The sequence below is a fragment of the Balearica regulorum genome, chromosome 10, assembly GCF_011004875.1.
Source record: "Balearica regulorum gibbericeps isolate bBalReg1 chromosome 10, bBalReg1.pri, whole genome shotgun sequence".
NCBI lineage: Eukaryota > Metazoa > Chordata > Aves > Gruiformes > Gruidae > Balearica > Balearica regulorum.
In genome coordinates, this window is record NC_046193.1 from 677,838 (window position 1) to 962,795 (window position 284,958).

General features: G+C 43.7%; 1 protein-coding gene and 2 long non-coding RNA genes across 4 annotated transcripts; 2 read left to right on the plus strand and 1 right to left on the minus strand.

Annotated features, from left to right (window-relative positions):
• Positions 1-279: 279 nt before the first annotated feature.
• Positions 280-6,586, minus strand: LOC142603233 (uncharacterized). The gene is made up of 3 exons (XR_012837122.1): positions 6,557-6,586; positions 2,389-2,602; positions 280-1,648 (listed from the first exon to the last, which is right to left on the minus strand). It is a non-coding gene; the product is annotated as an uncharacterized LOC142603233 (long non-coding RNA).
• PHF2 (PHD finger protein 2) lies at positions 6,527-92,358 on the plus strand. Of its 2 annotated transcripts, XM_075762649.1 has the most exons (23): positions 6,527-6,648; positions 7,031-7,223; positions 49,594-49,679; positions 55,324-55,438; positions 58,335-58,495; positions 60,759-60,900; positions 63,686-63,872; positions 64,454-64,616; positions 66,004-66,091; positions 66,698-66,804; positions 67,999-68,090; positions 69,398-69,487; positions 70,713-71,084; positions 72,027-72,146; positions 73,416-73,534; positions 74,198-74,376; positions 74,609-74,682; positions 77,070-77,227; positions 85,145-85,422; positions 86,853-86,948; positions 87,819-87,928; positions 89,104-89,365; positions 91,907-92,358. In XM_075762649.1, exons 2-23 carry the CDS (start codon positions 7,126-7,128, stop codon positions 91,993-91,995), a joined length of 3,186 nt encoding a protein of 1,061 aa, XP_075618764.1. In that variant the 5' UTR covers positions 6,527-6,648; positions 7,031-7,125; the 3' UTR covers positions 91,996-92,358. The 2 variants fall into 2 exon arrangements, with proteins under 2 accessions (XP_075618764.1, XP_075618766.1); XM_075762651.1 differs by lacking the exons at positions 6,527-6,648; positions 89,104-89,365.
• A 1,830-nt stretch (positions 92,359-94,188) lies between these two features.
• Positions 94,189-103,953, plus strand: LOC142603234 (uncharacterized). Its single transcript, XR_012837123.1, has 3 exons — positions 94,189-94,815; positions 95,670-95,920; positions 101,098-103,953. It is a non-coding gene; the product is annotated as an uncharacterized LOC142603234 (long non-coding RNA).
• Positions 103,954-284,958: the final 181,005 nt, after the last annotated feature.

The window sequence follows — 284,958 nt, forward strand, 5'->3', positions numbered from 1 at the left end:
CAACTGCCAAGTTATGAAACCCTGTTTACAAATGCTTTAAATGTTTATAGAAAACATTTTACATGAGGCTCCACGGTGGCCACATTACTTGAGTAACTGTGGCCAAAATCCTGGTTTAAATAGCGGTTTTTGCAAGCTGCTGCCCGGGTTGGCAGCCGGCGTAGGCTGGGGAGAGCCGCGGCGGCTGAGCCAGCGACGCTGCTCCCGTGCCCAGAGCTGCGGAGCGAGCCCCGGAGGAGCCCGGTGTTCCCCCCTCCCAAGAATGCGACTTTTTCCCGCAAAATGTGGCAACCAAGTTGTGGCTCCCAGAGACTGACTCTCTTCCAATAGTTTTCCTACTCGGTGCATCTCAGCCCTCGTGCTCTCGGTGAGTCCCGGTCCTCCCGTGGCAGTGACGAGCAGTCTGGCTGGCCTCGCTCCAAGGACCAACCGTCGGAGAAAGGCTCGTTAACGCGCATTTTAATAACTATTAACGTATTTTTCCCTTCTTTCTGCCTTTCGATTCTTTTGACCTGCAGCGCTGCCTGGGGACTTTGCCCTGGTTTTAGCTTTGCGTTGGCACTGGCGTGTCCGGGGGGGTAACCAGGAGTGTAGAGGGAGGCAACGACTGGGGTGACACGAGAGGGAATATCACACCTTGGGGGGGGGGGGTATTTTTTTAACGTAAACGAAGGTGAATACGGTGCTCGAGACGTTACATGTGCCTGCAGAGCCTGAAGAGGGCTGCCGAGCCTAACCCGATCCTGCTCGGTGGGGAGGAGCTGGTGGCCATGGGCAGCGTTCCCGGGGACAGGGGCAGGAGGGTGGAACACGTACGCATCTTCCTTCTGGTTTTTTCTTATTCTCTCCACCGCCTCTATCAAAATACTTCCTGAGCACCAGGGGGCTTCTGCTGCGTATGCAGCTCGGGCGCTGAGCAAAGATGAGGACAGCGTAACACCGTGCTGGGGAAGAGCGGATCTCCCGGAGCACGGACGCCAGCAGCACCTCGTAGGAAGCAGAGCCGATCCGCCACCGTCCTGGCACCGAAAGGCTCCGGGCGCTGCAGCCGTGGGTGCCACGCGGCCGCTGGTTACATGTGGCTCTCGGGGTGTGAGCGCTTCCCCCGCGATGCCGCCCAACGCGGGCGATCAGGGCTGACGCAGGGCGAGCAGGGCGAGGGGTGAGCCCCGCCAGCGGGACGGGGGTCTCCTCCGCAGAGCTCCCTCCACACCAGCCGGCACGGTGATGCTCCTGCTGGGAGGACCCCAAAACTGTCAGCGGTCCCACCGAACCGCTCAGCGCTCCCTAACCACGGGCCACGACGTAAACTGGGACCGATCCCAGCCAAGCCGTGGGGCACCCCGGGGCGAGCAGCCCCGCAGCCCCTGAGGCTTTTTTCCCTGCACCGAGGGCACGGGGTGCTCCTTGGGTCTCTTTTTGATATTCTTTATTTAAGTTACTCTCCTGAAGGTGACATTCGGTGCAGAAGTGCACACAGAACACGAACGGCGAGTGAAAAGATGTAGCCGGCATGATGCCTCCTGCCACCTGGGCTTTCAACGCGAGGACCACGTTCAGTGGAAATATTTCTGCCGCTGAAGGAAGCGTTTGCTTCTGCCGCTGAGCTCGGTAAAACGTGGCAGTCATTTCGCTGCCTTACACCCTGCTGTAAAATACAAGCGAAAAACACTTCAAAAGTATTTCTGTACCCCACGTTCATTAAATTGTAGGGCCTTTGGGCGGCAGGTCGTGGCAATCTCCCGCCCGGCCCCTGCGCCAGGCGGTGCTGGGCAGCAAAGCGGGCTGGCCTTGCTCGGCCAGGGCTTCCTCCGAAAGCACCTACGGACACCGCTGCCGACCGGGGGGCTGCAGGGCATGGTCTGGGATGTGCCGCGAGGCCCCCGGGGCTTTAATACAGGTTTGATCACCCATGCTGCTGTGCAACAAATAACACACAACGGGTTTTCAATATTAAATGTGGCATTAATGGATTAGACTCAGACCCGTTCACGCTATTCCTTCAATCGCTTGCTCAGGTGCGGGGGACTGGGAGTGAGGGGCACCTCTGGGCTCGCCCGTGAACTGGGAGTGAGGGGCACCTCTGGGCTCACCCGTGAACTGGGAGTGAGGGGCACCTCTGGGCTCACCCATGAACTGGGAGTGAGGGGCACCTCTGGGCTCGCCCGTGAACTGGGAATGAGGGGCACCTCTGGGCTCACCCGTGAACTGGGAGTGAGGGGCACCTCTGGGCTCACCCATGAACTGGGAGTGAGGGGCACCTCCGGGCTCATCCGCGCACCACGAGGAAGCGTTTTTCCACTGCCGTAACACGAAGAAGTGCAGACATGTTGTTCTTGGTCTTCTTTCCCCCCAGATAAGTACAGAAACATAATGACAAAGACGTACCACGGAGAAACGACGAGTTCACTACCGCCAGCAGTTACCCTGCCTGACATCCTCCCCGCAGAACTGGTGCCCAGACGGAATTACTGACGCTGCTTCCTACTGCGCGGCCGGCTGCTCCTGCCTCTTCCCGTGCCTCCGCGCCACGCGTGCCCGAGGCCCAGCACAGCAGTGGGAGGGGGCACTGTGAATCTTCTGAATTATTACAATTGTTTTCCTTAAAAATAAATGTAAAAAAAAAGAGAATAGGAATAGAATAGAATCTGAACATTTAAGATCTTATACAAGAGACTGATACATTTTTATTGACACCTGATAGGACGGTCAAAGTTCAGATTTTTCTCTGTGTACCCCATACAGATTCTGGTGACCGACAATAAATGCAAAATTTAATGTAAGTCTGACCTGACGCCCAATGACGTAACTTCTCCGTGTCGAGGTGGTGCATGATGTCAGATTGCGTGCCAAAATACAAGGCAAGAGAGAAGTGTTTAAGTGAGAAGGTGCATGTACGGACTGATAAATGCAAACTGCATTGAGAGTTATGAATACAAAATAAATTCTTTAACTGGGTCTTTAAACTCATTTTCTACATGAAAGGCCCTTTTAAACCAGTCTCCTTTTATGACTTTGACCGTTTTAAATTAAAAATGCTGTTTACATCCTTGAATGCCTTGCTTCAAACCGCGCATCTCATTATTCCTCCTGGTTTGGGTTTGCCTGGGTATTTTGGCACAGCGGTCGAAGTGCCCCTTCTGTGCGTCTGCTGCAGGGCGCCCGCGGGCTGACGGGTGCTGCTCGCCCCTTCGCGCCCACCGAAATAGGACCAAAATCGGAGAGTACGGTGTGGCGTGAGATCGAACCACTTACCGCAAGTGGGAAATCTGGGGTCAGAGGGGAAGACTGGAAGGGATGCGCGCTGGCATCTGCTGGCCCCTCTCTTCCTGCAGCTCGGCGATCCCTGTTGTCTCGCGCCTGGTTTCAGAGGTGGCTGCTTTGCAAACATTTACTTAAAGAGTAGATACGGTCCGGGGGGGGAGAACTTCGTGTACTTCTGTGCAGTAGCATGGAAGTAACTGGGGACACCGTGTCTACAGCATCGTAAATTGGAAGGACCTTGGATGTACCACCGCAGAGGACATCTATAGGAAGAACACTACAGGATGGTAAGTAAAACTGGGAAGCTCAAAAAACGATGGCAATGCTTCCCTTTGCGCTGATGAGCACACCTGAGCACCGCACCAGAGATGGGACTGAGGGCTCGGTGCTGTGAGCCGTCACGGCTCGAGGCGAAGGAGCAGCGTGTCCACTTCAGGATGCCACCTTCTGCTCCGGGGCCATTTAAATACTCCTGAAAAACGCCATCCTCTCCTGCGAGCCCCAAGACAGCAGCAGATCCCTTCAGACCACGCAGCCCCAGGCCTCCAGGCGTCCGACTGCTTCCCGGCCACCGGGTCTGCGACCACCACGCAGATGTTTCCTGGGTATCAGCCTACGCTGCTGGGTTGGGTTTTTTCCCCAATTGATTTAAAAGTCCATATTAAAAACTCGCTTTGAAATTTCAGTCAAGTTAACTTGCTGATGAAATGCATCTCAGCATAGCTCCACCACTCACTCCTCCCTGCCCGAGAGCAGCCAAGCACCCTCCTTGCATGGCTTCTAGATCGAAATACTCATGGAAAAGTCAGGACAATGAGACAACCTCACCAATTAGTTTCCTGATCTGCTAATCCCCGGCAGATTTCCGAGTTGCCAGAACAGAGCCACCCAGTCTCCCATAATTTGTTTCCAGGCAATATCAGCAATGCCGGCTCCAGCAGCGTCCAGCACAACTTACGATTAATCCAACTGACTTTGCCGAGGGAAAAAGCAAAACCGCCGACACTGCGAGCGCGGCTCTGCTGCTGGATGCAGCCATCACCCGAGGAGCAGCGCGGGACGACTCAGGAGCCTTAAACCGCTCCAGCCCCATTTGCGGAGGAGCGGCTGGCTACACCCTCGTACGTCCCCGCTGCCTTTGTTGTGGTCACCAAAATCCCCGCAGTATTAGGAGGTTTTAGTTCACCAGCGGCTGCAGTGGAGATGTGCTGGCACTAGAATTCCAGGCGGCGCTTTGGAAAGAGGGCTGTTTGCACGGAGATGCTGGTGGGACTTCAGGAAAGGCGACAAGGATGTCATTTTTCACAGATTTGGGTCTGGTGTGAGCAAAGCCCATAAAACAATTGGGAGAGGGAGACAAGCACAGAATGTGTGTGGCTGAGTCGCTACGCTTGCAAGTGCTCCCCTGCTCTCATTAAAACACCGGCTTTATGAAAGGAAGGCGGCACTCCAGGTTGCGGCTGCACGCGTTTCGGGAGTGCGGAGGCGTGATGCCCAACCTCTGCGGGACCGTCCTGTACCAAAGGGCATCAAAATCGCCGAAAGCTGTTTAAACCCCGAGCTGAGAGGTGCTGGTAGATGCGCTTGGCATTGGCGAGCAGCAATGCAGTAAAGGCACGTGCAGCTCTTGCGATGGTTCCCGAGCCTTTCCTCCTCATCCTGCTTTACTCCCTAGACTTGCTCTTCTACTTTCTGGGTGAAGCTCCGAGCAATTAAAATCACGATAGATCAATTTAAACTTAAAAGAGGTCTGATTTTTAGAGGGCAGGTGCTTACGCCACTCAGCGCGATGAAGAAAATAGGCCCCTTTGTGCATGCCGAGCCATTCAAAACATGTCCTTCAAAACAACTGAGTCACGATTTAAACTGCAGGCCTATAATCTTCCCCCCGCGGTACCACACCTTCAGCGATGCCAGAAATTTCATCTCGCTCCCGTAAACATCCCCGGTGGGCCGGAGCGCTCCATTTCTGACACTACTTCAAAGGTAGCTCTGCCCGAAGCCCAGCTGAACGTCACTTCTCTGGCAGGTAAATTCAGTGGGCAAGGCAAGTAATTGTGACAGGCCCTCTTCAGTTGTCCGAAACCAGCTCTGCCTAGACGGACAAGGCCTTCTCTCTGCAGAAAAACTTGGAACTCAAGTTCTTTGGTCCCTTGAATTTCACTTGTCCTCCACAGGTGATTTCTGAGGATTCTTGCAGACTGAGGAAAAATGGCAGAGAAATAGCCCTTTTCTCTTGTCGCTCGAAGATAAATAGAAGATTCCCTCCCCCAAATGAGATGGATTCAAGACACTGAGTCCATTGTAACTGGAATTAAACGCACACCTCAGCTGGGACTCCCTTCGTGGGTACTTCGTTGGAAGCTCTTGCGCTTCTCAGGGAAGCGTGCCGGTGGCTATCAAACACCTTTGGGACACAGATCCCCCCCAAAATGCCCCAGGCCTGATCCTCTTAACCACCTCCAGAGTCCCCGCGTCGAGGGGGAGCGAGGTTCTGCATCCTCGATCTCGGTTCAAACTCGAGGTTCCTCTTTCGCCTCCACCGCCGCCGTTGGCCCACCTCCACCCGAGAGGCAGCCGGTGTCTGTGGGTCTGTGCAGGCCCGGGCTTCACGGACGTTGTGTGTCCGGGCGTCCCTTCGCAGCACGCACCCAGCACCCTCCCGCTCCGATCCGGTGCTCCATTGGCGCCGGGTACCCGTTTTCATCTCTCCGGTGTAGCAGTGAACAGGCTGCCACAGGTGGAGGTGGGTAACTTTAAAAGCAGTAATAGAATTCTACCAGCTACAAAGAAGGTCATTTATTATTTTTTTTCCTCTTTCTTCGTGCAAATCAAGACCTGTGCGTGTTTATGGGCCCTGTCCCGCCATCCCCACCGAGCCACCAGACCAGCCGGGCGTTATTCCTGCCGGTGGGGCAGCTCCGTACTCACGGCTACTTCCAGGCGTGCCTGCTCCGTGACGGCTTGTCATGACAAGAGGGCTTTTGTGCTCCGCTCTTGCGGAGACCCGTCCCGCATCGCCCCACGCTGTACCTGCGCGGAGGGGCGAGCGGGAGCAGCCCTACCCGCCGGCGGGGTGCCCCCCCCCCCGCCCCGCTCCCACCGAACCCCCCCCGGGAGGGAACAGAGCCTCGCCAGGGCCGCTATCTTTATAAAAAAAAAAAAAAAAACCCAACAAAACCAAACAAAACAAAAAAAACCCCCAAACTTCAAACCAACCCTCCCTCCTGGCAAGCAGGAGGTAAAGCCGCCCCCCCCCCCCCCCGCAGAAGCCCCCGCCGGCCCCGCTCACCCGCCCCGCCGGCCGCTCCGCCGAGCCCCGCCGCCAGCCCCGGCCCCGGCCCCAGCCCCGGCAGAGGAAATATTGCAATGTTGCAAGCTGACGTAAGGACATTACAAGGAAAGGGCTACATTTCGGAGTGTTTATGAAAAGCCTCGGTACTGTACTGTCACCAGGGGGCACGCAATAGAATGCATTTCGCCAAACATTTTGAATAATAATCATTTAACAACAACAACAACAAAAAAAAGCCCCAGTCCGGTCGGCGCTCGCAGAGCCGGAGGAACCATGCAGCCAAACTTTGGGAAGCCCTTTATTATTTTTCTGACATTGCTCGCCCGCCCTTGAGGAGCCGTAATTGCATTATCTGATTTTTTTTTCTTTTTTTTTTTTCCCCCCCTTTCCCCCCCCCCCCCCCTCCTTTTCTTCTCTCCCTTCTCCCCCACCCCGTCTCCTCGACATCGCAAACCCGCCGCGTTTGGGCAGGAGCAGCAGCCGGAGCGTCCCCGCGGCAGGAGCCGCCGCCAGCCCCGCTCGCTCCGCTCCTCCGGGCGGCCAGCCTTGTTTTGAAGGGAGCTAACATGGCGACGGTGCCCGTCTATTGCATCTGTAGGCTGCCCTACGACGTAACCCGCTTCATGATCGAGTGCGATGCCTGCAAGGACTGGTTTCACGGCAGGTAACACAAAGAGATCGGGCCTTTCCCCCCCCTTTCGCCGCGGTCCCGCCGCCTTTTCTCCGCCGGGCAGCGCGGGGAGCGGCGCTGCCGGAGCCGCCGCCGTGTGCAGTTTTCCAACAGGCCTTTTTGGAGAGGAGGAGGAGGAGGAGCCACTCTGCCCCCGTCTCTCGCTCGCTCTCTCCCCGTTGTATTTTTGTGTGTGTGTGTTTTGTTTTGTAAATTTTGCTGGATTCCCCGCACCAAGCCGCCCCCCCCCATCCCCATCCCCGGGGCTCCGGTGTCACCGGGGGGGGGGGGGGGCCATTGTGCTTTCCTCGGGGAGGGGATCGTTCCCGCCGGCCGGCTGGGCGATGGCAGCGCGGCGCGGTGGCGGGCTCTTACGGCCGGGTTGTTGTGCGTCCCGCGCCTCCCCTCGGCTCCACACCGCTTCCCTCACGGAGAACGGGGCCCGGGCGGCGGCGGGGCCGGGGCGAGCAGGGGGAGCGGGGGGCCGTGGCGCCGGAAGACGGGGCTCGACCGCCCTGTCACCGGGCTCCGGCGCCTGGCGCGGCGGGCCGGGCCGGCATCTCGGCCGGGGGGGGGGGGGGGGGATTCCGGGCACACACACCCCCCCTCCAGTCCCCCGCGGCTCCCCGGGGCGGCCGGAGCGGGGAGGAGCGGGGGGGGGGGGGGGCGGTGGGGGCAGCCGGGGTGTTTCCCGGCTGACAGGGCTACCATCACCGCGCCAGCCTTGCGGCTTAACCCTTGGAGGGGCGGGCCGAGGGCTGAGGGGAGCGCGGCGGGGCCCAGCTCCGCGCCCGCCCTGGCGGAGGGGCGGCGGGCGAGGGGAAGCCCCTCCGCGCCGGGAGCCGGGCGGGGCGGAAGAGCGCCTGCCCTGAGGCGGGGAGGGCCGGGCGGGGAAGACCCCGCTCGCCCAGAGCCCGCCCCTGAGCCGTGGCAGGGCACCCCTGCCCCGCGGGGAGCCGGCCGGCCGGGACCTCTGCCGTCCTGCCGCGCCTCACGGTGGGCGCCTCCCCGGCGGCCCGGGCAGGGGGGCGGCTGCCCCCCGCAACCACCACCGCCCCCCCCCCCCCCGGGCCGGCCCTGTCGCCGCCGCCGAAGCGCCCGGGGCCGGGGCCTGTCGTGGCGGCGGCGGCCGCCGGGCGGGGGGAAGCGACGGGCGGCGGCGGGGGAGGGGGAGCCTGAGCAGGGCGGGCCGGGGCGGAGGATTCCTCTTTTTGGCTCATTTCTCCCCAAACCGTCCTCACGGAGCGCCGGTGCGGCAGACAATGGGAGGGTGGCCGCGCTGGAGTTGGGGCGGCCCGGTGCAACTTCTGGAGTATGTAGGATTATTTTCCTCCCCGGTGAGAAATGGGGAAGTTGGTGTCTGGAAAGCCGAGAACATTAAAATTCACAGAATTACCCGAGAAATGGCTTCAGCACCGTCCTGCGGGCAGGCTGGGGGTCCCGGAGAGCTGCGGCGGGGGCGAAGGGGAAGGAGCTGCGTCCCGAGCAGCTTGGCGGCTGGCTGCCCACCTTCAGCCCTGGATGGGAGATGCTGGAGAACCTGGAGAAGTGGGGTCTTTGTGGGGCTGTCAGCCCAGCTTTGGTTCAAAGAGTAAACGACCAGACGGGTACCGCCACTGCGAGACACTCGGGTGGCGGGGACTCTGGGACGGTGGTGCCGGAGGGTCACCGCGATGGAGGGGAAGGTGGAAGAGGAGGGCGGCCGTGCAGGCTGGTTTTCCTAGCGTCGGGTGTTACAGAGGAGGAGCACGGAGCGTTACCAGCTTTGCAGCCATTCTCCATGAGTGATGCAAGTGTAAAAAGTGAACTTAAAATCCAGTAAATCACCTGGGTGAGCGCTTTTTATGACAGGTATTCAGTAAGGTTAAACTGTAACTCTTCCATTTTAACCGGTTCTGATAATTGCCTCAAAATAGTTGGCGGAGAACGTGAAGGCAAGAGGCACTGCCTGCTGCCTTTGCAGTTCACAGATGCGTGAGTAGGCCCTGGGTCAGCCGCAGATCTTCCCCCAAACCACCCGAGCGCATAAAAAACTGGTAAAGAAACTTTGCTGCGGCATTAGGGACGACGTTCCGCCATTGATATTAAAAGCTGTGTAGAAACATGAAGCAAAATACTGAAATATCTAGTGCCAGTGTTGGCGGTGGGGTGCTCTATGAGCGCGGTGCTGGACATGAGGCTTAAAGGATGCGCACTGGCCTGTGTTCATTAAGACAGGTGCAGATGAGGCGAGGTGAGGCTGATTTAGAGGCTGGAGAGAAACTTCAGGTGTTGTGCACTTGGAAGACTTAAGAATGTGAAAAAATTATGATTTTCATGCAAACTGGTGATAGAGTGGATTGGTGAAAAGCTAAACGGCAAAAGGAGCTGAGCTGCCTGCCAGCAGTGGTGAACTGTGATTAAAGCTGATGAAAAGGGGTTAGTTGTAACTGATGAAGAAAATGATCGTTTCGTGGACGGCTTGGGGGCAATGTCTGGTGCACGCACAAAAAGAGGTATTTCATTTCGTGGCATAAAGGGACGGAATTGAATTGGAGCTCCGAGCAGGGGTGTTGTACCCTTTTTGCTTAGCTCACGGTAGCACCCAGAGATGGATTTTAAAGAAAACTGAGAAGGAGGAGACTTCTCGCCATGCCAAAACCTGAAGATAATTGTATTGGAGAAGTACATTGAGTGATTTAGTGGAAAACAGCTTATATATGTCCCTGTTTGCTTTTCCGTGAACAAATAAATATTCAACAAACTAAGTAAAAATCAAGATTCAGTTGTATAAAATTGTCCTGTGTCTCTCCTAGGCACTCAAAGCACTCGTGGTGTTTACTGTACTACAACCCAGAAAAAGCAAGTGTGCATAGCTGCAGACCGTTAAGGAGGCTTGCCCAGATTTTAATTGTTTAATCATGCTTAGGTCTTGTTTTAACATGACATCCAGTGTGCATTTCAGAAGAAAAAAGTGTCACTTCTGTTTTGGTGTTGTAGAAGCAGATCAGGTGTTTTCATGCTTCCTTTCTGAGTGTAGTTTCCAAATATTTAAAGAAATGTTTTTCATGGTTTTATTCACATAGCAGTCATAGTCTCCCTCGCATCTGAGGTTGGGTAACATCTCTGTGGCAACTTCAGCAGTTCCGATGGTAAATTCACATTATAAAAATATCAAACGCATGTTACACTGATTTAGTGCCACGTAGAAGTTGGAAACGGGGAGACGGAGCCGTCGGCAGATGACAGCCGGGCGCTCCCCAGACCACCGCCAAGTACTCAGCACTTTGCTGATGTGCTGCTGACTGCAGTTTGGAAATCACTGCTCCCTGTCGCTTCCCGTACAAGTGCCAGAGGGATGGATTTGAGGTTCTCTGGAGCTTTTAGATATCACTGATCATTTTTATTCTCTTTTTCAGGGAGGATTTCTCTTGTGAAGCAGTGTTCGATCTTTCCATAGAAATCATTACTTAATCCTGAGAAGCGTCTGTGTGTGGGCCCCTGCGCGGCGGGGAAGGCGGCGCTTCGGAGCGCTCGCTGCTCTTGCCTGGGCGCCCGTCATCCCTCTGGTCTTAGGCCCGCACGCTGTGAAGGCGCTGCGTTGGACCGTGTGGCTGAGTTGATACGTATGCCCGATAGGTCTCTTCTGACAGACCAAGATGAGGCGTCTGCACTGATTTTGTAGGTCGGTAGCCTTCGGTAGTCTTGCCCATGTGGTGGTGTTGAGAGAGTAAAGAACTCGTCATCGTTAGCTCTGTTCCTTCCTTTCTGCAAGCTTTCTGAGCCCCTCTGCTGCAACTCCATACGTTACTCATCGTTGGCGACCCTCAGGCACTGCTTATGGAGTGTGTTGGGCTATGGGGCTGCTGGTGTGTTCGCAGGATGCTGGTTGTGACTTCTCGTTAGACTGAGTTTCAGTCGTTTCCGTGCTTTCCGATTGCCTGAGCAGCTCGAGACAAGCAGCTTCGAGCTCTGGAGAGTGTGGAGATGATCTGATAGGCAAAAGGAAAATAATGCTAAAGCAGACGGTTCTTTGCCATCTGATGCGGGTGTTTGGTCTAATGAAGTCCCACACACCTCAGTGGCTTCCAATCCTTTGCTTTTCTGTATAAAACCCACCTCAGTGCTCCGTGCTTTCCTGGCTCCTCCATGGTTCTGTCGTAATATGTCTGTGTTAGGTCCTCACCTGTGGGGTCCCCGTCCTGGTGAGGTGTTCCTGGCGGTGTGCCGCCTGTTACCCAGCAGCAGGACAGCAGCAGTAGCTGGGGTTGTCGGAACCCCTGTGCTGTACAGCCTGTTGGTATGGGAGATGGCTCCTTGGACTTGGAGAAGGCCAGGAGAGGAGGAGGAGGGAGTTTCATCGTGGATGAAGAAGCTGAGAATCAGCAAGTGCCCAGGTAGTCGCTCTGGTTCCTCATCTGTAGGCCTGGCCTACAGACGTGCAGGCAGCGCTGTGGGCCGACGGAAGTGTTTTGCGTGCCCAGCACTGCGCAGGCTTGCGTTAGGGGATGTGGGACAAGACGTTTGGCCGAAGCATGTTACGCTGTGCGGTGTGACGAGCACCTTCTCTGCCGTCTCTGCTTCCAGGGCGCGATGCTGGTCATGATCTGCGAGGTTGCGTGTGGTTGAGGAGCTGCCTGCTGCAGGGACACCCTCTGTTCCTCAGCACCTCTGCTGCAGGTGCAGGCAGCGAGGGTGGGTTTCCTGACGGGTCGTGAATGCAGACGGCCGAGGGTCGGAAGGAGTCATATTTAACGACAGGTCTCTAAACATCTCGTCTGTTATGGGAGTGTTACAGAACCCAGTACTCAAGGAAAGGCACCGGTTTGTTCAACTAGAAGTCTGTACTGGGTTATTTATCACAGCTGTAGGTGAAGGAGGGTAAACTCTGCAGTACTTACAACATGCACCTGGTGGTGTAGGATGGGATCATACAATCACTTGCCAAATAAAATAACAAGTATTTTTATATTTATTTTTCTACCTCATGTGTATTTAAACTTTGAAACTTACTGCCCCAGGCATAGCTGAAGTAAATAACTTGGTAAAAATCACAAAAAGTTTAGTGATGTAGTAGTTTGTGCAGTTACCATAGCAGCATAAGATTATGATGGGTGTTAATCAAGGTGCCTCGATGCGATGAGCTCCGGCCGGGTTAAGAAAAGCACTTGTCTGTTACATTGCAGAACTAAAAACCCTGTGCACGGGGAGATTTCTGTCTCCTAGTGCAGCGCTCAGCATTGTCCCTTTTAAAAATAGGTCTAGTTTTGCATCGCAGCATCTAGTTCCTCTCTTTTATGTAGACTTATCACTAGCTGCAGCCAAATTTGGAAATTTGGGTACAATTTTAAGATGTGGATAATCCTAAAAATACAGTGCTGTTTGCTGTAGTATTATCACAGTGGAGGGAGTTACTAAGGTAATTGTACCATGCACAGAATGATTTCCCTTAGCGTGAGGAGTTCAGGTAGGAATGAGGTATGTAAGTTTTTCCAATAACTAAATGTTTAAGATTATTTCAAGTTTTCCGGAAGAGTTAGTCAACATTACAGCTTCACTTAAACTGGGAGGTTGACCAGAGCAGCCATCGTGGATAAGCCACGCTAATACCTATACCAGAATGCTTTCCTTTATGCTCTATTCCAGGAGAAAAAAAGAAAAAAGAAAACCAGGTTGTTCAGAAATTATTTTATAGAGCCCAGAAAGCACAGTAATTATTCTGGATAAATGTCCGCATGGACACTTTAGTGGGTATTGTTTGCCTTCGGAGGAAAGCAGCCCAAACAATCCAAAACACCCACTTTTTTTTTTTTTTTTAAAAAAAGTTGTCAGTATGGAATGTGAAGAAGATTTGAACTTAAAATAAAACTGTTAAAATCCTTCTCATCTTCAGGGTGAAATCGCTGTCATTTTAAGCTTCCTTTTGGCAACATAGCATTATTTATTCTGTAAGTTGAAAGCTGTTCAGAGAACTTAAGAAGCTTTTTTCATGTCAAATTAATTTTATATATATATTTTTTTTCTTAATTCTTTTTAAATGTCCAGGGCTGCATAGAGGTAGAAACACTTGTCCCAGTACTGATTCTGGGTGTGTTGCCTTGTACTACCGTGTGGTCCCACGGCGATGATTAACACCAACTTCCAGAGCATCAGGAGCCCGGCCAGGTTGTAAAGCGAGTTGGTTTTGCACGTTGCGAATCAGCGTTGTGTTCTTGGTCCTTTGGCAGGGCTAAATAAACTTCTTGTCCTACCATTTCGCATCCATTTTGCTCTGAGAAGGAGCCTGAGATTCAGAATGGAAAATATGTCAGAGTTTTAGTATGCCGTTAAAACTTGCAGTTGACCTCAGAGTGTCTCTTGGGCCGTTGCAGTATCAATCACAGCTGCAGGAATACTTTGCAAATATTTGGTGAAAGTATAGTCTCAATTTGTGTAGCGGATTTCCAAATACAAAGTTTTATCTGCAGTTCTATCTTGCAGAGAAAATACACTAGAAGGTTGAAAACTTGTATTTGGTGTAAATTAAAAGGGTTGAATTCTTACTCAAAAAAAAAGAAGGTTTCATGGAAACTGAGGTTGACCCTTGACGTTTCCACAGTGGTATGGTAACGCTGACATCCCCAGCAGAAGCGCTCGCCACAGCACTCTGTTGCTAACCGATAGGATAAGGCTCCACGTTCAGATATGCAAGCAAAAAGGGCGTCAGCTTCCCCATTTCTGAGTCTTCTGTCCTCTTCTGGACCACCGCCTAGGTACTGGGCGGGTTTTCCACAGATGTCCGTGCAACGCCTGGGTCTACAAAGCTGGCTTTGAAGCAGAACGGACATTTCTCTTTTGATCAATTCTTTGCCCCAGGACTGAGCATCACTTTTCGACACCTCTAGGTTTACTGTGCCTGGGTGTCTTGTATTTAAACTTGCTCGTTAGAAAACCCTGAGGGTCAGTTTGAAAAAGCATTTAACTGAGACGTCGAGTCTAGTGGAAAGAACTGTTTACTCCGGGTTATGGAAATGGGAATTTGGGTACCATGAGTGCTTAGCTGGCATGAACATCGAGGTGTTGATGTGTCAGCTCATGGAGTTATTCTCCAAATTAAGATGTCCTTTAGAAAATCCAAGTCTAAGTAATACTGAGGGTGGACAGTAGCGTAGGAAGAGCTGGCCTACAAGTACGTTGTCTGGTACGCTGGTACTTGGCAGTGGGTATAGATCACAGAAGGGTCTTGTACATAAAGATTTGTTTAGTTTCAGAGGGTTTTACCCCTGAAAGGATAAAATGTCATGGATATTAAGCACATTTCATGTTTAGTTAAGAAAGAACATTTGAAAAAGAGTGTGAATTAACGAGCGCTCTTCAGCACTTTGGCTGTGTTTGGTAAGCAGTCCTGCCAACACCCGGGTGCTTGGGAAGGTCAGTCGTAGCAGAACTGCACCCTTACTGGGTGCTGGCTTTTAATCAGAAAAGTTTAAGCAATATCATTTTTCGGGCAACAAAAAATCAGTTCTGCAAGCCAAGCGGGGTTTGGATGCCCACTGCTTTTTTCTTATTGCCGAGTAGCTCTGTAATGAAGGAAGTGGATAAAAATGTCCTGAAAAAACCAATCAAAGCAGCGTAACTACGTATAGGAGAAACTGGTGAAGAGAAAAAGTGTTCTAGAATTACTGCAAGGCTTTCTAAACCCCATCATCTTTAATATTACCTTCATATATTTTCTTCTTTCTGATCGATATGCATTTTATAGTAGTGGTGTAGTATATCTACACCGAAAACGAAGGGTATTTTTCCAGCCTGGATAGCAGCCTGTAACAGTGCAGGTGTGGGCTTCAGCTGAGGGACAGTTTGTACAGTTGCACAAGGACTCTCAGTAAATTCTTGGTGCTTGGAGCTGTGCAGCCGCCACGGGTGTGCAGCCGGCTTTGGCCTGCCGCGGGGAGTGTGGCTTGCGCTTTCGGCTGGCAGTGTGGGCATGTGCAGAGGCTGCCACAAGCTGTGCGCTGAGCGTGAGCGGGCTGCCAGCCTTTGTCCGCCGTGAACAGGACATCCTTTCACTGTCAAAAGCAAACGATCTTTTTTTTTTTTGCTCACAGTTTTATTAGCAAAATTTTGTTGCACTTCAAAAATATATTTGAATGCTGGGTCACAGCAAATATAAAATCCCACTTACTCGTGTTACGCTCTTGCTGCAGTATTATTCTGATGAACAAAACTCCATCAGCTAAATGGCAGTAACTTTCTAGTTGTAGTGACTTATTTTCCTGTTTGTCAGAAATTTGTATATCTAAAATATTTTACAGTTCCTCAAGACATTTTATTAAATGTGGTTTCTGACATTAAAAGTGTCATATAGAGGTGCACTGTAGCAGCACAAGGGTCTTTCTTGTAACATAGGTGAGCTAACTCCTTGAAACCAACTGGATTTTTCATAGTAACCATTTTAGGTGTCTTTATCTGGGGCTGGGAACACCGCAGTGTGGGTGTATGTTAGCAACTCTTATACTTGCTGTATTAGAAACTCTTGTACTTGCTGAGTGATCTGAATAGTAATTTCTTTCTAGATTTTTATTTGAAAACAAAAAGGCTGTGCACAATCTATTTTAGGGCATTATGCATGATCTATTTTAGGATGTTACCTAGCTGTTTGTTACATCTAAATACCTTCCATAGAGAATATATTGGCAACAACAACGTTTTTTAGCAAAATTCACAAAGTGAGAGGAGTGGACTCGTTCCTGAGGGGTTTGTCCTCCACTCCACGTAACGGCTGAGTAGCTCAACCCCCGTTGAAGAACACTCTCCGAGGGACAGTGGTGTCCCCGTGACCGTGCTGGTGACTGGAACATCCGCTTTGCTCTGGTGCTTGGTGCCCTCCAGAGCTGGGATCCCAGCCCGGCGGGCATCCAGCGTGCCGAGGGGCAGTTTTCTCCTGGTCTTGGAGAGCACAAACCCCTCCTTGGTGAGCTCTCCCAACCCTTCGGTAGAGCTGCTGGAAGAGGCTGACAGTACCCGCTCAGGAGTCCACGGAGGAGTCCTCCTCTTCGTTTCCTCCCAGGCGTGTCCCCAAAAAATCTTTTCCGGATGAGGCCGTGGCTTAGTGATCTGCTTACGGACCCGAGCAGATGTGCGCACGCTGACTTTCACTGCCGTGCTTATGTGCTTGAAGTTGCACAGCTAACTGGTGTAGGCCTCCAGTGGGATATCCAGCAGTTTTTAGTATTTTATCCATTAGTTTTAGCGAGGAGTTGAGACCAGCAGAAAGTTAAGCAATAGTATATATTGACAGGAAAAAATAAATCAGAATTGTAAAAACAAAAGTATTTTTAAATCTCCTATTTGCAGTTGGAGTCAATGGTTGCCTTCTTGTTGTTACTGAGCTGCTTATGGATTTCATTGCGTTTTCCTCTTTTAGCAAAAAATACGGTACATTTACTCTCAGGGAAAGCATTTTTCCTTGAAGTTTTCATCTGGCAGACTGAAAGGATGTAGCAAGTGAAAAAAAGAAGTGAGACATTTCTGCTAGGAGTCATTAGTTGTGATTTTTTGTTAAACCTCCTTTTTTGCTGTTAACGTCTCAATGGAAGGTGATGGAAATGTGAAAATTGGCAGGAACACTGTTCCTATGTCGTATGTGCCATTCATTGGTCTGGAAAGCTGGATTTGATATGGTCAAATTAGAATGATTTTTTAAAAAACCCAACCATTTAATGCATACTCATTATTTTTAAAAAAATAATCTTCCTGTGCTCCTTTGGCACAGTGACGCCATGTGCGCTCTATGTGCGGACGGCAGAGTGATCTCGGTTTACCAGATGATGTCTTTGCTTTTCGCGGGATTTGCACGTGGAGTGCGAATGAGTATAGTATGCATCTGTGATTGTTCGCGTGTGTAAAAATACACACTCATTAAATGTGAGCCATGTGGTTGTGATTTACCCTTTCAGCTGGGATCTGTATTGTTACTGCTGCGGTGCAGAACAGTATCTCATTGTGCACGCCTCGCGCTGGGCACTGCGCAGCCCTCTGCCTTCCGATGCCAGATACAGCAAAGACTGCAAATGGTTTTCATTATGGTTTTGGATGAACGCAGAATAACGTGGGAGCACATGAAACAGCCAGGGATCGTTATGCAGGAATACAATCCCCGTAGCCAGAATATAAGCAATATTTAATCCCTTCTGTTGAACATCTCACCAGAGTCTCTGGATCGGGGCAGGAGGGGGAAGCGAAAGGGCTTAGACTTCTGTTGCGTCTGAACAAGGAGAGTGTTTCCTGGATCACCCTGCTACCCATTTGTGATTTTCTTTCTCTCCATTTGTGATCACTAAATAGCCTTAAATACAATTGCAGCAGTTGCTAAGGAATGTAAAATTAGCGTGTAAGTTGTGTACTTTTCTTTTTTTTTTTTAGCTAAAGCTTGCAGATTATTGTCTGGAATTAATTGGGAGCAGGACCACTTGAACATCTAGCTCCTTACAGACTGCTATAGGTATAACATATGAACTCCTATCCAAGAAATACTACTTGTGGAATTAAAAGAATGCTGTAGTGGTAAGGAATCCTGCCGGATACCTGAATGAATGCTAATTAAGCAAAGAATGGTAAGCTTGTAGAGCTATTAAGTATTTTTTCCGTGGTCGCTTCAGAGATCAAAGTCTCAGAAGCACCGTCAAAAGCAGCAAGACCCACCGGATGACCAAATCGGCTAAGGCTGCTTCCCCCTGTGTGTAATCTAGCTAGAAAAGAAGTCTATAGGCAACTTCTCGGCAGTCTCGGCTCGCTCCGCCCTGCCCGTTGTGTATGGAACACTAAAGCTAGTATTCCCCTTTTGGTTGCTGACTAGAGATTAGTCGTTCTAAAGATTTGACTAATTTCTGGTCTGGAGACGAGGCCTCTCAGCTAAGCTTTACCGTTGAAAGCCATAAGGACATAGAGCACGTTAGAGAAGATCCGAGAGAGATGAGGATGCCATTTCCTCACAGCTGAGCATGGGTCTTCTGTTCTAAAATGGGTGGGCTTACCCTTGCTTGGGTGGTTGGGGAGATCTCGAAAGATTCAGGCTTGTTCTGAGAAGATCCTCTGGGTCCACAGATTTCAATGCCAAAATGGTACTGACAGTATGCTGAACTCTTACGTAGGTGATCAACTAACTTTTTTTTGCATCAGAACCAACACATCAGCCCAATGAAAGTACATCTACTCTCAAGGAAAAGTCAACAAATTCACTAGTGAGTTGTCCCAATGGTTTTTTGTTCCATTATTGGAAAAATCAGATGTATTTCCAATCTAGCTTTGCTTATTTTCAGTTTCCAGGTGTTACATCTTATTTTTTTGTTAGGTGAGCCCTCTTTCTCAGTCAGATTTTTCCATCGGCATTTTGATGTCCTTCTGCTAAGAGAGTCATCTTCTTTAGTTGTGAGGTAATATAATTGTTCGTTTGAGGTCTCCTGAGAAAGTAGTTGAACATTTCTTCTACAGTCCAAGCAATATGCTTAATTTTCTAGTTCCGTACACAGACCTTTTCATTTTTTGACCATGTTTCAGTGAATGTTTTGTCACATATCTTCCACTCAATGTTAATGTTTCCCTTTTGCTTTGTCTGTATTTGCGGTAACTCACCAGGCATAACAAGCAAATGCTTATTATTTGCGTTAAACTTATGAAGAAGCCAAATACAGGTTTACTAGTCATTTTTTAAGCAACTTGGTTCTGAAATTGCTTTTCTACCTTTTGAGTTAGCTCACAAATAATCGCAGAAGACTGCACTCTGAGTCCAGAGGAAGAAAAACCTTCTCCGATATGGTGAACCAGCACTGATAAGTCAAAATATGAGTATTTAAGAAAAGCGTGGTTGCTCACAACTGCAGTGTCATTGTAGCAGAGCTACAACCCAATAGCTGTCAGCAGTTGTCGCTGTGGAACAGTTGATCACCAGTTCTGCAGGAAAGCTTGGTATTTCCCCGTCAGTCTGAGCAGGTAGCCCGACTGTAAAGCCCTACCCGACTGTCTGCGCTTTTCAGGTGTAAAATATCATGGTAGTTGGGGAGAGTGAGTTACTGTTACTGCTGCAAGGGTTCACAGTCTCTAGGCAGTCTGGTCTGACGTTTAAGAGAGGGTAAAACTTTATGATAAAGCTTCATGATAAAACTTCAAAATACAGCAGGACATTAGAGTGCTGTAGGAGAATAACCCTTCCCGAGCGCTGCAAAAGGCACGCTGGAACCGTGAAGGTGAAATGTCTCTGAAAGAGTTGCTTAATTTCTAAGAGTCCTGTGTAAGCAATTCTCTAGGTTTCCAAAGAATTAAGAGAAGTAATGTACTTAACGTCTTCAGAGCCTTTTTTATTCATTCAGAACAGAGTGTGTGTCCTGACATACCGTGCCTTCTGGACTGACTCTCTCTTCCAGTTTATGCTCTATAAACGGTCTCAGAAATAGGAACGTTTTTTCATCCACAGCTGCATCTCACCCTGCCGTATTATTCATAGTCCCCTGCAGTTTTACTCCCACATCTTCCAGCAATCCTAGATTACTAATGACACTGCTGTATTCGTCAAAATGTGCCCATACCTCCTGCATCACCTATAGCTATCGTCTTCAGAGGTCTTGGGGACGACGTCCTGAAAGCTGAGCGGTACTCGGATGAGAGGCCCACAGTGTTGGTAAAACCAGTAACCAGGATTCCGTAGATAACGTGCTGCCTTTGAGTACTGAAGCAACTACCCGGCGTTGTGCTAAAAGGAGCTGCTCTCTTGAGCAGGAATCCTCCGCGGTGAGCAGGAGGCTGGTGGTGTGGCCACAGCAGTCCTTGGAGTGCTTTGGCCTGACTGCATTTTGTAACACTAAGTTCTGTTCAATGCAATAGCCCCCCAATATTTTTTTTTTGGGGGGGAGGGGGGAAGTTATGCATTTCTTTCTGCTTTCCTCGATTCTTCAGCATTTTCACCTGTGGTCGCAGCGCAGCTGGTGGTGTGGTTGCAATGCACGGTACGATGCAGCCCTGCGCTGATCTGCTGTGACTGCCTGCGTGCTTCATAGTACCGTGGAGCGTAAAGATACTCTGGGTTTAAAGTTGCTGTGTAAATTGCTTTAGTCAGAACTCTGTGTGAACTCCTTGACATTTATGTTTTGAGACATAGTGGTTAAACACAGAGATTAGCGCCGAGGACAGAGAGGTGGGACTGCAAGGTTTCATTACTGGCTTTGCTCCTCCTTTCCTCCCCAGTTTTTGTCAAATCAGTTAACCTCTCTGTGGTTGGGTTTGGTTTAACTCTCTCTCACGCACGCGCGTTAGTATTTTAAATGTAATATGTAACACAGTGAAGAAAATGAATAGTTTATCCCTGGAAGAGAAAGGGAGGTGAACGTTCAAGAGCCAGAGCCAGAGGAGGACGGGGAAGGTCTGGTGGCAGTGCCGCAGGCTGTGCTAGCTAGGTTTCCTCCCTGACGGCTGGCCGGCCGCTTGAGTTGCCTCCGAGTCGGAGTTCGCTGTTCCTCCCTGACGGCTGGCCGGCCGCTTGAGTTGCCTCCGAGTCGGAGTTCGCTGTTACCGACATCCCCTCAGCTCCCCTTTGCCCGGCACTGACTTACACCGCGCGGCAAGCGTGCGGCAGCGAGCTTTGCAGTGTTTCTGTTTGGTAGAAGCCCGGCAAACTTGTAATTGCATGGAGTCGTCTGCAGTTGTTTGGTATCTTAAGGAAAGGATTTCTTTAAGGCAGGGTGTGTGTCTTGAACGTAGCGGGCTCCTTTGCAGCTTGGCAGTGAGAGGGCATAGCAGAGAAGTGACAATCCGCCGTCATTTTTCTGAGTGTGTGGCACAATATTTAGCTCTCGTTACACGTTGCGAGTTGAGTCAGCAAATCTGTGTACAAGTTGCTGTCAGAAACTCAGGTAATGTCGCTTGCTCGCTCTTCTGGAGGGTTTTTGGATTTCATTTAGGGTTTCATTTTATCTCAGCAAAAGTTACCTGATTTTATTCCTTACGTAACTCACAGGTTTGGCTTTGATCAGCTGTGTTTTCCTCCTGCCTGCTCACTGCTCACCGCAACTGAGAAAAAACATATGAGCTGGTTCTCAGGCAATGTGAAGGGATTTTATTCTTTCGATTTTCAAGCTGAATGTGGTCCACTGTCCTTATTGGATAATGTGGGATTCCATTTTAAAAATGCTGAAATTGAGTCATTGCTGAAATTAAATTACTTCAATACTATTTGAAAAATACTCGAAGGGCTGGAACAAGCAGCAGTTGGAGTTGTTCCTTTCTGCTTCCAAAATAAAGGACGGTAGGAAATGATCAATTCAAGACATCAGTTGTAATCAGAGATGCCGTTACCCATTATGTTAGAGAAATGACAAGCCAAACTTGAAGTTTTTAATTCATTGAGCCTCTGCTTCCTCCCACGAGGCTTTCCTTGGGGGGGTGGGGCTGACAAGTTTGTTTGCTTGGTTAGTTTTTTGTTTGCTTGGGTTGTGTTTTTTTTTTAGCAGGCAGAACAAGCAGAGTGTCATTTTATGCTTTGGTAGAAGGATGTTTTTCACAGATACTAAGTACAAATGCTATTCAGAATAATTTTTTCTGCATTTTCACGGTGAGAGAGTTGGCAAATGGAGTTAGCAAGAAAAGTAGGCTTCCAGGAGGGGTTTCTGAACAGCGCTCAAACTGAATTTAGCAGCGAGCAGGAACGTGTTATGTTTTCAGAGCCCATCTGAGTGCTGACGGTCACAGTCTAAACCTGCTGCCTGCTGCTGCTTTGTCTTTGTTCTTTCTGAATTTTGAGTTTCTTTGCGTTCTCCGCAATCCCGCTCAAAGCAGGACCCTTTGCTTTAAATGCAGACCACGGCTGGCAGGGCTTGCTGCAGGGAGGCTCAGCGGCGCTGGCCCGCTGCCTGCCCACCAAAGCCCGTGGCAGAATGCCCGCGAGAGCGGCAGGCTCCGGCCCAGGTCTTGCTCGTGCTGCAGGTCTTCAGGGGGACAGAAATTTCACAGAAAACATCGCAGACATTTAATGAACGATGGAGAGTCTTAGGGGAACCCAGCCTGAACCGTTCACCCTTTAGGTAAGGTTTTCCCTTCGAGGAGAGCAAGGCTGAGCTCTTAATTTTGTGTTGATAAGCCCCAAGCAGGGAAACAATATTAACACTTTATGTCACGTTTGTAAAAAAAGGCACAAAAACTGTCTGGAGAAGACAAGAAAATTTATTACTTCCCATACGATAGGTTAAGTAGCTTTGGAAATAAATGCCATTGGTAACAGTTTGCGTCTTCCTACTCTTTCTATATACGAGTTCCAGTAAAAGTACCGTCGATGTGCAATGTAATTTTTAAATTATAATTTTAAAGCGTAATGTTAAACATAAATATAATGTTAATCGTGGTTAGGAATGTGTATCAGCATGAAAACAACACTTCACCTAAGACTTTGCAGAAACCTAGCCGACTCTCAGTGCCACGTGCTGAGTGTCGAAAGACCCAGAGGCTCCAGGTGCGGGAACAATCAAAGCCATTCGCTGTGTTTATGGAGACACTTAATCCGCAGCGCAAAATGTAACGTGATTACATTTTTTTTTACAGTTCTTTGGTAAACGGGAATCTGCTTCATAAATTGTGTGCAGTAAGTGTTTGTCGATTCGCAGACAATCAGCTGAAGCGAATAGCACTTTACAGCAGGATAACATTACGCCCGTACCAATGTGCAATCTCGAGCGCACATTCAGTTACTAATGGCACTGAATCTTGCTGTGTATTTTAGGTTCTCTTACTGCTCCTCTGCGGTGCAAAATAATGCGTCATTAAGAAATATTTTGGGGTTCCCATGTCAGTTTGGGCCGAATTAGTTGCAAAACTGTGAAGTTAGCAGTTCCTGATGCATTTGGAGTAATTTGAAAATAGACTAAAAATTACAGGAGACTGCGACATGTGTTTGCTGTTGGAAGCAAATTAATGTCTCCGTTATTATTCACTAGTAATGGAATCATATGAAACTTAAGGAAATCCATTTTAGACAGGTTACTTTGAATGTTTTTTTTATATATATATATATATACTGCTTATATTTGATTTCAAATTTGCTTTTTAAACTTTTAGACCTTTTGTGCTTTTAAATGACCCAAGCCCACATAAAACACTTGATAAGGAGAGCAAACAAAAATATCATCTTAAATGTGCCTAGTTTTGTGCAAGATTGTATCTGTTCTGGCTGGCCAAGACAGGCTTTTGCAGCAATGTCAAAAAGGTAGCGAACAAAGAGATTAAAAAAAAAAAGAGAGGACATAGGAGTGAGTTGGCTCACTGGGGAATGAGGAGTAGGAAGTTTCTATTTTAAGAGTTGCTTAGAGGTTCATTGGGATCTTATTTTGTTTGTCCGTTCCAGCTGAACTGAAGTTGGTGGGTTTGCGCGGTGTTGATTTTTAAGAGGGCCATGATAAAGGTGTAAGTGGGGCGGTGCTGGTAGCGGCCAGTGCTGGGAGCCTGCGGCTGCCCGGGGCCATCTCTGCCGTCCCGGGCAGGGTGCCACCAGTTTCCCAGAAAGGGAGCTGGGAACACGGTGCCATTTAAAATGCCTGGTTAACTCAAATTCAGATACATACAGAGTTTATGAATTCTTTCTGCTGTGTATTCAGAGGAGGTTTGGGGTTGTCAAGTGTCTTGCCCAGAACCTTGAAACTCACTACCTGCTTCCTGCAGTGTCTTTGGTGTAGCTTACATTTCAGTTTAGGCAAACTTGCCTTTCAGAGTATTTGTGTGCTACTCTGGAAGTTTGTTTGAGCTTCAGCTTTACACGGCATGCACGACTTTCACAAGTCTTTGCTGTTACCCTGCTTCCGTACGAGCAGCCACGAGACCAGCAATTCCTTCTGGCTTTTGGTTCGACCATCGCATGCTAAACAGCTTTGTAAGTCCCACCGCATGTCTGCCTAGGTTAAAATGAGCGTGAACCTCTCTTCCCTCCTTGGGAAATGGAAATCCCCATCGCTGCAGTCGCGTCTGCAGTCAAGCCGTGTTTCTCACATGAGTAAGCTCCAGTTCACCTCTGTGTCATGAGAGTGTGTGTGTGTGTTCGCTGAGTCAGGCTCTAAGACTTCATCCCAAAATAGAGCTTAGAAGAACAGTTTTGTAAAATGTAATGTTAATGCATAGCGAATTCATTTTATAGGAATCGCTTATCAAATTCATGCGAGCTTGCCCGGCCACGGTGCCTAATGGGCTACTGGTTTCTGCAAGGCACGATGTCTTTGGATGAGGTGCTGTTGTGAAAGCTGTAACCAACAACTTACTGCAACGCCTGTTGACGTGGTGTGTAGGTATGTGCTCTAAAATTGCTGAAGAACAAGGGTAAACCCCAAACAACGTACAGCACGCAGAAGGAATCCGCTCAGCGGTGGTGCCTTGGGACCTCTTTCAGTAAATAGAGGTTCTGCTGCAGTCCGGAGGGAGAAAAGGGGCCCCAGGATCAAACCTCATTAACTGAGCCAGTGTCATCAACCCGTTATGTCATACAGCTTATAAAAGTGAAATCAATGCCTTTGCAGACCAGGAGGGAGACCAGTAGTACCAGTTAGCCAGTGAAGTGTGTACATTCAGGGTTGAATTACCAGGTGGAGCAAATCATTATGAGTCCATGGGCATAAAGGACGCTGCTTCATTTTAGACCAGCCAAACGATTAGTCTGAATGCCTGATCCTAGGAGACCTACGTGGTTTGTGCCTCCAGATAACACAAATATTACTACTGTGGTTTTTTCTCTAAACGTGCAGGTTTCCTTTTTTCCCCTTCCTCACGGATGGTATCTGTCATACCGAGATACGTATCCTATCTGCTGTATCAAAGGAGAAGAGGTACCACCTCCAGCAGGGAGGCAAGGCAGGCACGGTGTGGGCAGAAGGATCCCACGTCGCCACGCTGCGTAACTGTAGTTGGGGTGAGGTGGCCAGAGCTGCGGGGAACTGCACGGGAAGGACGTTCAGAGCGCAGCGCGGATGTACGCATACGCAGCTAAACCCGGCTTAGCATCTTGAGATAGGAATGAAGCGGGATAAAGCTGTAATTAGATCATTTGAAATTTGGCGTTAATCTTTGGAAAAATGTATTTGGAGTGCTGAAGGCTATGGAAGTAAAGATACAAGAGCAGGTTACGCAACTCAACAACAGAAGTAGTCAAGAATGGTTTGGGGGGTTCTGTTAATAATTTATTATTCTTAAATTGTATTGTTGGGTTTATTATAGTAAGTTCTTCGTAAATATGACAGTGCAAATCATTCCCTTTCCTTCTTCCCTCCTTGTTATGCTATCGGTTCATTGTTGGAGCTTCCCCTGTAGCATTACAGTTGGCTCAGATTGTTTGCCATGCAAAATAGAGCGTGAAAAAGTAATGTCAGTGTACTATATCAGGACTGCTACGTGTTTATAAATATATCTATCGGTATAAAAAGAATACATAAAAGTGGTACTGTGAATGAAAATGAGAACCAGCCAAATGTTGATGGGTATTTTTGGTGAGATCTTAGCATAACAATGCCTATGCAAATTACAGTAACAAGTTACCTCAGATTTAAAGCTAAGTTACATCAATGGACATGGCAATTAAAGCAAATCAAACACGTCGTACACAAAATCATATTTATGTATATTTTGGTACAAGTGGTTATTGTTGTGCAAAGTTAATGATGTTGCCTGGCACTTTGTTGCTGTTTAGTTTATTTGCAACGTGTTTGCATTTATCTGTAGTTTAGTCGCACACGTATATCGCACGTCTCCAGTGTGCCCTTGCACACATGTGACTTGGAACGTGAGATGCAGAACGACCAGCTCCTCGAGGTGGTGGATGGCTGGTTAGAAGGAATATGGCCAACTCTGCCTTCCTAAAATAGTAGTTTTCTCTGCATATTACAGTGCACGGCGGCTGCTGGAGAAATTAGTGTTTCTTCGCTCCTTTGAAGAGCGGCTGGCTTGGTGCTGCGCTCGGCCAGGCAAAGTGGTCCCTTTTCTGGGATGGTATTTGTGCAGAAGTGCTTGTGAAAACAGTGCGTTGGTCTCGGGGAGGGAGAAGTGTTTTCCGAGCCTTTTGGGTGGTTTCTTCAGAGGGCAGAGCAGCTATGACAGTCGTCAGTGGTTTCATTTTAAAGTATTTATGTAGCCTCAGTAACTGAAGTTCTAAAACTTAGACTTGATGGACCTCCCTCGTAGATGTTTAATCCAGAAGATTGTCTACCAGTGTACCTTCAGCAGTAAAATTACTCACACGTTGCTCTGTGTAAATGAGCCCTCAGACTGGTGTACAGGAAGGCAAAGACATCATTTAATTCCAGGAAGCTTAAAAACATCTGATTCAAACATATTTCCCCTCTTCAGAGCCTGACTATTTGCAAACCACCTTTACTGATGTAAATGTAAGCGCAGTATGTCTATCCGGGTTGAAAACCAAACCCACTTGTTACCTGTGCACAGGAAAATTATCTGAACTCTTTTTTAGCAGTGGGGGAAAGCCCCGTTTCTTCCCTGATTCTTGATTCAAACGGCACAGAGGTTTTCTCTTAAACTATCCACAGAAACTGCAAAGTTGTCTCCAAAAGAAAACAAAGAGTGAGAAAGATCATCTCGAGGCACAGCTATGCTGCTGAAAATGTGGGTGTTGGAACTCATAGACAAGTGCGGCACTTGTTCATAAAGCCGGGTTTGTTGGGCGTTTACCTGCGCCCAGGGAGTAAGTACTTACACGTGTGTGCCGGTAGCTACCTGGCAGGTCCTTCTCTTGCCTTCCTCCTCCTCTTGCATACCCGCAGCTTGCAGTCCAGAAAGAGTAAGATGCATTCACAGTTTGGTGCCGGTGCGTCCTGTAGGCAGGCAGAGCTAGACGTGTCGCTCCGCCTGGACTGGCCGCGTGAGTTGGAGTTGCAGAGAGCATGTCTCCTGGTCCCACCACGGCGCAGCCTTCTGCCGGAGCGGCCGCCAGCCCCTTTGCAGCCGGGGGAAGCGTGCGGAAGGTTGGTGCCCGTACGGCAGGGACCGCGGAGAGCAAATGAGTGGGGAGGAGAAAGATACAGACCCGATTTTTAATGGATGCAGATGGCTACAGCCAGTGGACATTAGCTGAAGGTATGATCCATGTGTCTTTCAAAGGAAACAAGCATTTAGAGAAGAGAATGCAAGTTTTTCCCTGCAAACAGTTGGATTTGTTTGTCTAAACCTTCTGTGTTAAGTTCTCTTGGTCTTCAGGCTGCGAAGTTACTTGCTCTCAACCAGTCATGTTAGGGGGTTGACAGCGCAGATGTGCACGAGGGAGTGGACCGAGCAATTAAAACACGGGTCTCTTGCTTACTGCTGGAAAGACAGGAATGTAAAATAGCTTTTGCACATGGTAACCATCTTGTTAATTATTCTAACATACTTGGTTTGCATAAGGTACCTTGTTTTTATCAAAAAATAGCACTGCATTAAGGCTCAGTGTTTCATCTTAATGTATATTTTTCTAATTTTGTTTTCAGCTATCTGAAGTTTGCCCTTAAATTCACGCTGGTCTCCTAATCATTAGGCAGAGCTGATCAACTGGATATTTTCCTGCTGCTTACCAAAGTTAGCAAGTTACTTTGAGACGCGTCGCAGAGGAGTAATGGAAACCTTCCAGCCACCCTGACTGCCCACGTCCCGCTACGGTCTAACGCCCGAGACGCTGGCAGCCGAAAGCAGGAGTAAACGCTACCCCCACGTGCAGCGAGCGGGCGTCTCCAACAACAGGGTGTGCGGTACCCCCGTTGTTCTCATCCAGCTGAGCCGTGCCGTGGTCGGGGTTAGCGGCAGTACTGTTGCAGTGCGAGGGAATGGTGTCGCTCCGAGTGCTGCGGCTTTTGGAGGACATGTTGCAAAATGACAAATTACTGAGGGATCTCCCGGATTGTGGATGTGAATTTATAATAGGCTGGCGTTCCAGGTATTTTAGTAAGTTGTGGATATTGCGTGGCTGTTTTTACTGTGGGGACAGGGTGCTGTTGCAGTAGTGTTTGCAGTAACGTTCCTGTTGTAAGGAGAAGCGAAGTGACAGGGTCATAGCAAGACTGCAGTCTGTTTGTAAGGCTTTTGCATATTGGTTTATTTCCTGATATGTTTGTGCTTATTTGTAGAAGTTAATTCCTAAAATCATAGAGGGCAAGAAATAAGGAATACGTTTTACAAGGTGCTACTTAAATTGTTTTATGTTGCAGTGCTGCATCACAGGGGAAGTGCATTAGTTCAGCTGGCTGGGCTGAACTCAGCTCCCGCTCCTCAGTTCTTGCTTTTAGCCCAGCTTTTGGTGTCTCTTCTGCCTCGTGTCCTCGAGCGCAGCCTCGGGGCTCTCCCAGGAAGGTGGCCTGCTGACTCAGTGACTCGTGCGGTGACATCCCTGGTAGAGATCCTTTCTTCTTCAACTCCTGGAGACGGCAAAGAAAGCCTGAGGGGGAAATCAAGCACCATGCCCAATAGTGTTCGCTGCCGTGGTGGGTTGGTGTCTTCCAGGTCTCACTTGGATCGGTCTTCCACTGGCGTCAGCCGTGATAGTCTGTGGGGTCTTGCCTACACCATGGCTAGATAGCTGGAGGTGTCCATCCTCCATCCATCGTGGGTGCACGATGTGTTATATTAGATCTTGAGACGCGGGTCTGTGGACTCTCAAGAAACCGAATGGTGTGGTATTGCTGACTTTCAGCTCTGGGTAATAGATTTGTCGCTGGCACGTACCACTTCTAGGGAGGCCACTTAGCAGTATGACGCTGACAGGGATTGTGGTTGTGCAGTAACTTTAGATTGCTGTGATCCAGAAACTTTATTTATTTCTGTTTGATTGATTTCCTTTTTTTCCAAGATGTATAATATGTCATTTATACAACAATACTGGTTTGTTTTTGCTGAGGAACAGAAGGCACTTGCTAATAATAGACACTTTTCTAAAGCAGTTTTGACCTGTACTCACGCAGAAGGTGTCATATTCATGAAAACAAATGAAAGCTAAATCGCAGTGCTTCTTTGTGGAGAACAGTTTATGCTGGTTTTGTTACGTGGCTGTAATACAAGACCGTTTGGACAGTAACTTTGGTGTGGGCTGCATCCTGGAGCTTTTTATGGAGCAATGGTAAATAGCAGAGGTGACTCGTTGAGTGAGGAAGAAGTGCTGAGACACTAATATCACGGAATTTTGTTGATCATACAATAAAGCAAGGATGCATTTCTTTTCCCCCCAAGACAATTGCCTTTCCTACCCCCTTCTCTGGGCAGAATTTAGCCTATGGTTTCCAACGTGTAGGTGAAAATGAGTACGTTGCTGTTATTTTTTGTTTGCTGTTGCACTTGATTCTCAGGATCTGTTAGAGAACGCACTTCATCACTTGATAATTGCAGCTGATAGATAATGACTTGTTTTGATCAACCCAGCGCCTGATTTCACATAGAAGTTTTGAAGCGTGTGTGGAGATAGACAGGGAATTTGTAGCTCGCTGCAGAGTTGCCTGCGTAGCCTGATAGCAAGCTGGGAGCCTGAGGGAGGAAGGGTAAAGGACAATTTTATGCGTGAGTCCACTTTTTGATTCATTGCCACTAAAACGGCAGAGTTTAAATCCAGACTGAGCCTCAGGACCGGTACTCAGCTTCTAAGTGCTCTTTACTCATGTAAAGCTCTCGGTGACTTCAGTGGGCAAACTTCAGTATTTTACATCTCAGCCATCAAGAAACTTAGCGTGAGGAGTTATTCTGCTAACAAGAGGCTTTTTTTAGGAGTATCCTGTGAGGATGACAGGTTTGAAGGCATTGTAAGGTGAACGTCGTGCTAGCCCCGTGCGGTAAACCGGTAACTACCACCAAAGCTACGTGCTTCGTTAAAGGGTGTGAAGCTGCAGAAGGGGTTAACTGTCGTTTGAAATGGCGTTGGGTGAAATGACCCGTCCTTGAAAGAGGCCCAGTCTCTCCTTCTCTGGGCACAACAGAAACAATCTTCAGATTCCAGGGCAAAACGCTCTACTTCAAGCACGTTTACTCTCTCAAAAGTATTTTCTGGAGTGACTTCCCGTGCTCCTTTCTGCTCTGTCAATCTTGGGAGCTCTTGCTCAGACTCAACGTGCGTAGCAGGAGGGAGTTTAAAGTCTCGTGTTGCAAAGGTCTGTGGTTTCTGCTGATTGTAGGTCACAAATGAGGAATCTGTACTGAAATGTGAGACGAGCTTTATGAGACCCTACAAATACGTGTACTGTCTACTTTTTACAGTCTTGCATCTAGTCTGCAACTGAGGTTGAGGTCTGCCGTGCCAAGTGTTGTTTGAGACTAGAAGAAATTCTCTCCTCAACAGTGCTTATCATCTGTAAGATAGAACCAAAATAGAAGATTTAAATGTCATTTTGTGAAAATGACTTATGCACATTAATGCAGTCTCCAGAGTACCTGGTCATTTTGTTGTGGATGAGACCATTCTTCTCTTCTGTAGTGCTCTTTTCCTCTTTCCGTGTTTCCTGGCAGAGTATATGTATAACTGCTGCCAACAGGAACCACTTGGTCAATGTGTAAGAGAGAAAGGCAGAAATGGTTTGGTTTTATAGAGTCGACAAAACCTAGATTCAAACAGTGTGCACCACCGCGTGTGTAAACAAGGAGGATAGGCCTACTGAGAAAGAAAATTGTGATGACACAGGAGGCACAACTGGTGCCTGCAGAAGTAAACACAAACACTTCGGTGCTTTCAGATTCCAGGCCAGGAGAGCATTTCCATCCTATGGGATGCTCAAGGACAAGCGTTAGGTTCTTTTACCTGAACAAACTGAGATACGTCGCAGACACACACATGGGAATTGAGTTTCTTACTGGTTTAGTCCTTGGTCTCGCAGCGCTTGGTGGCCTCTTCTCTGAGATCTTGATCAGGACTGGAAGGGACAAATTTAAGTGGAGAAGACCCATCCTTATGCTATGGTTTTGGAAGCTGATTTAGTGATTGTGAAGGCTAGTTTGATTAATAAAGGTTCTATTTCACTGCCGTTTCTGTCTTTAACACACTGAGCGCTCACCAAGAGAACAAATACATTTGCAGAGATTTCAGCCTCTTGTCACTATTAGAGGTACAAGTATGTGTGGGGCTGTCAGGCTGTATTCCTCTGTATCGCTTAACATAAATTTTAGAAGAGGAGAAAAGTTGCATCTGAGAACATTTATGATGAGCGATCACGTTAGGCGTTCATTCTGTTGCTGATCTGTGGGCCCGTTATCTAAAACTTTAGGTAATACTGACCTATTTGTTTTAGTGGAAAATTCCTGCTAATCTAATGGAGTTTGGATCGGGCGACTTTCGCTTATTTAAAAGGTAGTTCAGATTTTCCTTACTGATTCCTGTCACGTTGCTGGTCGTGAGGTTATTGCATTTGTCTGCTGACCACTGGGTCGAGAGACCCGCGTGTGTCCCCCCGCGGAGGGGATGCTGTGCTGGTCACAGAGCTGAGCACCGCCGGCACGGAGGGATGAGTTTTGGGATATCGCTGGGGTGTGTGTGCAGAGGGAGGTAGGAGGTGTGTTTGTGTTCTTCTGCCAAAAATGGTCTGTTCAGGTATAGCTGCTTCATGTTTTGGAACAGAGGAACTTAGATGCTGTCACGCTGAGTCAGACCGGTGTGTTTTGTGGTCATTAGCTAACTAACACCTGGCACATCGGTTGAAGATGAAATGGAAAACTGTACGTAAAGAACAGAAGGTAACTGGTGAAAGGAGCGGGAGAGAGAAAGCAAGCAGCAGAGAGAAAACGTGTGCAAACCAGTTGTTCTTTCGCACCTGCAGGCTATCAGCTTACACCCTGGAGCAGGGAGCGGGGAGCTTCCTCGCCCTCGTCAACATCTGTGTTGCACAGCTCGGCTACCCGGCGGTGCTTTGGAACGCCTGCCTAGTGCTGGGCTCTGCCAGCCGGCACGCTGGGCTTTGTAACCTCCCCGCTACCCGGTCGTGATGAGCTTCTAGGCTCCCTGCAATTTCCTTATGTCCGCGTAGCCTGGAAAAAAATATGAGCTTTATTACCGCATATGGCCGGATTCTTTTGTGGACCAGTGCCGCTTCTTTCGTTGAGTTACACACAGAATAAATTGAAAAAGAGGAGGATGATTTTGAGAGGAGAGTTATTTGTGTGTTACTTGTTTAATGTACTTCTTGACCTTTTGTTTTTAATTCGCTCTAGCTTTGCAATTTTTTTCCTTAAGCTTTGTTTCGTTCCTGCTTTTTACCACCGCCTCTTTCTCTGGTTCCTTCCCTCTTGGCTCATTTCCCATCTGCTTTTGGGAAATCCAGTAAGGAGAAGGGGCAGAACAAGGATCAGAACAGCTGTAATCACACAGGGCCAAGCAGCTTCTCCGTCAAACCGGCTGCGTTTGGCAGAGCCCTGATTCCAGCAGTGAATCCTTGGCATGTAAGAGGTTATCTCCAAATGTCCTGCAAGTGCTGCACGTGGCCGAGGGCAGAGGGCTCGACGCAGGCTGGCACTGCCAGAGAACAAGGCGAGAGGGCAGCAGTCAAGTGAAGAAACTCGTAACTAGGGCACGGATTTGGGGAAGAAACTGTGAAATAGTAAGACCTACATTCTAATCCCAGCTGTATTTGGATGAGTCTCTTGATTTCCATTAGCATGATACTACATGGCAGCCTGGTGTGGCTGAGAACAGAATCAGGCTCTGATTATCCAGCCGTCACGGGAAGATGATGAATTCTGGATATTGGATGGTGAATTTTGGGAATGTGTTGCTGTGCAAAAATTGCATAAGCCGTTCTCCCCATGTTGTCTCTGGTGAAGGTGACCTCTTCGAGGTGTTGCCTTTGATGTCACCCAGATGACAGACATTGCAGTCAGCTGGAATTGTGTGACTAAACATCGGGGGCAATCGCTAAGCCTTTAATTATTTTAAATTCTCTGACAGTGAGATGAAATAGAATTTTGATTTGATATAAAATATCAAGAAGGAAAAGAGTCTCATTAGGCACTTTTCACCCCCACCCCTATTTTGAAACCTTGTTTTCAGCCTACATTTATTTGTGGCTGGTCTGTTCTTACCTCTTTCAGCAGTAGGAACCGGGAGACCCAGGCTTGTTTCTTAAGTCTGCCATGGATTTTCTGCATTTTCTGCTCAGTGAGCCCTGGTGAGCAACTTGTGTTCAAACTCGAGTGGTCCGCAACTGCGGATGATCTGGCCTAAAATGGCAAACGCTGACGGCTTCAGGCACTGCTGAGTGTCTCCGTGGGATGACCCAGAGGATGCTCTAGGAATGGATTGACCGTTGGCTTGGAGTTGTAACATCTGCGGTGTGCTTACCTCTACGTTAGCTCCTATCTCCTCAAGGGTGGTGTGTCCGCCTGATGTGTCCTCGGTGACCCTTTGTTCCTCCTGAAATAAAATAAACTACAAGTGCTGTAACCTGGGCAACTTCTCATCAAAGTTGTGACGTTACATTTTGCATCACGAAATCACAACTGGTTTAGTTACATGCAGCCCACTGTTTCGTGTTTCTTTGTTTCCTCTTCTTTCCTTACTGCTATCAGTGGCAACAAATTACACAGTAAACCCAATATTAACATAATAGCTAATGAAAGACATCATAGCCCAGAGCGTATGGGAAAATGTCCACTGGAAAGAGCTGGCCTGTGGTGTGTTTCCTTGGTCTGTACATTGCCTTAGTGAGAAGAGGTTGTTGGAAAATATTCATTTTAAACTAAACTGTAAGCCTCCTTCAAATTATATCTTAATAAAAAAGAGAACATCTTGGATAGTCTTTGATTTAGATGCACTGCATTTTAAATGTGTCCTAATTATAGTGCTCATCGCTTAACATTAATTTAATGAACATCCTCATTTATACGGACAAGGTTGGCAAATAGGAATTAATGCCATTAAAACCCACAAGTCTCCCAAAGGAAAAAAATCAAAAGATCTATGAAGAAGACGTAACCTTATTATTTATAACAAGGCAAAGCACAAAATCACCAGCCGTACAGTTTTGTAATTGGCTCGGGCCCCCTCAGCAGATGCAGCTTGGGAAGGACCCGTGCCGTGCACCCAGCGGCCGTTGCCTGCCCGGCGGGGGGCTGGCAGGGACCTGCCCCCCGGCATCGCCCTCGCTGAAGCACAGCTTGCTTTGAGGAGCTTTCAGTTGAAGGTTCCAGTCTTGCAGGTGGACCCTTGGCTTTGGTTTGGGCTCAGTTGTCTGGATCAAGACCAGACCTCCTCTGATCCGCTCCAGAAATGACCGCAGTGGTTGGTCAAGGCCCAAAAGTAAGGACTGAAGGAAGACATCAATGTTTTCTTGGTGGATCTGGAAAAGTGCTGATGATGCATATCTCTGCTTTTATCGTTTAATTGCATGTTGATATCAGAACTGTTTGATTTTAGGAAACGCTGCCTGTCAGATTCTCTCTGCAGGCATTGATTTCAACACACACGGAAGGTGGATGGTCCACTCACTCCTTAAAACCCTTTGTTACCCTGAGCTGTGTTTCAGGGAAGTCGTAGGAATTCAAGCGATAGCAATGACAGTTATTTTCAGCCAAAGAGACCTAAGGGTACATTATGTCAACAACGGCATAGTGCAGACCTACACGGACCCCGCAACCCTCACAAATCGTCCTCTTTTCAGGTAGTCATCACATCCACTCATCGTATGCGCTGTACCAGGGAGCAGTTGACACCACAGTGGCTAAGGTTTCCGTCTAGTCCAGCTTGGTTGAATTACTGTACTGCAGACTCAGTTTTCTCCCTAAATACGATGGTGATCTGCAAAATTTAGCCCCTTCTTGCTGAGCGCAGCGAGGAGAACTTGCATCATCCTTATCCAAATCCCACTGTACAGTTATTTAAGGGGAGGGGGAGCACAGCTGAGCTTTAAACAAAGACGTAAGTGTGTTGTAAGAGTTACGCCTCGTACGAGTGCTACTCAGTAGAAAAATGCTGTAATTGGAGACCCAGATTGTGCAAAATTTTCTTACAGAACTGTGTTTCAACTTCTGTTTGAAATCAGTGGTGAGTACATGCTGAAGGACTGCTTGAGTTTATCGATAACTGATGTATTTATTCTTAGATCTCCTCTGCCACTCTGCTGTGCCTACATGGCACTAATGTTACGCAACGAGCACTGCGTCTTCCTAATATTTGCAATATTACTGACTGAAAATCCATTAATCTTGTGTCTTTTGCCCCCAAGTCTTGTCAGCGGTGCAGCTCGGTACGTGTTGGGGTGAATGTGAGTAGTCCTGTCCCTGGATGGGTCACAGCGAACAGGTCAGTGTTTGTTACCTACATGTATAATCGTAGACTCTTCGGTTCCTCTCAAATAGAGCAGCCTCTGAGCATCTCCCAGATACAATCAATAGTAATTCTCTGGTGGACTTCATGGAGTCTATTTAGGGTCAAGACTGTGGTTGCATGAAAGTGTTCTTTGTGTCTGTCTGTGTAGGTTTATACACGTATGGACATATCTGTGTCTCCAGTGGTGGACAGATAGAGAAGTGATTTTTTTTTTTTTTCCCCCTAAATTCTGAGAGAATAGGTGATAAATTTGACGAGGTCTGCTATTGATGTCAGAGGATCCAAGTTTATAGAGTTTTATTCTAGAACTGAAGTGCCTTGTAGGGAATTAAAAAAACCCACAACCCACCCTAAAATAAAATGATGCAACTTAATCAGAAGCTAAACTGAAGGGAAGAGTTGGTTTGAATATTACTGTGACAAAAGGAACTGTAAGATAAAACTTCCTCTGAAACCCAGGAAAAGGGTATTTGACACAGAATAAAATATCGAGTCATGAGAAGACGTGGGGTAGAGCTGTGTATTTGAAAAAAAGCCTCAGGAATGCTGGCATGCCTTTACCTTGTCTCAGTACAGGTGTTTTTCCCTTTTTTTATTTCATTTTTCATGTGTAGGTTTCTATTAATAAGACATAAGCAGATCCAAATTCAGCTCCCGCATGCATAGAGGAGGATGGACTCTAAGAGCAGAAATTGGCTCAGATGATTAAAATTTTGGTGTGAATTTACACTTTGCAAGGCATTTTAACTTAGCACCTTTTTGGTCGTTGGCAATGTGCTGTTTCTGCGGTGCCGTGACACTGGTGTCAGCCTGTAGAAGACGGTACACAGTAGGAAATGCACATCTCAAATTCTTCATACGAATAGCTGTTTACGTTACCGCATCAGGAAACTTGCAGTAAGGATGTTTCACAGTTTATTTATGTTAGTATTTTGTCTTCTGCAGGGGTTTCCTGTCTCTTTAGTGCTGTTTTCATCTTGTAAGTTCATGTGCTTTGCTTAAAGCAAGAATGAGATTACATCTCTGCTTCCCGCGTGACCTATTTATTGCTGCTTCAGAAAAGCAGAATTTTTTGAGTCTTCTCATGAAATGCAAAACTAGGGAACTGCGCAGGTATTCGGGGCAGGGGGTGATGGCCGAGGCTGTGACTCGGTTCCTTGCCACCCATTCCTAACATCAAAGCCAGCAACACCGAAGGAGTTATCTAGATCGAAATGGAGCTGGGGCTTCAGATTCAGCACGGGCTGCGGAGCGAAATGATTTATTGGCGTGCTCACCTAAGCAAAGACCACCACCGTTTCCTTGGTGAATGTTTCGAAAATTAAAGCAGTAATTAGTGACCTGGAGCATGTTGAAATGAGCGCGGAGACACCTCTGACAGGACATTGAGCTTTTCGTGCAGCTCGTGATGAAGATAAAGAAGGGCATCCACAGTGTTTATATTGCTGCCTGCAATTTAGCGAGCATCCATCTTTAAAAACCTGTTATTTTCCTGATGGAATACTGGGGTTCTTGGGCACTATGGGGAAGGAAATGGGTTTAGCCTTTGGAAATCTAGAAACTTACCCATGCCTCCAAGAGCACAAGCTTTTCTGGACCCTCAGGAGTGGCTTCAGTCTGTCTGCACAAAAGCCAGGCTGAAGCGTGCACCAGCTCACCAGCAGCAGTTTTAGGGTGGTCAGTTTGAGTAGCAGCTGGCACAGGCTTCACCACCGCCTGGAGCCCTCTGCAGACGCGCAGGGCCCTCGCCTGGGGTGCTGCCCACTTGCCATGGAGTCGTCAGGGCTGCAAAAGCTGAGCTTAACCTTTTCAATCAACACCCAGTGATTCTTTGAGCTCCCTGCTTTCCAGAGTAATTTCAAAGACCGGTGGATTTTGAACAGTTACGTCAAACGTGTTCAGTATTCAAAGTTAAATGTATCCCGGTTGGTATGACCAAACCGTGACAGATGAGAAGTGGAAGTGCATTGATTTATTAATAATTGCTTTTAATAATTGTATGAATAAGTGAGAAGAAGCTACTGGGTTTTTGGAATTTTTCAACGACTGTACTAATTTAGCTTCAGAGAAGGCTGTGGAAGAGGAACCCAGGACCCCCTGGCGCGCCCCAGTGCACCCTTGAAAAATAAGGGACAAGCTGTTTGCTCAAAGGATCCTTCTCTTCTCTCAGGCCGTGTTTTGCCGGCCGCGGACTTAGAGGTCAAAAGAACTTGAAACCCATTGAAACACCTTCTTAAGAGCGGAACGGCAGTGGCTTTCAAGTTACACAGGGAGAAAGCTTCTTGGAGACTACCCTGGGGTAGGAACAGTTAGGAGGAAGATAGGCGTACAGTCACTTTGGGGGGGAGGTTTATTCTACATAAACAGTAGTTGCTTTCAGGAGGTTATTTGGCCACTGCTTACAGTTTGGCATTGCTCCTGGAGGGAACAGAATTGCAGGTCTGAGCACGCATGAGGCTAGCTGAGCTAATTATGGCTCGCAGGGCAGCGCTGCCAAAGCGCGGTGCTGCGCGCGGTGCCAGGCGCTTGTGCTGGCTGGGGTACCGCACGCCGTGCAGCTGCACAAGTGCCAGGTGCAGTTCTACTGAAGAGATAAGCGGGCTGCGGTTTCCCCCCTCCTTCCACCCTTGTCACGGTGCAGCGACGGCCATCTGGCCGCTCCAGCTCCCCAGGAGCACGAACGTTAGGGCGGTGTTTGCCCCTGGATGCAGTGCTGCTCCCCGCCACGGTGGCTCCGGCGGAGGAGGTTAGATGGACCTGGGCGGCACGTGCGCTCGGGGAGCTGTCTTGTTCCAGCACGTGAACAAGCTGCGTGGCACCCTGTATACGGCCCGAGAGAGTCGTCTGATTCTGGCCTCTGCAGAGAGGCAATAGTGGAAGCTCTTGTCTTGAAATCCAGCGTCCACAGAGGTCGGGTAGACCTCCAGGTAACCTCACCTGCCACCTACAGCACGAAGACACTCTGCGGGCCATAAAGTCCCTGTGTGTGTGTGTATCATGATTGCACAAGTATAAGTCCTAGGCATAGGCGAATGTCTTAGATTCGGGTTGTGCAGAACCTCTGGTTTACAAGTTAAAAATGCCTTTTCGGGGGATAGTCTCAAACGTACGTGTGGAATCTGCTTTTTCCGTGAGTTTCCCTGACACTAAACACCTCATGTAAAGATTTGTGGTTCCTAAGCATGGTGGGGGTTAAATACAGAACCAGGAAAATTGAATTCTTACGCGAGTTGCTGTTTGTAAAATACTCTCTCGGCTTTTCCTGGAGGCTTTCTTGATAACTGGGTGAGAACAGTGATGTTGGCTGGCTCTTGCAACAAGGAGGAATTTGGCACGCAAAGGAGAACTAGCAGGGCCAGAAGGAAGGTGTGGACTGCATGTTGACTTGTGTTCAAATCCCAGACAGCTGCTGCAGTAATGAAACAGTCTTGGGTGCACCAGTAAACCGCTTTGCAATAAAACTAATACAGAGAAGTTATTAACTTCAAATCTGGATAGTTTATTAAGGGAGAAAATGGTATTACCGTGTCAGGTTGTAGTACCGTCAAGTTGTTGACAACTATCAAGTTGTTGTCAAGTGAATGGGACAGATTGTTGATGATTACCATGTATTCGGCTTTTGAGTTGCTCCTGCTTTCTTAGAAGATTGGCTGGCCAAGCCCTAGACTGTTTCATGGCTTTTTGAGTTTCTCCAGGTGTCAGGAAAAAGAGTCTTCTAATTCAGCGTGTTCCAGGGACCCCTCCAAATCATTGTCCGTCTTTAACAGACTTTTGATCTAAGAAAAATAAGCCTGATGTCAGTAGGCTTAAATTTGCTGGAGGACATCAGGAAAATATATAGGACTCCATAGACCAGCAAAGGTTGGGAAACCACTGTTAAGTAATTACATTAGCTAAATATGATATTAAAAGAGATAAAGAGCTGGTTTTGCAACAGCTTACTGGGGCTCCAGTCCTCTTTCTGTGTGTTAAATGTATGAAGATCATGGTGCTCTGCATTACTCCAATTGGGAGAACCATATGTTTTTTAAGAAAAGAAAATTAAATTAGTGTTGTGGTTGATAATGTTGTTGAGCGCTTCTGTTACCTGATTTGAAACGAGGTGATGTGGGCTGGTTCTGTGGCACCCAGGCGTGCGTTCCCCTGCGCTGGAGTCGTTCCCAGCTGAGCAATTAGGGCAATTTTTCAGTCCTTTGTGCCCCAAGAGCAGCCCAGAAAGACCGGAACAGCACCCAGCATCTGGCCCATAGTTGAAATACAGCTGCACAACTGAAGGAAGGGAAGATGCAGGCAAATCTGTGCTGCTTTGTAAGGAACTCGGCTCTGCCGAGGGGTCGGGAGTGAGACCGAGGGATGGAGAGTTGTGGTGGGGTGGCTGGATGGCAGAGCTCCCTGTCTCTCCGCATAACTGGAACAGTGATTTAGGAAGTCTCAAATGCTTTTTCATTTACTAATAAGAATATATAGTAACTAACATATGGCTCAGCGGCTTCAGAGTGTGAATACCACTAATGAAAATCAGACCTGGGCTTCCAAGTGGCTTCAGGGATGCTTTTAAAAATCACACCCCTTTCTGCAGCTTCATTCAGCTGCTCGCTTCAAGACAAAAAAAACGTTTTCCCTTCCCCTCCCCCCCCCCATCATTTTTTACTGCTTCTTTTGGGGTGAAAAATTACAATTTTTCTTCTAACACATTCCTTCCTAAGGTGAAGTAGTGGTGTAGTGTGCAATGTGTTTTAAGGACTTGTCTCAACTTAGAAGAATCTTCCTTAGGGTATTTTGAATGTAGGTAGAGGCTGAAAATGGGTTTTATGCATCTAAGCCACTGGAGTAGTTTAGCATTTTATGCCTATGAATAACAGCAGTGCAACCGTGTAAAAATAGTAACTCTCTGCAGAGTGATCTAAACTTTTGTTTCCTTTGTAATGTCTTGAGATTACAGAAATCACTGGGGACTTCAGCGAGTGGATCAGATACAACGCCTTCAAAAAACAGGATGTCTTTTTCCACAACAACTAACCTGCTCACAAAAATAGCAACCGAGGATGGATTATCATTAATAATGTTCAGTGTAATAGAGGCAAAACTATTACATCTTAGGGAAATATGTCCTATAATAATAACCTCAGTTGCTAAATAGGATTTGGTTTTGGTGTTTTTCAACTTGTTTTATGACTCAGGCTTGAACAATCTGGATATTGTTGATTACATAAAATCTGTAATTCTCTGGATGTAATTTAAGTTCTCAATGTCTGCACTTTGTTTCTGTGCTTACTTTTATTTTAGCTCTTCCTTGCAATTTGGGGTGCACCTCCTGAAAAACATTCAATCCGTGGTTTTAAAGCTCTGCCTGTGATTTTTGCTCTCCAGAGAGCTCAGTGTGGGTTGGCACTTCCAGCAAGGGTGGCAAGCCCCTATCCCCACATCACCGGGGTCGGAGAGGTTTATGTTGGGACCTTTGCAGGTACGGCTCTGTGATAAACACGTAGGTGGAACGTACACTTGGATGCCTACATGCTGCAGAAATAAGGTCTTCACACCCAAAACAGGGCAGGTTTTTATCTCTTAATCAAGGAGGTGCCAAGAACCTGCCCTGGCCAGTAACATCCCTGAAGTCCCTCAGCCATTTACAATTAAAAAAATATTCTACAGCTGGCTTAGTTGGCTGTAACATTTGTTTTTCAGGGAGGTCCCAATTTCACTCACTTTCACAAATACTTTTATAGAGGTCAAGTAATTTGTGCTTTCTCCCCAAGGGCTAATTCTCTGCTGCAGGCCACAACTGCAAACAAATTTGAAAAAAAAAGGCAAAATGTAGTTTGGTCAACCAAAGAGCAAAGTTTATCCAAGACAACAAAACTTGTACAACTGGCTGCAGTGCGGGGACGGAGCAGCAGAGCGAGCAGCTCCTTGCCGTAACTCAATCCCCTCGGCATTTCTCAACCGGCCTGTAACAAACAGATGGACTCTGCTCCTCTTCGTAAAAGGAAAGGGCACCTGCTGTATGAGCAAGGATTTACTTCCAGTACAATTGCAAACATCAAAAAGAGTGGGCAACACCCCCACGCCCCAAAGAATTCCCAAATAATGAATAAGGTGGAAAAGGAGATCCAGCCCACCCTGCGCCCCCTCTCTGGGTGCTGGGACCACGCTTCTCCCATCGCAGGAGTGAGGAGAGCACCCGCGCAGCCCTGCCTCATAGACCGAGAGTTTTGTGCCTGTTTGCTGGAATAAAACGTTTTTAATGTCGTGCCTCCACCCGCCAAGTCCTTGAATGATTTTGTGCCTTTTATGGGTGTTCAGAAGCACGTTGGCCTTTGAGTAACTTGAATACATGTCCTGTGTTAGTGTGATGTTTTACTCCTGTTTTACTCCTGGTATATGCTGTACGTACTTGCTTGTAGCCTGGTGGCAATAGTTGTGTGGACGTTTCCCTGCTAAGGTGCAGGCTAAGGTTGCGTGTCCGTAGTTAGGATCCCTTAGGATCACCGCGGGTCCGGCTCTGCTGCCTGTAGTACCTGCACCTGCTCCTGGTTTTTCCCCTGACCGCTCCAGATTGAAGGAACGTGGTCAAAATTGGGTAGAACAGAAAAGAAGCTCCTTCAAGATTTTTATAAGCTGGAGGAGGCTAATTCTTTGTTATTTCAAATAGCGTGTTTGCTCTAAACAAGCTCCAGCGTTGGGCCCAGAATTGCGGAAACCCGAATGTACGTTTTAGTTTAACAAAGGAAAATACGTGGATTTGTGAAGGAATGGATAATGTCACAAGGCAAACATTTATTTGTAAATTCCCCCAGGCAGTGGAGACAAACCTCTACAGCGACAGCCGTGCGTGTAGGTAGCACAACCCAGCGCTTGCACCGAGCCTGTCATCTTCAAAGCGCCGAGCAAATGTTTGTTAATTATACTACAGCAGCCTTTGCGGCTCTCAAGCAGGTATTCATATTACTGCTTTACAGGTGGAGAAACTGAGTCAAAGCAGTTACATAACTCAGGTAAAATTAAGGACAGATTTTCCTTGCCTTTACGTTTGCGCGTTGCCGAAGCTGCTGCAGTCCTAAAGGGAACCGCGCCGACGCGGCTGTGTTTTGTCAGGAGATCTTTCCCTCTGCATTTATGTTTCTCACGCACCGAGGGTGAGCGTGTGCAAGGCGACGTGAAGTACGGGCTCTCCAGCATAGCCGGCGTTCTCTCTCCTTTAGGCCCTGATTCAACAAGTGCCACGTATGGGACACGTGCCCGTGTGCCCAAGCCAGCCCACGCGGGTTTTCTCCTGCCGGTGCTTGCTCGTGGGTCTCCTGCTGAGGAGGCACTGACCTCTTTGTCTTTCTGTTCTCCCAGATGACTTCTGAACTCACTCTCTAGCTGTAACCATATCTGACAGCAGGCTTGCAGGTCTTAAAAATTCCTGTACGTTTTGTGAAAATACATGGCTGATTAGATGAGACAAATGCTTCTGCTTAGGAAAAGGCTTGTCTCTTTGCTCGGTAGGGACCGGAGAGCGTACGTGGTCAGAGTTCACCCTGTAACAGCCACCAGAAAAACAGCACATGAGACTCAAATCCTTTCACTGCTCTTGGAACCGCTGCTTTCCCTCCTTCCTTCCTTCCCTCCTTCCTTCCTTCCTTCCTTCCCTCCTTCCTTCCTTCCTTCCTTCCCTCCTTCCTTCCTTCCTTCCTTCCTTCCTTCCTTCCTTCCTTCCTTCCTTCCTTCCTTCCTTCCTTCCTTCCTTCCTTCCTTCCTTCCTTCCTTCCTTCCCTTTTTTTGTCTTTTCTTAACACCTCTTGCATCCCCAGCGGCACCTGTTGCATTTCTGGATGCTGTGATGTGGACACAAGAAACTGCCGCCACTTAACATTGGCCCGGCATCAAAATGTGGAGCGTGAGTCTCTGCTGCTGCTGCGGCGTCCTGGTTTTCCCGCAGTACCTACAGTTTTTTTCACGTGGTGGAGGCTTCTGAAACTGGATGGGTGTCTTCCTTCCCAATGACACCTTGTTAAGGCGGACCATTATTGTGCAACGCACGATAAGTGACACATCAAGAAATTATACCAGTTGTTAAGGGATAGGGATGAGCTCGGGTTAATTACTAATTATGACCTTTATTACCTATAGAAATGCCGCGAATGCCTCTTCTGCACTGGGTTGGCTGCCCCATCCGGGGCTTTGATGCTTTATCCTCATGTGCTGGGGTGGAGCAGCCGGTTGCTGAGCACCCCTGCTGCCTGCACCCCTGCTGCCTGCACCCCTGCTGCCTGCACCCCTGCCAGACCCCCAGCACGCCGCAAGATGAGCCCATCAGCGCAACCCTCTGCTCTCCTGGGGTATAGACATTGCACTGCCTCCAGCTTCTGAGAGAGGAGAGAGGGGTGCGACATCAATCTCCACTTTCGCACACTTAATGCGATGCGGGTATCCCAGGGTCGTGGCAGGGAACAGAAGTTACGTGGCCTTGGACTGCTTCAGGGAGAGCAGCAGAAGCAGAGAGGTGGTTGTGTGAAATAAGAGTGGAAGGTCATTTTTCAGCACGCTTCAGGTGAAGTGGCAAAGGTTGAAAACAGATTTTAAGTTAAATACACAGAATATAACAACTGCTCCAGTGATTTATTTGCTAGCTACAAACCCTGAACAACGTCCTTGCGTGCGGACGTGGCAGGCAGCGCCGTGCCGCCAGCTCTGCAGGGCTGTGCCCTGTGTGGGGCTGTGCTGTTGGCCCGCTGGTACCCGGAGCAAACCCCCCAGTCCTGATCCGCACAGCGGTACGGGTGTAGTGACCTCCGCGGTCAGTACCAAGCGTACAGCGCACGGAAAGGTGGGCTTTTTTTAGGGGGTGAGGTGGGAGTGAGGGTGCCCCTTCCCACCTGAAGCCAGAGGGGTCCATGGCTGTGTCACAAAGAGCGGGGATGCAGCATCACCCCCAGGAGCATCCCGGGGAGCCGCCGCCATTCCCGTCTGTGCTGGCTTGCAGCCTTTCTTACAAACCCAGTTCTCTGGCTGAAGACCTTCTATTTCATCTTTGTGCTGTGTTTGAAGAGTGCTTCTTGGGAACGGATGAAATGCCTGGCTTTGGTTTGTTTGCAGGAGTTAAGATGTTAGCTTGTTTTTCCTTCTACTCTATTTATGTATTAGTAGATTTTATTTTCTTTCCCATCAAATGGCCTTTTGTTCAGTTGTTTTATTTTTTAATATTTTTCTATACTTGTCTTCTGGTTGATAATGGAGATTACACGGGTTTGATAGAATGGAAACTATGTGGGTTAATTTTTCTCCTAAAATTACTTAAAATGTCATCTCACTGAAGATGACAAATTGAGGTCCTCGGAAACATTCACACTGTAAGAACAATTCCGATTTATGTACCCTTTATTAGTGTTGCCTGCATAAAAAAATGTTGCGAACTTTGTCAGAATACTGAAATCTGAACATCTCTTCATTGTGAACATAGAAGCAATTTCGTTTTGAAGTGGCAAAAGGGCAGAGTTTCTAATAAAAATGTAGTTTGTAGCCTCTGACCGCAAATGCTTCTGTTTGTGCTAATTCTCATTTAAGTCACTGTAAAATGTGTGATATATCAGCTTAAACAGCTGCAATATCGAAGGCTTTACTTTTCATTATTATTTTTTCTTCTTCCTGCAACAGTTTTGTTAGAATTCAAATGCATCAGAAATAACGTTTCACTTCTATCTCATTATCAGATTAGTTTTCCACTGCCTCAACCTGAGTTAAATCACTTAAATACCATTGAAAAATCAACCACTAAGTTGTTTTAAATCATTCTGACAAGATATTCCTGGATGCGCAATTTTTAATCTCTTATGCCACCTTTACTGCATTTGGGCAAAAAGGTGGAAGGAGTTTTGTGTGGGTCGAGCAGGAGGGTAGAGCGGTGGGTGCTGGCTGCCGCCGTGGGGCCGCTGCTCCTGCGTCCGCATCCTTTCCCTCCGCACCAGCTGCGTCCCCGGTTCCCCGCTGGCACGTTACGGCTGCAGCCTCTCAGGCGTTAACACTGCTGGGACAGCGAGCGCCAGGCTTTGCAGGACCTCCGGGGAGTTTTCTTTCCTCGCTTCCTTATCCTTCACCAAGTAAAAGTTTTCTCCTTCTAATTCGCTTGGGGAACCTGATGCTGTCCCAAGAAGAACGTGTTTGGTCCTGCCAAACGCCTTCGTTGTCACACCGTTAAAAAGCAGGAGCTGAAGAGTCAGGGACATCCCTAAATACTGCATTGGAGGACACCGCTCTGTACCTGTGCACACCCCCGAGTACGGCATCTCCGGCACCCGCCAGGAGCCCTTGCTGCGCGAACAGGAGGACGTGTTTAGCGATCTCTTTCAAAGACTGCCAGGGCGTAAATGCCGCACTACTCGATTTGTGAGTTCTTGCAGCGGAGAGGGACCTTGCAAGGATGCCAGCACACTCTTAGGGTGTCTGTGGGCTTTGTGAAACGCATTCTTGCACTGCTGGCACAAAGGAAGCAAATAAATCTGCTCCTGCAGTTGTTGAGAAGGCTGCTTCCAGCTCTGCCTCTTACCCCTCGGCCCTCTGCTCCCTGCCCGTCCTTTGCGAGCTCTGCCCTACCAACTGCCGCGCCGTCCCTTTCCCGAACCTCTTATGTCCGTTTTTACCTCATCGGCGGACGTGAGCAATCACACGAAAGCGCTACAGAGAGCTTTCTCTGGTTCTTCCCCGTCGATGGTAGCGCATCCAGGGCTCACATCGGAGGATTAACGTGGGGCTTGGCTGCGGCAGGGCCTGTTGCTGGAGGCTGCTCCTGGGGATGCCGCCTCTGATCCTGCACGGTCTGACTCCGGACCCGTCTGGTCGTTGCAGGGGGTCAAACGCTTGGCTCGGGTCTTTTTTATGTTTGTGTTTCACTCAGGCAGACAGGGCTGAAAAAAGAAACTGGAGGGACCAAAGTGGAGCGTTCTCATGGAAAAAAAACCAAAAAGAGATGCAAAACACAAAGCACCATTTGTGCTCGAATTTGGGGGCTTGAGGGGAAGGACAGCACTGTTCAGCTGCTATAGATGACTTGGTTTTCTTCAGCTGGAGAAATGCTTTGATTCTATTCTATTGTTAATTAATCACTCTGAGAAAAAATACGTTTGTAAATGAGGCGGGAGGCCACTTCAGGACTCTGCGCTGCCTCCTGCCAGGGCTGGCGGTCTCCTCCTGGTTCTCATTCGCACGTGCACGTGCTCTGGAGACCAGCCCGAGGGTCGGTCACTGCTGTGGAGCTGATGGCCCCCCGCTATCAAACCCTCGCCACGTAAAACCAATACGCCCGGCAAGAAATCCTTGCTCCTCTTCTGGCAGGGACTGTCTCTCTCAGTCTGTCTTTAACTGTGGAAGTTCAATTTTTTTATGCCTATATTCATGTGGGAGCCCACAAACAGTTCTGCTGGTGGAAATACGTGGCAAGTCACGCTCTGGTCATTCAGAAAAGGGGCACAGACTGGAACTGCTTCCTATTTTGGTTAAAGATCACCCGAAGCGTTTCACTAGGGTGATCTCTTGGAGTCTGTACTTGCAATTTCCCGTACAATGCGGACAGCAGCTTCTGCCTACGAGTAGCTGTAAATGGCCAAACCGTACTCAAAAGCCGTGTTGTAGTTGGAAAAGCTGACTGCATCTTTTAGAGGACCGTTTGAGTTTGAGGTCAGTTATTTTTACTTTTCCGTTTTGTTCTAGTTAAATATTTTTACTTGCGCTCAGAACAATAGCTCGCACCACACTGGAGCCTTTGCCCAGTGCAGTAGCTTTTCATACCTCCTCCCGTAGCAATCCAGCAGCGCCCAAGGGTCTCATCTCCTTAGTTTAGCTAAATATAGACTTTTGAAGCCCTTGTGTCGAGCCTAATCCATACCTTTACTAAGCTTAACAAGCTGAATCCGGTGGCACAAGCAGCTGATGCAGCTTTATGGCTAGAGGAATCCTCTACGTTCTCCTACACTTGCTCTAATCTGCCAGGGTTTGTTTAAATTTTCTACTGCTTAATCTGGTATTTTGCTGCCTGTATGTACTTGACTCTGAGGACTGGATTGTTGTGATGATTTTTCCTGTCTGCAAACTTACTTTTCAGTTTTCCATGCTGTCTGCCCAGGGAGACCCAGTCATTTCGTATTTTTTTCAAATGACCGTTTAATAAAAAACCCATCAGCCAAATCTGCAGATGCTTTTACACGATTCAGAAGGACTGTCCTGTTTACCAGCCTGTTCACAGGCTGAGCTCACAAAAAGGAGAGTTTCTCTGGCTTTGGTTGCCAAGCTTCTCTCGCCCTGTGCTCTTTGGTTTGGAGGGAGCCGGGTCCCGTGCACACACTGGCAGCTGCGACAGGATGAAAATATCCACAAAGGCTTCTGGCAGAACCTTACTTTGACAAAACATTTACAATGGTTATAAAAAAAAGTCATTTCCATATCTTAGCTGGTTTGGCTTTTTCCAGCTTGGTTGCAGACTCATTATGGGGTTTGTTGATGCTCTTTCCTACAAGCAGGTAGCTCTGTGGTTCGTAATCGTGCTGTGTACAGTTACACATCACCGTGCGCCTTGGATTCAAAAGCGGTTTCAAACCCACCTTTGTAAACAGGGAGGGTCATGGTGTATTTTAACAGTGACTCTTCCTGCCCCAAGCGTGCATGTGTTTGCGTGTGTGCTCGTGTGCACCGTATGCCTCGTCATCAGGCATCGGAAGAGCTCCGAGCTCCGTGGAGCCAGGTAGCTGCTTCACTCGCAAGGCTTAGAACAGTGTAGAAGAGGTGGGCACGCACGATCACGCGTTCCACCACCATTGTCCATGCACCTTCCTGTCTGCCAGCAGCCGGGAGCTTAGGGCCTTCCTGGATCACGTTTAGTAATTACTGGTGTATCCAGCCTACGTGAATTTCTCTAATTAACTTGTTTATAACTTTGGAAATCATGGCATTGTCCTAAAAAGCTTGAACACGGTGAGGATGGTTTGAGAGATTCTCTAAGTCACTTGACAGAACTGACCCCGTTGCCCTGCCTGTGAGCGAACACATTTTTCTCTTCCCTGTGGGTCAGAACCAGCGGCTAAAGGCTCTGAATTCGTTCCCGCACTAGTCGCCGCTTTGCACTGCCGGCGGGATGCAAAGGTTGCACACTACCACACGCACGGAGATGGCATTGCCATGACACGTGCCTGAACCCTTTCTCTGGCAGAAGAGACGTATCGGTGTTTTCTGCTAACTGCAGAGCGCTGAGGAGGCGTTTCAGCACCCAGCTGAAACTCTTTTTTCTGCATTGCAAATGCGCCTTGCAGCTTGGGCCGCTTCGGATCGAGCAAGCAGGAGCACAATCCTGTTCACTTTGCTCCGTCGGAGGAACAGTGCCGTCCTGGAGTTTGACTGGCTGGCTGCTCAGCGCTTCGACTGCGCAACAGCTTCTTATCTCGGGTACTTCATTCCTTTGCAGTTCAGTTTTGTTTTTCCCTGGCGCTGCGTTCTGCCATGGATTGCATTCACGCGGCGTGCCCGCAGGCTGCGCTGTGTTGTTGCGTATGTTGTGCCATCCAAAATAATCTCGGTGGGTGTTCTAGGCAGCTGCCATGATACAACCCATCTTCTTGGCAGCCAGACGTGCTGTGAGCTACGTGTCTTCTCTTCCTCCTCATCTTCATATATTGTAACAGAGATGGAACCTATAGAAGTCTTGCATATGGTATACCTTGCCAAGATTACTCCGGTACCTAGCAGCTGTCCATACATGTTTGGTAAAGGAGATGTGTTTTGTTAATTAGGTTTATGTGCGATGGTGCTCGGAGAACTCCATGTAGATACAAAATGGTTTCCCTGGGAAAAAAAATGCTTTGGAACTCTCTGTCACATCTTAATGGAGGTCCACGGTGAGCCAGTGGTGGGCTTCTGACTGATACCTGGTTTAGCACCACATCAGCAGCGTAGGCAGCAAAAACCCAGTCTGACTGTACCAGCGTAAAAAGCACCTAAGCTTTGCTTTGATCCAGCCGTTAGCAGTCAGCATAGCGGCATGGAAGGTGCACAGCTTACTGGGGTTTGGGTTTTTTCATTATTAATTGCATGCTTGCACGTTTGGAGATGGACTCAAGCTAATGTACTATTTGCTTTCTTATATTCCAGCTGTGTGGGTGTTGAAGAAGAAGAGGCACCAGATATCGACATCTATCATTGTCCCAACTGTGAGAAAACCCATGGAAAGTCTACTTGTAAGTATACTTGCACAGCTGGTCCTCACATACATAGCAGATTCTCTATCTTTAAACCATAGAAGCTTTTTTTTTTTCATTACAAAAAGACACACCTAAATATCATGTGTCCTAAATATTAGAATTCAAACCTTGAGGTGAAAAAATATGTTAAGGGAGAGAAAACCATGGGTTGGAGCGTGGAGCTGTGGGTGCCAGTCCCTGCCTGGCCTCGGGCAGCGTGCGGGAGCTAATACGGGGCCCCTTACTGGGACAGCTTCGCTCCCCAGTCCCGGCGATGAAGATGATGCTTCCTTCTTCACCCAGAATTAAGAACTGTGAAGGCACTTAGTATGGTGGGCTAGAGAAATCCTACAGAGACAGCTAGTTCTAATACAGCGAGTTTGGGAAACTACATGGTGGTTTTTGTCTTTGGATGAGAAGAGTAAGAAACAGTTTGTTATGCTTGGCCTGGGTATAAAACTGTAGCGATTTCAGTGGCAGTCAAAATTGTAGGATGCTCTGAGGGTGCCAGTTCTTGCAGTTCTTTCACAGGAAAAAGTTCTCCTGAGTAAAAGTGACAGTTGATCTCAGTGGGAGTTTTGTCTGGGAAAGAACTGTAGGATGTGTTTGCTTTGGTCAGATTGATTCACAAATTCTTTCTATTATACAATGGGGGGAAAAAAGAAAGAAGAAAAGCAAGCAATCCCTGTAAAAGATGAAATGCCTTACTTGAAAGCCCTTTAGTGTAAATAAGCAACAATGACACGGAGGTTCTCGCTGCTTTGCAACCTTACGGCAGCGTGCAGAGGGAGAACGCTGTGCTCATCTCCCAGGAGCCAAACGAATCCTAATGTTCCTTTTTTAGTGTGAAATAAGGGATGGCTGGGAACTGACTTCTGTTGTGTTAAAGTTCAGTAATTTTAAAAACCAGCAATTATTTCTGCACTGCCTTAAAAGTTAAAGTTTAAAAAATTTCTAAGGGGAAGGGGGAGGAGTCTGAAATGTTCATTTGGGGGGGCAAAAATGGGAATCATTTTTTCACACTGACTTTTTCAAAATCAAGTGTGAACTGGAAACCTGAATGACCTGCAGCTCTCCCCTCTCCCAGATGGTCTGCTAACAGCTTTGGCCCAAGCAGGGCACCCACAAACTGGGCAAGCTGGCAAAACCCCCACAGGAGGCATATTCGGAAAGACTTAACAAAATCATTATGTCCCCACAAAATGCTTTGATTTAAAAGAGTCAGCCTTTCTAATGTTTTGTTGGAAGACTTCTGACAAACACACTGGAAATTGGTCAAACAAATAACCACAATCTTCAAGTAAACAATTTGGTATTAGAATCTGCAGCAGCAGAGGATTTCTCACCTCTGTGGGTTTTGTATAACATTGAGATGTCTCTGGTGCTTTGATTTCTTGCACTTTGCTTTGAATTATGAATGGTGAAAGGCACCTACTTTTCAATGCGAGGAGAAAAAATCAGAGGCAGCAGAAGTCTATAACTAGGAATTAGATATCAATTCTACAAAACCATGGTGGATAATCTTAGAATTCAAGAAATGGCAGTTTTGATAAAAAAATTGACAAGCTTCATATACCAGTTAGGATGAGAAGAGTTGAATCGACAGCAGCCTTCTGATGCCTTAAGAAGGTTTTTGGCTATCCAATTCTTTTCATCCAAATAAAAATCCGGCTTGGCTGTACGTCCCTCAGCCTGCATCATGCAGCATGGCAGAAAGTGCCCCTGGAGCGCTGTCGCTACTTCTAGTCTGACCAGCGTACGGGGTTATCGGTGAGGTAGGAATACAGAACATTATAGAATTCTGCAGTATACAGCAGTACGGCTTTGTTTTCTCCCTTCACATGCAGGGCAGAAAGTTTAATGATGTACAAGACCAATCATCAAAGTAGTCGAGAGTAAAAATTTCGGGAACACGTAAATGTTAGTTATTGATAACCTTACCTTCAGGTCTGGTGAAGCGCAAGACCACAGGTTCTCGAGCTGCACCGCCGTTTTCGCCATTAACTCGTAGATTCGTGGATCCTGTTGAAAAATGAGGCTGTTATCCTGCAGCCCCTCCTTGCGGAGTGCAATGGGCCAGGGAAGTTAAAGGACGGATTAAAGGAAGGCAGGAACAGCTCGGCTTAATGCATGCATTCTGTCAGGCATTTGTATTTGTATGCAGGGCGTCCTGCTACACGGGCTCTGCTGGGACCTCTGTGAGATGAGCGCTTTCATTTGTTTATTAGTGCTACAATATATGTTTAAACTAGTTATCTAGCAGTATCAGTTTCGAAATAAAAGGATAAGCGTTGGTTCCAGAGCCAGTAGTTCACTGGTAGGATTTAATTATTGCAAGATTAGCAAAGGGAAACACAGACACCAATTGTCTGTTATGCAACTCGTCTGGATTTAAAAATATATGTGTATTTCTGGAGCGTGCATTCCGCAATATATGTTTTCCAGATGTCAAATTTAAAAATCATTTTCCTCTTCTTACATTTTTCCACTTCACCAATGCGGCTTTGTGGCTACTATTTCAGAAGATTGCTTCCTGTCATATGACATTTTAAGCCGTTTCGGTTTAATGAAATTTGTAGGGACTGCTCTTTGGGAAAAATTACACACATTCACACAAAATTTTCTGACATCATTTAAATAAAATGTAAGTGCTTTGTTTAGGCAGACTCGACTTGTTTTCATAACATGATCTGAAATGTTGGGTTTGATTGCTGTCTCATTTGCAGCAGTGAAAATCAGGAGAAATTCCTTGGAACTGGTGAAGTTTTACATAAATGCAGGCAAACTAAAGTCAGGCTGGAACAGTTTTTCAGTAGTTACAACCTTTCGTATAAATCAGTAGAGAACTCCTAGGTATCCCTTCTTCATAAATCCATTTGAAATAATGTAAGTATACCTTTGAAACCTAGAATTATTCATTCAGGGATACAGTTTTCATAAAAATACATTCTCTTTTTCCTCTGGAGGGTTTCCTGGAGAAGGATTGGGTTGTACTTTCCAATGGTCAAATTTGGATCAGAAAGTTCTGTAGGAAAAGAAATCTGTAATCACTTAAAAAGAAGTGGCCTCGCTGGCCAAAGCATTTGTTGCACATGTTAATGGGCCTTTAATCCTTACCGTGGTGTTCATGGTAAAGATGAAACATAAAGAGAATGGCTGCAAACGGGCCAAATGTCGATTGTTTGATGTAGTATAATGGGCTACAGCAGCCAGCTTGCTGCCGTCCAGGAGAGAGCACCTCCTGGGGAGCGGTCTGGCGGCGCAGGCATCTTCATTGTCTGCGGGAGAGGTGGGTGGGAGAGGTGGACGATGAGAGAGGTGGGCGATGGGAGAGGTGGACGATGGGAGAGGTGGACGATGAGAGAGGTGGGCAATGAGAGAGGTGGGCGATGGGAGAGGTGGGCGATGGGAGAGGTGGGCGATGGGAGAGGTGGATGGGAGAGGTGGACGATATCAGATGTGGATGATGTAAGAGGTGGACAATGAGAGAGGTGGACGATGAGAGAGGTGGACGATGAGAGAGGTGGGCAATGAGACAGGTGGACGATGGGAGAGGTGGGCAATGAGAGAGGTGGGCAATGAGAGAGGTGGGCGATGGGAGAGGTGGGCGATGGGAGAGGTGGGCGATGGGAGAGGTGGATGGGAGAGGTGGACGATATCAGATGTGGATGATGTAAGAGGTGGACAATGAGAGAGGTGGACGATGAGAGAGGTGGACGATGAGAGAGGTGGGCAATGAGACAGGTGGACGATGGGAGAGGTGGGCAATGAGACAGGTGGGCAATGAGAGAGGTGGACGATGGGAGAGGTGGGCGATGGGAGAGGTGGGCGATGTCAGATGTGGATGATGTGAGAGGTGGACGATGAGAGAGGTGGATGATGGGAGAGGTGGGCGATGGGAGAGGTGGGCGATGTCAGATGTGGATGATGTGAGAGGTGGACGATGAGAGAGGTGGACGATGAGAGAGGTGGATGCTTGCCGGTGCTCGGTGCCAAGGGAAATAGCTCCCCGGTGCTTTTTGAAAGAGTCACAGTGAATTTCTTAATTCAGCACTGATTTACTGCTTTTCTTTCTCGACACTCTGTGCTATCTGAAGTGTAATAAAAGAACAGGCTAATATGATAAGCTCTTTAATTTTCACTGTGGCGAGCGACACCTGTTTCACGGGGACTTGTGGGAAGAGTCCCAGTGTTGGTTTGGATCTGCTACGAGGGGGAGGAGGCCGTCGTTGGGAAGGGAAGGAGAGGAGGAAGGCTTGGCATTCATGTAGGGCTTGTTTCCTTTGTTACCAGGAGCATTGAATTAACACACTAAGCCTGAGAGTCATTAAGATAAAGAACTAGCAGCTTTAATGAATATATCCAGCTAGGCTGGAGAGCTGCATGGAACTAATAAAACCAACATGCTTTGTGCAAAACCTGGGGTGGATTCATCGGGAGATGTCTTTACTTGAGTTATCCCAGGGTTGTGGTCGGGAAAACAACGATAGCTTTTTCCAAACCTGGTGTCTTATAGCTGCGGCCTCCAGATTCCTTTCTTAGTGAAAAAGTACGTGGATCTGTGTGTGTGTGCATGTGTAAAGAGCAGGGAAAGAGTGCCATGCATGATGGTTACAGGAGTCTGGACCCTCCTGTTTTGAACAGTACGAAAGGCCCAAGATCTCTATTTTCAGGTAAAATACTGGGTTTCATGATTTAAAACAGGAGCGAAAAATAAAAGAAGGGTGTGACATATGAGAATTCTCCTAATGGAGGTTTGAAATGGTGTGAATGTGCATTTGGGACAAAACCAATTTACTTCCAAAATGAGCGTGCCTGGACAGCCTGTGGAAGTCGGAACAGCTGAGAGAGATAGTGCTGACTAAGAGAAAAAGCTGGACCAGTTTTTCTTGTTCTGCGTTATCTGGCTGTCAGAGAGGCAAGGCAGAACCGCGGTGACATTCAACTGGCTTATTTATTCTTGCTCCGCCTGACCCTTTTTCCATGATGAACTTGCCTTTATGTCCCACCCACGAGGAGCACAGTCAAGGGCCCTTCACTCCGTGGCATCAGCTTAAGGCCTAAGCCTGGCTCACCTTTCAAATCCTAGGAGTAAGAGGAGTTCTAAAAATTGCACTCGTGGTGCCCTTACATCTCTTTTTTTTTCCTTTTTCCTTTCATGTGCATTCTGTGCACAGGGTACAATTCAAAGCCCATCAAAATTGATGTCAAATCTGCCACTGCTGGACAGACTAAGGTAATTCACGATAAATATATTCATAAAGATCTATACTGCATATTGAGAAGGCAGAAAAGTGGCTTTGTAAGAGTTTTATGATAAGGATTAAGTGTGTAGTCTGGCAAGTACGAAACGTCCAGAGCCCGTGTTTGCATAAAGCCTGCGGTAGCTGTGCAGTCCGTAATTATCCGTCTGGTTGCCCTTATGTTACAAAACGAACGCTGTTCAGTATGTAATAGATCTTCAGGCTACAGTATAATTGTCTAATGGTGAATTGAGAGCAATATTAAAATTTGCAGTGCGGCATAGTGGGGGTTCCCTCTTCTCTGCTCGCGTATGAAATGAAGATTTGTCCTTCCTTCAAATGTCTTAATAATTATCTTTCAGTAAACATACAGTACTGTCCAATTCATTCTTTTTCAGTGAAAAAGAAAAGGAATTGGCATAAACACGATACTGGACAGACGACAGAGGTCAAACCTGTACAGAACGGGAGCCAAGTCTTTATAAAGGAACTCCGAAGCCGTACTTTTCCGAGGTAGGTTCTTCAGCCGCGCCCGTGGACAGGGCTGTGGAGGTGAAGCAGACAGAGCCAGTGTCCCCCCTGAAGCTGGTGATGATGATCCCTGCTGAAATCATTATAGACAATGGAGCGATGAAGTTCAAATGGCTGCTGTTGTTTTGCAAATGTCCCAGGCTCTTCCCTTCGTTCTATTTGTGCAGCCATATTAAAATCTGCTCCTGGTTGAGCCCGGTTCCTGTGGGTTCCCATAGAAGCTAGTATTTGTGAAGACAAGAGCAAGAATGTGTTTGGCCCCTACAACAGACAATTGCATGTCAAACTGACCGATTTATTGCATAAAATTATCCAGTTCTCAAAAATACTAATGGTTTTGCTGAAGTCTGCCCCCATCTTGAAAAGAAGAACAATGACATCCTCAGTTGCTGCAGTGACAAAGGCTCTCTTATTTGGGGTAATGAATAGTGCTAATTGTTAGGTGACATGTTCCACACTTTATTAGGCTGCTTCACAGCCATTTGTAAGAGCGATGATTTTCTCCTGGTTCTTTAATGTAGGCCTTAGCCAAATAAATCCCTAATTATTAATGACTAATTATTTCAGAAGAATCCTTGGAGACTGGTAAAGTGTACTTGGTAAACACAAAACTACTTCTTTTTTACGGAGAATTTAATTTCACATTGAATTTCAGATACTGGTTGTAGGCTGGTTAAGGAAAAGGCTGAAAATACCTCTGCCAAAGAGCTGGCAGCACTTCCAGATGTGTTTCACTGAACTCAGGACCCAGCATTCTTACTTGCTTGGCTATTTTTATTTGGGCCTGCTAGATTTTTGTCTTACCTTTTTTATTTTTTGTATACAGAGCAATTTGACAGATTGCAAAGCTAATTTCTTAAAAAAGGTTTAAGGCAGAATGATTTCAGTAACCTTGGAACCTTGGATGGCCTCTGAGATTGCCCTCACATATGCAATATGTCTGAGGCACTACCAAATTGTAAACCAAAAAAAAATGGACCCCCATTTTTTGTTTGTTTGTTTCTCACATAAATGTGCACATAAGAAAATCCTGCTGCCAAATTAAAAGTTTCTGAGAAAGAAAGGTCTATAGCCAATCTGTCTACAAGATTCAGGCCTCGGACATTGACACTTGGTAGAACAAAGTCTTGTTGAGAAATTTTCTCTTCTGAAGAAAACGAATGAAATTTGCAGATGTTCAGAGAACAAAACCCAACGCTCGTCAGTCAGAGTGTGGTGAACGGAAAAAGGGGTCTCAGTTCAGAGACAGACACATCATTGCTGATTCACAGCACACGACTAAATCATAACCTTGGTGAGGCTCCGATCAAAGGCGGCAGTGAAGAGAGCAAAAAGGCGAAAAATACAGTTCACGTCATTCCGCTCCTGAATGTTTAATACCAAAATAGCATTAGAGTAGTAATAATAAATAAATTGATGGTTCAGGTTCTTCAGTGTAGGTGTCAGACTCTCCATTTTGGCGCTAGATGCTCTGGTGCTCATCTCTCTTTACAACTACGTGTAAGTTTCTGTGGCGCACATAGAAGCAATTCAGGCTTGAACGAGTACGTGAGGTATACGTGGGCACTGTGAACTAAGTGCAGAGGTGTAGCGGTAAGTCATAGTTTGCTTCTTGCTCCTTAAAATCTCCAGCCTCGTTTTTTGCACATTGCTGGTGTACGGTACCAGTGCTCACATAAAGGAGGAACGCTCCTTTTAATTATTATTAATTCAGTTTGCCTCCTGCTTAGCCATTGCCGACGCATGGTGGCTGGGTTGACCCCGAAACAGGCTGGGTTTCTACAGCTTATCCCTCTCTGCGTCTGGCCATCTTGTTCTCCCTGGGGTTCAGACCTCCCACCCTGTGTATCCCACCAGGGCAGCCTCAGCAGGCCCAGGGTGAGGGGCTCCCGCTGCGTGGGGGCCAGAGGAGGAGCCCCCACAGCAAAGGGCTGGGGGACCCCACAGTTGGAGGGTGTCGGGGGCCCTGCCACCGGTTGGGCTTCGTGGGCTGGGGAGGCCCAAGCGTGCCAGCCGCCATGGCGGCACTCGCAGCCTCGTCCCCTTTCCGGTGGGGCTGTGGTGCCTGTGGCGAGGGGAGCTGTAGTTCAGAACCGCTGCAGGAGAGGGCAGTCATGTATTAGCCTTACTGCTCGGGCAGGCGGTGCTTTTGGGGTGAACACTCAACGTTTTGCTGTTCCCCCCACCGGCAGCCATGGCCCTGGCCTGCCGGACAGTTCTCAGAGTCTGGCTGACAAACCACACATGACAACAGGGTACATTTGGGACTGATGGTCGTTCATAGACAGTCACTTTTCACTCTGAATTCAAAATGTTTTACTCTTGAAAAGGTCTTGAAATTGGACTGGAATTTCCTGTGAGAGTTGTCAGTGCACCTAGCTGGTGGGCTGATGAAGCTGCCCGTTCCTTAGGCCCTTTGACGCCCTCCCAGCGACTTGGAAATGATTTGCAGAATATTTCCCGAGCAATTTATTTGACTACTTAAAAACGATTTGCAAAGTATTTCCTGGACAATTTATTTGAGATTATGTAATGTTTTTAATCTTGCCTTCTTTAGAGTGGAACATTTAACACTAATTTCTTTAACATTGATCACTGGTAACTCGACAGATACCTATAGTTAAGGAAAACGCTCTTTCCGTAAGCTGTTATTTTAGGAGTTTCCAGTAGTTGGTGCATGAGCTCAAGCAAATCAGTTCTGGATGATTTTAGTGTGCCCTGTGTGCTTTGCAATAAATGGCTTTTTGGCTTTTTTCTTATGCACCTAATTTGCATATAATTGCTTATTCTTAACCTTTCCCTTTTGGTAGTGAAACACAGAAGATGCCAAACTCTGCCTGGAAGCACCTCATCATTGAATCTGTGTTTACTTTTTCAGTGCGGAAGATATAGTCGTGAAAGTGCCAGGCAGCCAACTAACAGCAGAGTATTTGGAAGAAAATGGCTTTGCAGAGCCCATCCTCGTCCCAAAGAAGGATGGCCTGGGTTTGTCCGTGCCCGCACCCACCTTCTACGTCAGCGATGTTGAAAACTATGTCGGTGGGTATCTGGCAAACAGGTGGCATTGTCCTGTTTGGAGCTCAGCTGTTTTTTTTTATATATATATATATAAAATTTGTATTAAAAAATGTAAAATATTGTCTATGTCTTGAGCTACGCTGACTTCAATATTTGTTATGTAGTGGCAGCTTGTAATTAGCAATTAATGCACTCTAGTTTCTTGTACCAACTTGTGTATCTTAGAGTGAGCCTGAGCCAGACTGCATTGTGCTGCATTAAAAGGAGGAGTCATAGTAGTATCAAAACACTGTTTCTTTGGGCCAGGTCTTCATTGATTATTGCCCTCTCGCTTTGCATTGAAGGAATTACTAGCCTGAGACTCCCACTCTGCAAAAAGGCAGTGTGGTTGTTAACAGTGGTGTCAATGAGAGGTATTTTCATTGCTGCTGGTCATTTGGATTCCTTTTGGCATCCTCCTGTCTCTAGCCTGGGCAGGGTCTTGTTCTGCGTCTTCTCCCAAGTCATCACATTACCCCGCCTCAGAAGACACACCTTGGCCAGAAGCCGTGGAAGTGCTCTGAAGTTGCTTGTCTTGTCTCCGCATCCTTCTTCCTTTCACATGTGTGATCTCATCCATTCTCCTCTCGTGCTCTGTCCCTCCCCTGTGTCACTTTCTGTCCGATTCTCTCTCCCTCCAGTCTTCCGACGAGGCGTCAGCCTTTTGGACCTGTGACCCCAGCTCCGGTGTATCTGTCTGCGTTTCATGGTCCCTTTATCTCCTTGTGCAGCCTGCGGACTCCTCCTCCTGCGTTCCCCCTGCCAGGCCATCGATCTCTTCCCCAAACTGGGGGTGCTGTCCCCAGCCATGGGTGATCCTGCCTGTTGCCTTTGCGGTGACTGTGTGCAGTGAGATAACTATGAATAAAGGAGAATTCAAGACCCCTGATTTTATTGTTCTCTTTATCCCATTGCTTCTACAGAAAACATATTTTCCTTGCCCATCTGCTACACTGAGCAGATTTTCTTGTATGACCTAGGTGCTCCTGATGCATCTGCTGGCTTTCTCCCAGCCTCTAGCTGCAATAATCCACCCTACTGACAAAACAGTTAGTGAAAAGCTGGGGGAAAGAACACGGGGTGTTTCATCTGGAGCTGGCACCAGATTTGAAAGTGAAGGGAACAAATATGTGCTGGTGTAACCTCCGTGGGGTTAGTTCGCTTGAACAGGATTTCCCAGGCAGGGACTGATCTCGCTGTTTTCTAGTTTATTACATCAGACCTAGAATGTCTTTTAGAAACAACCTAAAGTAAGTAGCAGAGGACAAAACACTGCAACTGAGACTGCCAAATGCGTCGTTACTGTTCTGGCACTTTGTGAAAAAACAAATTGATTTCTTTTTCCTCTCCTAATGTGAAAAAAGCTATGAATGAAACACTGGGAGAGGAAAAATAAGGCCAATTAAAATTGAAGGGAGGAAAGACTGGAGAGACGCTTGTCTTGCAGAAAGGATAAGAGATGTGCTTAGAAATGGGCACTCTTTGTAAAGCTCTCACTTTCTCCACGTGTTCTCTGGCATGCCCGGTGTTAAATTCCACTAATTGAATAATACTGTTAGTATTAACACTGGAGATTTGTATCCAACAAGGTCTGTCAGAGGAAATGTGTAAGTACTAGCAGTTTATTCTCTGTAGTCTAATGCAGAGGGGATGGATTTTTGATAGGTGTAATTTTGGGTAAAATAACAAAAAGTCAATTTTTTTGTGACACACCTGAAATATCATGTTAAAAATGGGAATTTTCCTGCAAAACAGCTCTTCAATTATAGATTTTGTAAGCAAAAAGTTAAAATAGAGTGTAAGAGAACGTACAATTTTGGAAAATCAGTTTGACAAGGTATCCTGTACAGTATTACACTCTGCCTGCCATCACAAGACTTTTATAGCATGGTGGGTGAGGCTTACTCTGTGGATATACAGGTGTTTGCTTCTAACTTTCACCATGGAAATAAAATCCATAATGAAATGAATAGATTCAAAATAACATGAATCCTTTAAAACCAAAATGATAGAAATAATTGTGTCAGGGGCATGCTTGCAAAAGCACCATTTTATGTATATACATGTCTTCTTTATATGTATATGTGTGTATATGCATAAATAACAGGGAAGAGACAAAGGCTAAGAAGATCAGAAAATCCAAAGACTGAGATGTTTCTCAAAATGTTAACTCACCCCCAAGCATACAAAATAGGGCAAGTCAGGCTGCCCTTCAATCTCTCTTTTTCATTCGATTAATTTTTAGGTCCGGAGAGGAGCGTTGATGTCACTGATGTCACCAAACAGAAAGACTGCAAGATGAAGCTTAAGGAATTTGTGGATTACTACTACAGTACAAACAGGAAAAGGGTCCTCAACGTGACCAACCTGGAGTTCTCGGACACGAGGTAAGAGCGCGGTGCCTGGGACGCGTGGCGAGCTTTGGCTGGGGGAGCTGGAACAGCCTCTGCCTTGGTTCCCTCTTTGGGAGGTGCTGCTTGGCCATGGGAGAGCTGCTTCTTGTTGCCCTGACTCTCCGCTGCATCGTCCGTCTGCAGCCAGCTCCGGCAGAGCACGGAAAGGCAAGTGCTGTCTGCTGTGTGAGGGGAGTGGTACCCAGTACCACGGAGTAAATGGGCCAGCGTTTGTCATGGTCATTCGCACCTACATGTCATCAGCTTTCTTGTGCCATCAGCAGTCGCCTATCAGAAGACAACATTTTGGCACCTTTCAAGAGTTTAACTCTAGCAATATAACTATAGTTAATTCATTGCAACTAAATACTAGTGATTTTTAACTAGAGGATAGCTTCCAGGAGTGAATTCTCTGCCCGGTCCTGGTAGTGAATGGTAACGTAGTGTGTTCCTGGTTTGAGCTTAGGTACGTCGATACAGCTTGACAGCTACTGGTAAGGCCAAAGAAAGGAGGGCAGACACGACCACAGAGGTTTGATAAAGCTGTATGCGGGCTCGTGGGAGAACATGGACATAAGGGGGTTTATTTTTTAATATTCTGTGTTATTTTTCTGGTGAGATGGGAATCCTGATGGATATAAGGCAATGACAGCCCTTCTTCCAGCTTGAAACATGGTGATCTCCTCGGAGCATTCTTTTGTAAAACATGACGTACAGCAGTGAACATCCTACTTGTATGGCATTGTTTTGAGTGCATCATATATTGCTTACTGAAATCTTCCGTTTAAAGTAGCAGAGAGTAAGTAAATAGATGAGGTGTGGCTGTAGGTATAGTGTAATATGTCACTGGATGTCCCTGAATGAGAGTAAATGTGCCAGGATTATAATTTTGTAACGCCGTACCATGCGCTACAGCTTTAGTTTCAGCGCTTTGGCGAGTTACCCTGTAATCTGCACGGCAGCAGTTCAGCACTAGAGTGACGCTGGCTTCTCGACGGAAAGTTGGGGGGTGACGGTACAGGTGAGCTCTGAATTTGAGGTCGAGGTGCTTTGGTGATGCAGTGAGCCAGAGGAAATGGTGCTGGCTGCGTGCACATGGCAGTCCTCAGTGACAGGAAGCCTACTGTTCTCCTCATGGTTTGTATTTTATGTTTTATATATAGGATGACTAGCTGATGGGAGTGCCCAAGAGTTCCAGTTATTGCTTTGTGCTTTATATAGCTGTATTCATCAGCTGAGCTGTGCTTTTATTCCAGAAGTAGGCAGATGCATCTATAATGTACTGAACTTGGTGCAACTGTGCAGATCATTTTTACAGTTCTTGTAGTCCTTCTGGGTAGGTAGTGCTTGTAGAAGGGAAGTGTCAGAGAAGGAAAAGATTCCTTTATGTACAAACGCTACACAGATGATGATAAAAATAAAAGTGGTTGTTTTGGGGAGCATTCCATTTTAGCAAGAAGGCTTAAAGTAGCCTTAAAAAAGAAGGCTGATGAGTAATTACAAGCTCATTTTTTTTAAAGCCATTACCTTTAGCCCTGTAGTTACTGTTGTAGTAGTGCACACCCATTTCTGCAGAAAGCATCTCTAGTAATTACAGGCTTCAAAGATTACCAGTATCTTCAGCTGAGATTTTTTTTTTAGCTTTCTGCCATTATCCCAGAATAACGGGAGGTCTTTTGTTCTGAAGGACTGCTGGAGCTGTCACTCAAATGCTGCTAATTTAGACATTAACTAGCAAATATTTTATTTCTTAACACTGACAGTGACACTTTAATTGAATGCACTGCTCCATCTTTCCCTGCTATTATAAATGGAGCTATTGTTATCGGTGTTTGACAGTGAGCATAAATGACACATGGGAGCATTTAATTTTAGTTTGAAGTGCAGATCCTCTTACTGACATGGTATTTTAGAGTGTCCAACAGTGAACCTCCACCCCCTGCAAATATTTGTCCACATTATGAACTATTTAAATATAAAATTTAGCACATTCTGGGATGCAACACACTGAAAATCTGTTTATCATACCACTGCATCATCTTAGCTGTGATTTATAGTATATATTATATGTTTACTATAAACATTATACAGAAAGTATATAATAAATATATACAGTATGAATATATGTCCAATGTAAATATATTCATTTATGTAAATGATATAAATTAATATTATGTATGTTGTATTTTAAATATATTCACATTAACACCCCAAATTAGACTTTTTCCTTCTTCTGAGCTTTTAATGTCATTTAGTCAGTCTAAATAAAAGGATCACTGTGATTTCCAGCGTCAGATCAAGACTGACTTAGTCTCTAACTATTAACATTATTGGTATTAGTTTTAATACTAAGCTTAACTTGCAAATGTTTAAGATTTGCCAGACCATTTGTGCAAGAGAGCACGCATTTCACTTTCTCTTGGGAAGGAGGCAGGAGAAGTGGCTGCGATAACAGCGCTGTTGATAACTGAGCCTACACAGCACGAGGCAGGAACTGGAAAAACACAAACAGCGTATACTTCATCATAAGTACCGCTACTGAAAGAACCCAGAGGATCATTGCTAAGTCTGCTAAGTCATCATGCTTGAAAAGCCTTAAATCTCGGTCTGTAACCAGTTTTCACCATTTTTCTGAGCGAAGAGCAGTTCCGCTGACATGTACGGAGCTGCTTCAGGTTGCCATGCAAGTATTGGAGTCACACTCTGCTTTTTGTTGTATCGGGGTCCTTCTGCTCTCTTTTTAAAAGATGCACGTTTGTTTTCGATTCTCTCCGTAAAGGATGTCCAGTTTTGTGGAGCCTCCAGATATAGTTAAGAAGTTGTCCTGGGTGGAAAACTATTGGCCTGACGATGCTCTTCTGGCTAAACCAAAAGTTACCAAGTACTGCCTGATCTGCGTCAAGGACAGCTACACAGATTTCCACATAGATTCGGGAGGAGCTTCTGCGTGGTACCACGTGCTGAAGGTGAGGGGTCATCTTTTTGCAGTGTATCTAGTAACGAACTGAATTTTACATGCAAAGACCATCCTAAAATCCTCTCAAAAATTCAGGGCTCAGGGTTTTTTCTCCCTATGGTCCTGTTGTATCCATAAGAAATAGGCAGAGCCTTAACTGCTGTGAGTGGGAACGCTCTCAGCAGTGCCAGGGTCTGCTGAGCGAGGAAGTCTCTGGAGTGTGGAAGTTGTCTGTGTGTTTTCACTGTATTTGAATTTTAATATTTGTTTAGTGCCTTCTGCACATACGTCACCTAAGACCTGAAAGATATTACATCCTACTTTTGCAGGATAATGGAGTCTGGCACTGCAAACTTTTTGCAACATCAGTCCCACAAATGTGAGCAAATGTGGTCAGCTAGTGATTTAATTATTTCAGCCATTCTGTACAAAGCTGACGAGTAAATTTTATTTCAAGAGTGTTAAAATATGTAATGCTATATATGTCTTTAGATAAATATCTGTGTGCGTGCTTGTGTGTGCGTGAATCTGTGCCAGTGCAACAGTGTTTGGTTTGGCTGCTTGTTGCTAATTTTATATTTTCTGATGCAGGGAGAAAAGATATTTTATCTCATCAAACCAGCCTCTGCAAATATTTCTCTTTATGAACGCTGGCAATCGGCAGCAAACCACAGTGAGATGTTTTTTGCAGACCAAGTCGATAAATGTTACAAATGCACAGTTAAACAAGGACAGACGCTCTTCATTCCATCAGGTGAGCAGGCTGTTGCAGGTGAGGTTTCCTGCTCGTTTTAGAGCTGCTGAAATAGCACGTCCAAAACGCTCAAGGGCTGTGATTCGACCACTTTCTCTGACAAAGTATGAAGCCTGATTCTCAGTAGAAGTGTAATTTCATATGCTTACCAAAAAAAAAAAAAAATCAATCAAAACTTTTACTGCTTTCTATCAATATTTCAGCACCCTTTTAAAAGTACAACTAGTAGGTAAAGCGTTCCACCCTTGGTCTAGCTGGTTTGCAGTAACTCAAGAGTTCTCTCACCCATGACATAGGTGCTTTTTGCCATCTAACAGAGAATTCACGTTGGGTTACTTGCTGACCATGATTTCCACAAAACCTGTTCACGGCCATTGATTCCCCGTGACACTGAGGAACTATAGGTGCCCGCGTGAGCGTGAGCATGCATTTATGGTTTCACATGAGGCTGAAGGCCAGGGTGTCACAGATTTTTATGGATTACTTGGTAGACTCAGGCTTTCATTGCAGGTTAGGGATGGTGGATTTTGTTTTTCTTGATTCCTGGGAGGATCTTCATAAGGATAGGGAGTTGCTCAGCAGATAGTGCAGAATTTTAAGTGAACGCAGCTCTATTCCTGCCCCGTCCATCCCCTTCCTCTCACCGTGAACAATTATTTCCTCATTTGCATTGCTGTTTCCAGCACTCCCTGTTACCTGTTGAAACTGTAATCTCTTTGGGATGTGGATTTTCTCTGCCTCTATGCGCCTTTAAACGATGCCCTGCCCACTCGATCCATGATCTGAGTTGAGGCTGCAGTGTGAGTAGGGAACGCACTGGTACTTGCGTTTCGGAGGCAGCATCCAGTAGTGCCATTTTTCTGTGTGTCAGTAACATTCTTTGCACAGAATGTTTACACTCTTGAATTTTACTTTGACTGCTGAAAGTGGAAAGTAGGTATTTCTCTCATGACCATATGTGGCGCAGATGGTGGAATAAACACAGAGCAATTTATAGAGATTCACTAATTTAAGTAGGTTTTTGTATGAAAATAAGTGTTTGGAAAACACCTGTTCCTGGCACTCCAATAAAGTCCCTGTCAGGAGCTGTCACAGATTTTTATGGTGATGTGAAAGCAGTTACCGTTATGTAGCTGCTGCTGCTTTTCACAGTAACAAGAAAGTACTGTCAGTGTGAGCGGTCTGTCCCCTTTCGCTGTCTGCCACCATCGAAGGTAATCCTGGGACTGGGAGTAAGAGGTGCGTAGCATCGTCCTGGGCTGAGCCTTTGTCATGCAAAACAGGGGGCCAGGTGCAACTTTGTTCAAAGCGTATTTGTGTTGTGAATAAAGGCTTTGTTACTGTGATTCCAGTTTTTATCCTTGGGATTCTTCTCTTTCTCTTTTAGGTTGGATTTATGCAACTCTAACACCTGTAGACTGCCTGGCCTTTGCAGGACATTTTCTACACAGTCTAAGTGTTGAAATGCAGATGAGGTAATCTATCTTTGAAATCTAGATTTAGATAGAGGCTCAGTTGTTAATAAGTTGGCCATCCTCTCTCCTGTTAATTAGCCTAGATTTGCAGTAATGTTGATGCAGCTCTATTGGGCAATTTTGGAAAGCGCAGCCACATTTGTCCCCTTCAACCGTGTCCTCCCATGCTGAGTAATTCCAAGCTGCCGTTACACCTATTGCATAGCGCGTGGAAGGATATGTGAGGTGCTTGGATTGATGTGGCCAAGTCCTGAAGGAAGAACTGTTAAAACCCGTCAGGAGTTTTACCCATGAGCATGCCATTCACCTTCTGGACAAGCCCCCACCTGCTCAGCTGGGTTCTTTGCCCAGTGTAAGACAATCTAAGTGGGTCTTTACTGATGCTGGACAAATAAAGCAATAAAACTATCTTACATCTGTAGCACACAGTTTCTTACCAGTGTTATTTTTATGGTTTGCTTTTGGTCTGATGCCAGAATACGTGGTAGCAGCACAAAGAAATGAAGTGCTGCAAAACGAATCTCAGGCATTTACGAGCAGTGCTTGTCGCTGTGCGACATACTCGTGACATGCTATGCTTTAAGTTCACGTGGCTTTGTATTGCAGGGCATATGAAGTAGAAAGACGGTTGAAAATTGTCAGTCTGACCCAGTTTCCGAACTTTGAAACTGCATGTTGGTATATGGGAAAGCACCTACTAGAGACTTTCAAAGGTAAAACTGCATTTCTTCGTCTGTCTTAGTTGGTTAGCTTTGGGGGCCTGAAAATACTCTTAATTTCTGCTCATGTGTCACGTAGAAGATAGACAGGTGGCCAAAATCAGCCTTGTTAGTATTTCAAAACTACTTTTAACATACCAGCAGAACACGCTGGTCTGGTCCAGCTCTCCCCTTAATATCCTGCCATCTCGCTCTAGGAAGGACCTTAACTGTCCCTCTTCCCTGTGCCTCGGGGACGTTTCATCTTCTTTGTAAAACATTCAGGTTGCCTCAGAGGCAAATATATAATGTTGTAACATTTCTTTGTAGTTGCCTGTCAAGTCTGGATTCATCCCCTGTTTTGAGCTATGTGCTCTGTCAGCCCAAGGCATAGAGTAGCACTTCTTCTCCCATCATTCTGCTGATCCTGCCCGAAGTACGTGGGCAGTTCACATATACACGAGGCCACAGGAACATCAGAGATGTGGCCAGCAGGAGCACTGAGAATTAAAGCAAAGTTTTCTGTGAAATTCAAAATCTCAGCCCCAATCAGATTCCTTCAGAGTCAATCCAAACATCCATGCGTGTATGTTCTTTACACATTCGGTCTCACTTTGCTCTTTGCCTCTATTTCTCTTATTACAGAACGTGTCTAGAGACACCCACCAGATCCTTTCATAATGAGAAAAATGTGTCCAATTAATAAGCAAGGTGAGGGGTCCCTCTGAGTGTCACCTGGAAGGGGGCCCCCTGTGACCAACTCTGAACAGAAACTGGAATGAGGGGAAGATTTTAGGCAAGCTTGTATGCATACAGAAGTGAAATGCTTTGCCCAATATAACCTTTGTTTCCACATATCGGTACTTGCTTTTTCAGACAGAATAAAAGACCTGCTGACGGTACCTTTTTATTCCCACAGCCTGGGATGCATGAACGTGGAAGCTAGCTTGAGTGTGGGACCAAGAAAGGAGCTGGAAGGATGGCCAGTGTAGACATAACTTAGAGGAGCACAGTGTAGGAAGGCTGAGGTGGATTTATGACACAGTAAATATACTCCTTCTTACCATCAAGTTATAATAGGGATTCATTTGTGGTGACCAACTTCCAAAGAGTTAGCTGTCACAGTTAAACATTTTCAAATTAAAGACTTTATGTAAAACAACTTCAGCTAGCAGTGTTTGAATGGCATTGTCTTTTTCCTCTACTTAGGTTTGCATAAAGCTGGGCAACAACCTCCTGCTCATTTACTCCAAGGAGCAAAAATTCTCAACGGTGCTTTCAGGTCATGGACTAAAAAACAGGTAGGAGAAGCAGCCTGTTTTAATATTGGATGTTTCTCAGGTTTGTCAGTCACTGGAACAGAGAGTAAATGTTAGAACAAATAGTATCTCCATAGCAAACCAGCTAATTCTAAAATCCCAAAGAGGAGGGACTGGGAGAACAGGGAAGGAGGGCGATAGCCAGGGTTTCAAGGTGCCACACGAGGAGTCAGCAGGAAGAAAGGTTCCACCAGAGTTTTAAACCAGTCAGTTCTGCACACAGCCAAAAGGATACTGAACGGACGTTCTCCCTGACTCTGAGCATTTTCATCTGCCAAAGCAATTAAGCAGAGGTTGTGTACACAAGCGAAGCCTAGAACAACGCCTGTATTTTTGTGTGCACAAGGTGCCCAGTTCCTGCAAATCAACACATTAATTGAGCCAGGAAATACATATTGGTTGGAGAGAAGGCTTAAAGGGATTTGCAGCCTGAATTTCCTGCTCCAGTCATTTCAGAACCGTTATTCTTGTGTGTGTTGCTCCTAAAGTTTCGGGGAATTAGCTGCATGCAGGAGACAGGCCATTCGATCGTAAAACGTGAACAGGGGAACTAGCAGCTTTAGGATTTTCAGACGTTTTAAGGAGGGATGAGCAGCTGAGTGCAGAATGTTGCCCGCACAGTTAGGTCAGTTAGGTGGCTGTGCCAGATTCCCGTGTCGTCAGGGACCTGGCTGCTCCCCTCTGCAAAAAGCCAGCGCTGGAGCCCACATTCAGAATTGCTCCCTGGTTTCCTGTAGAAGGACTGACTGGGGTGCAAGCTGTCTTCTCTGTGTCACCCTCTTTATTTTTCCACTTGCCATGCAGATGAGAAGTAGTGAGTCAAAGGAAGTGAGGCTGTGTTGGCATTTAGGTGAAGTTGAACTCTGAATATTATAACATGACATCTGAATGCAAATGTTGTTCGTCCGGTCAGGGAGCTCCCAAACCACTCTGCTGACAAGGTATATGCCTGGTATACTCATCGAAGACACCAGCCTAAGGCTTGTAGATGTAGAAAAGGAATTTCTCACAGAATTTCATATAAAGGGGTGAGCAAAGTGATGTTACAGTTGTGAAATTGCCATAATATCTGGAGAAGACTATTGACTTTGTTGTTCTCGCAGGACAACTATTTACAATAGCACTCAGAAGGGGAAAATATATTTTTTTCCTTATTTGGACTACTGATGCAGTCAGTATTGATTTCAGTACATAGGAAAAATATTGATGTGTCACTTAATGAGAATTTTTTTATATTTTTGCAAAAAAACCATGCACAGAAACAGCCATCTGGCTTTCTTCTGTTTTAGGCTTTAGCAGAGCATGAAGATGAACTACCAGAAAACTTCAAACCAGCACAACTTATCAAGGACCTTGCCAAAGAAATAAGATTAAGTGAGGTTTGTGCTCTTTTCATGATATTAACTATATTGTGGGTCTTTTAGTAATCTAGGCTATAAAATGTATGACTCGACACAAATGAATCATTTTTTCCCACTCTTCATTAAAAGACTTCAAGTGAGGTTACGCAGTGTGTCTGCCTGTCCTACATCCTTCCTCCTCCACCTTCTCCTGACTGGATTGGCCACACTCCCCTCTCCAGCCTTATCTTCTCTTTCGCTTTAGCTACTCCATACCCAAACACATGACAGAACCCAAAGAACGCTGTTGCCATCGCCGTGATCATGTTCCCTATGGAGTATCTCCTACTCCTTAGGTCCATCGATCTTGTCTATGACATTGGCTGAGCTTGGGACTATTATTCTGTACGTTGTCCCAGTAGGAAGCCTTGTTCTTGGCAGGCTTCTAGGCAGAGTTACTGTAGCAAACACGATAATAATTATACTCCCTTCCAAAAAAAAACCACAAACCCAACCCACAAAAAGGAGGTTGCATGGAGGTATCATCCATTAAGTCTGGTATCACTGGCACTTAGTGGAGATGCGTGCCAGTCAAGGTGACAACAGCTGGTTCAGCTGTTTTGAGAAGACATTGTGTTACATTCCATCCCTTTTCCAACTGTATCCGAAGATATCAAAATGGAAGTCTATCTTGTCCTTTTATCCTCTTTGATGTAGTATGTAAGTTTTCAGATTGTCAGGATGGCAAATTAAGCAGAAAATAATTTCTTTTTAATTAGTCAGACAACGTTAATTTTAATTGGGCAGCTATTTTACTGCTTATTTTTCCTGAGGGTATGAAACAATGATTCTGCTACGTTTATCACATCTGAATTAAATGGAAATGGTTTATGCTCAAGTTGATTAGCATTTTAAACAAAAGACCATTCATTTTGTACATGTGTTTGTACGGGCCGTCTGTTTAATGGTCCTACCTGATGGTATAACGTGGTGAGAGTTACATTCCTTACAAAGCTGCTGGAGTTTCTCCAGGCCAAACTTGTGCTTGAGCAAGGTAGGGGCAGAATTAGTGGTGAGCAGAGCGTTGCTGTGGGATGTGCTGTGGCCTTCATTCCCTGGCCAGCCAGACCTGTGGTTGCAGTCACCCCTTTATTGAAGGGAGGATCTTGGGGGGTTGGTTTCCCCGAGGAAGGGAGGGTGCAGGGGAACACCTAGCATGAGACAGGTGGGTCTGAATGCCTTCCCGTTTTGTGCTAAACTACAGAACGCTTCGAAAGCCAGCAAAGCAGACACGAGTGCCAACACAAACGCCGAGGAGATCTGTCCTGTGGAGAAGGAGGAGGCACCATCGCCCGTCCAAGTGACGCCTCCGCCCCCACCTGTTGAAAAACTCCCTAAAAAAAAGACTCCCAAAACTGTGAAAACCCCCAAACAACTCAAGCCATCCAAACCCCCCAAACCTCCCAAGCCACCCAAACCTCCCAAGCCTCCCAAAACACCAAAAGTTAAGGGAGAAGGTAAAAAGAAAGGAAAGAAGGCAAAAGAGAGTCCACCCCCAGCCATCCCGAATCTCGACTTGCTGGAGGCACACACAAAGGAGGCTTTGACAAAGATCGAGACGCCAAAGAAGGGGAAGGTGGGTCATGTTTTAACCTCTCCCTGTTCTCTTGCCATAAGAGGGTTAAAATCACTCCCTAGGTCTCATGATAAAATAATTTAAGCAGCAGTGTAAAACTCTGTCTCCACTGAAGTAGAACAGTTTTGTAAGTGCTAGTTTATCGCCCTTTTTTTAACCTGTTTGATTTGATTTGACTGTTTGCTTGGTTATTCATTTGATGTGGAGCCTCCAAGAAACCTATTGATTCGAGCTGAGTCTGGCAAGCTACTGCCAGTTCCCTGCCCAAACTGAGGTGAGATGAAAATCAAAAGGCATTTTTAATGGCGCTTTTTTTTGTGTCCCTTGAACTATTGTATTATTTCAAGTGTTACTAGCACTCTTGTGTGCATTTCCATAATCAGTTGTCAAAGATGAAGGAACTCATTTCTAAAGCATCTTACTTGCATGAGATTTTGCTCTAGAGTGAGTGAATGAAGACAAAACAATAGTTTGCTTCCATTTTTGCTCATGTAGGACAAGTTTCATTTTGATGTCCTGTAATTCGACGTGATTTTTTGCTGCTGACTACAGTAAGGGCCAGGATTTCATTGAGGCACTGACCGAGTAATGTATTGTACACTGTTTTTTAAGAAGTATGCATAAGTCTTTTCTAAAATGCTTCTGAATTTCCTAGTACTTTGTGTGCAGTTTGCAAAACCTTTTCCACGGAGCAGGAAAAGGAGAGATTAGTATGTTCTTACAGTAATCTTGTATGTTGGCATATCAAGGAGAAATGCAACTAGTCTTCTGCATTCTCTGAAGCAGCAATATATGATTGAGTCTCATATTTGGGTTCAAAAAGAATGAATCGGAAGAGGAGTTTTCAAAAATATATCATGTTATGTTCCAGATAAAAAATATGTTTCTGTAACATGCCAGCACTCCATCCTCATTAAGAGTACATGCTGACTTTTTCTCCAGGCTGCAAAGAATGTTTTAAGTGTTCCCAATAAGGAAACTGCTAGTAAGCAGAATGAGGTGGAGAAATTTGAAGTTCGAGAGCAAAATAAAAGCAAAACAGAAGCCAAATGGAAATATAAGGTAATGTCTCCTGTTAAATTCTGCCACATAGTATTAAGTCAAGGGTGGAGAAATGTTCCTAGGTTTACCTAAGCAGAGAGTACAAGGCACCAATTTTCAGTTCCCAAAGAGAAACATTTGAGCAGAAAAAAATCAGGTAATCACTGATAAAGAAGGGGGCAAATTCTTCAAAAGCAGAGGCCACATTGTCCATCGGCACCCTTGTTGAAGCCAATGGAACACTGTTAACAGTGAGATTTTTCAGTGCTGATCTCTTTTGTGATTCTTTAACACAGTCATACTACTTTAAGTCTGGAGTAGTTCCAGAGAAATCAATAACTAACGATGGCATAAAAGTAGAGTTAATGAAATCTGAATTATGCCACATGAATTAAAAGCTTGCCTTCCTGGAGGGCTAATGTAGGGTGAGTAAAATACATTCATAGGATGATACATTTCTTTTCCAGGTACCATTTAAAACAAGGTGACACTAGGCTTTCTCACAGAAATAGCTGTCTGAATTTTGCCCGCTTCGTGAACTTCTAATGACAAAGGTGCAAACAAATTCCCCAAAACAAAACATAAGTTCATGCATTTTCACGTGGGCAAACTACTAAGAATCACGAATCATTAACATCAGAGACATCTAAATTTTTTTTTTGTTAAAAAAAGTCACAGTTCATGTGATTAGATCAATATGTACCAATTAATTCTGCAGCCTGTACAGCTTAGGAAAGTATTAAGGCGATACTTAAAAAGTAATCAGAGGTTTCCTTTGCACTGAATGACTTTGATATTATTAAATTCATAATTCAAGCTTAATTTCAATTTCATTTCAAGTCATAATTTCAAGGTGTGAAAGAAGCAAGTGGAGCCTGGGAATAAAATGCAGTCGTATCTGTGAGGTTACAGGCACTGTGCTAGATTCTGTCCTTAGCCACGCAGGCGCGATGCTGATGAGCTCGGCCTGTGCCCCGATTCACCAAGTGCGTGGTTTGTATTTTCCATCAGTCTGCACCAGTTTAAGAGAACAATATTTAAATTAGGCATCGTGTTTGTGGCAGGCGTTGCTTAAACTGGTGCTGAAGTGCTTCTTGAATGGGGAAAAGTCCCTGAACTAAAACCCATGCAGTCTAAGGACGAGTATAATCCGTCATTACTTACTACATTTGGGGAAACATATTTTTCTCTGCATATAGATCAATGGATTCCCTGAGGTTACGTACGAATCTGAAATACCAACTCATTCAACTGATTTTGTTGTTTTGGTTTGGGTCTTTTGCCTTTCAGAACAGTAAACCCGATTCACTTTTAAAAATGGAAGAGGAACACAAATCGGAAAAGACGCCTTTATCAGGAAATAAGGACAACAAATTTACATTCTCTTTCTCTAATAAGAAGTTGCTTGCGTAAGTCAAAAATATGACAATACATCTCAATTTAAAAAATTGGTTAAAAAGAGTTTAAAGTCCTGTCATTATTTATGGGGTTTTTTTACAGAAAGGTGAAAATCCGTCTCTTGGGTCAATGTAGAAAACACACTTAGGCAAAAAATTCTCTCTAGAACTTGATTTTACCCAGAACCCAGCATAGCTGGCCATAACAGCAGCAACCTGTCTTTGAGGATGGTAGCGTGCTTGAGAGCAGTGTCTTCAGCGTTCAGGCAGTATCTCATGTTTTGGCACTTCAGGTTCTTACTAGTTGAGTTATATTAAGTAGGTTTTGTGCAGATCCTACTCAGAGTACGTTTTTAAGAAACTGTTAAATGAACTCTGCATAGCAAACTTCCATGCTGTGTGTGGATTATGCATATCACGATATACCTTGAGATAGCTTTAAATAATACAGTGCTTACTTGTTCACATCGTATCTTGAGATATAAATTGTAGGTACAGAAATGTGTTTATAAAATTATTTGAATTGCTGTGGCACCTCTGAAAGTATTCAAGTTGACTGAGATTTCTACGTAAAGATACTCATTGTCTTCCCCTATGCCAATCTGCAAAATGTTTACCAATCAGAGTACTGTTACTGATTTGTAATCTTTTTTTTTTTTTTTTTTTTTTTTTTAGTTCAAAGGGAGTCAAAACCCAGCTGAATACCAGTGTGTTTGGGTCACTGCAGAATTTTAAAGAAGATAAAGCAAAACCTGTACGAGATGAATATGAATACGTGTCAGATGATGGTGAACTAAAAATTGATGAGTTTCCAATTAGAAGGAAGAAAAACACTACAAAAAGAGAACTGCCCTGTAAGAATATTTCCTGTTTTGTCTGTATCTGCACAACAAAGTCTTGTGTGCTGATTGTCCAAAATTAGTCTTTAAGATTGATGTGGTTTATAATAAAGCAAGCCATGTCTTAACTGTCAGTCAAATATAAATGGATCTGAATTGCTTTAGAAGTTATGGCTTAGGAGTGCTAGCTTTTGAAGGGAAAAGAACTTTCATGACTTTGTTTTTCTTTTTTTTTTTTTTAATTCAGTTTTATCAGATAAAAAAGACACTCTGCAGCACCCTCCTGTTAAGAAGCCAAAGGTGGAGTCGGTATCATACAAGGTATGTTTATTATTGTACCTATCACACGCAAACACCCGCTGTATGTCTCTAACAGTATGTGTGACGACAGCAGCAAAGCCTTCTTACAGGCACTTTTCACATCCTCTCCTTCCTTCTGCACTCCCAGTCTGCCCAGAACAGGTAGCATTCAGGCATTGCGGGCGTGAAGCATAATTTGGTGCTGTGGCTCAAACGGCTTCTACGTGATCGGGCCTGATGGGGACTGTGACAGCTGTACAAGAACAGGAGCAAGCTGTGAGAAGGAATAGGAAGGGTCAGGAGGAGTTTTCTGTCGTACCTGGCTTGATGTCACGTTGCCGCAGGCACAGGGGTCTGTCCCAAGCTGTGCTCCCAGCCTGTTTGCCCCCCACTTCCATGTGCTTTGAACACTGGCTGTCAAATTGCATAGAATCATGGAATCCTAGAATGGTTTGGGTTGGAAGGGACCTTAAAGCCCATCTAGTTTCACCCCCTGCCATGGGCAGGGACACCCTCCACCAGCCCAGGTTGCCCAAAGCCCCATCCAACCTGGCCTTGAACACTGCCAGGGAGCCAGGGGCAGCCACAGCTTCTCTGGGCAACCTGTGCCAGGGCCTCAGCACCCTCACAGGGGAGAATTTCTGCCTCAGATCCCATCTCCATCTCCCCTCCTGCAGCTTCAGGCCATTCCCCTTGGCCTGTCACTCCCTGCCCTTGTCACCAGCCCCTCTCCAGCTTTCCTGGAGTCCCTTCAGGGACTGGAAGGGGCTCTAAGGTCTCCCTGGAGCCTTCTCCAGGCTGAACAACCCCAACTCTCTCAGCCTGTCTCCATAGCAGAGGTGCTCCAGCCCTCGCATCATCTCCATGGCCTCCTCTGGACTTGCTCCAGCAGCTCCGTGTCCTTCTTGTCCTGGGGATCCCCGAGCTGGACACAGCACTGCAGGGGGGTCTCACCAGAGTGGAATAGAGGGGCAGGATCCCCTCCCTCGACCTGCTGGTCACGCTGCTGGACACACAGCCCAGGACACGGTTGCCGGCTCATGTTGAGCTTCTCAGCAATCAACACCCCCAAGTCCTTCTCCTCATGGATTGAACATTTTCCATGTTCACATCTGACAGATGAAACTCGGAGTAATGCTAATACAATAGAACTCACGTCATTTGGCATTTCACATTACTAGAAGCCCTTAGTACCTCTTATGTAGCAACTAAAGGTTTGTTTGCTATCACTTGGCAGGGTCTCCCTCTGCCCATTGTGGACTTCCAGCTAGAATGCCCTTGACTCAGCGTGATACTGTAGCGTGTCCCTGACCTGGGGCAGTGCCCGTGTGCCGGTTGATAGCTAACCTTCAGAGAGCTGAACAGCACAGGCAGAAGTTTGCTCTGTGTTAGCATTGAAGGTCACTGGAAAAAAATGACATTAAATGATGTTAAAATTAAATGTTTTGCTGAACTGTGGTTAATACAAATTCATATTGTAATATCTGAATTAGAAAAAGCAGAAGAGCTTGTTAACACAGAACTGTAGGTGACTGAAATGTTTGGCTCTAAGAACTAAGGGATCTTTTTCATCCTGGTTTGGCTCGGGGATATTCAGGAGCAAGTGCAGAGCTCCTTGCCTCAGGCGGTAGCTGACGTCTGGAGAGCAGTGCCCAGGGAAGAGGGGAAACAGGCTGGTATCTCGCTGTGCAGGAGCGTAGGGAGGCCGGTTCCTGGGGAGAGCAGTATTTGGCAATCTAAGCAGTAAGGGCTGGGACTTCAGAGGCTTGAAAGCAGGGTAGGAGAGGGGAGAAGAGTCAGCTTATTGTACTCTACACCACAGTGTGTAGAGATACCAGCCCCGGAAAGATCGTTAGATGCAGGTAGCTTCCTTCAGCAGCCTCGGATGCTACTGTTCATACACGTCTATCCCGTTCCTCTGTCTCTTGCGGCTGGGATGGCAGAAGTGGGTCTGTCGCTGTGTCAGAACTGGCCGTGTTAAGGGCCTTAAAAGCTACAGACCTGCGCCCTGATGCGTGTCTGGGCTGACAGAGCCATGGCCACACGTACGCTTCTTTTGCTAAATGGGTCAAGGTCTCGAGAGCAGGAGCAGGGGCTGAGACGGCAACACAGCACCTGGAAGCACCGCTGTTCTAGTGGTTTCATCCCTTGCGCAGGATCAGATCTCAAAGCTGGTTCTTCAGGCTCGGAAGGGGAAAGAAAAACCCACCATGCCTACAGGCTGCAGGGAAACAGACTTTTACTGTGTACCTGGGTTTGGGTTGGGTTTCTTGTTTAAGGAAAGCAAATTACAAATGCTAGCTTTGTGTCTTTGGAGGAGCAGCAGGCTGCAAAAAAATCACTGCGTTGTTCTTGTTGACTAACTTAGTGAGTTTCTGGGGTTTTTGAGCCATTTCCTTGTTTTGCAGAGTGATGACTCGTCAGATGAAGATTTGCTTCACATTGACACAGAGGCAAAGCCAGGGCGCAATTCCAAAGTAAAGAAAGAGAGCGGAAGTTCAGCAGGAATTCTTGATCTTTTGCAGGCAAGCAAGGAAGTCGGGGGTTTAGAGTATAACACCAACAGGTATGCACCAAGGGGTGTTTTTTCCTCTTACCCATAAACAAAAATTGCTCTTCTGTCGTTGTGTGAGTGAGAGAGAGAATGAATTTTGCAGCTCAGTAACTGCTTTTTCTCCAGTAAGCAAATTCTTCCTTTATCCTGTGATCTGGAGGGAGAGGTTGGAAAGTGTGTGGGAAAGATTTTGGTAGTATAATTTAAACAAATAGAGGCATTTCACATCTGTAAATGCTGAATATCCTTTTTAGCAATAATACTATAATAGGTGAATCATTCAAAAGGGAGAGCTCAGTGAATGCAGCTTGAGGGCATGAATAATGTTTTTTAATGTAGTAATAATATAATAATCTAAATGACCAGCATTCGTTTCATAAAGCATTGTTGTAAGGTGCGGCACAGTTCCCCAAATATTGAGTGTTTGAAAGAAGAAAATAGGAAACTGTCTACTTTCCTGCCATCATTCTTCTCCCCGCCAAAATGCATGGCTTGGAAGAAATAAAACTCTTTCAGGGGTATTTCTATACCTAAAATGGAAGTGCTTGCCTGGGCTTGTGTTCCATATGGGACCACTATAGGTGGGCACTGAAGTCGACACTGGATGTTATGGAATATGGTTAATAAGGTACAGCACTAGATCTTTTGGTAATCCAAACAATGAGCAGTGAAAAGGAATGCAAAATTGGGAAATGTGGTTCCCAGGCTCAAACTCCTTGTCTGGAACAAGGGTTTTGTTTGGGCCCATCTCACAGTGAGCGTATGGATTCACTACCTCCACTCTGTACAGGCCAAGTCTGAGCTTAAACTACTGATAGAGCAATTAGGCAACAGAAGTATGCGCGTCGTTCGGAGAGAAGCTAGTAGGACTCTTCACCTATGGAAATGTCTTGCTTAACTCAAGCCTTAGGAACCAATCCCCGGGAAGGGGTTTCGGGAACATCAACTGAGTTTCTGGCTTCCGTGCGCAGGATGGCACTGCAGAGATGAGCTGCTCCCTCTTCCGTGCTCCCTAGCAGTCTGCTGATTACGTAGGTCTTTGCTGCTGGAGTCTTAACTGAAGGATTTGTCCCGTCTGTACAAACCCAGAGGTATTCACCTGAGCAGGCTCCACTGCTCCACAGCAACCACAGCCTTGGTACTTTTGGAAGCTGGGGGCTGTTTGTAAGTTGCTGGCACAAGTTTCTAACCTCTAAATATGCCTGCTGTGCAAACAAAGGAATCGTCCTCTGAAAGGTGAGAATGGAAGGCCAGGTGGCGATACGGGAAATGAGGTGAAACGTGTGGTAAGGCTATTCTTGTTTGGCATTTTAGTAAGCCAGCTCCATCTCCGCTCTGCCTTCATTTGAAAACCGCCTCCACCAGGCAGGCGCGACGTGTGGTTCTCCAGGCTGGCTGCTTGAAGCAGCGTTTTTCCTACTCAAGATTCAGATAACAGACGTCGCCCGGAAGCAAGAGGTGTGTTGTGCCATTTTATACGCGCAAAGCAGCGAAACCAATCTGCTTGGAGTAGTAAAGCCAGGTACCATATTCAGTGGCTGCAGGGGTACCCCAACAGCATCTTTTTCCTCCCTGCTTTCGCTACCTCTGCCTCGGTTATACAAAGCCACGGAGCCTGTGCAGGAGGTAGCAGTAGCTGTAGGAGTGGTCCGGGAGTTGAGAACAGGCTGGACAAAGAGAGACCGGTGCTGTCCTTCTGCCCCCTGCTCTGCCCTCACTGCGCCGGGTGTGCGGGACCCAGGAAAAGTGTAGCCTGCACATTTGAAAAGACCTGTTAAAGGGGAATGAGAAGGTCCCCTCGGAGAGGAGGATGTTATCTGAAGCTGGGAAAGATTGGAAGTTAAAAGCCATAACTGAGAATTCCAAAAGGTATGCATTGTGGTCAAAGGGAAACATATGGAATAAGTTACCAAGGGAAATCGTAGAAGCAAATTTTATCAGTGAGTTTAAAAAAAAAAAAAAAAGAGCTTTTTGATGCTGAGAGAGAAAATGGAATTTTTTAAGGTTTGCAGTGCAGTGACAGAGCTACAGAGAAATCTAAAGCATCTTCTGGTTCATCCTTCCTCAATTTGTTAGGCAATTGTCTCTTTCACAGCTTGGATGGTTGCAAGAGATTAAAGCATTTTATATAGACTGGCTTCATGCAGGGTACATCAGTTGCGCAGTACCAGGCAGCTCTGTGAGACAGGCTTGCCTTTGTGCATCGACATTTAGGGTTTATTACTTGCTGCAGCACAGTGACAGGGATCCTCACCGCTGCTGAGCAGAGGGGGTGTGTGCAGTCTCCTCTATGAGTTCTCTGTTCATTCCTGATGGGGGTGAAAAAAGCCAATATTTGTAAATCACCTAGCATAGTCACTACACATCCTTAGAAGGCTTATCTTGACAAGGCTGCTATTCCTAGAGAAGACATCTAATCTTGATTTAGTCCTGGTTTTCCTCCATTCCTGCCTTCCCCCTAAGCAAGCAGTGGTTGATCAAACCGCCAGCCCCCTCCTGTGATTGCGGAGGGCATGGGGAGAGGTACCGGTGTGTCTGCAGCTCCCAGGAAGGTGGGTTTTGCTGTCTGGGTTCAAGTGGGTCAGTGGTTCTAGATTTTCCTGATCTCTTGAGATTTGGCCCCATCTCTGTGTCTGCTCTTCAAAGGACATAATCGCATTGGCACTCGTCTGTTTGGCTGTTCCTGTGAATTCCTTTTCCATTCTGTGTTATGGTACATAATGGCACTAGGGTTTATGTCCAATTTATGCTTACATTTTGGCAGGTAGTTAGGTGTATCTAACTCTGGGGATAAAGTTGCCAGTGTAATATCACTCCCATGCTTGGAATTTGGTATAAAATAAGAAAACTTGTCAACCATTGTAAGAATTAAAAGAAATCTGCCTTGGCGATGTTTACACTACCAGCCAGGTTTGCTGCCTGCTTACGATGTGCAGCAATGCAGGGGTAAGCGGAAAAACCGGGTTAAAGAAACGGTCCTCAAAGATTCTCTGTGTAGCTTGGGAGGTGTCTTCTGCTGCCTGCGATGGGTTAACGCTGCCTCTCAGTACCGGAGCAGGGCTCGGGCTTTTCATGTTCCCTCCCTCCAGCCTGGGCTCTGTACCCAGCGCATTTGTAGACTTTGTGGTTTCCGAAATCAAAGTCGCAAACGCAGTCACGTAACTAAACTCTGCATGAATTGCTCCGCTGTGTGTGGTAGTTTAGTGGGAGTGTGTCGTATCAATTTTGGCTCTTGTATAAACAATTAGGCTTTGGCAGTGTGTGTTGCAGCTTGATTGAAAAAAGCTCCCAATAAATGAAATTACTATGTTTCATTTCATAATTACACTAGGCTTTTTAAATGGCCATAACGTGCTTTTTTTTTTTTTTTAAATGGAAGAAACGTGATACGCAAACATACTGTGTCACAACATAATGCCAGTGCGGTCATGTCTGACTCTCAGGAACAATTTCCATCTTTGTCTGCTTGTAAGGCAGATGAAGGGTAGGCATTTGTACGCATTTTTATATATACATACCTATACGTGTACGTATGTTCTGGATACTCCACGTGGCAGTAGTGCAGGTGGGTCTGTGTGGAATCGCCTTTGCTCACGGTGGTCTGTGCAGATGAGAGCCAGCTCTGAGGTGGGAAGCGTGGAGCCCTGTCAGACCAGTGCCGAAGCTGCTGAACCCCAGCAGTGACTTAGGAATTTTTTGTGATAATGGCCTTATCTGAATTGTGTGAAACTTTATTCTGTAAAATATTAGACCGTCCTTCGCAGCTGACCGAAGAAATGCCCTGATGGCATCGCCTCGGGTGCTCCAGAGAGCTGCATCTCCTGTACGTGGGTTGCGGGTCGGTGGTAGCAAGGTGGGGAGAGACGGTGAGCGAGGTCCTGCAGAAAGGCTGAAACGGTCTGAAATAACCGAAATGGAATTGGGTAGGGACTGGTAGTCACGTGATCTTGAACTGAGCAAAATTATTTGTTGTTTCCAGGTCTGATTCAAAAATTGAAAGAAATACTGGTTTTGTACTTGAAATTATTTGAGTTCCATAGTTTTATATAACTGTCACTTCTCCAAAATATTGGTAAGTCACTACTGCTGTGGCTCCGCTTCTTCTTCGTGGTCCACGTACATTTGGCCACAGGTAGGGTGAGGGGAAACGCAGAAATGACAGGGCAGTACTATCACAGAGCGAGGCTGGTGCTTCATTGCCTTCCCCTTACGTGCACAGCTGTTCCGCAGTGGGGTTTGGTGAAGTATTCCAGACTAACGGCAGTTGGGAGGGACCTTGGGAAGACACCTAAAGTCTGACCCGGTTGTTCAGAGCGTTACCCCGGTGAGTTTTAGATATATTAGGGATGGGGATTCTGCAGCCTCTCTGCGTGAGCTGCTCGGCCACCCTTGGTATGGACCTTTTCCTCTCGTGTCGGGTTGGGATCTCTTCTGCTGCAGCTTGTGCCCACTGTCTTTCATCCTGTTGGTGCTTTCCACCTCCAGGAAGGGTCCGGCTCTGTCTTCTTTGTAACCCCAGGAGATGGTTCTTGTTTCAAGTTAGTTCTTATTTCCATTTAGAAAATGTGCAGTGGTTCCCGTGACTTTCCTTTGCCCTTATCTATTTTTCCCTTAATCTTAAGATGAGACTGATAGTTATTCAGTGGCGAGGTGAGACTTACTGTCTCTCACCTTCCCCTTGCCCTTAGGTGCCGCCAGCCATCTGTGCAGGCAGCTTGGAGAATGGAGAAGAGGCCACCCCTCAATGAGTACTATTCTGCTGAAATTAATAAATTCAGTTTCTGAATATGAGGATCTGGGTGAAAGGCTCGGTAATTGCTTGTGAGAGGAAGGAGAGATCTGCCTGGAGATGCTGAACCCTGAGGGAGCGATGGCAGGAGTAGAATTGGTTGTGAAAAGTGAGGCACGGGCTCCGCGCATGATATCCTCTCCTGGCTCCAGTGCCTTGGGACCGTTCCTGTGCCCAGGCAGCGCAGGGGCCAGCCTCGACTAAGGAGGTAAAGCCTCAGCCTGTCTGTGCCAAACTGTGCGTATTTGTGCCACGATCACAGCTGTCTGTCTATCGCCACCCGCTCTGGAATGTGCTGTCGGAGAAAGGATGCTCTTGTCAAGTCCAGGAGGGTAACGCAGGCAACGCGAAAGCCCCCAAAATGTAGCCTGAAGGGATGCTTTGTGCTCCTCGCTGGTGAAGATACTGCTGGCAACGGCAAGCTGTTCTGGGACACTGAGGCCCCAAGGCTTAAACCCAACCCAACCCATAGTCGCCGAGAGCGCTGTGTGTGGGGCACAAAGCCGTCTGTGCCTTACAGACCCAGGTCTTCCTCCTCGGGTTCCCACTGAGACGAGTTGCCCTTCCCTGCTCCTGATCACACTGTCCCAACCGGCGCTGCAGGCTGGTCAGCCCTGGGGGAGATTTTATTGGGGATGAGATTTAACAGCAACTTGTCCCTTGCCTTACGGTGCTTCTCTGTTAATAATGTGAGAACACGCTGCCAGTTTCAGCTCTCAGGAGCAGCACCAGAAGGGCAGTTGCTGGTGATGATGATGCACGTGGCTCATTAGCAGGCTCGTGGGCTCAGGCTGCTCAGCGAGGGCACAAGCTCGGCTGTCGGGCTCCGTACAGGCTCAGCGTGGGCTCTGGCTGGGAGCTGGGCCTGCAGACCTGACTCATCCTCCAGAGCCCAGCCCTGAGGGGTCGTTCAGGAGGCCAGCTTTGGCCATGCCTTTGTGGGCATCTGAGCGGTTCTTTTGCCTGTGGGCCATGCGGCGTGTGCACCGAGGCTTACCGCATGGTGCTGGGTGTTGCAGGGGAAGGTGGCAGTTGCAGGGTGGACCTCTTCCAGTTCCTGCATGATAAACAGCTGAAAATCACCAGGTGCTTGCTAGGCAGCAAACGGTTATTGCAGTAAACTAATCTCTCAATCATGTGTCCTTGTCTTTACAAGAGTAAAAGGAGGCAATAAAATCCCAAAAAGGGAGGCTCTGCAAAAATGCTGAAGTGGAGCCCACTGCAAAAGGCACAAGCTGCTACCAGTCAGTTTGTTAAAGCGCCCTTTTCTCTGTTCAGCCACAGCATCACTCTTTAGCTTGAGGAAAGGAAAGCAAGGCAGGGGCAGGGTCTGTGCTATCGCCCGGCGTCACCTCGCTGTGCGTTCGAAGGGCCTTGCCAGCCAGCTGCTGGGAAGGGAGCACGGGAGCGGAAGCACGCTGGCACACTTAAAGTGTTTTGGAAGTCATAGTTGTAACTCCCAGGTAGTTTACTTTCATAAATGTTTTTTTTAAAAAAAATCATTGCTGAAGCGACAGAAAGGGGATATGACCTTCCAGAACTTAAAAATTGCTTCCTGATTCTTCTTGATTTTTTTTTTTGGCTGAAATACCTCTAATGGAAGTACGCGCAAGCACATGCCCTAATGAGAAACACTTTGCCCCGTGTGCAGCTCTGCGTCTTTGAGACATTTCTCCCACACATTCAGGTTGTGGTTTGACTCTCAGAACCACTGGTTTTGATCATATTCCACAATTTATTTGTTGAAGCTTGTGTTGCTTAAGGCAGTTCCTCTCTGATTTGCCCATTTAGTGGTCAGTGTTTGATGGTCTGTTTGCAGTGTTTCGAAGTCCAGTGTTTGCAAAAACATTTGGGGAAAAAAATTGAGAGCAAATATGTTACGTTTTTATAGATGGTGCAAAATATGTCTTTGACAGGGAGAAGGCTAAGGCATCTGGTGTGATAATGAGGGATTAAAATGTCTCTTGTCTAAATAAGTTTTTCAATGTTCTTCTATTCAGTGAGTTGCTAGCTGCTAACACCAGCCTTAAAACTCATTTTCAGGATTATTTATAAATGCAATTAGTGCCCAGAAACTCTCATTATACCTTGTATGTTACTCTATCCAGAGTCCTGTAATGGTTTAAAGTGCATTAAATTAAGATCAAATAAGAGAAAGCGATGCGGTACTGCTAATTTACTTGGGGAGTGCTGTGTGTTAGTGGCTTCTATTGCGTAACTGTTAAAAAAATCATTACCACAGCAAGTTTTTTTGCATTTCACTATTTGCCCAGACTCCAAAGTTCTGAAAATATTTGCTGATGTGTTCTGCCTGTTGCAGAATTAATGTCTGGTGTTCTCTGACGAGATTATCATTATTCTACGTTTTTCCGTATTGTGGGGAGCGTGCTTTCCCACCTCACTAAGCGTGCACACCAGTCAGAATTTACACATCTGTTCACCTCAGCCTACCCTGAAGGAATGTAGTTCTTTGTGTAGTAGATGTGCCGTGCCTGTTGATAACTGGCAAAAAATGCCGAAACCCAAGGTTTCCACCCACCCTGTAGTCCATCCATCCAGTCTGTATCTCTCCAGCATCTCCCATAATCAACCCATCCCACGTGCACACCAGAAAGCCCTCCCAATGCACTGCAGAAATCTCCTGCGTAGCTGTGCCCTACCACGTTGCTCTTCCAGCAGATCCTGGAGTGGTGACAGTCCCCAGTGAGAACTGTGGCCTGTGATGGTGAGCTTCCTTCCAGGCGTTCAAATTCTTCCTCTGCTTACTTGGCAGTATGTAGCAGAAGCCCACCACAACATCCCTCTCCACCCATAAGCCCTCAGAGTCGGTAGCAGAGACGCTGCGTTGTTGGGAATGTTGTTACGGGCTTTGAAAAGTGACCTGAGCTCCGTCCTCGTGCCCATCACACCCCCAGCCTCGCAGCACGCGGCTTCCTGACTTACGGGGCGGCAACCCCAAATCTGCTGTGCTGTCCGCGATACTGCTGTTAGCGTCAAAATAACTGGCGTCACTCGAAGCAAAATGGGGAGATCTCGTCTAGCAATGCTGCGCAGTGAAAGGAGTCAGCTGTTTGTGAGAGGTTCGTGGTTCTTTTCTGGAATGGCTAATAACTCTTATATTTCTCAATGTTTCCCCGCAGTCAGCCACCTGCCTCACCCAGCACGCAAGAAGCAATCCAGGGCATGCTATCGATGGCAAACCTCCAGTCGTCAGAGTCCTGCCTCCAGACATCGTGGGGTACCAATCAGGCGAAGAATAACTCCATCTCCACACAAAACTCTAAAAAAACAGGTGGTGGCAGCAACAAAAATGCTGGCAAGCGGTTACTAAAGAAAAGCACAAAGAACAGTATTGACATTGAAGATTATGATGAAGACCAGGACCACTTAGATGCCTGTTTTAAAGATTCAGATTACGGTAAGTACAAACGAAGCGGTCTGAGCCTGTGCCTCTACGTATTTGTGCATGTCTGCCAGTCCCCCCCATGTTTGTCATGATGCGCTTGCTCACTTTCCGTCACACTGCAATCGACTGAGTGTTTCGGTACAGAGCAGTGCAAATCACAAGAGGTCCGCACGGCAAAATTAAGCAAACACTGTATGAATGGTAGACTGACTGCAGAGCCAGTGGTGGCACGGTCGTCCAGGTAGACTGTATTTGAGACATGCTTCAATCGGAAGATATTAAGAAGCATGGAAACCCACTGAAACTGCAGCAGTCAGCCAAGAAACGGGAAACCGTCCCAGAAGTGTGTGTCAGGAACTGGTACTTAGGACAGAAATGTCCTTGTCTGCACAATAGCAATAAAATATCTAGCTAAGATGAGTGAGAAGTTGAATTTGTACTTGGAAAAGGGATCCAATGGTGCTTTGAGTGTTGGCAGAGAAAGCAAGCATCTGAAGCAGAAATGAGCACACAGCCAATTTGCCCCACTTGTATCACTTCTGCCACAGTAATCTGCAGGAGCTTTTTTGAATATGAGAAGTGAGCAAATGAAGAAAAGTAATCATGTGAAGACTGATAGGGACCGGAAAGCTTGGAGTTCCAAAGAGGGCAAGAAGCTGGTAGAGGTTTGTGCTGCATAACAGGACAGTTTGTGTGTGTGTGTGTTTAAGTCTCCCTGGCAAGCGTGGCCATTGGAAATCAGCTATTACGACTGGAAAAGTGTTTGCGCCACATCTGATCGGCAGACTTCTAGTGCCAATGGCCAAATGCCCTGGTCATGCCAAAATCACCAGAGGTGTAAGCACTGGCAACTGGCAAGAAAGTCAAACATACGTGGGACAAACCCACAGAAACTTCATGGTAAAGGCTGGGACTAAATTTAGACAGGTTGGTGTTTATCCCAGAGGCCTGTGAAGGGCCCTTTGGTAGAAGGGTTCATGTTCATTGTTTGGATGGTCGCACTGTGTGTCATTTCTCTCTGCCTGACTGTGCTGGGGTTGTAGAGGCCAGGAAGGTGTGGTCCTGATGAAGTGGTTGGCTGACCTGTCTTCAGTACCAGTCTCCCTTGAGATGAGGAAACTTGTTCGTGTCTCTTCCGGCTGCGCTGCCGCTCCACAGACAAGAGGAGGACTGATTTTTCCTGCCTAAGAAGTTTCACTGTGTATCCTAAAGTAGCTGGTCACAGTTTAATGACAATGACTCCCAAGTGTAGTGTGCGGATGAGAGCAGGAGGAATTCCCCTGAGTGTTGCAGCGGTTTTACCGCTCGGTGGTACCTCTGGGGGACCTTGCTATCCTAGCTGTGATGCCTGCAGTCACCGTGCCTGTACAGAGCAAGTGGGCCTCTGTGCAGGGTAGAGCTGTTTCCTACACTGAGACTATTGCCTTTGTTTCCTACTGTAGTTTACCCTTCTCTCGAATCAGATGAAGATAATCCAGTATTCAAATCCCGATCAAAGAAGAGGAAAAGTTCGGATGATGCCCCTTACAGTCCAACGGGTAAGTCCATGTGGTCTGTGCTGCCCAGATTCAGGCTGTCCTGCAGGTCCCTAAAAAACTTGACATTTTTCAAGGAGTGGGGAAATTGTAAGACCACAACTAGAAATTCCTTTATCAGGTGAAGGATTAATCCTTCCCAGTGCAGTGGGAGGTCATATCATGTGCTGAGACTCATGACGATCACTGTTAGCCTTCCTCTGTCAATCGGTTGGCAGGAAAAAGTCACTCCTGGGCGGGTTGTTGGTTTATTTTTCTTCACACTCTTGGCAATGGAACAATTGGTGGCCACCTTAGCAATGGGATGAGGGTGCAGCCCCAGACGGCTGAATAGCCATGGCTTTTAGGTGTTGACTATGTAAGGAGAGATGAGAGAGTGTGGGAATGGTCTCCTCCAGGTTCAGCCAAAGCTGGTGGTCTGGAAGGGTGGTGGTGTTGCCGCTCAGCAGGGGGTCCTTAGACCCCTCCGATGTGGCCCACTAGCAGGGGAGTCTCCACGGCTTGCTGTGCGTGTGACAAGCAGCCCATGTCTCATCAACCTGTGGCACTGCATGTCCACCCCCAGCTGATGGGGCGGTGAACACTGTCCATTTGGAAGTGATGCCAGAGTTGCTCACGTGTAGGCAGAAACCTCCCGTGGCTTTGGCTCCAGGTAGCTGCTAGTGTCAGCTGTGTTACTTCTCCCCAAGCCACCGTGACTGGAGGCTGTCACCACCTCCTGCCTTCACACGCAGCCTGGGGAAGGAAGGGCAGAGGCTGCAGCACCCCTGGCCCTCCCTGCTCCGGAGGGCAGAGCCCCGCTGCCCAGCGTGTGGTTATGCTGCTCGCACGGGCACGTTCTGCACGTCTCACCTGCATCTGCTTTCCTTGTAGCACGAGTCGGCCCCTCAGTGCCTCGACAAGACAGACCGGTGCGAGAGGGCACGAGAGTCGCCTCCATTGAAACTGGACTCGCCGCCGCTGCCGCGAAGTTGTCACAGCAGGTGAGGTTGCTTGAGAAGTAGTAGCTTCCAGGAAATGAAAGCCCTCTCCCCAGCAGCAGAGTCATGCCCAAATAGCAGTGCGGTGCCAGTCCTCCTCAGCATTTATTCACGCTCAGCAGTCTCGGGGAAATAAACGGGATGAGAGTCCAATACCTGACAACACCGCGGAGCAGGCGATGTATCAGGAGCGTAGAGAAGTGTGAGCGAGCGAGCATAGCTGCCAGGCTAAGACAGACGGAGGCTGCCCGAAAGGAATGTGCGTGAACCACGGATTGATGCGTGTTTGGGAGTCTGACTGGTGTGATTGCCTTGTCTGTGCAAATCGGCTGCTGGGAAGCATAAGGATTTACTGCCAAAGATTTGGGGAACCGTGGGTAATTATGGGTCAGTTTAGCAAAGATATTGAGGCACTTTGGGTGTTGATAAGTGTCTGATCTGTGGACAGGTCAGATGATAGGTGCCGAGTGCCTAACGCGCATAGGCCCCATGAGGCACAAAGGTGACAAGGTCTGCTGGAGCAAGGTTGGTGAGACACCTTGGTGAGTTGCTGGAGATGCAGGTTTTGGTGGCATTGGGCTTCTGCGATGTGTATTGTTGAGTAGAAGAGCTCTAAGAATGGTAGGAAGGTTTCGTCAGGAAGCGGACTGAAAGTAGGCGAGGGAAACAGGATGGCGACAGACCGCTGTTCTCATGGTATGTATGTGTAAGAGCAGCTACGGGTCGAGAGATAATGTGTGTGTCCTAGCAGGAAGCAGTCTGTGAATCAGTGGGATGTTTAATATCCTCCGTGCTATTGTGAAAGTGTATGAAGATACCTGAAGATAGGAGGTGCCAGTTTTTGTGGAACATCAAAAGCTTTGTTCATGCAAAACCACGCTGGTCTCCCAAGGCAGGGTCATTTTGGTCCTAGCTGGCTCCCGCTCGCCGCAGTGTACGCAGAGTTAACAAACACGGAGGTTCTGCACAAAGTGCATACATAGATGCAAGAAAGGCAAACGTGCGTGTGCAGCAGAGAGCTCTGAGCGAGATGGTATCGGAACAGAGCCCGAGCAGTTTGTACATGGCAAACTTCGTGGGTTTTCATTGTATCAGGACCCTAAGCAACGCCGCCGGCCCTTGCCGTAGCTAAAGGTCTTCTGGGGATTAATCTGAGCTTCATGTTTGTCATTTTAAAGGAGGAACAAAAAGGCAAGAAGAAAAAAAATACCAAAAAGAAGCTGTCAACCAACAACGCGAACAAACCGGCTCAGGAAGGCAGCTCGCCAGAGCCGAAGCTGGAGTCACATGCCAGCAGCCTCACAGATCACGAGTACACCGCAGGGGCCAGCACCTTTGGGGTCGCCCAGCCTAACAGGGGATCGCAGCCGATGGCACCCGGTGTTTTCCTCACACAGAGGAGACCCTCTTCATCCTCGCAGAACAATGCCTCCGCCAAAGGTACCAGGAAACGCCTGGGGTTATGCTGTAGGAATGGGGAAGGGTGAGTTGGTCATGTAATCCATGCCTTTTGCAGGGCCCTCACATGCTGTGTCTCTCTTGGGTACGTAGAAGTGCTTCGGCAGGTCAGGTCTGGTCGGAGATAGGGCCCGTGGCCTGGGCTGTCTTGGCACCGTGGGCCCGAATACGCGTTTTGCTGCTGGGCTGTTGCAGGGTGTGAGGCATCCCGTGCTGGGAAGTACTCCTGAGCGTGCCCCGAGGCTCCTGAGGAACACCTGCAGCGGTCACGTCGCAGTCCAGCCTGCCTGGTGAAGCCCTGTCCAGGGGAAGATGCATCCATGAAGGCTGTTCTGCCCAGGGCTAGGTCAGGCTCTGCTGTGGTTGGGTGGTGTTTGTACACCAGTGCCTGTGCTGACACGTACGTGAGGACATCCTACCCAGCGAGCGTAGCGCAGTGCAAAGCTGCAAACCTGTCTTGAGAGTTGCCGCAAGGGAGCAGAGGAATGTCAAACCTCGGGAGTAACACAGCTACACAACCAAAGCCAAGAGAGAGGAAGAGGTCGCTTGTTGTCTGCTGTAGGGAAAGCGTTACAAAGCTGAGGCTGTCCTGGAGTCCTGGGCTAGGACCTCCTATTTTCTGCTTGAACTTTGCTCAGAGCGCGTGACAGAGGCAGGTGTGTGGGACCGGCACCGTGTAGTGTGAAGATTAAGTGTGCAATCCCACTGATCCTGATGCAAAAAGTGAGGCAACGTGGCAGATGTTTCCTGCATTCCCCCGTATTTGAGCAAAGCAAGCTAGAGGTAGTGCGCGGTGTCCTGCCAAGCAGTAGGACATCAGAGCAGCTTGAATGGGCCACACAGGAGGACGCGCATAGCTCGTGGTAGGTGCTGGGGTCCTGCCAGGAGCTGGTAACGCCTGTGGCTGTCTGCAGAACTGGAGTGGAATGAACATATTTGCCTGGAATTGTGTCTTTGTGGTGAAATGGTGGCATTAGTGAAACAGGTCCAAGCCAGTGGAAGATGTGATGGGAAGAGGAGCGCTGAATGGAGCCAAACCCCAGTCTGGCTGGTGAGCTGGGCGGCCCAGGCAGGGCATCGTGGAGGGAGCACGTGGATCACACCTTGCCCGTGGTATAGCTCAGTCCTCAAAGGAGGGAAGGAGCCATGTCCCAGGAAGGCGAGTGGCTGACCTGGCAGGGAGCAGAGCACTTTCAGGGCCTCCTGCGCAGGGTCTTGGGACAGCTGGGGGCACCGAGGGGACTTGAGGGCCTCTCTCTGCATGGAGCACAGGAGAGTCCTGAGCCTGGGGACTACCCAACTGGGCATCACCGGGAATGTGGAAGGAGATGGTGGGATGAAGCAGAGTTAGGGAGCTCTAGGACCTCCTCAGGGAAGGTCTCAGTCTTAAAGAGCGAGGCGAAAGGATGAGAAATGAGGAAGCTTCCCGTGGAACGCGTCACCCACACTGTCACGGTCTTTAAGGCTGGACCACTTAATGCAGATAGGAGGAGTGAGGGGAGCTGAGTCTCTGCAGGTATCACACAAGAGCGCACAAGAGAAAAGGCTGTGTGGGTCTGCGTTGTGCCCGGCAGTCCCTCCGCAGCCAGGGGAGTTTCTGGCTGGTGAGCGGTGAGGCAGCGAGCGGTGCGGTACACAGGGAGCACAGACCTCACGGAACCGCGCAGCTCGTGAGCAAGGGCTCGTGGCAGTGGTGCCCTCTCATCAGCACGGGGACAGGGAAGGTTGTAGTGGTGCGTTGTAGGGCCTTGGCGTTAGCCTGAATCTGTAAGGAGTGTGTGTGTCTGTGTGTCTGTGTGTGCATCTTTTCGGTGTCCTCCTGGGCAGGCTGGGTGCAGGTGGTGTCTCTAGAGCTGGAGGAAGAGAGGGCAAGAAGAAACGTGGGGCTGCAGTGGTAGGCGGGTCGGTCTCAGAGCAGCGGGCGAGGGACCGGCTGTCCTGGGGGCCGTGCTCGGCCCAGGCCTGGGTGGGACGTGAGGCGGGCACCCCAGTGCCGTGGGCTGCCCTCAGCGGACGGCGGGGAGGTGCCCAGAGCCCCCTGGGAGCGTGCGGGTGCGTGGGGAGGGCAGGCGCGGTTACCGGCCCGCGGCTGCGAGGGGCTGTGGGGTGCCTGTGCGTGGGCAGCCTCTCCCGTGGGGCACCGGGGGACGCTGCTGGAGGGGCTGGGCCCGGAGTCACCCCGAAGCGGGGGGAGCCAGGTCGGGCGATGGCACTGCGGAGCCCCAGCCGAGAGAGGGGACGGGACCAGCCCCGCCGGGGCGGGGAGCGCTCAAGGGGTGTGCGTGGCCCCGGGGCGGGTGCGCCGAGCCCGGGCTGATGGCGGGGGGGGGGGGGGGGGGGGGGGCGGTCCCCACGCTTGCGGGGTGGTCGCAGCTTGGCGGTGCTGGGCAGGGGGGCAGGGCTGGCCGCGGGGCAGCGCGGGGGTGGGGGGGGCTCGGAGGAAGGCGGCGGCCGGTGCGGGGCCGGAGGGGGTTCTGTGGGGCGGGAGCGGGCCCTCACCCCGCTGCCCCGCTCTCCTTCCAGGAAAGCGCACGAAGAAGGGGATGGCCACGGCCAAGCAGCGGCTCGGCAAGATCCTGAAGATCCACCGGAACGGGAAGCTGCTGCTCTAGCGGCGGGGCGGGCGGGCAGCCCGGCGGTGCCGCGCTGGGGGACGCTGCCGCCTGGCTCTCGGCCACCACCACAATAATCCCTTTAACTTTCAGCGGTCGGAGTGTACAGAATCCTGCTATAAATATTTTTTAATATAGATGTCCTTTCTCAGAGTGCTGAGAGTGACTAGCCGCAAAAAGTTAATACTAATCCCGGCCGCGGGGGAGCGTGCCGGTCCCCCCGGCCCGGCCCGGCGCAGCAGCAGCAGCAGCAGCAGCAGGGACGAGGCGGGCAGCCGCCGCGCCGGGCCGGCGGGCGGGCAGGGAGGGGCGGCAGCGGCCGTGTGGGAGCGGCGCTGCCGGGCGGAGCGGGCCGGGGCCGCGGGGCCGGGTTGGGCCGGGCCGGGGCCCCGGGGCCGCGTTGGGCCGGGCCGGAACGGGGCCGTTGGGGCGGGGCGGGGGCCTTGGGGCGGTGGCGGCCGTCGGGCTGTGAGGCGTTGGGCGCGTTTCTCAGGCAACCCCCTGTCGCCCTGTGTAGCTGCGTTTCCCGAGGCATCCTTTTCCTAGAATGTAGCTTGTACATAGCTTTTGGAATAACCACCACCGGTTTTTTATAAGGGGAAAGTCTCTCCGGGGCGCCGCCCGCCGGTACCAGCTCTTTGCGTAACTTCTTGTACGAGGAGGGAGACAGTTATTTTACTAGCACCTTGTGGAGTGTTTCCGTGTTTTGTGACGATGTAATTTATTAATGTTTGTAGCTTTTTATATTTGTACATTTCTTATGGGCTTTGTTTATATACACACATTACCGGGGCGCGGCGCCCGCGGGGAACCAGAGCCACCCGCGGCCATGGGCGAGGGCCGCGAGGGCCGCGCCGGCCTGGGCGTCGCGCCGGCTTTTTTTATTATGATTATTATTATTAGTATTATTATTTTTTCGCGACATGTACATTTCTAACAAAGTTTATCGTGGCTATCTATCTATGACGGTGTTTTATTTACCGATTCATATCAAATGCTCTTGTATCGAGTTCACGAAATCTAAGTAAACCTAGAGCAAAGTTTAAAAAAAGAAAAAAAAAAGAAAAAAAAAAGAAAGCAAAGTAAACTATTTCAGGTTTTGTACAGAACCGCCTGGGCCTGGCCTTTTTGTGGGGTCGGCATGGGGCAGTGCATGGGCTCGGTGGGCAGCAGAGGCAGCCCTGGGGTCCCCGGGGGTCCCGCGAGTCCCTGCGGGTCCCTGGGGGTCCCTGGGGGTGGGGGGGTGGGAGGAGCAGGCAGGGACCCACAGCAGGTGAAGCGGGCAGACAGCCTGGCATGCTGCTCTGCCTGTTCAGCCTGGCAGGAGCAGGCAGGTGGGGGCTCCGCTGCCCCTTTACAAGCACCCCACAGGGCATTGAGCCAGTGCCACATCTCCTACCCAAATCCCGTACCAAGAGCTCCGCTTGCTGCAGCGCCACGAGAAACCCTGGCTAACGGCATGGCCTTGAGTGGCCTGGTAAGACCCCGTGGTCCACCCAGACGTGTTGGCCCACTGCCCAGCACTGCTCTCATCATCCACTTCCCTGGGACAAGCACACACTCTCCTTTCCCTCTGCTTCCTCCCTCCATCTTGCAGGTCCCCAGGTGCTACAGGCTTCCCCTTCTTTTCACTCAAACATCAGGTATCTCACCACTTCCTTTGAGCCTTTTTTCCATATTGACCCTCCTGTCCCTGGGGCTGTTTTCCAAATGCACTTTGGTTATCACGACAGGCTGAACGTGATACCCAGAGACGTGCAACCTCTGCAGCCCGTGCAGTTCTCTTTCCTAACGCAAGGCCGTTCGCATCCCTCGCCGAGACAGCTGCCTAGTGCCTGGCCACCTTCTGCTGGCAGTGACCCCAGCCAGCCACAGCCCACACAGTTGCCCACTGCCCCTTCTGACAGCCCCAGAGGGCTCAGGGTGAGCGTTGTGGAGTCCTCTGCATAGAGGTAAGCATGATGAGGACAGGCTGAGAGAGTTGGGGTGGTTCAGCCTGGAGAAGAGAAGGCTCCGGGGAGACCTTAGAGCCCCTTCCAGTCCCTGCAGGGGCTCCAGGAAAGCTGGAGAGGGGCTGGTGACAAGGGCAGGGAGTGACAGGCCAAGGGGAATGGCCTGAAGCTGCAGGAGGGCAGATGGAGATGGGATGGGAGGCAGAAATCCTTCCCTGTGAGGGTGCTGAGGCCCTGGCACAGGTTGCCCAGGGAAGCTGTGGCTGCCCCTGGCTCCCTGGCAGTGTTCAAGGCCAGGTTGGATGGGGCTTTGGGCAACCTGGGCTGGTGGAGGGTGTCCCTGCCCATGGCAGGGGTGGCACTGGGTGGGCTGTGAGGTCCCTGCCCACCCAAACCGTTCTATGATTCTGTGATTCTATGATGTGGCCTCAAACCCAAACCATGCTGTATTTGCTTACTAGATGACAACGACACAGTAATACGGATCTTTTCACTGGTGCATCTCTTCAAACAGGTTGCTTTTAATGAATTCCTTAGGGCAGACAGAAGGCCAGGTGTGCTGCTGAGGGATTGCTTCTGTTTTGGGAGGCTTTGCCTCTGAAATACCTACACCGTGTGTCTGCCCTGGCCACGTGTGCACAGGAGAGGTGGTTGCCTGGTGTTACGTGGAGTACAAGGCATTGCAAAGCTGATCCCAGTTAGATGATGTCAGCTTTCAAACCAGGCAGCCGGTGGTGACGCCTGGTCAGTGGATGAAGACAGCGTTTCCCAGGGGAAGGCTCTGGCAACCCGTCTGGACTGAGGGATCTGAAGGAAAGTTGAGAAGTTACTTTTGGCCAGGGGTAAGCTTTTGGCCCAGGACAGCATGGTGAGTGTATGCTGGGGCCCAGGGAGTGTTCCCGTGGGAAACAGGGCACCGGGCCCTGGGTGGGCGTACCGACAGAGGCGGCAGCTTGGTCCTCTCACGGCCTTCCAGCAGAGAGCTGAGTCAAATGCTGGACTCCTTCCGAAGGCACAGGCAAACCGCCAGTGCTTGGGTAGACGGAGCTCCCCACTCAGCAAGCTCCCAAGCCCATCTAGGTGCACCTTTTCTCAGGAGTTCCCTGCAAGAGTGGGGAAACCACTGCTAGCGGGGATGTCTCCTGCCTGCCTCCCCACACCCCCACCTCCCCACTCCCACCTGCGTATCCCCCCGGCATCTTGCATTGCCTCGCCCAGTTGGTGAGAAGCTTGCCCAGAGCCTGAAAAGGAAGCGTTTCATTTCCCTGCCGGAAAGGTGTTTCGGCTCCTGCACCCCCCACCTCCAACAAGTGCTGGAGCAGGTTGGCACCCGCATGAATGCGGAGTGGAGCAGGAGTACAACGTTTGCTGGCTGCAAACTCTCACCTTGGCTTGGCCCCTGGCAGAACCGCCGCGGCACAACCAGCTTCTTTACGCCCACATGAGGGAGTGTGCTGCTGAGCAGAACCGCGGTTCCTTTGATACACGCCGCCTTCCCATTTATGCCGTGGGGCAGTGGTCCTGACGCTCCATCAGGGACGGTCAGGGATCTGTTACGTATAGAACCTCTTACGTACAAAGCCCAGAAGTGACCCAAAATGCATGGCACGGGCCACACAAAGGTGGCTGTGTTCTCTGAGGTCACATTTGGAAGCGGTCAGAGTGTGATGTTCCCATATGGATGTGGATAGAGCGTTGACAGAGAAACTGCTGTGCCCGCAGCTGCGGGGGGTTTGGCTCTTCCAAGTTCCCGTCCAGCGCCCACAGCGCTCACACTTTGAGACAGACCAACCCCTCCGAGCATCGACACCTGCAATCACACCCTGACCTTGGCTCCCTTCACGAACGACAGACGGGACAGTCGTGCTATGGCACCGCTCGCTTTGGTAGGTGCTGTCGGCTCCTCGTCCTGCAGATACGCATCGCTCAGCTTCACCCTCCGGCTTCCGACCGACCGGACACCCCGTGTGCTGGTGAGTTTTTGGGGTTGGTCTGGCAATCCGTCCCCGAGGCGTTGCGGTGGCTGCTGGCAATAGCAGACGGCCACCAGCGGGGGGAGTTCACAGTTCAGAAACGGCACCTAAAGCGGGGGCTGGTGTGCTAACGGGCCTAGCACCCCTCAAGGCTGGGTGACACCTACAGCCTCTGGTTACCGGGTTTCTGGCAGTGCAGTGAGGGTGCCCGGTCACTCGGTCCAGGGTACAGCTACCAGCAGCCCGAGAGGCCACCGCAAGGCTCCGGTGCCGTCCCCGCAGCCACCCCCCTCAGAAAGGAGCGATGTCCGAGCGTAGTTGCCACGGCCCGAAGGAGACAGAGCTGCCGCTCTCCTCCAGCGCCAAGGGGTAGGAGCTGCTGCTCCAGCTGCCCTTCGCAGTAGCCCAGGGCTGGCATGGGACGACGCAGTGCGGGACCTGACTGCCCACGTCCCTGGATTCAGCCAGGAGGATCCTAGCTTTTGCAAAGTCACCTTTGGAAAGCACAAACAGGAGAGTCCAAAAGCTTCAGCTTCACCAACAGCTCAGGCTGGCCTCATTTACCAGTGGAGAGGCTTTTCCAGCAGCCCCTGTCATTCCTGCGGAGGGATGCCGGTCAGCCTGTCCTGCCTCCTGGCCCCGGGTGCCAGACACACCCCCAGCAAGATGGGCGGCTGAAATGTTGGACAACGTGGTTTCTGACACATGCAGCGTGGCCATCAGGAGTTTGAACAGTGTTGTTACGCTTTCCAAGGCGTTTCTTACCTTTCCTTACCCAGAGCCAGCAGCGAGGTTTGAGGCAAGTGCTGCCAACATCCCTCACATGCTGCTTCTCGGGTATTTCCATGATGCCATTTCAGAAAGGACGGCCTTGCTGGCCTCTTGGGATGCTAGGGGCTTCTTCGCATTTTACTCCTGGTTTATCTTGGCTTTTTCAGCCTTCTTCCTAGGAAGAACACGTAGGGGCTTGTTACAAATCATTCCTCGGTCCGTGATTCTGTCCAGTCATTTCAAATCTCTTGCCTATTTCCTGAATCATTATTGCTTCCTTTGCCGGCACGGATTTTGCCCTTCTTCTGCGCCCCCGACACTCCGTGTCTCTCAGTCAGGTGCTTGTGCACCAACCGACGGGGCGTGCAGCTCAGTCCTGGCATCCCGCACAGGGCCGGGAGACGTGCAATGGTGTTTTGTCTCTCTGGATGGGCCGCTGACCCTGTGCAGTTCACTCCGGTTCCAGGCGACTCCTCCACCCCTTCTTGGACAAACTCCAGAGGGTCCTGCATTTGACAAGTTCTTATCCTACACAAATGTAATATAAAAACTAGAGCATAGACAGGAAAATGGAGGGGTGGGGGGAAGCCCAGCTTACCCTCTGGCTGCCTTGGTGCTTCCCATCTCCCCAGCAGCCCCGTGCTGGCAACAGAGACAGAGGACGCCTGGCACGGGTCCGATGGCTCTCCCGCTCCTCAGCAGGGCTCCCCAGCAGGCCTCTGCGGGAGCGGGAGCGAAAGCCGTTTGGGTGCCAGTGAGGTAGAAAAGTCACTTTTATTTTTCCTTACGGTACCTCACAGCCCGTACGATTGCAGTCAACATGCAATACCTGCAGCAGCCCCTCTGCACGCTGCCCCAAACCTCCGCTCCAAGACCAACTGTGCGGAGATCCTGCCGCCTTCCGCCTGCCCAGCTCTGCACGCAGCGAGGGCACGCTTTACGTTCCCCGCAGGCATTTGGAGAGGCCACCGAGTTCCACATTTACTCCTGCTAAGGTGGCTGAGGCACCTCGGGTGGTCTCACTATGCTTTATGGGTACTGCACTGGGCACCTCTGCAGATGCAGGTGAAATACTTCTTCATTCTTTTGGTGCTTTTTTTTTTTTGCCAATGTGGAGCTACCCGCAGGAGGGGCAATGAGTGCACCTTGCTTTTTACTTTTACAGTGACTGGCAACTGGAAATTCATAAAGCCACTGCCCAGTATGTGAAGGATGCCATTGCCAGGGAGGTATTTTCTGTACGCGTGTGTGCCGAGAGGTTGTTGGCTGCTCCTGGTAAACGATTGCTAACAACATTTGGGTTTCTATTGGTTCTGTCTTTAAACTGACAAGAATCATTCAAAAATGGATGTTTGGCAGAGCTCCACGTTAAGCTCCCAGACCCTCTGTTCATCTTTCATCTCGGATCGGGGCAGACTCCGACCGCGCTGCAGAGAGTGTTTGTTACTTCAGCCGGTGGCACGGTGCCACCCAGCACTAAAACGCCGTTCTTTCCATTAACATCTGACATGGATTTGTGGTACCCACCCCGCAGAATTCACAGCATTTGTCTAAACAGTTTTGAAGTTGTTCTCTGTATATCGTGAGAGAAAGTCTGCTTCTCCTCTTCTCTTAAAAGTGTAATAATTATAATTAATTAGATTTCCTTCTGTTTCCAGTCTGCTGGGAAGACGCACTTTGAGGCCCATTTTTAGGTCACTCTTCTGTCAAACTTTACATACTTCTTTCCCCAGGCTAACTGTATTTACTAAACATTTAGCTCCATGGCGCGCTTCTCGGAGAAAGGCACGTAACAGCCTATAGCTGCCAGCCGGGCTCGGCTCGCGCCTTGGCTCGCTCGCCCCTTCGCACACTGGCAGGCGTTTGCACCGTCTGCAGACCTTGAGTCTTCCTCTCACCTTCAACGCCATCAAATTAATACTTAGCAGTCACTTAAGTGACAAGGAGACACATCTTAAAAGGCTTTGTGTTTACACTGCTCCTTCATTTACTGCTTAAAAAGCTTTCCTTGGCAGCTCGAGGAAGACACGATGCACCCTTTCTTCCTGAGGTCACCAGGGCATCTTTGGTTCAGCTCCTCACGCCGGGCGGCACACGGGCCTCGTGCCCGTACCGGCGTTCATCACTCACGGCTCACTGTTAGCTGGGCCAGACCAGACCCTGCTGTGACCACAGCTCGTTTGCAGACGTCGCTGCGTGGTCACGCAAACCCTGCCGTCACCCCACAAACCTGCGCTTGTGCTGCAGACCTCTGTGAGCACCATGCGGGTGTGCGGGGCCGTAATGGTGATGGTTCACCCAGGAAGGCAGAACAAAGGCCGTGTGTTTCGTCGACATAACCGCAGGACTTTTAGCACAAGGCCGTTTAAAAGTGCGGTCCCTCCCAGACATCGGCGTTCTTGCTCCATGTTACACCACAGGCACCGCCCGTCTCAGAGAGGATTTATTGTCCTGGCATTTGTGGTGTGGAACAAATGGCCCTTTCCAGGGTCAGAGCCGTCTTTAATGTGGTGCTACTCACAGACCTCCTGAGGAGGCCCCGAGCCCCCTAACCCCTTTCTTTCCTTCCTTCCTTCCTTCCTTCCTTCCTTCCTTCCTTCCTTCCTTCCTTCCTTCCTTCCTTCCTTCCTTCCTTCCTTCCTTCCTTCCTTCCTTCCTTCCTTCCTTCCTTCCTTCCTTCCTTCCTTCCTTCCTTCCTTCCTTCCTTCCTTCCTTCCTTCCTCACACAAGGCAGTCACACGGGGCCTGGGCTTTGCCTTGTTGGGTGGACAATAAGACTTTAACTGGTTTCCCCCGGGACCCCACAGATCCTTTTTAACCCGGGTGTGCCGGTGGCCGTGACACGCCGGGATGATGTCATCCAGTGATGCACGAGCAGACCGCTCAAGAGGTCCTTGGCACACCAGTGGGAGAGATGGCATATCAGTGCCACGGGAGCCATGAGGTGGATGAAGCACCCCTCTCTCTGGGTGCAGCCGGGGACGGCTTTTGTCAAATTGCACCGGATAAGCTCAGAGGGAAACCACTCAACACAGCGTGGCATCGTTCTCTTGCTGTACCTCCCGTTTACAAGTCTGAGCTCAGTAATTACTTTGCTCTCTCGAGCAAGGATTAAAAGACAACGGGATTAAAAGACTGCTGCCTAAAATAACCCGTGGTGAGGAGAATGAGAAAGGGCTGGATGGAGCGGCTCAGCTTTGACACGGTGCCGTAGCCGTCCGACAGCTCCAACCAACCGAGGCTCACGGGGCCGCGCTCTGCTGCTCAGCTCCGGGGAGCAGCTTGGCTCCAGAGCCGGCGCGTGGCCCCTCGGCCAGCCTCCGGCAGGCTCCGGCGAGCGCCAGCGCGAGGCAAAGGCTGGGAGGGTGCTGCCGTGCTGCCTGGCTCATGCCAAAAGCTGGGTGGTAGTCCCAGGTTGGCCAGTGGCTCACTGTGCAAGGTCGGAGGGATCGCTTCCGCCCGTTTTGCCGGTAAGTAACCTTGCGTTTTCCCACTCCCTCAGGTAGAGAACCGAAAAGCTGAGGCCCGTGCTGAGTGATGCAGTTTCGTCCTTTAGCTACGGAGGTGGCTGTAATCTCGCTGGTAATGGGTGATGGGATGCCGTGACTGCAGCGTGCCGCGTCCGTGCAGCCCTCGTGTCCCACAGCTCTTTGCCGCGGAGGCTGCGTGACCACCAGCCCGCTTCATCTGAGTCCTTGCGCTTGCCGGCAGCGGGAACTCTCCTCCACTGGCCATTATTTTTTTTTTTTTTCCTACTTTCTTTGCTGAACTCAGCAGTTCCAGCCACATAGCCGCTTTATTTTATTGCTGTCATAAAATATATTTGGTGGGTTGGTTTGGAAAACAAACACCTCCACAGAATATGGGATATCAGATGCCCCAGTCCAGAGGAGGTAGAAAGGGAAGAAGGGGTGAATGTTTCCTAGCAGCGGTTGTGTATAAATTTATTGGAGCAGCCCGTAAAATAGGACATAGGACAAGTTATACAATAAAAAGGTGCACTAATGCCGTGTGGTTTACATGTCCCTTGCCCGAGGTTAAAGGCTGTAACAGCTCCTTTCAACATACTTTCTTAATTCCAGCTCACCAGCCTCGTTACTTCACCTCAAAACGTGCAAACCTTTAACTTCTCTCAAGAGATAACTTGGAACTCGCTCTGAGAATGAAATATTAATTAGAGTAAAAATCCCACGGCGTGCCCGGTGACTGTGTGGCCTCTGGGAAGGCCGGGGAAGGCAGGCAGCGCTCCCTTTGTGCGGGGCTTTTGTTCCCCGCATTCCACCCGTTCTGCCCTGTCACAGCTGATAACAGCTCCCCAGCCCACTGAAAGAAAACTGTCACAGCTAAGTGCACCTTGGCCGCTGACAGAGAATATAAGCTATTAACGAGCTTGTTATCTCGAGCAGGTTTTACACAAATCGTTCCCTGTCCCGGCATTTGGCATAAGCAGCGATGACAACTTTTCGACAGATGCTAGTGAGAAGAGAATAAAGATGCTGTGGCTTCAGACCATCTGCAGGGATTAAACCTTCATCGCGTGAGGTGACTTTTCTGCTCTTGAGACAAAGGAAACTTTTCTTTTTCTCTAGCTGAACACCTCGCTTTCTCCAAGACACTGTTTCATTGCCAGACACTTTCCCCGTAGCTTGTCTATCTCGGAGCCATTTGAAACCCACCGCAAATCGACTTTTTGCCCCTCTAACATCTGGGCAGATTTAATCCACGATGCTCATTTCTAAAGCTCCATCTGCAACCTTCTCCTTGATCCCGGGCTGTTTCAGGAAGGCTCTGGTTGCTGCTCAGGCCACCAGCTTCCAGCACGAGCCACAAACATCCAAAGAGCAAGTAACTCTGCTTTGTAACGTGTGACCTTAAGCGTCACAGCTTTTCATCAGCTTCCGAGCTATGTGCAGTGGGAAAAAACCCCTGTAAATCACCAAGAACGTTGTGATTCTCAGTTTTCTGCACAATGTTTTCTGCAATTAAAAAAAAGAAAAAAAAAAAAGATTAACGCTAGAGTTTGTTTGTCCAATGCTTAAAAGTGCACAGGAAATTAAATACATCCAGGCAAAGCAATTAACTTCAATTAAGCAACTCTGCTATTTGTTTTCAGTACGTTTCATCTGAGGAGGAAACATCATCAGGCAGTTCCTGTTTCTGTGGTGGTTTATCTCATGGAAATGACTCAGTCCTCATGCCCAACGCTGCTGGAACCCGCGGCTCGCTCCCCCGCTGCAGCCCTGCTTCCACCGAGCTCCTGGTTATTGCTTTGCGCTTGTACCCCTTCCAGGGCTGAGTATGTCTCGGGTAGGACTGACCGTGGGCGTAGCTGGAATCCTACGGATGGATCTGAGCCGGCTGGACAGCCCAGACCCGCAGGCAGCAGGATCCGGTGGTGTGCTGCCCGGAGCAGATGTCCTGGTTGTGCCGTGCTGCAGGAGCGCTTACCCTTCCTACTAGCGGTAGTGCACACAGCATGATGACTTCTCCTGACCAGTTCCTGTGCACTTTCCAAGTCTCCTGCCAGTGAGAAAAAGCCGTGAATGTGTCATCTTGGTGCAGCCCAAGCACCCTTCACGTTCTAGAGCTGTCCTGGCCCCGCATTCAGCGCTCTCCTCTTGATAAAAGTGGCCCTTCTCATCACTGTTTAGATGACAAGGGGAAGAAGTCCGATCACTGCACCTCCAGGTTGTCAGAGCCCCAAGCTGACTTTTCGTAGGATGTGATAAGCACACAAGTAATAAAATATCCAGCTGGTACCACAGTGCTAACGCCACCCGTAGCGACCCACGCTGACCTAATTCATCCCTGCGACAGAAAAGTTCTTCTCATTCGTTACAGGCCTTCCCACAATACCCAGACCTCTCCGGAGATCACCCACACCCCAGGTGACTAACCTCCTACGACGGAGAGGGGAGAGAGACAAAGCAAGCACCTAAAAACCTTACATCGATTAATCTCACTTGTGACAGAAGGTGTGCTGCCTGTTTTAATACATCGTTTACAAAAAGTCCACAAAAGTCTTTCCTACCCTTTCTATTATGAGGAGCCCGATGCGTTGAGAACATCAAAGACAACCTTTCGGAGGGAGGGACGTAACCACCCCTGTGACTGTCACAGGAACGTTACTCCATGTACAGAAGGGAGCTTGCAAGAAAGAAAAAATAGAAGAGGAGAAAAAAACCCAAAAACCAAACCCCAAAGATTGCCTGGGAGAAGCAAACAAAAGGATATTCACAGAATTGTTACTTGCAGAATGGGACCACCATGAAGTTACTGGGAATGGAGGGTGTTGGCACACCGCAAGGTCTGACAGTCGGGTGCCGCCTTCTGCAGGCCAGAGTGATGAGCTGCGAGCCCGGAGGAGACCGGGGAGGCGGGAGGAAGGACAGCATTTATCCGCGTAATTCTTCCATATCTGAAAATATGGCTCGTTCCTCTGAGCACGTTCCTTGTTATGCAGAATAAAAGCAAATGAGCAAGTAAACCAAAAGTCCTCGTTATTTTGGTGCCCGGAGTTAAACAGAGCAAACTCTCTCATTTCTACAGGCTTTGCTGTCCGCAGCGCTGTTTGCGGAGCACTATTGATACTGCAGATCTGTACGGCGCTCGCTGCAAAACCTTCCACTAGTCTCCACAATGCATTAAGGAACATGAATTACCGGCTGACTGTTGCCCACGAGCACAGTTAATCCCCCCCATCCCCTCCGCTTTGGCAAGGCTGGATAACCTGTAACTCACAAACCTGGATGGGGAACCACCTGGACCCTTCCTAGCCCATTTCTGACCTCCCTCGGCTATCATTTTTATTCCAGAGCAACACCAACTCAATCATAACCCAACAAGAGCCTCATGAAATACTTTCCCGAGTTTTAACAATCTTGGTTTGCTAAATGAGGAGCAGGGGGAGAAATAAATCTGTAAAACTTGGGCAGCAAGTGGTTTTTTGATTCATGCTTACCTTGCACGAGACAAAAAGGCTGGCGAACGGTTCGTGCGCCGCTGTCCGTGTCTGCAGATGGATCCCTTGGGTTTGAGGGCTGACTATGAGCCTAGGAGCGTCTGCTTCCAGTTGTTCTTGGCAGGGCTTTTTGTCCTGGTGAGGGCAGAGCATGGCACCTCAGTGGCTACCAGCAGAGCTGGAGGTGGACTGCCGGCCGCATCGCGCCATCATTGACATCGCTTTCCTCCCGCTGCGCCTCCCCAGAAGGGTACGTACGTTGGTTGTACCTCTACGGCGCGTGCTCCTTTGCAGCAGCGTTTTGCGGCAACGGAGGGGAGAAGGGGCTGGGAGGGAGGTCAGTGTAATTGCGCATCGAGGAGGAAGAAACGCACAGAAGCTATCTCATTAAAATAATTTCTTGTCGATTGCTAATTAACCCATGTTACGTGGAGGCCGCGTATTCCTATGTTGCCATGAAAGGGCGTGCACCACCGGCACGAGGGAAGGGTCTGTAAACCCCAGGCAACGCAGAGCCCTTTCCGACGGTGAGCTGCCCCGTGCGTGCCAGGAGGGACGTGACGAGGACACCGCGAAATGGGCAGGTGAGGAACGGCGTGAGGAGCAGAGCTTCAGCCCGAACCCCGGGACCTCACTCCGTACGGTCGGCACGGTGTTCTCCAGGAAATTCCCACCCAACCGTCATCTCACCCAGCCCGCTCCAGTGGCGACGCGCTACCAGGGACGCCGCTGCAGAGAAAGCAGCAAGAGGTACGTTTGGGATGTTACCAACAGACCTTCTTGTAGCTCATTACTTGTGCACAATTCCACGCGTCTTAATTACTGCAAACACCTATAAACGCTCCAACCACAACCTCGCAAACCTCTGAACCGGGTATGTCTTGTGGTGTTGCCAGGTCAACAAATTGATCCTGAAATTCTTTTTTTAGAAATGCTTTATTTGCCAGCAGTGTGCTCTGTGCTTCGTAATTCATTGTCCTACATAACCCAATCTCCTTTTAAAACAGAATAACTGAGTTTGAAAGAAAACATGAATTCAAAGATTAAGAGGTGGGATCAGAAGTAAGCCACCTGTCAGACAGGATAAGAACCCAGGATTTTTTTTCTTTGGATTTAACCGGTCACTTAAAATATAATAGTCATATTGTTCAGTGTCCTCTATATGGTCTAATTTTAGAGTATTTGTACAAAATAAAAAGGTGCCTCGCATTTAAAGCCGTATTTTCAACTATTATCTTCTTCATTGCGTGAGCCAATAATGACGAGGAACCAGACTCTATTACAGTTATTGCTTGTCAGCGGCAATTTATTTGCATGCAGAAGTCAGGGGAGATTTCTTTCGCAAAACCGGCTCCACTCTGGCCCTAAATGGTCCGTAACTGCTCGGCCAGGCGAGGCACCTCACGCGCACACGTCTGTCCTGGGAAGTCGCATTAATCCTGCTACGCGTCCGCAGGATGGATTTGCACAGGCAGAGATAAATAGACCATTCTGTGCCTGCGGGCCTCAAAGACGGGCGTCTTTCCCTATTTACACTTCGTGCTTGCTGAGACAGACCTTGGCCCAAGTCCTTTTCCCAAGGCAGAGCCCCGCTCAGGCGCCAGATCCGAGCATTGTTAATGCCAGCATCCCAGGAACAAGCCGCTAATTCTGCGTACCGAAGGCGGACTGGCAGGACGCAGTACCTAAGAGGCTTTTCTCTGTGAAAAATGCGGATAGTTTTGCTATGAGCCGATGGGCCGACGGACCCGTGTGCGATTTGGCTCTTGTGTGCGGCTCCGCAGCGGGAGTCCCGAGCTCGGATCGACCTGCAGATTACACATTACACGGCTTCTTCAGCACTATTTTCCATAGGGACTGACTGGGATGAGGGTCCAGGCGGGTTATCCAGAAAGACACCGCTTTGCCCTTAGGTATATTCCATTTATACATATATATGCGTGTATTTATAAAACATAGATATGTATGTGTGTGTTTATATATGTAAAAAACAAACTAACCTTAGACATAACAATAGCTAAAAGCCATAGTTCACGTTGTTTCTCATTGTTATTGCTATTAAACGGCTGTTGTTCATAACGCAGCCCTACAGTACTTTGGATCTTAATCTCCTTTTGTGGTATAAAATGGTCCAAACAGCTGCTAAATGGAACAAAAGTGTAATCCATCAGTATCCATTGAATAAACATAAACATCCCATTTCCTTGCAGACAAACATGGCACGGCCGAGCAGCTTGCTTTGACCGTCAGACTGATGCTCCCGGAGCTCTAGCAGCCGGAGAACGGGGAACCAGCCTGAGCCTGGCACGTAGCGCTGCGTTCGGGGCAGTCTGGGGCATTCGAGAGGGACGCATCGTGTCTGTGCGGGTTTTTGGGGGCTGGAGGTTGGGAAAGATGAATCTGTGAGGCCGAGCCGCAGGCTGTGAGTGCTGCTGTGGGTTCTTATTTCCCAGTGCCAGCGCTGGCTCCCCGGCTGCTTGTGCCAGCTGGGAGAGCGCTCTGCAGCTCTCCAGGGGAGGAGACGAGCGTCTCAGTGGCGAGCAGAGGATGAAACCCCAGCAGGAAAGAGTGCTCCTTGTGTTCGCTGTACAAGGAATCACGCTGCGGTCCTTTTCTCCGTGAGGAGTGTGGCCGGGGTGGTCCCTGAACCCAAACTGAGGGGACCCGAGCTGAGCACCCGGACACCCGACCACGGGCGGTAGGGAGGGGAGGGAGCTGGCGGTGCCCTGCCACCACGCAGCCGCCCATCCCCACCCCGCCAGCGTGGGTCCATCTGTCCCTGGGCAAGCTGACGCACTTCCAAAGGCTGCCAGGGAGGGTTCCCCTTAGGTAACAAAAACAAAAAGTGGAAGCTGTTGGCATGAGGTTCCTCTAGAGACCCCACTGCCGAGGACTTTTTGGTCCCCTTCCTCCGTAGCAGCAGCACGCGCTCCTAGCAGCCTGAAAAGGATCATGACTGGAGGAAGAGGATGATCAGAAAAGTCAGGTTTTACAAAACAGAAATGCTTTCTCTGATTGAATTTGAAAGTTATAAACCTGAGCCTAATCAGAGAACTGTTTCTCCCCTTGAGATGCACAGCTATTTTGAACACATACACGGTTCTGTTCATCTCAGGTTCCAAGAAAAGCAGGCGCTCATCCTTCAAACGCCGCTTGGCCGACAGGTTGGGGTAGGATGGATGAGGTCATGATTGTCAGCCCCATCCCAGTACATCTCCTATACACTGTACCCATACACTGAGTGAATGAAAATGAGTCTGGAGACGGCTAAAAAAGGAGAATTGAATGCAGAATAAGTTATACTGAGCTGGAGACAGACTCCACAACTTGGGGATCTGCTGGGGAAAAGGAAAAAGGGAAGGGAGGAAAGGAAGAATAATGGCTCTGGAAAAGAACATGTTGTCTTCACCCACAGGTATCTGCTGCTTCCATCAGCCGCCCTGAGTCACTGCTTTGGCATCGTCTGCGGCACTTAGATATGGAGAGACACCACCGTCAGGTACTTTCTCCAGAGCTCAGGGCTGCTAAAGTGACTCCAGAAACAGCAGCACTGCTCCGTCCCAGCAAACGCCACGTGCTCCAGGACTGCCCAGGCCACTTGCACTTTGCCGTGAGTTTCAGACGAGGTGGCAGGAGGCTCTGCGTCTCCTCTGTCCCCCCTGGAAAGCGCACCCCCGGGTCTTGGCTTGCACTGTCAGCCGTGCCACAGCCAAGCAGAGGTGGAGGTAGTAGCGTTCGTTAACACTGAGGCAGACCACCGCGCCATCCGGGAGAAACCACCCGATGTACAGCAAAGGAAATATTATAGTTCTGAGCCTGGGATTGCACGGGAGTTCTTCTTTATCTCAACAGCCGGGCCTCTAAATCTTCCCTTGCAAAAGAAAATTATCAACAACGTGGCTTTGTTAATAACTAAAAGATTTTAGCGTATCACAAGTGTGTGCAAAACATCCACGTGCTTCTAGCTACCATCAGTCCAGGCTGAGAGTCCCATTTGAATGTGATCTGCTGCATGAAAGTAATTGGAAAAATATGGCTAAAAATGTGTGTGTACACAATGCACATAAGAAAAGCAGCTTTCATTAAACAGAGGAACATATGCCAGACGATTTAAATCACAAAAGTTTCCTCTGCTTTACCGCAACCAGCACGGTATATGACATACGGAGCGGTACCTTGCTCGGCTTGCTTGCCTGCAACACTGATACCTCTGAGCAGAGAGGTGACGGCAAGAAAGAGAGGTGGGCTGGAAATTTGGAGACTGACAACTGAGTATTGTGGATCTTCACCGTTCAAGTAGAAATTAGTGCCACGTCACTAGGAGACCTCATCGGGGGGAAACCCTGTAAGAGTGAGACCTCCTCATTTGCTTGCAGCAGCTGTCAGTGCAAGATCTGGTGAAGATATAAACTGATTTATATCTTCATGGTAAAGATAGAAACTGATTTTTTGGTAATACATGTGCACCTGCACAGGGAACCGCACCTTGGATTTCCTCTCCGTTTTCTGCCTGATGGTGATGGCCTGTACATACGTCCGGACTCGGGCTGGCTTTAGAGAAGCACTTGGAAGGGAAGAAAAAAGCTTGTGAAGCTCAGAGGGCCAGAAAAGCATCCTGGGCTGCCCACCCTGGCCACACAGGTATGGTGAGGGCCCCTCCACTCCCAAAGGTGCTCAGGTCCCCTCAGCCTGCCCGGGGGACAGCAGCTCAGGCCCAGGCTGGGCAGTTGCCTGCAGAAGCTTTCAGCAGCTTTTCTGCCGCAAAACATCTCCAGTCCCAGCCGCTCTACGACCCACAGCCCACGTCCCGGTCTCCAGCCAGAGCAGACCCCAAGGCTCAGCGGCTCGTCTCCCCCTTCACTTACCAGGAGGCCATGAGAGGGGTCAGCAACACATCAGGGCAGCTCGGGCGGCAGAGCAGCGCTCCATTGCGCAGCAGCCACCGGGCCACGGGGGTGTGGGGGCACGGGGGTGTGGGGGAACAGCAGTGTGGGGACATGGGGATGTGGGGACATGGGGGTGTGGGGACACGGGGGAGTGGGGACATGGGGGTGTGGGGACATGGAGATGGGGAGACACAGGGGTGTGGGGACACGGGGGGGTGGGGACACGGGGGGGGTGGGGGGGTGGGGACATGGAGATGTGGGGGGCATGGGGGTGCGGGGGCATGGACATGTGGGGACACGGGGGTGTGGGGGAATGGCGGTGTGGGGGCACAGATGTCCTTCCTCAGCAGCAATGCACAAACACCTGAGGGAGCGCGGGCAAATCCACTGCTGCACGGGCAGCAGCTTTCAAAGCTTGTGTGTCACTGCTGCAAACCTGGCAATAACTTAACCCTACCTAAGTGATCCAACTGCGTCTAACCCTGTCTGCTCACTCTCAGGGAGCCCATGCCACCCCCCGCCCCACGTCCTGGCCCGATTCAAAAGCAGAGGCGCGATGCCGCTGCGCAGCGTATCCTGTTTATCGTGTGAGAGAATTACCCGATCTGCCTGTTTACGCATGATGTTAGCCGGCCTGCTGCTGTAATGGCAGTGCAAAGATCAGGGGGTTCGTTTGTAATGTGTTTAACTTGCTTGTTTTGAGGCTAAATTACCAGACCTTTCTGTTAGGGAAAAGAGAATTGTTTTTAAGGGGCCCCTGTAACATGAAGCCAGGGGCTGGATGTGGCCTTTGAACGCAGCCTGTGACTAGCCCAGGTTCAAGCATGATGCTTGGAAGGGAATTTGTAGTGGCCACCAAAAAAGCAGTTAATATGACAAAGGAGATTTTAATTATAAGGTTTGAATTCATCCCATCGCTCTCAGACAAAGCGCTCGGTGCACCACGCACGTGTCCGGCAGAGCAGCCCCGCACCCGTGCTCCTGCGCAAAGCTGCGGGCTGGGGCTGGCCAGGAGACACGGCCGGGGGACACTGCAGCCGTGTGGCTGCTGGAGCTTCTGTTTCTCCACGAAAGAAATGTAAAGGAAAAAAAAAAAGGTCCTCTGAACGGCTTTGGCATCAGCCTGTGTTTTGCAGTCACCCCTTCCCAAAGGAGACCTTTCCTGCTGCAGGTTTACAACTGTTGTGTCTTGTTCTTCTCTTTTTTCTTTTCTCTTTTCTTTTCTCTTTTCTTTTTTTCTTTTCTTTCCTTTCCTTTTCTTTCCTTTCCTTTTCTTTATTCTTTTTTTATCTTTTTTTTTCTTTTTTTATTTTCTTTTTTCTTTTCCTTTTTTTTCTTTTCTCTTTTCTTTTTTCTTTTCTTTTCTTTTCTCTTTTCTTTTCTTTTCTTTTCTTTTCTTTTCTTTTCTTTTCTTTTCTTTTCTTTTCTTTTCTTTTCTTTTCTTTTCTTTTTTCTTTTCTTTTTTTCTTTTTTCTCTTTTCTTTTCTTTGCTTTGCTTTGCTTTGCTTTGCTTTGCTTTTCTTCTTTTCTCTTTTCTTTTTTCTTTTTTTTTCCTCCTTTCTCCTTTCTCCTTCCTTTCCCCTCTTCCTTCTCCTTCTCCTTGTCCTCTCCTCTCCTCTCCTCTCCCCCCCCAGCTGTGCAGGTGGTGGCTGTTTCCGTGGCCAGTGCCATGAGGTTCAGGGCCACCTCCTGCAGTAGACAGGACCGGCAGGTCACAGTGAGTGTTTCCAGCAGCAGCCTCCTGGGCTCCCACACAGGACCCTCACCGAGAGGCACCAGCTCAGCCGCGGGCAGGATGCTCGGCCGCTGGCAGTCACCGTGGCCCCAGCACCGTGCAGCCTGAGTGCCGTGAACCAAAATCGCTCAGCAGACGCTCGGTCGCTCCCGAAGCGGTGCCAGGGCCGCGGGACGCGGGGTGTCCCGTGGGACCGTGACCGCGTCAGGGAAAGGGCCAGAGGAGCAACGGCAGAAGGGAAAGAGTGGGACGTGCAACCTTTGGAGGGGGGAAATTTGCAGTTCATATAATGGTCCTACGATGTATAATGTTTAGAAACATGAAACCAACAGAGCCAGTAGATTTTTTTTAATTGGGAGTGTAGAGTTTTATTATTTAAAAGGTTTTATAAAGGAGTTTTAAATAGACCATGGAATTGCTATAGCAGGTTTTTTTTTTTTTTTCTGTTGGAAATTACTCAGCCATTTGGTTTCTATTTTTGCAAAAAGCAAAAGCTTTTTGAACAATCATTTGATATGCTTGTTGATGCATCACAAAAAGGAGATATGCTTTGAATTCTCCTTAAAAACCCCATGTAAACACAAGGCTTATGTATAATTGCAACAAAATACCATCTCCTTATTGAGTGCTTTCACATGTAATTTCCTTTCTGACTACTGCATGTAAACACACTTATTGTATTTGGGAAATTCCCAGAGCTCGGGCACAATCAGGATCAATAGCTCAGCAAAGGCAAATTATAGTTTAAAATGTCCGTGTTTTGCAACAAGATGCCTAGACGGTAACAGAGGAAGAAAGGGAGGGACATTTTACCGCAGCAGGGTGGCTGAAAGGCCCCGTTTTCCACTCCTTCGCATGGCGGGTCATGCCGTGCCCACCGGCAGCATCCTCTGCACCCAGGGACCGCGGGTGCGCAGGCTGCAGGACAGACATCATGCACAGGACCGCAAGTTCAGACAGACGAGGGCATTTGCCTCTCCGTCCCCTAAAATGGCCCCTAAATTCCTCTTTCTTTTTGCAAAGAAAAGACGTCATCTTCCATCCATTGGGGTTGTGTTCATTTTTCTGGCATTTTTGTTTCCCTCAGGCAGGGGGAGGCCGTAACAGGGTCAGACGTCAGTGGCTGCTGCCGCGGCTGCACCGGATCCTGCCCCGCTCCCCGGCTGCCCCGCCACCACCGCCCCAGAGCCAGCTGAAGTGAGGGAAGGGGCTGCCCGGGAGCCGTTACTTTAGGGATGATGTAAGGAAATAAGCCACAGCACCCAGACATTACACGGGTGAGAAGAAATGGCAACTAGTGTAAAATTCAACATGAAAAAGACTGTAAGAAAATGATTAATTACCACCGAAATAAGTGGGTTGTCTCGGTTTGCCATCGTGCACCTAGCACATTTCCGTGTGTACGTTCGATCGCTGTGTGCTTCCCCTTTGCTTCCCCCCAGAAGCCAGCGGAAATGCTGTACACGATTTCCATTTCTTGATCTTCGGTGTCCCCAGGAAGGCTTGCAAGGTATTTCTAGTTTAGCACCTAAACCATTAGCACCTTCTTCCCCACAGCTGGGCCTTCCGGACAAAGTGTAGAAGGTCTAAATCCTATTAATTTGGAGATGAATAGCCATGAAATTCTATTTAAAAAATTCTAAAGTACTATTTGTACTCCTAAGGCCATTTATGGTTCTAATGGTTATATGGTTACAATCGCCTTTATGGCTATAATGGTTTTATGGTTGCAACCACCTTTATGGTTAGAATTTTCCTCTGCTGAAACTGATACTAAAATTTAAACTAGGTGCAGTTCCATCTATAGCTGAAGGCAACACAAGATCGGGTTTCTGCTTCATCAAAGCCCTTCAGCTTCCCCTGCGCTGAATTACGCAGCTCGGGGCTGAGCACGACGGGGGATTAATGCGACCTGGACCCTGCCCGCGGGGCGGTAAGGCAGAGCGGTCACCTATTCAGCTTTATCCACGTACAGGCACTCACATCGCTGGAGAGCACGATATTGTCGTCGAGCGAAAGAGCTGCGTAACGTGAGTATCCTGTAAAACTGGCACGATTGCAAGCTCAAATGGTTTTCCCCTGAACTTTCTGTATATTTTTTATTTTCAAATTTGTTTCTGCTATGCCCTGATTTATCAAAGCACTAAAAACACATGCTTGGCTTTAAATGCCTCACTGCAGCTAAAACTAATTGCATACTTAGACTTTGATGGCTCAAGGTCATAAAGAAATCACTAGCTTTTCCAAACAAATACTTCAATATGTTAATTGCTAGCAAACCAAATCCCACAACCTCCTCGGTGATGGGCACAGGGTTGTACGCCTGACCAGAGGGTTACCGTGTTTCTGCTTGGGATCTCCCAGCACAAATGTAGGCACCGCACAATTACTCAGGGCACAGAAAGTCCAAAAGTATCAGACTGTGTTGGTCGGACGTCGGCGCGTCACACGTTTACCTGGAAACGCCTGAGCGAACGTACAGGGTGGGACGACTGCGCAGCAAACCCTCTGCTTTCTACGGGGTGGCATCTGAGGGGCGACGGCCAACAAACCCTGTGCGTGTATACAGCCACGTATTCATATATAAAACTATATACATAAATATATAAATGTGTAAAGAATAGATAAATACAGAAAGAGACACATATATAAAAATGTGAAAGCAGTGGAGTTCCCATGGCCGGTCGCTCCGACAGCCCGGGGATATTGACTCCCTCCCTCCATACTGGCTGCTTTCCCCTCCAAAATTCTTAGTAGAACAATAATATTTTAACAGTTGCAGCTTTAAAAAGCTTGATTATGACCAATCATTTCTCCCAGGCAATTGTATATTTAGCAGAAGGGAAAAATTAAACTTCCCAGGAATGAGGTTATTTAGGGCATAAAATTCAAGGAAATAGGTATTTAGGTCATTGTGGGCATGGTTTTTATTTTCCCTAATTTTCAGATTACTTTCTATTAGGTCTGTTCAGAGTGGAAACTTCTTGATGTGAAATAGATACTATCTAAATCATTAGAGCTCATTCATTGCCATGTGCCACCTTTTAGAGCAATTAAACCTGACCTTGGGGTTACCTAGCTGAACACTCACCGACCCAGGGCACTTCCTCTGAATACGAATAAGGTTGGAGCGCAAATACAGTCGGGAGGCAGCAGCGCTCCTGGCACAGATAATGCCTTTGTTAAACGGAGCTGGGGTCCACGGGCTCTTAGACTATGGAGCCCATTGATTCAGAACATTCTCTGTTGGGATCAGTGCTGGGGTGGGTTGGTTGTTGGCTTTTTTTTTTCTCCTCCTTTTTTTTTCCCTCCTGACATCTGGAGTCGATCCCTTCGCCAACCTCTCAACCCCTGACTCGAAAAGAGAAAGTGAGGCAACCAGACAGACGGACTCACACACAGAATAACCCCCAAAAAAGCTTTGGCAAAATTTAAAAAAAAAAAAGTCTAAATTTTTAAGTCTTTTGGACATTGATATTTTTGTCAAGTGTTTGCCACCTGAACTCAAGGCCGTCTCAAAAACCCTGATTGGTTTCTTCTCACTTTCAAACTTGAGGCAGCTCTTCCCGCAGCCGCACCGGGCAGCACCTGCGCGCCAGATTTGTAGCCCTTTGATCACGATGTACTTACGGGGGCAAGGAACTTCCAGAATGAGAGTGACTGATTTCCCTGGAAATGTCTGGGAAGCCAACCGACCCATCAGACTTATTTCAATGCCGTCTTCCTTTGGCAGAACAAATGTGGAAGCTGCCTCTACTTACATTAAACAGAAAAGGAGATGCTGGTAAACAATTAAGCGGGGTCTTGTTTAGAGAACAAATCTTTTTATACGCTGCCAAGTTATGCTAAACAATAACTGTCAGAATCTGTTAAAAGAGCAGAAAAACAATATTACTTGGTACAAAACTAATTTTCCCAGTGTTTGTTCACAAACTGCATCGCACGTTTAGTCCCGTTTACCCCACGAAATCTCAACAATGCGAGACAGCTCCAAATGTTTCTTTTAGCTTTCGTAATGTGCTAAGTAGGGAAGAAAAGCCATATGGCATTCTTCCGCTTGGCAGGGCGACTCCTCATTAGGCTGCTGACCTGAAACGTAATCTCCACCATGACCTACGGAGAAATGCGCGGGACCCACCTGCAAAGTAAAAGCCCTTTTTGAGACAGAATGCCAGATTCCCCATCGCTGGTGTGTTAGGATTCACCGTTAGACTTTGTCGATCCCTATTTCATGGCCACGATGCACAAAGGTGGGACACCACTGGGGTCATCTTGGGTCATGATGACTTCAGAGATAATCCTTTTTTTTTAGTGTTTTGTTGTTGTTGTTGTTGATTTTCTCCATTTTCTCCAGGTTTGCTACACGTAATGTGCTGAATTCTGTAGAACTGGAAAGTTTTCTCCTTTACCGTTGGCCTAGCGTACGGCCTGACCCACGTGCAGTTTGTCCGTGCTGGCTGCCAGTGGCGTTTCAGTGATGCTGGGATGAATCCAGGCAGAGCAGAGGGAACTGCTGGCAGGAGACAGACTGTCAAAAGAGAGTAAGCTTTTCTGCATTAATATATGACAGTGGATAAAGCATTGCCATTTTTAACATTTCCCCCGCCCCATGCGTTTAGGCAGCAGCGGTGCTGTGAGCAGAGGCAAAGCCAGCCCTCAGAGCCGGCTCTGCAGCACCCGGGGGCAGAATGGGCACATGGTGATGCTATCCCAATTCCTGTCTTCTGCACAGCAGTTTGGGGACCAGATTGTGCTGCAGTTATCCAAGCTGACGGCACTGTGGGCGGATAGATGTTGCTCTGGCTCCTCTTAATAAACACTTGCTTCCAAGCAAGTCTTTCTGCTCATTTGCAGGTAGAAGTTAAAGCTACTGAAGGAACTAAATCAAACCTCCTTGTTCCTCACTGACATAATCCAAGAGGACAAGACATGGAAATACTCTTCCTTTACACCATCCATCTTGTACACAGGGTGTGCAAAGTCATAGCACAGCATGCAGAAGCAAGGTCAGGACTTAATGTTGGGGGCAACGCTTTTCCACTATAGTCTATAAAAGTCTAAAGAATTATCAAATATCCACAGTCATGGCAGATCTTGGGATTCAAACAGAATTTTTTGCAGGTGTATTTATCAAAAAAAGATGATGGAGACTGTTTTAAATCCCGCTTTATCTAAAAATTCCATCCAAGGTAAGGATGTAGCCAAATTAAATTGTTATGAGAAAGGATCTTCATGCTGATCGTTATCTTCAGAATTGCTGATATGTTAAAAAATACTTGTTGAAGAAAACCTTTCAGCTTTAAAACGCTTGAAGATGGTATAGGACAGTTCTCAAGCTTCTGAAGGCTTGCTCACACCTTGGACTTGTTCAAAACTTGGCAGTTACACTTCCATGCTATATTGATCTGGCTGCAGTACCCTTTCAGCAAAGGGAAGTCAACACTGGGAGAGTCCATGTACACAGATAAACCGCTATTTCACTGAAATCCACTGCTAAGCAATGTTTTCCAAGCATCTTTAACCTTACAGTGTCCATAAGAGACATAACTGCGATTGTTACAATATTGTGCTCCAGACAGTCCCTGACCTGTCTGATTAGGGACGTTTTGTTTCCTAAACTACACGACTGAACATGTGAATGAACTGTTGAATGCTTTACCACAGATCAGACACAGCGGGAGGTTTCCTTTCCCTGGCATCCATGTGTCTACCACATAGACCTGTATAAAGAAAAGATGTATTTTTGTAGAGCTGAAGTAGCAGCTTTTGTATTCAACATGACTTCATGATCTTAAATTGTCTATAAATAAATAAGCTTTATGTAATACGATATAAAAATAATCATGCTATTCGGCCTATTAAATTCCTCCACTCACTCTGACACCTACCCAGCCGCCGTGTGGAACCCGTGGTTGATTGGAGCACTGCCTTTCAAAGCCCAGCCTACATTAAACTCATCTGCTTGATCTGCGAATGGCATTTCCAGTAAGGAGGTAAAGTGAAAGATACTTTGAGAGTTAGAGTGATTTTTTATCTTTTTTTCAAGTGGAGCGGCTGCTAATTCCATGGCTGCATCGTAATTTGGGGATTCTGCCTGCACTGAATTTATGAATGTGCAAAGAAACAAAATAAAAACTCATCCTGGCTTAACCAGGAGCTGGAAGTTGTTCCATTACATAGTGGGGAAGGTACTGCAGTCCCGGATTTTCCCTGGAGGTCTTGCACTTTTCCTGCAGCTTCGATACCACAACTGTTTGGAAATCCTGTGTTGCTTTGGACAACGTACTCGGTGACAGAGGTCCTGCCTCCACATTTATATGACTTTAAAAGTAACTGCCCCTACATCTGCAGTGGCCTTCGGTCTGTGATCTCGCTGCCTCGCTGAGTTTGTCGTGTTTATTTACAGAATGGGATCAAAGTTACTGACTTTGAGCCTGAAACCCCCGCCCAGCCTCCCCAGAAGATGCGTGCCTGAGTTGTTTTCCTCCCAGTCTCTGTTCAGGCACGTTCCCTCCATGCTACATCCATGACGTGTATTTTAAACAAAACTCCCCATTTTTGCTTCCCTCCAGCTGGAATGCGGCAGAGCCAGATACCCGGCCCTTTGAGGGTGATTATGCCAACTGAGACTTTCTGTGCTTGTTTTTCAGCATTACAGGAGCAGACTGTTGCTTCCCAACACTTAACAAAGAAGAACGTGGAGGAACCCAGATTCCCGTGGTGGCTGAACAGCTTTGGGGTGAAAGCTCTGCTCTCTTTTCATCTTCATGTATGAACGCAGAATGAAACCAGCCGCTATTACACAAGGGCAGCACTTGAGTTCATGAAAACACCACTCTTCTCCTCTTCAAAGTTTCTCTCATCATACATTCACATTCCTGAGGGAGCAACTCGGTTTTTCGTGTAAGGATTTTACTTGAAAACCATAATATTACTGTGTAATGAGTATAATGAAATGTCACCCGTGGTAGGATTTCTGTGTTGGGAAACAGAGGCTGGAGGTTCACCCCCACTGTCATCCCTCACGGAGACCCAGCAGAACCAGCATTTGCATTTCATACAAATGAACTTGTATTTGCTCAGTTAAAATACTGCAGTTCTGCTCGATTCGCTGTTTCCACGTATGCCAAAAAAAAAAAAAAAAAAAAAGTTGCTTAATGGGTTACAAAATTGTACTTTCCTTGTCAATACAAAATTGATAATTAAAAAAAAAAAACCACCCTAATTGGAAAGCAGTAACTAAGTCCCACTTTTGACCAGGAGGCAGACAGACAGAGAATGGATGGGCTGTCATTGTTGGTTGACGTCCATTTACTAGTGAAGGTGGGACACCTGCACTCGCCATCTAATTCCCATTAACTTGAGACTTCACCCCCAAAACCATCAGCACAAGTTGGGAGTGCTAGAAAAATGGCGGAGACAGTAGTTCACGGGTATTTCAGTGGCCCTGCTAGCGTCGGTGCGCTCACAGTGGTTTGGTATAATTTTTTAACCAAACTACATATTATCAAACCACCGGTATCCCATTGCTAAGTGGATCTTCACTGTCCTGGGCACAGAAAAGCTGCATTCGTAGAAGAAATTAAACAGAAAACCCTGGTTAAAGCCAACCCATTTCTTGCAGAAATTAAATACCCCACTAGCAATGCTACTCTGGCTCCTTTTTATCAGGCGATTAGAAAGAAGGAGGGCTGCGGAGCCAGGGCTGCCTGTGGCGAGGCGGGGGGTGGCGGCAGCGGGAAAGGCAATATTGCTAGCTCCGCTCCGGCCATTAGCAAGAGCAATTTGCCCACAAACAATCTGGAAAGAGTTTTCTCAGGTTACAGTAAAGTTAATGGAGTTGGAAATTCCTCCTCTTTCGGATTAGCTCAGGCTTCTTTATGCAATCTCTAAGTGTACGGTGAAGTGCGAGTAACTGGTCTGTAAGCGGGGGTCTCCGACAGCGGCAGCGTGGGGGACGGATCCAGGAGCTCCTCGCTGCTCCTGGTTACTCTGGGTGCAAAAGAACAAGACCTCGCCTTTGTAAACTGAGAGGAAAACTAAAACACTTGTAGGCTGATTGCAATCTAACTGGTTATTTAAGGGGGTGGGGAGAACTGACATAAATGACAGAAATTTAGCAAGATACGGCATCATCACTTCGATATCAGATTTTGCTGACAGCCAGTGCATCGCAGAACCTCACGAGCACAAAGTTGTTGAGAGGAGAGACAAATAACACAGACGTGCCAACAGAAAACATGCATTCTAGATTAATTAAAATTAACTGTCGGTCTGAGCCAAAAAACATTATGTGACACAGATTAATCAAAACATCAGAAAGCAGCTCAGTTATTCTGCACATCAGGAATCTCTTCATAGATCTATGATCACAACATTACGGATTCTTCATATCGTTCTTTCAAAAGTACCCTTCCACCTCCTCAGGTTTAAGGGCTGTTGTTATAGTGTCAAAGTCACTGATTATAGAAAAAAAATTGAACGTCATCCATTTACAGCAGAAGGGAATCAAGCAAAAGCTATGTTTATTCTTCATCCATCTTTATTATATCTACGATTTGATAAAAGAAATTAAATTGGGAGAAGTTTTTGTTGGGCACAAAGAAGGGAGGTCAGCAGGATTTCTCCGCCCACGGCCTTTACCGCCAGAGAAGAGCTAGCAGGGAAGCAACGAACTACTGCTGGAATCACCTCTACCTGCAGAAGAAATGAAAAAATGCCCGTGTGCTTGAGTTAAAAAAAATGGAGAAGCTCTTATACCGCATAGACTTGATCCAAAACCCACAAGAGCCATCTCTGCTAACTCAGGTGGGTTTGAGATCGATCTGTGCAAAGGACCACGTCTTCTTCTATTAATCACCGAAGTAGCAGAGGCAAGGCAGGGAGGGTTGCTTCAAGACTCATTGTCTTCGAAGCCAAGAGATGGTTCAGCAGGGATGAGCCCACAGACACGCATGACTCATCTCAGGCGCAGCCGTGGTCACCCTCAGACGACAGATGGAAGAAGCTGGCAAGGGCATATCCTCCTTTGATCCCCACCTCCCCCTTTTTCTTTTTTTTTTTCAAGTGCCATTACATTTCTGAAAAAATACTTACAGTTAATCAGCACTGCTTAATCCTGTTCACTTCCATCTGTGCCTCTTTGTAGTCTGACACCTCTCCTGTCCCGAGGCCATGGAAAGCGGAGGGCAGTTAGTGCTCGGGCTCTGCCGTTGGAGGGCTCTGGGGAGCAGCTGTCCCCAATCATCCTGTCCACGGCCCCTTCATTCCCAGATTACATCTCGTACCAACAGTTTGTGTGTGGGAAAAATCAAAGATGTCAGGGGCTCCTCCCAGGACGTGCACTTTGCGTAAGGTGCCCAATCACCGGGGCACGGGCACTTGACCTTTGCGCTTGCGGAGAATAATGAATTGGGGGCCAGTTTTCAGGCGCTCGCCATCATCATCCAGCCCCCACCAGAGCTCAGCATTAGAGTAATCACTGACATGCCGAAGCAATGAAAGCAATCTGTTGTTAACTGCCTGAACCGGCTTGTCCCGAGCCCCCAGACTTCCTCGTTCGGGAATGTTACACAATGGGAATTCTCTCTTTCTTTAAAGGAGAAGAAAAAGCCTAACACAGTAAAAGACGTCTCCTCGTAGCCTTCCTTCCCCTGTCCAGGGGTTCAAAAACAGTGGACAGAAAATCCAAGAATGAAACTTCAGAAACCATAGACAGCGATGAAAGCGGAATGCCTGAATAAATCCCAATGGACTAGAAAGACTTGACAACGAAAAGAATTTCTTTTAATGTGAGTTCTTCACCCAAGCTCATTGCGATGAATCTATTGAATTACTCGCAGTCACTGCCCTGGGAAGGGACCTCAGTCTTCCATTCCAGCTGATCGGGGTATTGCCAATGGTTTGAAATGAAAACACACTTACAATTTCTTTATGGGTACAACTTTGAACCATAATTCGCAGTGGATAAAGTTCTATGTTTCGGGTGTCAGCCCAGCTACGAAGCTGGCAGGGGAACTGAGAACGCTGGGCTGCCCGCTTGGCCTTCGCCTGGCAGCCGTGCCACAGCAGCACCACTCATCACCCAGGCTTTCCCCCCAAATTCTGTTCTCCAGTACCCACTTTTTTACCAGTAGGTGCATATCTGCCAACAGTAGTATTTTAATTGTCTATTTAACATTTAAATTAAGTGTTCACTTGGGCAAGGACCAAACGCTGTGAGGTTCCTGCACACGGATGTGCTCTGCTTGCTCCAGCACGGCACTGCCTCATTTTTGGCTTCTGGTTATTTTTAACTTCAAACACGATCCTTTACACCACAAGATCCTCATAAACCCATAAAAATAAAGGGCAGGACACCGAAGCGCCCAGGTAAGCTCATTGCAGGAGCCTGTGGCTGAGCCAGGAGGCGAATCTCACTGTTTGCCACCCAGCTGGTGCCACCTTCCCTGCACCACGACAAGTGGCAGGCGCTTGAGCAGCTTTTCGGAGGGACCAAAGACACCCAGCCTGGTTGCAGACCCCGCAGGGGTGCTGACTGTGCCCAAAGGCTGTGCCCCCTTCCCTCCCAGGCCCCCGGCCCCACCAGCCCCTCTCTGCGCGTGGCTTCGAGCGCAGCCCGTCCCTCTGGGCTGTTCTTAATCCCAGCCGAGCTACAAAATACATAAATATGGGTCTGGCTCATGCAGCACAGCCTGCGCTCCCAGGCAAGACAGAGGCTGTAGTAACTCAGGAAATACTCGGGACGTGGTTAAGAGTTCAGGACAGACAGCATGGAGTATCACGCTGAACTGCTATTAAAGCTTTCAGAAATTATGTATCCACCCTCATAGCAAATGCTCTTTTTTCACTGCAGAAATACCATTGTTGAGGATATCAACGGTACAGTAGATAAACTTGTCAAACCTGGGTAATATTTTATGAGTGATTTAAGTGCTTTTTCCAGTTGTTAAACACAGGCTTCTCTTCCAGCTTGGCTGGGGAAATGCTACTTAGTGCCTAGGTCACATTAAAAAAAAAAAAAGTATTGTTATTTTATGAACAGTGTGAGACGACACTATCGCTCTTTCTTCTACACTTCAACGGCTTCCTGTTGCTGACTTGTTAGCAGGTATTTTGCAGGATTAAATGACCTGATGTTATCGGGCTACGGGGCAGGGTTTGGCGCGTCTGGACGGATCTGATCCACTGACGCAGTGTCCCCTCTTCAGCGCCCAGAGAAACAATCCCCATTTTTCATGCCACACGCCAGGAGATGTTGTCAGGCTTGCACAAACAGATATTTTGACAAGGAAATTGAAGTTTTCCCTCAGTTATTTTGTCTAATACTTCTCATGTTTTGTCTATTTTATTGCGGATTGGTTAAAACAGGAGTGCAGCTGATGCAGCAGCGTGCAAAATACGTAGACAAAAACGTACTGTCCGCTTCATTTTTCTATTAGACAATCCTTGTGGGTTGAAGAAATCTACTCCAACTTAGGAAAACGTTCTCGTGTTTCAGTGCAAACCCTTAAAAAATGAAGATTTAACACCAAACACTCATATTCTAGCCACGACCTTGATGCTGACCCTACAGTCGTGCCTGCTGACCCTCCGCTGGGAGAATCAGCTCAGCCTGGCTCTATCATAAACATTTCAGTTAAGGACTATAAAAATTATTAAATCCCCCCCTGCTGAAGGGCCAGGCCACGTGCATCCTCCTGTTATCAAGGAGAAACATGGCCATGTGTTGGCAGGGTGCTCCCAGTCCTCCTCCCCATCACCTACCCTCCCTGCAGAAGTCTGGTCCCTGTATTTGTCCTGCTTGCCCGCAGGGACACAAGACCCTGTATCCATGCCACGGATGTGGCAGATCCGTATCGTTTAGCTGTAATAATTTTGTCTTAATGTACCAAGGGCCATTCCAGACCCTTGAGCACCCTCCGGCAGAAGCAAGGCAAGCCCAACAGTTGCTCACCAAGCATGAGAAGAAACAAAGAGCAGAAGGGCTCATCGGTTTGAAGCAGCTACAGGTGTATTCTACATCATTTAACCGATTTCCAGTATTATTTTCATTTATAAATACATGCAATGTCATATGTAATCTCCGGAGAGGTAACTGAAGCTTCCCGGCAAGCTCTCACTGCAGAGACCATGAGGTCCACACAATCCCTGGTATTTCTGCCCTGCTCTGCCCGTCCTCCAGACCTTACAGGGGTACAAAACACAGAACGTGTTTCTTAAACAACTATCAATCACCATCATATCAGTATTATAGCACCAGCCTGGGCTGTTTCCTTTAAAACTAAACCAATCTTGCAACGTACCTTGAAAAATGAGGAAATCTGGGGGGATGAAATCTTGGCTCTCTGCAACGAAGTGTTAAAACTCACGTTGCTTCAGTGGCAGTTGGCCATCACATCGGCTCTTCTGGGCCAGGGCAGAAAGGGAAATTACGTGCACGGTGCAGGGCCCCTCTTTTGGGAGGGAAGGTGCTGGTTTAAGGGTCTCAGCCCAGCTCAGCAGCGGTGGTATATCTACGAGCAAGTTAATAGCTGATGTGGGTATCATCTCCAGTATGAGTTATGAAGTTGTTAATCCTCCACAGGTTTTAACAATCATTTAGTATTTAGTGAATACGCTATACTATAAATGTCTTATTAAACCTAAATTAAATGCAGATTTGGAACATAAATGTGCTATAGAAATTTATGAGGGATCTTAGCAGAGAATAATTTTCTTAGACGCTGCTGTGAAAGCTACAGAATATCAGTTTCCGAATTAGTATAAAATACTGTGTGTTAGTTATTAGAGAATACATCTGTGGAGGTATGTCCTAAACCCCCTATGCAATCCCAAAACTTAATTCATCAGCAGGAATTTCCAGGGCTGTAAAAAGCAAATGAATAATTTCTATGTCAGTACAGTACTGCGTCACCTGGAGTCGCTGGGCGCGGGTGCCACCTTCTCCATGCTAACCAAGCTCAGGCTGTGCAGAAACGCTGTGCACATCCCCACGGCTGCAAACGTTAGGGTTGATGGCGCTTGTTTGGACCGTCACTGTTCATATCCAACATTTAAGGATTCCCAGAGTGCCATATTGGTTGCAGTACCAGATTTGACACCAGGCTTCAAGGATGACTAATGCTAAATTTGTGGTTATTTTCTCTTAGCACTTGTTCGCGGAATTGTTTTAACCCTAAGGCCTTTGACCGAAAAAAAAAAAAAACCTTAGCAAATGTTTAATTTTACCCCCTGAATCTGTCCGCCCAAACCCGGCGGCGTAGCTCGCACTCCAGCTCGTGCACAGAAGACCTTTGCTGGCTGAGCGTGTGAGTCAGTCTGTGCAGCCACAGCCTGAGCACTTCTGACAAAGCTCAGGACCATTTCAGGCACAGCTTGGCCCAGAAGCCACCCTCCCCTGGCTAGGTCAGTGATGATCCAGGGACCCTAAACCCACGCATCCGCCCCAGCTCAGCGTGGTCCTACCTGGCACAGCTCCCGGCCACCACAGGGCCAATCCCCCCTGCAAAAAATGGCTGGATGTGGCCATCCAAAAGGGAAGAGTGGAGAAACTCAATGCCAAAATGAAAAGGAAGAACAGAGCAAAAGTACGGACGTGCTCAGCATCGCTGGCGGCTCCAGTGGCTGCTGAGAAACAGCAGTCAGAGCACCCCAGGTTCCCCGTGACAATCTGAGAGTGTCAGTAGCGTTGTCCCCGCTGAGCCCTGCAGAAGCGATGCTGCATTCATTTGGTTTCCTCTCCTTCCTAGAGAGTCATCATTACAGCTCCTGCACCCTGCAAACCTGGAGATGAGCTGTTGATAAAATGCAGGGAAGCCATTCCCAATACATGTCAAGCATATCACACGCATGAGGAACCATTAGAGGACAGTATTGCATGTGTTGACATGTTCTTGGTAGAATTTACATCAACAATACTGTGCATTAATTTGAAATACTTACTGTTGTTTTAAAAGAAGAAAAGCAAACCTACAACAATTTCGACCAGCTTCCAAAACTGTTAATGGCAGCAAAAGCTGGACCTCATTCACGCTGCAGCCACTTTTTGGCTCAGATGGTCAGGCTCCAAGGTATGCAAAGATCCATTTTCTGCAGGAGAACAGGTCATCAGTCTTGCGAGGTTTAACACCTCTAGGCAGAGCAAAGCTGTGAGCTGAGAAATGACCATCGTCAGTACCATAGCCAAGAAACAGCATCTACCTAAAACTCCTTGGTGGCTGGGAGGTTAGGACAAATTTTAAGGAAGACGGAATAGGAGAGAAGCAGCTAATTGGTCCAATGATTGTGCTTTATTTTGGAGTCATGTCAAATTTACTTCACAATCTGCACCAAAACCTAACACATTAGCTGTCACGTCCACATGTGGATTTCCTAAAGGACCATCTCTGTTTCTAGTAATTCTGGAAGCAAATATAAACCTTACCTTAATCAGGCACTATGGAAATGTGCTCCCATCCAGAGAGGGAAAGAAGGGGAGAAAGGAAGCGGCAGGGCAAGGGCAAGCTCCTCCGAGCACTGGTGTGGGCACTCTAGATAGTTTCTAGAGGAAAAAAAAGAGACATTTTACATTGACTATGTGCTTTCCGCAGAGCAAATCAGTGTTGATGGCTTCCTATCGCTTATGAGACTGACGCATCCACGATTTCTGTTTCCAGCCCTGCACTTGATTAAAGGACGCTCCGCATCCAGAGCAATGTTGTTATACAGAATGCCTGTGTTATCAAATGATAAACTAACTGTCACAATATTGGCTCAAGGTTTAGGAATTTTCTAGCATAGGAAGATTAAGACGATTACAGTTCAAATACGTACCATTTTTGACTAATTGTTTGCAGATATGGCATAGAAGCAATATGGCTTGCTTTGGGAAAGTAGTATGATATTACTACACAAATTTTTAGCTGAAACTGTAGCTAGAAAATAAATGCTCAGAGCCCAAACTTGCTTAAATCTGTACATTTGCATTCACGTGAAGGGAAGTTGCACTTACAGAGCTGAAGAGCTGTCCCGGCATGCTGGTCTCCCGTTTAATACTGAAATAAAAAAGCAGTTACTCTATTCAATTCAATCACCTGGACTTAGATTTTCTCACAACCACATGGGTAGCTCTTCAGATCCAGTCTACAGACACCAGACTAGACCTGTGGACAAGTCTTCCCTCTCCCTGCACCATACCCATAAAGATACACACCCAGAAAGTCATTCTACAAACCCCCTAGACGCTCCCAAGGCTTTTTCTAACCATTAATATCTGGCCTTTTCTATATAGGAATGTCAGAAAGCCCACCATGTCTCCATCACTTGCTTCATATGCTCCTGCACTGTCTGTCCACCAGGAGCCACCAGAATCTTTGGATTTCTCATAATACAAAGGGAAATGAATGTCATGCCTACGTCCAACCTGAGACTGGCTAGGATATGGGTTATAAACAGAAAAATCTATGAACAGAGAAATTATTGCTACTTTCCACCCCAAAAGACACCCGGGGTTGGAGCGCTATTCTCTGATTTGGGCTTGGTGTTGCTGGTGACCTATTACTGGCATGAGATGTCCCGCCGATCTCCGTGGGGTGATCTGCGCAAGCACCATCTCCTCCATGGGCACTCGAGCTGCTCTGCAGCACCTCCAGCAAAAGGCACGCAAGCAGAAAGATCTTGGTTCTCCATTCCATCTGAGTCAGAGGCTCAATATGTGACCTTCTGTCACTTGGTCTTCTTATGTCAAAACCAAAACTGAGTTTAAAACTAGGAACACACGGAGAACCAGATGCTCCATCTGAGCCAAACCTTTCCGGGTAAATATATTGCAAAGAACACAAATCATATAATTTCAAACTTTGGGAATCTGTATATATTTAAATGTATACAAAATTCTGCTGTTTCTCGACAATAGGTTCATACTCCAGAAGAACAGAAATCCAGCAGACTGAAATTAATAATGCATTAGAACAAACACCAGGGCATTGTTTCCCATTTAAGGAACTGCCCGGTTATAAATAAACCCTTACTCATATTCTGTGATTTAAATAACAGAATCATTCTGACCCAGAGTAACAATTGCACCTTTCAGAAAAATAAGAGGTAAAAATTATTCTCAAGACGAAATCTGAGGAATTAGTCTTAAGCTCTGATGCACCGATGCTTTTGCTGTCAGTGTACAGAAACCACATCGCTGGAATGTGACTCAGTTCAAAACTCTTCCTCTGAACGTCCCCAAAATTGTAGGAGAAGACCGAATTGGATGAGTGAAATGCAAGCTAAGGCCATTTCTACTTTTGATGTTCTACCTAAAGGAACTGTTTCCTCAAAGTGGCCAAATCCTGGACTGCCTAAATTTGCACTAACACTGCCTCGAAGTGCTACATCCAGGTTCTCCTCTTGCAGAATGCAGGCAGCATGCAGTGCATGGAAACAGAGATACAAATATTTGTCCCAAACAACTCCTCAGATAAAAATTTAAAAAGATGAACAAGGATCGGGGATCATGGACCCTCTCTGACATAATTTTCTTACAGAACCCATCTACTGGCAATGGGGCACGGTCTTATGGCAGTAGCGAGAAGGTGTTTTGCTTTGCCTCTTGGGCTACAGCCTGTAATGGGAGCAGCTCACGACTATTCAGGTTCCCTGGACAACATGCTGCTGAATTGTTGCACATGTACACATCTCCGACGATACCTCCAAATGACACCAGAAGGAGTCCAGGCAAATGTTATAAAAACGTCATTTTAAAAATCTGAAGTACAAAGAGGTCAATTTAATAACCAGTTGTACAGTTCAAAAAAAATGTACGGTGCTTTACATTCAAGTACAATAACGAGATCCTTTTCCCTGTAATTCCACAGTGGAGAAAGTTGGTTGCAAGGTAGATTACTAGCCACTTTATTTTTATTTTATTTATGAAACATATAAGCCCAGAGTATCTCACTATAAAATTCACTGCAGCGTACACAGCATTTAGAGTGAACAAGAAAAAAAAAACAGATCATAGAGTATTTTCCTTTGCTTTTATTATCAGTTTGTGAAAACAACCATCTCATGAACAAACCATTTTAAAGAAACAGGATTTTATTAGGCGCAGTACAGCAAACTGTGGTTATTTCTCACATAACTTCATTACACGTCGAGCACTGACTTCCTCCTTATGTAAATGAAAGCCTATAAACCGATGCAATTACCCTGCACACATACATTAGTTTAAATGCTGGGGCGCTAAAAAAGTCATTTATCTTTCATAGTTTCTGTTAGGCTGCGAGTCAGCTCTGAGGTTTAAATTTTGTTTAAAAGTTCTTGGTTAATTGATCACTTTAGAGATGCTTTAAACACAGGTAAAATACCGACAAAGACTTTTAAAGTAAGCTTTCCTAATGGATGAATTGCAACTATCCATCATTCTGCTTGCTACTTCCCTACCACCGCCCCATTAAACCTAATAAGTTCTATTAAAGCTGTTAACATGTGGCATCTGTTAATGGAAAGTGTATAATGCACAAGGCATGAGGGGGACCTGAGGGCTCATAGAAGTCAAGTTGGGAACAGAAAGGTAAATTTTGACCGTTCGCGAAGTTAATGTAACGATGAGTCAGCGTTTCAGGCCCTTCTCTGAGACGATTCCCATTTAAAGCCTCGCCGGCGCAAAGGCAGCAAGGTTCGGTTCACCGGCGCGGCCCTTCGGCGCGCATGTTCTATTTCAAACGCTTCAGTAGACGAAACGTAGAAGTTGAAGGCAAAAAATACATATATTTATTTTTGGCTTGAGAAAACAGTGTGACACATGACAAGTCTGGATCTCTTTTGGGGAGGCTGTGCTCTATATTACTGAGATTAAGTTTGATCATTCCTGAAGGAACGCAGAAATCCCCGAACCTGGATGGCAAGAGCTGTAATAGTTGCTCTTAATGTCTGCTGTTAGCTGATTGCTGACATCTTGAACGCATTGCTGGAGCAGGCCTTCTCGCAGGCTTCTGTCATGTGGATGCTCTCGCAGATGGAGAGCATGCATCGTGGAACGCGGGTGACTGGGAGCTCCAAGGACCAGCGTGTAATCAAAAGCTTTGAACTGTTCCTAGCTTGAGAGACCGCTTTACTTGTTACAAGGGGGACTATCAGAACATATTATAATGACCAAAGCCAGCCCATGTAGTAACAGCTGCGAGTGTAATCCAAAAATTAGCTCATTAATTCACAGGAAAGTATTTTCTACTCGTCTTTCATTACAAAAAATGTGTCTGCGTGTTAGTGAAATCTAGAGCTTTAACTGGAACCTTTAAAACATTAGCAATGCACATGTGCTTTTCTATGCCTTAGTGGGAGATTTATTAAGTTTATTCTCTAATCTCTGTTTACAAGCAGAAATATGACGAACATAAATCATCTGAAATAAGATTTCAAGCTACAAATCCAGTCTGCTATTTTCCGATGTCACCGTGTTATTTCAAACCTGCAATTAATTCTTTTCTTTGTTGGCCTGTTTGTTTTAAAAAACAATTTCCCTCCACTTGACCTTTGTATTTCTTGGAAAAATGTTCAAAGTTGGAAATAACTCTCGATGTTATCTGTTAGTGCTTATTTACCATACGCAGCATGCTAAACTTGAGCTGAAGCTTAGGAGCCCCAGAGAAATACAAGATGTGAGGGGCAAAGCTGCAAACTACCAGTAGGAAATAGTATCGCAGTTACGCTGCGGGCATTCCCAAGGACAGTCAGGCTACTCTTCGAGTGGTCGCTCTTATGAAATTCTCAAATATTAAAAAAAGCAAAGGAAAAAAAAATGATGATACATTGCTAGTTCTCACCAAAAAGTTACTCTACTCTTCCTAAAACGGAATGTTTGCCAGCACAGGACCCAACAGTGCAAGTGAGCAATGACACTGCAAATGGAATTTTACACGGCAGATGTGACAGCCCCAATCCAATGCACAGCAATTATCTTGCAAAACATTAACGTTTCTAGTTTATGCACTACACAGTGAGTATCTTTTCATAACATGCTAAGTTGTATTTTCTTCTTTATAATGAGGAAATTCATGAACACAAAAAATTAGAGATCTAAGCAATAAAGTGGTTTTGCACTTCGAACAGGAGCGAGACAGTTCCGCCCGCCTGTCCTGGAAATGTAACGAATTGGCACAGAAATGTGAAACATCACCTTGGCATTCCCCTTGGTTTACGGACCCTTTCTCTTAGGTTTCCTCATCACCACTTTGCACAGCACAGGAGCTGTAATCACGTATCCTTAAGAATTCTATAAAGTTTGCTCTTTATTGCCAATTTGCTGCAAAGCTTAAACCACAGCGAGCAAGATTTTAACCACCCACTGCTGCTCAACCTCGGACTCCGAGCCAGGGCATACGCAGGTTGGTCCGAAAGGCCAGCCTGGGGGTGCAGCCCCTCCGGCCAGCCAAGACGAGGATGCCGAGGCCGTCCCCGAGCGCCGGGACGGGTCCTTGTGCTGCGCACGCCCCGGGATTGCCGGCTCTGCCGCTTAGCTGTGGGAGGAAAACCCACGCCGCCGTTCGTTCCTGGCACCGGCCGGCACCCACGTTAATATGCAGCAAATACACGCGAGCCAGTGGCCGTGCAGCTGGGAGATACGGCTGCTGCTACACCCACAAATAACCTGGCTCTGACTGTTCTCCCCCACGTTGGGGCAATCAGTCTGAAGTTTGGATTCCCCGCTGAAGTCGGTGGGAAATGTGCTGGTTTGGCAATACTTGAGCAGCCCCCCCTCCAAGCCAGCTGGACGTAGCTGATTTTGCTCTGTGAGTCCAAAATGTCAGCCGTCAAACCAGCCTCTGCTATCTGCGAGAATGAAAAACCTTTGCAGGTTCTATAAAGTTTGGTCTTTATTGTCAAATTGCTGCAAAGCTTTTCATTGATTGATGAACACTCAGATGTGCCAGGCCTCTAGCACAGCTCGCTCAGGGCCACGCGCTCGTTAGGCAGGAGAACCTTTTAATTAACGCAACAGCCTGATGAAAACCCCGACGCCCACTCCCACAGGGCAAAGATGCTGCACGCTGTTTCGGTGGGTTACAGATGGGGAGGCAGGTTATGTTACAGCTCCAGAGTTTAAAAAAACCCAAACAAGCATAAAGTTTTAACTATTTAGAAAAGACACTTTTCTGATCCTGTAAGCACGGTATCAGACTGGAAAACGGGACACAAATTCTTTTCCAAGGTATGCACATTCCTTCAAGCCTTTCTTCAGCTCCATGCATTCAATCTCCTGGGTCCCCAACGACACCTTGATGTACTGCACACCTGTACCGCAGCACCCCAGACCAGAGGCCAAAGAGATTTTATTTCATTTACATTTTCCTGATGAACAGCTGATCGTCTGCCTTGAAGTGGGAAGAAAAAAGCTGTCCCCAAGCACACACCCCAGCAGCAGCAGAATCGCAGACCCCAGGGCGGGGGCTGCATGTCCCACGGGAAGGACGGATGCAGCCGAGAGAAAACTGGAGTGCACAAAACCCAATGGCACAAAGAAACTGCAAAAGAAAAGAAGAGATTGATCCACGAAAGGCCAAGACAGAAAAGCACTAAAATGAGGAGACCCTATTTTCTTCGCCAGCCCAAGCCGTTCCAGCCGGTAAACAGCACTGAGGAAAAAACCAGCTGCCTGGGCATTCCAGGGAGATTTTGTTCTCATTTATAAAAGTGAGAGGTATTATAAGCAAATGAACAATGAGTTCCTGTGATGGGCTAACTGTGGTAACTCTCTCACCCCTCCTTTTCTCTACGGATGTCATGAAAAGTAAGGCGAGGTGCAGAAGTTCCTAGCCTAACGGGGGCCGTGGTGCTGCCGCGCTGCACAGCAGTGCACTGCAGCCTTTAACCGCACACGCGGGACTGATGCTGATTTTTTTACAGCGACTGCAGAAAAGCAACTATTGCAAAGCGCTAAAGTCTTAATGGGCTCCTGCTCCCGCCGCGTGAGTTTGGAAGGGCTTAAAAACATTCCACCCTTTTGGGCTGCTCTTAACCCACCCGCCTGCCCTCCTCCTCTCTCCTCCCAAAAGAAGCACTTTTCAAGGCAGTGCCCTTTGACTGTATTTGACTGTATTTATAGAAAACTGTCACTGGGCTTGGTCCTTCGAGGTGCCGAGCACATTGGGCATCATCCGTGCGAGCACTTCAACGCATGCCAACGTAGAGAGTGACCCTGTGCTGTCAAGCCTTCAGGCCCACCAACACTTACTGCTGGAGGGAGCACTACTTGGGCACAGGTACAGAATTGGACCCAGGGCCCTGAACCAGAAACTATTGCCATTACCGTTAACTAATTACAATTATTGTCATTATATTATTGTCACTGAACAGGAAAAAAAAGTGCTGCTCGCAAACTGCATTACAGCAGCTTGATCCCTGTCTTGGGAAGAACAGGACCTTACAGAGCTGGTAATGATGACATCAGAGTACTATTAGTACGTTCTGCAGGAGTCAGTTTTATCTTTTTAGGAAGTTTTGTCTGTTTTCAGTGGGAAATATATGTCTTAAAATGGCTGTGCTGGTTTTGAGACCTCTGCTGCCAGCTACGGACCTGCTAAAGCTTGTGCTTTCAGAAGTACTGACCATCTATGCTGGATCAGGTCCAGGGCAACAGCAGTTCTTCAGAAGCATTAGTTAAACTCCATCCTATACAGTCCAGATACAGAGTCTCAGCTTTTTTTTTTGTGCTAGAGGGAAAAAAAAAACATTCAACCCTGGCAACAAAAAAATAATTCAAAGAAAAAAATGTAATACAGAAAGCCGACAATATTTACATTTAACAGATTGTAGCATTTTGGTTTTCAAAAGACCGAGCCCAAGGTAATTAAAACTTTGGTGGCCTTTCAGGTTTTTAAATTGCAAATAAAGGCTAACAAAACCTAGAGAGTGAGGTCTTTCTCCAGCACATGTGGCATGAGAAGCCCGTGCTGTCACGGTTTGACAGGTGTGTGCCTGTGCGCTGCTGGGACCGCTGCTGCGCCGAGGTCCTCGTGAAACCTGAGAGTGTTTGTAAACAGTCTGTACTTTCTCAAAAGTGCCCTAGAGATTTGTTACAGGAAGTCAAATTGCTCAAATCTACCTAATTTGGCACGATACGTTGAAAGCATGCTTGAGTGATCATAATTGCACTGGGACTGACTTCATTTAGCAATCTCTAGGCATACCTTTCCAATAACAACTGCAGGCGATATAAATTCAATCTCTTGTTTGTTTCTGAAAGTGATTAGCCTCAAAAATTTGGAATTTAAACACTCATAATTGCAAAGTGTTATTTATATTCAATTTTGATTTATTAAATAAAAAAAGTCCCCTGTTTTCCCCGGGAATGATTTGAGTTGCTTTGGAAAATGAAAGGGATAGCAAATAGAAATGAAAGGAAAAAGATAATTCTCATTGGTGGTGAGCGCTGCTCTTACAAAGTATTTTTTCCTTCTACAACACATAATATTGCAACAAGAGCATAAAAGATTCTGATGTTTACTTCAAGCATGGACTTTTTGCTGTGAAATACCTATGGTTCACTAGGACTAATATAATTTTTCTTCACATCTATGCAGAAATATGTGCAAAGACAAGTCAAAACAACTGTGCTGTACAACTAAAAGGACAGAAAGAGAGCTGAAAGAGTCCCATTTCCATTCTGAGTATGACAATCAGATAATGATGAACAAGGCTGAAAGTATTTATGTGGTGCATCCATTCAATTTTTTTAAACCAATGCATCTAATCCATATTTGCATCCTTTTTGTATTAACATTCCACAGAAACTGTTGGGGTAAACCCTGTGATGAGCAAGAATTGTCCTGAAAGTGAATTCTGGGAGAAGATCCACAGGAAGAAAATACTGAAGTCATAAATTTAGGCAAATACTGATGAAGCCTTTTCAGCAGGATGCCAACTCCAACAAATGGGGAAAAAAAAAAAAAAAGGAGAAAAAAAGACATAACTTGTGTTTAACCCCCAAATGTCTGATTTCCAATTCAAGAAAAATACTCTGAACTCTTTATAAAAGTGTGCTCACAAATTAAGAGCTGAAAGAAATTGAATTACCAACCATTACATTGGAAAGAACAATTCCGAAAATTTAGAGAAAAACACAAAATTCATTAGGAAAAACTGTTTGCTAAAACCCTCTTGCTTAGCCCTAATCACAAACAGATCCACGTTTAGCTTCCTTGTTCTAATTAAAAAGAAGAAATGAGAGACGAAGCCAAGCAGTAAAAATCTCCGTAAGGGTTAACCCCATGGTCCCAACCTTACACTGTCAGGAAGGACCGGGTTCTCCTCGCAAAAAACCAGAAGCTGAACAAGTCTCTTTTTCACACCGATTTCTTCATATCTTCTTTATAAGCATCTTCCTCCTCCTCCTCCTCCTCCTCCCCCCCTAACCTGAACTGTCACTGACCGTAGCAAATTCTGCACCCACGGACAGGCAAAGCATTGTGCCCAACATCGGGAATGTTACACCTCGCCCAACAGTCCCGATACACCCTGGGAAGCGCAATCAGCACTTGGGTAAGGCAGACACACCAGCAGCAGCGTGGCAGCAAAGCTGCTGCGTTTCGTCGGGTGCCCGCCTCACCTGGCAGTGCTGACCTGCCCAGGCGCTGCCATCGTGGGATGCCCGCAGCACACGCTGTAGACCTTGCTAGGAGAGGCAACAGCACTGAGGCCGTGGAGGGAAAGGCATCCTAAAGCATCCTAGAGCATCCTAAAGCTCAAGTGAAACCTTCCGGACGTTTCTGAATGCCTACAGCCTGGGGTCCCGTCTCACTACAGGGAGCGTGTGCAGGAAGCCTGCGGGGAGCTGGGTGCCAGCAGGTGTATCTGGAGCGGAACAGGTCACTGAAGTGGTGCTGGGTCAGAGAAGGAATTCCTCAGACCCATCACGCTTTACCTAAAGTTTACTCTGTTTTCAAAGTAACAACTTCACCAAATTGTCCCTAAAGTAAAGCCAAACCTCAGGGTGAGTCTGACTTACAAAGGGTCTGTGCACAGTCTGCTTCAAACTAGGTGGGACCTTCACCTACCTAAGCAAATAATTTAGTGCTATAATTTACCCCATTTCCCCTTCAGCAATACTACAGCTTACCCAAAACATCTCCATTTATTTTTAAACCAAACATATTCTTTATTTGATGGAAGGGAAGAGAACAGAAAGAGCAGCACAACCTGAACATTCATCATTCTTGTTTGTGCTCCTTGAAGGACATTGTTGAATTATTGCTATAAACACTCCACATTTGGCTAAATGTTGTTGATATAAACAAGGATTTTTCCTCATTAAGGTAATTTGGTGCAGTCTGAGAAACTGATCTATCAAGAGAATTAATTAAAGGCAGATATGATTTGTGGCTCTTTGTACTTGTAGATGTTTCAGCATAAACAACTCCATTAAAATTTAATTACTGCTAATCCGATCCTACTAACAATAGTGTTTAAATACACTTCACATATGCAGACACGATGCCCTTATCCAAATTTGGAGCAGTGCAACTTGGAGTCCCAAGTGCACAGTTCTCACGGTGGAAGAAGAGTTTTGCGGATGCGTTGCGTGGCGTACGGTACCTTCACGCTGAAGGTTTGCTGCCCTTGGGGGAGGGCAGGGGAAAAAGTCTGCTTTCTCCTCCAGTTTTCCCATGAAGTACAGATTTCAGAGGATTTCTTGGGCTGGGCAGGGAGGATGTTACTAGGCAATTAAAAGAAAAATCTTTCCCTCCTTCTCTCTGATCTTGGCTTTTTGTAGTCCACGGAGGCAGGACACAGGTGAGGTATCAGTCAAACCAGCTCTCCCTGAACCAAGATTTTTCTGTGGCACCTTGGTCCAAGAGTCAGTCCTTTTATGTAACATTTCCTATTCTTCTTCTTTTCAAAAGGCTACAGAAATAGGAGGAAAAAAGACACAGTGGTGGATGATGTCCTGCTCATTGTACTTGGGTGTTTGAAGCTCCTTCAGGACAGACATCGATCACCCACAGGCACAGCTCTGACCCAGAGGACCCTGATACAGCTACAGAGCTGCCAGAGGGAGACACAGACCAGGAGCCCTGCGCCCTTCTGGGGCAGCACCCGGAGACCCGACAAGAATGGCACTAGAAACTGATGCTTATGGGCCCCGAGTCATCCTTTCACAGGTCCCTCCGTCTTTCTTTCACATAAACCCTCCAGGGAAAGGTTCACAAGCACTAACCAAAGCTATTTAAGTGTCGCTCATCCTCCCCTTACAACTGTCCCTCAGAGAACATCCACAAAGCCAAACCAAAGCACAGATTTGGCCCAGGTTTCCCAGGCTACCTTTACACGAGCTGCTTTGGATGGCGCATGAATCGGGCAGCAGCATCGGTCGTACCAGTCTGCCTGAAAACGAGGTCTGCGCTCGGGGAGGCACTGATTAAGACCGTCACCATTAATTTTGTTTCCCATGCTTGCTCATGAAAACTAGCAAATAAATGTGGTGTCCACCCCGGCTCCAGATGTACCGGTATTTGCTCCTTAGTTCTTGAAATTCAAGGGGGCACAATCCTCACTTGGATTTAGGGCAGACTGGTTCCTACGCTCTAACATACTGGTTTGAATTCCAGGGTAATCAAAAGTGATCACATCAGACCAATTTTCTTACCTGCCAGCAATACACAATATAATTTGATAAAGAAAACAAAGACTTCTAACCTTGACACCGAAAGAAATCAGGCATCAAAAGGAATAGGGAAGAAGAGCAATCTAGCTTAGGTCATGGAAGTATACCTCATGTCAAAACTAACAGCCTCTCAAAGATTGAAGCCCTTGCTGTTCAAAATAGAGGTGAAAATGCCTGAATTTATCTACAGTTAAGTGAAACAGGCATTTTGTGATTTAGGAGAAGCCACCCTTCTGTTCCCAATCTTAGTGATCAATCCTGTAAAGATGCTGAACATCTTCTGTTAATTGAGTCTGCTAATTACAGTGTCCAGCAGCTCACAACCCATGAACATCACGGAGCCAGACAGAGTACGTATTTACAAAAAGGGCCTTTGGGAAGTCTAGATTAGTCTCAGGACAACTTGAAAGCAAAGATAAGGAAGCTTAAGGGGACTCTTCCTCTCCTGCAGCAGACGAATGAATTAGCAGTGAAGGCTCCAGCTCTGGTCAAAGGGAAGGGATAATGTGGTGATGAAGTAGGTCTTAAATCATTTTGATGTATTTAAGTGTCACTCTAAAGAAGATCTAGAGATGCAGGGAGAAAACAAAGTATCAGTCAAAATAATCAGGCAAATTAGAGGATGCAATTGGTCAGTTGGATATGTAGTTTTTTCGGCACAAAATTGTCATCACTTTTAAAGGGTCTTTTTTATATTGTTCATTTAAGTGACAGAGGTTTTGTTTAATTCAGTTGTTTGTCTAATTTCATTATTTCATTTCTCTCACAGGAGAGTCTCATAAAAAGCATTTTATTTTCCACAGGCAGAACAGTGTCATGGGGGTCAGGGAGAGTTACGTACTGCTTAACCAGGAAACTACAACAGTTGTGGGGACTCTGGTGAAGCGAAGTCCTTCCCTGCTCTCTGTCGCAGGACAGAGCTTGGCATGTGGACGCCGGCACCAGAATATGATCCAGTGACAACAGTAAGACTGGAGTCAGCACTATGGGGGCACCCAAAGCCCCCAGCTCAGCATTAAACGCAGTGATGTTCTACTTCAGTGGTGCGTGTCTGAGACGGTTACGGGTTTGCCAGGCAGAGAGCTGGATCTCTGAGGGGCAGGAGAAGAGCAGAGATGCTCCTTCTCGAGTGCAACACAGGAACAGGATCATCTGGGATGCTGCAGGGGAGCAAAACAGTCCTATGCCAGCGCCGAGCCCAGAGTCCCTTTTTGGGCCAGTCTCCATCTCTAATCATTGAAATAAAGGCAACAGAGACAATACATCGCGCTCTTCTATTTGAGGTTTGAATTTCACATCCTCTGACATAAATTACAGAGATACAAGACTCAGGGAACACAGGGGAAGAAAAACTCCTTTTTGTATGTACTGTTTCAGAAGTGAGTACTCCTCAGGATGCACGCACATAGTTGAGGTACTACTGTATAGAAAAAACCCCGTAACATTTCACTTTGAACTCCTTAACTAGGAATTAATTCACTTCTTTTGCCTTTATGCAAATATTTACTTCAGGGAAGGATATTTGCATATACATCGTCCGGGAGGGGAGAGGGAGAATGAAGGATTTATCTCATAGAAGTTGAGAAGATACAGAAGTCATGTTGTGCCTACACTTCTCATAATGGTTGGCTGTCAACAGCTGCATTAAGTGGGCTGCCCCCATTATGGGGATGGAAGCTGTCATCAAAATGAATTAGAGGCTTATTTAGCCATAGTTGCATTTTATATTCTGCTGGCAATTCACTGTCTGTCTGGCACACTAAGGAGAAGTAGCTGCAAAAAGAGGGCACTAGTACATAAGAACATAAAGTATGTAGATTATTTTTCCTTTTCATAATGGAATACTGTGGGCTTTTACAGTCATTTAAAGAGATTTTCCTTTTTTAATATATCCCACTACTAAAGAGCAGTTGTCATCCTAAATCTTAACTAAAGATTATTCAGAAAGCACAATGGCTATGAGGTAATGCCACATTCACAAAGTTAAGATGATTAATGAGTAGCAACTGTCATACTTGTGACTGCAAACAAAAGTGTCTCCGCTTTAAACTTAACTTAAAAACAGTCACAAATCCTAGTTCACCTAGAAAACCAATACATGGCCATAATAAAGTACAGATATGAACTGACCTGATCCTTCTCACACCAGATGAAGAAAAGACAACAAATAAATCAGATGTCAGTCTACCCCCCACCTCTCCAATACCATAACTGTCTTCGCTGTGAGCAATCTTTCAGTGAAGTCTAAAGAAATACCCATGTGCCGTGGTTCATTGGTGAAACACTGCTGAGGGACCTTCTACAGACTCGCAAGCACAAGAGAACCTTGCTGCTCTTCCCAAGGCCACCAGCGAGGCACATGTGCAATAGTGACTGCGAGCGCTGCTCGCGCTGGGACCAGCAAAGAAGGGGGTGGGCTGTCGGGGGTCCAGGTGTGTCCTTCTCACCACCACCGCCGTTACACCTTGTACTGCTGTCTGCTACCTGTCTCCTATGATGGACTGCAACCAAGGAAAATGTCCAAAAAAATTTCTTGTTTACCAGAAAATTTTCTGCTGCCCCGTGCTGGCTTGAATCTGGCCTCCAGATGCCCAAATACACAGAAGGATCACATGGAAGGTGCCTACTTAGAAGAAATAAATGCATGTTTTAAACTTATTTGTAAAGCTTAAATAATCAGTATTTTAGAATGCAACAGAGAAAAAGGTGAAGGCCATTTATTTTATGCAGGTATATCCAGTTTTCTGGGGTCAAGAAACAGTAGATTACATATATTTTACTAGCAAGAAAGAGGGGTGGGGGGTAAGAGGGGGGAAGTGCCTACTAGGTGAATATGGATCTTTGTTTATTTTGGTCCCAAACTACCGATTGTCACTCAACTGTATCAGTGTAAAACATCATCGCAGCACCCAGAACTGGCAAAGAGCAGCCTGTGTGCTGTCTGCAGGCTCGGGGGACAAGTATTCACCTTCACAGCTCATTGGCAATTCGCTGTAGGACTGTGATCCCACAAAGGCAATGCATTTCCTTCCTGTGAAGGTGCAAAGCCATTCATCGTTTTCAGGACAGTACAAAACACCCACATACTTTTCTTAATACAACAAGCTGTGTGTTGAAAATACAAATTCCCCATGTAGGAAGTGGGGCAGATTGGAAGACAAGGCTTGAGTGGAAGTATCTCATATGCTATCACGAAAATCAGCCAACACTGCCCTCCTAATTTTTCTTACTGAATTGGTCCATCTCAGCACAGTTTAGTTGCTTGTTCAGTAACTCGTGGCCGAGCTCACCGACACCACCATATGGAAACAATACCCAAGAGGACAGGATTTTTCTCTATCAGTCATAGTTCTACAGCCCTTGCCCATCTATTTCTCCTCAGTTTGTGTGCACAATGCAGTGACAAGAGCCCAGTGCTCTGCCGGTGCCACCTCATGTTTCATGGAGCCCAGGACAGTTCAGCAGTACAATCTGGATGCTGTGGAGTGTTGCAGAAAAATGCTGAAGCGTTGTGGTTTGCAGTGTTTTGCAGCCTTCAGACCTGCCTGCGGTTCCTGAGCGTGGCTGCATTTGTGAAATGCATTTTGCATTCTTGGTTGCAAAGTGAATGCAACCTACTAGGCCTAGCAAATTACCCTGATCTAGAAAAACAACACGACGTAAACAACAATAATTCAACAGAAGTCTAAGGAAATGGGTAAATGTAATGGTTATATTTTTGTCATGCTAATCAGCCCAGCACACAATCAATAACAGGCTATATGCACCAGGCTGTAAAACTTGAGCACCTCTGGGCTCCTTCCATGCCATTCATCCATCCTTCAGAAGCAATAACTCCAACAAAGAGATGAGGTGGATAATTCCAAGCGAATCAGCAGATCATAAAATCATCCTTAATTTGCCTGTTTGCATTTGTGAATCAACACCCCTGAGTCCCCTTCCTTCTGAATTAGCCCCATCAGTCCTACATGAAACAAGTCATTTTGCCTTTGAGTCTCTTGATCGAGAAGCGACGTCTTCTTTGCTCCAGTCATTTGTATTTGGTCTCGACCAGTCCAACTACAAATTTGAGCATAAGCTACACTATTTGGACTTGGAGCCATTTTTTCCCAAGTCCAAGAGTCAGTAGAGAGAAAAGGGAGGTGTTGGATTTGCAGGTCACCTTTCAATGCAGATGAGTTTATTGAAATCCCAGTGAAAAGCTACTGTTGTTGTGCAGTAGGCTATTTTCAAGTGTTAATAAAGCAGCTGGTTTTGCCAAGCAACACCCCAGCTCCCAAGATTGTAATAAATACTTGAGCATCCTGCCAAATTTCAGTGTAAACAATAAAGTGTTTTCTGTTATCAGAGCACGAAAAGCACTCTCGTCTAGCGTCACTTGCCCCTTTACTTTAATTCAAGGCACCCCCCCAAATCATTATCCCCGGGAAGGCAGGGCTGGTTTCAGCAGGCAGCAGCCGAACCTGGCTGGGCAGAGCTGGAGGCCTGACATTAATAAGGTGCTCCATGCCTGAAAGGCCATAAAGGGAAAACCTTAACTAGGTGTTATAACAAGGGGATATGAAGTGGCACAAAGTGTGTAAATGTCACGAGCTCTCTACGAGGCCTCTATGTTAAAAGTCTTCCTCATCTCAGCTCCTCCGGGTAAAATATTTTCCTTCTGCTGCTGCTTGTTTTAAAATATTTTGATAACGAGAGTAAAAATGATAATTTCAGCGGCGTGTATGCTGGCAGGTTTGTGGGGATGGCAGCAGAGATCACAGCGCTGAGGAGAAACAGGGAATACATAGCATGATAACCAAAAGCAAGCATGTATTGCTATTAAAAGCTGTTTACAGAGTGCCACAAATGTTTCAGATACAACATAAACCCTGCTTCCTGCCACCAGAATTTACAGCTTCATGTTTAGGCATGTTCTTAACTTTATGCAGTTGGTAAATCCGTGGGACTATTCCTATGGATTAATGCCGGTAGGGCTGGGGGCTGTGAGCCCAACCCAGGGAATCTTGAACCCATCACCCAAATGGAGCTCATCGCTGCACAAAACACCTCCTTAGGCAGGTTTTGGTGGAGAGAGCCCTACAATGGAGATGTATGAGATTATATTAGATCACAGCAGAAACACTTTTGGAAAGAAAGGGGCAGTCTTGTCAGAGGGGTTTTTTGAGAAAGAATGTGTTGGAGAGATAATGTGTTGAAGAGGATGTGGTAAGACTGTAGGCATGTACGTATGCTATCTTATAGCAATTCTTATGGACTGCTTTAGTTCCTAATTCCTGGTCCAACCAGAAATGGTAGCTTAAAGTTAGCAGGAGACCTCCCAGCCTGTTCTCCCTGGTTCTGCACTCCTGCAAGGGCAGGTCCTGCCATGGCAGCCATCTTGCACATGCGTCAGCCCCACACCAGCTGCCTCAGAGTAGCCCTGCATTTTACACCCAGCCTTATCTCTGCTGCCGACAGCAGTATGAATTGCTTTACATCATGTTTTTTTGTTAATGAGAAGAGTGCTGAAGTGCTCTGCGGAGCACCTTCCCCCAGCCCTGACACTGTCATTGCTGCCTGTGATGAATTAGGGCTGTGCTTGAACCTAAAGACCAGCAAATTAACAGTTAATTAGGAGTTGATAAATAGCAGAGTCACACAGACCTTCTGATTTAGCTTGTTTTCAGCTGCCGCCCTTCTCCCATATCTTGAAACAGCAAGTGTTTATGTGCTTGTAACAAGTGCCTGAGTGGGCTGCCATGCCTGGGCTTTGTCAGGGGCCTGGATGGCTCTCCCGTGGCCTCCTCCTGCTCCCCTTCATTTACATGGCTCTACTTGACACAGCAGCTTTATCAGCATTTATCCCCGAGATAAAGAGATGTGACAGTGCTTTCAGGGAGAAATTAGACCATGTGGTGGGAGGGAGGGGAGCATTTCCTAGCCTGTCCCTCAGTAAAGCTCAGCTCACCCCCATGGAGGCACGCCTGGGCCTGGGGTTCCCTCTCACAGGGACTGTTATCTGACCGCACCAGACAAGCTCTTGGCTCTGAAGAGGGGTATTTTACAAAGGTAAGGGGACTGCAATTCATCCCTTCTCTATACAAGGACGATTTTCCCGATTTCTGCAGAATTCACTGGAAGAAATTCTCCGTGGCAGCAGCTTTGCTCCATGCACCTCAGGCAGGGTGCAAGCACTCTAGTGAGTTCCCTGCACACCGGTGGATGCGGGCACCAGGGAAGGTTACTGGTAAAATCAAATTAAAGGATAAAATCACTAGATGTGATTAAAGCTGGAGATGGTGGACATTCACAGGACCAGCTTGGGCCCATGAAATCCATTAACGACGTCTGTGTGCACAGCATAGGTGTATGTGTTGATGTGTGTACACACTCAGTTATCTTTCCTCTGCTTCAGAACAACTTTAAGATCTAAGGTTGGAATAAATCTTTGAACTAGCTTGAAACGCACGTGGCTTGGACAGCCATGGTGCAGGGACAGATCAATATTTATTTCCAAAATTTTTAAGGTAATAGGGTTTTAGATTTTTCCTTATGAATGGGAAGCTAAAGTGCAAGTACCTGAATGAAATAAATAACATTACCTAGATTCAGCTGAAAATGTGATCTATGTCCTTCAAAAAACTGTCCATCCAGTCGAAGGCAGCATTCCCTAAATTTGTAACTCCGTAACTTTGCAAGGAGGGATGGACGACAAGTGCTCCCGGGAAAGGGGTGCTTCAGGAGGGAAGGGATGCACGGACAAAATTGGCCAAGGCTAACAAGAATAAACCACTCATCCTTAAATGGCTCTGCTCTACCCAAATATTCACCTCCCAGTTTTGTGTCCCATTTTTACCTACCCAGTGGTTTTCTAGCTCCGCAGAGTATGGGGCCTTCAGCAGTTTACATACGCTGTATGGCCCTTTCCAGCAATTACTAGATTTGGCCAAAAGAGAGGAGAATAGACCCAAAACATTACTCTTAATTTGAAGGGGTTGTATATTCATGAAGCAGGATCTAAAAGAACCCCTGTTAATAAATACATAAATCAACAAAATCCCTTAAGTGCCTTAAAGGTGATTAAACATACACTCTGATTAAATTAAATTCACTGTAGCTTTTACACATGTCTTTAAGTGAGTTGAACAGGTTTGTTTTCCCTCAGAAAAAAAAAAAAAAACACAACTGTGTCACATTCATATAAGAGCGTTGCTTCTCTCAATAAAGGCACATTCAATCAAATCCAGAAACTAACATTTAAATAACATTACAGCTGGGCTTAAACCAACAAGCAGAAAAGGCTGCAGTGAGGGAGCGATACCACCTTCCTCCCTAGTCCTATTTTATAAAAAGAAGGGCACCACTGTTAAACAGGAACAATTTACCAGTTCTACTTTCTTTTTTTACACAGTTCTACTGTGGCTTTGCATTGCTAACTCCTGGCTCCCAGTACCACGTAATTGTTTATTGTATCAGACTTCCATGCTTGGAGACGTGAAACAAGATAGAACCTTCTTTTCAAAGTTATTAAACAGTTATCAGTCTCTGAGGTAAATTAACTGGAAATACTAATATTCATCCTAATTAATGGTAGCCAGTGGTAAATGGGATATCAGTTACCCCGCTACCATTCATCCTCACTCACTGTGCAAGGTGACAGGGGAACTGGACCATTTCAAATGAATGCCTTTATAGCGATAGGTTTCATTTACCATCAGTGCTCAGAAATGTAAGAATTAAGGACATCAAATAAACTTCAGGCTACTGAAGGAGTCAGTAGGAAATCCTTCTGTAGGAGGCAAATGGACTTTGAACCAGGTCCTGTCGACCAAGCAATTCTCAGATGGTTTTTGTCTCTTTCCTGTTCAGCGGCATCCTGTAATGCTTTTCCTCAGCTTTACTTGTTCCCCGCAGAGCATATTAATGAATCCTTCTTCATTTTTTCAAATAAGGAATTGTCACCTAGTGTCACCAGCCAGAAAGAAAAAGAGGTTGGTCTGGCTGTATGTAACTGTTTCATCCTATTTCTATATCCTTGAGCACAGACATAACTTTAAGCAACAGTTTTAAACTTTTATTTATCTGTCTTTAAGATTCCAGGCCATTCTTTCGACTGCTCTCTGGGATTTTCCTCAAATTAGATGCCTTCAAGAGGATGTGATCTTTTAAGGTTTGAGCTCACAGTAGCAAACTTAATCTACAGTTATCTTATTAATTGTGTGTTCTCATAGGATTAACACTGTTCTGCAGCACAGACCCTAAGTGTGTCGGGGAACAACTGGTGGTTATATTTAACCATGTAATTTGGACTCCTTGTTTAAGTAAAGGAAACAATAATGGTGGCCTTAATTGCAGAAATTACCAGTTACTTTGAGTTTGACATGTGCTTAATGACTAGGCGGATGGAAACACTAAACCTAATGTCACTTGGCAGACAATTGGAATTGATAATCGCCTCTATAAAAGCTATTGATGGTAATCTGTTATGAACAGATTTGGCTAATTCCAAGCAGAAGTGGTGTTATTACTTAGCTTTAAGACACAGCCTCTAATAGGCAGACAGTAATGGAGAGTATTCACTTATCATTTAAAACAGAAACACAGATCCTGTAAAGAAAACCACAAAGTCTTAAGAGGCAATGTTCTTTCCATCACTATTGTTTTTTATACAGGGTGCTTACTTTCAAGTAATAATGCAGTGCACGTTATTATCTGCCTTACGTTACTGCCTTATAATACTGCATATAACGTATTCCATTTACTATTTGTGTTATACTCCTGAATAACACTCTTCCCGAAGTTGTGATGAAGTATGCTGACGTGATGTTCAATATAAAAACTGGACGTCTCCCCTCCAGCAGCAAAGAACCCACAGCAAAGCCATGTTGTTCCGTTTGGTGAAGCTGTCTTTAGTGGAAGAAAAGCCTTAGAAGGGATAATTGTAGGACTGATATTGAACAGATCAGCATTGGTAGATATCCCAGGTGAATTTTCTTAAGTGAAGGCATGCAGAAGGGCTTGCCCAAGTCTGTCTTGTTTCTTTGATTTCTGTCTCCCCAACAGCTTGGCCAGTATTTTTCTTTTTTACTCTCAAAAAGTATTTCAGCAGAGTTTGCAACTATCTTACATGCTATGTAATTTGTATAGACAGCATTGGTCCGTCCTGACCAAAATATTAGCAGGATCCTCTGCTGAACTTTGTTGTAACCTAAAGAAAGCCAAAGCAGAATGTGATGTTTCCGAGGAAATGTGTAATCGCTGGTATCATTTTTCCTCATCTGTTCTGTAAAAGAGCTCCTATTTCCCTGGGCAAAATAGCCTACCCAGTACTTTAACAGGTTCCAGATTTACCTTGGGATTTGTTAGATTCCCCTCCTAAGTAAAATAAGGAAACCAGAGGTGGAGAGCCACTATGATGCTTACACATGGTTCTCCATCCAGATTAACCAGGTCAGGGCCAACAAACACTGGGTTGCGTTACTGTCCTTACACAAAGAAGGGTATGTAAGAAAGTCTTGAAAGTTTGTAGTTGGTATAGAAAATAAAACACTTGCCCTTGAAGGATTGCTTAATGCGAAAACCAATTTCCAACTGTTCTGCTAAATGCTAACTATTGATAAATCTCATACAGTTTTATGCTGAAATTCCAAGCACCTCTGTAAGCTCAGACATGGAATTCAGATAATGTACCAAATCTAAAATGCAAAAAATTCCTCACATTTCTTACCCCTTCCTTATCCACCTGAAACTTTTGGGAAATATTTTGCCAGAAAGCTTGGGAATTTGTTCCAGGTTTGCTTCTTTATTGTTTTGTCTGTGAAGGAAATAAAGGTTCTGAGACTTCATGCAAAAGACTGGCCTTGACCCTATGCCTCTGCAACACAACAATACCCTGGTCTTCCACACTTCTGCTCATTCGTTGGCAATTCCAGCTATTTTGGTAGGAGCAGAAACCACCTGTCAGCTAGGCAGCTAAGCTGATCCTCTTGTGAGATAACTCTCTCTCCAGGTAAAACTTTCAGAAACAGCTAAATGACTTAGGCGATTTTGGAGTCTACTCCAGGAAACTTAGGTATACAAGTCACAGAACCAGCCTCTTACTCTCTGCAATGTCTACAAGACATTAACCTGATAAGGGAAGAAAACCATATGATAAACCCAAAATTGTTTTTCTGTCAAAGCAAAAATTTGAGGTAGTGGTTTGATGTGAAGTGAAGTGGTTTTAGACATCCACCAGGATCTAAACACCTTATATGAAAGCCAGCTAAAACTTGCCTAAGCCTTTATCAGCTTCTGTGTAGTCAATGGGAAGTCAAGCAGCACACAGCAATAAATGATGCACTGTAAACATGTGGAGAGGGGCTTTGATGAAATAAACCTACCATGTTAGCCAAGTGCTCAGGTTACTGCAGAGAGTCATATCCTGCTTTGCCTCTTATTTCAGTGCCCTTTTTCCTGTGTGGTGCAGTCATACGTTGGGTGTTATTCATTGATTTGAATAAGCAAAAGCCAGGATTAGTGGATCCAGATCAAGCAACGAAGAGTGCCGTATCAGAAAAAAGTTTATACATAACTAAGTACCGCTCAGGACTTTGCCCTGCTGTGCAGATGCCACGCATTGAAATCCTGCTCTTGTGTCCAAGCTGCATGTTGGAAAGAGCACCCCACAGGGTGGTCCTGGAGCAGCTTTCTAAAAGTTGGACCTTTATCTCAAAGGGTAAGACACTGCAAGGCTGATTTCCAGAGCTATCGAAGTCAGTGAGATAACTGAAAACACATCCAGAAGCACATACATGAGCAGCCACGACTAACTCACAGGACCGAAATGGGAATACATTTCATTTGATATTTTCTTCCAGCTCAGAGACGGGAGGACTGTTGGCTTCAACATGCTGAAGAACACGGGCCAGAGCAAAAGTGAGATTATGCTGCAAAGCAGTACTCTGGATAGGAGCATAGCTTGTGGCATCCAAGTGGGGATACCTGAGGGATGAAAGAAGAAATCACTTTTTAAAGCAATACCAGATTCAGATCAGGAAAACAGCATCACCAGAATGGTTTCTGTTAAAGTACACTGCTGAAGCCAACACTGGAAAGGACAAGCAGAAAATGCACTGAGCAGAAAGAAAAAGAATAGCTCCTTTTTTGATTTTTTTATTGTTCTCGTACCTTGCTACAAACCTCTTGGCCAATTTTTCTGCATTGGTATAGGTTTAGAAATAAAAAGGCTGATTAACAAGAAATATTTAGAGTCATGTTTCTGTCTAGCCCAATATACTTCACTCAATACAACTAACTTTCCCTAACGTATAGGGAAAAATGAAAGTTAAAAAATTGGCCAGGAGGGGGCCAGAGGAAATTACATATTTTCAGTCACAAACTTAGGATAGAAATGAATGGTGGAATATAAATATGAATACGGAAGAAATAAAACTAAAAAAGGTTCAACACAATTAAATAAAATCAAATTTGTTGGTGTGGAGTTTTTAATAGATTGCGTATCTACCTAATCACGAAAGGATGATATTAAAGTAATTTTAAAGGCCACTAAGTAAAGGCATAAATTATATAAATCCATTTAATAGAGAAACAGTTTCTAGGGAGAGTAAAATGCTATGATAAAGAAGAGAAAAATTTCAGTAAGAAAGCCTCCACATTTGGGGGCTGTTAGAACAAGCAGCCCTACTCCATCACCTCCCCCACAAACATTCTGCATTGCGAACAAACATGGAAGTTTCCATCCCAAAGGAGTTACATATTTGAAGAAAGATGAAGCATGAGAAAATGGAAGATAATAGTGAAAATCCAAATATAACCTTCCCTGAACTGCAGCCATTTGGCAAACTACAATTATGTAGAGTGATTCTTGAGATAACAAGAAAGCTAGTAATAGAATCTGAACATCAGGTTCTCAATTTTAAAGAAGTACAGTTTTTATAGTTAAAAATACTTTCCAGGCAGGGCAAAAACAAGTCCTGACTTAATTTATAATTTAGTAACATATTTCAAATGATACTTATTTCTTGCACAACAGATGCATAACCAACATCTCTTCTGGATAGCAATGACGTTTTTGTGACCAGCCTGAGAGCATGTTTCACTCATTGGAAATGCACTGAACTATGATCAAAGATGTCACCAGCAAGACTTGCAACTAATGATTCAATGTACATTTTAAAATACTATTTTAGGTTTTGGTGCTTTTCTGATACATGTGTTCTATATCAACAGGCTGTAATCAAAATAATTTTCTATTTTTTTTTCTCACAAGCTGTTTGAAATCTTTAGTTTTTTCATTCGAGAGCCAATATTTGTCAAGTCTAGTCCTACGTGTGCTCCAAGAGGTAAGTCCAGCATCCTGTCCCCTCTGCACAGAACCCCCCCCAGTTGCCCTCAGACAACACAATGCGCAGAGCCCCTTGAAGGCACTCCTGAGTCACTTCAAGACTGGAAAGATTCAGCAGGTTTTGGCTTTCAGATATTAGCTAGTCCCTCCTTGCAGACACACAGTAATGCTGAGATGAGCAACCCTCCTCTATTCCAACGCACAGTAAAACCTTTTAGGTTAAACTGGTTTCGCTGGCACCTTAGAGTGAAAGGTCATTTATCAGACGGCCGCAGAAAGGAAATAGCTGCCACATGACAGAGAGTGGGTTCTTCACCTGCCTCTCAACTCTACACGTGTGTTTGCAAAATCAAAGACATTACCAGAAAGTCAGCACTTAACACAAGCCTATGTACTTTGCACTGGAATGGATTAAATCTAGATGTGGAGACGCAGCAAAAGGCGACAACTGCTGCCAGCCGCTCTCCAGAGAGCGCCCTGCGCCCCGGAACCCCTGTCTGGGCACCTTCCCAGGGACGTACAATCGCCGCAGGGGACGGCTCCCCAGCCTCCCAGCCCAAACGCTAAGATACAATGTGCAGATATATAACAAGATGGACAGTAGGTCTGGTACTCAGCTCTAGACTGGGGCCTAAACAGCGATGCAAATTCGTCTGGAAAGAATTTCACTTACAAATTTGTTTCAGGTGTAATTATCCACAAGGTTTTTATTGATGCTTTTAAGAATGAGCACTGCTTTATAAATGCATTCCTGACTGTGCCATAAGTAAGATAAGCAGAGTGGAAGTTTGCTGTGAAGTAAAGAGGAGTTGAGAATTTGTTGTGAAAGGTACTAGACACCCTAATTATCAAGGTATTAAAAATACTTCCCCTGCCTTATTTGAGGCAGGAACCACAGTCCACTTTTTACCTAAGCCGCAGGCAGTGAGATCCATCAGTGGGAGCAGCCAGCCAGTGTGCTGGAACCCTCTTGGTGACACAGCAGCCGCATTGAGTGGGGCACTGGGTAAATACACAAGCAAATTCCTAGTTTCCCTTCAAAGCACCCAATTCCAAATAATCTACCAAGAAAAAAAATCTAAAAAGCAAGCCAGCAGCAATAGATATTATCAGCAGATATCATCAGGAAATTCAACACAGCCTGGCTCCAGCTTTGATCTTACCAACTTCTAGGAACTGAAACATTTTTCCACATATGCTATTTCACAAAGACTAAAAAAAAACCCACCCCAAACTCTTTACATTTTATAACATGTAGATTCGTCTCCAATTCGGTGCTCTAAAACAGGAGCTAATGTTTCATCTATTCCTTTCAGTAAACAATATGAATTCAGAATACAACACTTTACTGTGTAATGTTGAGGCTATGCATCAATTACATCCCACTTCAGCCTCCTTTGACAGTACAGCCTTTGTGCTTGCTCCTTACATTAGCGTAATTTCTAACTCTGATGCCCAGGTGACAATCCAAGCCTAACTAACTCAGCCAGCCTAAACTAGAAATACAGTTTGTAGATATCAGTTAATCACAAATATTTAATATGGTTTTAAGATACAAAGACAGAAATATCTACTTCTGGTGATGCTACACATCATATATGTCTAAATCAGGAAATGTATATAGCCACTAATCACTAGTAATTAGTCATCTCTTATTGAAGATATTATTTCAGTGGAGTTTCTGCATTACGATTGTGGAATTGTTGAGGCTGCCTGTCAGCTCTGGAGATCATCCAGCCCAAACCCTTTGCTTGAGCAGGTTGCTCAGGAATGTGTCCAGCCAGGCTTTGATTATCTCCAAGAATGGGACCCCATGACTCCTCTGGGCAACCTGTTCCAGTGTCCACCCTCGCTGCAAATCTCCTGCATTTCAACTTATGCCCATCACCCCTCAGCCTCTCACCGGGCACCAAGAAGAGCCTGGCTCCATCTTTTCTTACTGTGTCCCCTCGGGTGTCTACACACACTGCTAAGATCCCCCTGAGCCTTCTCTTCTCAAGATTTAGAAACTGAAAACTGAATTGACCTGTTTGTTTAGTAACGATGACTTTACAAATGCATATAGATGGACCTCAGATCTTGCCCATGGCTACCTCACTAGCTACCTAAAGCTTTCATTGGCTCTGGAGTGTGAGACAAAGTCTCAAACATGATGATGTCACTAAAGTCTCTCTTCATTGCAGAAATGTGGTAATCTGTGATTAGTACTTCCAGTATGAAGCAATACCCCAGGTCACAGGTATTATTGCTTAGATGACAGTCAATGTAATCAAACATGTAAACCCTCCAAAGACTGTTTTGAAGGTATCTGGACCCTCTCAATAGGGTCAATTTTGTCTCATTAGAAAACAAATTACAAACCAGCAGTAGTCAACAGCACAAAAGCCACGCACTGCCAATTGACTTCGAAGGTAATCACACGCATGCTGCAGGCATGCTGCTTGCCTTTGGCTCTCGGAAGATTTACAATGTCCCCAGTTATTTAAGCTCAACACTAGTGCTTAAAATGCATGAGTAAAATCCTGAAATAATGACATAAAACAGTTTTGATGGGATTATTTTCCTTGCCTTCTGATTTATGATCCATAGGGCTTACAATATTTAGGCAATCTTGCATGTATTGGGCCTAGAGTTTGTTTTGAAGTAAGAGATGATTCACAGAATTACTTGCCTGCAGAGTCTGGGTCATTAGGCAAACATGAAATATTAGGAGAACAGTCATAAATTACTAATGTTAACCATACTGCCACCCTACATATCAGGGCAAGATTGTGTTTTATTCCTCTACACAAGATTCAAGGTTAAACATTATTATATGTCAGGGATTCTCGGGACAGAACCATGAACTGAACCGCAAAGCTGATACTGAAAAATGCACCGTGTTTTTTGAATGGTAACAGCCTATTTCTCGGCTGCAAGCTGACTGCAAGGCTGAGATCAAATTAAAATGGCCAGCATCAGTATCAAAAGCTCAGATAAATTCTGCACTGTGATAACTTTAAAATACCTCCCTTTGACCAAACATACCCAGAACTGTGCAACTTTTACAGATGTATATATAATATATTAAAACAAACCCAAAAATTCATATTCTTAGGAACATTATCCTTGAAAACAGCCCAGGATAATGTTGGTGTGAGATGAGAGCATAAAAAAAATTCGTGGATTACATTCTTCACCTTTTTATTATACACAGAATTCTAGTATCTATAATGTTTTAAAGTACTTATATACACTATAGTCTAATATGATTTATTTGGTTATTGCAATAACATTTTAGTGCCATTTTATCTGAGAGTTCATGGAATGTTTTAAAATCCAAGCCTAATGGAAGCCAATCAATCATCACATTTTCAAAGAACAAATTATTTAAGTTTTTGTACTACACGGAGCTAATCACTGCACAGAGATATCCTATTGTTTTGACTGATGTCATTCATTTTTCTTTAGGCTGACCTGATTGATAGTCTAAGTGCTGAAGTTAACCAGACAAATGGATATGTACTTCTGGGGTATTTCCAGTCCAGCTGCCTTTTTAGCACTAAAATCTTCATATGCCTGATAGCAACATGCAGCTGCTCCTGCTCATACAACTGAAATTAAAGTCTGGAACTGAAAGTGACAGCCTACACTTTTTCCTCTTACATTAAGGATTTTATCCGTGATGCCTCCAAGCAATCACCGGTTATAAATGAGCTGTATTAAATCCACGTCTATATTTGAGTATGTGGTGGCCTGGTTTCCAAGTTCCCACTTTCACATCTTAAACCACTTATTAATAGCATTGCTGAGACACCCAAGTATTATTGCGTCCATTTTTTCCTCTCCTCTCTGAACTGGAATCCAATGCTGTGTCATATTAAGGCTATTGCTTTTGATAACCAGAAAAGTCCTCCACATGCCAAAAACTAGCTAGACTTCATCAGGGGAGCTGACTAACTGAAATCTGCGGGACGATTACCTGATTAAGTCAAGCAAAATTTGGCTTATCGCATGCAAAATCTTCGGTAATAAGAATGCGAGCTTCCCCAAAGTCTGTGAAATCTAACACAAGCCAGTTCCAGCCCAAAGTACTGACTAGATTCTTTTACTCTAATGTATTACATTACCGCTTTATTGGCTGACATGTACTATAAAAAAGTTTTAGGAAAGGTTCGTATGAGGAATTAAAGGAAAAGCTTGCATATCCATGACTTTTCATTTATGCAGTCACTGGACCAAATATATCCCTGGTTCCAAGCAGCCACATTCAAAGCCATTAAAGCACAGATATAGTTGGCCTTTATACTGTGACAGAAAACATAAGCAAGTTATACACGTTTTGATTGCTTAATCTAAATTTACATTTTGAAGTTTCTCCCGGCATTCACTGTGAAGAAAGTATCAGCATTGTTCTTTTTTTTTTGCGAATGGGAAGAGTTTTCAGACTCTGGAAACACCCGAGCAACTTTGTCATTATTTGACATGGACTTTTCTGTTGCAAACACAAGCTGCACAGAACTGCCCTTGGGCTGGAAATAAGACGGTGGTTTATTACCGGACAAAATGTGAGCATCTGTTTGTGAGGTTGCATTTTTACACAAACAAGAGAACTACCAGAAATGTAAGTGCTTCATGCAGACTGATTATTTGAGCAAGTGTGCAAAAACACATATCCATGTATATGGATCCTATATACATCCTATGTATAGGATGACAAATAAAACATTAAATAACATTTTTCGTATCTCGTAGAATCGTTCCCACTCGCTCCTCAGCAGTGGGGAAAGCACAGACTCTTGCAGAGCAATTTCTAACGAAAACAGCGTACCCAACGGCACAAACTGTATTTAGCAGGAGCTCTGCCTCATGCCCGTGAAGCAGCTCTCACGCCGTGTTTCTAATGGCTGGATTTTTCTTTCAGAGTGTATATTTTTGCTAAACAACCAGTAAGTTCAAATATTCTCTTTCTACACTGGCATCTCTTTCTAAGCATTGCTGGCAAAGCTACTGCTCAGAGATCTGAAGGCTTTAGCTCATGATTACATCAAGCGTAAGCACGCAACACATTCAATCTCCTATTGCCTGTAAGAAGCGTGTTTACAGTATAGGAATCGCCAATGCCATATAATATGGCTTTTGTAAATGGCATTTTAACTGTGTGCCACCTGACAGAAGTACTCATATATGGTTTGAACACTAATTATGTTATTCTTGTAAAAAAATCTGCCCTGTCAGCTGCGACTTAAAGGTCACTGCTGCTGTACAAGAAAAATAACAGTACAGCAAAAGGCAAGTACAAAGAGTTACAGGAAACAATTGCAGATATTAGCCCCAGTAAAAGTACCACAGCTACAATGAAAAATGATGCATCGTTTAATTTTACCAAAATCAACAATGAAAAAAAACCCCAACCCTGCCATAAATCTGCCTGCCATGAGTTAAATGAAATTTTACTGGAAACTACCTCCACTGGAAGAAAGCAGTTCCAATTTCTGCAATGCCTTCTGAGAGGCCAGGCAAATGGCTCACCAGCCACAGAGACATCACGAAAGCAACATGGAGAGGTTATCTTCAGATTGTGCTTGCTGAAAGACCAAGTATATTTGCAAGGGTAAAATCCTGCTCCTTTTAAAAGCAATCAGATGTTTTGCTCTGAAGCCCAGGGTCTGATGTCACAAGAGCTGAAGAGAAAATAAATAGAAACTAAATATTTTCACAATCATTCTTGTAACCAAAAATGTCATGCTGTAGTTTTACTAACCCGTGTTTTGCTAACACCGAATTATTAGAACACAAACAGTTCCAAGTGGCAGATAGCTCTCAACATGAAAAATTAATTCAGTCCCAAAGTGGGGCTGATTCCGTGAATGTTCACTTGGCACCTGACATACGACGGCTGCAGACACTGCACTGTCACATCATTATGTGGCAAGCTGGAAAATACTTGACTAAGATTCACATTTAATCCAGAATTTCATATAAAAGCACCTGTTCTCATTTAAGAAAAAAAAACACACCTAGAGAGAACCTAAACAACAAAAAAACCCAAACCAAATCAAAAACCCCGCACTGGGATCTTTTACAATTTTCTGTATAGTTAATAAAACAACCATATTTAAGAATTACATTATGGGAAGCAAAATCACTTTGGCAAGTATATAGCACCTGGGTCCACAGGGTTTTTGTATGATGAGCTGGGTGAAAAATGGAATGTTTCCTGCTACGTAACCATACCACTCCCTTCAAGCTTTATCCCTTTTTTATATTCTCGTTCCAAGATATCTCTAGACTTTGTAAAAGTGGCAACATCCCTACAAAAGTGACTTCTCTGAGGTCCTTCTGAACAAGCGAGACTGAGAATTAGGCATATTTCTTCCCCGGACGGATGCCTCACAGGGGAGCGTTCTGTCATCCACCTTCGTACAAGTGAAGATTTGTATTCTGCCGCCCCTCGCCTCGCAGAACACAAATTCTGCTATTCTACCCTGGCCTGAGAACCTCGATGAAGCCAGCAGAGTTAAAATACAGACAGAAGTCAGACCATACAGTTTATTTCCTGTATTTTTCTTGAAGATCCTAAACTAGGACAGCGTCACATTCAGCGGAGCTATATACATTAACATATCAGTATAGCTGGCTGCGGCATTTCCCAAGGAACTGGACAGATTAGACAGAAATGTTGATTAAGGAAGATCAAAATGATTAGGTTTGAAGTGCCCAGTGAGCATTTACTTGATAAAGTGCAGTTAGCAGTTATATTCTGGAATTTCATTGCAAAAATATCACGTCGAAGGTCAACTGACTGGAATTTTAAACAGCAGCTGTATAGAATGTGACAGACTTCGGCCTAGTCCAGGGAATGAGCCTTTTAAAAACCATCAAACCAGGAACCTCCAAAACACGGAATACAGAAACTCTCAATTCACCAAACAGTTAAGGACTCTGTTCGTAGTTGGAAAAAATTTAAAGTCAGACCAAAGTTATTCCAGGTGGAACTGGACTTCGGACGAGACAGTTGCGGTCTGGCAGGAACTACTTTATGTCCACCAGGAGAGAGTGGGGCTGGGCTCCCCCCTTCGCCCTGCCCGGTCCTGGGCACTGGCGCACGTTTCGTCACCCTCATCCTGCCCACACCACTTACTTCTTTGTGACGACGACATTCTGCCACAGGAAGAAATTGCTTTTGATGGGTTTTACTCTACTTCTCCCTACGAGTCTGTTTTAGAAATGGCTTAAGGTGCACAGACAGCTGTGTGGGAATGTCTAATTGTACAAGCACTCAGGTTTGTCTCTAATAAGAAAAATGCTGATCATATAACGTTAGCAAGAACTGAACCGGACCACTTAATTTCACACCACCAGGTGAGCCTGCGATACCCATAAAAACTCAGAAACCCCACGGTGACTAAGGGTTGAGCTTTCAAAGTCATTTTCTATTTCACATTCAAAGAAAAACTGTTAAGGTTTTTTCCAAGACTTGGAAACAGCTCCGAGGGGAAAAAAAAAGCTCTTTTTAATAAATGAATTACTCTGAACCTTTAACCCTCTAATTTTAACTTCAGTCATACACTATGCCTCCTTCAGTTCCACTGAGAGAGGTTCACATGACCTGCTTGCACCGGCTTTATCCTTTTAGGTTTGTTCCTTTGTTGTCATCTCTGTAAAATGTACGACTGTCAGCCATGTGCACCAGGATTTTTGCAAACTTATGTATTTCCATATAACTAAGTCCCACTTCTTTCAATATACATAATAATAAAAAGTACTTATTTTAGAATCCTTGAAGCAAATTACAAGAATAAAACTGAACTTTAACAAAGCCACAGACACTGAAACAAGAAAGGACCGTTACAATGATCTATCTTGACTTCCTCCTTACTTCTTTTAGAGAACTTACGTATATAGAACTTACTTATGTAGAACTTACTTCTCATGGAGAACTTCAACTAACACTTTCATTGCCTGAGCACAACTTTTGTTCATCTATAACACATCTTTTAGAAATACACACAGTCTTCATGCAAGGACTTCAAATGAAGAGATCACTATATACACAGGTAATGGATATTTCCAGTAGTCGCTCTGGAGAAACCCCTGTCTTTGACAAAGCGAAAGAGTTGAGCCCCCTACTAAACAAGATACACAATTCTCCTTTCCCTAGGACAACTTCCTCAGCAGCTTTTTCTCAGCCTACTCTCTTTTCTCTTTCCGACTTGTGTTTCATTTTTCATGATGCCTAGGTTATTCTGGTTCCTGTTATAACTTCTCTGAATAAAAAATATCATGTCACAGTTTATAAATAGATGTGGCAAAAGGGAAAGCTGGGAAATATGGAATACAAATACAGAATGATCGCAACTTTATGTTAAGAGTATCTTTTTTTGTCTTTGTTAAAATTTTAGTTGTTGTATTTTTCTTTCCTTTTTTTTCCACCTATGATGCTAACCAAAACATGTCCCATGCACCAAAAATTGTGATCTTGTCTAATATCACTAGAAATTACCATGTTATGTGTTCAGCTGGGTGATGTGAATTTAGCCAGTATGCATTTGAGACAGAGAGGTTAAGTTTAATGTTGCAATGATCTAAAGCTGCATCGCACACACGTGAACAGAGCATCCACGCTGGATTTGCAAAGACCAAAATGCACTCAGCCCCGTGCCCGCATGTGAACCTTCCTGCACGTCACCATGCAGACCCGCCTGGGTTGCTCGTGTCAGGTGAGAGGAGCCCAGGTTCACGGTGACGTCCCGGAGCCGCGAAGCAATTGTCGCTGATACACCCAGCAGGGGAATCTAAAACGTAACTTTTCTCTACACTTGCTCATCAGTAAATGTAGTGCCTGAATTATTACTCAGATTAGCTCAGGATGACGGATCTCAGACAAAGCAGATCGACTTTATCAGATCAGCTAAGTGCTGTTTACACAGTAGCACTGATGAAGTCTCTGGAGAAGTTTGCAGAGCCTTATGGTGTTTGGCACAACCGAGGGCACCAAAGCCTGCATCTCAGAATGCCAACGTGGCCCTGATTTCACACCTTCAAGCTTTCACCTAAATAGCTTAAAAGCCTTTTGTTAAATAAATGTAGCCAGATCTTCCTTTTATAGCATCTGTACTTTAAACTTTGGTTGGGGTGACAGAACAGGAGAAGTTCGTACCTATGAGACGTAGGAAATGCAGCACCGTAACTGATATGCCGTCTAACAGGGAACTAATGTAAATCCTTCAGCAAAGGGGGAACATGCTTTGAATGTTTACTCTGAGTGATAAGGCCTCCCGATACATTTTGAACCTGCTCAACTCTGTAAAGAGTCTCGCCGGCAAAGCCTGCGAGCATTAGTGTAATGAGTGGTCAAACAAATCTGGACTGCCATCCCTACTCGCAAGTATAAAACGCATAGCTGGGCAATGTGCTAAATGGAGTCTTTAACTTTGAGACTAATATTTCCTAATGTTTATTTAAGAGCCCACAGTGATGGGAATTGCTGAGTATAGGTATCGTGTTATTCCTATTAATGGCAACGAAGAATAATAACACAAAAGAAGTTAAGCAATTGTTGAGTTTACTCCAACAGAATCTAATCCAATTTCCATTTTAGCAAGAAGAAATTGAGTTTTGTAATACTCAACCAGATATATTGCTTTTTAAAGAACTAAATGCAGCTTGCTTTATATTTTAAAATTGCATCAAAAATATAAAATGGAAAGATTTAATTTTCAGTCATTTTCCTTAAAACCTTCTATTAAAAATTGCTGTTTAAAATATTTTTTGTTGTGTTTGGTTTGGGGTGGTTTTTTATGAAAAACATGTAACTTTACTCAGTTACAGCTGAGAGTATTGTTTAAACAAATGCCTGAAACAAAATCTCTTGAGTCAATGGAAAGACTTCCACTGGCTCCCTGGGCATTTGATCAAACTTTCATTCAGAAAACATTTTTCTCCACCAACATACTTAAGCTGTTAAAATTAAAATGCAATTTAAGCAATTACATAAATAAGAGTGACAAATATTTCTTTTCCTAAGTGCAAGCAGGTGTAGAGCACAACCAAGGTTATTCTCCAAAAGCCGCAATCGTTACATACGTGAGCAGCGCCGAAAGAGCCCCAGACAGAAGCATTACGAACGTTCAACAAGATTAGCCCAGTTTACATCCTGTTGTGCAAACAGATCTACAACATCGTCTGTTTGAACGACGCCAAGTGTTATCACAAGCCGCTGTTAACACAAATACGCGTGTTACTTCATGAGCACGACAGCCAGGAATAAGTAACATCTACAGGTTTAAATGGCAAAGTTGGGATGCTTTAGTTTGCATGATTGATCAGTTAGGCAAGTAATTATATTTTAAAGAAATCAGAGCTCATCTACCAACTGGTTTACTTTATGGCAGGAAGTTTACTACATACGACTGCTATAAAGTAGTAACTTCACTGGAATTACACTTATGTTTTCTACAAAAATCTGATTCAAATATATAAAGACGTTGCAGAAAAAAAAAAAAGCCTTTTAAATGACAGATGCTTTGATCAGCTTGCCACTCTTCTACCTCCAAAACCTAGCCCAACCCTTAAGCACTCAGATTTCTGCCTTTGCTGCTAATGCACTGTCCAACTTCAGGCAAGCAGAAAAGTATCTCAACTCTTTATAGCACTTACAAAAATAAAAATTTTAAATATGAAACCCTACCATTAGCTACCGCAGTTCAGCAGCTAATGTAAAATACCTACTCTTAAAACATATAGAAGTTAGAGAATCCATGACTTGATGATGACTTGATAATCTCCGTTACTGATCTCCAACTGTTGGATTTTTCTTCTATCAAATGCTCAGTATTTACTCACTTTCTCAATACAAAACCTGCAGAATATCAATTACAAAGGTTTTCTTTAGTTAAGCAGAAAGTAAAATCCTCAGCTAGTACAAACAGATGCTGATTTACAGCTAAGAATCAGGTCATAGAGTTTTGTTTTGATGGCAGTAAAGTCTATTTTTTTTGTTTGTTTCTAACGGTTTCTGTTTGAAACAACTTGGGTATTTACACTGCCAGTATGTGGTCTCAAATCTCTTTTGTATGTATTTTTTTCTTTGATTTTCTCCTGCTTAGTGCTGAAACAAAACTGAATACAGACAAAATTAGTATTAACATAACTGAAAACTAAATTTTTATTTGCCTCTTATACATTTATCTCCCATTAAAGTTATTACTACTTTTTAAGATCTTTTTAAAAAATACCCTACAGTGATCTTCCTTGAGATTCTTCTATATATACAGACACTTTCCTATCAGAAATCACTATAATGTGCAGCTCTAAAGTTGCCCAACATTTGCTACTTTCTACCGGTAAGGCTGCATTTTCTCCTACCTTCATCTCACGTTGGTAGCCTACACCAAAATCCTGCTGGAGACACAGGAAACACTATTGACAGCAACAGCATCGGCGCTTCTTTCTCAAGAGCCAGCTGGCAAGTTGTGAGGAATGCAACGTCGATGGAAAGGCACGGCACAAAGAGGATCTCAACCCTGCTAATGCGGTATGAGAAAACAACAAACATTTAAATATTTGCTTGGCTTTTTTTAGAACAGCTTTGGTAACAGTAGAAAGGTAAGACAGTTGTGTGCGGCTCATTTTTTATCAAAGCTGTTTCAGAAATATTTCTGAGCAATCTCTGCAGCAATTATTTTTACTGAGTTTAAGAAAAATAGCAATTTAGTGCTTTTTCTTTCCCATATATAACTGTGTAAAAATTAACTATACCCATTAGCCCAAATGCAGTTTTGTGGGAAATAGATTGGTATAATGACTTTATAAATGACTGAAGGATTTCACTACTGACCTGTACTGAAGGAAATTATGGAGACTTTTGCAGAAATCTGTCCAGATTCCCATGTAATGGGCAGGTGGTACTCCTCCTGGCTGATCTCCGATGAAAGCCACCCCTACGGAGCATGGCTATGGCTGCTATTGATTTAACTTCTCTTTATTGGAGGGTATGAGAACTTGGGTACAAAGTAAGCATGATGGAAATTAAACAGTTCTTGGTGATATCAATAAAAGCGCAGGGGAGTTTCACTGAGGTTGGCGTAGTTGCTTTGTATTTCCACCAGTGCAAGGAAGCGTGATTTGGCCCATGCTAACACGAAGGATAGCTCCAGGAACAAACTGACCGTCATGACGCTGCGGTTCATAGCGATGGGGCAATCAGTACTAATACCGGGTCATGGTGTCAACAGAGCGACCTGTTGGAGCGAGTCCAGAGGAGGCCACGGAGATGATCCGAGGGCTGGAGCACCTCTGCTATGGAGACAAGCTGAGAGAGTTGGGGTGGTTCAGCCTGGAGAAGAAAAGGCTCCAGGGAGACCTTAGAGCCCCTTCCAGTCCCTGCAGGGGCTTCAGGAAAGCTGGAGAGGGATTGGTGACAAAGGCAGGGAGTGACAGGCCAAGGGGAATGGCCTGAAGCTGCAGGAGGGGAGATGGAGATGGGATCTGAGGCAGAAATCCTTCCCTGTGAGGGTGCTGAGGCCCTGGCAGAGGTTGCCCAGAGAAGCTGTGGCTGCCCCTGGCTCCCTGGCAGTGTTGAAGGCCAGGTTGGATGGGGCTTTGGGCAAGGTGGAGGGTGTCCCTGCCCATGGCAGGGGTGGGACTGGATGGGCTGTGAGGTCCCTTCCAACCCAAACCATTCTAGGATTCTGTGATTCTTCCAGTAGAAGGAATTTTATCCAAGAATTATGATCCAACTCTTGATAATCTTACTGTACCTGGAAGGAAATCATGCCAACGTGCAAAACTGGCACCAACTATTTCTCACTCTTCCCTGACTGAGCCACGTGGGTTACCACATTGCAAGTGAAAGCCAACAGCTCTGCTCACACCTTGCTCCCGTCTCTCCCCCAAGTTCTTTTTACCCCGTGAATCTTTAATCAAAACAAAGGCAGAGGAAACGTGAGAGCATATGCACACGATGGCCAATGCAATTAGCAGATCCTTGCAATAGAGTCTCTATTCTCTGCAAAGAAAGTAATCAATAAAAACGCAACGGGGGCAAGCGTCCAGCGTGAGTTAGCCGATTTCCACGGTTAGACCCTGCCTGCTGAGACACCAGGGGGGCCGCACGCCACTAGATGGCAATGCATAGTGAAAAAGAAAGAATTTTGATTTTCCACACCGCGTGTTGGTGAAGCGTTCTTTGTAACAGTACCAAGAGCATTCTTTCTGCGGTGCTCCACATGGTTCTTGAGGAGTTACAAATACTGTTTCATGAGACGGTAAGGATTTATTGTAATTTGGGAACTGAAAAAATTACTTAAGTGCAAGTATCCAGGGAGAAGGAGCAGTAAAATACTCACAGCAGAACCTGCTAGCTATTTGGTAGTTTTGGTCTTCATAAGACAGTTTAAAATAAATCATTCTGTGCAGTCCTGTTATTATTATTAGAAGCCCTGGTATCATCTGCAAACCACAAGAACAGGTCTTAAGTAGCAGAGCATATGTTTTGCATTTTTCAAAATTCCAAAATTCTGTGGTTTTTTAATCACTACACTATGAACAACCGATTAATTTACTCGCAAAGTTTTGCAACGAGCAATATAAAGGAAAGACTAAAAAAATGCTTACACTACTTTATACAACTAGCCTTTCAAAGTTTTCTATTTTACAGTTAGAATTAGTACTCAGGTTATTTCTATTTTTGTTTTTATTACCGCTGAAAATTTCCTTGGGATTACAGCTACACATGCAAACACGTCAAAAATAACATATTTTAAAGTAAACCCACATTTCCAAAACCATTCAGGGGAATAAAGCAGCATGTCACATTCACTAACTGTTCCCTAAAGGGAATTTTTAGACTAATTTGTATTTGAAATATCTTTTATTACCTATCAGGTTTTTGCAGATAGTGCCAGGAATCTCTTCCTGAGGGAGTTCTCGAGCAGTGTAAAAACCAGCATTTTAAAGTCTATATACAACCTTGGGTCTGGGGCAGCACTTTAGGACGAACACATCCGTCCGTGCGGAGATTAAGACCTGGATCTAAAGCAGAGCAAGCTCAACGCAGACTTACCGATTTCGATAACCCTTCAATTGCTATTAAACACCGAACCCGTCATCAGCTACTCCACTTAATTAGCTCTTTGTCTCCAGCTGTCTGAAATGAAAACCAGGTAAGATACGGTGTGTCGACTGGTTTTCTATAGGAGAGTGCGAAATCAAAGCCTCAGGTGGAAGATTTTGAGAGTATTTGGGCCTAAATACTGCACCTAGAGCTAAAGTTGTAGACTGAGGCGTAGCAGGATTTTTCAGAAATGCCTAAATACTTTCATCACGGAAGTGAAGCTATTGAAATCTGGTAACACAGTCATTTCCTAGGACACTAGGTACTAACCCGCACCTTTAGACAGTTTGGATTTATTCTCTCACACATCTAAAACTGGGACTTTCTGATGCTTTCAAACCCTAGCAGCATCTTCATTTTAATAGCCCCTTCAGTCAGAAAACCTGGGTCCCACCATGAGTTTTCTAATGCCAACAGTTTCCTTTCAAAACATTCAATAACTTGCAGAATATTTCTCTCTAAAGACAACCAACAATAACAACCTATAATCTCCAACTGCTAATCCTTAAAAGACAGCTTTTCCATTTTTATGTTGCTTTACAGTAGAACTTGCTCCTGTCCATTTTGGACAAATCTCTATATTTTTATAAAGAGCAAATGGTCATGAGTAGGCTGCTGTGAGGGGAGTTGTACAGACCTCTCTGGACTTAAAATCTAGCACAATTTTGGAGGAAAAGAGACTCCCAGAGCTAGATGTCCACCTTATCCGTAACTCTTTTAAAAGAGATGGGAATATTTCTTCTTGATTTTTTTTTTAGGGATGTTGGTAAATGGTAATAAGATACTACTTTGTCTAAATATTTTGGGATCTGTTTTCTGCAAATTAACACTTTTCTTCACAACGAGCATAAATAAGTGATTTTTGTACCAGGGAGTACAGCTCTAGTTACTAAGAATTCTCTACTTTTAAAAAATAATTGGTAGATACTCCAAGTGCTGACTAGGGATTTGCACAGCACTCATCCCAAGATTAATGGAAAGCACATTGTGAAAACTCCACAAATCACCGGGAAAATGTGTCCTAAGCAGCAAGTAAATACCTGCTAAGGGACAGACTCTGCTTGCTTTGACACAGGGAAATCCGTTGGTATTAAGGGCACTGTGAATCCTAAGCAAGGATAATAAAATCTACTTCGTCTTCCCTCAAATGTGAGAACTTTTGAGAACTTTTAAAGCAATTTTTCATTCTCTGAATTTGTTCCCAACATATTATTAGAAGTCTGCAGAAACGTTCAGCGCTGGATAAGTCTTCCCAGTGTGTTCAAAGTCATACTGGATGCAATGTAAGAAGCGGTTTGGCCTTTTAAGAAAACCATCAGTTCAAAGTATTTTCAGCATAATCCAGGACACTAAATCACTAGTTAAATAGAAACATTTACTGACAGCTTGAGTACAAATGTTTTATTGTGAAGAGCAAGGAATATAATGACCAGAGCTGTAGCCTCTTGGTCTGGCTAAACAAGGCGGTGGCGTTGGTGGGTATATGCGATTAAAATGTCATTGCCAGGCCTAAGCTGGCAAGCTAAAAAGAAAACAGGAAGAGTCCTCACCAGGCCTATTAAAGCTTTAGAAGGGCTTTACTAACTTCTGTTGGAATGGGTCTAACTAAGATAGCCTTCTTTATGCTGAAGAGGGCAAAAAGATCCGTCAGAGTCAATAAAGCTTTTTCTGAAGTTTAATAAAATGGAAGACTACCAAAGCTGCTCCCAAATTGATAAGCCATCTCAGAGCTGGCTGAACAAGCCGGCCTTAAAAAAATTGTGCAACTGCAACAAATGCAAGCTTGCTTTAATCAAGTACAAACCAGCTTTAATTTTGGTGGTTGTAGTGTCCGTAGGAGTGTGAGGGACATGCCCACAGGCATCCAGGGCCCCTCCCGTGGAGCACAGCCCACTCCAGACCTTCTGCTCCCGCAGCGACACCGCTCTCGGTACCCAAGGGCTATCATCTGGCTACGCACTCTACAGCTGCACCCTCCGAGCAGATCCAAATCTGAGTTACGATCCTGTTAACCGAAGCGCAAATATTTTCATTAGTTAGTGTTTTAGTCTAAAATAAGAAAACTAATTCTGGGTTCGGTGATTCATTTTCTCCTCTGCCGTATTCTTTTCATGGTGCAAGCTTCTTTTTGCTCATTACTACTCTTCCACAATAACCTTCTAGTTAATGTTGAGTCTCTTTTCAATGTTTCTCACTAAACATCAAAGCTGACCAGGCAAAAAAACCCCAAACCCCTGTTATTTCCAAAACTTTGCAGAATCGTTTCCCTACTAGTTGCATGCAATGTAACCCCTCCCCTCGCTTGCTGAATACTTGAAGACCTTTGTAGCTCAGTGTCACGGAGGACAGGTTTCAGAAGCATTACGAAATCTACCTTTCTGCAGCCAAAATTCCAGAGATTACTATGCATGAAATGGCAGTTCAGTGATTTTGACAGCCAGTCTCTACCCCTCATACTTAAAGAACAACAACAGTACCACACTACACCGATATCTCTGGGGGAAAAAAAAAGGGGGAGGGGGGAAGCCAGTTTATGTGTTCAGAGACTGGGTTTCCGGGCTGCAAAATCTTTAGTGAGAACTGTTTTAGAAATTCGCAGGTCTTCTGAAGAAGAAGACAAGTACATCCTGGTACCCTGATGCTCTGCATCTGATGCTAGCAGGTTCTTTCCCTGCAAAAAATGCCCAGAACAGCCTCACAGTAGCTCACTCATTCTTCGTTAGGCAGAAAAGACACTAAGAGATATGATAGTTTTATAATTACAGTCAAAGACTCATAGTGGAAACAAGGTACCATTCTGGCTCAGCTGAATTATGCGATATTACATTACAAATTCAATACCATAAATTGTAAAGTGCAGGGGGGTTCTGCCGACAATCTACTTTTGTTATTTCAGCTATTCGTTTTCTAACTTTCAAAATGATCAGAGTAATACACGGAAGAGTAAGTGGCCACCAATCCCTGTAAAACCCCACTGGTGCTCTTCTTTCACCAACTTTTAATACTATTGGGACGAGAGTGAAATAATGAATGCTGTAGTTGTGCTAGTCAGAAAAGAATGACAGGGACAGAGTGAGAGGAAAGTAAACCAACTCAGATGGAAAAAAAATGGATACACTTTTGTATGCACAGCCCCTTTTGTAATTATTTATTATCAGGGTATTTAGAGGTGCCACTATTATATCTTCAGTATAGTATGTTCTTACGTATAGCACACATCACTACGGGATATTTGCACTGCCTCTTCAATATTGCCACACTAGATTTCATTCTGCTGCCATTCACTAACAATGAGATATGCACTGCTTCAAAATACTTCATTACTCAATTTTTCAGGAACCAGAGTTGAGAAAAAGTGCAGGAGGGCAAGGCATATTTTATTTTATTCGCAAGATTATCTGTATGTGCTGTGTGATGAGGGAGTTGCCAGGATTGGTTCACCTTTCTGTTGAAAAAAGTAAATTAGTAAGCAAGAAAGTATGCATTGACTTGTCAGTTTTTACATTAAGGCTGCCTCAGGGTAGCCTTCACTTGCGTGCTTTCTTCTATGTCAGAGTTTCTTTTTAATCCACATAGTTTGAGCACCGAAGCATAACCCATTTCTTCCTTAATTGATTCACAGGCTAGAAGTATATTGTTTAAAAGAAAACCTTTAATAGTCCTTTAAGTCTAGGGTTAAATTATATTTGAGTAAATGGAACTTAGGCAAACACGTTAAGCTAGGTACATGTTTCCAGGCTTCACTGAATGAGCCAAGTCACCCCAGTGAAAATGGGCAAAGCTGAAAAGAGAACAGGAAAACCCATCACAAATGCTGTTTTCTCTCCCAGCTGAAGATTTGCTGTTTTATTTTCTATCAGCTACAAAATGCGAACAGATATTAATTTCTTTGTCTGAATAAAAGGGCATTAGTAGAAAATGTACTGCAGGATGAGATGTCCTAGATTTTTCAGTATTCTTTGCAAGTGATATAAATGCTAGAGTACCAAAGAATAATGTCTCAATTCCCAGATGGTATGACAGCAGTTCATCTCTGCTTAATGCAAGACTTGCACAATTTTTAAGTAGGAATTAAGATTCAGATACATCCCTTAAGGATGTCATTGAAACAACATGCACCAGCACTTTATATTAATTACTTTCATTGAAAGGGTGTTTTTAGACCTTTTGACTCGGTTTGGATAGGTCTGATATCTGCCTACACCTATTCCCCAAGAGATATGGAAAACCACCTAGCAAATATCAGAAGTCTTCAGGTCAGATCCGTTGGCAAGAGGATCCATTCTGAACTACAAGTACGAGGGTGCTTCAGTTTGCAAGGACACATCTACAAGCACTTGTAAGGCCATGTTTCAGTTCTGCAAACTGAACTGAAAGATAAGCCTTTCTTGGAGTTCATGTGAAGGCAACCAAAATGTGGAAAAAGCAAGCAATGTAAAGGACTTGCTTCCACAACTTTTGATTGCAAAGATGTGTGCCTGATACAAGATTCTTTTGCAAAGCCAAAAGCTAGTCAAGTAACGACCAATGTATCTCTACCAACTTGAGATTACAACTCCATTTATTAATTAAAATTATTTGCTCTAAAAAAAAAAAAAAAAGATATGACAGTTCTGAAGGAAAACAAACCTCTCCAGCAATTGCAGCTGGATCCCAGTTGCTGTCTGTGGCGATCAACTTCACCCAGCCATTCTTCCACCTGTCCCCGTGCACTCCTTCCCACCTCCCTCTGCTCTACCACGTCATTCACGTTCTCCATCAGCTGCAGGTGGCAAGGGTAACTTTTACTTAGTCTTCTTTCAGCACTTTTCTTTGGACCTTTTTTCCAGCCTGGAAACTTGCACATGCTTTAGTCTAGACATGAATACGCTGTCTGTTTTTGCTCTTCAGACAGCATCTTTTCACAGTAACTTCACACATTACAGCTGAAAGTGGAACCTCGATATTTACCATTGGGGGAACGGAGGAAAAACCACCACCACTTTGGCCATCCCAAGTCTCTGCTTCCCTGGGTACCCTTTACCCAAACTCTGGTGGTGAACAGGGGCCACAGAGACAGCGGCATTTGCCACCGATGAACACCACTGCAGAGGAGAAGACATCGTATTGCTGCTGAGCAATTTCCTCAGCAGCCCCAGTGAGGAACTGCTAGCAATCCCTCCCCGACACCAGAAACGAAGGAGGCTGGAATGCTTTCTCTGAGGGACAGCAGTGTCCTGCTGAGACCTGCGGTAGCACAGTCAAAATCCAGAGTCTGAGGCGAACCTGGAGCCCGGAGGTGGAAGGGTGCCTGGGTGTCACCTTTGCACCCTACCCAGGAGGAGGGCGGGTGCCTGGGTGCCACCTTTGCACCCTACCCACCACCCACCTTGGTACCGAGACTGCTGAAAAACATGCTTAGCTTCTTCCTACCCTTCTCCTCGGTGTCCTGTAATTCCCACGGAAACACAACAGCTGTCAACCAAGTGTACCTGAAAGAAGTTAAAAACAATTACCAAAGATGCTCAATTTTTTTCATCAGGCTGATTTCTAGGATTTCAGGGTAAGTACATTCCATCCCGAATGTACCGTCTCTGAAAAGCTGCTGAATTCCTCCTTCAAGCCTTGCTCTGTTCATCGCTCAGTACCCAGCTTGTGCCTCAAGCCCAGGCCACATTACTACTCACGGTTCATGAGCGCTAATACAGATTTTGTTTGAAAAGCCACACGTTAGCAAACCACAGTTATTTGCAAGCCTGGCCCAGGGCTAGTGTCAGACATCAACACATAAGCAGCACAGATATTTTATTTAATTAAGTCATGCCATCTGGGCCAACAATGAAGGTACTCATACTTTGCCTTTGCTTTCAGACTGCGTAGTGCTCTGATCCCCCCAAAATTGTTCTAAAAGCCAAATCTCCGTGGAGTTTAAAGAACACTTTCAGCTGCTACTTGCATTAGGCTGAATTTCTGCTGCAACATACTCGGGATTTTTCCTATCCTAATAAAGTGAGTGACCAGAGTCAGATTTATGTGCCTTAGTTTTGTCTGAATGCTGCATCTACCAAGCAGGAAGTTACTAATGAGCAACTGAAAGAACTGTGCTATATATAGTATGTGCGTATCCTACCACGTAGCCACCAGCTTCATTCTGCCAAAGGTTTTTGCTATGAAAAACAAAGGTAGCACCAAACAGCCAGGTGTTAGAGAAGGAGAGCTCCTACCCTTCCCAGACCTGCGGCATCACGATTCCTCTCTGTAGACCCTCCCTACAAAGATGATCCTTTCTACCAAATCCGAGGTTTTCTAACACACCCACAATCAACAGAAACCAAACTAAAATATTTTGTGACAAATATGCGCTCAGGTCTTCAGAAATGAGAAATGCTTAAATGCTCTAAGTTCCCTGACTTCATTTTGAGGCTCAGAGAAATACGCACATGTATAACCCAGCGCCAGCTTTGTGCCACGGTCCTGACCTCATCCCCAAACACCGCGTGCACCTCCAGCACGTGTTAAATAGCTTTGAGCAGACCAAGCAGTTTAACTCTAAAAAGTTATAGATACCTACAGGGTTTGAGAACACTCATCACGCCAAACAGAATTAAAACCCAAACGACACAAAATCCTGGTGCATGGGCGCTTACGGACTGTTCACGTTATTCGCAATTGTCCTTTACTCGGACTGCGGCATTTCCACCTTGGTTATGGGGAATTTACTGCCCCTTCTCGGTGACGGGAGGTGTGGGTAACACCGACCACCACGCTTACCCAACATCGTGACATCCGATTACCGTGTGACTCACAAATGTTTAAAATTCATTACACTATTTCAGTAACTTTACTGAAATATTTTAGTAGAGTTTAATAACTTCAGCTGAAACGCAGGGTTGAGTCAGATGTAATGAAGTCACTGTGCATTCCCTCAAAATGTGTTGCCTTTACTCTCTATTTGATAGAGATGAGGATTTTATTGTGTGAATCAAGTTAAATAGGAACCGAAGTGTTTTGCTGAACTGAGGCCTAAGCCCATTGAAATGTAATTTTTGCTTACTGTATTAAACATTATAAGGTATTACTTAGGATATGTATAATATTCAGCTTTCAAAAGTTCTGGAAAGACATGTTCACCCAATTCTTGCGAGGTAAGAAAGTAGGGAACACAAGCTAAGATCAAAGTACCATTACGTCACTTTCTAATTTCTGGATCTGCGGGAAGTTACCCAAGTCTTTGCACTTCCTAGTTACAACTGACATCTGACTAAATTAAACAATTAATTCTAACACACATATATTTTAGCCCCAAAAAAATAATCCCATCTCCATGTTATTAAAAACAAAAACCAACCCGTATATCCTGGGAAATAGCATCACAGAGCATTTTCAAGGGAAAGGGTATTTTTACATTCCTATTTTCCAAGTTTCTGTATTTAGCAATGCTGGGCAGAAAGTCAAACATTTCCTTTTTACTGCAGCAGATGCGAACTGCTGAAACTTCTCACGCTCTTGCTACCATCTTACATTAAGAGAGCAAGACTAAGTGCTCCTAAGCACTGCTGAAATATCGACGTTCTAGATGCGAACAACAGATGGACACTTCAGTTCAGGACTTCTTAGTACCATCGGCACCGAGCAGTCAAGGCTCAAGGACACCTGCAAATTAATTTCCTTAGCACCGAGCGTACTCCGGGCTGCCACGGGCTGCCTTTTATTCTTTGATGATGGCACTTCCTATGCATGAACAGTTTTAATGGATCCAAACGAAGTCTAACAGAGGTCACTAGGAAGGATTTCACTAATGTACTCGATGGTTGTCGTCTTTGCTTCCAAAAATACAATCACACTGTTTTAACATAGCTGGTTTATGTAGTAATGAACTTAGGAATATCAAGCAGTAATGAAGATACTGTACAGAACAGCAAAACATTCTGGGGAAATTAAAGTATTGGAACGCGTTTTAGCGTGTCAGTTGATAAATCAAGCAGAAAGGCCGGCATTGTGATTAGTAATCGGTTGGAAAAAAATGAATAGAATCACTTAAGGCAAAGCATTCAGAAAGTGTTCAAAATAAGGCATTTCAAGAACCGCTAATATCGTTCTAAGTATTTCAGAAAATATTTAAGAGGATATGAATATTCTTACACAGTGTAAAATTCACATAGGTTTGTTACGGACTGAAAAATCGACTTCCAACTCAGCTACTCAAATTTAACCTAAAATTATTAGACCAGTGAGTTCTATGTGTAAGTTAAGTACATTTAAAAAGAAAAAAAAAAGGAAAAAAAAAAAAAATTTGGACTGCTAAGTAAGCACAGGCTTGGGGAAAAAACCGAAGTTGGGAGTATTAGGAAATAGCATATTTGGGTAAATAGGAACTGTCCATATTTACACATGGCATGACTGGGAATGAAACCAAAGCGGTCCTCCTCTAGCATATATCACAAAGAACTCATATATATGATATATAAAGCCACTATTGCAAAAGTCATTTATTGGATGTGCAAGGCGATTCACAGTTCTAGCTCCCAAGTTGGAGAAACTTCTAAAAGACTGAATACAAAGAACAAGTCTCAGCAGAGTTCTATTTTCCCATTTTAAAAAGAATTCTGAAGACCTTAAATGTATCTCAAAGGTACTGCCTGTCCCTGCTTGCCTGTCCCAAATGGCTCACTCGCACAGGAAGCAGTCCTTTTTTTGCCACGGCATCATGGACGCAGAAGCTGGTCAGCTGGAAGACTCCGTTAGAGACACAGAAGATAAAGCCAAGAGCAACGGCCAGAAACCAGAAGGAAATTTTCAGCAACAACGTAGGAAAACATTTTGAGAAAGGATAACAGATAGACAGGGAAAGGGCTATTATGCTAGCAACGCATGAGTGTCATTAGTGACACGGAAAGACATCAGTAAAAAAATCCTGCTGAGATACAAGGGGGAATACTGGGGCAATGTACATCTTTGCTAGAGCCCCTACGATCATGCTTTAGAAAGTATAACTACCTTGCAAGGGATACAGACCATTTATTGTTTTGAGGTGCAGGGTGCAAAGATTGCCAGAATTTTATTAAATTTATAAACTGAAATAATTGACACGAGAATGGCAATTTCTTCAAAGCATCCAAATTCAGTTGAGTTACATAAGTCATCCAAAAAAGAGTATGCACAAGCATGCAGAAACCGAAGAAGAAAGTTAAAGCATGCTGAGCTGAAAAACAGACTGCACATGGGCAGAAAGATGAAGTCACCTGGTGAGAATAAGGTAATCCTTCCTTTGTCCTAATGCAGCAAAAGGACATAAGCCTAGCCTGAAGTCCGTCCCATTTGAATCAAGCATGTTCTAAACTACAGTGAGATTTCAAAACGTGTTTTAGATGCTTTAAAGATTGGGATTAACATGTTTTCCAGTGTAAAGCAACAGCTTCACGGTGACAAAGGTTCAGTCTTTCTGCCTGCCTTAGACTGGTTTTGGCACTTGCGACCACTTTCTTTGGACTATGGCGTGGCATCTACACATATTGTGAGCCTTCCCTCATTCCCAGGTTTTATCCATTTCAGCAGGAGGACGCACGCAGGGTAAAACTTCACATGTGACCTTGGAGCATTAAGCCCAGTCCACAATTAACAAGACCTCGACCAAACATGAAAAAGGATAACTTTCTTGCTGCTTAAAAGATCTTGATAAGGATGCCTCAATTCTACGGCCCTTGTCAAAACAGCTCATGCCAAAATTTGTAGTTCCTACGCTTACTGCTCTAAGGACAATTTCTAGGCTTTATCTTTCTGAAACAGATAAACAATGAAAAGGAAGGGAACTCCAGGAAGAAAAAGTTACTGCAATTATGCCTCTTTATGCAAAAAAATAGGCACAAAAGTTTGTAAATGCAAGTCAAGCTGAAAGCTCAACATCAATTCTTCACCCTCTAGCTCCAATATTAAAACATGTCACTTCATAGAACTTCAAGACTCTGATAACTGACTCATAGCAATTGAAGATCAACTTTTTTTTTTTCCTTTTTGGCCTATAAATTCTCCAGTGCTTAACATTTGCTACAATGAGGGGTATCTCTTTTAAATAAGCTTTTATGAAGAAAACAAAATGACCTTGTTGCAAACATAAATGTGGTTTTCGTATTTTTGTTGATTGTGAAGTGGTATCAGCTCTCGGTTGAATTTGTAATCTAAACACTCTTCAATTTCAGAAAGTTATTTAAAGTCACTGAGCACATGCATACACAGACATTAAACCTCTATCCGTGTCCCTGCGTGTATTTATATGCTATATCCAAACTACCTAAGCACCTAGGTATGCGTGTGCACAGATATTTTAGGTACCTATCACCACTGCGCCTCGTCACTCCCTTCGAAACACGACCAAACTCCTACTGACGTGAACCGAGCCAGATTTCAGCCCAGCGACTTTTAGGTTGGGGCTTCCAAGCAGGTGTCCGGATTGCAGAAAAGCCCTGTGCCGTTATATGGGCCAAAACCAGGATGCAGGGTCAAAACATGCCAAAGGTTAAGAATCACGGTTTAATGCTATTTAATTCCAGCAAAATTATGTCAGCCTGCCTTTAAAATAGACTTTTCTTAAATTTTCCTCCTGCTGTTTCACCTGATTGGATTAATCTATTTTCCACTCAATGGTATGAAATAGCTGCGTGACAAAGTGAAAAAGAAATCCCAAACAGAATATAAAATTAAGTATAAATTATTTGAAAGTATGTTACTGCAAAGGATAAAAACACATAATTCTATCAACGAAAAGAGTTGACTGTCAAAAATTCAACACACAAAGTACATATGAAATATACAATCTGTTTTTTTTCATGTTTGAAAAATTACATTAATCCTTTTAGTGAATTTTTTTAACGTGTGGAGTACATTAGTCTGGATTAACGGATGGTGTTTATCATACTTTGTATTGTGGTTTCAGGAAATAGTCTGGCAATGCTAGGTTTCTACAAATGGATTTAAAATTAATCAACATCTATTTATGAGAAAGTTTAAACCATTATTAATACACTGTAAATACAGATCTCCTTAGAGCTGACCCCAAGTGTCTACCATCTGCTCAACTGTTGTAATCACATTTTTAAAGAGCATGGTCATACATAATGATTCTTCTCAGGAAAGAGCATCCTTAAGTACATCAGCAAAATTTTAAATTCCACTTGTGTAATGCAATAATTTCCTACTGCCCTTTGCTAAGGAAAAAAGCATATGGTGGTGACTAAAAGCCAATCAAGCAATCCCTGATTTGTTTTCAGTGCTGCATGGGTGATGAAGGACTTTTTATTTATTTTTAGAAAAACCAACCAAAAAACTATAACTCATAACTTTTTTTTTTTTTATAAATTAAATGTAAGCAGTCTGGGTGTTAACATAGGCATAGATAATAGTAATTCCAAATACAAACGTTGTGGTAACTTCAGATCTATTATATGCATGAATTAAAGCACAGTTTTAGCAAAGCCAGCTGAACCAAACAATTTAATTTGTAGTAGTCCACAAAATCCTTCCTAATCCTGCCATCGTTCCAAGTTAATAAACAAGGTGCAAGGCATTGGTTTACAGCTAATCTATTGGAAACAGGGACAACACATCCCATACGCGCATTCCTTACCCACCCAGGACAAGCGATGCTGTCCATTTAAGACGCTTAACTTCTTTTTATGGGGTAAGTGGGAGAGAGAAGGGGAGGAAGAAGGCGCCCCACGGCCCTTGCCAGCACACAAACCAGCTCAGGGACCACCGCGACACGGCGTTAAAGAGGACTTCACGCCCTGCCTGCTCGCCACACCAACCTCTCCAACAGGGAAGCTGTTTCGGGGCTTCTGTGGGAACGCCGCGCACTGGTTCACATGAAGCCATCTTCATGCCGTGCCCCTCCTGCGTTTGCTTCTCAGTGTCAAACCCCTCTTTAAGCTACGGAAGCAAAGCAGCCCTACTTGTCAGGGGACAAAGGAAAGACACATCAATCAAATTTTCTAAATCTTAATATGTATTTTGCCCCCTACCTTGCATTTTTTTCAGCTAACTCATAGTCAAGGTCAGCCTTTAACAATGTAAATTACCTACGGTAATATCAGTATCGATTCACCGTTTGCTTGTTTAACAAGAACCACCTACAAGGAAGTTTCCTTTTTGTTTTCTGTTTTGACAGTGTTTTCTACAATAGGCTCATGGTGCACAGCCAAAACTACATTAACATAATTCAATAATTTTAATCATCACTTTTCCTGTGAAATGAGCAGCAAACGCACCCAAGACGTATACCGGCATGCCACTGTAAAGGGTCTGCCTCCTACTCCCTGGTGGAACTGTGTAATTCATTCATAGACCCTTTTTTGTGGCCCAGATTGTCAGCAAATGTGAACTTTACTGGCCAAATGGTATTTCAGTGATTTATCCCAGACAAAATCTTGGTTTTTTGGGAGAACTCACTTTTAACTAACTTTGGCAGAGACTGTTAGAATATCTGCAGTATTGGACTATCATTCTGGAAGTATGTTAAAAAAAAAAAAAGGCAAGACAAAAACAGAGGGACAACTTCCATCTCCCACCCCTGTCTCAAAACCCTTCTATATTTATATATCTGGTGTGGAAATGATGTTTCATGATTTCAGACCTGGAATTAGGTCGCAGAATCTAACACAGAATCCTAAGAGCTCTTTCTGGGCTCCAGCGAAGATTTTTGGGCTGCTTGCAGCCCTCACAGGCTGTGGGGCTCCATGGAGCCTGGGTGCAATATATTGTTCGTTCTTGATTAAGGAAACCAAGAATGAAGGGTGCACCTCCCCACGCATCCCACCCCCCTGCATATTTTCACCATTAATTAGCTCTCCCTCAGAGATTTCTGGAGCATTTTGGTGGCTTTTTTAAAATTTAACAGGTTGTTGAGCTGTCAAGGAATTACCATTCCTGCTAAAGTTTGCAACTTCAAAAAAGAATTTAATTTTTGTATTTTATTTTAAAAATATTTTTCTTGGAAGTTAATTACGTATAAAGTTTATTCAACACTGTGACCCACACACAGAAGCCACATTTTGTATGGTATTTCTATTGATATTCAACAATCTTATGGATAAATGGAATGACTACTGCTAAATCAATAGAGAAATTATTCCTGATTTAATATGTTAGACTTTCTTCAAATGCTATTGGAACTAAACATGTCTACAATTCTCCCAATTAAACAAACGAAAAACCGCCAAGAGTTTCAATGACTCAAACAATTCGCAATAAGATATGGAGTTTTTCAGCTTTAAGCCAGCAGCCAGGAGATCCAGAAAATTATTCCACTGGGATGATGCTTTTATAACATGAAATAATTTTATTGTCATTGCAGCTCTGCAGAGTTTGCTGAGCTTGCTTCAAATTGGCTTGCCAAACCATGCTGGTGGATATGCCAGGCTTGATTTCACATGGCCAAAGGGACTCCTCTGTTCTCCCCAAATAGTCCACAATTTCCCAGAGGACATGGAGAAGAAATTTTACAAACTATGAAACGGCCTGGTGAGTTTGTCACTGCACGAACAACTGACTTCAGTAAAAACACCTGTGACTACGCAAGTCGCCAATGAAACCTCAAAATCATTGCTTTGAAAATAATTCGACATCTCGAATGCATGGCAGGACATTTAACAATGCACATTCATTCCAGGCTCTCAGGTCTGCTACTATTGTAGCTTGTGAAGAAATTGTTAGGCTTATAAAATCCATGCTCTCTGCAATGACAGGGCTTGTGTTTCTGTTTTGTAGCTTAGCGGTATTCAGTGGAATTCAACTGGCAGGGAAAACAGATGGGGATGGACATAACTTGAGCAAAGCCCTCTGAAACGCTACCAGCAGGCTGCGATTATGCTATTACTGCAGCTGATGACTCCAGTAATGGCTGGAGCAGCCTTTACTTCCCAGGTTACTTCCAGAACAGTAATCAAGGACTCATTTTCAGCCATGAAGGAAATCCAAATGAATTACTCTTTCACAATGGGCACAAATTTATGTCTGTGGAATCTGATGAATTTCCAAATGAGGGAACTATTAGTTACAGACATTCTCCTGTCTACCAGCATCAAGCCAACGGATGAAGAATATGTTTTAGCAAGACTTTGAAAGCTCCTTTGCAAGTTGTTGTCCTACAAAGCAAGCCGTTGGCAGCAATTTGCTTAGCCTTCTTTGTAAATGTTAAGAGAAACTTGCCCAGAAGTCAAATCCAGACTATACAGACAATCTGCCAGACTGGTACAGTACAGCTCAAGGGAGAAAATGTGCACGACAATGTTGCAAAAATAAGCCAAAGGTATGTTGGTGCAGCGCGTGGGTGATGCTGTTGCACAACATTGCACTGTGTTTCTTACAATTCTATACTTCTTAAAATCAAAATATCGATCCACACCACTGTGTAACAGAAATAGAGGTTCTGTGTAGTGATGTCAGAGGAGACAATGCACAATATTTTTCACTTGCCCACTCAAAGGCTAGGTTTGCAGTTCTCAGTTAAATTTGGCAATGCCGGGTCTTTGTTCACGCTGTGTTTTGGCAGTGAAATAAAAACGTACGATGTTTCTATGCCGTCTGTATCCATACCGCCATATGCTGATTGACAAAATCTGGAAAGGCGTAAGACCCCGGTTGCCTTCCTCTGCATTGCTGTTCTTAGCGCCCTGCTGAATCGCTTGGAGAACTGGGCTGAATCACTTGGAGCACAAAAAGAGCCAGACGTGCTCCACAGAGGACAACAAATTCTGTCCACATAAGGGCCCTAGCATCTACTACCAACATACAGAAAAAATTTTGTTCAATGGACACATTCAATTAAAACTTGTGGCTATTGTAATGATTTATATTTATGTTTTTATTAATATTCATTTATTATTCATAAATTTAACCAATTACATTAATTTCTGAGTACTTATTGCAATGGATTAATATATTCATCATTGATTTAACTATATTAAATGCACTATTCCATTTAGTATTAAAAAAATGGAATACAAACACGCTTTTACAGACATACTTATTTACGCCCCATGCTTTTCTTGCAAGATCTTTTGTTATTCACAGGTACACAGGTATTCTCAATTTAGTGCAGGTTATAAATTACTTCAAACCGTTCAATGTCTTCTAGGAGGATCACAGTACAATGCTCATTTTTAATAAAACATAAAGGAAATATAGGACCATTAATCAAGGACTAAAATTTGAATCTATTGAAATTTTCAGAGACACCTGCCCTCCTGAACTACTTCTAGAAAAAGATCACCAGCCCTCACCTCAAATTACATATAATATGCTTCGGAATAGCCAAAAACCTCTTGCCAAAGGAATGGACATAATTTGAGTTTTATAAGAATAATGACCCTTATGAAAGAAATACGCCAAAGAAATCTAATGGGGATTGACACCTGTGTTTGCTCACGGGTTCCTATTTGTTCGCAGACCTGTTGCAGACGCCTCCAGCCTGCGGTGGGTGTAACTCTCTGTCCAAAAGCACCGAGCAAAACCTCCGTCAGACCAAGGCAAAGCGAAGCTCACCTGCTCCTGCTGCATTGCCTCGGCCAAAGTCACCCTGCGAGCAAGACGCCAACTTTCCAGCCGTCTTTCAGCAGCCTGTTGGCGCTTCTCCCCTTGCACTGACACCACAGCGGGCTTTTACCTTTGCAAGGAGCCTGCTCGGAAGCTCTGCTTTTCCTTCACTTTTGCAGGGCAGCTTTCTGCAACAGAATGCACAGGGAAAGAATCCAATGAAAATCCTGGGCGTGAGCTGAAGCGCCCCATTTCTTGAATTGTTTTTAGCAGATTAGTTGCTAAACCCGCAGTTACGTTTCCCGTGGGCAAGTATAAAACATGCTGTTCACATTTTCACATTCCCTGATTCTGTTAGTTCTCACTCTCATCATTAAATATACTGGAGAGATCTCTACCTAATGTGCAGTTTCTTATCATTTATTATTGTATTTATACATAATTTCTGGTATTATTTATGATATTGTTATAGTATTTATTATAATATTATATATCAGATTTTCTAATAATCTAACAGCAATTATCAGCTTATCTAATTATCTGACACATGTGGGAAATATTTAGCCAAGTTTGTTACCTTTATCAAAAAAATGAACGCTACAAAAATAACAGCTGTGTAAGAGTGGGTTTAGTTGGGACCAATTTACAGACGCATTTGCAGACCGACACTGGCTAACACAAAATATCCTTTTTAGCAGCACTGCCGACTGCTGAGCTGGTTGGGAAGAATGCTAGATGGGTTTCATCTGGATGTGGCCTGCTGATGAAGGGCTTTGCTTTTGTTTGTCTACTGAAAATCTTCAAGAGAAATTATTTTCCTTGCCTTTTAGAAAAGTATTATTGATGGTGGCAGATTACTTGATTTCATAAAGCCTATCTGAACTTCTCACAGTCTGCTTTTTAATTAGCAAACTTAAGAAATGAAGCAAACCAGTCTTTACTGTATTGTTACTTGCTGTTGTTCAAAATCCGGTTAGACCTAGAAAACATTCTGGAAAACTTCAATCTGAATACATCTTCCTGACAACATTTCTCTTTGCCAGTACTCACCAAACTGCCCACAGGAATTTCTCTTATTCTTCATCTTCAGAAACTGGGTAGAGAAACCACTTTGCAATGGAAATTTCTGGGCTGTGTATGCTCGCTGGCGCTTAGCAGTGACGGAATACTGCAGACCTCAGGGAGTCTTTTTTTTTTAGCTAATAACAAATCTTTAAAATCCACAACTTCGAGGAGAAAAAAAATATTTTCATCCATATATTTAGCTTGCTTTGTGTAGTTATGCTCAGACAATTCTCACCACAACCACTTTGCAGTTGGATACCACAACGCACCATGCCAGGAATCCAAAATGCACCACTGTAACTAATTTTTCAGTGATACCACAAGACTTTTTAGGATCAATACCACAGGGAATTGCTCATCGCTCTTAAAGAGGGCAGAGATGGATAGCAAGCTTGCCTGGCAGGAGATGGGCGCTGCCTGACAGAACGGAGCATCCTGAAGCACCAGGCGCCATTTCGGAACAGGCAGTGCCCACGCGGAGAACCGAGGGGACATCCCAAGCATACACCAGGCTGAAGGGGTAATGGCAAGGGCAGATAGCAAACACAGGCTTCACTGATGGGTAAAAGAACTTGAGAGCATAACTGAGGTTTGAAAAGAGACAGCTCTTCTGTCAGGAGCTGTTGTTTTCCGCCAGGTTTGCTTTGATAGTGAAGGAGGGCTCTCCACTCCCGCAGCGGGCAGCAGCCATCCTCACATGCATCCTTAACCCCAGCTAGGCACGAGATCAGGGCACAGGACAACCTGCGCTGGTATCACATCCACAGTTATGTGGCTGGAACTTAACCAAAAAACCCAAAAAACCCCAACCCTGTCAAACTGCAAGCGTTGAACAAGTTCTTCCAAGATCATTTTCTTTCTTGTCACATCAAGGAAGATGTAGGTCTCATTACGTTTGAGCAATTAAGCTCCCCATGTAAAGACAGCAGTAATTACTTCCTCTCACACCATTTCAAGCAATGGGCACGTCCTCGTGGATAAAAAGGTAATTCCTGTGTGTAATAAATACTGAATCACATAACCTGTGTGTTAAACACAAATTCCTGCAATAGCAAGCATTTCAGAAATTCTCACTCTGGAACGTCGCTACAGTTACGCCATGTCAGGCAGCAGAGCTCCTGGTAACTGCTGCGGAGTTAACATCATATGAACAAAGTAATTAAAATTAAAGCGCAGATGCCAACTTTTCCATTGTGATTCACGGACAAACTTCTACTCTCTATCAGGAGAGTGAAAGTGTAAAATGAGGTCCTTAAGAAACCTCTCCTTGACTCAACTTTATTTACCCAGGATTGCATTTAACAGTCACGGAAGACTGAAAATCAATGATGCAGAAAGCACTTGGTCATTTATTTTCTAAAAATCTTCTTAACAGTTTTTGGAAGCCACAGCTGGATATCCAGCAGAAATTAAATGAAAGTTGTACTTTATGACACAACTGTGTAAAGTTAGGAAGGACTGACTTATAAAAAAAAGAGGCTATAGGACATTTAAAATTTTCTCTAGCAATCACATGTTGATTCAGATTTATTTTTCTGAAATGCTTTTAAGTGTAATATTCAATATTTCACTATGAAATGCACTGTTTCTTTCTTAAAAGAAGTCATTTATTTATCTATGATTTCTGCATTTATCTGCATGATTTATCATGCACTGCACAGATGAAAGAATTCCACACCCCTTTCCTGAACCAGATGTACTTGGTTCCAATAATTACTATTGCAGGCTAGTTAGTTTTTTGCATTCATTTTGCTGTAGGGTAAATGAAAACACAGAGTATGGCGGAAAATAGAATTTGGCCTGCCGAATCAAGTACTTATTTACCAAATACAACGCAGAAGGTGTTAACACGTAAGAAGCAACTTTGTTAACGCACATCAGGAGCAAGAATTTAACATTTCAACGTGTAAGTATTTCTCAAAGTATTGCTTGAAAACAAACAGCACCTACCTTCAGGTTTAAAATGAGAAATGAAACCATTTGGGAAGAAAACCAAATGTATTTATTACAATTTTACATAGGTGTTCACATAGAAATATTACCTGGAATACATTACTCTCGTGGGAGACGTATGGTATCTGTATGTTCATGGCGACACGCTGCCACTGACATTAAGCACGGCAGGGGCTGAGGGGGTTAATGTATTCCTTCTTTCCTTCGGGAGGCCTGGGTTCAAATTTAGTTCAAGTCACAAGTGAAAATGAGTTTGGTGGTCTCGAAGCAAAACACATTTGTCCGTACGCTACAAAACCACCGCGTAATTTGGCACACGCCTGCTCCATTGAATGTTTTTGCTGCGAAGAGCAGAGCTGAGCTCGCTGGAATGCTGCAGGTCAGCTCCGCGGCGCGCCGGCGGGAGGACGTGGGAAAACATTAGCGCTCGCCCTGCTCCTCCAGCAGATCTCGTAGGGGTACCAGGCTCACGCAGCTCGTCCGTCACACCGTGGATCGCTACCCGACTGATCAGTGAGAAAATTAATCACCTTTTATAGGCAAAACAGGGAACTGATTTTGCTTTTTGTAAGATTCTGCTTGCTTTCAGGTGGTTTGGAAAACGTTTTGGCAGCTGAAATGCTCAGGTTTTGCAGAGTATCTTTGAAAAGGAATTCTAAAAATGTATTAAAAATAACCAAAAGGTGAAGCTCTGACTGCAGTGTTTTCACTTGAGCTTTTTCATTCATTTCAATGAGCTCAGGATTTCATTGGGGTCATTTTATTTTGCCACATTTTCCATGCAGAGTCTCTATTACTCCAAATTGATACAAGATGTAACAAGGATGGAAAGTAGTCATTTTTCATTAAAAAAACCAAGAAACGGCCATAGCGTATGTATTAAAAATAACAATTATTGTAAAGACATTAAGTTACATACCTATTGAAAATACATTTCTTTAAAAATCCCAGTACCCAACTTAAGTACTGGCAAAGTGGACAAGATTAAAGAATTTTTGTTCCTTGTCACACACTAGTTACATCTGAAGTATAAGGTAATATCAGGTGGAATTACCAAAAAGTAATTCCTTCTCCTACAATTCAGGAATATATTGAAATTCGTCAAAGAAATGATGTAAAAGTTGAACAAAAGGACAGCATTGAGTTCTTTTGAAATATTTCATTCTTGAAAATTCTGCTTTTGGGCACAGAGCATGGAGCGGCCGGGGAGGCATTTGTCTTCCCTGAAGAACAAATACACACAAATTCTCCCGCAGCCTTCGGCGGTACCTCTACGCTACACGTAAGCAAGCGACCAAAAAGACAAATTTCCGAAGGCTTTCTCTACCCTTCACCGGTCTTTGTTCTTTCTCCCCAACATCAGAATGGTTCGAAACTGAAAAACTAAGCCAAACAATTGAAGGCTTTTTGGTGATTTTTTCCCCGTGACTGACACAAGTGACATGAGCAGTGCCTACACAGCAGGATGCTTTCCGCTTCTCTATGAGGCGGCTGGCTACTCTCACCTGCCTCCAGCCCTCCTGAGCATTTGTTTCTGCAAGTATTTGTCCATTTGAATTTAACTCCCCAAAAACTTGCAAGAAAGCGACACTTTCAGCCGGAATGTGTTTGAGCAGCTGCATCAGGAACTGCCCGTTTATTTATAGCGAGGGAAACGTGACACGTGTTTTACTAGTGTAAAACTCACTCTCACCTTGTCTGGACCACGGAGATGTCGGCTAGGCTTGCCGGCTTTATCGCCGAACAGAACTGTGCCTACCTGTGTTGGGTTTCTGGGCTTTAGGGGAAGGTATAAGAGCGGGATCTCATAGCTCGCGCTTTAAAACCAACTACAAAGCAAGGAGAACAAGAAAGCTTTTGGTATCTTTCCTTATCCCAGAGCCAATTACAGAATTTTCTATGGCGGCTGAGGTTGGCATCTTGGTGGGTTTGAGCATTTACCATGGAAGTTTACATTTAAATATACCAAAGTGTATAAATAATGAGTTTATTGGAAACAACGGAAAGAAAATACAAGAACCTGAAAAACAGCACTAAGAAATAAATTACAGTATCATATCTTAATTCTAATATTTACATTGGCTATTTCGACTCTATCTGAAGGTATTATTTAGTTGAGGAAGAGGTAAAGGAAATTGATAAAAATACTAAACAGTTGCTACTAGCTTCAATTTTTAGGACCTGGCAAACAAGTTTATCTCAGATATTAACTGAAGAGCACGTGAGGTTGCCTGCAAAATCTAATGAGACTTAAAAGTGATCTGGAATATATAAAGCAATAAGAAAATCTCTGTCATTTCCCAGTAAGAGACTTGGATGCTGTCTAGTTCCACATGCCATAATTTTTGGGAAAATATTTTTTTGCAAATGGTGGGAAGTCAGTAGTTACAGTTACTGCTTACTGTTGACATTAGGTGACTGTTCGTATGCCCAGAATACCACCTACCTCAGCTAAATGGTATCTTTATGAAATTAACAGAATGCGGTTACAACATGGCTATAAGAAAAAATATTAACGTCAAATTTTGGATTATAATTGGAAAACTGACCTTTGGAAAATATGTTACCACTGCAGTCCTGAAGCGTACTGTAAAACGACAACTTTAAGATCTAGAAGAATGACTGTATTATGCAGTTTAGAAAACACAGCAAAATAAAAATAATTATACTCTTTACGCTTCACTAGAATTCTAAATTAAAAAAACCTTGAAGCTTTCTATGGCTTTCCTCCTGTGAAGTAATTCACATCATTTTCTGTCTTCCAACTTTTTGGAAGTGTCTGTCAAACACTTTAAAATACTTTGAGTAAACTAGATTTTTTTCGTCATTATATGGGCAATCTTTATAGGCGATTGTGACAGGTATTGTAAATAAAGTTTTCCCTAGAAACGTCTCACAGCAGTATTATTTAACAGCATATACATGATATTTTTTGTTGTTGTTAAACAGCTACATTTGATTGAAAACCCTGAAATACAAACATCCCAAAATGCGTCACAACAGAAAATTTTGAGAAGCTTCTACAAGACTCACTTTGATATTTTACAGTTTCTCTTGGCTACATTTCTCCTAAGACATCTGCCAGTCTTTTAAATTTTAATCAGTGTTACATGTATTTTCAGTTGCTTTTACTCCACTGCTTTCCTCCCCAGGTCAGTACTTATTAATGTATGTATTACCGTATGCATATACAGCTTTATTAGCATTTATTAACCATTAGGCTAGTCTTGTATCATTAAGTTCAATGGCATTTTTCCAATAAAGACTCAAAGACGCACAAAGTCAACCTGTCAGTATTTTTCTCTTGATGAAGTAATCACAAATATACAATATCTGAGGGTTTCTTCTGAGATGTGAAAGGTGAATTATAGTATTGTTTCTCACTAGATACATAGAAGTCCCACTTCCACACAAAACTTTTGATCAGTAAATTAGTAAATAGATTTCTACATAGATAAGTACAATTATATTGCAATTGTATTTAATGTGGCTGTGCTAAATTACCATCTAATGGAGAATACAGAACTCAAAAGCACTTAGCCTAATATTTATTTCTAAGACATTTGGTTTATTCGCAGTACAGAAAATATATATATATTATACAAATACTACTTTTTGTTTCAACACAACATCTTAAGTCTAAGCTTATTTAATTTAAAAACAAAAATAAAAAATTTATAATAATGTCAGCGTGTTATTTTTTTGAACTAAGGGTTCTGGCTTGGTTTGTTTCTAGGTTTTTTTTGTTTTGCTTTTCATTCTGCTGAGAAAACAAAATAGATTTCATTTTATAGTGACTCAGAATGATCCAAATTTTTGGGCTTGGCCAGAGAAATTAAAATATTCACACATCTGTAGTTTAGATACAGCTGGTGTAAACTAACAGGTCGGAGCTAAGGCTCACTTGCAGAATGATGAGTGAGAACCTTCTGGACAATCCCACAGCATTTTTTCCACCACCTTCTTTTGACAGCCATGTACTAAAACATGGAAACTAGTGCTTCCTGAGGCATGGCAACCAGTGATGGCCAAAACCTCTAGAGTTTGCTATACGTAATAAAGGTAATCCACTGAAAAAACCCCATTTCTGGCATCCTAGGAGGGAACAATACAATGGCAAAACAAGTTGTTTTTCAGAGTTTTACGTTAATGATTACTGTTCGATTCGGAATACATCCGTGCTCTATCATCCATCCCACCCCCTCAGGGTTTTATATTGCATTTTGCTACAAAACGACCTCCACTCTGGTCACCTGCAGAACAATCTCTCCTAGCTGCCCATCTTAGCAGAGCAGCTATTTTTCTCTCTTTCTTTTAATTAAAATTTTCATGTCAGTAGCATGTATTAAATCAAGTTCCATTACAAGCCCAACTTTCAAAAGTGCATTTTTTTAAGCAGCTCATATTTTGTCAAGCCTAATTGCTTTAGTTCTAGGCAATATTAGTTGCAGAACAGCCAGTAATAACCTTTAGTCCTGGCAAATTTTCTCTCTACAAGAACTCAATCACATAACATAAACAGCTATAAAAGGAGGCTTTTTAAAGCTTTATTCATAATGTGTAGCACATGCATGTGGCAATGTATATCAGATCACAACGCTGAATGAAATACGAGATTTATCCATGATGTAAGTTATGCCAACATATAGTAAGTTGACAGCATTAATTTGAATTTAGTTATATTAGAAAGGAGAGGGGAAAAAATGACATGCTGCTTTATTAGTGCAGGCTTTCTCAATTTAATATTAAAAATCGTGTCTTGATTCCTGAATGTACTTGATGGTGGCACAATGCTTGGTGATGCAACTCAGTGCAGAAAAGACATACCCAGCTGTTGGCAGCAGAGAATCAAGGTGGTCCACAGGAAGAAATGCACGCTCAGGATTCACGGTAAGGAAGCCAGATTTCACCTTTGCTATGGTACAGCAGTAAAAAGAAAGCTGTAAGGACTGAAAAATCAGAGGAAGGAGAACTTAGGATGGCCCCCAGGCCAGCACATGCCCAGGGGCTGACAGAGCCCCGGCCTCAGACACATGCCTGAGAGCATTCCCGAGATCCACAGGCAATGGAAAAGCCACATGCCGGCCATCCCCGACTGGCTGCGTGTCCCACAGCGCAGTCTGGATTATTCTCAAAAGCCCGTGTGTAATTTATGGGGTGTATTTACAAAATGTCTTTAGCTTAAGCCACTGAATTTGTTAATCCCCAGAGATGAGGATACAGTCTTCAATATGGCAAACATACTGCAAGGATCTAATGCCAATTTATTTAACACTTAGTCTAGTATATTTTAAGCCAATCTATTAGAGGAATATGCCTCGCAGGCAGTTTTCAGCCTAACTGGTGGTCAGTAAGAAAGACGGTCTTCTCAAACCCTCCACCACCACACTGCCCTCTCCTAAAAGACGGCACAGTAACAGAGGGTATATTTACTCCATTCTGTAATTTCACTGCTTTCAGGTTTGTTCACATAATGAGTTACAAAAAAAAGAGAACCAGAGCAGAATAAACTGAAACACTGCAGTGCACGAGGATATTATTTTGAGAGCAGTAAGGTAAATATGAAGCAAGTCACCCAGACTTTAAAACAGAGAGAAGGCTGATAAGGAGTTATTTTTTGTAGTCCCATATAGTACAACTCACCTAAGAGTAGTATAGAATAAAGAATCCAAAAGATGGTGACAGAACTTTCTTTGTGATCTATAAACTTCGCTAAATCAAAAATGTACCCTTAATTTCATGAGGGCTAGCTGCAGAGAGGTACCCAAAGTGAAAAACTACATCACAAGTTTGAATACGAGAAGGCTGAGATCCTCCAGAAACAGAATCTGCTGCAGGACCGTCACTTATTTCACCAAGAAGTTTGCATAGTTCAAGCCAAGTTTTTCTAAAAGGTAATACAATCCTTTTTCAAAGGACCCGTTGCCAAGTGCAATTATTTGTGAGCATTTCAGAAGTTCATAGAAACATTATGCATACAAATTCAATTTGAGAAGTTTTAGGAAGTCCAAATTCATCAGGGAAGGCTGATCACGACTGAAAAGCAATTTGTGACTATGTCCAGCCCATTTATGAGTGGTTTGCAATCTCTGGAATGAAATGTTTTCTTTAGTAGTTACAAAAAACTGATCAGCACTCGCTATCTTGTTTGTTCTATAAACACTGTACAATTATTTACATATAAGAAAAATATTATTACATAACTGAAAAAAGTTAAATATCCAGATTATTTTCAAAATTAAATACCGCTTTGGCCTTATTCTTAATGCACAATTTTTCTACTTGAAAAAGTGTATAGCACCTGATTCTGTTTCTACCTTATGAAGACTTAGGAATTGAATGCATGAATAAGGCACTTACTAAAAAACTTAACTTTCAGCATGTTAAATCTTAAAAGTAGGTACCTCTATAAATCTGTGCTGGATAATGGCATTACTGGTATTAAAAAATAGATAACATCGACATGTGTGGTTAAAACATTTTTTCTTCTAAATCGGATGAAATCCTCAAAGCCTTCTCAACTAACCTTGAGCTACTTCGCTAGACTCTCTCCTCACTGCCGGAACCGGAATGCGAAACCGGGCATGCACAACTATCACCTACTTGTGGCAGAGCCACATGCCATTTGGTAATTTTATTATTTTTGGCACATGTGAATATAAAAGTGCAAAACTACCAAGGAAGATCACTACTCCAAGATAAGTATCGGACAATTACAAACACCACTTTCTGAAGCACGATATAATAAAATAAACAACGTTTCCAAACAGCATGCCAGGTTTTCATGAACTTGCTGTATCAAAAGAAATATTTTTGGACTCATTGTTGAGCAAATCACGGCTATGCAGATGGATTCCCCAGTGCAGAGCCCCGCTGCTGTCCCAGGAGAGCTGCTCCCGCTCATCCCTGCCTGCCATGTTGTATACTCCATAGCTCTCCAACGAGAATACATTACGGAGAGTAACCCAGTAATTGCAATAGCTCGTTCATAAGGATACCGTTGAAGGAGCTATAAAGACACAAAACAGATATAGAACAGGCTTTAAAAATATTTTTTCTTCAAATAAACCTTTTTGACATGCAGGTGGTATTCATACAGAACAGAGATATAAAGAAACAAAAGGTTTTCTTTCTGGAAATATTCCTAAGGAGTTACCATAGAGAGGGAATTCATTAAATTTCATCTCTCGATTAAGGACTTCATTTCTGTTTGTCAGCTGTTATTTTTATTTGTAATTATTTCTGGTTTAGAAAGCCACAGAAAAGATAATTTTAAGATGTATACACAACTAAATATTCATACCATTCTGTTAAAAAAGCCAATATCCCCTTAAAATGTAGTTGTGTACTACCTAACTATACTCATTTCCTGAAGAATGTCAATAGATTTAGGATTAGTTTGCATACCAGATAACAGGACCCAACAGACTTCAAAACTATAAAAAAAGAGGTAGCTTTATTTGTGTTATTTACATTGCATACTGGCTTAACCTGTAATTACAGAGAAGTTTTCTTTAGCAGAGACCACAGCAAGCGGAAACCACACTGAGTTGTGCCAAGAAAACTGCTGCCTGCTCCAGTTAATTACTAAATGTGTTTCTCCAAGAGAATTTTATCTTTAAGACCAATTTTCACATTAGCAACTTGGCCTTTTTCTGATACATCGCCTGCGTTACCGTCCTAATACACGCCCTAAGTGCCTACGAGACAAGGACGTGCACAATGGAGGCAAAAGCAGAAGTTTCATCATTTTGGACTTTCTTAAACCAACCTTACTGACTCCTTAGGTTCTCCTTCACAGAGCCCTATAAAGCCACCTGGATATGGTGCACTGGAGATGGAGCAGGTTATTGCAGAATTACTGCAGGTTTGGTGTTCGGAGTATGACACTGGCATTGAGTTAGACACGACTGCCGGAACTTTTCAAATATATTTTACATTTGCCCACGAATGCCGAGGGTAATATCCCCAGTTAATAGAAAATGCAGTTTCATTCAAACTGCTGACATCATTGGCTAAATAATTCCAACCCTGTGGACTACCTAGTGATTTACTATGCGTTTTATAGTCATAGATGGCCTACAGCATTTGCATATGTGTCCCAAAAAATTCCAGGAAAGCTTAACATAAAAACAAAGGGTGATATTTTGCATAGCATAAATGGCTATTGGTCATTCAGCTCGTAAAGGAAGCTTGAAAAATCTCCCCTCCACGTTAATTTTCATCTACACATTAACAAAAAACATTAACATGAGACTAGATCAGCTAATGAACCCCAGGCACACAAACATCTTTGTAACAACATAAACTGATCTGGTTCCTCAGAGCTGTCAAGGACTGAGAACTCAACTGGACCAAGCGCTTCGCTAATAAATCAAACATCAACATAAAAGATGGCATCAGGCACATCATATTTCTGTTCAGGATTCACATGTGGCATTTTCACTATATTGTAACATAATAAAAGATCTAAAATGTTACAATCTGCACTTAACAAGGCCACCAGATTAATTCCTCTCCATTCCTTCTCCTCACTACAGTCTCCACTGCTCAGATCTTACGGGTTTTCTCACCTATTTTTTAACTCAATACCTTCTTTACTGTACTACTGCATCTGAAAATCAGAAACATTTTTCTACCTTGTCACGTGATTACAATTTTTAGAATCTCTACAAGGAAGGGACTGGATTTCAAGTGCCTCCTTTCCTCATTTTCATAATGGCGAGTTTATTGCTGTTAGAAGTTCCAGTTATTAGCAGGAACATCAAAGATGTCATGCTTAGAGGTATTACTCAGAATCTTACATCATGTATCATCATGTACCACTAACTCAAAAAACAATTGCCATTACTTCTGTAGCAATGAATGCAAAGACAAAATGTTTGAAAGGAATAATTTAAAAACCTGTCTTCCACTAGAAAACACGTTCGTATGTAGCCTTACGGAAGCCAACCATTTAACCATTTCCTATACATACCACTGTAACACCCCGACCTTGACTGTCACCTATTAACAGGCCCCATACAGACCAACTCCTCTGCTTACTAAAAGGGCAAAAATGACTAAGCCAGTCCCATCAAGAAAATAACTAAATAAAAAGGGCTTTATTTAATACTAGATATTAATAAAAATCTAAAATATAATATTCTATTCTATTCTATCCTATTAGTCATTATGACTGTACCTGTAAAACATATTATCACTGCCTGTATGTTATGTGTGTAGTTCTCAAATTCCCTTCAACTGGTAAAAAAAATTTTTCTTATCAATTTTTCATGCAGTTTTTTCTTGAAAGAATAGTCTTACAGGCTGTCTCTAAGTGCTCATCACGTCTGGAACAAAACAGAATAAAGCTGAAGAGCTATGCATTGCTATTGCCCAATAACCTTCACTTTCAAACTAGAAAGGCCCTAATTAATTAAGGAATGAACTAAACCTCACTCAGCTCACATTGTGTCTTTGTTGGTTTTGCTATTAAAAAAGTTTGCAAATTAATAATTAATAGAATTAGTAGACACTATCGCTTTATCCGTAGACCATTAATAAAGCTGGGAGCTCCTGATCTTACAAAGCTTCCTGTATTTTTGTTTTCAGGTAGAGATCCTCAATGAAGCTGATGTTTCTCTCTTTGGAAAATGTCTAAGAATTCAGCTGGATATGCCAACAAATTTAGGCCTCTGCTGCCCAATTTTCAAAGCTGTACGTGCTCTGCACTTTCAGTATTAGGCTGCTCATGAAATGGCCAAGTGCTGCGGGAGGACACCGTCGTTGGAAGTACTTTCTGCGAGATGCCAGAACAGCCAAGAACGACTGGGCTGAACTGACGCTGGAAGGACTTTTCTAGAAACTGGAGCTCTGATAAGGAAGAAGCATACTAAAGAAGAAAAGCAAAGTTCAGAGCAAAAAGAGACCCGAAAGAAAACACTGAAGAAGCTGCAAATAGCTAGAGATAGACCCGGAAAGCAAGAAAAATGTATTAGCAGATGCTGAAGATGTTCCAGTACTGCAAAACTGGAATTCAGATCCAGGGTTGGATGTTAAAAAGCCCCAGAATATAGAAGTACTTGGATCTGGATACGTATCATAATTCTGTTTTCTTATTTTCCTTTTTATAATGTATCAGAAAAGGGTCAGATGTTTTATACAACCACATAAACTAATGTGGGTGCAGTACAGCAAAGTAAGTGTGTAAGTGCATGTTTAATCCTATTAACTGCGTAAAGAATTTACAATAATAGTAAAATCGTTTGCTGCATTATGGATGAGATTAGGCGTGCTTACTACAACCAAATCCTATGTTATTCTATTTCTAAAACTGAGATCTAATTTTGATTTAGTTTTCTAAAATCAACAAACTATTCGTACGGACTAATGCACCAGCCTGCTTGCAAGTTCCAAATCTCAACCTGTAAACTTCTGCAGGCACATGAACCAGACTTTAAATGCACCTGGACACAACTATGGAAATACAGAAATAAATAGCAGAAGCAGTGGGAAAACCTATCCTGATGGAAGAAAAATGTTAGATCCAGAAGGGAATGCAGCTAGCAGATACAATTGCAATGACTACAAGTGAAATGGTTCTATAAGTAGGTATCGTACGGAAAACAAATTAGCAGAACTTGAAAACATCTGGAATAGATATCAACATAAAGCTCAACAATGCATTTGAAAAGCAAACAAGATTCCAGCAGAAATATCATGGAAATAAAAGCCTGGAAGCAATACTTAAGTACTGAATCATGGAGGCCTCAATTCAGTTAATATAAAGGATTTGTTATTTTTATGTCACTGTCATTATCAGTTTGCTCTATGTATTTTGTTTAATAAAGTGATACATGAAATCAGTTGACACACTGGTACTGAAATATGAAAGACTAAGAAAAAGAAAGATCTTGATTAAACTAGTTTACTTTTACGATGTTTTGTCAATATTTTACCTGCTAAGTCTACACATGTCATTTTAGCAATAGCATAAATAGAGGAAAAAAACCCCAAACAACCCCCTTTCCAGAATGAACTGCACTTACTGGAAAGATATTCAGTTGAAATGTGAAAAACAGTCTACATTTTAAGATTCAGAAAATGCAGAATATGGCATTGTTCTATACCAGATGTTTTAAATATACACGAAAATAGCCAGTTTGGGGTTAATTTAAATGTCTCTTTACATTGATTCATATTTTTCATAATGCAGAATACAACATATTTTCTTAGTACATAAACATCCATCTATTTCTGCAGCTGGAACAGAGGATTTCAGTACCAACTGCATTACCAGGGCGCTATTTTAAATCTATTAACCATTCTGAAAAGCCAGAAAATCCCCTTACATCACCGCCGCTTCCCAGACACGTTTCTCAGTAACTTCTTTACCTTCTCCTCCCTTGATTGCCGTGGTTGCTGAAGGGTCCGTTCCTTGTCCGGTTCCCCACCTCAAGGGGACAGACTCTTTCCTTCTGTGAGCCTGAAGGATGTTAGCTGGTCCTTCCTCACTCCGGACCCGACAAGCCTATCACAGATACACGGACCGACCTTCTTCCTCATTTCCCTCTCTCTTTACTAGTCTTGGTCTTAAAAGAGGTATTTATTTCACAGGCATGTTTTAAAACCACAGAGAAGTTGCTTTTTATTGCCTCTACAATTCCACTACTTGAAATTACACTGCTTTTCTCCTTCATCACAGAAAAATAACTTTATATGGTTATAAAGATCATGCCTATCTTGAGCAAGCCAGCAATCCCACTGACCTCAAAAACACAATGCTGGGCACGAACGGGGAGTTTGCAGAATCAGGACCTTACAGTAATGCCATAACGACTCCGCTTTTCCTCACTGGGCAGAGCAGGGAGAGACCAGGAAAACAGGACTGCCCACCACAGCCACCTCCTCTTCCCCAGCTGGATCTTCCGCCCGTACGCACCTTCCAGTAACGCGCCTTACTCTGTTATCTCTGAGATAGCTTTACGAAAACTAACCTTACAATGAAATGAAGTAGGTTCTATTTTAGTTATTACAAATAATAGGAATAATTCTTTTCATTTAGGAAACAGAAAGTCTTGAATGTATTTTCGTTTAGACTGTGCAACCATCTTTTCTTTCCATCCTCATTTTTTTTGTGTATTACATGTAGTCGAAGTGAACCATTTCTTCCACAATCACTCTTTTTTTCAACAGTATCCAAGTTTAAAATACAGTTCTATACTAGAAAATGCTAATATAAAAGAGGTGCCTTCTTACTAAACAGTTTGCCACCATTTTAAAATTCAGATCAGGATTACCTATTGGCAGCAACTGGCACTCTCAGAACATGCAATTTCAACCAACACAGGTGTTAACAAACCCTGGAGCTCAAAGATTAATTATCAGTGATGAAAAAGATTTCAGACTGACCATAATTTTGGCTAAGTTTGTAAACATTGCAGTAAGAAGTAAAATAACTAAAGTAGTATCGTAGGTGGTTTAACTAACAATTTATAAGAATTAATAAACAATAATTAGCAGTTATGCTTAGACACATCTAGTATGCTGTAAAGTTATAGCACATTGATGGATGGTATTACAGAAAGTTAACAAGCAGTATTGTTATTACCCTGTTGTAGTCTACAAAAATTGATTTGCAGATGTCTTAACAGAAGATCAACCATTAACTTTTATAAGTAAGTCATAAATATTAACTTAATGTACAGGTTGATGAAAATTGTTAGGGTTGGGTTTTTTTAAAACAAAGATTTTTCACTAGAAATAACTGGCAATGACCAGAGCTTTCCATATTGACATTTTATAGCAAAACTCAATTCAAACTATACAGCAGTTAGTATTTATGAAACACAAAGAAATGATGAAAAACAGCTATGGAAGAGTAAAGAAGAAAGATCTCCAAAACAACTTTAAATCTTCTTTTACTTTACTGCCTTTTCAAGTACCTGGGTTGTCTTTTGAGGTTTTTTTGGTAATTTCTGCTCTACTGATGTTTGTGCTACTTCAAGTGACTTTCTATCCTGCAGTAATGAAGCTGCAGCGTTGAAGCTGCATGACAGTGGTTTGGACCTAAACTCCAGACTTTCCCGAGTAATTTGGCACTGCCTCAGAGCTTTTTCAGTGTTTCATTTAACACAGCTTGGCGTTTTCATCAATTGTTTTCTCCGTCACTACCGAATCGGTCCTGCAATTTGAAATTGATTACTTGCTCTTTGGAGTATGTCACAATTCCAAGTAATTTAACATTAAACCAGAGGCTAATTATAGTTTCTAGCTCAGTGAGATAGCCGAAGTGTTTGTAAAAGAGCGCATGACAAATTACCCATTTCACGGACCCCGCAAACGAGCTGCCGCAGCAGAGAAGGACTTTCAGGTGAAACAAGATCTTTGGCCAAGCAGGAAGCAAGGCCACTGCTATCTCCCTGTATTTTCCTAACACTAAATTAAGCTCATAAAACTAAGATTATGGCACCATACTTCGTATGAAGAGATTTTTCAGTAGTTTCAAGCTCTTTTAGCAATTGACATTAAAAAACTGGCTCCAAATAGTCATCGTTCTTTGTTTAAACTACTGTTTACTTACCAGATGTTTTCTGCAGGTACGATTGCATCTGGCACAAAAAGCATCCAACTAATGTTCTTCAGCTAGGGAAAACACATGCACTGCAGTCGGCTCTAACCACAAGAGGCTTAGTTTTCATTAACACTGTGTTTACTCTAGCTGAGTAACTTTTGGGGAGTGCAAAGATGCAAAACAGAGGAGGTACTAGACAAGAAGCTCATGGAAACAATGGCTCTGTGTAATCTTCAAATTGTTCACTGCTAAAAATACTACTGTGTCAAATCTCTGGCTATTCTTTACCAAGAAATAGATATTTGAGAGAAAAGAATTACAGCTGAATTAGGATCAGTAAAAAATCACCCACTAATTGCACTTGGCCTCCCTGAGACGTAGGTGCAAGAGAAGAGAGTCCAATTTCTCTCCAAAAAATCTTTTTACTTCTGTTCCTTCTTTATTTTGGTTTCATATGACAGACACTACTAATTCAGTGAAGGAGTGACCCCTAGACCCTGTTTCTTCTCCCCAGGGGAACTCCAATCAGTCAGATTTTTCTCTGCCTTCCTTGCTACCAATGTATTTCAACTGGTTTCCCTAATTTTTTTCTGCTAATTCCCATTTCCTTCATAATCACAGGCTTTTATGTGACTTGCTGGCCAAGCGATTTTCAGGGGAGCTGTAATTGCCACAGGTCTTAAACATTAACCCTGCCAGGTGTCAGGGCTGGGACTGCTTGCGCATTTGATTAATGATACCAGAGCAAAAAAATTGGTTTTTAATTGACTGTCGTGTTTTTCTTCTTGTTCAAGTGCTCCTGAAACAGTCAGATGATCTGGAACAAAGGTTTCTTGGGAAAAAAACACCTGAGATGGCATGCTGAAATACAAGAAACACAAGCTAACGTAATGAAAAGTAGAAGGTCTCAGAAGCCTGAGATGTACTGACTATTTACATGTGCAGAAATCTCAGCAAGCCTGAAGCGTTTCCAGCTTTGTCACCTCGGACGGATGTTACTCCACAGGGAGCAGAGGCACAACCAACTTTATATAATATCTCTCATAGAAATAAACACACACAAAAAAATAAAGGCAACCTCGGTATCATTCATTAACATAAACGGTGCTTTCATTTGGCTGGAGAAAGCCACACAACAAGGCTCACCGTCACGGAAGGATAAGGAACTCGCATTTCCCAGCTTGCCATCAAGCGGTCAGTTTACATGCTGGGAGTTCAGCACACACACGGCTGAGCTCTCAAGTTGCAGATGTTTTTTTGGAGCCAATAGACAGCAAGACCCATATACCTGTTGTTCTTTTTAGCACTTTTAGGATCAGAAAATTCATTATTTTGACGAGCTGTTCAAGATGCGTTTTCTCCCTCTTTGGAAAGCAGAAGCTGCTGAGGATCTAACAGTTATGAAAAAGTAGCTTTAAGAACTCTCCTGAAGCCACCACTTGTAAACAAAATAGTTTAAACACACACGTCTCCACAAGCTACTGCTTGAATCACATTACTTAACAGCAGTTGCTAGAGTTGGATGTAAGTGTATGTATCAAGACAGTCTTCAGGCAAAGCCAGAAAAAGTAGTCACTCAAAAGAGAGCATTGCTTTAAATCTATTCATTATTAAAATTCTGTTAAAACTGTGTTTGCAGCTTCTTTTTTGTCAATTAAACGTGGGGTATTTCTACTAAATTCCACTGTCCTGAGTGAAACAGGGGTGGAGGAAAATAAGCACAGGTAACTGTCCCGTGGCCTCGGAGCACACTCTTTTAGGTGTCTCACCTCTGTTACATCAGCTGAAGCCTGCCCCAGACTGGGGTGCTTTTATTAGACACAGTACATTCAAGTCAGCAAAAGTAGGCTCGAGTTATCTCAATTATTTAATGGTGTAAGCTGATTTAAATCAGTTGAAGTTTCCTATTTCAGCACAGCAGCCTTTGTATTTTAAGTGCTTTAATGACATCTTGCAACGCCAGTGACTTCAAGAAGCACTGGTCCAGCTCCTACTCTTATCTTCAGTGCTGAAAATTCATTTTTCTCACAGCCTGGTACCAATGTATATATAGAGAGAGAGCTCAGTTTTGCTGCTAGGCTACAAGCACTCAGGATAATTCTATAACATATTTAAGATTCTCATTTACTTGTACTCACAAGTACTTACTGCATTGTTAATTTCTAGCTTTTCAAGATGCAATTTCTTCAAAATCCCTCTTATTGTAAAATTGCCCTCCAGGAGACAGAAATCATTCTGGGTGTATGGAAACAAAAAAAAAAACCCAAAAACTAACTGAAAAACAGAGGGGCTAGAATGGAAGCCGGAACTCTATTTCTTAACAATAGCAAACACTGCAAGTGATCATTATAATAAGTGTTTGTTTGAGATATAGTTATTATATATTGCCTAAATATTTAAGTTAGCCAAACCTCTGATCAACTGAAACAAAACCTACTCTGGCCAAGGAGCTGGAGCTAAACTGTTAGGGGGAACGTGAAGCTGGCATCAGCACTGAAGCAGGAGCAGAGGTGGTGTGAGGCACACAAAACCACAAAAGTGATCTCATGTCTTTAAACTGTCCAAAGAATCATAATAATAAAGTTCTAGATGAGTGTTGAGGGGACACATGCCATTTCAATGAAAAAAGTAATAATTTTAAATGACATTTTGAAACATTCCATGGAAATGTATTTGAAATGTAATATGGGGACTCCAATAAAGAATATGCTTTTAATACATTACAGATCATATGTGATCATCAGTTTAAGACTTCCCCTCAAGAAGCAAGATAATTCAAGTAGACATCTAGTCTGTCTATACAGTTTGTATTGCCATCCTTTCAAATGCAAACTCTGATGTTTCTTCATGGCTGGAGAAATACAGAGAAGGTATGGTTTTAATTTTTCAAACTCCTTTGCAAATAAGCTTAAACATTTTACAGTTAAAAGGACAGAATTTACATTTGCTGTGTCTGGTCAGTTTTAAAATGGTCTCTGTTATGAATCATGTTCACTTTTAAAGTTCATTTAACTTGGCTTATGGTTTACTTTAAAAAAAAATGTTATGCATCATTTGGAGCTGCACTCCTAGCCACTATTAGTAATAATAAAGGCGTGCAGGTTCCATCTGATGGCCCTTGTATAAACTTGGATTTCCATAGGAAAAAACAAACAGGATCCACGCAGACGGTAATAAATCCCACAGGCTTGTGCCGTTATTGATGCCAGGAGTGTTAATCAAGGTACAGCCATTACAGATCTTTCTGCTGCCTTAATGGGATATCTGTGTGGATGGTACTAGGGACAAAAAAAATAATAAATCCCATTAACCAGAAATGTGGTGGGATTTTTTTTCCTTTTAATCCTAATAAGCAAACATGCCTCTATGGTGAGATGAAGTCACAGAATAACTTTAGTGGGACTTAAGGACTCTCAGCGTCTTCTGGTACTGAGCTCTTTCAGGCTGGTCTTAGTTTTGCAGCTCCTGTGCTACTCACTCAGGTTACCTAAAATGATCAGGTAAGAGAATCACATCCAGAAAGAGAAGAAATGCAATTTGTAAGATAATTTGCTTTCCAGGTGGATTAAGCTCCTTCCATTAACAGAGACAGCTTCACGTGGTGGTGTCACCTCACCGCATCCCTATTTCTTTCTCTGAAGGTTATCCCAAATTGCAATGATTCCCATCAGGCTGAATCACCTATTTATTTTTGAAACCTCTACACTACTCTACTCAGACCATACCAATGTTGCACCCCCCAAAATCTTCCTCACCACTCTTTTTTTTTTAATAAACAATAATATAAAAGCCGGTGGACTTGCTGACCATGCCAAAGGAGTCAAAGGAGCCAAAGAAACCATGTATTAGCACCTCCAGTGCTCCGACAAACACAAAATGAGCCTCTGCAAAAGTCAGATGTAGAAGACAAGGAATAGACGGATCCAGAACTCGGACTGAACACACACCTTCATCTTACAACTCCAATTAACGTCCTTTTCCCCTCAGCATTATGTATTTCAAAGGAAGAAGAAAAGAAAAAAACCCATGTGTTTGTCCACAAACCCTTGTAGTGATGCAAGCTCTTGCCTTCCATTCAGCCATGTTCACTGACATTTTTGACACAAGAAAACCAGTTTTCTTATAATTACATCTGTTTCATAAACACAATAAAATGTCCTTTCAAAAAGCCACCACATGAAATCTAAACATGGATGTAATGAATAACAAAAATCACTTTTGAACACTGCAGCTTATAAAATCAAAGAACAAGCTATGTTTTCCTGATGCTTTCCTGATGCCCAATTTGATATGGTATGCAGAGCCAGTTTTTTTCTAGCTACTATTCTGTTCTTAGCCTCTGTTTTACTATCTCCTGTCCATCACTGATGGATAAAGAGACCTTTCCCTCACAGATATTAGAGTAAGATTGCCCCGCACTCCCCAGTCTCTTCATGAGAAATTTCTCCACTCTTTAGAGATCTCAACATGCACATTTACCTGTTACTGACCAGATGTTTAATCCAATTAAATAAGTCCATCCTCCAAATCTAAGAGTCCAGTAGATAGTTCCATTAGACAGAAAAGCAGATGGTAAAAAAAGATCACCTGTCAGTGGAAATCAGATCCGTGACACAGTGAGTAGCCATGAAAGCCCATGGTCTACTCCCTGAAGCAGAGGGACCGTGAAGTCTCTTAAGAGACATCAGGCTCCTCCAAGCCAACATGACTGAACCTACAATGATCGATGAGGTCCTGGAGCACGATGAAAAGACAAATCTCTATGGTCCCACAAGGAACATCAGTATGGTTTAAGAATCACAAAAACGTAGCCTAAGGTTTGTGACCTACCCGTTAAACTTTACAGATACGTACCACTGAACATCTCTGCGACAAAAGCCCGAGCACTAACCTGCCAGTACCAACCTGGTGAGCTTCTGGTAGCTGCTGAGAACTGAGACAGCCACTTGCTGTAGAGCTGCTCTTTGCCTTTCAGGCTGAGTTGCCTGCACAAGCTTGCTAACAGTGCCAGTGGTCTCTCAAGCCAAAAATAAACAAAATGAAGAAAAGTCCATCCACAGTATGTAGCTGATTTATCTTCTTCCCCCTCATTTAGTCACAGTGTCTCAACTGCATGGCAGTGGCTGCAACTGTGGATAATGGTGCTGGCTTGTATGAACCATCCTAGCTTGAGTCCAATCCCCACTGCTGTCACCCCCTCCCCAAACCTTCTGGCTTCTAGAAGTTGCGCTAAGAAAAAGCTCAGGGGACACAAAGCCCAGCTCCACTACGGATCCCTGCCCAGACCCAGATGCCAAGTAGTTATTTAGACAAAAAAAAAAAAAAAACCAACCCAAAACAAAAACCCACCAGGGTTGTATGTATGGAGGAGAGTAGGTTAAACCCAACCATGCAGATGTACTTATTTCAAGAGTTATCACTCAGCAAGTCTGTGCTCTAAAGCATAATCAAAAAAAAAAAAAAAAGAAAAAGAAAACCTCAACTCCACAGATGGCCAGTGCTAAAGTGCGAAGTATTTCTCTGGTGCCACAATGGTATTTAACAGCAGCACAAATGTTTACCTCAATATTGCCTTTAAAACCAAAGGTATTTATGCATGCTGGAAAACAAACCAGGGAACAGGCAATGCAATTAGCTTCATTTACCACGTACAGTAAGGAAGCTTGCCAGGCCTGCCTGAGAAATTCAGAGCTTTAATGGGAATGACCAGCAATCACATAATAGAAGTAGGTGAGTAATGGCTAATGAATAATCTATTCCACGCATTTAGGACTTCTTTCCATCTCAAAACTGTCTATGAACACATTATATACTGTCCAATAACTTCCAGAGCGGTTTCTTGAAAGCTTTTTGTTTCTTGAAAACATCCAAAATACATTAGTCAGATATGCATAACCCTTGGAATTATTTATTTACCACGCTAAAAACAATAAGCTCAACGATTTTGCAGTAACAAAAAGCTGATTTATTTTATTAAAGATTCCTATTTTGTTGAATGTTCACACCTTATTGACTGGAATATTCTCAGAAAGCAGAGTAAACAGGGATTACTAAGTGTTATTTACACATTTCCCTCTGTCATTCTGGAGACAACTCCAGTTCACTGTTTGCCCCACCTAAAAATCAATTAACATGCTAAACGAAGCCCTTTTGCCTCTGTTTCTGGGACCAGTGCTGCTGGAGGAATTCACAAGAGTAACGAGGCAGTGGTGCATCTGCACCAGCCGCTGACTCGGTGCTGAGAGACATGCCTCAGGGACGTGCCTCTTGGGTGAGCCAAAAGGAACACCACTCTGAGGAGCCTCAACTCTTCAGCAAGAAGGAGTATTTACTTTGGAGCAAAGGAGGGTGAGCTCACCCAGAAACACGGCGACGCTCTCTGCAATCGTGGTGACTGCGTTTCTGTTCCTTATTCAGAAAGAAAATGTCCGTGATTCCAGTCCTAGCTTTGACACGCAGAAAGCAGGTTGCTACTAACCCAGTCTAACCGAGGACTACAAGCAGCTCACTCCAAGTAGCACCTTGGAGAAACAGAGAGCAATAGTCAGATAAGGATCTTCTTGATAATGGTGCCCAAAATGTTGTCCCAACTGGACAAGTATGACCCCAATATATTTGTAGAGTCTGCTGCATGCTGACAGTATAGCTGAGTTGAAAGGTGTGGTATATATTTAACATACCAAATAACAAAAGTAAATATGTCAACATTCCTAGTGTGCAGCTGACATACCACATAGACTTTGGATATGAAAATGGAGACTTGATACTCCTTATGTATTTTAAACACACATATTCTAAACTGCAGCTCATACCATTTCCAATTCCCTGTTTATGTCAATATATAAGTAGAAGTGAAAGTAAGATTATAGTAAAATCAAAATAAATATTGCAAACTTGAGAGATCAGAGATGTACGTGCATAAACAAGCTATTGAAATGCAGAGTGTACCACAGATGGGCCCCTGGGATTTGCAATCCATTGTCGAAAGCAGGATCAAATGCAGCACAACGCTGGCTAGCGGGCACAGGTGTCATGTCAAGATCTGGCAAGGTCTTCCCACCCTCCAAGGCACTTCATAGAGAGGATAACTCAGACCACGAGCTAGCAAGCAGGTGCTTTCACAATGAAGCGGTTAAGTTGTGCTTCATCCCGTATGTGTCCTTTGTTGCCAACAGCAGAGCTGCCAGTGGCGTTCAAAATGCATTCGGGAATTCAAAGAACACATGCAATTTTAGACGTGCAAGCTGCTCCTACCCTCTCAACGCAAGGCAGTGCCACCGGACTCTCCTTTGGGTTAAAGAGCAGATTTGGGTTCCTCACCTTGTAGCACCTGGATAGGTCATTTAGTCCCACTTGGCCTCAGCCTCCCTTCTTAGGAAATTATGCATTAATGTTTCCGTATCACTCCTGTTTATCAGGGCCTCCACAACTTGCGGTGGCGGGCATTACGGAATGCCTGTAACAACAAATAGCTTATGCAGTTGACTGCCTTGCTGCAAACACAGATTAGATGTTCAATGCTAATCTGAGGTGCATTCACCTCACTGAACTGGAATCTAAGTGAAAACTTTCCCACGTCAGTTTAAATTGCACCATTACCTACACAGACACATACATTAAGTAACAATAATGTTAAATTCCAAACAAGTTGTTACTGGAGCATTCAAGAAACAGTAAGAGCGAATGGCTGAAGAGGAAGATTTTAATCGAACTATATACATCTGATAGCTAGCCTGTTTTCCAAAATAAAGGTTAAAAAGACCAAGTACACTTAAAGAATATTTACACACTTTCTATTTTCTAGAAGCTTTCAGGACTCACTTCAATAAAACTCAGTTCCTTGGGAACTGTGCTTGTATCAGCACAGAAGATTAAATTCATTATTACTGAGATAAAAACATTGAACAAATTCATTAGTGATGCTCATATTTTGCTATAATAAAGAACTCCCACCCACATTAAAACATTTCTGAAGGAAATAAGCAGTTGTTTCACAAACACTGGAGGTAATGTCTGCAGACAAGTTCTTTCCTGTCTGGGTTCTTTGGTGCTAACCAGGCAGTACATTCACATTATAGCACTTCTCTTAGTTGGGGTGCTTAATATAATTTATCTCCTCTATTCTAACACTTGCTGAAGGGGAAAGGGACATATGCATATAAAGACTAACACTTTGCTTCATGTGAAACTAGGTAAATACAGCAACACTGCCGTGCGTGCTGTAGGCATCATGTCTGCTGCATGATACTGTTCAGTGATAATTTTTTCATAATAGATTATACTAAATGCAACCGTGACCAAGATGCTGAAGTTGCATGACTGTAAGTATTAATTCAGCATTAAAAGATCTCCAATTATTATATTGGTTTAAAAATCACAGAATCCTATGGCAAGAGATTGCTTAGTCTATCTATTGTCAGGCGTAAGAATAGGATCAGCTCTCCTGCAGCGTTCCCGATAGATCCATGTCTAGCCTCCCATCAAATTCCTCTAATAGTAGAGGTTCCCAACCCATCCAATCTTTATGATTTCCATAACCACACTATTTAGGGAACATGAATCTTCTCTGCAGCAACTCAAGACCACTAAAGTACATCATGCCTCTCATACTCTTCTTCCTTGCAACAGCCACCTACATGTGTCATGTTACTGTTTTCCCTCAAGTATTTTCTTCTTTAAGCAACACCTGCTCTCCTTGAACTTTACATTTCTAGACTTGATAATCACTTCCACTGATGCCCTTTGGACTCAACACTTTTACTGAGGTATCAATATTTTAATGAGGTATCCAAAACTGGTCATGGTATTCCAAGTTAAGGTCTTTGCCAAGTAGAGAGAAAGATGGTATCACACGTCTCACTGGCTGTAATTCTGCTGATACATTTTATCGCGATGTTTGTATTTTCACAACAATGAGATATTACTAATTCGCATTCAGTCCCAGTAAATCACGAGTCGTCTTTTGCAGACTATGGCTCAGCCCATGGATTGCTATGAGTGATTCAACAATTTTTTCTCTATTCAGTAGAGACAAAATAAATAACCAAAACCCATCTCCTGTTTGTCAAAACAATTTTGAATTCTGAGCTTGTCCTCCAATGCACTTGCAGATCTCCAATGTTTGGGTTTGGGGTTTTTTTTTCAAATCTCTTTTATTTCCAAGCAAAATTGTGAAGAATAAACAAACTTCACATGGCCTACTCAGTATGCCTTCCCACTCTGATAGGGAGCTGATAATAGGTACTCTCTGAAAATGAGTTTCCAAAAAGTTTGCACCCCTCCCAGAATATTTTCTATATTACTATCATTTGATGGCTTTTGAATATAGCACATGAAATTATCTCAAAAGCCTTACGAAAGTCAAGACACATGGCAGCAGCTGTAGGTTCAAAAACATTTAGTTAAAAAGTTCATCTCTGCAATAAAGACACCAGCTAGGCAAGAACTGAAAACTACTGAAAAGAGTTGGATGCAAAGTTAAACCCAGAAACTACACTGGGCTTGGGGTTTACTTAATCCAACTCAGATGTGAAGAGAAGTCTGTGTTCCCCAAAACTAGTCTATTATTTTCCAAAAAAATATAGAATTTAATTTGCTAAAAGACACCATCACAGCTCGTCTCCATTTGGCACCATCTGAGGCTCTAGTACAAGATCCAGGATACTTGAACAATTCCTACTTTACTTGGCTTGCATTTTCCCTTCTGACCAAGAGAGACCACGAGACTTTTATGACTCTGCAGCCTACTCCTAGGATCCCACATTGGAGTACAGCAGCATTACAACATTCCAAGCCATAGTAAATCTAACCCACACCACTGAGATCACATTAGTGCATTATGTTTTGTTCTCAGGTCCCAAAGACATGCAAAAATACTCATTCCACTCTGCCTTTTCATGCAAAACATACCTCTTGTAACAAACTAACATTGATCTACACCTTTCTACGCTGTTTACTGAACTTACTAATCATCAAACTGTTGCATAAAACAGAGACAAAGATTAATTTAACAGTACTCTGAATAATATTTCGTCTGAAGTGTGTGTAAGGTAACGTATGTCAGCATTGCAATAAGGAGAGAATTCTTCAAGGAAATCCAAGAGAGGAAAGTTCTGTTTTCTTAAAAGGAAGCAGTTATAAAACGGGATTATGAGCAATTCAAAGATGAGCCAAAAACGTACATCACTAGCAATCAAACAGGAAACAGAAAAAACCCACATTTTTCAGGTTTTCCTTCTCAAACATGGTCAAAAAAATTTTTATTTCAAGTTTATTCACTTTTCTGCTTGACATTCTAGGGAAGATTTAAGCAGTCTAGTAAAAACCTCCACTAGAGGACATAAAAAGTTTAAATCTGGGGATTAAATCCTCATCTTGCAGAAGCTGGTTAGTGAAGATTTCTTGTGTGTAGACATAGGTAAAGAATTAAAACGTTTTCATTAAAGTTTCCTTTTATTTTATAACTTCCAGAAATTTAGTATCTCTTTAGAGAAAAACTCCCTCAAAACTTCCACTTTTGGAAGAAGCAGAAACATCTTGCTATAGTACAAACATAACATATTGCTTCCTTATATATTTGTTGAAATACGTTACTTTAGAGTTCATTAGTAAAAGGATGCTATATTTTGTGGTTGGCAAATCACATCTTTTGTCATCCAGTTCTTGGCAATCAGCAACAGTCATGAAAGAAAAATCATCAGGGAAAAGTTGTTGGTCCCTTGGATTTCCCATCAAAAGTCACGCATCGTCATTCAGGCACTTTAAGAAATCTCTGTTTAAAGATATAGAGTCACATAACACATGGGATGGCTCCTCATCTGTCACAGGGTGAGCAGAAAAACCGGTCCAGGGTGTTAAGAGTACCAGAAAGAAGACAATACCTGTACTGCTGTGATACTCGTTATCTGAACCCACCAGTTTTCTCGCTTTTACCCTTCTGATTCTCTCCCCCGTCCCACCGCGGCGTGGTGAGCGAGTGGCTGCATGGTGCTGAGCTGCCTACGGGAGCTAAATCACAACTGTAGACAAATACTACAGTACGAATACAAATCCTGTACCAATTTGACAATACATTAGCATCAGCCCATTGTAGCGCATAGGCAAAAAGGAAAGATCTCAGCAATACTGTCAGAAAACTGATTCGCCTTTCACTCCCTCCTGTTTTATATCAGTGCATCTCCAAAGTCTCCAACACATTTACTCCTGTATTAAAATGTGTATAAGTATTTTCAATAATATTTTATTAGGGATTTTATCCAATAAAATAAAAAATCTAAGTAATTGTTCCTTTTATAGTCCTCCATGGTATATGAATGAATCATAGTGAAATACAAATCCCCAAAATGCTGAATTATTTGTGTGCTTTGTATACGGCAGAAAACAGGACACAACGGAAGTTCTGCATTATTGCACAGGGACCAACTTCTGCATTTATTCAGAGCCTCAGCAAAGTACCACACAGAAAAGAAATCTAACCACTTTCCTTGCAGTTACCCACGGGGCAAGGTGCTACAACCACCGGAAAAATGCTAACAGTGACAAAGCAGAGATATCCTGAGACGGAAAAGAAGTGAGATTAGGACTAGCTGTTCTGCTAGATCCCAGAGAGCACACAAGACCTCAGAGGCTTAGCCTTGTTCATTAGCCTTCTGAATAAAGAATTGGGAGAAAAATTATCTAACATGGTCTAGAAAAGGATAGGGTGAATACACAGGAAGGCCTTTGGGGTGGTATGGTTCAGACTCAGTCTAGAAGTACTATTCGAGGGCTCCTGAGAAATGCCCAATGCTTCCTTACTGTGAAAGAAAAGAACTGAAGAGGCAGGTAGCACACAAGGAGGTCCCAGCACGGAGGATGGCTTCTGTGCTGCTCATTTCACCTCCAGTGGTAGGTTTGGAGACCCTAGAAGTAGTGAGATGGCCTGAATCCCACAAGAGACAAATCACTATAAATGTTAGAGACACTGTGGGCATCTCATGATGCCAGAAGACTGTGACCACTACTCTTGAAAATGGAGGACTTCTAGGATTCTTAGGCATGGTTGGCCATATGGATGTCCCTATGCTTTAGTCACCCTTTTCTGTATCAGGTCTAATAGTCCACCATTATCTTGATCACACAGGTAGGACATGAATGCATCCCACTCAAAAGCTTTGCACTCCCCAATACCTAGTTAGCAAAATAAGGTGAAACCCTAACACTGTGCATTTAACATCTCCTGTGTCAGTACCTCTTCTCATCGGAGCTGGCAAGCTAGCTTCAGGTTCAGCTAATCCAGTTTACAAAATAAAATTATTGTTTCAATATGAGGAAAGTCCTACTCCGTTATTTAGTTTGGTAGTCAAAATTAATCAAACTATCCATGGTTTGAACCGTTCCACAGCTCCAAATTTCACAAATGCAGCAGCTAAAAAGAAACAAGGCAACTCTTCACACACAGCCAGGCTGACAGGCTCTGAAGAAATTTCCATGACCTCTACTACAGCTTTTTCCTCTCTTGTGTCACAAACTATTGGGCACCGCAGTGACCTGCAGAGTTCATTTTTGCTAGTCAGTCAATGCTGCCACATCAGGCGTCTATCCATAACATGGAACAATTGGGTTTCTGCTCTCAGAATGCTACGAGAATGTAAAGGAGGATCCTGACTCTCTCCTACTCCTTCCAAACACACTGTTATGTCGATCAGACCCACTGAATCCTGAGAGTATTGTAGCTGCATCACTTTGGGTAGCACCCCAAAAGGCTGTCATCTCACCCCTGGGTGCACTAAGAATTGACTATACTACTGACCAAAATTTTTTTCCACCCGTATTTCCATATTACTTGTTTTTATCATTAGGGTCTTCCCTAAGTAGACGCCCTCACACCCAGGTAGAGCGAAGAGCTGTAAGAGTACAAGATGTTAGCAAAGCAGGTGTCAGTGGTGTGTGGGTGGAACATATTTAAGGTTCATTAAATGATATTTCAGTTTATGTGATTGCAAATGATGCCTCAGGACTAAGTGTTTAATGTAAAGTCATTATCACAGGAATAATCCGATTTAGGAAGAGGCATCTTTGTAACAGGTACCCAAGCGTAGCTGAGCTCTGAACCATCAATCCCACACGCTGCTCTAAACCAACTGTGTCACCTGCACGGAGAGAGAAGCATGAATACCTTCCTGAACTGGGCTAGGTTGCTTGTCCAGAGCATCTCCTCAGCTTTAAAACTCATTGTACAGAGGAAGCTAAGGTATATTTCCTCTTATATTTGTCTCAATAAACTCTTAGAAAATGTAGAGCAGACCCAGACTGCAGACTGGTAAGTGCCATCTGAAACACGGTCTGCTCGCAAGCTAAATGATGTTTACCGAGTTGTTTTATTTAACAGTGGAGCCATTATGTAATTTGAATTCCTACAACAAGCACCAAATGTAAAAGAATTCCTTGGCTTGGTTGTCACTGAAATCTGCTGTTAATAAGATATATGGTTATATATAAAATCCTTGGAATTACAGAAGAATCAAATGGCTTACTCATAATGGAAATTTTGAAACTTGTGGCATTAAATCTGAATGAAGCAGCTTATCTCAAAACAATGAAAAACCCTTAAAATAAGATTTGAGTAAATATTCATCTTGAGTTACATAGCGATTTAAAAAACTTGAGATTTTGCAATCTGTGGTGCAAAAAAATATCACAAGGAACTAAAAGCCAAAGTATTCGTCCACCAACTTACCACATACGCAAATGCATTTCCATTTATTTTAAATTTGCAGTTATTTTAAAATAGTGTTGCTCTGTCCTGACCCAAGAATTGGACATTTTGCTAACACAGAACTTTCCATAATACTCTGCAAACACAAAATCAGTGCAGAACACCTGTCAACATCACAGATGATCAAAGTCACTGGGTGCTAGATCAACACACAAATATTTCATTATACAGAAGTCACTACAGTTTGATCCAAACCCACTGAACTCAATGGAAGCTTTTTATTAATGACAACCGTTCCTTTTTATTAAAACACAGGTTTTGGACAAGATTTCAAATAAAACATGGTTACCATGATGCTGTGTTCAGATCAGGAATCATCTGGAGACTCTTGATGCAGCATGGCCCCATAGCCCGTTTTCACACAGATCGAAAGGGAATACATCGAGACCTAAACATTCTGAAGTTTTAATGCTATGGGCCAAAATATTTTTATAATTTGTCTAAGGCATGGTATTCCTTTTAATTGAGTTCCAGGAAGTAAACCTGACTCCTTTAGCTCACAGATATATATGAAAAATATATGCTTCTTCAGCATTAACACAGAAATAGTAATAAGCAAGTCTACAATCATTAGCCTTAGTAGTAGGGCAATTTACTCATAGCTTGGCAGAACTTCCTTCCCATTATGCAAACAGCTATATTTTAGTAGTCTCTACAAATGACTGCCATGTGCTTCTATTATATACCCTCTCCTGTCTGTTGGCTCCACCTTATAATGAACCTGCTGCTTCTGCTTAATTCAATGTATGTCAGTTTTCCACTGACTTCAGCAGAAAACGTATTGGCCAGAGCTGAAGATACTCTGGATTGCTGTTATATAGGATATAGTAAAATGAATAATTGGGTAAGAGGAGTAGATCAATGAGAAAGTCCTGGTTCGGGCACAAAAATCTGGATAATCGGTAGTGATGGGAAGCAAATTCAGAAAAAAGAACATGGCAGTTAAATTGAGTTTACAAAAATATGATGTTTTTAAAAATTGCTTGAATATGGCAGGAGCTTTCCTAAATTTACAGAAGTGTCACAGTTAATTTGCTTATGGAATTCATATCGGGTTTTTTTTAGTCAGTCCTCAGTATAAGCTAACAAGCATTAGTCTTTCTTCTCTGCATCTCATATTTTTAAGGACATGTGAGTTTATTGTATTTGCAAGCAAAATTTAAATAGTTACCAAAAAAAAAAAAAAAATCAAGCCAAAAGTAAGAGCTGGGAAGGAAACAAGCTGTGAATCATCAGTGTAGCTTAGTTACCATTCCCCTCTACTTTACTTGATAGCAAGTAAAGGACGCTGTGCTGGAACACACGCTCACACGCACACAAAGGCTCTCCATCCTTCTTCCGTGATGCAGGAGAGTGTGGTCACCGTTGGGGGCACACCTCTGCCCCTCCGGCAGTGTGGACAGCATGCTCAGCTATTCCTGGTCACAAGCAGGGCTATATTTCACACAGAAGAAGGGCTGCAAAAGCATATGGAGATGTTCCGGACTCAATGTCTGCATGTTTATGTCCATATACAGATCAGTTCTACTTCTCTGCCTTCTCAGCAATTCTCATCCCCATCAAAGCCCAGACAGGCACAGGTTGGGACCATTATTGTTTACAATATTTCCATTTTGTAAGTAAGGAACCAAACTTAAAAGCCTGATTCAAATGAAATACCTTGAAAATCAACTTAATCTAACGTATCTTCAGCAGCTTCATTTAGAAATTAAGGGTGGTTGCGGCCAAATCTTCATCTGATACCAAACCAGCACAGTTAAGTTGGCCTTCTGAAGCCTTCCATGAATTGAGGATGCAAAGCGGAGGCTGCCTTCTCACAACATTTGTAATTTCTTGTCATCTCACTCTGCAGAGAGTTTGGAACTAGATCTGCTTTAATGATTCTTTTTTATTATAAAAACACCAAACCAAAACAAAACGCAGGCCAAATCCCAACAGGTGTCCAGCTTCTGCAAATCTTGAAGTCCAGCATTAGCCAAAGTCTTGCTGATTGCAATTGGTTTTTAATTCAGTATTTTCAAAGACGAAAGACACTGCATCTTGGAGAAAAGTAAAATATATTTTCCATTCTTTTGCTGGCTTTATTCAACCTCAAGTCAATGCTAATTGCAGCTGCTCAGCATTTCCTTAAGGTATATTCTCTGCATCACAGTTTTTTGGATTTTTTTCCCTATTCTTTCCTTTCCCTTTTGACGTGAGAAATCCGTAATTTTTAATTATTCATAAACAGAAATTTGGGGTTAAGAATGCAAACTGGAGTTCTATTTTAAAGAGGCAGAGCTTAGATTAAATACAGTAATAATTTACCATCAGCTCTTATTTTCCGCTTTTAGAAAAAAAGACATAAAAAAATACCATATTGCCAAATAACACAGGGACCATACAGGCCAAAGCAAGCACATGTATATAGATGGAGAGATGAGATGGAGAGAGCAAAACTAAAAGTATCCAAAGACACTCCAGTCTAATAGTCACCCTGTTCCAAAAAGTTAGGCTTGTACTACGCAGAAGAATGTTTAAGGTAAGTCATCTGATCAGAGATTCCCATTGGCACATTTCAGATGGGAATTCAGCTGCAACCTGAGCTAGAGTCTCTTCGTCCCCTGGAAAAGTCATTGTGTAAGACTTGTGCTCACAGTTTACGTGGAAGACTCAGTGCTCAGACTGACAAAACAGTGAAACAATTAAAAACAGCAAGATGGTGTCGGACCAAAAAAAACTACAACAAGCAAAATTTTTGATGAAAGGATAAAATACCGTAATAATTCCTCTATTTCTGTAGAAAAGACATTCTGCTTGACTCAGAAAACTAAGTGTAATACAAATAAAGCAGTCATAGACGTGCTCCTTAGATATCTGACAGTGTAACACTTCCACTTCGTTCTGTGCTTACAAACATAGCAGCAAGAAACAGAGCACATGAAAATGCCTTTTCTATCAAGCTGGATTCACTAATAGATATTGCACCATTTTAGAAAGAAAGGCATTTTACCTCTGTTCAGAAGAAATGTCCAATAGTGTTCTGTAAAGATATCAAAAGCTCATCCCCAAGTTAAAAAAAATTCAGATGCAAGAGCAACACAGACCAGAGTAAGCACAGGTATACAAATGGAGAGAGCAAACCCAAAAGGTCTGAATTTCTTAATTTCCTAACAGCACAGGCAACCGAGAATATATTTTTCTCAAAATCTTTCTTTTGTTTTCTTTAAAGCAACACCCTATTTGGTAACGAGATAAAGTATTTTTCTAGTATTCTTTCCTGACTAATACTTCCATCCTGGTCTTGCCTCATTCAGCACAATGCAATTTGTGTGCCATTGCCTTACGCTCTTAAAAAGAACTGAAAAATTACATACTTACCCATTATTTATTTTAGAAAACTTATTGACCTAGTTTCATCCCTGGTTTCATCTGTTTGCTGTGAAATGACCCTGAAACAGTTTTTCTCAGGCTTGATTTCAGCCAACGATGGGAAAACATTGTCTCAACATATCTTGACTGCAGAAAAAACCAGAAGAAAGTACATTTATGCATCGAGGTCTGTAGCAACCATCCCTCTGACCCCCCCTCGGTCTCTATGGATAGCTTTATCATTTCCTGAAGAGTCAACAGTCAGGATGCAATTATCGGGCCCTGAGACAGATATCTTTTTCTCAAGTCTGATGATTTATAAATGAACACCATAGCAAAAATAGCCTGATCTTTGTTCAAAGAAGGTAGATACGGAAGACGTTCAAGCTCTTAGCTTGGTTGTTAGTTAGCCAATGATGTTAGTAACATACCACAGGGACTTGCGGTAAAGAATAAAAGGGCAGACAGAGAGTAAGTTCATTGCCAAGTTTAAAATAGCAGGATATTGTTATTGCGTCACCATTTCACCACTTCAAAAATTTGAGATTTTTTTTTTTTTTAAAATCAAAATGTTATGAAGTGTAATCAAATGCTGTTAAGCACTGGTCAAAAAATACATAAAACTGTGTACTATTCTACGTGCCATGCAAAATCAGTTAAAACAAGATTACATGGAATTCAAATCCCTGCAACCTTTATCCCTTGCATCCCTAGTAGATGTAGGTTTCACTTCTCATCATAAGGACAAAGAAAAACAATAAAAACCTGGGAAATATTGAAGGGTTAAGCAGGTCTCATTTTTGCATTAAAAATGCATTAGATTCCCATTTTCTGTCTTCCCTTTAGCCTTTAGTATTTGTCTTATTTTAAACACATTGCTCAGTAATCGCACGTTGATGGATATCATCCACTGTAGTTTTCTTCAAAATCGTGAGCCAGGTTTTTTTGTACGTCACCAATTCACTACTGACTTCAGGGAAGAGAGGTGGATTTGGCATCGACAGAAAGTAAGGGTTCCTATAGGCACTGTGAACTTGATGTAAACGTACCTGAACGCACAGGCACGCAAAAACTGTCAAAACGGCTGTTACTTAATGACAGGCTCCTAACATAACATTTAGGCACCTAATTAAGACTCCTTATTTACAAAAGTACTCAGCAGCCAGCAGCGTCTCAGTTGTCTGAAGTTCAACGTCACGCTCCTGTTTTTAATATGAATTCAGCCACACACAATCTGATTGCATAGATAGACAGAATTTTTTTTTTGATGCGAGGGCTGGAAGGATGCTGTAATTAATCACAATCCCTGTGCAAGGGATGAAGTGAAGCCCCTGGAGCAGGCAGGAAGCAGAGGGTCGGCCAGGGAACCGCTGAACGCCAAGGCTTGCCTAACCCAAACGCTACACCTAAGTAAGCACAGAAACAAAACAACCCAAGGAATTACGTATCTGAAAGTCATCTCAGAACTGTTAGAATTTATTTCAGATCTCCTTTACAACTGGGATATGAATCCATTTTATTTCTAAAAATTCCTCCCCCGATAGCATATAATTTTTCCCTGAAAAGATACAAACAAAGCCCCAACCAAACAAAACCCCGCAATGTACTACTTAACATCACGTGACAAGAAGAGTCTTAAGCCACAGGACCTATTTCCTCTCTGTCGGGAATTTGTGGGCACTGTCTGTCCTGCTCAATTTTACTGAGCATTACACAATTCCAAACATTCTTTTTTTAGATCACTTAATGGATTAAAATCTGTCAGCCTTTAGCCAAAAAAAAAAAAAAAAAAAGAAAAAAAAGAAAAAAAGAGGAAGAAAAGAAAAATAAAAGAAAAAAGTGCCAAGTGACACATTAGAAGCACTATATTGTTGCTAAGTACTTACAGCAGGTTCACCTTGACAGTCTGTCACAACATAATGGGATGTTCTGTCACAGATGAATCACCTAACACCCTTCTTACAAAGGAGAAGCACTGAATTCAAAGTAACATGACAAGCCATGATTTGCCTCAATCCTCCAAAACATGCTAAGGTGGAATGCAGAAGAGAAAGCCAAGAAGGAAGAGATGAAAGTTTAAGGCAACAACACAGTGTTTCAAGACAGCACGTGTTTTTCTCCACCGTGCTTGATGGACATGGCATGACTAAATGGCTAAATATGAGGTTAATTAAAAACAAACAGTTCATTTTTAAAAAGTGTATTATTGACCAAAGATATTATTTTCTCAGGAGCTTGTTACATGAGCATTATTGACTTGATTGAGCATTATTAGCATGTCAATCACTTCCAGGCTATTTTTATAACCTTGTGCATGTTGTTCTATTGCAACATATACAGATAGAAAAGTAGATACACACAGTAAAGAGCACTGGAATTCATAATCTCTACCAACAGTATCTGTTTTGTAGTGTCTGGGGCCATGAGGAGGCTACAGGAGGGCTTTTTACATCGGAGCAAACATGGGAATTGGATAATCATCGCTTTTAGCATTGCTGGTTTGCTCCCCTGACCTTCTGTAGCCAGGACCGTTCAGTCCCCAAGACCAAAGACGGTCTCTCAAGACATGTTCATTGCCACAGCTGGATGGCCCAATATTAAATTTAGGCAGAGCATGCAAATCAAAGTGATTGTATGTTATGCAGAAGAATATAGAGGGAGTGAAAGGGTTTGCCTAGCCAACTCCGTAAGTACACAAGAATTAGTGTTTAGGCTCAGTGTAGGAGAAATAATTATGTTTATAATTCAATTTAGCTTTCTGGAAAGAGTCAGTGCCAGTGCCAATGCCTAGACTATCCACAGAACTACAACAACAGAAATACCAGCAGTTACAAAACAAGTTTCTTCATTTAATTGCCAGAGAAGTAACACATTGAAGAACTGCACCCTTTGGCTATCCTGTTAGCCACCAAGAGATAAAGGGGCTGATCACTGCCAAGAGCAAGGCTGAAACAATGATGTGGTAGAAAGAAATCTCATTAGGGACCACAGCTATTCCCATTGTCTAGCTAGGTCAAATACAATGAGCATGCGTACCCAAAAATAGCCTGTTTACTGTGCCGGTAACAGTGATGCTGTACAAAACATATACTTTAATTGTTATCTGGAAGACAAGAAGGTAGCAAATGTCTGCTTCACAGGACAAACCATGGCTTGGTTTCCGGGGCTGCCTGAACCTTTTTCCCATGCAAGGGACATCAGCAGAGTTGTTCCGTTTCATTTTTACTGAAGGAAATGAACTGTATTTTGTGTTCTTTACTCGGGGCAGTCAGAAAATCACTGTCAAACTCAAAGCCCTGTGGAAAGCTAAAAGATTTAAAAGCATAAGCCAACCGAAGACTTTTTTGTAAAGCGACACCCATCCATTATAATGCCTGCTGGGCATTGCTGGCTCCAGCAAAAAAAGGGAGACGCAAGCAACATGACTGTTTTCAATTTCAACATTTCTTTTTCTTTTGTCTGTCATGAAAAGGAATAAACCACAGCAAGCTGACAGTTCATTGAAACTCAGCATCACGTGGGACAGTAAATAAAGAAATAAGACTAATCGTTTCCTTTTATGAAAACGTCTAACCAAGAGACTGTCAAGCCACCACCACGGTCGTGAGGCTCTCCTCCCCTTTTGGCCCTGGCTGAGGTGTAACTGTGCTGTGCAGCTCCAGTATTTACTCGTGTCATGAAGTAAAACTTAAGCGTTCTGTTTATTTTAACTCTCTTTCAGAGCTTAGTACAAACAAGGTTAGATCTGTACTTGAAAACAAAGCTGAAGGAGAAATGATAAGAGGCTCCTGAAAAAATACTAAAAAGTACCACTGTTTTATTTTAAAATAAAATTGTTACTTGAAACGTTTACTTCAACAGGTTTGTATCAGTAAGTCCCCATAAAACCTCTCAACTGAATTGGCTGGATTAGTCAAAATAGACCTGTAATCCAATTAACTTTCCTATTTGTATTTTTTGAAAACTTGAGGAACTTTCTACAGACGGCTTCCTGGGCCAGTAGAATGCTGGAGGCTGCTTCCATCATAAAACTCACTAAGTCTTATGCTATAAACATGTCTGATCTACAGGGTTTGGTGACTATTCTTAGACAAAAAAGGGAGAAAGCCTGAACTATTTAAAATACTGTGAGAAAAGGGAAGCCAAATGCAAGCGGTACATCAAATGTAATTTTTACTGAAATAAAATTTAAATAACTGCTTTCTTAAGTTATTCCATGGCTTGTGAGATCACTGCATTGTGTCGGTTCAACAGTTACTATAACAGCCGGTTGTTACTACAACTATCAGTTCAGCAGTTACTGCATGGATGAGCAGAAGACCAAAACCAAAAAAGAAAATACGAATGTTTTATTTTCTTGCATGTGTTTTAGAAAACGAATAGCATTCAGAAAGAATTAAAAAGTGCTCTCAAAATTACAGAGACTTGAGCAAACTCAGATCTAGATTTAGATCTTCAGTGTATGTGGGTTAATGGAAAGATGTAGGTCCCCTCCAGCACCCCACATGGCTTTACCTAGTGGGTCCTAGCCATTTTAAAGGTGAAGTTTGTTCCTTCCTTTTGCCAGCTGAGGACAACAAATCCTACAGCCTCCTCAGTGCAAGTCTCTCTCAATCACACTCTATTCTGTGAGTAAACAGAAGGAGCAGGACAGGTCAGCCCAATAAATAAATAAAAAAACCCCTTTACCCTTCTGTGGTCCCTCAATTAACCAAGAGGAAAAATCATCCTCCACGCAGAGTCATACTCCTGCAGTCAACCATTGCCTTTCAGGAGAGGGATCCTTAGGGAACTTCTAGTCCTTCTCGCTCTGTCAATGCTAGAAATCAACCATACCTTCAGCACATTAGGAACAGATGTCTATTGTTTTGTTACAAAGTGGAGCAAGCTTTGGTCTCTACAACCCCTAGACCAACACCCTACACAAATGCTCCACGATGGTACGGCACAGGACAGTTGCAATGGTTGCTCCTAGCAACCCAATTTTGCGTGAGACTGAAGCTTTTTTGTACAAGTCCTGTTCAATCTTGGCCACCACCATCCTATCCAATCTTATTAAATGTAATTTGCACACACAGGCATGTCCCATAAGAGCAGATGGCTTTCCAGTGAAATGACAAACATCTTACACAGCACAAGAGGAAGCAAATTTAGGAAAGTCAGAAACTCTATTTTCAGAAAGCAAAAGCAAACTAAGTACAGGGTAGCAGCCTTGAACCACAACTTGAAATCCAAAACCCCAGAGGTTGCTCTTCGGAGCATGTAAAATTCAGCGTACTGTTGTTCTGAAAAGTATGGCCCAGCTACTTGCCTCCTGGTGTATTCACAGGCTCTAGAATGGACGGGATTAACCTCTGACTGGAAGAAGAAAAAATAGTTACTGATCATACAGCCTATACACGTTCAATATGAACCAAAACATCAACAGATGGCTAAGGTAACCTGATGTAAGACAAAGCACTGGACAGTGATGTCTAAGGACAGGCCAAGGGAAATAACAAGACTAGAAACAAAATCTCTCATACTTTCACTCAAAATAAAGTACACTGGTGATTTTGCATGAGAAGGAAATTCAGCGTTATTCTTTGCAGCTCTGTCCCTATACCTTACATTGATAAAAACTGTCATCACAAACATTTGCTAGTGATGGAGGCTGCAAAGGCCACAACCCACTATGGCTCAAGATGTTTCGCTGTCACCAGCATCCCTATAAAGTTGCACCCCCTGCACCCCGTTAAGGCCTCATACCAGCTTTCTCTATGCTTTTCTCCCCAGCCATGAGTTTCTGCACCTTCCTTTGTGGGAACTAAACCTCACACAGCTGTGCTGGGAGCCACATCAGAGAGCCACCGTTAAGCATCTACGCAAGGGAAAAGGTGGGAACCTGTAGCTAGAGGGAACTAAAGAATAGGAAAAGCTCCTTCACTTTTTCCAGACTGCAATTCCACAACTACTTTGTACGAAGAAACCACAGAACTGAGGCAGGCTGCGTTTTGGGGAAGTGGAGTCGCAGGAACCCCTCTTTGAAATGGCAAAGACTTTTATGCAAGAAGAAACCTACTCCTTACAAGACTGTAGAGAGGTCAGAAAAGCCTTGACAAGCTTTTCCCAGTATTTTTAAAGAACATAACTGACTTTATATGCACATGATTGAATTTACAAAATTACATATGGGATCACTTTTTTCTCTATCCAAGCCTTTTTTTTTTGTTGTTTTTTTTTTGTTTTCAAACAGCTAGTCTAGGTCCTGTAGACTTCTTGGAAGCATGTCCATCCTTACCACTGGACATGAAGTTACTCATGTGCTTTCAGAGATCTGGATGGTTCAGGATAGAAGCACCAGATGAGAATTCACTTCCCAGTGTTCGGTTTCCCACAAATGTCTTATGCAGGAGTGAGAAAGCTCTTTACACTACTTCTTTGCTTAAATTTCCCATCCAGAAAAAGGAGTCAGAATAGTATCGCTTTTACACTTTCCTGGATTGTTGTGAAGATAAATGCATTGGAGAATGTGAAGTATCTGAATATTACATAAATGAGGATCACAAAAATGCCAACGATAGCTAGGCATAAAGGAATGAACAAGAAAGGGAAGTCCAGGGCATATTTTGACTGACAGACAGACCTCAAAATTTAAACAGTTTCCAGAATACAAGGAGCTCCTGTTGCTCTTCAGAAGAAAATCCTTAGACCTCAACGATTCAGTATTTCTTTACATCGCTGTAAGAACTATCAATACAGCTGCCACTGAGAGCAGGTGGCTGACACCACACCACGCAGCATCACCTCGTCCCTTCTCTCAGAGAGCCACAGGAATCCAAAGCAGTTCTGGCAATATTGACTTTCGCTGCCCAGATTAAAATCTTTTATCTGTATGATAAATTCAGCTTTAACTGTTTTTACTGATTCTTGCTGAACATGTCGTGAATGTACAGAATTTGGGTATTCTTAATGCCATGTAGCATAGTTCCTTAAAGGCTAAGCAGAGAGCTTCTAACAAATGCAAAGCGCCTTCTTCAAAGAAGCAAATAAACAAACAACAGAATATTGGCAAATTTTCAAAGTTTTTGAGATTGACATTAGAACTAGATTTCTCCATTGAAGAGCTAATACAGGAAAGGGGAAAAAAATCGCACTCCATTTAAGAGAAAATGCCTTTGAAATGGCATTTGTAATGCCCATCAGTGTAAGTACATATGTAAAAAGGACAGGAGTAGTATTCAGAGGAAATGCATTGGCATATATCTGTTCATGCACGTATTTTCCTGCTGCACCTATACAACTGCTGCAACTGAGTGAATGAAATTAATTTGAGGATCAAAACTCTGCTGTATTTAAAATAATAACAATAAACTGAAGCTCATACTTCTGCAGCCATTTTTAAGGTATCATTTTTTTCATCGTAAGCTTTTCAACACCTGTGACTCATAAACCATAAACACTTAGTACCAACAAATTGTAAATGACATATGATTTATGATGTGTTTGTATCTCTCTATATAAAAACGTTCTTTCTTTGCATACAGGTTCAACGTGTTGAACACAGCAAGCGTGACTCTTATATAAAAGGAAATCAGTGATGCAAATAAGACACCTGGCCAAGAACTTCAGTTGACACTGGCAGGTTCTCTTTAGCATACCAATTAATTTTTTTAATACTGAATTTGCATGATATTGAACTGCCTGCATTGTCTCAAGGACAACGGCTTTGATTTAAACAGTGTACACTTGCTTTTCTCTTATAATGAGCCACAACATTCCAAGTTTGTGGTATGCATCTGATCACATTACATTACAGAACTGTTTTCTTATTCGAATCTTTTTAAGCTAAAGCATATATATTCTCTGTCATGTGGAACAGTATTCCACATTTCCCAAAAAGCAAAAAACAGAGCAAACCAGTTCTAACAACTTACATCAAAGATCCTTAGACAACTTCAGATTATTGCTTCCTGTCATCACTGCACGATAGGAGTAAATCCGCAGTGTTTTACAGACTAGACTGTGATTTCCTGTTACAAAAAAAAAAAAAAAAAAAAAAGACAGAAACGCTTAACCACACCTCACGTGGAAGGTGTAGAAACATCGTGGTACGCAATGCACATAATCCTGCAGACGTACTTTAGGTAACCCTCAACAGTACAAAAGAACATCCTCCCCAGGAGCATAAAATCTGTATGTCAATATATCCAAAGGTAACCAAAATGACAACGGTGTAAAGGATCAGACACACAAAATCCCATTCATCACATCTAGAAGATTAAATACCAGACAGGTTCTGGTTCAATTCAGCTATCGCTGGGTTTGTGGTTGTTGTTATTGTGTTTTCTCACATTGCAACAAGTTCCCCTCCACTGTCCACAGCTTGTGAAGAAGTTATACTTTTTTTTATTCTTTTCCCAAGCAATATGAGGCTGTTAGTTTGGGCCATCTACAGGGATCACTTCACTGTAATATAAACAAGCACTAAATGTAATGTATATTTCACAGGCAAATGACCATGTGGGAGTAACAAATTTTTTTAAAAAAAGGCTTTTAGGTATTGAGTAATTTGCTGTAGTTGAAGCATGCACAAGGAAATGATGCATCACATAACATCATATGAAATTTAAAATCAGATTATTTTGGGTACTTAAACGTTGGCCTAAAACACCTGCAATAAAAATGCCTTTGAAAGTCTCCAAATTCGAAGAGGCTACACTTTATTTGCAATAGAAAAGTCTCAGGTTTCTCTTATGCAATGTTATATGCTGCAACACTTTTCTAAAATGGAAGAAAATTTAAAAAAACCCCAACAAACCAATCTGCTCCTGGCATGTCTTGATTGTTTTCTGAGTTAAAACAGGGTACTCCTTTTTTCCCATTTCAAGGGTGAATCCAGCCCAAAAAAAGGGAAACGACTCACAAAATACTCACAAAATGAAGACTTGGCCATCCATTCAACAGTCAAGTGCACACTTAGGTCAAGTGCACACTTAGATCAACTGAAATTTCCACTCAGTCTACAGGCTTTAGTTAATGTAAGAACTTTCATTTATAATATGCACAGGAACCAATTAAGGCAGATACATGGTTTTTATGTTACTCTCCAGTAGTTGTTGCTCTAACAACAGAAACACTTCCCCAACACTACCTAATTGTGAGAATAAAGCCTGAGGAGCAAATCCTTGACTTCATCCTTCTAATTTACAAGCCAAGAAGCCAGATAATTTTATTTTCCTTTTTTGTTGTTGTTTTTTTGAAAGGAAAATCATCACTTCAGCACAGAACAACACTTTAACCAAGCACAAAAATCCCAACACTGAGTGGAGAGAAAGGTCATTTAGAATACTAAAAACTGTATGAGTATTATTGTGAATGGCTTTTCCAAAAACATACTGGAAGCAATTGCTAGTTTTGATTTGTGACAAAGAGTTTAGTTTGTGGAACTCAAATCCTGGTGAATGTAATGAAAGTAGGCAACATACGGACAACATGAAATAGCTAAAGATGTACCCTGGATGCAGAGAAAGCTTGGAACTTCTTACTGCTCGCATGTGCTTAACTAGTAGGAACTTGCACAGCATGGATAAATAAAACCTCAGAGAGAATATTTCTACTAAGGGAGATAAAGACTCACTACAAAAGGCTACTGCAGGAAAGCAAATAAAATAAAATGTAATAGACAAATAAGTGACCAAAGAATACTATGACTTAAGATACCAAGAAGCCTAGGAAGGCAATGAGAATTGCCAAAAGGGGAGCGTGAGCTTGCAAATAACGTTAAGAGAAAGGATTTCAATTTCTATTGCAAGTGAAAGATGCGTTGCAAGATAAAGCAAAGCCACTTTGTAATGGACAGAGGGCAAGTACTGCAGGCAATCTAGGGAAAACTCAGGAAGGAAAGTTTCTCTCTGCTATCAATCAGGATAATGATACTGAACATGAAGCAGGATGCTTGATCGGCGTTAGGCTATGGGAAAGAGAACTCCATCAAATGGGGGATAAGCCCCAGAAGCCTGGAAAAAAGTCAAGCTGAGGGGAACCAAACGATTCCCAGCCCAGACTGAAGGAACACCAACTAACAGTAGGCTTTTTAAGTTGGGTTTGGGTTTTGGGTTTTTTTCACATTGAAAGTGCTATCAGATATTCAGTGGCTGGCAATGTGTTACTGGTTTCAACGGTGTTCCTGATTCCAGAACAAGTTATGAAAGTAAAGGGAAAGCAGAATAAAATGCAACATAAAGAAAAGCTGATCAAGATAAAGGCTTAACACAGAAGAATATAGCAGATCCCTGTATTTTGTAGTAACTGCCAGAAAACTGCAAGAGACAACTGAAGGGGGAGAAACTTAGCAAATTGTGACACAGAGTAGCAATCCACTGTTCCTTATCTCCTATAATAGGAAAAAATATGGGGCATCATATCAAATTAATAAGAAGCAGGTTCAAAACAAACAGAAGGCTGCAGGTCTTTAGGTATTAAGCTGCAGGAGAGCTGATCCTTTGATGTTGAGTGCTAAAAGCTTGCCAGGATTCAAAAGTGACTGTTTAAGAGCAAAAATTCATCAAGGGCTATTAAGCAACAAGAAACCACCTCTGACTCAGAAAGTCCCTAGACTGCAGACTGCTTCAGCCTAGGAGTGTAATTTCATGCCTGACAAGTTCCTGTGCCTCCCTTAAGCATCTGCTATTGACCACTTAAAAACCAAAATACTGGGTTGAATGTATCATCCTGGTAGAGATGGTCTGTTGTATCTGCACTCCAGAAGAGCTTCCCATGTAGCTGACTGGGGAGGGAGATTGGAGGACTTGGGGACTCGTCATCAGTTCCTTTGCCTACCTAAATTACTAGCTCTAGTCCCTCCAATTCACTTCCAGAGCATTTACATCCAAAGCAAAGGAAGAAAAGTGTAAGCTATAGTATAACAATGCAGAAAAATACATGGATAAAAAATGGTGATAATACATTTAGTTTAAGATTTAGGAAAATATTTCCAAATCCCTTGAGCAATGACTGGAATAAGCTTTGAGTAGAAGCAGTGGAACAAACAACTATTTTTAAGATTTAGGTTGATCATAAAAGAGATCATGTATCGTCCTGTAAAAGCAGCGGATTGGACATACCAAGGCAAAAGATCCTTTCAAGGCTTACACTGCTACTCTGGTTTATTTGTCTGAAGCTAATCTTTCATCTCCTTCGATTTACAAGGAGTACAAATATTACCTTATGCTCCATGGTGGTGCATAGACCAAGGGCCAAGGAGACGTAATTGCTATGGCACAGCAATTAAACCCGCAGAGATACTGTGGGTTTCAATTTTGAACGTACTTGTTATAAAATGCTCGGAAAAGGCTCATCCATTACACTTGTTTTCTGTACTTTTGTATCCCTCTTGCATTTTGAATGTATTTACAACTTTACAAGTATGATTCTAGATCAGAGCATTAGCTATAAATACGTGTATCTTTCTTTGGTCTTAAAACCTGAATTCTTTCCAGGGGAAGACTGTAATTAGTATGACATGGGGGCTTTTAGCAGATGTGAAACCGGATAGATTGAGCTCTCATATGAATAGCCTGAAACGAGGTCTGCTTTGCATGGTTTGTAGTAATGGAGAGGAAATTGAGCATTAAATACAAATCAACAATCATTCATTTCACTGCAGCAGTGGAGCAGCAGAGCTAGTGAAGTCACTCTTTTCAGCACCTTGCATCCTGCTGGACTTTATTTACAGCACCGGAGCTCCCATCTTTGGAAACGGCCACCTACAGGGTAACTCAAACAAAGAATGATTAAGAGAGAAAGCAATTTAAGGTCCAACTTTTATACACAAACATCAGAGAAGTGACGTTTTCTTTGCTTGCAATTTATGATGGGTCTTTAGATATATTCATTAAGCTATCATTCTAACAGCCTGAAGTGAGGTCAACGTGGCACAGTACCGCAAGCCAGGATAACAGTAGATATTAGCTGGATACTTGTACAATAAGTGAAGTCAGAAGATTTATTAGTTTTCTAATCCAAAGACTGACCTGACTCTCCATTTGAAAGTTGAATAGGAAGTTGAAAATCCCTCCTAATGTTTTTGAGAGGTGTGAGGAGATGAGGAAAGCACCTGCAATGCATCACTCTGTTTAGATTGCAGTGTGAAACTCTGGATTTGTTGGCTGCAGTGGTCTCTCAGTAGAGGGAACAGACAACAACAATCAAGGAGTTCACTGCTCATTATGTGTGAAGAGAAAAATGGAATGCTATCCCCTGAAACACCAGAACGCTCTCAAGGTCAACAGCTCTAAAAAGCTGCCATGAAAAAAAAAAAAAATCTGATTTAAGCTCTAAACAGTTCAAGTTCATGCTAATGTTTGGATACAATTCTTTGTACAATTAAAAAAAAAAAAAAAGGTTAGTATTTGGCTATTTAGCTGGCATCCATGATGTACAAAAAGCAACTACAGGCTCCAGAAAAAAGTAATGTCTTCACTGTACATGCTATAATTACTCTTCACAGTGCTTTCTGAAGAGAGAATGCCAAAATAAGGCTAGTTTCTTTACGAATTTCATTCCATTTATCAACAGTTGCACCATTACCAAGCCCATCATGACGACATCAAGATTCGATGCACTATCAGTGTGACTCGTAAGCTGTCATCTGAATTTGTAACAGCCCCATAGCCTCCTGTGAAATAACACAGATATCAGCTCCCCCCAGCTCTTTCCTACAGACAGAGATGCGTTCTCCACCCTGACCCACCAAGGCTTGCCACGCGTGGTCCTGTCCACCTGCAAAGTCCCCGCTGCCAGTACTGCCACAAGCAAAAGACTCAGTAAAAGGGATTTCTAACAAAACCACGGCCTAAAATGCATCCTGGGAAGAGGATGATCCACCTCACCTCCCACTCAGCTAAATAATTTGAGAGGGGAAAGAATGTCATTGTTTTCTCGACTTGATTGCAAGTGAACACAGAGCTAACAAATGCTGTAAAACCTGAACCATGCAGCCAGAGCTGCAGCACCGTACACAGCGGTTTAGGAAACTGGAGTTAGTGAACTTAAAAGAAAAACTTCTTTAAACACCACTACCTTAGAAAATAAATACTTTATGGGGGCCAACATAGATATTTCTAATGACAGTAGAAGTAAGAATTTGATAACTTTGATCAGCAGATTTATAATTGAAACTGATATGTAAATCTAAGAATTATCATTAGGAGTAATAATATTTTCTGAGTTAAAATAGTATCCACATTTATTGTACAACTTGTATATTTGATTTATGAATTACAAGAAAGAAAATCTAATTAATATTCTTGTGCTGTATCCATAATTATTTTAAAGTAATAATAGTAATAAAAAAGTTATTTTACGAACTCTCAATCCAAAGATCTGCCTTAGAGTCAACAGAGTCAACTTTTTATATATTATTAAAATGCAAGAGTCAAAGAGATGTCTTACAGAAATCTGTCTTCAAGTGATAACTGAAAATGCAAAACCGTTGCAGAATTTCTAACGTTGTTTGTGAGCATTATCTATGGATTTTCACCAGATTCAGCATACTGCAACTGAGTTCATCAGTCTGTTTTTAGCCTAATCTGAGAAAAATCTATGTAATTATCAGCTCAATAATGAGATGCATAATTGCATGCTTACTTACAATCCTCATTGTGTATTAATTTTTTACAACTGAAAGCTTAACTTTTATAAGAAGCTTTTAGAGAAGCACAATTATAACCTGCACATTCAATTTATTTTTTTAAAATTCATGTCTGAAAACAGGTCTGTCATTCAAGAGGAGAAATGAGGCAATGGAAGACATCTTGCTGTAAACTTCTGGCTGAGATTCGACAAAAGTTCTGAAATTGGAGCTTGCTTTTTGTTCATTTGAACAGAGCTTGATAATATGTAGGACTGCAAAAAAAATAGCATTTTAATTCACATATTAATTGCAGTTATTAAAAATAAGCACCACTAGTCTGCCAGCCATTTAAAGTAGTAGTACATCTTTGTGAATCACAGGACTGTAAGAAAGAATCCTCTGTTCTCCCTTCCCCTGATGAAAAACTGGTAAGCAAAGCAAGACAGCCCTTAGATGAACTGATTTTTGCTAAAAGGAAATATTTTTTAAATTTTTCTTCCCCAGGTAACTAGGGCAACAGGAGCTTTTTCAAACTTGTATGTCTATCCACAAACTTTCCTCATGGCATATTTTTATTTAATTTATTTCAGTTCTTAAAAGGTGATACAACTCCAAAACCATGAAAACTACTGAGGAACAGCTAGAACATCCCCAATTTGTGAGCAATAATTTACCTTGGTCATTAAATTTCTGCGTCTGTTCACTACTGATGTACAAGAAATTTTGTCCCCTCAGGGACTCCAGCTCTGTTGTGGATGCTGAAGGAGATCAAGATAATCTCTTCATTCCTTGCTCAGGGAGGGTTTTCTCAAAAGAGGACAAGAGTATGACAGCCCCCTCCCCATTCTCTCTGTCTGGCCTTGATTTACTACAAAACACCACATCCACACAAATCTATGTGAAGGATGCCTAAAAGAAAATTCTGGCACTGCTTACGGGTCACTGTTAAACAGTTCATCAGCAAGCTAAGAGGCAAGTTTAGCAAGACAGACAAAAAAATCACTTTGGGTTTTTTTTGCAAAAACATTGAAAACACTGGCGCTTCAGCCCCAACACAGTGATACCAGATTAGCTGGGGTGGATAGAGGAATTTCAGAGAATTTTCACTGAAAATTAAAAAAATCACAACCAATCCTAAAGACCTGAAATGCTCATTTCATTAGCAGTACCCTTTCATTATAAACTTCCTCATCAATATGAAATTCTCTAACTGGTGAAATAAATGTCATACTCCACAGACCAAGTCAAAAATTCTAACAGGAATTAAAAAAAAATCATAACAACACACAACACTGAAAGGAACCAGCTGACAAGCACACTCACAATCCACCGCAAGGTAGAAAGTTCTCAGCAAGTAGAAATGACGAGGAAAGGGGATGTTTAAACAGAATCCCAACTTCAGCTTTCTTGGTACTCTGCCTCAATACTGAGACCTGCTCCTGGCAGATTCAGCAGTTGGTGCATGACATAGAGAAGTCAGCTAGGGTGTGATTATTCACTGATTCTCATAACACAAGAAACATGGGGAATCACATTTTTTGGCTAAAAAGGAGATGCTTTTTCACATTTTAATTACACGTGAACTCATTGGTATGGAATGGGCTTCACCTTTCCATTAACAGTCCACTAAGATCATGGTTGCTGCTCAGGATATGGTCATTCCCAAACCACGCACACACAAACATGGGAAAGTCTACACAAGCTCCAAAAGTGAGTGAAAATAACCAGTAAAGTAAACATTTACTCATAACATCCAGCAAGGATGCAAATCTATATCCAGTTACAGATGATGCACTGAAAGAAATCTGTATCGTCCCCCACACATAAGAAAGACTCTTGGATGCTGTTTCAACACTTGGACACCTGAAACTCAGTCTTATCCCCCATTTTCAAACCACTAAAAGAGTCATTCTTTACTGGAGGAGGAAACTGAATAAATAAATCATCAAGAAACATGATTAATAGGTTTTAACTTAGAAATTCACTGAGCCTTCACAAGTACAGCAAGTCTATAAAGACATTCCTCATCATCAAACCCAAGGGCAATAATCCTGCTCTGCAAAAATATTATTTGGGTGCCAAGAATCACTTGCACTTCTCCATTCTTGGGGCTGCTGAGTTCTGATGATAATTGAATTAATGACTGAGATCCACGGGCGGCCTTTGCCACGCACCCTTTCCCGCAGCATGGCCTACCACGTGGAATGGGGCTGGGAGGGGAGGCAGGACAACTGGGGGGGGGGTGAAATGTTGTCAGGAGGATCCGCATCAGCTCCACATCAGCAAAGGGTCATACTGCATGGGGGTCAAAGTCAAATGCTTCAGTCTTAATGCAGCTTTAACATCACTAGAGGAACAAACAGCAATGAGGATTTGTACCAAGACAGCTGCAAAATACAATCAGGGGCTGACTTCTTCACTAACAAACATACACGTTCCTGACACTGACAACTCAGGATACGCTGTGCAAATACTGACAACATCAAAGGCAGGCTTAAATGAGCACTGATAAAAGACTGCCAAAACAACATCCAGCTCCCCTACCCTCCCCGTTCAAAATGACAGCCTTTTTGATTTTGGCAACCGTGCGTCTTTGCAAAATAGCGCAAGGAGGAGCTGTCATACTTTCAGACTTGATCGTAACAACAAGTATTATATAAGCTGAACCAAATTATAAATTTATGGAAGCTATTGGGTGTTCAGGATTATAATAATTAACAGGATCTCTCATCTGAAAGGCTTCACACTCTGAAAATAATCAGAGTTAATAAAATCAGATGCTTTCAAGATAAAATTGTAGCCTATTCTTCTAATGTGTTGCTGCAAAGTACTCACATTTTCTTCTTGCAATCCTGTTGTGTTTCTGTTAACGCAGCACTGATGAATCCCAGTCCTAGAGCAGGCAACTCACACACCCAGAAATACAAGTCTATTAGCTTTTATTTAAAAGACCACCCCAGCCCCAAGGCCTGCTTTCAGGATAAAAAATGAAAGAAGACAAAATGTTTCTGACTTCTGTAAGATTATCAAGACTACACAGTTTCTTGTAATCATCAGAAGAAATTAACGGGACGAAGCCTCAACTAGTTCTGTACACCACTTCACCGCAGTATGATCTCACCTAATAAAATGAAAATCAGAAACACGTAATGGAAGCAACCAGGTTTTCAGACACATGAAAGTCAACAGGAACAGTGTCTGCTTATGCTTAGACTGTCTTTAGTCCATTATGTGTGCTCCACTATGACCAAATAAGAATCCTACTTATCCAGCAAGAGCTGTCGCCAGAAACATAAACATCGCACCACCTCGGGACAAGGTCGGACTCTCGACGGCAACACACGGGCATCTGCTGCAGGCTGCTTGGGAGAGCTTAACTATGATGAACAACTCCTATAAAAGCAGACCTGATGGCTTCTCTGTGCGGCTTTTACGTCTAACACAAATGCTACTAGGGGAAAAACGTTTCTGATTCTTCTTTATTCTAGACAGATTTAGGGGGAAAAAAAAAAGTAGTGCTCATTTTGGAATGCAAGCAATAAAGATCATTACCCTCAGTACTGACACCTTGTATAATTTGAAAAATGATGTGACTTTTGGGTAAACACGAACATGCCATAAAGAAGGTGTTCTTACATTAATTAAAAAAATCAACTCTACAAGCTGGGTAATGAGGCAGAAAAAGGCCTGATTTTTAAAACATTCATTACAAGGCATGAATTATGTTCTTAGCTATTTGAAGGTATTTATTGCCTGTGCTTTTTAAACCTATAGAATCAGAGACTATCTTCAGAAAGCAAGAAAACATGGAATAGATCTACCTTACTATGTATTTTTAAATGCCATTCATAAATTGGTGAATCAATTTGAGCCACAATGTAGTGTTCAAATTGCCCCATTTACACGCAGTGAATAACAACTGCCGAACATGCAGGAGTCTTAACAATCATGGGAACGTTTCCGTGGGCTTTAATGAGCCCCGAATCGGAGCAGAGTTGATGGGAGTTTTGCTGAGTAAGAATTAAGTGGAAGCCTCATGGCTTGTCTCTGATACAGGTGCACAGTACGGCTCAGAAACAGATTGCACCGGAGCCCTCAATGAAGGCCTCAGAAGTTGGCCAAAGAGGCGGAAATAGCATCACTTCAAAAATTCACTAGAAATACCATGAAATTGGATACCACACATTACCATACTCAAAAAGCAGAGAGTCTGTTTGTTTAATTTGGATGAGTTTTCAAGTAACTCAGAACTAAAGTAATCTATGATGGGCACAACAACACGAAGGAAATACTGAAGCTGGTGTGTCATACGCCCTTCACCGTAGCGGTTGAAACAGGACTCGTAAATGCATCTGAGGGGCCTGTACTAGACATGCCAAGGCACATTTTCTCAGTGAGTGTTTTTGCAAAGCTTGTGCAAAACCAATAAAAATGGAAGTGGCAATTTAAAAAATAATTTAGGCTCAAAATGAATTTATTTTACTATACAAGGAGAAGACAAAGAAAAATAGAAAGGATTGAAGTACAATTGTTACTTATTAATAGTATACAACTATAGGCACGTTTGAGCTCAAATATAGGACAGACTGACTACATAAACATAACCAACATCTTGACTTCAATTTAACAATCACAGGTTATTTGTACTTTTCACAATCACCACTTTGTAGCACAATTCTTAGCCCTTAATATATCAAACAGCTCCTCAGTACCTTTGGGTTTCATCAACACGTTCTGCCCCACGAGCATCAATGCAGCCAAGACCATTTACATCACGTGAGAGTATGGATCAGGACAAAGGCAGCACTGAATTATCTTACTTCTTTGGCTATTGAAAATATACAAAACTGTCCACTATAAATAGACTTGATAAAAAGATCTTTCCCTCTCAGTTAGCATGAAGAAGCCTGTGGGAATACGAGATGCGGGAACATGAGCAGCGCTATATTCCAGAAACTCCCACCTAGGGCAGCCCCAATTCGGCTGCCCATTCAGGCCACAGCAGATCAGAGTCACCTCCCCTGGACATCTCCAGAAACCCAGCAGAGCACAGTTACTCTACAAACATCAATAGTTCTTCAACAAGGCTATCTGACTGGTTTTGGGGTTTTTTTTTTTAGTTTCACTGTGAACATCTTCATACAAGCAAATATGGAGCTCCATCTAAGTGCAATTCAAGAGACAAATCAATCTAGAAAATGTTAGAATTACGTACTTTTTTTTAGAACCGCCAAACAGATATATATAGCACTGAGAAGTGCCAACGTGTTTCTCTGCTGCACAACAGATCCTGTACTCAACCTTGGACATAGTGGGCAGTCACTGTAACATCTGCTGGTCTGCAGTATCAGTGTATGCCATCAAAACCCTCAGAATACCCAAATCTTCTCATTTTCAAATCTCCTAGCTAAAATACATGTGACTAGCACGTACAAAATGCAACTTCAGAGATACAGGTACAACCAGCTACAATATGCAGTTACCTGGCAGTCCACAAATGTGGATGCTAAGTTGGAATGAACTTGGATGGAGAACATCAACATGACACCACCAAGCAGTAGGTCCCTGTACGCCCCTTCTTCCTCGTATACCCTGTTTGGGAGGGAACAGTCCTAGAGCGGGTACGGCAAATCAACGGTGCCCACCACAGCCTGTGATGTAGCAGGGGTTCACACTGGCATAAAGTGTGAGCATAAAGAGAAAGAAAGCAACAAATCATAAAAACGAAAGGCCACCATCTTAAAGAAGAGCCAGCTTGCCCCATTCTTTGAGTGAGAGGTTCAGTTAAAACACATGATCTGCAAATTTTCCATTTCATCAAATCCTGCTAATAGAATTCTACAATCTGGTAGTTTAAGCTGCACATTAGAAAAAGCCAGGGAAACATTTGCTTTGGCACTGGCAGGTTCTCAGATTTTTCCAGTTGGAACAATGATAAATGACTTAACCCTGATCATTTTTCTGAAACCTGATTTTTTTTGTTTGACATTTATTTACAGTTTCTATAAACACTAACACCTATAAAACATGGTTTACTGTTTGATTGCTTGGCGGACAAGCAAGCCTTAAATACATAAATTATGAGCACCTAGTTAATGAGTGACATGACGGACATGAAGTTTTATTTACCATTGGCATGAGCCTTCATATAAAATTAGTGGCATAAGAAAGCCAGGTTTTGTGAATGCACATAGTCATACCTATTCATGGCCTGGCTTTTTTTTTTCTTTTTTTTTTCTTTTTTTTTTTTTTTTTTTAAAGACTTGACATAAGACTGTGGCCTATGTGTAATTTCATTGCCTGGAGCAAGGTTAGGGGAAAGCCGCTCCATCTGGCAATTTCCCTTTGACTGGCACATAGTTAAACAATGATGCAGTTTGACAAATTTCAAACCCTGCTTATGAAAAAATAACATAAACACAATAGTCACTCTGAGTAGATTGTCCACCTGTGCAAGCGGGCATGAAGTGTTAAGTAAAGGCTGCTGGTAATGAATAAAGATGCAGTGCATAGTTGGATTAGGTCGTTCCAAATGTAAATCACTGTCAGATAAAGCACTTGTGTTTACACGTAGCATTAATATTTTGATCAGTATGTTTAAGAGAATTAGCTTCTTAATGCAGATGTTCTCATTTGGACCTTCACACCCGTAGCTTCAGCCAACTCCTTTACCATCAGTTATGTCAACATGTCATAAATCTTAGCTGCTTTAACTTCTATTTTAAACAAAGCTTTATTGTAAAATTTGGAGGCGTGTTTCCTTCGGGTTTTATTTTTGGCAAATTTCTTGTTATTTTGTTGAAAATCTGACACATTAATGTCCAATTAACCATCTTTGAGTATTTTACTGACAAGGATCCCAGCAGCAATCAAATGCCTTTTTATTGTAAGAACCTCCCTGCCCCCCACCCAACCAGCTGTATCCATTATGTGAACAAGAAGTCTTTATATCTTGACGCATGAACAATAAAGGCATTACACTTAGCGGAAACAGGACATATGTCTCAACAGCTACACACTCCGTGTCCTTTCAGACCACGTACTGTAAAGGTAAACGCTCACTAAATGCTCACAAAATAGGATACGGTGAAATTCCAACACAAAATTCATGGACAGTTGGTGTTTTCTTTTTAAACAAGAATAATCTTTTAGCCTATCCAAGTTATTTTAACATCGATGCCATTCTTGCGGGGGTTGCTGGGGGACGCGATACCTGTGATAAACACAGTCCATACATGAAATGGTTCAAATTCTCTCTTAAGTCACTATGACTGTAGTGATGGTGTCACTTTGTAAACTTCACAGGTTTACCTTTTATGAAGTGAACGTTGCCCTTTTTTTAATTAGTGATTTTACATTCTCTCAAATGTCACAAATTTTTCCAGGTACTTTTAAATGTTGAGAACAAAGTGATAATTTATTCTTAAAGCAGTTATTTTTTAAAAGGAAAATTAATTAATTTTTGCTGAAAGACATGCAGTAAACAAGATATCCCACAAAATAAGATTTTTTTTCTAAAATTCTGAATAAAAAGCATGACATTCTTGTCTCTAAATTGGAGAGACATGGATTTGATGGATGGACCACTCGGTGGATAAGGAATTGGCTGGATGGTGGCACTCAAAGAGTTGTGGTCAACGGCTGAATGTCCAAGTGGAGACCAGTGACGAGTGGTGTTCCTCAGGGGTTGGTATTGGGACCGGTGCTGTCAACATATTTGCTGGCGATACAGAGGGATCAAGTGCACCCTCAGCAAGTTTGCCGACGACACCAAGCTGTGTGGTGCAGTAGACACGCTGGAGGGAAGGGATGCCATCCAGAGGGACCTGGACAGGCTGGAGAGGTGGGCCTGTGCAAACCGCATGGAGTTCAAGAAGGCCAAGAGCAAGATCCTGCACGTGGGTCAGGGCAATCCCAACCATGACTATAGGCTGGGCGGGGAATGGATTGAAAGCAGCCCCGAGGAGAAGGACTTGGGGGTATTGATTGATGAGAAGCTCAATGTGAGCCGGCAGTGTGCGCTTGCAGCCCAAAAAGCCAACTGTGTCCTGGGCTGCATCCCCAGAAGCGTGACCAGCAGGTCGAGGGAGGGGATCCTGCCCCTCTACTCCACTCTGGTGAGACCCCCCCCTGCAGTGCTGCGTCCAGCTTGGGGGTCCTCAGTACAAGAAATGCATGGACCTGATGGGGCAAGTCCAGAGGAGACCACGGAGATGCTCAGAGGGCTGGAGCACCTCTGCTATGGAGACAAGCTGAGAGAGTTGGGGTTGTTCAGCCTGGAGAAGAGAAGGCTCCGGGGAGACCTTAGAGCCCCTTCCAGTCCCTGAAGGGGCTCCAGGAAAGCTGGAGAGGGGCTGGTGACAAGGGCAGGGAGTGACAGAACAAGGGGGAATGGCCTGAAGCTGCAGGAGGGGAGATGGAGATGGGATCTGAGGCAGAAATTCTTCCCTGTGAGGGTGCTGAGGCCCTGGCACAGGTTGCCCAGAGAAGCTGTGGCTGCCCCTGGCTCCCTGGAAGTGTTCAAGGCCAGGTTGGATGGGGCTTTGGGCAACCTGGGCTGGTGGAGGGTGTCCCTGCCCATGGCAGGGGTGGGACTGGATGGGCTGTGAGGTCCCTTCCATCCCAAAACATTCTAGGATTCTATGAAAATGAGAAATATTTGCATTTTGGAGGTTTTCCGTTACATAAAGAAGTATTTTGCATACCTCTGATTAACCATGGAGTTCTAAACGTCAATGAATTGTTACTATTCAATATGGTTTTCTAACAGCGATTTGTAAACACTTGGCAGTCTCCTATAGAATTTTCCTTTACACCACAATCCTTGTCAAGAATTAACTCACACTTCTGCAAGCATGGGACTGTCTGGAAAGACCATCTTACCTTTCCAGAGCTTCTCTGTCATTATTGCAACCAAGGCATTGAGTTAAGTTTTTAAACAATTTCCTCTTTTTTGATTAATTTATTTTAACAGTTTTGTTGGTTTTCAGTATGATGAAAAGTGAAAGAGCTAAAATTCATGAGAGCAAGATTTGGCAACAGGGATCTTTCGGTCATACATTGGTCATCATGACGATCATCTAAAAGTTGTGGAATACAGATCCATTGCAAGGAAACAAATCTGCTTTGAAACCCATTTCAGCGTTTGGAAAACTATCAAGGTTTGTGGGCTATGACAGCCTTTTGGATAAAAGAAGGGTCGACAAAAAACAAGTGCCATGTTAAAGATACCATAAAGGAAATCGGTGTGATGGGACAAAAGTGCCATTTGCCCTTTGTGCCCAAGATGAAAGGAACTTGCTATTGAAAGAAACACTTAGAAAACAATTTGGTGTCTCAGCGATGTAACTGTTCTTATAAGCATTTAAGACTAATAATAAATGTACCTAAGGCAGTGCAAGAAAAGCTACCATGGAGGACTGGCACATTTTATAGATCATTTCTTTTCAGTCATGTAAAATGAACACCCAGAAATAATAAAAAGTGAAAGGCTGAAAATATTGTCATAAGACTAGAGTCTATCGTTCCGGTTGCGAGCTAGCAAAACACTATGCAGATACTTAACCGAATTCCTGAGCAATTCCACCATCACCTCTGTATCAGCATTACTACATAGGAGACGGTGCTCCAAAGGGATGAAGGAAAAGGACCAAGCAGGTGTAGCTGCAATGATTAAATCAGAACTTTTCCTCCTGCTTTGCACTTTGAGTATTTATTTGCCAAAAACGTTGTTTGCCTGCATCTTAGTGCCCACAGATAACCTGGAGTTGCCTCAGGGAGAATGACCTCCTTTTCTGAGTTTAGCAGTTATTTTCAATGTATTCATTTTCAATAAACCTGCAGGTGGAGTGAGCATATTCTTTCAAACACCTAAAGCCATGGGAGAGACACCATCCTTGGCTAGCTGAACTGGACAAAACCCACTTCCCCAGTGAGAAAACTGGAGGATGACAAGCACTTTCTGCTTGCACCAAGTTCCAAACATACGGTTCTGTACACAACTACTACATCACAGTCTATCAGCTGCATTATATCTGTGGAGTGAAGGAAAACAGTGTAATATACGGATTTAAACTTGCGGCATCGAGTCGCCTAATGATGCCACTGCCTGTTTGCAGAGTGAAGTTGTCAAACTCACTAAATTCTGAACTGGTGTCATGGAAAACACACACAGTCCAGAGTCTGGCGGCAGCAAGGTCCCTGCTGAACCCTTCAAAGAAAGAAAAAGCAGAAGTATGTTTTGACAAGTGGAATGTCTTCATTTAACTTCAGAGAGTCATTCATTAAAAAATAAATGAAGAGCTGACTGATCTACTCAGAGGCCCTAACAATTAAGCTAGCGTCAAAATTCAACTCCTGAAACACTTCAGGAAAGAAAACTCAAATCACAAAACTGGTGCGATTTGCCAAAAACGGCAAACAGTACTCCTTATTCTTTTACTTGAATTCCAGAGACTTATTAATGAAAAAACATTGTAAACATTAAAATCTGTCTGTTGTTTTGCAATTTCAAACTGCAAGAATTACATAAAGCATCCTCATTTCACTGAGAAATCAAACTCATGTGTCAAAGCCCTAAATATCATTTTAATTTCCAAAATTGTCCTAGCAAACTACAGGACAAAGCTGAAAATGCCTCACTACTCCTTCCAATCCTCTGTACACATCTTTCTTCAGATGATCCCACAGAGTCAAACTCTTCCATTCTTCTCTCTCAGCTTTGCGACATCCATGAAAAAGACCTGAGGAAAAGGCTGGTCCCCTACCTCCTCCTTCTTAAAACCACCAGGATATACTCTTTTAATAATGGCACACAAAAACATTCACTTTTAAAAAAAAAAAAAAAAAAACGCTTCAAGAACTCATACTCCAAAGGTTTCCAAATTAAATATCAAATTGATATAAACATAATAAATATATCCATATCTAGACAATATTCTAAAAATATCTTCGGAAGAAATTAATTCTTCTGCTGCATAATGCTCAAAATACTGGTTTCTAAATATTCTTATTGCCTGGAATGAAATCAAGTGGTTCAACAGTTGTTGGTTATGCTAATCCTTTAATATTACTATTTATTCCAGCTGAGAGAAAAGGGCTAAGCCAGCTGGTCAAAACGTCAGCATTTTAATGTTCTCAGTGTTGGCGTAATATTTTATCACCTGTTCTTTATGTTCTGTGTCTCAATTCATACATTACATGATACGTCAGAGTTATTATGGGGATAGCGATCAGTTCATACTGATTTAAGACTGCAATAAAAATTGCACAACAGTCTGAAAAGATATAAAACACTAGTGACATAGTTGCGTTCCCTTACACCTTTGCATGGCCCTAAGAAAAGCTGTAGAATCCAATCACCATGGGTTTCTGGGACCTAACCCGAGCCCCGATAGCCTGTAATGTTGTATGAGAAGTTTTATGTATCACTTGCCCATCTTAAAATTCTAAACTATACTCTTGTTATCACAGAAAGTAATTTTACAGCTAAAAATGTCACAGGTGACTCTTCAGAGAAGGAAGTAGGACAGCATTACTGAAAATAAATAAGATTATTTTTGTGGTATTGATTTATTTGGGCAAAAAAGAAAAAATCAAATACCTTATGCTACTGAGCTTTCAATTTCTTGTTTAATCACACAAAGGTACAATATATCTGAATTCGTTGCTTTTCCTGCAGTTCATATTTGCTCGAGTATCATGTCAAACCATAAATGAAAAATAGTGGATGCACACAAGGAAAAGAATGGAAGATATTATCCAGCGCTCCAAAGAAAAGGGAGGAACTGAGTTTGTATGGAAATACACAATCCTGGTTAAGCCCCTGCCCAGCCTATTTATTCTTACACAACAACAAATGTTTCAGTGTCAACTAGTGACTCTGTAGTGTTAAGCCAGTATGAATATGGGATTTGTGGACTGCTTTTGTTAGCAGAATTTGCAAAGATTTTTAATAAATACTAAGTTTCACCGATGTGTTAGATTGCTTTTGCCTTTGACCGTCTAAACACAAGAAAGTAACACTAGTGAGTTTTCAAAATCTCCGACTACTATACAACTATTTTGGTTCCCGTGAAAAGGCTGCAGAGTACCCCAAACCCTATTCTCCACCTTCTTCTGCTCGTGACAGGGAATTGCTATCAATGCTACCACTTACTTACAGCCAAAAGGTACTGCAGGCTCCAGTCCTGATCAGCAAAGGCTCTACAAACATACAAGAAAGACCCAATGCTACTTGGTTTAGTCCTTTGCACAAGCCCCGGTCGATAGGGCAACCACACAAAAGCGAGGAAGGACTGGCCTTTCGGTGCCCTAGCAGGTAGAGACCTGGAGAAGCTGGAAAGCTTGCACGCGCTGCGAATCCTGTGCTTCAAGCAATGGGTCTCTAGGATTCCTCTTGTGTTCATCTTCAGTGACTTCCTGGGGAAATGCCCAAAGACTTCTAAAATCCCCGATGAGAAAGCAGCACTATTGCTACAGATAGACTCAACTTCTCAGATACCATTTTAACAGAGATCTGCACCTCATTTTTGGCTACAGAGTCTTGCAAAATTCTTTCTGATTATGCTTGCTCTACCACTTTCTTCTCAATTATTTATCCATTTGCAAATGTGTTTGCACAAATATTTTGATAGCTGTGTTTGTTTACATGATGCTGCATGCAAATAAAGACAAATACATTAGGCTACCCTGACACAAATTAGTTTTTTTCAAAACAACTAGCAAGATCTTGAGTTATTTTCATATTACCTCAATACAATATGTAAGTCCTGATTATAATTTTCTAATAATCAGTATTAACAAGCTCCAGACCAAATAAAAAAAAAAATCTGGAGTTCTAGGAAATGTTTCCTACAACATGCTTCTACAACAGTAAGGCTATTAATAAGATCTGAAGATTTATCTGTTACATAGCTCACAACCCTTGCAATTTCTTTAGTGGTAACGACATTAGTCAGCTGTAAAGCAGATGACATCTTAGAGGAGCACAGTGATACTCTCTGGTAATTAAATATAGCTAATTATGACACAATGCTATGGAAGGCAATTGTTGGTGGACAGTGTGTGATGTTTCTTCAGATGACCAGTCCCCAATGAAGTTCATGCAAAGCTTTTCTGGAATAACCTGAGAACCTTGGTCTCCTTAAATGCTCAGAATTAAAGAAAATTGAATATGAAAAGCAATTGCTTAGTAGGAAGTCGAATTCAACACAGGACTCAACTGATCTGGTAGTCCTTGCAGAGGCAAAGCTGCGACTGAAGTCAAGAGAAGTTTTGACTACAGAAATCAGTGTTTCAGTCAAACTGTGCTTAAACAGAGGGGAGGGGAATGATCTTCAGTAAGTCCAAATAAACCAAGGGCACGTCTGCTCCTCCAAACACTACCGAGGTGGAGTTTTCTGTCAAGCCATATATTCTGTTATATAGCTGCCTACGAAGGTTTTGGCAGCGATGGGAGGCAAAATCTTCTGCATGAACAACATTTTTCCATTGTTTTAATAGAATTAACTAATATGAACAGTTTAGACACAAATTTCTCAGCCCAGTGCTGAGAACACTACAACAAAGCTCGCAATCAGCTTAAATATACTATCAATTTAAAATGTATTTCCTGGCCTTCAGAGGGTCAAGGCATAGCGAAGGTTCTTGAAGATTTTTCCAAATGGTATGCTGCTTCAGGTGAAAAACACGACATTTCTGAACAATCTTACGAGTGCTTCATGGTTAGACAAGGAGGTCAGATCAGCTGGGAAAATAACAATATAACTAAATAGAATGATGAAGCAATCCAAGAAAGATTTTCTTTCTTGAAAAACAGACTGTGAGAGTATCACAAAAAAAATACATTTTAGCATTTTCTGTAATGCTAAACTACTGCTCAGTAGTGACAAATGACAGTTGTTCTGTACCTACAATAATTCAATTTTATGTTTGATCTTCCTCTCTGAACTTTTCAATTACTTTGAAGAATAAGCCACAATATTTTATCACCTGTAACAGTCAGCCTTTCCCAAACTCACTCTATGAAGAGTAACCAGCAGTTATCATGACTCACAACAGAACCATCATCTCTGTCATCATACTCTCTACTCTAACAAAATAGTCACCAGCCAACATCATCTTTTTAGTCCAAATTTATTGCCATTAGTGCAATGAGAGCTCAAGGTCCCATAGCTCAGTTTCGGTGGGTTCTCAACAAATCCAAAGCAGGGGATACATCGAGCCTCTACTTGCACAGTTCACAGCACAACCATACCCTTAACCATGGCTGCTTGCTATATGCATGACACAGTAACAGTGCTTAGTTAATTTTGCATTGACATCTCCTCCTCTTAACTGAGAGGCCTACAAACTTGACTAAGAATTTGGTTTACTGTTGCAGAATGAAGGAACAGACCGATGACACATGTGTAATTGCAAACAGTTTACTAACACCTCTTTACAAGTTTCAGTACAGTAACAGGCAGAACCTATCGAGAGAGACAAGGATTTGTCCTACAGGATGTAAAAAATTATTGCTTTGCTGGAACAAGGGAGATGTGGCTGCTACCAAAGCTTCCCTACGTGCTGCAAGGCAGGTAGCTACCTTGCAGGGGAACCAAGAAAAAAAACACTCAGGAGGCACTAAAATGCTGGACTTTTTTTGCCTGGAGACTTCTTCCACAACCCGAGCACTGCAATGGTACTCCACATGGATAAAGAAGTATTTTCGTTCACATAGATGTATTGGTAAGAACCTTAGTTTCACTGATTATTGCTCTAAACGACATCCATCCTCTGCAAGCGTTCGGTAGCATGGCGAAGCAGTATAAATACTTAGTTATATTAGATAATTTAAACTTTCAGATTTCTCAGATGAAGGGTATGAACTACAACATCAAAGGATCATTAGGAAACACACACCACAGTTCTAAGCATGTGTAATTGTTTCTGGACACTCTGTAAGTTATCAGCACTTTTGTTTCTAACGTAAAATATGTTTAATTGTTTACACTTTAAAAAAAATATTCTGTTGAGGCAGTAAAAGGAATGGAAGTAACTTCTCCGGAGGCAACACATCCCAACATTTAAGGCAAAGAATATTAAAAGATGGTTTAGAGACTCTGCCACTGGTATTTAGTCATCCTTTTGTGCATCATACTCCTGTCTGCTCTTGCTAGTTAGATTATGAATTTCTTAGGGTGTGGACTGTCTCTCACTTTATGTCTGTACAATGTCTAGAGTTGTAGGGCCTCATCTCAACTGGGACCTTGAGGCACTAATGCTATAAAAGTATTACTAACAACAGTAAAGCAGTTCTTTGATCGCACTGAATTTTGAGAACTTAGTGGAGCAATGGTTCAAAAATAAGTAGCGACCTGCCAGAACCTTATTTATCATAGTGTAGCCACAATCTGCCAAAGCAATGCAAAGCATTAAATTCCTCTCTGATGAAAGACTACCTGTTTAAATGGGGTTACTGGAAGAGTGAATACAGCAACCTGCACATAAAGATACTCAAGATTAATTTGTAAACATATAAAAAGAAAAAAATATTCTCATTTAGATATAAATAAATAGTTAGCTCTTTGAATGTTTAACAATAAATTGATTGTACATGTAGAATATAGACTGGCTTGTTTCCAGTTCTACAGAATCCTAATTAGCGGTGTTGAAACTGTGTATTTGTGTAAGTGATTAGATTGTTACAGTGATCCATACAGAGTTAAGAAACTGTGCAGATGATTACTGATTACAGAAATGTTTATGGGATCTAAATGAAGTGACCCACATAGTTCCTTGGTATCCTCTTACCAGAGCATTGCAAAATGTATCCACGCAGCAGCTAATGTCACCCTTCGGCTGCCCAGAGTAACTGCTGCTCTTTCAATCTGGTTCCTAAAGCATTTCTAAACTTTTTTTTGAGGTTCTTTTTAGGATTTGCTGTAATACCAAATTTTCTTACAATCATGACTGCTTCTGTAAACACATTTTCCTGTTCCCTGAGCTTAAAACTTCAGAGACAAATGAACTTAAAACTTCAGACACAAATGGCATAGCCCAGCGTACACAACGGCACTGAGAAATTCTGTGTACTCTCCAGCTCAACCTCTCCTACTTAAATCAGGACTGGTGACAAAGTCCCCATCTAAACCAGCCCTCTCCTTACCTTTGCAGTGTATCTTGAAGATGCTCTATGGGACAAGCCTTACTCTTGAAAAGTCTAGATTAAAGGGTGACAGCGAATGAACAGGCTCTTGAGGATCTTGGCAATACGCTTCTGGGCAGAAAGCCGTTCAGCTGCTCAGGGTTCCCTGGCAATTAGATCTACACATTGTTTTCTGTTTTAAATAAAGCATGCTATGATAGTTGCCACTGATTTATGAAAGTTTTTTTGCAGCGTTTCATAGAAGTAAAAAATCCAGTAAGACCAAATCTAGCTCAGAAGACCTTGCTAACGGGTCTTCAGTAGCAACTGCCACGTATTATATTGATGGGTCTGACTATTAAAAAAACCTAGACTGAAGAAGAATTTGGAGTCTGACTCAAACTATCATCTAAATGTAGCCTCCACCAAAGTTTTGGGTCGAGAGGGTTTCAGTTCCTGAGTTTTGGTTCTGGCCCATCTCCAGCAGGACCATAGATATCTGGCTAAGCTTTTCAGAATTAGCGTAGCCAGGAACCCAGTTATTAGTCTTTCAAAGCATTGGCTAACACCCAACCCCTCCAAACAGACAGACAGCATGGGAACAGAAATAAAAGCATCACATAATGCATTTCCAAATAAACTGATCTTCAAGAGTATGCTCGTAACATCTGCAAAATACATGTTCCCCAAAATAAAATAACATCTTTCAGATCCAGGTATAACTGTAAAAATGAACTTCTTTTTTTTTCCCTTTCTGCCTTGGAACGAAAGCATACTTGTTATCCAAAAACCTAATTAATTAAAATTAAACCAAGGTATCTAATTTTAGCAAGAAGAACTGCAAACTGGTGTGCTGCAGTACATAGTGACTCTGGAAGCAGGCCAAAGTCTCACAGCCACAGAAACTCAGCTGACAACCAGGGAATTCAACTGAATCACTTCCATCGCCTACTGCCTCGTGACAAACTCCCACTGTAAAATCATGTTACTAGAAATTGTCTGTTTTACAGAGTGGTTAAAAAATCGAGAGAACACAAGCATGATTTTTTGGGCTCGCTTAAGCAGACTCAGAACGCAGAGGGCCTTCCTTCCACCTCCCTCCAGTAATTGCTATTTAAAGATCATTTGAATGACCTTCTAGTACATCTTAGCCATCTTTTTATTTACTTGTCTGGTAAAACCCAATCCTTCATCAGGCCAAATAGTCAAAGAGATGGAAAATTTAAACCTTTCCAGCTCCTGAAGGAAAGTTTCTCCCAACAGCTGTCTTGCTTTATGAAAGCATGAAGTCAGTACGTCCAATCTCATGCTATCAATCATGCTGGCTGACATTTCCTGCAAACTGTGTCCACAAGACAAACGGGGAAAGAGAACCTAAAAGGAACAACAAATTGCCAAAAAGCAGATGGAATTATGTGCGCTTGTTTATATTTGGCTGTTCAAATGAGCCTGGTCTAAATGCCTTCCCCTTCAGAATTATAGCACTAAGCAGTCATTTGCATCACTGCTGAAAACACCTGACACTTGTATTAAGAAATATTGGGTTTAATTGCAGTCCATTAAAATGTGGAAATGTCTTCAATGTAGGATTAATGATTTAAGTGAACTGTCGGCTTTTAGAGTATTTTTAGGCCCTCCTCCTGCAGATGCAAACATCCTCTTGTTCCCCCCCCCCCCCGCCCTGAACTTTTGCAAAAAAGGTCTGCCACATGTTTCTCATCTCCTGGCTTTAGGTAAGTAGCATTTAAAATGACTCTGAACATCAAGCATCTATGATTTGTGACTTTCAGAAGAGTGTTTGTGTACACAAAGGGATGTTAAATTGTTGTTTTGACTTTAATCTAAATAATTTTCATTTCCTCTTACGGTGAACATTTTCTACACATACCAAAACAGGATTTTGTTTTTGTCAGTTCTTATATATGCACAAGTATGAAGTTACGCGCTGGATAGAACGCACTGACCGCTGGTACTCCGTTTATGACTTTCCTTTACACACACTAGCTCGCTTTTGCCCCGGACAACTTGCAGTTGGATTTCAGTTGCGCTGGCCTTTAGGTCATGCACATAGGGCAGAATGAGGGTAAGAGCTGTTGTTGCTGACAACTGTAAAATCACGGGGAAAAACGATTCAGTGCATTGAATACTGTAAATAGAAATGTTTTAATTATCCATGAAAAAAAAAATATCACCAGCCCACTATACCTCTGGTGTAGGTTCTAGCCCAACACTGGCACTGTTGGTTCAGCCCAACACTGACTACCAAAGCACACGGATCCTGCTGGATCCGTGGCATAACACCAGTCCCTCTCCTCCCCTGCTCTCCCACCCCAGGATCATCCAACAAAGATCTGTAAGGCTGTGCTAACTGGCTCCCAAGTTCCTGACTTACTAATGGTTTACCATAAGAAACTGTGGAAGGTGAAGGTGGCCCAACAATCCAAGAAGTCCGAAAACCAATACTCTGATCAACGCATCCTCTGCCTGTGAGCCTAGGAAACACTGTTCTCTGCCGTACCTCTCACAGCTGGTTTCTGGATCCTATATTTACATATTGCTGCCTTCTCTCTCCTTTCATATACTAAGAATCAGGAAATTCAGAATCATTCAACCATGTAAATCTTACCGGATCAGCTCTGAAGCTTGTAGATGTGAGTGTGGACAGTGTGTAAATACAGGTGCCACGTAAACAGCCCTCCAGATCGGTCAATCAAAACCAAAACAAAATCCACCTTAAAAGCTGAAATTATATTTACCAAAGAAATGAATGGAAAATGAGATTTAATGTTCAAGAACAGAAAAGAATTTCAAAACTTTCAGTTTCACTACTTGGCAAACTGGTCACAATTCTCGTGTTGTGTATCTCTAAAGGAAATTACAAGAAAGTCAGATGATGTCTGCAATGTCAAAGGCCAAAAATTACAAACGTTGTACTTGGAGCTTGGGGTTATGAAAGGCTAAACCTGTCCCTTAAAAAATGCAGATAATACCTGGTCACTTGCAATGTATTTGTCATTTAACTCTTACAGAAATTGGTATTTTACATTTTAAGTATAAAAATCTTTAATTATAATCTCCTGTAGATGTCAAAAAATGCCCCATCATTTTCAGAAGATGTATTTTCTTATGTTCTTTTTCCACTGTTCCCACAGAGAGCCATAAAAAATAGCTTCATTCTCAAATATATGTTATTTGAAAACAGGCCTGGAATATCCTCAGTTTCCACATGTACACATTATTTATAGCACGGACTAGATCATTAACATTCAATTATTAAAAACGCACTTCACAGACTAGGTTTAGCTACACTCCTAGCACATCTAGCTCTTCACAACATTTTCAACAGTTATATATATATACACATAAAGCCTAATGTTCAGCAGGCTTTACAACCTTTTTAAAAATATTGTACTTAAACATTTAAAACATTTTTGTTTAAGCTTTTTGGCCTGCCTGAGCTTGTAAACAGCCTGGGCTCAAGTGCATGCAGAAGAGTAAGTTGCAACTAAATTGAAACTTGGTTTAAAGCATGGTCATCCTTTTGGAAAACATGAGCATTCAACCCCTTCTAGCATCATTCAGCCTTTTCTTTCAAGTAAAGGGCAATATCACAATTTACTTCAATATCCTTAAAGAAAGAAGAATTTCTGAAGACATCTGATCACATTTCTCTCCCACGCATTTTTCCATGCTGACTACTGCTGCAAGTACCATGCTCAAGATCAAGAGCATTGGCTTCTCAGCAACGATTTTAGCGTTATTTGGACATGACTGACACCAGTTTCAGGTTCCTAAAGACAAAGGAGCACCTGAAGATAGATTGCAATCCTCAGGTCCCCGACAGGACTTGACCTGGGCCTTGGGTATTTTCAGAGCCATCATCATTTTCACCTCTCTTGACAGGGGATTAGCTCTAATTTCCATCAGTAAGAACAATGTTCCACAAAGCAGCATGTTCTGTCACAAAATTGCTGGAGATTAAGCCAGTTCTTGCAAAAGATGTATGATTTTCCCAAAAGTCAGGTATCTTGAACAGGCAAAATTAAGACAAAATGAAGTATTTTTTCCTTTTTTCTTTTTTTTTTAAACCAGCAACCTACACACATTCTGTCCCAATCCCAAGAATCTGAAATAAGCAAGAACATCCAGCGCATACTGAAGACTTACAAAGCAGGGTAAGTGGAGTTCAAGTGATCAGAGAGAGCAGAGCTCCTGCACGGCCAGCCAGTAAATCGCCATCTACATGGAGCGTATTACATTTACAGCAGCGAAAGAAGTACTACAGTCCTTTCTGACTACCATTGCCCAGCAAACAGGAACTCGATGGACAGAAGGAGGGGAGGACCTCTACAAGGCATTTGTGAAGCAAGCACCCCCATCCCAGCCTTCATCTTTGCCAAACAATACGGATGAACACTCGGGTCCTTGGCAGAGATGCCCTGCAGACAGCAAGCAGTCCTGTAGGAAAGTACTGTAGCGGCTTTAAGAAAGCTCAAGCATCTGGGATGGTATAAATCAAATGCTAAAGGAAGACATTTCCTATACTGTTATTTTTCTTTCTGCAAGATCCATGTCATGCCAGGATAATAAAAAGCTGTGTTTTATTAAAATTCTGTACGGTGGTACTGAAACGCTCAGGTTGTTCGGTTCTTCTTGTTAGAGAGCAGTGTCCACCTACCCCTTCCTTACTTCTGCCGTCAGTTTTCAGCCAACATCCAGGACAGAATTAGAGGCCTCTAGATGTCCACAGATTTGGAACCAGACCTCAAAGGTACTGGGACACAGAAATTTCACTGAAATCCACTGGCAACCAATTATTATGTGTTAACCACGAACTATGCCTGCAAAACCAGGTCTCATGATCTGGGTCTCCATCTGCTGGTGAAGAGAACGACAATCCAAGACCAAGGGCTATTGTACCTCCACAGTTAATTGGCACTACACTTGCAGTCACGCTTACTAAACACAACAGAGCACTTACCTCTATCCACAAAAACAGGCTAGACTGTGATTCCTACTAAACAGAGTTATTAATGATCCAGGATATACAGCCTGGACAACAGGTGAAACCTAACCACCATGAAAACCAACCAAAAAAATCCAAGTTGCAAGAGGCATAGACTTTTTTTTTTTTTTTAATAAAAGCATCCTATCTCTAGCAGAAAGCTTATACAATTAGGAAATATTTTGACAAGATGTTCGATTGCCATGCTGTGCAGCTCTGCTCTTTCTTCTGACCTGCCATGCCATGCATGCACCTTTCTAGACGAGTCTTGTCTCTGAAGGATATCCAATAGGACGGAAAGAGTGTAAACTAGGGAAGTCAGAGAGGTCCAGAGACAGACAAACACGACAGGGTTTTTTAGAACTGTTGCTTAAATCTCTCCTATCCAACAATATATTCACAAAAAAAGAGTTAATTGAAAAAAGCCATTGTTAGACATGCCTGAACAAATTAATTTGTGGATCCTATGTCTTGTGAGCTGATATAAAAAAACAACAGAAATTTTTGCACCATATTTGTTATTGTTTTATAAAGGCTACAAACACTGATACTTAATTGCTCTCTGCTGTTGTGGTCTCTTTTAAAATACACATATCCTCTAAAACCGTACCCTTACCCCAGCAGCCTTTGCTCCTGCATAAGCAACTGAAGCATGTGGAATCAGAAAACAAAAGAATCCCAGGTGAGAAAGAGATGTGCATGAGAAGAATGATAAGACAAACAAAATAAAAAACAAGAACATGATATTATGGGAAAGAATACAAGATAAAAGGAGAAGCGACCTTCAAACACCATTAAAAAGGTAGTAGCTGGGGGAAAAGAAGAAACCATAGAAAAACTTCAAAACCTGCAGTGGATGGCACTGCCAGATGAACACCAAATTAAGGTACCAGGAAAGAATGAAAAGACTGAACAAGCATTGGTGAGTTAAGTTTTTCTGCTCTAAGGTACTTAGAAAGGGAGTATTTTTGACAGAAATATTGGGGCTAATTAATGACATGCTGTAATTAAACACCTTTTACAATCTGTGGACTTAATTCAGCAAGACTGAGCTTCTCTGACCAGAACTATTTGTATAAAACTGAGTTAAATTTTGTTAGTCTCTGAAGCCCAAGGCTGCACACAGACTGCACTCAGCGCACATACTGAGAACAAAAAAAAAAAATCACAAAGGTAGAAAATTCATGAAGAAATAAAGGAGTTCAGAGCTCCTGCTGCAGACTTTTACATATGGGTAGGAAGCGTGCTTAACTCAAGAGAATATATTATACCTATAAGAAAAAATAATGGATATTCAGAAACCTTCCTTTTCAGGAAGCTTACTCGTATCATATCCAGGTTTCGATAAAAGGCAGCTTTAACTTTTTTATTAATAGTTCATGTAAGAACCTACAAACTAAGCCATACCACAAAGAACACAAGTCACTTATGCAATAAAACATATCTAACATGAAGCATGCTGACAGTATTACGTATAAAACTATGCCTTACATAAAAGAGGAAGCAGTTTTTAAGAGAAAAATCATTTGACAATTCTATTTGAAACCTCCTAGTCACAAGAAAGTATTGCTATCACTGTTGTCGTGTCCTGACCCTTCATTCTAGCTTCCACTGCTGTTATGTGGAGATGGATTTGCAATAGGCATCTCAAGCTCAATTCTGCAAAACTTCTATCATTTTTTTCCCCGAGGCTTTAAGGAAGAAGTCAAAAGGAGATGCCAATATATCCAGCAAAAATACTGCCACTTACATGCAAGAGTCCGCACATGAGAAATGGCAACAGAATCATCGGTGGCAACAGGACGGCTGGAAAACCACATGCAACGCCCTGCACGAATGCAACTACTTCAACAGCAAAGTATTTAAATGCCCTGCTAAAGGGATACAGATTTTATCTACGCAAGAAGCTCTTCAAATTTACTCTGATCAACTACCTTGTGCATGCTTATGACCACTTTTTCTTTTTTACTTACAAGCAAAATTAACTATAAATCCACTTTGTCTCACTGATGTGTAAACACATTTCATACTAATTGCACAAGAAATGTGCTCCGGATTACAGCCTTAATGTCTGAGTCACACAACTTTTAGAGCCCCTGTGCTCTTTGCGGATTAACAAACTATGAGAATTATTAGGCAGCATTAAAGGGTAATTTCCTTCATTTTGTAGAGCATAATTATTCAAGCAATTATGCAAGCATGGGAAGCAATTGTTGATAACTTATTTTTTCAGAAATAAGACCCTAGTTTTTCAGAAATAGCTTCCAATGTAATTGCTGTGAAACCTGAAGAGCAAAAACAGCCACTCTGTAAATACACAGATTTTACAATTTAAACAAATGGTTATTTTTTCCTTATAAAATAAAGTGTTACCTGATGCCTGAAAGTTTCAGATGGCATGAAAATTAGGCTTCAATTGCACAGAAAAAGTAACTACTTTGTACTGGTAATGGCTAAACACTACAATGATTTGTAAATTAAACTGTGCTGTAATTGCTGTACAGAGTTCTACAGTAAGTGAGAGTATGGCAATATCAGGCTTATAAAATAGGGTGACACGTTTTGCACTGGGCTACTTTAGAGATTGCCAGCTGCTACAAAATGAAGCGTGCGTTAGCAGCACTAACTATAACTGCAGGTCTGCACAAGTGGCACACATCTCCAATCAATTACCTCTAATCTGCACCAGTGTAAAGAAATTCAGAGACCATTACCCAGGTTTCTGGTAATGAATTTGAGCTCCATGGTGAGACTCCCAGCTACTCCCACTCTTCTGTCCCACCTCCTCCTTTCCCGTACAATAAGTGAGGTTCAAACTCTCTGGCAAGTCCCTCCGTTGGCAAGCCTGGAGGCCAGTAGGAAAATTTTTGTCATCTTGAACTGCCCAACACGGCCCCCGAGTCACCAGAAACATTCGCGTGCCTCATACACACTAATCTAATGATTTTGTTGTGGCACTATAAACTCTTTATGGAATCAACTATGTCAACACAGGGTAGAAGTCAGAGCTGATCGACGTAGATGTAAGCTTCCAGTCTCCCAGAGGCTAACACGGCCAAGAAAAGCCCTGAATTCACTGTTGCCTATAAAATTAGACTTGCTGTAATATTATTGTCAAATAAACATAAGGGTGTGGACATGGCTAAAGCGAACACAAGAAAATGACGTCCTCTGTGGAAACATCTCTGAAAGTCACCCAACTGTACATGGTGTCTGTGTCACCCACCCCACTTCATCTCCTTTTCTGTTTTCATTGGATACAACGTGGACTAAACCCTTCTCTTGGCTGACTGCTGCTCCGACTGCCTCTGTCTTTTGTTACTCTGAAGTTTAGCACTGACACGTTCTGCTGGCTGGCAAGACCTCCTTCTGAGTCATGCACAATCCAGTTCCAACCCTCTTCCCACTGGAAGACTCACAGCCATGTGTGTGCTCACTCTCTTCCTTATGCTCCACTCCTCAGACTGTCCGTTGTGCATGACCATCAGCATCTTCCTGTTCCTCAGTTCTTTATATTTTATCATTTCCTAATCTACTTAAGCTTCATGTCTTCTTTGTAGCAACATACCAACACTACTTCATTCCACATTTCCATTATGCTCATCTGCTAGCATCTCTGAACTAACTTCTAATTCAATAATCTCTCCTTTGTCAGCATTTTTCTGAAAAGAATGTATGTCCTCTCCCACATCTTACTCTTCTGCTGCTTCCAGTTCATCACCAGCAAGGAAATGACTGAACTGGTAATTTTTCACACTCTTCATCATCTTCCTCCACCCCAGCTGAGGTGACATCCTCAGTGCCATTTGGTCTGTCATGGCAGACAGTCAGCTCTTCTGCAGCACCTCCAAAGCCCAACTCTTTTTCCTTGTCATCGTTATCAAATGTTTATTGGCATGCTGTCCCCAGATCACCGCAGCTTCCTCATTTCCCACCTCTCAGACTTTGACCTGCCCTCCTCAGCCAAGGCTCCCTTGTGTATAACTACCTCCATTCCTAACTACAGGCTGCTGGTTTCTGCCCCTGCCTCTCCAATCCTAGGATTCTTTCAGTTTGCCTTTGAAGTTTCTCCTGGTCGAACCTATCGAGCATGCTTGTCCAGCTTCTCCGTTCATCTTCCCTGCACAAGTCCCTCACCTGCATCTTTCGTTTTCTCTCCATTTTCACAGTTATGCACCTTATACGATCATCCTCTCTGTCTGCATCACCTTTCCTCCTCTTTCTAAAGCCTCCCTTGTTCCGATCCCGACATCACTGGCACTGCCGAACCGTGGACACTGAAAATTTCTTATGACTTTGCTTTCTCTGCTCTGGTTCTTGCTCCACACTCCCTGCAACTTAATTTGCTAATTGTTTCTTTCTTGACTGTGCTAACTTTACGAATTGAATACAGACCAAACCTTTATTTCTAAACAAAACCCAGCACTAGTACTGTAAATATAGCTAGCATTACTGAGTTTATGTTTATTCTGAGCATGCTGAATAATTGGAAGCACAGAATAAAGAAAGGATATTAAAAATTAAGTTACATAAGGAATCAAACATTTTAAGAAAAAATAGCTAATCAGAAAATTATTTAGCTGGAGCTGGTCTAGAAAGCACTGCTACTATTTTGCAAAATTACAGAATCAGAAGTTCTAATTTACTTAATGGAATACTTTCATTTAGCTTTACTTTATTAGAATAAAAACCTCTTATTTGCCTGGTTTTATTCATGAAGCTATTCCAGCAGAGCTTATGCACTGTTTAGATTGTCTGGCCTAATCAATGATAAAGTCTATAATTAAATCAGAATGCTGTCATTCAAACATACTTAATTTGGAATATATTATAGATTTAAAAGCGTAAACAATGACAAGGAAATAGCGAGCTTAATACAGCAATTAGAGAAAGGGTTTCATTAAGGGTCACCCCAGCATATGGATTCCATTTCACAGAAAATATCTGCCAAAGCCACGCAGAAGCCACAAGGGTTATTCTGTTACCACGGAATACGAGTGCATCTGATCTTACAGTACTACGGGAGAAGGAGCGTGTGTAAATACTTGCTCTCTGATGTCAATGGAAAGCTGTCCACTGAAGCCACCGCACATCGGCGTAAGGAAAGGAGGCATTTCAAGACATAAAATTATTTCAGAAGCAGCAACTGATTCCTCCTGGTTATGCGCAGCAGGATCGTGCATCATCTGTTGCCTGGCTATACAGCAGTGGTGCCAGCAACACGGGTCAGTATCACATTTACAGGGTTAAAACACATTTTTCCATCACCTCCGTCACTGAGAGAGAACTCATGCTGTTCTCAAGCCCCGTACTACCTGTCATGGCAAAATGGTGATTTGTTTGCTGTTAGGGACCTCATGATAGTACCTACCTGAAATTTCATCAGATTTCTTTAAATGTAAAAGTGCATCAAGAAAATGAAAATTGGAGTCAGATTACACTCAAGTGCAATGGTCCCTTTAGACCTCAAAAAATATATGAGCCTATGACATTTTCAAAATTCCCTTTTTGAAGGATTTCCCACATGTCTGCAGGCACAAGTTTAGTTTTGAGGGGGTTTTTTTCATTATTTAAATAAAAACCAGGAGCAGGGAAGCTATAAAATGTTGCTACATGCGTGACTTCTTTATATATCAACTAATACCTCTTTTAAAAAAAACGGATATAGACCCCCAAAAATCGACTTTTCTACACTGAAGCTACCACCTCTTTGGAATTTGCCTTGCTATAGTAACAAACACCACTTTTAACACAGAATAATCAGTAAAATAATAATGACAATTATAATAATAATGATAATAATAATAAAAAAATCATTTTTAAAAAATGTAGAGATGTATTCCCCTGGCATCTCCACACGAAGCAATTCTAGCTCTGTAATTTTTTTTGAGATTGCAATTAAATTCCCAACAACTGCCCTCCGAGACCAAGGTTTTTGCCCCAGAAGAGCCCTCCAGCGCTCGGCAGCCAGCAGAGCGGGGCAGCCCCAGTCCCTGTCCCGGTCCCTGGGGCCTCCGTCCGGCCCCACAGCGGGCACTGTGCAGGGAGCTGCTTGGGACCAGGGGGTCTGTGAGGACCACTGCTCCAGGGCCAACCCAGCCCTACGCAGCCAAGGGTCGCGCTTATGGAGAAGACAAAGATACATCAAGCAAAATCTGATTTGACATTTAAAATGGAATTAGGATTTGGCCAGTGCTATGATGTTCGTGTCCCTTTTCCTTCAAAAAAGGCCCTCTTCTCAAGATTTCTAGACCAAAGTTTAGCATTTTATTTGGGGGAGGGGAAGGCCCTAGGGCCACTTCACACCAGACTACAGCATCAGTTCTGTATTTGGCTCCACTCCTGAAAAATGCTCCAGAGATTTACCAACACCCTGCATCACTGGTGCACGCAGCAAACCAGGACTATGTGCCCTCCTCCACTGTGCAGCTCTCAAAATCCTCCGGGCACAGATTCCCTCGGGCCTGGAACCCCTCGTTTCCCACACACGAGGAGCCTAACTGCGGAATTCTCTCTAAGTAGTACTAATATTGGTTTGGAAGAGCACTTAAAATGCGATGATACTAGTTCATTACAGTTTGTGTTTCCAGGATGTTTTGGGATTAGCGGTAAAAAAAAAAAAAAAAAAAAAAAGTCTCAGAAACAAGCTAGAGCAACTGTTGCGTATTAAAACAGGATGGAAAAAGTTATTCTATTGATGCCAGCTATGTTAGTCCACTAGCTAAATGATTAATGTTGATAATTCCTCTCCAGCAGACTCATTAAACCTGAACTTATTTTTCTTACAGGCCTTTGACATTTCCTACTTTCTTAATATCAGAGGTAATGACAGTGGCGTGATTATATACTTATTCCTTTCCACCTTCAAGCAGTTTTCTTTGGCAAGAGTTACTTTTTAAGCAGAAAACCTGCACACGAGTATTCATTCTTTCCCAAAAACTGTTACAGCTCCATTAGCAACACTAAATGGCAGTGCCTTAGAGGAATGAACAACAACCCCTCTAAAAATTAAATAGTCAAGGTATTCGGAGCAGTACCATGAGAAAGATATTTTCTACAGAACTGCAATTTATAATGGCAGGGAGGGTTCTACCCCCCTCCCCCCACATTTCTTTTAGATCCTGTTGTCAAAAAATGTCCAAGTTAAACAAAGAAGAAATTACAGAATGAATCTGGAGCTTAGCCTTGAAGAATTAGGTTTCACTCTAATTGAGATCATACGCTGCATGTGCAGTTTTGGCACATAAGCCATATTAATCAGAAACTCTTTAATCGTGGATAATTTCTCCTGTGTGTGCCAGATTGGGCATTCTGCTGCTGGCCCAGCTTCTAAGTCTGTTTAAGAGGCCACCTTTGACTTCATAAACACCCGCTTACAAAATTGGGGTCAACTTCCTCCTATGAAGGTATGCTATGCTGGCGCTAAAAAAATTCCCTTAATGATTAAATTGCATCTCATATGGAAATAAAAATGTGCAGATTCCAAAGGAGTGACTATTATGAGTGATTACAATTTGTGTTGGAAGTAGCCCTCACTTGAGCCCGTCATTCTATGAAGTACACAACAGATGAAAACCAGGGAAGATGATCCAATAGCCGCAGTATGAAACTTGATGACTGCACTGAGCATCGTTTAATCTACTGTTATTATACTACTGAGGAGATCCAAGTCCAGAAAGAGTAAACAGGACACAAAAATGTTTCTTGCGTTCAAGATTGAATGGGGAGGGTGAGTAACTAACAGTACGCCCGTATCAACTGGGTTTTCCTCCCTTTGACGTAGGGATGAAGATGGAACTACCGAAGCAGACAGTGAAATGCCCCATGTACACAGATGAAACCCGGTTCCTGCCAAATTAGAGTATGTACTTTGAGTCACTATGACTTCAATGGAGTCGGCAACATCATTCCAAAAGTTTGGCTACGTTTGCAGGACGTAGAACATTAGCTGTGCTCCTCCTACCGAAACATATTAGCACTCACATCATTCGTGCGCCTTTTATTAGATTGTTGGTATACTTAAAATTTTAATATCCATAGTGCATACATAGATCCATAAAACCTAGCTTAGATTTGTCATAATGCACAAGCAGCCTTTTATAATAAATGTATCTTTCTATAAATTTCTGCACCTGTAGGTTCAGAAGGAGCCCCAGTGTTCCACTTGATGTTTAAGCTATTCAACAAGCATGACACCCATGAAAGATAAAATTACTACTACAGAATTACCCTTGTATGTATTTTAAAGTAATAAAGCAAAACCAACTGCAGCATAATATATAAACCTTAAAAAAAAAAAAAGAAAAAAAATTAAGGGAACCCTCTTTACTCAAGCATACCGCATCCATGAAACATCACACACACTGCACTCATGTCCATAATTCATTTTAGTGGTGACTGCTAGACTTTCCATTATAAAATTTCCAGCTTCAGACACCCCTCCTCTTTTCTACAACTTTGTATTAACCAGCTCCAGCCTGCCTTATGCACCTTGTGTCTCTCTACTCTCCCACTTCTCTATAGCAAAATTTTGCCTCCTCTTTCTCTCTTTACACATTATTATCCACTTCCCCCTCCGCATTTCATGTGAGGAGGCTGTTCTAAATATTATCTCTTCACCTAATTAACTCAAGGAATTTTTCTCATCTGCCAAAGTTTATACTTTCCTCCTTTGCCCACAGAAATTGTAATTTCCTTCCTTTCCCCTCTCAAACTGGGTTTATTACAGCTGGGTTCTGCTTCTGAAGGAGGAATTGAAGTTCTGCGTGTTCTCCATTGCAAAATCAGGAGCTGCAAGCTGCTCATAGTAGGGCAGAAGACCTGAGAACACCAAGAACCTTATCTCCCATGAAGTCTGTTTGGATGTTTTGGATGCTTTTCAGGAAAGAGAGGATTCCCTGTCTCTTCTGGGTTTTTTATTTCAATTCATTAGGTATCATTTTCAAGCTACTTCCACAAGCATTTAGCACAGGCATAATACTGCTCCTTGCCAGGTGTACCATGCCTTTCTATAGCAGACACAGACCAATGGTATACATTTATAAAAATACATAGTCTTCAAAGTAAACAATCAAACTTTAAGCGTGATGACTTATGAAAACTCCAAATAGAATGTATTTCATCTTACAAGCATTTCCAATGATGACATCTCTCTCCCAATAATTCATAGTGCATTGCTTTAAAAGAAAAGCAGCAAAATTAAACCCTCATGAGCACCATGAGACAGAAGGAGAATTAGAAGAAATCCCACATATTAATGAGGCTATCAAAAAAAAAAGGAAAATAAAAAAGCGCTCTTAAACACCTGGGAATATCGCTTTCAGTGGAAGACAGGCTGGGAAGCAGCTACCAAAGGCTTTTGTGGTCCTTGTTTGGAATGCAGCACATTCTGAGGAAAGAGCACGGGTTTTCATGCTCTCCTAAAGCTTTTCTTGATGGCAGGAGCCTCCAACTGGAAATAACAAGCAAGTCTGTTGTTCCAGACAGCCAATTCAAATGTTTCCACAAGGAAACGTGAAAGGAATGAGAATGTTAAAAAGCCCCTTAAAAATGTCGGAGGAGAGAACCTCAATAGATGCTTCTCGCCCAGGCGACTTGGAAAGTGTGCATCACCTCCTGCATACCTCGGGCCCTGTTCCAGCTGCCAACAGCAAGGAGATGTCCCATGGGTAGCTGCTGCCTGGTGATACCATGGCATACGGACCAGAGGTGATCAATTAATGAATATACTCAGTTATTCCTAAAAGTCAGGACTCAAAAATCACAACCCAATTACCTCAGCTTGGTAAGTTATGGCTTGTCAGCCAAGTCGTGCTGTCTGCCTATATATAATCTCTTGGCTTGCAGAAAAGGTAAGTAATGCAACTAAATGCAAAATCTAAATTAAAGTTATCTGAATTGCATTATGTTTTGCTATGGGCCAAGAACGTACCGACTGATGGTTAAGAAAATTAATAAATATTAATAAAAATAAAATCATTGTACTTTACTTTTTTCCTAAAGCCAGGAAAACAGATCCTCTTCACCTTTGACAGATGCCGAGTTCAATTTTTAAGTCAGGCTACGGATCAGGTAAGGCTTTAACCAGTACCATTAATAAAACAGCCTCAAGCCCCCAAAGCTCAGTCCAACTTCATGCTTTAATGAAGTTTAGGCTAGATTAAAATCCTTGGGAAGGGCTTAGGGAGATATCTCGTTATGAATGGACAACTTGTAACTGCTCAGAACCGCTTTACAGTACAAGCTGACGTTATGATTGTAATCTATTTTGCATATTTACAAACTCAAAGTTTCTGTATTTTTTTCTTCATGTACAAGCTTTATACCTCATTTATTCCACATAATAGTTTTAGACACTGTGCCTTATTAAAATCTAGTGTAAACATTATACTTTTTCCAAACTTTAAGAGATTTGGGTGTAAACTACAAAACTCAGTCCATAAATTATTTCTTATCTAGGAAAAAAAAAAGGGGCATCTTGCATTGCATCAGCTAATGAAAAAGGGCACAATAAACTGCCTTTTTAGTTTTGAACCGGGGAAATGGGAACCACAAAGGAGGAAACTAAGGGCCACCTCACCAGATACAATCCATGGAAAATCTGCTCTTCGTGTCCTCCTTCCAAACTAGCATCGCTTTTCCTTATCTGTGTATCTTAAGTCTAATAGAAAAGTGTGTAACATCACTGATTTATGGGAAAATTGGCGGCATGTCAGCACTAGTTATCTTACTATTTCTTTTAGTAACACTTAGCAAATATGATAATGTAAACCTCCAAAGCAGAACAGCACGCTAATTATCAGCCATCGAACTTCAGAGTCGTGTTTCAAAGCTCATCATTCAGATTCAAAGAGAAACTGGCTGCAGACAGCTGTGCTCATTAGGGATTTCTCAACATTTAATACACCAAAAAGATAAAGGGTGAAATCTCTGACTTGCTGAAGTCAATGGAAGTTTTTGCCCCTGATTTCAGCAGGGCCAAGGTATTGCTGACGGAATTAGGGAAGCCTCTGTCAATAGATGTAAACTAGTAAAAATGTCTCCTCTGAAAGAATGTTAGCTTCCAAGTCAGATAATGGCACCATTCACCAGCAAGAATGACATGTTTAATCTGATGGATTGAGCATCCTTTAATCCTTCCAGCTATCCATTAAACTGTTTATTCTCAATGTAAATTGTTCCAGCCATAAATTTACACCGGCTAAAGTGCCTATCATTCTGGTTTATGCTCGGCCACAACCACAACCACAATTTTTTGTATTTTCTGACACACATCTACAGATTTTCAAAGCTTGTGCTGTCTAAGCGTAAAATCCTAAGGCAGGCCAAATTAAAGCTGCATTTTCCAATAAGAGTATTCCAACGTTTAGGAAATACAATCTGTATTTAAAAAGTATGCTTCTTAGATTCCACCTCAAATGCTTGTGTTGTATAGTCTCCAAATTGGAGGAACTTATCCAAAAAACTCTTTGTAAATGTTTCATATGACTCTGGGCCCAAACTAGTGTTCACTAGAGTTAACGTGATCCTTGACCAGATTACCTGGAGGGGACTTATAATGCAGTCACCTTAATACTAGCAACCATTATAAGGTGAGAGAAAAAGCAAATGTGTTTCCCTAACACAAACTACAGGACTTTTCTGGAGTGCAAACTGGCTTTTTTTGAGTTTTCTTGGCTTCCTCAGGCCACAGTTAACCTTTTTCTTTCCAGTGTATAGGGAATTTTACAGGCTCTCCAAAACATACACATTTTACGTGGGGGTGTGGGTGCACAAGGCAAAGCTGAGCCACACACAAACCTTTACAATCTCCCAGTCTGTTGTAACTGTGGAGAAAGCAAGGAGCAGCTACGTACTTGGACTTTTTTCACCCTGGTTTAACACCGCTGCAGTGAACAGAATGGGAAACAGGGATACTTCGGCAATTTTTAGTAAAGTATGGATTCATTAGTAATTTGATTCTCCATTAGGGGACAACTATATCCCAAATTATCAATTCTGATTCATATATATCAGCCAAGGATACGATTATTCACAGAAGTAGCACAAAGAAATTGAGACTTAGGATTTAAAAACATGTGTTTTCCCTTCTTCTCCTTAAATTCTGACTACAAATTGTCTTCAAAGTAAGTAATTTATCATGAAATTATATTTAACAGGTTATTTAAAGGGAGGTGGCAGTAAAGAGGCCACATTTGCTGTGGTCCTACAGATGCAGACTTGCAGGAAATTTCCAGAAGCTGTAGTTGAATGCAATATTCTCATGACAAGCTAGACCTTGGAAAGTAAGTTTAACTGTACCCATAATGTAAATCCCTTAATCCTCAGGTAAACAAACAATGAGGATTTGCATACAGTAAGGGAAAAAAAAAAGCACTGAGACACCAGTTCAGAGCATCCTGGTTTGCTAAGAATCTCATTTGAGTATAACTCAGTTGCTTATAAAAGATATCATATGCAAGATTGTATTAAGCTCCAGTAAATAATTCCAGTAGTTATTTTAAGTTTTACATAATACACTGAATAGAAATACAGCTCTTTTTATAAAAACTAAATAGTAGCACCATACCAAAGCCACTCACATTTGTATTCATACACACACATATCATTTTATAACTCCCTGAACAAAAATTAAAGCCCACTAACCTTGCTCATACAAGACTTTCAAATACTGAAGAAATGGTATGCCATGCACATATAAACCTAGCTTGCCAAACAGCTTCCCATTGATTCTGAACATTAAATAAGATCTGAGTCAACCCAGCAGTTAGCTCGTCAAATAGTCATTACGCCTTTCAGTTGACACAGACAAAACCCAGAAAGGGTGTTAAATCTTAAATCTATACGACCAGCAAAATTATTTAGGGGAAAACCTGTTCTTTGGTCCCCCATTTTCCCCTTTTTTAAAACATTGTTCCCTACATAACAATCCTTTTTGGTTAATGGAGCACAATACACTTAGTACAAAGCTGCTTGTGTTCCAGTTTACATGATCTTTGCACCCATTGACACATTCATGATTCAGACTAACTTCCTAAAATTAACTTTCTCATTTTATTAGGAAAACATTTCTCTCTGTTGAGACACCAAGTTACCATGTTCTACTCACGTCATATTTCATTAGAAACTTGTTTCTTAACAGGAAAAAATAAATAAATGCCAGAGCAAGTAGAAGAGAATTACCACTCATTTTTAAATAGAGTAATTTAATTAATTTGGATTGATTAAATACAATATGAAAACAAAGTCTGGGCTCAGCTACTACTAGCAGTTCTCATTTGTATAAGAGCCAGAGATGCCAGGGTGATTGTCTTCCTCGTCCCTTGCTGGCCAAACTCCAACCTCCAAAGTCTAAAGCAATGACCCGGTGCCACATCGTTTTAGAAACAACTGACAGGACAGTCCTAATCACTAGAAGCATGTTAACATCTTTAAAGGATATAGTACACACGCATGGTAATCGGTCTCTCCTTTAACACAGGCATCATCACATTTCTGCTGAATTTGTTGGGGTACAAGAGATTTACTCCAACTTTGTTTTTAAGCGAGCCCTGGGAGGGCAGATGACATGATACCACTAAAACGTCAAGCTCCATGGGCAGATGATACCTCATCTAGCAAAAATACTGCTGATATGAACATGACCCATCAAAAAAAATATTTGAACCAAAGAAAGTTCATGCTGAATCAATGCTTTGTGTCATGTACAAGGAAACAGAAAGCCAGATCGTTACAAAACTGAACAGCTTCAAAGAACTGCTTCTTACACATACAGATCATGGATTTCAATTTTTTCCCAGTGAGTAACAACCAAAGCCTAAACCAATAAATATGTGTCTAAGTAACAAAAGCCCACCTCTACTGAAGTTGGGGCATTGGCTCTTCCACTGGATTCAAGATTTCAGCTCCGTTGTTCTGGGTGGTACAAAATAACAATTTTATAGTAATTTTCCTCGCATCTTCTTGTACTCAATATCCTTGTCAGGAATTTTGGTGTGTTTGTTGTTGACTAGATGTAAACCAAACCCAAGTATTAACAGTATCTCACTCACCTTTTGTCTGAGCTACAAACATCTGTAAGAAACACCAAAGATAAATGCACTAAATTGACCTCCCATTTTGAGGCGAGTCCTTGACACCTTGAACCTTCTCACAGTCTGCTGAAGAGCGTAACATATCTTCTTAAGCATCGGATCCAAAATCAGAGCATGTTTGCCAATCAGCTGAAACACACAATCTAACAGCTAACGCATTACAACTCTTGCACAATAACTCTACCACAGACAGTATGAGCCACCTGCAGTTACCAGCGAGGATGGCAAATCCCGCTCAAATCAAAGCTACAGACTAGTTTTTTATGGCACAAATCCTGGCCAGCTCCTGGCAGCAGATAACAGAAGCTCCATGCAAGTCCTGGGTGGGAGAAAGCTCATGTGCCCCTTGACTTCTGCTCCTTATTTGCTCTTCTTTTCACATCCCATTCACCCAGGAGCTTGTTTACCCATATCCCCAAAAAGCCCGCATGATTCCCGACACAGGCAGAGCGCAGCTGAGACTACAGGAACCATTTCTGTGTTGATGGCAGTGACGCTTTGCAGTCTTGACTGCCTGAAAGACACTGGGTTAAAGCAGCCTGAAGAGAAAACAGATCTTCGTGGGTTGCTGATGATTATCACCCAAATATTCAGCACAGCAGCTGCACAATGCTCATCCAAGTGCCAGCTTCCTGAATTAAAGCGTGCTTTTGTCAGTACATCTTTTTTTCGGAAGAGTGCTGAAAGTTTTCAGCTCAAAAGTACGCTATTGAAAAGCAGAGGTCTATTTTGTTGCATTTAAAATCCAACTCACGTTTTGAGTTATGTGTGGAAATAAAGCTGTTATTACATACGCAGACCTACTTTTTTTCATACAGAGCTCTAATTTTCAGTCCAATGTATTGCGTTTCCAATATTGACATTAAGTGAGGATTAGGAATTAAAATAGCAAAGAATTGTGCTGCATCACTTTATAGTGTGTGAGGACTAGTTGCATTTCACATTTTCTCCTTTCTATGAAATGGCTCAATGTGTGGGAACATGTTTTGATAGAGCATCAGAAATCACATCTTCCTTACCACTATTTATTGTTTCTTCTAATATGCAACATAGCAATCCAGTTAAGGCAAATTTATTTCCCTACCACACTTCCATTATTTGATAAAGAAGTAACTTTTTGCTTAATAAAGACATGATTATTTTCTAGTTTTTGGGGATGTGTCTTTTTAAAATACACTGGCACATTATGCAAGGCTTTGGAAAGAAAACATTGCTCTGAGACACAATTTTACCAAGCCTATAATTTTATATATCCCTTTTCCCTCAATTCTCTTTAAAAAAGCAGCAAAAATGTTTACATTTAAATTTGATCTTCCTTTAGGATTTTTCCAACTCCACCTTTATTAACTCCCTCCTAAAAACAGAGCGTGTATCTCTCTAAGATATCAATCAGGCCTTTTTGGAAGAGAACTGCAGAGTTAGGAAAGTACATTTGACCTTAAAAATAGATATATGTATGTATCATCTGTTTTCAAACAAACACCAGGAGAAACAAAATATGAAGTGGCACCTATAGATTGTAACTGATAAAAAGCATTATCTGCTGCTTAAAATTCTGCTTCTGCAAATGGACATGCATGCACATAACCGCGACGCCATTACTGTTTTGAGGGACCACAAAAACTCTCAAACTCCAACTGACTTGAAAAGAGCCTGTTCCAAATCACCGTAACGGTCAAAACCAATGATAGGAACGGCACGTTACCACTGCCTTGTTTCAGTTTATGCATTTGAAACAAATGAAGACATTACTCCTTACAGATCAAGGTGCAGAGCATGTGGTATAATTTAAATGCAACTGTTAACACCTCTGCAGAATTAGTGGTCATTTTCAAAAATGATCTCCTACTAGCCTCATTTCCCACTATATTAAATAACCACAACTGCACTGTATCTTAGCATCTTAAAAAAAGTGTCTTAATCCTTATTTTTCAAGTTATGTCATCATTGTGGCTCTATGGCATGCTATCAAGCAGCGGAGATATCCTGACTAATGTGATGTATTTGCTTCTAACCAGCTGTAGCTTTCATGTCAAAAAAAAAAAGAAAAAAGCTTCTAAAAACACTTGATTTAAATACATTTACAAAACTGACAGAAATTATACATCTTTTCTTAAACATCTCTTTCAAGTGGTAAATGCAGGGCAGATTAATTTGGGGAACGAACATCTATCTAAAAACACAGTCTTCCAGGTTTCCATTTTATCACTAGCTAAACAAGAGTTCACCTGGAACACGCACAGCTATTTTAACATCCAACACTGATCTCGCAGGCTCTAGAGCAATCAAAACCAAGAATATACAGTAAGTTAGGAAATGCCTTTCCCATTCTTTTTTTTCCTGATATTGCATATTTTTAATATCAAATTCATCAGTTTGCTTTTCTGATACTAATATGATTATAAGAAATAATGTACAGTGTAGACAGGTATAAACATAATAAAATATAGCATGTGTGTGTATACTAAATATATACTATGCATAGTAATTCTATAGTAAAATTACCAATGGACTTCTATGATAAGCTGCATTTTTTATCTGAAGAACTTTTAAAGACACAAATTGGGAGAAACATCAGACTTGAGGATGAGTAATGCATAATTAGCAATAAAGATGGCAGCAGCTGCTAAAATCCCCAACAAAGACTACTTACATATGAAAGCACGATGCTGAAAGAGAACCCTGTTACTGGATCTACTTGCTTTCATTTATTTTATACACAGCCTGTGGGTCAGGTTCTCAGTAGCCCAGCCAATGCTGCATGTATAGACACGTGTCAGAGTGCTTCCCTCAGGTTGGCACCCGAGGAGTTCTGCCTTTGAGGAAGCTCAGAACAGGGAATTGTAGTCAGACTTGCCAATCTTTGTCCAACTTGGGGACAAAACAAGATGACAAGCCAGGAACTGTTGGATCTTTTCCCCTCCACAATCTGAAATGCAAAACCTAAGTAATGTTCTGCGAGACCTGCGGCCCCAATTGCAAAACTTTGGAGCATTTTACTGGACTCCCATTCAGTGTCAGGTGCATATTCACATCAGGTTTTTGCACGTAGCTATACCGAGAAGAACAATCAGAAACATTAGCGTGGTGAAGCGAGATCTTCTCACAGCAGTACAACCTTACAGACCTGGGCAGACTTCCAAGGCTTTGGAATACCAGCTCGGTTGGGAAATGCTTCCAAAAATAAGAGCCTGATCTGAAACTCCTCCAGGTCACTGTGTGACTGGGCCAGAAGCGTTCTGTCCTGGGGTACAGCTCCATGACAATGGTAGCACAAGGCAGCTCACCACAAACTAGACAGCATCCATGCATTACCCTCTCTGTAAAGTCTTTTCCACAAGGGTGGTTCGTGCACCACACGCACACAGTGCTAGCCCCCCCCATATATCATGACAGAAGTAGGATGGGGAGCTCACACTTGACTAACTTAATATAGCAGACACTTCCAGGATTCAGAGGTGTTTCCTTGTTCAGATGAAGATGTTATTCTATACAGTGACAGAAATACTGTACTTATGTAAATTATACATCAACACTGACCACTCTAAGGGCAAGTAAAAATGCCATCTCAGACCAAGAACCTCTGTAAAAGATTTCAGGCTGCAAACTCAAAATGTTCTGTGGTGGTTTGGTTTCACATTTCTGCCTCTGTGTTTCTTTCTGGGTGCACAATACCCCCCGCATAGTGCTGGTCCCGCTGAACTCCCACGCACACCACCCTGGGAGCACAGAAGAAACAGAGCAGCTGGTCACAGGTTAAAATGCAGCAGGGAAGAAGCCAGAAGTTAACACCACGGTATGTCCCAAGGAGGACTGTAGCACACGATTAACAGGTGAGAACACCATGATATTTACTACTGCAGCAAAGCTTACATCCAAAAGGTGAACAAACATTTCACCTGAATAGTTCAGTAGATGGTCCTGCAAACAGATCTTTTTTACGAGTTTGTTCACTCTTCCCTGCACATAACACCTCAGGTAAGTCTGCATACCAAGCTAAAGTAGAGATGGGCCTAGACTAAATCTGTGTATTGCAACATTGGAAACAACCAGCTCCTGACTGACTGCCAAAGCATTCAAGAGCTTCACTAAGTAGTTCTGGCCTTTCAGAGAAATTTTGTTACTGGTATTTCATAGAAATCATTTTGAGGCACCCAGGCTTCTCTCTGCTTTGCTCAAGCTAGCTAAATTCAGAGTTGCGTAATGTTGCTGGTACATTGCTTTTCCTGCAATGGGACACACTGACATACCCATCAACTAAATGAAATTCTAAAGTAATACAGACTCCTTTGAGCAAAAAGATTTCCATTTCAGATGCTTTCCAAATTTCAAGAAAGCCATGTCCCACAGCAAAAAAATGTACCACCTTATGAGCATAAGAACCAAGCAGGGAGTACTGTTGCACACTAAGTATTGCTACACAAAAAACTTGTATTTCATCAACTGTTAATCCTACCAATTTGGTGTTAAATACCATACTGATACAAAAACCTAACTCTTCATTTCTCTTGGGATTTCTTTTGCTTTAGTGTGTGTAATCTAGAGCAATTCTTCTGCTGTCTTTGGTAATCTTCACTGAAATTTTTGTGTTTATTCCTGATGAAATTTTTGTATTTATTCCTGATGAAATTTTGTTATCCCTACGCTGTGAAGAAAAAAAAAAAAAGATTGGATGAACTGTACATTTCATGCTTTGCTCTCTCTGAGCACTGGCTGCAGAAATGCAGTTGTTCTGTAAGTACAACACGTTCTCTGTAATCTTTACTTTCAACAGACATGAAATTTTCATACTTCACCTGATATTTGATTAATTAGTCCTATTTATTCTTAAAACAAGCCTGAATAACATTTATAATCACCTGTTAAGTTACTCCCTTATCCCAAGAAGCAAGTTCTTCCAGGATCTTAAAAATAAACATATTCTTTTTTTCCCCCTCCTTCTTAAAATTTGCATTCTTAAGATATTATTAATAGAACACCAGATTGTAGACAAACTCATAACTTACCGAGTAACTGAAACGTAATGCTAGCTAACACATGCATGCCAGGGAGCCAGAAGGCAGCAGCCCCACACTGCCACACCAGCCTCCCAGATGCACTTCTGCCACGGGAGAAGGTTACAACTCACTTGGCTGGAATACAAACAACTGCAGCCAATGAAAGACTCTGTGTATGTGTGGGGAGCATAAATGGGATATTAATTATTAATTTTGACAAGTCTGAATACCTTAATAATGTATTATTTTAAGCTGCAAGCTTTTTAAAAAGCCATTGAGGCTAAAATGAGCCGACTTTGCGGCTTGGACTCTCATTCCTCAGCGTAGAGCAAAATGCACTGTGACAACAAAATGGGCTGTGACAGGCTTTGGCAAGTGCGGTCTTGTTTTGTACATTTAATAAAGGGCTGATAAATACAACGTTTAAAGTGTAAAGTTTGGAATATATGAGCCAGAAAACACTATGTGTTAACCAACATGTCAAGGCAGAAAAGATGCTTTAAATTAATACTTGCACAAACTGACCCATAAGCTGATTCCCTCCCCCTGTAGTAGCATGACACAGGTGCAGGTAACATCATTTCTTTAATAAAAATGGATTATTTGTGTAACAAAATGCACCATGAACTAATCCTACTCTATTCTGCAAACTTATTGAGGTGACAACTATGTTAGAATTCTACCACAGATGTAACGGTAACTGACTGGGCAATTTATGATAAGAATTTCAGAAGTACTAAAGGAAGCTTTACTTTTGACACCACCTGCAACACCAATACCAAGCACCACTTTAAAACCCACCATAAATCTATAAAGTGCATCCTACCTACAAATCCCAGATCATTCTACACCTGCTAATCAGAGAAAACCATGTAACAGTCCCACAAGTTACACGTTACTCTCTTTATTAAGCAGATTTCAGAAAAGAAGGATTCATGAACTTGGACACAAAAGAATTCTCCAATGCTCCCTCTTGGCACAGATAAAACTGTAGGCTGTATCTGAAACTGGCAGGGGGTTGAAACTCAAAAATAAATATAGCACCAGAGTAATAATGGACATATTTTAAAAGTGAAATCAAGTTTTTTTTTTTTCCTATCAACCTATACAACTACAGAAAGGTTTGTAAATTTGATGAATCACACTTTTGCACATCTTAATTTCTAATATGATCACAGATGAATTAGGAACCTCCCATCTCCAGGGACTGTCACTGTATTACCTGTTATCTTTTACCTTGAGTCTCACGGTAATTAGGCTGTGGGTTTTTCTCTTAATTATGTATAAAATGAGCCTTTAAGTTTCTAACCCTCAGTGGTACAGAGTGAATAGTAAGTGCAGAGCTTTAAAAAGCACAGCCCAAATGACTTGAAAATCACAAGCAAAACAATTACTGTTTCATTAAGCTTTGTGATTCTTTTCAAGCCAGTCTCATGATTCCTGCAGGCTTGACTCCTGCCTTGAAGCTGGGATTCACCATTTATTGGGTACCATTTACCAAGTCATGACATTCAGAAACTCAGTCCTTGATGCATAAAGATGTTTTCTTGAACGTGGTATCTGACTAGAAATGGAGAGATATAGTGGGGGACTGAGGAAACAGGAGGGAAAAAAATTTCCCTTTCTCCTTAATTCTACCATACACATATACCCAAACCCCCTCAAGTTGGTCAACAACCTAATGAAACCTGCTTTTCTGTAGGTCTTGTTTCATCAGAAAACATGTCGAAAAAATCAGAAATCAGCAATTTTCATTGCCATAAACAGGGATTTTGTAAGAAATTCAAACTATTGTCAAATTGCTTGTTGTAATATCCCAAAACCAGTCCTGCGTACAGACTAAGTAACAACTTCAAAGACAACTGCCCCATACTTTCACTTCCTTAATTCTTTGTTTTCAGAGTGGTTGCCCTTAAAATATTAACGGCAACATAAAACTTTATTAAGAAGATAAAGGCCCATTTCTTCTGCACGAACACAGAGCTTGAAAGAAAGGATGCACCCAAATTCTGCATCCTTTTTGTTCCGGTTTGCAAACAAGGGAGACCTTGCTGTACCCAGGCCCCTGACACAGCTGTCTATGCGATGCTAGGTCCATGCAGCTCCATGGCTTTTACCTTCAGCTCCACTATTGCCCTGGTTCATTTCAGAAAAATTGATCTCAATAATGAAAACAGTCCAGAGTTGGGCCAACATTTCAGTAAGTCTCTAAAACACCCAGAAGCACCATTTACACAATCTCTAACAAGCTTGCTAACTCATCTCTACGGAAGACAGCAAGGTTCCTTGACTACTAGAAGCAACCTATCCACAGCAGCACAGTTCTGCACCATTTAGTATTTAATCTGTTACTACTTAAATTAGTCCACTCCAGTAGCTAGACAAGACCTCGTTTAAAACTACCTCCCATGAGTCCACATTAGACTTCAGCCTATACTGCTAATTAACCTTAGATCTAGCTGAAACTCAGCTAAGCTATGTTTATGTAAGCACACTTCCCTAACTGATGCCTACACTGCTCTTTTCCTACTACATAAAAACTATGAATCCTGCTCAGTAAAAAAATAATACAAACACCACTTTATTTGTGGGGAGCTGCAGTCAATGGGTATCAATCTGTACATTATGAAAAACTGAAGGAGAAGGATAAAAAAAAATAATCCCTAGCAGCATCAGAAGATTAACACAACATCCATCCCTCCAAAACATCATTTAAATTCCTCAGCAGGAATAGCAATAGCAGATAGACCTATCATTTTTAAATGATGCAAATTATTCACCGTTCTCTCCAACTTTGCAAATAGTTCATTTCAAGGGAAAAATATGTGGAGTTCTGTCAGTCTAATTCCCAGAAGCTGCAGTCAGATGTCCAGGTGGTAATAATAATACATCGGCAAACCTTTGTGCACATGTATATCTCATTTTCTGTACCTATTTTATAGTCCTACTGAACAAAGATAGTATGAAATGAAAAGAACAGTTGAAACTCAAGCTGTTAAGACATGCAAATACCATTTCTTAATGTTTATTGAACTACTGGGAAAGAGACATTTATTTTCTTTAACACTCAAATGATATGAAACAATAAGAGCTGCATTCGGTTAGGTACAATTATCAGAATCTCCTATATGGCAGTTTTCTTTAAGCCTGAGTCACATATATTACTCTATAGTTCTTTAATAAAGCAGAGCTAGCTCTAAATCTCATCCTAAATCTTCTAACGGCAAAAAGTTTGATCATCATCTACCAGCCACTGATGGCCCCAATTCTGTAAAAACTGTTCTTAAAACTTATTCAGCCAAGCCCTTCAGCACGTGCATAATCCTTAGTTCTGCTGAAGTCCCAGAACTTTAGAGCATGCTTTTAAAATGGGATTTTTGCCAAAGTAAAGACTGAGATTTAACAGGAACAAAGCAACCTAAAATTTAAGCAAATGCCTAAAAATAGCTGTTTCTTCTGTGAGGAACAGCATTGTCGGCTTCTTCCTGTGTGTTCAATTAATCAAAAAAATCCTTTTAAGCAAGGATTAAATTGCAGTTACTACCAAGAAACCCTAGCAACATACGCTATTTAAATGGATTTTTGGACTGAATAAACTCTTGCCTCTGTTTTTATACCCAATTATGAACGCAAGAATGTATTTCCCAGTCACATCTGAAAGACTCATTGTAAGTGAAATAAATGTATGTTCATCTTTGCCTGTATGATGCAGCATTCTTCTGATGTTTTTAATCATGCTTCAAACGCTGGGAGAAACTGCTCACTCCATAAAGGAAGCGTGCTGCTAAAAAAGAGGGAGTTTTTTATCCTTTAAATATACTACTAAAAATAAAAAATCAAAATCACAAGAGTCTGTGGTAGACATTTAATGCCTCATGTATTAGATTATGTCCCATACACAAGGTAAAGTTACCGCAACTCACTCATAGCTCTCAAAAGTCGAAGTATTTGCTCAAATGGCAGACAAATGTTATCCGTTATTATAATACACATCCACACATACACAAACATACGGTGTAGCCACAGAGGCAAAGCAGGCACAACACCCTGCCTAGCCTGCTGAACACTCGCAATGCCATCTACCTGATTTCCACATCTTGGCGTTCAACTGGATGGTCTTCACCACAGCCGCTCACAAACTGTTCCTAGATATCACCAGCCAGTTCTGACTCCATGATATTCCAGTCAATGAGAATGAGAAAGAGGAAGCTTCTCTATTTACAGAGAAATATATTCAGAACAGTTAAAGCCAGTGACTTCTCTTTGGATAATTACAGTTTGGTTCAATTACAACCTGTATCTTGGTCTTCACCTCCCTTCCTGATGGCTATCAGCTCACTCTAAGGTGCTGTATTCCCAAATTCATCCCAAATAAAGCAATTAATAGGTGGGATGCAGACAGCAACACACAGAGCTGGCAGCACATCTCTCCCACACGGGTGTTTCATTTTCCATCTGTCAGCTAGCCAGCACAAAACCCTCATCTTCTGGGAGCTGAGGTCTGCATTCATTCTTGAAGGGCAAGAAGGGTTTAGTAATCCTCTTCATTTGTCTCCTTAGCAGGAAAGGCTACAACTTTACTTTTTTTAAAAAAGATAAAACAGTGAACTCTGAAATGTAATACAAAGCAGATAGATGGCTAATGCAGGGACATTCCATGTCCTTGGACGGAGGATGCACCAAACACCGTGACAGACGGCAGAAGAGATGAACATGTGGAGCAGACTTAAGTCCTCTACTTACTGATGAAATGCGGGCAACAGCAGTACAACTTTTTTGACGCCTCTCAGCCAACGTGCCTTAACTACATCTTCAGTTCCCAGCTGCAGCTGACAGAGCAGCTTCCACCCTGTCAGAGACTGCTGAAAAGCCGCAAGCACCCTGCTTTGTTTCAGACAACCCGCGGTTGCCGCAGGCGCTGTAGAGGCGGGCGGTGAGCTGCCTCCCGCCGTAACTCTCCAGCGGCTGCTCCGGGCACGGCCGGACACCCGGGACCCGGAGGCGCCCCCCACCCCCGATTCCAGAACGCTCTGGAACGCCAAACTGCCCAGACGCGAACCCCTGAACCTTCCAGAACACTGGACTGCGCTGGCGCAAACCATCTGCATGTTACCGCCCTGAGGGTGGGCCCTGAGGGCAGAACGCGATGGCGGTGAGCGTCTGCCGCACGCCGTGCTTAGCCCGCTGCCTGCGGACGAGGGAGGTATTGTGGGATCCGAGGGGGGTGATAGCTATCCTTTTTTTTTTTTTTTTCCCTCTTAAGAAATTTAGGCATTATAAAACCGGTTGTTGCCTTTACCAGGCAAATTTGCCTAGTTGTTGGTGGTGCCACTTGTTTGTGGCAAGTGTTTTACCTGTTATCTGCACAGCTGCCAGTTGTTGACACCTAGCCCGTAGATTATTAAAACCGTGTTACGTTGTTCCTCTGAGTCATTCCTGTGGCTCTGCTGGGCGGGACTCGCACCTTTGGGGGATAGAGAGCTTCACCTCCCTCACAACCCACGGAGGAGGACAAGACACACCCTCATCCAAGAGATGCTGACAAGTGTCCCGTTAGACCCGCATAGACTTTAATTAGATGTGTGAATTAAGATACTTCTGTAGAAAACACTCATTTTGCAACAGTTTTCAACCAGTCACTAATAATCAATGCAAGAGCTACACCAGTGGTCTGGAAGCACCTCTTTGTCAAATTTTTACACAATCTCCTCTCTGATTTTTTACAGATAACGTTTTTAAATTTTAAAGAACGCTACCTTGTTGATAAGCAACAAAGGCTGTGAGATTACTAGCTCATTCTTGAAAATACTGTTCTTTTTGCTCTATTCCTGCTTCATACACTAAAAGACAACCCCAAAAGTAGGGGGTGAATGTGTTAAGAATCAGTAAGATGATAAAACTCTTGAAGTGCTGTCAAGTCAAATCGCGGTAATAAATTTTTTGTGTCTACATGGGTTGAGGACACATCAGACTACCTAATGTTTATTCACATTTTCTAAAACACCTTGTTATTTAAAAACAATATTTTTAAATTAACTTCTGGGAGCTGTGAATCTTTTACAGTCAGATATAACAAATCTGAGAAACTCAATTAATGAAGACAAAGACAACAGTCTTAGCAAGTAAATTCTAAGCGCAGCAGAAGGACATCCAGTTGTTACCACTTGAAAACTTAGTTGCTTAACAAACAGAGACATTTGAATGAAGAGGTGGAAAAATCCACCAAAACAGACAAGAAACCAGTAAAGCACTGAAGCTAATGACTGACAACAGAAATCTCTTAAGACGTTACATTTGTATGTAATACATATAAATATTTACATGTTTATAACCCTTGAAATATTTGAAACACTTTTCAATAAATATTCAGTAAAGTATGATACTGTTCTATATTAGACACTAATAATAGTGCACAAATCAAAATAAGCAGCTACACTGGCAAATAGACAGTTATCATAGGATCCTAGAATGGTTTGGGTTGGAAGGGACCTCAAAACTCATCTAGTTCCCCCCCTGCCATGGGCAAGGACACCCTCCACTAAACCAGGTTGCCCAAAACCCCATCCAACCTGGCCTTGAACACTTGATTGTTACAAACTTCAATTATCATCCAGCTTAGGTAAAAAATACTGCTTTAAAGATGGCAAGTGCTAGGTAATAACAATACAAAATAAAAAGCTAAATCACAGATTTGGCCTTATCCTTGGGAATAAGGACAGCAACGAGAGTCCTGGTAAGGAATAATTAATTCTTCATCCACCTTGTGGAACAAGTCTCTGCTCTGTTTCCAGTGGACAGACGCAACTTTCTGAAACCATCCGTAAACGTGCCGTTTCAGTTGGGCCGTCAGAGAGGAGAGTATGCACAACACGGACATCAAAATGACAACGTCAGAGAGGAAGCATGTTGGCTGGGGCCCACGCAGAAGTTCAAGCCACCATGGCCTTGATGTTCTTGTTCCATAGCCAAGCAGACAACCTCTGCCTCCAAGCCTGCGAATCCCATATTTTTCATAAGTACTGGATTCAACTAAAAAAAAAAAACAAATTTAACTATTAAAAGACAGGCTTCGGTTAAATGCTAACTAGTTGCATCACTAGTACTAAAAGCTCGCTGTGGCTTCCCTTGCCAGAACTTCCAAATACACTAAGCAAACCTGCTTATAATAGCAGGAAGAAATCAGATCTTTCCAAACGTTGAGGCTCAGCCAAATGCATCCCAGAGTCCTGTGTTGCCATGAACTAGCCAACCGTCATTTGAACTGAGGCTGGAGCTGGTTTCCACATTGCTTTGTTTATATTGACTGCATTTATGATGCCTCAGAAGTTGCCAGTAAAATATTTATTTAGCAGTTAAAACGTTCTGCAAATGATTTTGCTGTCCCAAAAGATAAATATTTCTCAGCATGCTGAAATGATACATTGATGTTTTTGTTAAGGAAATTGCATGTTGATAAAATTTTCTCAGATTACACTTTGCCGTTCCTTTGTATTTGAAGTGGCCACATTAATTTTTTTGTGATATTTATTGTAATTGTAAATTGCACTGAGATTAGAAACATTAAACTTACCATAAAATGAAACACATTTCAAGTATTTCCGAGTCATCTATTTAAGGGCTTGAGGACACTTTTGATCCTTCAGGTGGATGGAAGTGCTCTAAGCTTACAGGACAGGGATCCAACACAAACCAGAATTCCACTTGAAACTCTCTGGGAGCCACTTTTTTCCTCTTCCTCTTTTTTTTTTTTCTTCTCTCTTTCCTTCTTTTCTAATACGCTACTATCCAGCACCACTTGGGGTGTCTCAGCACCCCAAAGCAAAATTTCAGTCTGATTGTGAGGTTTATAGCAGGTTAGAAATGTATGCAGGCCATTAAATAAAAATAGGCACTGCACTGCCATCTTCCCTCCTTCCGTCTGCTTCTTTTAACCTCCAAACAACATTCACATCTATGGTTTTGGTTGAGCTTACCAGCTTGAGGCAACAGTATTATTTCTCTAGGCAAAGCCAAGCACTTGCAAACGTTTCTCCAGATCCCCAGTATTTCCATTAAATGCTGAGGTCTTTGTGCCTGCTCCCAGAGTACGCTGTGTTGCTGTGAAAAATTTCACTACAGGATGCAAACATAATCTCAGTGCAACAGCATGGCTCCTGAATCCAGCTTCTACCATAGCTTCGCTGTTGAGCAGCCTCAGCCTTGTTGGCCAACGTCCCAAACCCAGCCCTCCCAGTGGGAAATCTCTGCAAGGTTCAATGCCAATCTGTGCTCCGAGACATGTGGGTGCAAACCCTCTGCAGGTGAGGTCTTCATGTATAAATTGCAAACAGCCGGTGGAACAAGACCACATTTCTGCCACCTTCTGTGGTGGCATTACTTGGCCCTGTCATACATTTCAGCCTCCAGGTTGGTTTGTATTATCAAAAATTCTCCCTGCAGTTTTAATACACATGGTTTCCACTTCACTGTGTGTAATTCTATTGCACGTGGTTAAAAAGTATCTGTACCTCCACCCAGACCTAACCCCAGATTGAAATCTCCAGGTGCAACACAGGAACTCTTCTGGGTTTAGCATCTGCATTAATCAAGTAAACTCTGATTTTTGGCCACTCCTGTATTAGGCATTAATAAAATGGGACATGTGAAGAGCAATAGAAAACCAGATGTCTTTCCTCTTTCTAATATGAAGGAAGCTAACTTCAGCTTTTCCAAGTATCTGCTGAGGTAGTGTGGCTTACCAAGGACAGGAGGTATGCTTGTTTGAACAGGCTCAATGCTGCCTCTGCTACAGAAATAGTCTCCAAGCAGCTTCGTGTCTGGCAAGTGATCCAGAGACCCGTAGATGTAATTCTGAAAAAGTCTTACACCACACGTAAACAAACAGACACGTGTTCTTATCAAGCACAAATAAATATCCACATATTGCTGAATAAAACATCTTTAGTTTGCCTCTCAGATTGCTGAGGCAAGTCCACTGTTTCCACCTTGATTTTAACTTCTAATAAATACTGTGAAAAGGAATTTAGGAACTAAATCAGTTTTCAGTGTACTCAGTTGCCATTGTTACATTACCCCTGCTGCTGCAAGAAAACCATTTTTTGTGTGTGTGCCTGCGTGTCCATGGAGGGAGTAGGGAAACGTAGGAAAAGCATGCATAATATACAAATGAGGAGAAGTAAAACTGTCCTTATATATTATTTCTTCAGTTCTTATTCCAAGAATTTTGTTTGTCTTCATACTTTGAAAAGAAACTACATTTATTTTGGATAAGGGCTAAGATTTTTGTGTTGAGATCTGGTAGGTAAAATCTTAGGCTCATTAAAACCCATGACAAAACTGGAATTAACTTCAAGGATGCTAGTACACTACCTGATAAAAAAATCAGTGTCATAGGTTTTCAAGGGTTGTTTTTATTACACACACACACACAAAAGTACTTGGATTTCACAAATACGTGTGACAAGAGACTACATCTTCTTCATTTTGTAAGCTTAAAAATTTGGTTAAGGTTTTGCTACTATTATTTACAGATCTTCTTCCTTATTTTCTTTTACATAGGTGGACTTTCTTTTTAGTTATTTTCAAATATTCAGCTGTATTACCTGTATATGCATTCCTGGCACAGGCCAGCCAGTAATCTCTCTGTCCAAATGATGATACTATATAAAGTATCAGTGTCAACTGGAACTGATCCTCAGTTACACCTTCTGAGAAAAATCAGCCTGAACATATAACCTGAATGCAGTCAGAATACATTTGCAGGGAGCACAGGATACTGCCGGATCCCAGAGTCCACTTCCACTCAAAACAGTGCCAGCCCATCAGTCAACAAGAAAAATATTCTGCTTTGCTAAAATCTCCCATGTTCACCAGTCTTTTAATGCATCATATTGCCTAGGTTTAAAATAAAAACATTTTCCATCATTTAGATGTAGAGTTTTTCATACTCATCTATGCAAGAAACTCTATTCTCCCCTCTTTTCTCCCTTTCGTGGTTTTTTGGGGGTTTTTTTGGTGTCATTTGACTTTAGAGAACATCTCTGAAGTCATTGGGAATCTACAGGGACAGAAACAAACATTAGACACATAGGAAAAAGTTCTCATTCTAGCCATTTTCAGTCCAATATTTTTAAAAGTTCAACACAAACTTTTCAATACCTAACCTTGACATCAATGAATTCCAGCTCTTAAAATGTACAGTTAATTAAAAGAAATCAAAACCAGCTTTATAAACGAACAGGGTTGCAACCACAACCTCTGAAGAGGCTTCCACCCTTTCCTCTGCAAGGCACAGATCCGTCGCCCAGCCAGCACGTGAACCATAGTCTTGCAGAGTAAAACATTTTGGTCTCTTCCACAGGAATTAAAGTGAAAATTCCTCCGGTCATCAGCAAGCCTGAGAGCGGTCTGAATCAAAGCTAACCATTAGAGGGCAACCTGATTACATGAGCAAGGGTTATTCTAGCACAAGGACTGGGTTTCGCTCCAAAGCCCCTGATACAAGGGATTTAAGATACCAGGGACGGACATGGATTTACAGCCAGAACTCTGAAAAGGCTCTCATAAAAATATATGGAAGAACACAAGCGAGAACGGTCCATGCTAGCAGTTATGGCTCTAAAAAGCACCGTACGTGTCTATGTAGTCACTGATGCTCTTCAGTTAGAAATTAAACCCACCAAATCTTAGACCAAAGAGCGTGGTGAACCTCAGTACAGCCCAAGGGCTACGACTGAGGTGCAGGGAAGGCAGAAAAAGGCTGAGGGAAACAATGAGAGCACTCCATAAAGCAAAGAGTTGAACGGGGAAAAAGAAAAGAGGCCGTTATCTTTGTGAAAACATACCACCTAAGTATATCAAATGAAATTATCAGGTGGCGAGTTAAAAAAGCAAACAACAGGAAGTAGTTCTTCATGTATTGCACAGATAACAGAACTTGTTGCCAGACAAGCTGGCATATACCAAGGACAACTTGGCTGAAAATTAAAAATAAATGTAAGAAATGCCTACCAGAGGCTAATACACATACCCGCTTCTGCCTCAGGAAATCCTTGAGCAACAAATGACTGTAAAGTGCAACTGCAAGAGAGAAGAGCATCACTATTTGCTTACCCCTTTTTTATACCTTTCTCTAGGCTTACTGCCAACCGCTATCAAATGTAGGGCATGGTTAAAGCTGAACCAGTACTGCAATCCTCACAGTCTTAGGAAATTCAGCTTTCTCACTGTCGTCCTTCTCTGTAAGTAAATACTGTTCTTCACAGAGATGTGGTGAGGGTGGGGGCACCAAACCCGGTTCCTTCAGTGCACGCTGACATCATTAAGGATTGAAGTGAAGGCAGGAGAGTGTAAATTCCCTGGAGTTATCTCGTTACGCATCTTCCGATTATTCAAGTGGTTCTTCATCACATGGTAACTCTTAAGGGTGCAGCGTGAAACTAGAGGGATCAGAATATAACAAACAAGATTCTGCCAGACCCAGATCAAGAACTTGGGAGGGAAAATTACTTCTGAATAGGAATGAACAGGGTGAAACCTGTATTCATGCCATTCTAGACCAGTTATTATTTCTGACCCTCATTTTTCTTCACAAAATCAGTGGATAGAAGGATCCAGGATGAAACCTACAGCCCTTTCCTGGGAAGAGAAGTCCCATCTCCCAGGTACAGCAGCTCTATTTATAAAATCTTTGACTCTGGAAATGACGCTTTGCCTTGAAGCTTTCATCTGCATTGAATGCAGCAACAGAATGTATATTGGACAGAATTTGTGGACACTCAAGGACACATTTACCACGAATACACTAATAAAAATATCATCAGGGAAAACACACCTGGAAAATGTGAGATATGTAAACGTAAGGTCAAAGAAGTGAATTCTTGTAGAGTGCATATATCCAAGCCTAAGAAAACAGGGTGGGTTTTTCATTTTAGTAGGGCAGAAAACACAAATATGTGCCAGTCTTTGACCCAGTTTTGGGTACCACCAATTATGGGCTCTCTGGTTATGAAGGTAGTATTTTCTTATCCAACCCAAACACGACTATTCCAAATTCATATAGGGATAACGTCTCCACTGGAGTTTGTCTCATCTCAGAGAAGACACTGTGAGGGAATGTACAGAATCAAAAACTTTTAGTTACAGAGAAATATCTTTTCTTCCAGACTCAGCCAACAGATCACATCACAGTATGGTTACAAAAAGCTCTGTCAGGATGTTGTCTGCTTTTATAAATCCCTTCATAAAAAATAAGGATTGCAACGCCAGAGAAAGAACACAATGGGATGACCATACCCATCCGACACTGCAACACGCGGAAATGTGGATGCTGGTATATGACTGGAACTCCTAAGTACTAACATAGTATAAATATACCCTAAAAATACCCTAGGACTGCTTTAGAGAGTTCAAGACAATACAGAGGCTCTTTTTTTTTCCCCTGTAGATGTTTCTGAGCAGCATTTCCATGTGCATCCTTGTTAAGTGCAATCCAACAGGCTATCGACTGGAGACTGCAAGAGGCTCACAGCAAAGAGATCACAAAACTCTCTCCCTTACCTGAATGACAGTCTGCTTTTCATTCTGAAAAACATCCTCTTCTGAAGCAATAATTAAGCATCATTTCAAAACCTAAAAGCTATATCATACAACATACTAAAAGGCTCTCCTGGAAAAATAAAGATCAACGGGTAGAAGGAAAGCACAGTCATTTCAAAACTAGGTATATATAAAACTCTGCTTGCATAATCACACAAAGCGAAGAAACAAGCAAATGCCTTTTATGTGTTCAGAGGCCTGGAAAACAGAAAACATCACCCTTTATGAGAAGAGGAATTTGCGAGTCTGTGGAGGAGACAGTCGGTATGACTTTCTGACCGCGCAAATGCCACAAACACACTTGCCAATACTACAGCTTTTGGCGGCAGACCATCACTCTTACACTTCATCTGCAGCTTCTTTGGCCATACGTTCAGCATTTCTGGACACCCAGAAGCTCAGCGGAAGCACGCAAGACTACTCGTACAATGCACACTCAGTGGGTCCGCACCTCCTGGATCCCTTGGGCTGTGTTTGCACTGTAAACACGGTGAAAGCACAAGGCAGTTCTGGAAATCCTGAGCAGGAATTATAGCAGCCACTCTTTTATTGAATTTTAAGCATTAGGAATACAGGCGCGAGATCCTCGTAGAAAAACCTATGGAAGTTTTGCCAGGTATTTCCTGTTCCATTAGGGGTAAGAGAGCAGCAAAACTAACTGGGAATTATCTGTACCAAGGCAGCTGAAAGTTGGCTGATCGATGCCACGCGCTGTCCCTGGAGCACATCGCCCAACAGCGCTTGCCTTACCGAGCTTTCCAAATTTTAACGAACTACGTCCTTTTGAAACCCAATACTCTTTCCTGAGTCCTGCTCACACGGAGCCTGTTCTCACACTGAAAATACAAACTTTGGTTAAAATGACACTTTGTGAAAACTGTTGCAAATTCCTTAACCTCCACCCAGAGAATGAGTTCTTTGGGACCACAGGGAGAGATCTTGACTTGCAGAGCTCATCCCTGAGCGGTGGAACACACTTCTTCAACCTTTAGGTATTGCTTGTGCTTGCTGGAAACAAAAGAGTTAAAGTACACACTACTTACTTTCTACCCACAAGCCAGTGAAGGCTACAGACCACTAATTTATGTGTTTATCTAAAGCTTCTGATGTTCTTTGTATTTTTTGCAGGGTTTTGTTGTTGGTTTTTTTCAAACTGGTCTGTATTTTTCCCTTTAAGGATATAAAAGTTAAATCCGGTGGGCTTAGCTGCAATTTACACACTGGTAAGTGTAAAGCGCTAGCATTTACAAGCCTTCTGTCCCATACACACATACATTACAGCTTAGCCAAAAATCTGCAAATATTCATTAAAATTCAGGAGCAAATTCAGCCGTATTTACAGCTGCTTCACATTTGCTTTCTGCAAATATTTGAGCACTTGTACTTTACTAGTACAAATACTAGTGAATACGGAATTTTAATTTCAAATAACCACTGAGCTTACCATGGTATGTTCGGTTATTACATGCATGGTCCGTACACTAACACTTACCCAGTGAGAAACGCCATCCGACCAGGAAACAAGCAGTACTCTGTGACTTCTACAGTTAACAGTACAAAATCTGAATATGAAATACTTCCACACTCATTAACGTGGAAATTTCACGGCACACCACAGAATTTAAAAAAAAAAAAAAAAAAACACAACCCTTACGGTGCCCTTTAAACCTTACCTACGGCAGTAATAAGCCTCAAAGGGCTAAAATGAGAGGAGGGTCTGAACATCTGCAAGGACTGGCACAAAAATCCAGCATTTTGCATTGACTGAATGGGCCCTGTGAGAATTTCTGGTTAAGAAACAGGAACATTCAGCAAACCAACTCTCACTTTTACAGAACGGAGAAGAGGACAAGATACGCAAACGATTCTTTTTTTAAAACGTCTATTAAAAGGTATTTTACACAAGATGTTATTCACTTCCATACTTCAGCAAATAATATGACTAAGAGAGAACATCTTTAAAATTATTTGGGGTTTATATGAAATTCTGAAATACTTGTGTTCAATCTTTAGTAAATACCTCAGAAAGTATACCTAGCAGCATTAATTGGGTGGAATCCCTCTAAGGCCTTGTAGTCAGGGAAGGAAAAAGCCTGTTAGCTCAAGCTGAACAGCCAGCTTCACACTATGCAAAGTGCCAGTTTGGGAGTTGGAGGACTGTAATTCACGTAAGACTGCCCAGCATAGTGTTTGGGGGTCTCTTCTCCTAGTTACGGTAATGTTGTGTCTTCAGAACGACGTCAGAGTTCCTAGGACATGCAGTTTCCAGGGGGTGGATAACTACTAGCACATCTGCCTGTTCTCTTCAGGGCGCTGTTTACCCTTTATTTTCTTTATCCTCGTGGAATGTCGCTGAGGTCCGGGGATCCTGCACGAGCAAGTTGTCAGGCTAGCAGTTACGAAATATCAGGCTGGAAACAGTTGTCGTAAATTAATGGGTTTTGCTTAATTTTACACTGCAAGTCGTGCCTGAGTAACTTTTGAGTATGAATGAAAAAGACATCGTGCTTTAGGCGTATCTGTGCTTGAACTCAGCAGGCAATCTCTTTAACATTAACTCAAGGGTTTCCTCCTCAAATGGTACCCTCCATTTAAATATAATCCACTGACTTCAGTATCTATTCAAGGAGTGGATGTACACTGCCTAACCCTCTTTAAATTAACTGGCTGGGGGAAAAGAATGTGTTGAAAAATGAAATCTTTTCGTTGCAGCTAATGCTCTAACCTTAGACACAAATCAATCTTCTTTTATTCATTCGCCTGATATGCCATTTCAATTTCGGAAAGTTTCCACATTCCCATCCTAAAAAAATATGTTTTAGAAACGCCACAAGCTTATTTTGCGGTTTGTTAATATAGGTGCAGTATAAACAATGGATTTGAGGATCTTGCAGAGGAAGAACCCATTTTATACATAATCATGTTTTAATGGACTCTGTTTGTAAACTGATGAACCCGTACAAGACTGTGACTGTGACTTTTTCCATCAACACAGAGCTGCAGGGATAAGAGCATGTATTTTTAAAGTATGCTACAAAAACCGCTGCCTACTGACACAACGGTCATCACCAATTTCATTAAAGGTAACCATCTATATATCCTGGAGCCTTGATTCTGGCAAATTTCCTATAGATTCCATGGAAATGTTTAGCCAAGCAGAGATTATATTATCAAGACCTGTACTAGCATGTTTAATGCGAACTTGCCCTGAACTTCATTTACTTATTACTTGGCCAAATTTCATAGAATAAGGCACTCAATATTTAGATTTTTATCTACCGTGCAAGTCAGCTGAAACAACCAAATGTGTAATGACCTCAATCCAACATTTTGGGTTAAGACAAACATCTACTAACAGTACCTCACATGCTGGTTAATGATTTTTAGAGAATTTGACTGAACTCAATCGGTCATATTGATCCCTTCGTTATATTTTCATCCAAAATGGTGATAAAAAGTCCCAGACAGATGTTAACTTTCTTTTCCCCACATCCAAGAAGGCCTAACCCACCCCAGCTTCAGCTCAGCACGCACACATGGTGCTAGGTGGTGTATTTTATCAGTACCCCAGGGGTACAGGCTGCAGCCACGTGAGGCAACCCCCTCCAACTGCCCTGCATACCCTCACAACGCTCTGCATCCCACATCCCACTCCTCCATCCTTCCCACATCCCCCTCCAGCCTCCCCACCCATCATCCCTGCATCCCTCCATATTCCCCCATCCACTCCACATCCCCCTGCACACACCCTTGCATCCTCCCACATCCCCCTCTCTCCTCCCTGTGGCCCCTCACCCCCAGCTCCTGCACCTTCCCCGCATCGCCCTCTGCCTGCCCCCATCGTCCCTCCATCCCCACACACACACACCTCCCCTGCATCCTCCCCTCACAACCCTCGACATCCCGCGATACTTTCCCCCGTCGACCCTGCATCCCACTCCATCCTCCCTGTGTCCCCTCAAAACCCCCACATCCCAGCCCATCCTCCCCGCATCCCCCCTCACACCCCTCAATATTCACCCCCTCCACCCCACATGCCCCCACATACCCTTGCATCCTCTCACATCCCCACTCCTCCATCCTCCCCACAACCCCCCCACCCTCTCGCATCCTCCCATCACAAGCCTCCACATACCTCCACACTCCTCCATCCAGCCCCCGCATCCTCCCCCCCCAAAAAACCCCTGGAGGGGAAAGAGCAGCACCAAGACCGGGCTTTGGGGTTTTAGGTGGGGAGTGCCCACAAGGACCAATTTTTGCTTTCAGAAGGGCACAGCAGACCTCCGCTTGCCTCGCAGGTGCGGATCAGGGAATCGGGGCAAGGCTGCTGCCCCCGAGCAGCGGGGCACCCCCTCACAAGCACCGGCACAGTGTCCAGTCCTCTCCCACCGGAGCAAGTGCTCCTGTGCTTTTACCTCGGAATAAACCCAGTGTCATTAATCTTAAAATCCTCTGGCTCCATGGGGCTATTTTTAAATTGACATTGATGTAAAAGCAGAACCTTTCTCACGTTTCCCTGAAATGCTTCATAAAAAGGGAATTTAGGATGTTTGAATTGGAAACTCACCTAAATGGATTTTTGTTAAGAAAACCGTCATAACGTTTGCCGATTAACTGTGACCTGATTAGCATTCAAACATGGGAAGAACCCACTTTCGGAGCCGCTTTTCCAGCTTTCAGTCTACGCCCTTCTACTTTATTTACAGAGAAAACATACGCTGTTTTACCTAGACTGGTGTAATTAAAATGGTAGATTTCCCCAGCGTGGATGCATTTCTGCCAGAATAAATGTGTTGTACCAATACAGCTTATTTATATACAGAAAAGAGAAGAAACATCAGGTATATGAGCTACACGAATACTTTCCCGGCCCCGGAATTATACAGCACTGGCAAACAGCCCGTGGGGCGGGGGGCAGCTTTTCTGGCAGCCGTGCTTTGGGGTGCTGCAGAGAATGACCATCCCCACAGGCAGACCAGAGCTCTGAGGAGAAATCACGGCACTGAACAAAGGCATCCGTATCTTCTCCAGGGCTCCTGGCGGGCATCTCTGACCGACTGGGCTGCCACAGCTCTACGGCGGAAGCGTTGTGGATATGGGTATCGCCCACCGCAGCCTAACGGCATCCGTACCGTTTCGTGATAGAGCTGTAAAAGGTCATTAGAAAATGTAACAATTATACTGCACGAACATATTAACCGTCAGCACCAAACCCACGTGCTGCTGAGGCCTGTTGTCATTTCCTCACGGTGGCTCGCCGGCCAGCGAAGGTTATTGATGCTGGTGGAGACGAGCCCTTGGAGCCCTGTTTGTAAACGCACTTGGACGTTACTCGGTTATTATGTGTTTGGGAGCTGGTGGCACTCGCCTTTGCTTCTCAGACAGAAGGATCCCTCTGCTCCTGGCTCCGAGCTGCTCTCACTGAGGTGCAATGCCACGCCGGCCAGCCCAGCGGGCAGCCTACCCTGTGCCACGGGGAAATTTAACAGAAAGTAACATAGAAACTCATTAAAAGATAAAACAGCTTACATTAAAAGAAAAAAAAAAAGTATTTTACAAGGAAAAAATTCCCAACAGTCAAACAAGACACTCGTCAGGTATATTGTCAATGACTTCCAACAGATTTCGCATCCGACTGAGAGGACTTTGGGGTTTATTAGCACCAGGGACCAAGCGGGGAGAGCTCCTGCTGGAAACAGCTCCTTCCGAAAGCGAAAGTTTGTCATTAAAGTCGTTGCTACTAAAAACTGTTTCTAGGCAAGCGGCTCCAAACGTGGAGCCCGGTAATGTCGAGGTCAGGGTACGCTGCTGGAGGTACAGGCTTTTCGTTCCCAGCGTGTTTACACGTCCAAAATACCCTTCTTGCCGCTTGCTCACACGCCCGGGAGCGCACCCCGGGCCGGCTCCTCCGCGTACCCCGGGGGGAGCGGGGGGCCCGGCGCCTGCTCCCCCTGCTCGGGGCCGGACAGCCGTCTCCCACCTGGATTTATTCCGCTGGAGGGAAACGCCGGGCGGCAGATGGCAGAACGGGAGAGCCCGGGGACGCTCCGCTCCGCTGAGATCCCCGCGGTCAGCCCCACGCAGGACCTGGCTCCCGGGCAGTGGGAAGGCTCCCCCGAGCGCCCGGCCGGGGCCAGCAGAGAAAAAACCATAAAATAATAATAATTCCTCTGAGTGCTGCGGGGAAGCGCGAAGGGGCTGATACACGACCCCCGGAGAGACGCCCCGGCGCTGCCCGGCCCGCGGCCGGAGCGCGATCCCGCCCGGCGCTCCCGGGAAGCGGGGCGGTGCGAGGGGCGGGGAGCGAGCGGGGCCGGCCCGGGGACGCGCTCCGCGTTCAGCCCGGCGAGCCCCAGCCCGGGCCGGTCCTCGCTGCTCGGCCCCGGCTCGGCAGAAAACGCTCTCCCCGAGCCCGCCTAAACCTGTCCTGCTTTTCTCTCTCGCTGTCCGGGAGAAAAAAAAAAACAAAACAATAAAATAACTTTCCTTATTTAATGCCTTTATGGTCTGTGAAAAATAATCACTTGTCCGCCACTTACTCAAACGCGAAAAGAAAACGTTAACATTCTATCCCGAGCGCGATAGTAATAACCGAAGCCTAGCTATTTCCAAATCTCTGTTTAACACTGGTGATGGACACAGCTTGTCATTCTGTTAATTTAGGTTACTGCGCCAGCGAAGCCACCTTTTAATTACAAACGGCTGCTGCTTTCCCGTGCGCTGAAGTTGTTAGCCTGCAGCCTAACCAGAAACAACAGCCAGAAGACGAAACAAAGGAGTGGCGAAGTCAAACACCCACCGTGCCCTGCCCGCGCCGAGGGACCCCGCAGCCCACCCGGGCTCTGCCCGGCCCCTCCACCCGCGACACCACCGCCTTCCCCCTTCCCGACGGTAATCTCGTCCCCAGGTTAAATAAAACATTTCAAACCAATTGTTTGTTTCAATATATATGTCATTTTAGTGTAACAATATGAGCTTTGCTTCCTGTTTACTCGGCAGCGGCCGT

What these genes read in the sequence shown, in the direction of transcription:
- PHF2 (XM_075762649.1), top strand. Translation starts at nt 7,126, where the DNA reads ATGGCGACGGTGCCCGTCTATTGCATCTGTAGGCTGCCCTACGACGTA. An exon ending in AAGCCAAATGGAAATATAAG is followed by an intron (nt 72,147 to 73,415) that starts GTAATGTCTCCT and finishes TTTGCCTTTCAG; the next exon opens with AACAGTAAACCCGATTCACT. An exon ending in GAACAATGCCTCCGCCAAAG is followed by an intron (nt 89,366 to 91,906) that starts GTACCAGGAAAC and finishes CTCTCCTTCCAG; the next exon opens with GAAAGCGCACGAAGAAGGGG.